This window comes from Aotus nancymaae, unplaced genomic scaffold (genome assembly GCF_030222135.1).
Source record: "Aotus nancymaae isolate 86718 unplaced genomic scaffold, 86718_ANA_hifiasm-v0.15.2.pri h1tg000033l, whole genome shotgun sequence".
Classification (NCBI taxonomy): Eukaryota; Metazoa; Chordata; class Mammalia; order Primates; family Aotidae; genus Aotus; species Aotus nancymaae.
This window is the reverse complement of record NW_026988447.1, coordinates 23,837,740-24,123,154: the sequence shown is the minus strand read 5'-3', so window position 1 is coordinate 24,123,154 and position 285,415 is coordinate 23,837,740. Positions and strand designations below refer to the sequence as shown.

At 37.1% G+C, this 285,415-nt stretch overlaps 1 long non-coding RNA gene across 1 annotated transcript; it reads right to left on the bottom strand.

Annotated features, from left to right (window-relative positions):
- Positions 1 to 61,609: 61,609 nt before the first annotated feature.
- Positions 61,610 to 221,147, bottom strand: LOC105718326 (uncharacterized). The gene is made up of 3 exons (XR_001107735.2): positions 221,075 to 221,147; positions 106,909 to 107,062; positions 61,610 to 61,641 (listed from the first exon to the last, which is right to left on the bottom strand). It is a non-coding gene; the product is annotated as an uncharacterized LOC105718326 (long non-coding RNA).
- Between the last annotated feature and the right edge of the window lie 64,268 nt (positions 221,148 to 285,415).

The following is a 285,415-nucleotide window of genomic DNA, read 5'->3' as shown; positions in this document are numbered from 1 at the left end:
TCTCAGAAAAAAAAGAAAAAAAAAAAACCCAGCTCCTAGATTCATTGATTTTTTGAAGGGTTGTTTGTGTCTCTGTCTCCTTCAGTTCTGCTCTGATCTTAGTTATTTCTTATCTTCTGCTAGCTTTTGAATTTGTTTGATCTTGCTCCTCTAGTTCTTTTAATGGTGACATTAGGGTGTTGATTTTAGATCTTTCCTCGTTTCTCTTGTGGGCATTTAGTGCTATAAATTTCCCTCCAGACACTGTTTTAAAAGTGTCCCAGAGATTCTGGCACATTGTGTCTTCATTCTCATTGGTTTCAAAGAATATCTTTATTTCTTCCTTCATTTTATTATTCATCCAGTAGTCATTCAGGAGCATATTGTTCAGTTTCCATGTGGTTGTGCGATTTTGAGTGAGTTTCTTAATCCTGAGTTCTAATTTGATTGCACTGTACTCTGAGAGACTGTTTATTATAATTTCTGTTCTTTTGCATTTGCTGAGGAGTGTTTTAATTCCAATTATGCGGCCAATTTTAGAATAAGTCTGATGTGTTTATTCTGATGTGGTTATTCTGATGTGGTTAATCCACAGAATGTATATTCTGTGGATTTGGGGTACAGGGTTCTGTACATGTCTATTAGGTCTGCTTGGTCCAGATCTGAGAACGGACGGTTTGGAAATAACCCTGCACATCTAAAACCATCTGATCTTTGACAAATCTGACAAAAACCAGCAGTGGAGAAAGGATTCCCTACTTAATAAATGGTGTTGGGAAAACTGGCTAACCATGTGCAGAAAGCTGAAACTGGGTCCCTCCCTTATACCTTATACAAAAAATTAACTCCAGATGGATTAAAGATTTAAACATAAGACCTAACACCATAAAAACTCCAGAAGAAAACCTAGGCAATACCATTCAGAACATAGGCATGGGCAAGAACTCCATGACTAAAACACCAAAAGCAATGGCAACAAAAGCCAAAATAGACAAATGGGATCTAATTAAACTAAAGAACATCTGCACAGCAAAAGACACTATCATTAGAGTGAACCGGCAACCAACAGAATAGGGAAAACTCTCTGCAATCTACCCATCTGACAAAGGACTAATATTCAGAATCTACAAAGAACTTAAACAAATTTACAAGAAAAAAAAAACAAATAACTTCATCAAAACATGGGCAAAGGATATGAACAGACACTTCTCAAAAGAAGACATTTATGCAGCCAATAAACATGAAAAAAAGCTCATCATCACTGATCATTACAGAAATGCAAATCAAAATCACATTGAGATACCATCTCATGCCAGTTAGAATGGCAATCATTAAAAAATCAGAAGACAACACATGCTGGAGAGGATGTGGAGAAATAGCAATGCTTTTACACTGTTGGTAGGACTGTAAATTAATTCAACCATTGTAGAAGACAGTGTGGCAATTCCTCAAGGATCTAGAAATAGAAATACCATTTGACCCAGCAATCTCATTACTGGGTATATACCCAAAGGATTATAAATCATTCTATTATAAAGACACATGCACATGTATGTTTATTGTGGCACTGTTCACAATAGCACAGACTTGGAACCAACGCAAATGCCTATCAATGGTAGACTGCATAAAGAAAATGTGGCACATATACACCATGGAATACTATGTAGCTATAAAAAAGGATGAGTTCATGTCCTTTGCAGGGACATGGATGAAGCTGGAAACCATTATTCTCAGCAGACTGACACAACAACAGAAAATCAGACACTGCATGTTCTCACTCATAAGTGGGTGCCGAACAATGAGAACACATGGACACATGGAGTTCGAGAACATCACATGCTGGGACCTGTCAGAGGTTGGGGGGCTAGGGAAAGAATAGAAGGGGATGGGAGGTAGGGGAGGGATAGCATTAGGAGAAATACCTAATGTAGATGACGAGGTGATGGGTGCAGCAAACCACCATGGCTCGGGTATACCTACGTAACAAACGTGCACGTTCTGCACATGTGCCCAGAACTTAAAGTATAATGAAAGAAAGAAAGAGAGAGAGAGCGAGAGAGAGAGAGAGAAGAAAAGGAAAAGAAAAGAAAAGAAAAAGAAAAAAAGAACAAAAAAGAAAAAAGAGCATCCTGAGCATCCTAGCATTGTGTCTGAGAGCAGAGAGCTGTGAGCTGGGGATTTCAGCTTGAAGAGGACATTAGGCACCAAGCTAATAGAGGTCCTTAATGAAACAAATACACAAGAGAGTAGCCTTTGATAAAAACATACATACATACGGTAAAGTATGTTTCTACTAAAGGTCATGGAATCAAAAAGAGAGGTTCGAGTACTTGTCACCACTACAGACCACACTTACAGACAGGGTTAAGCCAAAACAGCACAGGAAAGTCGAATCTCTTACCGTTCAGGTCAAACTCCTAATATGCTATTAATTTTGGAGCTTTATCTTTCTAAAGGAAAACACTGCCTGGTCTCTGTTCTGCTTTCTATACTAAAACATGCAGTTGTGGCTTTTATTAGTTCTAAAAGAGAAAGCATACTACGTGAAATAGTAAACCACAGCTTGATTGTCTCTTGATAATCTATATTCCAGGGAGGCTGCAGTCTATTTATCCAAGTATTGATGAAAGGCTAAATTTTTATAATGTACAAACCAATTTAAACTGTTCTTAAAATGAATAAAGAAGAAAAGTCATTCCTACTTGCACAATTACATAATTACATAGTTTTCAGCAATCTCTGAGTGTTTCTTTCTTTTAAATTTTTTTCAGATGTAGCTATTTTTATATCACCTATAGGCAGATTTTTTTTCTGGGAATCTGCAGAATAAAATTAAAGTCAAAAATGACTGGCTTCTATCTCCGTGACAGACAATATTCCCAATCCAAATGGCTTACTGGTGAAGAGACTCAGAATCAATATTGCAGAGAATTTTTTTATCAAGCCCTGCAGTTCCTGGCCACAGCATTTCTCCTCTCCTTGCAGATGAGCCATTTGACTCTTCTCAGTTCCAAAGGCCATTGATGACAGGGTGTTGAAGACAGCCTCATGATACTGGAAGAGTCAGGTTTAAGACATTTATTGTTTATCCTTCCCAGAGCCTGTGTCCAGTTCTACTGACTATATATTTCCTTGTTCCTGAACCCTCAAATTAGAAACAACTTCTGAAAATTGGCTTAGTATCTTGGACAGGTCACTGAAATTTCAAAGGATTTATCTCTCATCATTGACATCAAAGTGTCTTACTAAGATATCCAGGCTATCTTCTGTTCATCAGGTTCCATACTCATAGTGGTGTCAAAGTAATGGAACAGTGTGATGTTCTGTGGACTAATGAGATGGCCAAAGTCCCTATGAGCTAAGCTAGGGGTCAGCAAACTACAGCCTGGCAATCAAATCTGACCTGCAGCCTGTTTTTTAAATCTTGCAAGCTAAGAGTGGTTTTTGTTTTATGAGGTTGTTACCAAAAAAAGGAAAAATAATACGCAGCAGAGACAATATGTGGCCTGTCAATCCTAAAATATTTACTAGTTGGCCCTTTACAGGAAAAGTTTGCCAATCCCTAAACTAAATTGTCACACAGAGCCAGAGAGTTGATGTAGCCCTTAGTCCATTACTGTTCCTGCCAGTTGAAAGGAAATTACTTCTGTGGTCTTTTTATTGGGGTATTTTTTTTAAAGCATTTGTCAACTTGATAGATAATTCTGTATATCAGGCATCAGAGTCTGTGCCGACTGGCTGCAGAAAATAAACCACGTATGGAACGGTGGGTTCAACAGGAATCACTCTCTCATTAAGTTTGTGATATCCATTGCTATTATTCCCAAGACCCATCTATTTTCTTACGGGTCAAAGGGGAAAGCTTAATGAGGATGCAAGAACCTAATGAGGATGTGGGGAAATCAGGGGATGTAACAGGAATTATGACCTCTACCTTTTCCGGGTGCTTGATAGCAACCCTGAGCTCTACAGTCTCTCCAGGTGTGTGGCACTTTGGTAGCACCCTTAGTACAGAGGCTTTCTCTGTGCTAGGTAACATGATTACATAGTTTTCAGCAATCTCTGAATGTTTTTTCTTTTAAATTTTCTTGAGGTGTAGCGATTTTCATATCACCTATAGGCAGATTTTTTTTTCTGGGAATCTGAGGAATAAAATTAAAGTCAAAAATGACTGGCTTCTATCTCTGTGACAGACAATATTCCCAACCCAAATGGCTTACTGGTGAAGAGGCTCAGAATCAGTATTGCAGAGACTTTTTTTATCAAGCCCTGCAGTTCCTGGCCACTGCATTTCTCCACAGCTGAGCCATTTGACTCTTCTCAATTCCAAAGGCCCTTGATGAGAGGGTGTTGAAGACAGCCTCATGATACTGGAAGAGCCAGCTTCAAAGCCTTCACTCCATTAATCAGAAAGCCAATGTGGAGATGTTGATGCGTATGTCTATTCCAACTATATAAATGGAAACAAGGGAAGTGAACACAGAACAATTCACCAGTGGGCCCACACTGTCCCACTCTGAGGCAAACAAAGACCAACTTCCCACTTAGATTCCCTGACACCCATAAGCCTCCTCCGAGTAGAGGACCACAGTGGCATTCTGGGTCCCCTGGAGTTAATATTAGCTAGAGTGAATATCAGTAATTCCCCAGAGTTCTGGGTGGTTCACTTTTTTGAGAGATGATGACGAGCCCTTTTCAGGAGACGATGAGAACAAAGATGTACAGGACATGCTTGTGGCACTGTCACAGGGTACTTCCTCAAGAGTTCTCAGCTTCCCCGTCATTTATGGGCAACAGGTCTATGAACTAGTAATGGGGCCACAACTCTTCATTATAGTTCCTCTGATCACCTTGAGCTTTATTTTTGCTTTGGTTTCGGTTTATACAGATCAAAGGGCATGATCATGACTGCATATCTCTTTCAGTCCTAGAAACTTCTCACTCCACTAGCCACTACCAGGCAAACCTTGTGATCATCTCTCAGGCTCTACTATCTGTCACATGATGGTAACTACACCTATCTTGCCTCAGTTTTTGAGCCCTATCATTGTGCTGTTCTTTGCATTCTGCCACCTGAGCTTCTACTCCCAGTAGAAATCATTCTGCTGCCTAGGTCTCTGCTGCCTAGGTCCCCATTCCGCCATGGAAATCAGAGAGTCCTTTTCTTTGGCAGCTGCTCCTACTACCGTCAGGTCTGGCCTGCAGAGGACAGCCATTCTGGTACTTACCAAGTTATTTCTTGATAAAAGTAGGGCCTACATGAAGAAGGTAACTTCTGGGCCCTCTTGTGAGGCATAATTAGGTATAGGTGAGCGATTTGCATGTGATAAATATACCCCAATGTTTCCCTATGTTTGCATCCATTTCTCTATATTATCCCAAGAAATTCCTGGCATCATAACTTAAGCATTGACTGCCAATGCACCCACATTTCTATCAAACACTCCGAGCTGCTCAAGTGAGCATATTGAACCCAGAATCTCTGGCAAGTGCACTCAATGCAAAATATTCAACCCAATCTAAAATTATGCTTCTCCCTTCCTGGTTTGGAGCCATTGAAATTCATAGCCATGCATATTCCAGGTTTCTGCCATTGCAAATGAGCAAACTCCTGTGATTCTTTTTGTTGGGTAAGCCTTATCCCTTCAGCTTTGACTTGGTTTGTGTTTGCCACCACACCAGCATGCTGGATTCGATTCTAGTTAAAAATTGGAAGGAAATGCTAGAGAGTAGGGCATGTAGAGAGGATTGACACCTCTTCCTGGGTTAACTCCCTCAGGTGAGGTTATTGCAGAGTCTTCAGGCAAAAAAGAAACAGCCTTATAAAACAGGAAACAGGTTTGCTTCTGCTTTCAAGGAATACTTAGTAAAATTTGACCTTTTAAGGTACTCGGAGACATAAGAATTTATCACATGTCCCTGGTTCAGTTTTCCTGGTCCCATTCTTTTCAATAAAAGTCCTAATGCTCACATAAAAAAAAAACTTTTTAAATGTATGAATTTATCCTGCTTTGCATTTCAGCAACTTGAAGAATCACACTGGTTCTGCTTTTTGGCTCTGTCAGTGCAGCAACCACAAGACAGAAGAGATTCTTAAAGGTAATCATAGAAGTTCCTTGATTATCTGACCATGCTTTAAGCAGAAAACATTAGGTCCCATTATATCATTTTTTTCTTTAAGCTTTTTGAAACAGATGAAAAATATTCAGTACCTCACACACACACAACGATTATTACATTCCTTATTTTTCCCATAATAATCAGAATTACTTAACCCTTCAAAATATCACCTTTGATAGATGACTTATTCTAAACAACCCCAGGTGATTATTTAAGTTAATATATTATCAGTATGTACCAGTTATAATGCTTGCAGAATCTTAGCTGTCTTCAGTTCAAACTAGTGAGCTAACCAATCACGGAAGCTCATTTCTTTGAGTCTGTTGCTTGCAACTACTAGAGACAGCAATTACTCTATTTAGGTTTAATTGTAGAGAACAAAAGCCACTCTAGGTTGTGTCAACAGAAAGAAATTTGTTTCATGAGTTGTGAAATGGCTCATAAAATGGTTTATAAACTAAAGAGACTTTAGACTGATCTTCCAGAAAAGTCTCTTAAATAATGATGCAGAAATGGACCACCCAAAATGCTGTTTCCATGGTCATCATCAGGAAGCTGCCTGAGAAGAAGCCATGACAACAGCTGTTAGCTCAAGATCAAAGCACTTTCACTTTGATCTGCACCAGCAAAAGTCAGCACCTCATGCCACCCTTCCCTTTATTTTTTGTCTAATTTCTAAAATTTGGTAAAATACACATAAAATAAAATTTTAAGGGTACAGTTCAGTGGTATTAAGTACATTGACACTGTTACACGGCCATCACCAATGTCCATCTGCATAACTCTTTTCATCTTATAAAACCAGAACTTCCTAGTCATTCAATACTAACTTGCTATTTATCTCCCCTTCACCCCAGCCCCTAACAACCACGCTTCTACTTTCTGTCTCGTATGGTTTTGACTACTTTAAGTACCTCATATATATGGAATCATGTGGTATTTATCTTTCAGTGATTGGCTTATTTTACTTAGCATAATGTCCTCAAGGTTCATCTATGTGGTACTGCATGTCAGAATGTCCTTTCGTTTTTAAGGCTGAATGATATTCCCTCATTTGTATATACCATATTCTACAGCCTTTATCTGTCTGTGAACAGTTGGTTTGTTTCCATATTTTAGCTATTGTGACTAATGCTGCTATGAACATGAGTGTGCAAATATCTCAAGGCCCTGCTTTCGATTCATTTATACGTATACCCAGAAATGGAATTGCTGGATCATATGGCAATTCTATTTTTAATTTTTTGAGGAGCCGCCATACTGTTTTCCACAGTGCTGTATTATTTTACATTCCCACCAACCATGCACAAGCATTCTGATTTTTCCACATCATCACCAACACTTTACTTTCTATTTTATCAATAGTAGCCAACCTAATGGGTGTGAGGGGGTATCAAATTGTAGTTTTGATTTGCATTTCCCTAGTGATTCATGACATTGAGCATCTTCTCATGTTTTTATTGGCCATTTGTACATCTTCTTTGGAGAAATGTCTACTGAAGACCATTTTTCATTTTTGATTAGAGTTTTGCATTTTTTGTTGTTGAGTTTCCCTTCACTTTTATTTCAGTTCTAGATTTAAGTCTTATGTGAGGCCACTTCGTTGGCAGAGCATAAATTACATCCAGAAATGTGGAAAATGTAGATTTTAGCTCGCCAGTCTCTGCAGTGTAGAAAGACGCACTAGAAAGAGGTGAGAATCAATTCTGAGCAAGCCTATCTACACTATCCATAACAGTTCTCTTCCTGGACACTTCCTGTGACTGAAAGCCTGCTACTTGCTGACAGGATTTCCTGATGTCAACCTACCTGTCTTGCTAAATGTCCTTATGTTGACAGCTCTTAGATTGTTCATACCATCCATTAGATAAATATCCTCCATCCCATTATTTGGTATTAAAATCCTTCCTCAATGAGAACTACTTTCCTGGAGCATTTTCTGTGTGTCTCTCCTGGTAATACTAACTGAATGTAGCTTGCTGCTTACTAGGTTGAGCTTTTTCCTACCCCTGCTTCTGTCTTTATAGCATTTACTCCATGGAAAGATCTCAGGCCCTGACAAGATATCCAAGCTCAATGCTAATCCAATCTCAATGCTATGTTGTATCGTCTCATGATATATTGATAAATAAGTCTTATCAATCTAAATAAATTATGGCATCAATCTAAATAAATTATTACTCCAAATACTCAGAGAAATCCATTTTCTCACTTATAAACTTAGTTTTTAGGTATGACTCGATAATATCAAGTCAAACTAAACAATATCTTGAACCCTACTTTTAAATCAGATGCATGAACAAAGCTGTATACTTTTTCTCATTCAAATATTTCTTCTTGTTCCCCAAAGAATATTAATTGTGCTGATCCATTCTCAGTTAACTGGATCTACCCTAACTAATGAATCTCTTTTCTTTCAAACCCCTTGACTTACTCTAGTGTCTTTGCATTTAATTTTAAGATATTTCTGAAGAATCTAATATAAAACAAATGATGTAGCTTATTTCTACATGTAATGCGATTTTTAAAAAAATTTCTATCAATATATCACATATAGACTAAATTTGTCCTCACTACTCTAGGACCCTTCTGTGCTGATCATGCCAGAGTTTAAAAGGAGCTTGGAGAAAATAGCAGCTTTGTCAAACTATGTTGAATCTTCCTAATAACTGGTCTATCACAGATTATATACTTGATCTTATGCACAATTTATATCAATTAAAATATAGTATAGGTAAGGTAGGTAAGGACTCTGTTTTATTTCTATTAGAATTTTTGTTAAATTGGTAACTTTTGGCCGGGCGCGGTGGCTCAAGCCTGTAATCCCAGCACTTTGGGAGGCCGAGGCGGGTGGATCACGAGGTCAAGAGATCAAGACCATCCTGGTCAACATTGTGAAACCCCGTCTCTACTAATACAAAAAAATTAGCTGGGCACGGTGGCGCGTGCCTGTAATCCCAGCTACTCAGGAGGCTGAGGCAGGAGAATTGCCTGAACCCAGGAGGCGGAGGTTGTGGTGAGCCGAGATCGCGCCATTGCACTCCAGCCTGGGTAACAAGAGCGAGACTCCGTCTCAAAAAAAAAAAAAAAAAAAAAAATTGGTAACTTTTGCCACCAATAAAATATGCATTTTGTTCTAAAACAACTGTTTTGTATATTTTTGAGATCAGGTTTCCAGCATACAGTTGCAAGGTTTCTATCTTTGATGAGTTAGAATATTAGTTTTGTCTAAATGTGTCTGGCATGTTTGATTCTAAAAATAAGTTTTGGATGGCTTCCAGGTTAGCTTTCTGAGATTACATAATTTTCCCAAGTTATTAATATCATTCAAAATTTTTCTTTCCATGCTGTTTTAAAAATCAACATGTGGTCTCCTTTACTACCTACCACTGTCATCTCTAAGTCACTCCTCTGTTCTTTTAAAGGGGTCTTGACTAAGAGAGGCATTAATTAACTCTATGTTCCTAATTAGCAGTAATAGGAAATGTGGGCCCCTCAGATAGCTCTAGTTCCAAGGACACCCCTGTACTTTCAGGCTTTTGAGAACAGTCATTTCTAGTTTAGTTGTTTAGAATTCCCCTTTTAATTGTTGCCACACTGTTTGCCAATGCAGAAGCAAGCCACGTGGAGGGCTCTGCATTCCCCTGTGTTTAAATCCAGGTCTGCACATGGTTAGCAAAGCATGCCACAGCAGGCAAAATCAATGGCTTTGGTTCTCTGCAGCCTGTCTTCACGATCGATGGATCATTGCAGCTAGGCTAATTATGCGGCAATTTATATGGATTGTTGAGAGCAGCAGTGGTGAATCCTACTGACTAAATTTGCCATACTAAGACTAGCTTCTTCTCAGCCTATACAGATACAGGATAATTGAAATATCTTGTGAATTTATATAATTTTTAGGTCCATAATTCCACGTGGTCCAAATAAGCCCAAGAGAGAACATAGCTTTTTATTTACATAATATGACTTGGAGATTAAGGTGGACATTCTTACAGGTTTCCAGTTATTATTCTAATTTTTCTTTTAAAAATAAAGCAAGTAGAGAACAGTATGCATGCACTTAATTTTATACATGAGCAATTTGGGCCAGACTATAACATTGTGTTTATAATGTTGACTTAATATCAAATAAATCTCAAGACTTCTTTTCATATTTAAACATTAAACTAGATGGAGATTTGAGGTTCTAATTATCTTACATTTAAGAGTCAATTTCTGAAAAGAAACTTGGGTAATATAGCTGAATAGGAACAGCTCCAATCTTTAGCTCCCAGTGAGATCAATGCAGAAGGCAGGTGATTTCTTTATTTTCAACTGGGTTGTGCAACTCATCTCATTAGGACAGATTAGACAGTGGGTACAGCCCGCGGAGGGTGAGCTGAAGCAGGGTAGGGCATCACCTAACGGAGAAAGTGCAAGGGGTCAGGAAACTTGCTACCCTAGCCAAGGGAAGCTCGGTACATTCTGGCCCAGATACTACGCTTTTCCCACAGTCTTCACAACCCACAGACCAGAAGATTCCTTTGGGTGCCTACACCAACCAGATCCCTGGGTTTCAAGCACAAAACTGGGTGGCTGTTTGAGCAGGCACCAAGCTAGCTGCAGGAGTTTTTGTTCATACCCTAGTGGCACCTGGAATGCCAGTAAGACAAAACAGTTTACTCCCCTGGAAAGGGGACCAAAGCCAGGAAGCCAAGTGGTCTAGCTCAACAGATTCCACCACCATGAAGCCCAGCAAGCTAAGATCCACTGGCTTGAAAGTCTCTCTAAAAGGCTTGAGTAAGTTTCCCCTCACAGTGTAAGCAAAGCCTCCAGGAAGTTAGAATTAGGCAGAGCTCACTGCAGCTCTGCAAAGCCACTGTAGCCAGACAGCCTTTCTAGATTCCTCCTCTCTGGGCAGGGCATCTCTGAAAGAAAGGCAGCAGCCCCAGTGGGGCTTATAGATAAAAATTCCATCTCCCTGGAACAGAGCACCTAGGGGAAGGGGTGGCTGTGGGTGCAGCTTCAGCAGACTTAAATGTTCCCACCTGCCGGCTCTGAAGAGAGCAGCAGATCTCTCAGCACAGAGTTGCTCTGCTAAGGGACACACCCTCCTCAGGTGGGTCCCTGACTCCCGTACCACCTGACACAAAGACAGTTCCCAGCAGAGGCCACAGACACTTCACACAGGAGAGTTTGGTTTGGCATCAGGCAGGTGCCTCTCTGGGACAAAACATCTAGAGGAAGGAAGAGGCAGCAATCTTTGCTGTTCTGCAGCCTCCACTGATGATACCCAGGTAAACAGGGTCAGCGTGTACCACCAGAAAACTCTAGCAGATCAGCAATAGAGGGGCCTGACTGTTAGAAGGAAAACTATCAAACAGAAAGGAATAGCATCAACATCAGCAAAAAGGACATCTACATAGAAACTCCATCCAAAGGTCACCAACATCAAAGACCAAATGTAGATAAATTCACAAAGATGAGAAAAAAACAGTGCAAAAAGGCTGAAAATTCCAAAAACCAGAATTCCCCTCTCCTTCAAAGGGTGATAGCTCCTACCCAGCAAGGGAACAAACTGGATGGAGAATGAGTTTGACAAATTGACAGAAGTAGGCATCAGAAGATGGGTAATAGCAAACTTCTCCAACCTAAAGGAGCATGTTCTAACCTAATGTCAGCAAGATAAGAACCTTGAAAAAAAGTTAGAGTAATTGCTAACTAGAATAACCAGTTTAGATAAAAACATAAATGACCTGATGGAGCTGAAAAACACAGCACAAGAACTTCATGAAGCATACACAAATATCAATAGCCAAGTCAATCAAGCAAAAGAAAGGATATCAGAGATTGAAGATCAACTCAATGAAATAAAGCATGAAGACAAGATTAAAGAAAAAAGAATAAAAATGAAGGAACAAAGCCTCCAGTAAATAGGGGACTATGTGAAAAGACCACACCTACGTTTGATTAGTGTACCTGAAAGTGATGAGGAGAATGGAACCAAGTTGGAAAACACACTTCAGGATATTACCAGGGGAAATTCCCCAACATAGCAAAACAGGACAACATTCAAATTCAAAAAATACACAGAACACCACAAAGATACTCCTCAACAAGAGAAACTCCAAGATAAATAATCCTCAGATTCACCAAGGGCAGCCAGAGAGAAAGGTCGGGTTATCCACAAAGGGAAGCCCATCAGACTCAGCAGCTCTCTCAGCAGAAACTCTCAAGCAAGAAGAAATGGGGGCCAATATTCAACATTCTTAAAGAAAAAAAAATTCAACCCAGAATTTCATATCCAGCCAAACTAAGTTTCATAAGTGAAGGAGAAATAAAATTCTTTACAGACAAGAAAATTCTGATGAATTTTGTCTCCACCAGGCCTCCCTTACAAGAGCACTTGAAGGAAACCCTAAATATGGAAAGGAAAAAACAGGACCAGCCACTGCAAAAACATACCAAATTGTAAAGACTATCAACATTATGAAGAAACTACATCAACTAAGGCAAAATAACCAGCTGGCATCATAATGACAGGATCAAATTCACACATAACAATATTAACCTTTAATGTAAACGGGCTAAATGCCACAATTAAAAAAACACAGACTAGCTAAAAAAACCCATTGTGCCTTATTCAGGAAACCCATCTCATGTACAAAGACACACATAGGCTCAAAATAATGGGATGGAGGAATATTTACTAAGCAAATGGAAAGCAAACATAAGGAGCAGTTGCAATTCTAGTCCCTGATAAAACAGACTTTAAACCAACAAAAATCAGAAAAGACAAAGAATGACATTACCTAATGGTAAAGGGATCAATGCAACAAGAAGAACTAACTATCCTAAATATACATGCACCCAACACAGGAGCACCCAGATTCATAAAGCAAATTCTTAGAGACCTACAAAGAGATTTGCACTCCCATACAATAAAGTGGGAGACTCTAACACCCCACTGTTAATATTAAACAGATCAATGAGACAGATGCCTAATAGGCATCTACAGAACTCCCACCCCCAAATCAACAGAATATACATTCTTCTCAGCACCACATCACACTTATTCTAAAATTGACCACATAATTGGAAGTAAAACACTCCTCAGCAAATGCAAAAGAACAGAAATCATAACAGTCTCTCAGACCACAATGCAATCAAACTAGAACTCAGGATTAAAAAACTCACTCAAAACTGCACAACTACATAGAAACTGAACAACCTGCTTCTGAACAACTAGTGGGTAAATAATGAAGTTAAGTCAGAAATAAAGTTCTTTAAAACCAGTAAGAACAAAGACACAATGTAACAGAATCTCTGGGACACAGCTAAAGCAGTGTTTAGAGGAAAATTTATAGCACTAAATGCCCACAGGAGAAAGCAGGAAAGATAAAAAATGAACACCCTAACATCACAATTAAAAGAAATAGAGAAGGAAGAGCAAACAAATTCAAAAGCTAGCAGAAGACATGAAATAACTAAGATTAGTGCAGAACTGAAGGAGATAAAGACATAAAAAACCCTTCAAATAATTAATAAATCTAGGAGCTGTTTTTGAAAAGATTAACAAAATAGATAGACCACTAGCCAGACTAATAAAGAAGAAAAGAGAAAGAATCAAATAGACACAATAAAAACTGATAAGGGGGAGATTGCCACTGATCCCACAGTAATACAAACTACCATCAGAGAATACTATATCTCTATGCAAATAAACTAGAAAATTCAGAAGAAATGGATAAGTTCCTGGACAATACACCCTCCCAAGACTAAACCACAAAAAAGCGGAATCCATCAATAGATCAATAACAAGTTCTGAAATTGAGGCAGTGATTAATAGCCTACCAACAAAAAATACCCAGGACCACATGGATTCACAGCTGAATTCTACCAGAGGCACAAAGAGGAGCTCGTACCATTCCTTCTGACAATATTTCTAACAATAGAAAAAGAGGTCTCCTGCCTAACTCATTTTATGAGGCCAGCATCATCCTAATATCAAAACCTGGCAGAGACAGGACAAAAAAAGATTTCAGGTCAATATCCCTGATGAACATCAATGAAAAAATCCTCAATAAAATACTGGCAAACCAAATCCAGTAGCAAATCAAAAAGCTTATCCACCACGTTCAAGTTGGCTTCAACCCTGGGATGCAAGTCTGGTTCAACATAGGCAAATCAATAAATGTTTCCACCACATAAAAAGAACCAATGACAAAAACCACATGATTATCTCAATAGATGCAGAAAAGGTCTTCAACAAAATTCAACACCCCTTCATGCTAAAAACTCTCACTAAGCAAGGCATTAATGGATCATATCTCAAAATAATAAGAGCTATTTGTGACAAACCCACAGCCAATATCATACTGAATGAGCAAAACGTGAAAGCATTCCCTTTGAAAAACTGGCACAAGATAAGGATGCTCTCTCTCACCACTCCTATTCAACACAGAATTGGAAGTTCTGGCCAGGACAATCAGGCAAGGGAAAGAAATAAAGGGTATTCAAATAGGAACAGAAGAAGTCAAATTGTCTGTTTGTAGATGACATGATTGTATATTTAGGAAACCCCATTGTCTCAGACCAAAATCTCCTTATGCTAATAAACAACTTCAGCGAAGTCTCAGGATACAAAATCAATGTGCAAAAATCACAAGCACTCCTATACACCAATAATAGACAGAGAGCCTAATCGTGAGTGAAATCCCATTCACAAATGCTGCAAAGAGAATAAAGTATCTAGAAATATAACTTAGAAAGTATGCAAAGGATCTCTTAAAGAAGAACTACAAACCACTCTTCAAGGAAATAAGAGAGGACACAAACAAATTGAAAAACAGCCCATGCTCATGGATAGGAAGAATCAATATTGTGAAAATGGCCATACTGCCCAAAGTAATTTATAGATTCAATGCTATCCCCATCAAGCTACCATTGACTTCCTTCACAGAATTAGAAAAAAACTACTTTAAATTTCATATGGAACCAAAAGAGAACCTGTATCACTAAGACAATCCTAAGGAAAAAGAACAAAGCTGGAGGCATCATGCTACCTGATTTGAAAATATATTACAAGGCTACAGTAACCAAAACATCATGGTACTGGTATCAAAACAGATATATGACCAATGGAACAGAACAGAGGCCTCAGAAATAATGCCACACATCTATAATCATCTGATCTTTGACAAACCTGACATAAACAAGCAGTGGGGAAAGGATTCACTATTTAATATATGGTGTTGGGAAAACTGGCTAGCCATATGCAGAAAACTGAAACTGGACCCCTTCCTTAGACCTAATAGAAAAATTAACTCAAGATAGATTAAAGACTTAAATGTAAAACATAAAACCATAAATACCCTAGAAGAAAACCTAGGTAATATCATTCAAGAGATAGGCATGGGCAAAAACTTCATGACTAAAACACCAAAAGCAATAGCAACAAAAGCCAAAACTGACAAATGGAATCTAATTAAACTTAAGAGCTTCTGCACAGCAAAAGAAACTCTCATCAGAAAGAACAGGCAACCTACAGAATAGGTGAAAATTTTTGCAATCTATCCATCTGACAAAGGTCTTATATCCAGAATCTGCAAAGAACTTAAATTTACAAGAAAAAAACAAATCACCCCATCAAAAAGTGGGTGAAGGATATGAACAGACACTTCTCAAAAGAAGACATTTATGTAGACAACAAACATGAAAAAAAGCTCATCATCTCTGGTCATTAGAGAAATGCAAATCAAAACCACATTGAGATACCATCTCATACCAGTTAGAATGGTGATCATTAAAAAGTCAGGAAACAACAGATGCTGAAAAGGATGTGGAGAATTAAGAACGCTTTTACACTGTTGGTGGGATTGTAAACTAGTTCAACCATTGTGGAAGAAGACAGTGTGGCAATTCCTCAGAGATCTAGAACCAGAAATACCATTTGACCCAGCAATCTCATTACTGGGTATATACCCAAAGGATTACAAATCATTCTACTGTAAAGACACATGCACACATATGTTCATTGCAGAATTATTCACAATAGCAAAGACTTGGAACCAACGCAAATGGCCATCAATGATAGACTGAATAAATAAAATGTGGTACATATACACCATGGAATACTGTAGAGCCATAAAAAAGGATGAGTTCATGTCTTTGCAGGGACATGGATGAAGCTGGAAACCATCATTCTCAGCAAACTAACATGGGAACAGAAAACCAAACACCACATGTTCTCACTCATAAGTGAGAGTTGAACAATGATGACAAATGGACACAGGAGGGAGGGGAATATCACACACCAGGGCCTGTCAGGGAGTGGGGCCTAGGGGAGGAATAGCACTAGGAGAAATGCCTAATGTAGGTGACATGTTGATGGGTGCAGGAAACCACCATGGAACATGTATACTTATGTAACAAACCTGCACATTCTGCACATATATCCCAGAACTTAAAATATAATGATTTAAAAAAGAGTCAATTTGTGAATATTTCTCAGTCTGAGGAATATGTCCTATTCATTAGAGGAGAAAATTTTTCACACAGGTGTGTAGTACTCTTTATGACTACAGTTCACCAGTGCCTATGGTCATATATATTGTGTGTGTGCAATATATGTGTATTTAAATTGCTAACCAAGGGCAACTGATGTTTCAAAGACAAGTGAAACAACAGCTCTTCTAAATGAGAAAGATTATTAAAAAAACTATTGACTGGCAAGTTGTAGGTGACTCCAGTCACTCTTGAATTGCTGAAAATAGGCAATTTGCTCTTTTTGCTTTTTACCTTAAATAAATGAAGTTCTTCCCACTCATGAATGCTATAATAAAAGGTCAAAATATTTTATTCCCATCTCAGGAGCAATGTCTCTAGAAGACACCATGCCCTACGCCTTCGCTGAGCAAAACAGCTAGAGTGGCAGCAATTTTTAATTACAGGATACAACGCTTTTCCAGTGACCTTATGACTTTGGGACATTAAAAAGCCTGTCCACTAATAAGACATGAAAACAGAAGAAACCTGAAGGAAAATGTCAATTTAAATGTTACATAGAATTTATTTAACTGTATATGAATAAAAGAAAATGAGTTCCATGTCTTTTTGAAAAATAAATTGTTTAAAAATATTTCAATTTCATTTTCTTATTTATATTTATTGAATATGTGAATGTGCACTTTTTGTTACTCTACTGATACTTGCTATTGAAATGATTTGTGGTTTTGATAAAGTAACACAATTTCTAAGTATAAATTTTTTATGACAGAATAGGTATTTTATAAAGGAAGATAAAAGATAAGTTTCAAGCTGATCTATCAGATAAACAAAAATATTCCATGAAGAAAGTCTACCACTAAATTATTCATATTTTTAAAAAATATAATTACAGAAGTATTAATATTCATTTCATAAATTCAGAAAAGCATTTTTAATTTAGAAAACCTATTATAACCTACCCAGAGATATCTACTATTAATATTTTGATGGATTTTATTTCAATATTAAGTGATTAAGAGCATGGGATCAAGAGCCAGTTTAAAATACTGCTCTATCATTTACTAGCCTTGAAACTTTAAGCAAATCACTTAGCTACTTTGTGCCTTAGTTTTCATATCAATAAAACAGGTATGATAATAGACCTAATTTACAAGGTCATTGAGAGGTTTAACTGAGGTAAAACTAGTAAAGTGCCTAGAAAAACTCCTGGTACATAGCGCTATATGTAATAGCTTTAATTATTATTGCTAAGGTTTTCCCTTTCATTTTTTTATACTGATGACTTATTATGTTTGCAATGTCATCAGCTTAAAAATAATTATATACTTTCTGGAAATTTTGAAAAATATAGTCAAAATTTAAAAATAAAATTGTACTTATTACATTATCAGGCATAAGCACTGTTCATATCTGGATGCAGTTTAAAAACACCTCTGATCATAATAGACCCAAAATACTTACATGTGATAAATATGTATATATTTATAAATACATAGAAATAAATTTAACAGAAGTAGCGAGAGTCTTACACACTAACAATTACAAACACTGCTAAAGAAAATTAATTTCTAAATCATTAGAAAGACATTCCATATACATTAATTATAATATTCAATAGTATTAAGATTGTATTCTCCCCAAATTGATCTATAGATTCAGCACAATATCTATCAAAATTCTAGTGGGCTTTTTTGGGGACAGGAATTGATAAGATGATCCTAAAATGTATATGAAATTGCAAAGTATCTAGAATAGACAAAATGCTTCTGAAAAGAATAGCACAAGTAAGAAGGGGCCAAAATGGCACACTAGATATAGCTGTGGTGAGAAGCTCCCACTGAAAAGAACAAAGCAACTGAGGAATCCAGGTTCTTTCATTGGGACTGATTAGGCAGTTGGTACAATACACAGAGTGTGAGGAAAAACAGGGTGGCAAGGCTCATCTGGGTGCCACACATGGGCAAGAAGAGATCTCACCCCAAGCCAAGGGAGGTGGTACGTGATCGTGCTACTCTGACTAGAAAACCACACTTTTTTTTCATGGATCTGTACAACTCGTGGATCAGGAGATCCCCCTGATGAGTCTACTCCAGCCACCAGGGCTTTGGATCCCAAGCATAGATCTGTGCAGATTCTCAGGAACCACTTTGCTGGACACTGTTAAGAGTATGGAGCTACCCAGGGGAGGGATAACCATCATCACTGTGACTACCTGCTGCCTAAGATGACTCAGCTCCTGGGGAGAGGGATGGCAGCCATCACTGCAGCTCCAATCTGCCATTCTTCCCCTGCTTGTGCCAGGGAGACTAGACAGTTTGGACCAAAAAGGAATTACCCACAATACAACACAGTGGCTGTGGCCAATCATAGCCAGACTGCCTCTTTAGACTGCATCCCTTTTCACTGGGTAGGCCTTCCTGCAGGAATTTCAGCAACTCCAGCCAAGAGTTCAGGGACAGAATTCTGAACTCCCTAAAACTGAGCCTTTAAGTGGAGTGGTGGCCATGGTCTCCATGGAAGAGCAGACTTAGTCTTTCCCCCTGCTGGCTCTGAGGAATCCAGGCAGCACAGACAAATAGGATTCTCCCAGTCTAGTGTACCCCTCCATCAAAGGGCAGCCATAAGTGCTTCATTAAGTGAGTCCTGGATCCCATGCTTCCTGACTGGGTGAGATCCCTCCAGCAGGGGTCACCAGACACGTTATACAGGAGTGTTCCTGCTGGAATCAGGTTAGTGGCCCACTGGGACAGAGATCCCAGAGGAAGGAGTAGGCAGCCATCTTTGCTGTTCTTTAGCCCCCACTGGTGACAGTTCCAGGTGCAGGAAGGACCCAGATGAATAGAGTCTGGAGTGGATCCAAGGCAAACCACAACAGCCCTGTGGATGAGGGACCTGACTATTAAAACAAACAAAAAGCAACAACTGCATCAACAAAATTCCCCACAAAAACCCATCCAAAGGTCAGCAGCCTCAAAAATCAAAACTAGACAAACTCACAAAGATGACAAAGAATCAATAAAAAAATGCTGGAAACGCAAAAACCCAGAGTACCTCTTCTCCAAATGATTACAACACCTCTCCAGCAAGGACACAGAACTGGGTGGAGGTTGAGATGGATGAATTGTCAGAAGTATGCTTCAGAAGGTAGGTAGTTGTGAACTTTGCTGAGCTAAAGGAGCATGTTCTAACCTAATACCAAGAAGCCAAGAGCCATTATAAAACATCACGGGAGCTGTTAACCAGAATAGCCCGGTTTAGAGAGGAACATAAATGACCTGATGGAACTGAAAAACACAACACGAGAACTTCACAGTGCAACCACAAGGATCAATAACTGAATAGACAAAGCAGAAAAAAAGAATTTCAGAGCTTGAAGATTATCACACTGAAATAAGACAGACAGACAAGATTATTTAAAAAAGAATAAGAAAAGAGCAAAACCTCTGAAAACTATATGGTATTATGTAAAAAGATTGAACCTATGTCTGACTGAAAGTGATGGAGAATGGAACCAAGTTGGAAAACATACTTCAGGTTATCATCCAGGAGAACTTGTCCAACCTAGCAAGACAGGCCAACATTCAAATTCAGGAAATCCAGAGAACATCACTAAGATACTCACAAGAAGATCAACCCCAAGACACATAATCACAGATTTCCCAAGGTTGAAATGAAGAAAAATATTAAGAGCAACCAAAGAGAAAAGGCAGGTCACTTACTAAGGAAAGCTCATCAGACTAACAGCAGATGTCTCAGAAGAAACTCTACAAACCAGAAGAGAGTGAAGGTAAATATTCAACATTCTTAAAGAAAAGAATTTCTAACTGAGAATTTCATATCCAGCCAAACTAAACTTCATAAGCAAAGGAGAAATAATATCCTTTTTAAACAAGCAAATGCTGAGGGGATTCATTACCACCAGGCCTACCTTGCAAGAGCTCCTGAAGGAAGCACCAAATATGGAAAGGAAAGCCAATTACCTGCCACAGCAAAAATACACTGAAGTACAAAGTTCAATTACACTATGAAGCAACTACATCAACAAGTCTGCATGATGACAGGATAAAATTCACATATAACAATATGAACCTTAAATATAAATGGGCTAAATTCCCTAATTAAAAGACAGAATGGCAAGCTGAAGAAAGAGTCATTCATTGGCATGCTGTATTCCAGAGACCCATCTCATCTTTAAAGACACACACAGGCTCAAATTAAAGGATGGAAGAAATTTTACCAAATAAGTAGAAAGCAGAAAATGCAGAGGTTGCAATCCTAATTTCTGACACGAGAGACTTTAAACCAACAAAGATCAAAAAAGACAAGTGCATTACATAATGGTAAAGGGAACAATTCAACAAGAAGAGCTAACTATCTTAAATATATATGCACCCAATACAGGAGTACCCAGATTCACAAAACAAGTTATTAGAGACTTACACAGAGACATAGACTTCACACAATAATAGTGGGAGACTTTAACACTCCACTGTCAATATTACAGATTAACAAGACAGAAGAAGAACAAGTATATTCAGGATTTGAACTCAGCTCTAGATTAAGTGCACCTGATAGATATCTACAGAACTCTCCAGCCCGAACAACAGAATATACATTCTTCTTACCACCACATGACACTCTAAAATTAATCACATAATTAGAAGTAAAACACTTCTCAGCAAGTGCAAAACAACTGAAATCATAATGAGCAGTCTCTCAGACCACTCTGTAATCAAATTAGAACTCAAGATTAAGAAACTCACTCAAAACAACACTACATGAAAATTGAACAACCTGCTCCTGAATGACTCCTAGGTAAATAATAAAATTGAGACAGAAATCAAGACCTTTTTTGAAATCAATGAGAACAAAGAGGCAATATACCAGAATCTGTGAAACACAGCTAAAGCAGTGACGGAAATTTAAGGGACTAAATGCCCACATCAAAAAGCTAGAAAGATCTCAAATTGACACCCCAACATCACAACTAAAATAGCTACAGAACCAACAGCAAACATACCCCAGAGCTAGCAGAAGACAAGTCATAACCAAAATCAAAGTAGAACTAAAAGAGAGACATAAAAATCCTTCAAAAAAATCATGAAATCTAGGAACTAATTTTTTGAAAAAATGAATAAAATAGACTGTTAGCTAAACCAATAAAAAAGAAAAGAGGGAGGAGTCAAATAGACACAATAAAAAATGATAAAGGGGATAGTACCACTGATCCCACAGAAATACAAACAACTATCAGAGAATACTATAAACACCACTATGCAAATAACTACAAAATCTAGATGAATTGGATAAATTCCTGGACACATACACCCTCCCAGCACTGAACAAGGAAGAAACTGAATCCCTGAATAGGCCAATAACAAGTTCTGAAATTGAGGCAGTAATAAATGGCCTATGAACTAAAAAAAGCTCAGGACCAGACAGATTCACAGCTGAATTCTACCAGATGTACAATTAAGAGCTTTTACCATTTCTTCTGAAACTATTTCAAACTATTGAAAAGGAGGAACTTCTCCCTAACTTATTTTATGAGGCTGGTATCATCCTTATGCCAAAACATGGTGGAGATAAAACAAAAAAAGAAAACTTCAGGCCAATATCCCTGATGAACAGGGCAATCAGGCTAGAAAAAGAAATAAAGTATATTCATATAGGAAGAGAGGAAATCAAACTGTCCTGTCTCTGTTTGCAGATGACATAATCCTATATCTAAAAAACCCCACTGTCTCAGAACAAAAGCTTCTTAAGCTGATAAGCAACTTCAGCAAATTCTCAGGCTACAAAATCAATGTGCAAAAAAACACAGACATTCCTAAACACCAACAATACACAAACAGAGAGCCAAATCATGAATGAATTCCCATTCACAATTACTACAAAGAGAATAAAATAAGAATACAGCCAAAAGAGAAGTGAAGGATTTCTTCAAGGGAACTACAAACCACCAAATGCACATCTACAACCACCTGATCTTGGACAAACCTGGCTAAAATAAGCAATGGGAAAAGGATTCCCTATTTCATAAATGGTGCTGTGAAAACTGGCTAGCCATATGCAGAAAATTAAAACTAGACCCTTTTCTGACACCTTATACAAAAATCAACTCAAAAAAGATTGAAGACTTAAATGTAAAACACAAAACTATAAAAACTGTAGAAGAAAATCTAGGCAATATCATTCAGGACATAGGCATGGGCAAAAATTTCATGACAAAAACATCAAAAGCAATGGCAACAAAAGCAAAAATGGACAAACAGGATCTGATTAAACTAAAGAGCTTCTACACAGCAAAAGAAACTATCATCAGAGTGAACAGACAACCTACAAAATGGGAGGAAATTTTTGCGATCTATCCATCTGACGAAGGTCTAATATCCAGAATCTATAAGGAACTTAAATTTACAAGAAAAAAACAATCACATTAAAAAGTGGGCAAAGGACATGAACATACACTTCTCAAAAGAAGACATTCATGCAGCCAACAAACACATGAAAAAAGCGTCAACACCACTAATTATTAGAGAAATGCAAATCAAATCCAAAATGAGATACTATGTCATGCCAGTCAGAATGGTGATTATTAAAATGTCAAGAAACAACAGATGCTGGTGAGGCTGTGGAGAAATAGGAATGTTTTTACATTCCTATTGCTGGGAATATAAATTAGTTCAACCATTTTCGAAGACAGAGGGGTGATTCCTCAAAGACCTAGAACCAGAAACAGCATTTGACCCAGTGATCTCATTATTGAGTATATATCCAAAGGAATAGAAATCATTCTATTATAAATATACATGCACACATATGTTCATTGTAGCACTATTCACAATAGCAAAGATATGGAATCACCCCAAATGCCCATCAATGGCAGACTAGAAAAAGAAAATGTGGTACATATACATCATGGAATACTATGCAGCCATAAAAAGAAATGAGATCAAGTCCATTGCAGGGACATGGATGGAGCTGGAAACCACTATCCCCAGCAAACTAACACAGGAACAGAAAATCAAATACTGCATGTTTTCACTTATAAGTGGGGGCTGAACAATGAAAACACATGGACATGGGAAGGAAAACAACACTCACTAAGGCCTGTCAGGGGGGCAAGGAGAGCATCAGGATAAATAGCCAATGCATGCAGGCCTTAATACCTAGGTGATGGGTTGTTAAGTTCAGCAAACTGCCATGGCACAAGTTTACCTATGTAACAAACCTGCACATCCTGCACATGTATCACAGAACTTAAAATTTAATTTAATTTAATTTAATTTAATTTAATTTAAAAAAGAATAGCACAGTGAGAAGACTCAATCTTTCAATTTCAAAATAATAAAAAACTAGGCCAGGAGTAGTGGCTCACGTCTTTAACCGTAACGCTTTGGGTGGCTGATATCGTTTGCCTATGTCCTCACTCAAATCTCATCTTGAATTCCCATGTATTGTGGGAGAGAACTGGTTGAAGGTAATCGAATCATGGGAGCAAGTCTTTCCCATGCTGTTCTGGTAATAGAGAGTCTCATGAGATCTGATGGTTTTAAAAGGAGGAGTTCCCTTGCACAAGTTCTCTCTCTTTGCCTGCAGCTGCCCATATAAAACATGACTTGCTTATCCTTGCCTTCTGCCATGATTATAAGGCTTCCCCAGTCATGTGGAACTGTAAGTCCACATAAACTTCTTTATTTTGTAAATTGCTCAGTTTTGCATATGATAAAAACAGCAGCATGAAAACAAACTAACAGAGAGGCCAGGCAGATTGTTTGAGCACAGGACTTTGAGACCAGCTTTGGCAGCATGGCAAAACCCATCTCTCAAAAAAACAACAACAACCATGTATGGTGACACATGCCTGCAGCCCCAGCTATTCTGGAGGCAGAGGTAGGAAGATCTCCTGAGCCAGGGAAGTTATGGCTGCAGTGAGCCTGATCATGCCACTGCATTCCAGTCTGGGTGACAGCATAAGGCCTTGTCTCAAAAAAAAAAAAAAGTAATATAAAACTACAGTTAACAAAACAGTATGCTGTTGGCATAAAATAAACATATTCTTGTTTATAGATTTATAGACAATTCATTTGACTTTTTAACAAATTATGCTTGAACAAGTGGATATCCATATGTCAAAAAATTTAAAAATGAACTTAGACCCTTACCTCTCATCATACACAAAAATTAACACAAAATGGGTCGCATATATAAAGAGCTAAAACAATAGAACTTTTAAAAGATAGCATAGAGGAAAATATTTAAGATCTTGGATGAGGCAAAGATTTCTTAAATACTATACACCACAAAAAGCGTAGCTCATAAAAAATTTAATAAGTTGAATTTCCTCAAATTTCAAAACTTTTGTGTTTTAAAGTATACTATTAAAAAATAAAAATGTAAATCACAGAAAGAAAGGAAATATATGCAAAACATATCTGATTTTTAGGTATATTGAGAATATACAATTTAACAATGACATATAAACATTTGAATAGCCACTAAGCAAAAACATGAACAATGGATTTGAATAAATATTTTACAAAAAGCAACGTATGTATGGCTGATAATCCCAAGAAAAGATGCTCAACGTCATTAGTCGGTAGGGAAATGCAAATTAAAACCACAATGAGATACCATTTTATACCATTTTGGGGATGCTTTCCTCCCTCAACACCATTATAGTTATACCAACTAGAATTACTATACTAAAAAAGACAGACAATAACAGGTGTTGGCCAGGATATAGAGATCAAGTCGCTTCCTATCTTACGATGTAATGGTATAACTACCTTGGAAAACAATTAGGCAGTTTTTTAATAAAGTTAAACATAAATTTGCTATATGATCCAACAATTCCACTCTGAGGTGTCTATGCAAGAAAAAAATTAAACATATATCTGGACAAAGATTTGCACATAAATGTTCTTAGCAGTATTATTTATAATATCCACAAATTTGAAACAATTTAAATGTCCATCAGCTGACAAATGGATAGATAAAATGTAGTATACCTGTACAATGAAATACCATTTAGCAATAAGAAAGAATGAGCCACTGACACATGTTATGACATAACTATTTTGCATCTTTTCATTCATCATTGACATTTGGTTCTTAAACAACGAACCTTCAAACATTACATTAGGTGAGAGAAGCTAAACACAAGATATCACATATTGCATAATTTCATTTTTGTGAAATATCCAGAAAAAGCAAATTCTATAGAAACAGAAAATTAGTGATTGCCTAGGGCAATGTGTGGGAGATGAAGACGGGGATAAGCAGTAAAAGAAAATGAAAGATATTATCAGGATGATGGAAGTGTTCTAAAACTGATTTATAATAATGGATACGCAAGTTGGTAAATTTGGTAAAAAAATCATTGGATTGTATGTTTTATACACATGAATTATATGATGTCTATAATATCCTTTAATAAAATCATAGTAATAAATACTCTGGTCCTGTTCTGCATGTGAGAAACTTGGAAGTTGCCCCTCTGTTCTAATAACAGGTAAAATTTCAAAGAGACTGAAAAATCAACAACTTTTCTAGCATCCACAAAAGAGTTGAGAACACAAGGCAAACTGCAGCCCCCAGGATTGGAGAGAGAGAACAATATCTCAAGTCATGGCTTACCAGAGAGACACTCAGGAAACCACCGCAGGAATCAGTGCTAGCGTAGGAAAACTTGCACTGTAATTGATGAATTGCTGGAAGCTGTGTGGACAACGCTGCGATCTGAAAACTCCAGAGGAAAGCAATCTGCTCTAGCTTTCCATGTGGGAGAAGGAAATAAGCAACTCCACCTTTCCCACCTAAGGGGGAATTAAAAAACAAGAACCATTTGTTAAGCTCAAAGTCCAATGGCACATATCCACTGAAAGACCTAATCACAAAACTATAGAATAATGCTTTCCTTCCCCAACACCTCGCCGCCACATTACTAAAGGCCTATTTCAAGCGATTTTGGTTATCTCATATATAGTGTCTGGCTACAAGAAAAAAAGTCACAAGGCATACTAAAGGCAAAATATACAATTGGTAGAGACAGAGCAAGCATCAGACCCAGACACGGTGATATGGTAGGAATCTTGGAATTTCCTTAAAATAAATTTTCAAACTGGAAAGTAAGTGACCTTCAATGGTGTCATTTTTACAATTGTTTTGGCTATTTTGTGCTTTTTTATTCACTTATAATTGACGTTTAGTCCTTAAAAAGCAATTGCCTTCGAAGCTTCATTGACCTGTTACTTTTTTAAGTTATGCAAGTACTATGTTGTTCACATAACAACAAAGAGGAGAAAACACGAACTTTGTTTTTGAGCCACTATGATAGATTGGTAACTATAGGGATATGACAACATACATAAAGTACTACATGTGAACTTGACAAATTTGATTTTGTAAAAATTATATATATTTAGCACTATGTCATCGAGATAACAATATGAAAATATTTTAGGCAAACACATGAATATAAAATGCTAAGGCAGAAATATCTCTATTCAGTTATTTCATCATTAATGCCTGATCTTTCTCATAGCAGAAAGATGTTTTCCATATATTCTTAATAATAACATTACAAAATAATCAACTATGCAAGAAATCGTTGTCATAAGTACCAGTTAATCCATCAAAACAAGTTAAAATAGCTGTGCAAACTGCTTGTTATGGTTGCTAAAAGTTGCAGCAGTATCTCCTGGTAAACATGCTTCTTTTATGTTTGGTACATTTTCTAAGAAATAGGTATGCTAAAGAAGCAACAAAAATATGATAAAAATCAGCATGGTTTTTTTGATAGATAATATTGAATGTTTATCACTTGCTTATGAATATATCATTCCATAAATCTTTAATGGCTTTTCTATCTGTGAGTAAAACAAAATGAATATCTCAATCTCAGCAGCCCAGAAATGTATAGCTACTAACAAGAAGATAGCAATTTTGGAGATCAAATCTAATCTGATCAAATCTAACCTGTGACTATCAAAAAAAAAAAAAACAAACAAACTATGGACCGCATTTATGCACACCTTTATCAGTATCCTGCACTAGCTCCTATAACCCAAAGCATCCTAAAGTTGTAAGAATTTTTCTGGCTATTTTTCACATAGAAAAGAAATTCTGCATATAACCCTGCACTAACATTTACTATGCTGAAATATATTACTTATTATGAGGGATGATAGGAGATTTCCATCTACACAGGGTTTCAAGGAAGATCATGAAATAAGACCTTGTGGGTAAAACTTGTCATTTGGTGGTTCCTGAAATAGAAACTTTAAAACAGCACCAAATCACTCTTTGACATTGGCTTCCCTATTGTTCCCTGCTCATGTGTGAGCTGGTTGTGGCAAGTCTCTTCCCTGCTTTGAGTCATGAAGACATCAAGCATCACCATCAATCATTCACATGAAAGATGCTTCCAGGATCCATTACTACTCATCTGATAGACATACATGAAGTCAATCTGCCTGAACTCTTTCACAGAACCTATACAGGGTCTTCTACAATATAAGGGTCAGCTAATTTACAGAAGAACTTATAAAAAGTCTTCCACAATATATGGATAGGCTAATTTATAGAAGAACCAATATAAAGTCTTCTACACCATAAGGGTCAGCTAATGTATAGAATAAGTAGCTCAACCTTACATGTCATAAAACCAACTGCCAAAAGCCACCTGTTACTTACGTAGCTTCCTCCCCCCTCCTCATTCTCTCAGGTATAAATTTACACTTAGTGATTCAAAACGAAAGTTAATTAATACTAATTAAATTAACTGTCAAACCCTTTAACTTCAGAAGCAAAGCATTTCTAAATTCATAATGCCCCAAATACTAAACACATTCTGCTAACGTTAGATCTATTTGATGAAAGTTTTTTTTCTTCAGTATTAAATCAACCAGAAAAACAATGTCGACCAAAACGACTTTACTGTAGCTGCTTCTCTCAGTCCCTAACTGATAGCCACATGAATGGGGAGGTGCATAAGTTCATTCTGGCAACTCGAGTAAGTGTTGTAAACCAGCACTTCTCAAATTTCAGTGCACATATGAATCACCTGGGATTTTGTTAAAATATAGATTCTGATTTAGTTAAGTCTAAGGTGGAGTTTGAAGTTCAGTAAGTCTAGGATGGGGTCAGTAAGTCTCAGCATCACATTGAGGCTGCTAGCTGGTGGGCCACAGTGAGTAGCATAGTTGAATTCTTGAATAAGGAAAGCATACCTGTAAGTATTGAAATATCCAGACAAAAAGTGTTTCCATTCTCTTAGCATTTGTCTACAAGTAGTTTAGGAATTTGAATATCATCAAAGGGTGGAACTTTAGAGGAAAAAAGATAGGAAGAGTTTATAAGACTAAACATTATTATTCCACAGTGCAGAGCTTTGAAACTACAAGCTCATTCATTCCTTTGTTCCTTTATTCATTCATGCACAAGACGTATATGGAGTGCCTACTCCATGGTAAGCACCGTGCTAGATTCCAGTGCACAGTGTTGAATAGGCAAAATTTTGGGGTTTAGGAAACCCATAACCTCATCCAAACAAATAGTAAATTGTGAAATAAAGGGACCTATTTATGGGTTTCACACCAGGAAAAGTAAAAACATATAGGAAAAAGTACTTCATTCAGCAAGGTGGGGCAATAAGGCAGACAGTTCAAGGAAGAGTTCACAGTAAAAATTGATGGTGTTTTTTCGATGAGTTAATTTGTGCTAGATACTTTTCTAAGCACTTTAACTCTCACAATGATCCTTTTAAAATAGGTTCTCTTATTTTTCCAATTTTAGAGCTGAGGAAGCAAAGGCAGAGAAAAATTATATAATTTACAGAGTAAATAAGTTACTAATGTTAACCAATAGCCACAGAATTTCTTCTGCTGTCCTCACTAATACCGTTTACTAACATGTCCCACAAGGTAGGCATTACTAGTAATCACTAAGATATCTGGTTCTTTTTCCCTTCAGGGCACATTCTTCTTTGAATATATGCATAGAAACATTCCAATGAAATGCAATCAGATGCAATAACTGTCACTACCAGGTAGAAGAATTTAATAGCCCAGTGCACAATTTTCCAAACTCTCTTTACCAGTCCCTGTGGCCAGGGTCTTTACCTGCTTCAATGGGAACCTGCTTCCATTGTTGATACGGAGTTGCTGCAAGATCAAAAGATCCTGCAATGCTGGGCCTTTATGAAAAGGACAGCTTCCCAGATCATCTCTCAGACTCATGCAGGATCTTGCAAATGCAAGAAATGTACTTCTGTCTTGTTAAGTCACAGATTTTGATTGCATTTGTTACTGTAGGCTAATTTAACCTATATTGATAATGTGTTACAGGAGAGGTGATGTATAAGTTACCTTGCAGAATAAATGTAAGTCAGTCACCAGAGGAGGGCAGTGTGTGCTGGGGAGGAAGCTCATGGTGGGCCTATGAGACATTTAGAGGTGTAAAATACAATGGTACATTTAGAAAACTTCAGGTTATCAGGCTTTACTAGATAATATGATTCTGAAGAAGACATGAAAGAGCAAAGAGAAACAATGTGAGTCTCAGCCCCCTCTGGAGTGAAGGGAAGAAATTGAGGAGTGAAAGTCCAGGCATACCACTCAGGACTGTATACAGAGGAAGATAATTATCAGATTGGACTCAAATCAAAGAAGTAAGCTTCTGCCTAGGAAATCAGAAAAACACTATGCTAGAAAGAGGAGTCAGCCACAAATAAGGAGGTAGAACAGAGGGAGCAGAGGAAAGAAGAAAACAGACTAGGAATTTAAATACCTAGAATAGAGCTAGAGAAGATGGGAGGCATAGGGATGGGAGGGTGGGTTCACACCAGAAAAAAAGCTGAGAAGAAATATATGTATCTATTTGTAGGATATGTCTGCTCTCGCCCACACACCTCACACATGCTGCTCTGTGGTTTGCCTTTCCATATGCCTTCACCTGGATGATGCCTGCTCCAACTAGGCTCAAAGATGTGGCCTCTAGGAAGTCTTCACCTCCCCAGGCTCCCATTGCCCTCACCCCTGGGCCTGCCTGGTATTCTTTCCAGATCTTCACAAAGTTCCCTCACTCTCATCACTAAACTTATCCAAGCACATTTTAGTTGTCTGTTCATTTGTCTGTCTCCCCAGTTATGACAAACTTCTTTAGGAGGGTGATTTTATTTAATTTGTTTTGGTAATTCCAAGATTATGATCAGAGTTTAGTCTATAGTAGTCCCTTAGTAATTGGTGGTGACTGTGGCAAATCCATTGAAAGAATTTCCCATGAATGTCTAATCCGTGATTTAGGAGCTGAGATGTAGGTCTGAAATAAAGATTAAAATTTGGTCATCTTCAGTAAATTTGCTTACTCAACAAACACTTACACATGCTTATTATACAAAGTGGTGGATATTCTGATGAGCAAAGAAAACACAGTGTCTGTTTTTGTGGTGCTTGGATACTCATAGAAGAGAATAAGTTAATTTTAAAATATATACATGTAAATATAAACAGCTTTTCTCAAGATCTCCAAGGATCTCCACATTACTAAATGCAATGCCCAATTCTTAGTCCTTGTCTTACCTGACCTGTCACCAGCATTTGACACAGATGATCCCTACTTATTCCTTGAAGGAAGACCTTACATACCCCTGGTTTTCCTTTTGTCCCTCTCCATCTCTTAGGTGGTTCCTCATTACCTACCAAACTCTAAAAGTGGGTGTGTCCAAGATTTTCTTCTTTTCTTCTGCATTCACTCCCTAGTGATCTCATCTAGACTCATGGTTTTACGTGCTATCGATATGCTAATGATACCCAAATTATATTTCCAGTCAAAACCTTTTTCTTTGAACTCCAGATCTATACATCCCAACTGCCTACTCAGCCTCTCTATTTGATTGTCTAATAAACATCTCAGACAAAACATGTCCAAAAATGAGTTCCTGTTATTTCTCTCATGACCAGATTTTTCTACATTCTTGTCCTCAGGTAGTTGTCACTCTACTCTTATGGTTTCTCAGAACAAAAGCTCAGTCTCCTCCCTAACTTCCTTCTTTTTCTCACATATTACATCTTGTCCACTAGCAAATACTGTTTTCAAAGTATGTTCCTAACTTTACTACTACTTACCATTCCCACTGCCACCACCCTGATCTAAGCCAGCATCATCGTGCTTATCTGAGTTCCCTCACTGGACTCATTGATCTCTCTGTTTTTGCACTCACTGTCTTTTCTCCATGCAGCAACCAGAGTGATCCTGTTAGATCATATTGTATTACTCTACAAAACCTCGCATTTGCTTCTTATTTCACTCAGACTAAAGGCCAAAATCCTTCCAATTATTCATAACCCTCCGTATGATTTGGATGAAATATGGTCTCCCTTAGAATGCATCCTGTGATTTTAGTATTTAAAGTACTTTTCTAAAATTTATCTCACCTTTGAAAAAGAAGCCAATATACATTGAACTATTGAAGAAAGTTCCAGCATATCTTCCTTTTATTTATATTTTGCGAATGTCAGTTTCAGAGCAGATAAATGGAAATGGACCTATTCTATTTTCAAAATTCCTTGAGAAATCATAGTTTAGTGTTTTTTGAAGGACATTGTGAGTTCATTTATAAAGTCTCCCAGAATCTGTTTCTTATTTAGGCAACATCAGACTTGCAAGGTAATCAGCTGGAACAGAGATTTAGAGAGAGGGAAAAAGCCTACTTCAGCTGATAGAGTTCAAAAAGCATTACTTAAGTCAATCTCAGCAATTTTTTGTGCTATTTATTTCCTCTTATTCTGTTTCACTACCAAATCACAGAGTTCTTCACTGCTAACCTACAAGGATTTACTACTTACCTCATACTAAACAAAAAACATTTTCTACTCTGATCTTAGACTAGAGTGAGTTTATATGTCTGAGTATGTGTGTATGTATTAGAGAAAGACAGAAATATAAATTAGTTCAACCATTATGGAAGACAGTGTGGCGATTCCTTAAGGACCTAGAAACAGAAATTCCATTTCACCCAGCAATTCCATTACTGGGTATATATCCAAAGGATTATAAATCGTTCTATTATAAGGACATATGCACACGTATGTTCATTGCAGCACTGTTTACAATAGCAAAGACTTGGAACCAACCCAAGTGCCCATCAATGATAGACTGGACAGGGAAAATATGGCACATATACACCGTGGAATACTATGCAGCCATCAAAAACGATGAGTTTTTGTTCTTTGTAGGGACATGGATGAACCTGGAAACCATCATTCTCAGCAAACTGACACAGGAATAGAGAATCAAACACTGCATGTTCTTACTCATAGGCGGGTGTTGAACAGTGAGAACACATGGACACAGGGAGGGGAGCATCATACACTGGGGTCTGTGGGGGAGGACTAGGGGAGGGACATTGGGGGGTAGGGAGTTGGGGAGGGATAACATGGGGAGAAATGCGAGATATAGGTGATGGGGATGGAGGCAGCAAACCACATTCCCGTGTATGTACCTATGCAACAATCCTGCATGTTCTTTACCTGTACCCCAGAACCTAAAATGCAATTATATGCATGTGTGTATATATAAAGAAATTATATAGATAGATAGAAAAAAAGAAAGACAGAAATATAGAAAGAGACAGAGAAAATTAATTCAGAGGAAAATAAGGTAATAGGTTCAACTAGGACTTTGTACAGGAAGAATAGTTAGGCACCAAAAGGCCCACTGGGAAGCCAAAATAGAGCTAAAACAGAGATATTAAGGCATTTCTCTCCCCATTTTATTCACCAAAACCTGGAGAAAATAACAAATATTAAAAGCAGAGAGAAAAACCAACAGTTTTTGGTAATACTAGGAAACACCACAGCCTAACCCAGAATCTGTTGAAAACACCCACCAAATGTAAGACCAAGTCAAGAAAAGATTTTGAGAGGGAGCATATTTCTATGCAAATTTCAAGCACCCTAAGGAGCTCCCCAAAATTTAGTGGCAACCCATGAGGAAGTAAGCCAATGACCCTTGCTTGGGGCTAAGAATATGAGAAGACTGGATGCATTCCTGTGCCCAATTCAATAGCCCTGAGTGACAGAAGAGGACAGCTAAATAAGGAGTTAGACAGACATACCACTTTTGCAGGGAGCAGATGTCGTAGAATGGAGGGGAAAAAGAAGATGACAACCAAAAATATATCTGCTGAGGGAGATCAAATGTCAACTCATGAGGCAAAAGACCTTGGGCCTGCAGGCTTCTCTGAGTTCTAGGAATTCCTGACTGATGTAACCAGTTATTTCCATGTATCCAGCAGAGCCTCTGCCCTTGCTCTGAGCTACTACAATAATTTCTCTCGAAGAGCTACAAAGAACTTATCTTCTTAAAGCTGCTTTGTGTAGCTCAAAGGCAAATGTCACAGGCTGCAGTACAACTGACTAGTGCTCCAGAGGCCAAGCAGAAATAGCAGCAAAGAGTGTTTTGCCCACCACCACCACCAGAGACCAAGGTAGTTGGCTATCCCTACTCTTCAAATTTGTCTGTACTCAACTACACATGCCTCAAGTACTGAACCCGAAAGGTAAGTGTGATACTAGGTTGTATACGGAAAGAGTCAAAATTAGTAAAATGTGTATTTCCCTGTCAACTTTCAGATTTGTTCATTGTTAACTTTGCTCTCTATACATGCATAAGTGGCAGGTTTCAAAGTGGATTCTGGAAGTACAGCGTGAAGGTTTATCAAATTCATCCAAGATTATTTTCATGCAACTATTTATATACTTCTTTGTTTTAAAATAAAAATAAAAAATCTGAGGCAAATGCAAAATAAGACAGAATCCTAGGGCAGCAGGTCAAACTATGGCAAATTTCTGGTTATACAAGCAAGAGACTAACTCATTTTTAAGGGAGAATATTAGGCTGGCCTCAAAATTATTCATAGAAATATTAACAGCAGAATATTGGGATGCATTCAACAAGGTTGACAGAGAAATAATACAAATCACCAAAAATTTTACAAAGGCAACCAATTTCCAATGTAAAGAATTTAAGGAATATAGCATCACAAACCATTCTTGAAAACACTACATAATAAAATCCAACAAAATTGGTGATAAATGTAGGAGCCAATGAGAAAAGACTAGATGAGAACATTGAATTCATATAATTGCATAGTATTAAATAAGGCATGGTAGACAGTTTATAATGATAAACGCTCATGAATCAAAAATATGTGGATCACAAAGTATACATAGCACCAAAAGTAATAAAGCAAAAACTACAGAAAACACCAGGGATGTAAAAACAAAATGAAAGAATTTTAACTTTCCCATTCTATGAGAGGACAAGGAGAAAAAAATGTAAGGGATTGAGACTCTAAACAACAATGAATAAAGTAGTTCTAACAGATAAATATTCAACAATATGCTAGGAGTCAACACTTTGTTTTCAAATGCCCGGGAAAGTTTATAAAACTATACCTATACTCAGCCACAGAGAAGACCTGCTGCAGATCACATGTCAAAGTGAAGACTTGGATTAGATAGATGGTGAGTGGGATCCAAGATTCTTCATTGCTAACCAGATTCCAGATCTGCTGCTGGTTTAAGGACCAACTGTGAATGGTTAGTCTTAAACAACCCTGAGTCAAGAAGCAAAACAAATATACAAAAATACTTCTACAATATATCACAGAAAAATTATGAGCTAAACTTCATTCAAGTAAATTTGAAAAGCTGGATAAATTAGCTCTTTTTCCATAAAATATATAATAATCCAAATTATATTCTAAAAGAGAGATAAATTTAAATAGATCATTAGTATGGAGAAAAATATTGGTAGTGGCGTTTACAAAATCTACATTTTAAAATGAATGTCATTTGTAGATTTCGTGATCTACTTTTTGGAATTTTCACCCTCATTAAAAATAATTTGTTGAGATATAATTTACATCCCACAAAATTCATCTTTTTATAGTGTCTAATTCAGTAGTTCTTAGTATATGCACAAAATTGTGCAACCGTCACCACCATGTAATTTCAGATAGATATATAATTCAAAATTTTTGTAACTCTGAAAATAAACCCTCATGATTAGCAGTTACTCTCACCATAAACCCTTCTTCCCAGCTTCTGGCAACCACGAACTTACTTTTGTCTCTATGGATCTGCCTATTTTGGATGCAGTGAGCTGAATATTTATGTTCCTCCAAACTTCGTATTTTGAATCTTAACCCCTAAGGTGATGGTGGGGGTTTTCAGGAGGTGATTAGGTCTTGGGGGCTCGTGAATGGGATTAGTGCCCTTATTAAAGAGGCTGGAGAGAGCTTCCTTGCCCCTTCTGCCATGTGAGGTTATAGTGAGGACAGCTGATGAATAAGGAAGAGGACCCTCCCCAGACAGTAAATCTGCCAGCACCTTAATCTTGGACTTTCTGGTCTCCAGAATTATGAGAAATAAATTTATGTTGTTTATAAGCTACTCAGTCTATGGTATTCTGTTATAGCAGCATGAATGCTCTAAAACACAGAAAATGTCACATAAATGGTATCATACAAAATGCAGCCTATTGTCAGGGGTTTCTTTCATATAGCACGATGTTTTCAAGGTTAATTTATTTTGCAGTATATATTGTAAGTTCATTCCTTTTTATTGCCAAAGATTATATCATTGCTTGGATATATCACATGTTATTTATTCATTCCTCAGTTGATGAACATTTGAGCTGTACCTTTTCTTTTCTTTTTTCTGGGACAGGGTCTCACGCTGTTGCCCAGGCTGGAGTGCAGTGGCACAATTATAGCTTACTGCAGCCTCAAACTCCTGGGCTCAAGTAATCTTCCCCACTCAGCCTCCCAAGAAGTTGGGATTGCAGATATATGCCACTCCACCAACTAATTTTTTTTTTAATTATTTTTAGAAATGGGGTCTCACTATATTGCCCAGGCTGGTCTCAAACTTCTGGTTTGAAGTGATCTTTCTGTCTCAGCCTCCCAAAGTGCTTGAATTATAGGTATGAGCCACCTCACCTGGCCCTGTTTTTACTTTTTGGTGACTATGAATAATGCTGTGAACATTCACGTGCAAGTTTTGAATGGGCATATGTTTTTGATATATGTATATAATATATCACTAGAGGTAGAATTATGGGTCATATGGTAACTATATGTTGAAATTTTTGAAGAATTGCTGTCTTCAATCATTTAATGTTGCTATAACAACATACCTTAGACTCCGTAATTTATAAAGAAAAGAAATTTATTTCTTATAGTTCTGGAGGCTGGTGAGTCCAAGGCTGTGGGACTGCATCTTGTGATTGCCTTCTTGCTGTTGGAGACTCTGCAGCATCCAAAACTAGCATAGGGAAACAAATGGCAAAAAGGCTCATAAGAGACAACAAAACTGGCTTTTATCTCAGACTAACTCTCATGATAACCTATTAATTTCATTAATTCATGAATGGATTAATCCATTCCTAAAGACAGAACCTTCATTAGCCAATCACTTCTTCAAGACCCAATTTTTTAATATTGCTACATTGGGGATTGAGTTTTAACAAAAGTTTCAGAGAGAACATTCAAAGCATAGCAACTGCTAAACTATTTTCTTTTTTTTTTTTTTAATTATATTTTAAGTTCTGGGGTACATGTGCAGATCATTTACATAGGAATGGTGCCATGGTGGTGGTTTGCTGCATCCATCGCCCTGTCATTGACATTAGGTATTTCTCCTAATGCTATCCCTCCCCAATGCCCACACCCTCTGCTATTCCTCCCATACACCTCCAACCTCCAGGACCTGGTGTGTGATGTTCCCCTCCCTGTGCCCATATGTTCTTATTGTTCAACACCCACTTATGAGTGAGAACACGTGGTGTTTAGTTTTCTGTTCCTGTGTTAGTTTTCTGAGAATGATGGTTTCCAGTTTCATCCATGTCCCTGCAAAGGACATAAACTCATCCTTTTTTATGGCTGCATAGTATTCCATGGTGTACATGTACCACATTTTCTTTATCCAGTCTATCATTGATGGGTATTTGGGTTGGTTCCAAGTATTTGCTATTATGAACAGTGCTGCAATAAACATGTGTGTGCATGTGTCTTTATAATAGAAAGATTCATAATCCTTTGGGTATATACCCAGTAATGGGATTGCTGGGTCAAATGGTATTTCTATTTCTAGATCCTTGAAGAATTGCCATACTGTCTTCCACAATGGTTGAGTTAATTTACACTCCCACCAACAGTGTAAAAGTGTTCCTATTTCTCCATATCCTCCCCAGCATCTGTTGTCTTCTGATTTTTTAATGATCACCATTCTAGCTGGTATGAGGTGGTATCTCATTTTGGTTTGGATTTGCATTTCTCTAATGACCAGTGATGAGCTTTTTTTCATATGTTTGTTGGCTGCATAAATGTCTCCTTTTGAAAAGTGTCTGTTCATATCCTTTGCCCACTTTTTGATGGGGTTGTTTTTTTTTCTTGTAAATTTGTTTAAGTTCTCCGTGGATTCTGGATAGTAGCCCTTTGTCAGATGGGTAGATTGCAAAAAGTTTTCCCCATTCTGTTGGTTGCCAGTTCACTCTAATGATAGTTTCTTTTGCTGTGCAGAAGCTCTTTAGTTTAATTAGATCCCATTTGTCTATTTTGACTTCTGTTGCCATTGCTTTTGCTGTTTTAGTAATGAAGTCCTTGCTCATGCTATGTCTGAATGGTATTGCCTAGGTTTTCTTCTAGAGTTTTTGTGGTGTTAGGCCTCATGTTTAAATCTTTAATCCATCTAGAGTTAATTTTTGTATAAGGTGTAAGGAAGGGATCCAATTTCAGTTTTCTGTATATAGCTAGACAGTTTTCCCAACACCATTTATTAAATAGTGAATCCTTTCCCCATTGCTTGTTTTTGTCAGGTTTGTCAAAGATTAGATGGTTGTAGTTGCATGACATTCCTTCTGAGGCCTCTGTTCTCTTCCATTGATCTATATCTGTTTGGTATCTCTATATCATGCTGGTTTGATTACTGTAGCCTTGTAATATAGTTTGAAGTCAGAGAGCATGATGCCTCCAGCTTTGTTTTTTTGTTTTGTTTTGTTTTTTTGCTTAGGATTGCCTTGGCTATGTGAGCTCTTTTTTGGTTTCATGTGAAGTTTACAGTGGATTTTTCTAGTTCTGTGAAGAAAGTCATTGGTAGCTTGATGGGGATACCATTGAATGTATAAATTACTTTGGGCAGTATGGCCATTTTCATGATATTGATTCTTCCTAACCATGAACATGGAATGATTTTCCATCTGTTTGTGTCCTCTCTTATTTCCTTGAGCAGTGGTTTGTAGTTCTCCTTAAAGAGGTCCTCACATCCCTTGTTAGTTGTATTCCTAGGTATTTTATTCTCTTTGTAGCAATTGTGAATGGGAGTTCACTCATGATTTGGTTCTCTGTCTATTATTGGTGTATAGGAATGCTTGCGATTTTTGCATATTGACTTTGTATCCTGAGACTTTGCTGAAGTTGCTTATCAGCTTAAGGAGATTTTGGACACAGACAATGGGGTTTTCTAAATATACAATCATGTCATCTGTAAACAAGGACAATTTGATGTCCTCTCTTCCTATTCGAATACCCTCTTGCCTGATGATCCTAGCCAGAACTTCCAATACTGTGTTGAATAGGAGTGGAGAGAGAGGGCATATTTATCTTGTGCCAGTTTTCAAAGGGTGTGCTGCCAGTTTTTGCCCATCCAGTATGATATTGGCTGTGCATTTGTTATAAATAGCTCTTATTAGGGATACGATCCATCGATGACTAACTTATTGAGAGTTTTTAGCATAAAGGGCTGTTGAATTTTGTCAAAGTCCTTCTCTTCATCTATTGAGATATTCATGTGGTTTTTATCTTTGGTTCTGTTTATGTGATGGATTACGTTTATAGATTTCTGGAAGTTGAACCAGCCTTGCATCCCTGGGATGAAGACGACTTGATTGTGATGGATAAGCTTTTTGATGCACTGTTGGATTCAGTTTGTCAGTATTTTATTGAAGATTTTTTCATCAATATTCATCATGGATATTGGCCTGAAATTTTCTTTTTCACTTGCATTTCTGCCAGGTTTTGGTGTCAGGATAATGTTGGTCTCATAAAATGAGTTAGGGAGGAGTCCCTCTTTTTGTTGTTTGGAATAGTTTCAGAAGGATTGGTACCAGCTCCTCTGTGTACCTCTGGTAGATTTCAGCTGTGAACTGTATTTATATTGTTTGGAATAGTTTCAGAAGGAATGGTACCAGCTCCTCTTTGTACCTGTGGTAGAGTTCAGCTGTTAACCCATCTGGTCCTGGACTTTTTTTAGTTGGTAAGCTATTAATTGCTGCCTCAACTTCAGACCTTGTTATTGGTCTATTCAAGAATTCAACTTCTTCCTGGTTTAGTCTTGGGAGGGTGTAAGTGTCTAGGAATTTATCCATTTCTTCTAGATTTACTGGTTTATCTGCATAGAGGTGTTTGTAGTAATCTCTGGTGGTGGTTTGCACTTCTGTGGGATTGGTGGTGATATCCCCTTTATCATTTTTTATTAAATCTATTTGGATCTTCTCTCTTTTCTTTTTTATTAGTCTGGCTAGCAGTCCATCTCTTTTGTTGATCTTTTCAAAACACCAGTTCCTGGATTTACTGATTTTTTGAAGGGTATTTTTGTTTCTCTATCTCCTTCAGTTGTGCTCTGATCTTAGTTATTTCTTGTCTTCTGCTAGCTTTTGAGGTATTTTTTATCTTTCTCCTCTAGCTCTTTCAAATTTGATGATAGGGTGTCAATTTTAGATCTTTCCTCACCTCTCATATGGGCATTTAGTGCTATAAAATTCCCTCTAGACACTGTTTTAAATGTGTCCCAGAGATTCTGGCACATTGTGTCTTCATTCTTATTGGTTTCAAGGAACATCTTTACTTCTACCTTCATGTCACTATTTATGTGGTAGTTATTCAGGAACAGGTTGTTTACTTTCCATGTAGTTGTGCAGTTTTGAGTGAGTTTCTTAATCCTGAATTCTAATTTGATTGCACTGTGGTCTGAGAGACTGTTTGTTATGATTTCCATTCTTTTGCATTTGCTGAGGAGTGTTTTACTTCCAATTAGGTGGTCAATTTTAGATTAAGTGTGATGTAGTGCTGAGAAGAATATATATTCTATGGGTTTGGAATGGAGAGTTCTGCAGATGTCTATTAGGTCCACTTGATCCAGATCTGAGTTCAAGTCTTGGATCTCCTTGCTAATTTTCTGTCTCATTGATCTGTCTAGTATTGACAGTGGGGTGTTAAAGTCTCTCACTATTATTGTGTGGGAGTTCAAGTCTCTTTGCATGTCATTAAGAAGTCGCTTTATGTATCTGGGTGCTCCTGTATTGGGTGCATATATATTTAGGATAGTTAGCTCTTCTTGTTGCATTAATCACTTTACCGTTATGTAATGCCATTTTTTGTCTCTTTTGATCTTTGTTGGTTTAAAGTCTGTTTTATCAGAGACTAGGAATGAAACCCCTGCTTTTTTTTTGTTCTCCATTTGCTTGTATATCTTACTTCATCTCTTTATTTTGAGCCTATGTGTGTCTTGACTTTTTATCCAATTTGCCAATCTGTGTCTTTTGAACCTGCCATTTATTCTTTTTTGTGGCTATTATAAATAGGATTGGATTTGTGATCTGTCTCTCAGCTTGGATATTTTTGGTGTATACGAATGCTACTGATTTTTGTACAGTGATTTTGTATCTTGAAACTTTGCTGAAGTTGTGTATCAGATCAAGGAGCTTTTGGGCAGAAACTATCAGATTTTTTAGGTATAGAATTATATCATCACCAAAGAAGGATAGTTTGATTTCCTCTCTTCCTATTTGGATGCATTTTATTTCTGTCTCTTGCCCAATTGCTCTGAATAGGAATTCCAGTTCTATGTTGAATAGGAGTGGTGGCAGAAGGCATTCTTATTTTGTTACAGTTTTCAAGGAGAATGCTTCCAGCTTTAAACCATTCAATGTGATGTTGGCTGTGAGTTTTTCATAGATGGCTCATTATTTTGAAGTATATTTCTTCAACGCCTGGTTTGTTTAAAATTTTTAACATGATGTTGAATTTTATTGAAAGCCTTTTCTTCATCTTTTGAAATGATCATGTGGTTTTTCCTAGTTCTGTTCCCGTAGCGAATAACATTTATTGATTTAAATATGTTGAACCAACCTTGCATCCCAGGAATAAAGCCTACTTGATTGTGGTGGATTAGTTTTTTGATGTGCTGCTGGATTTCATTTGCCAGTATGCATTTATGTTCACTAAGGATATTGGCCTGAAATTTTTGTTGTTGTTGTGTCTCTGCCAGGTTTTGATATTAGAATGATGCTGGCCTCATAGAATGAGTTAGGAAAGATTTCCCCCTCCTCATTTTTTTTTTTGAGCGGGGGAGTAGTTTCAGTAGGAATGGTACCAGCTTTTTCTTATACATCTGGTAGAATTTATCTACAATCCATCTGGTCCTGAGCTTTTTCTGGTTGGTAGGCTTTGTATTACTGATTCAATTTCAGAACTTGTTATTGGTCTGTTCAGGGACTCAATCTCTTCCTGGTTCAATCTGGGGGGGTTGTATGTTTTCAGAAATTTATCAATTTCTTCTAGGTTTTCTAACTAGTGTGTATAGAGGTGGTTATAATAGTCTCCAAAGGTTTTTTGTGTTTCTGTGGGGTCAGTAGTAATGTCTCCTTTGTCATTTTTGATTATGTTTATCTGAATTTTTTAACTTTTTGTTTTTATTAGTCTAGGTAGCAGTCTTTCTTTCTTATTACTTATTTCAAAGAACCAGCTTATGGATTCATCAGTCTTTTGTGTGTTTTTTTATGTCTCAGTCTCCTTCAGTTCAGCTCTGATTTTGGTTATTTCTTGTCTTCTGCTAGCTTTGTGATTGGTTTGCTCTTCCTTCTCTAGTTTCTCTAGATGTGATGTTAGCTTGTTAATTTGAGATTTTTCTAACATTTTGTTGTGGGCATTTTGTGCAATAAATTTCCCTCTTAACGCTACTTTGATTGTATCTTAGGAATTCTCATATGTTGTATCTTTTTTCTCACTAATTTCAAAGTTTCTTGATTTCTGCATATATCTTATTATTTGCCTAGAAGTCATGCAGGAGCAGGTTATTTAGTTTCATTTAGTTGTATGGATTAAGTGATTTTCATAGCATTAATTTCTATTTTTATCACACTGTGGTCCAACAGTGTGGTTGGTATGATTTTGAGGTTTTTTCTTTGTATTTGCTGAAGGTTGTTTTATGCCCAATTGTGTGGTCAATTTTATATGTGCCATATACAGATGAGAAGAATGTATATTCTGTTGTTTTGGGGTGGAAAGTTCCATAGATGTTTATTAGATTCATTTCCTCAAGTGTTGAGTTAAGGTGCCAAATATCTTTCTTAGTTTGCTTAGATGATCTGCTTAATACTTCAATGGATGTTAAATATCCTACTATTATTGTGTGGTTACATAAATCTCTTCATAAGTCTCTAAGAACTTGCTTTATGTATCTGGGTGCTCCTGTATTGAATGCATATATATATTCAGGATAGTTAGGTCTTCTCATTGAATTGAGCCCTTTACCATTATGTAATGCCCTTCTTTGTTTTTGATCTTTGTTAGTTTAAAGTCTGTTTTGTGTGAATTTAGAATAGCAACCCCAGCTTTTTTTGTTTTCCCTTTACTTGGTAGATTTTTCTCAATGCCTTTACTTTGAGCCTATGGGTGTCATTGCATGTGAGATGGATTTCTTGAAGACAGCATATCATTGGGTTTTGCTTTTTTATCCAAACTGTCACTCTGTGCCTTTTAATTGGGGAATTTAGTCCATTTACATTTAAGTTCTATATTGATATGTGTGGATTTAATCCTGTCAACATGTTATTATCCAGTTGGCTGCAGACTTGTTTGTGTGGTTGCTTTACAGTGTCACTGGTTTAGGTACTTAAGTGTGTTTTTAAAGTGGCTGATAACAGTCTTTCCTTTCCACATGAGCACTCTCTGCAGGATCTCTTGTAAGACTGGCATGCACAAGACACGACTGTGCCTGCCAGTGCTCTGTGTACCCTCTATGCATGTGTTCACGCAGGCAGCAGGTGCTGCTGGGAGTGAGGACAGATCTGCTGCTCTCCCTGCCTAGTTTCACAGTGGTGCTGGATGGGGCACTGGCAGGATATGTGTCTGCAAATACTCCAACAGCAACAGTGGCACAGCAGGGAAATTGGGGGTGGGTGCACTCATGCCAGCAGCTGTAGCATGGTGGGCAGGGTGCATGCATACATGCATGCTGACAAGGAAGGTAAGGCAAGGTGCACCAGCTTGCACACATGCTGGGAGAGCAATGTGAGGGATGGCCATGTGTGAGTGCATGAGGTAAAGCAACTCCAGGGAGGCTGTGGTGGGGGAAAGGCACAGGCAGGATGGTGCATATCTGCTGGGGGTGCTCTACTCAAGCTCTCCATTAGTCAAGTATAGTACATCAGTGCAAGGGCTATGATGCAGGCCCCCAGGAACCCTCCAACCTGGAAATCTAAGGTTGCACTGCAAGCAGGTGTGGCCAGGCTGGAGCCTCAGGAGAATTTAGCAGACAAAAGGATGCCCAAGTAGGTTTTACCAGCCTCATGTCATGGGCAAGACCATCCTGCACTCTTCAGGTACAACAGTTTTTCTAGAGCTAAAGTCTCCTGTAGGAGTATGCCGAGCCTCAGGGGATGGGTGTCCTGGGCATGCTCCACTACAGATGCTCTCACATCAAACTCTTTGGGCTTCCAACTGTCTGGAGTTCTGCCCCTACCACTTTTCTAAGCAGCTTTCCCTATCAGCTCAAGTATCTGTGGGGGTTGTGGAGTCTCCTGTTGGCAGAATTCCAGAGATCATGGCAAGAGTGAGTTTCTCTTTGCCTGCTCTGTGTTGAGCAGTTCCCCAGGATTCACTGGGGGCCAGGAAGGAGTCCTAGTGCATGGTAGACTCATGCAGGGTTTTCAGCCTCCACCCCCTTCAGCCCAGCATCTGTGTCTTCCCTCCACCCACTCTCAGTTATTGTTTATGTTTCTATATAAACTTTGGCATTAGCTTGTCTAACTTCAGAAAAAAAAAAAGCTATTTTTAAAATTGGAATTGCATTAATTAATTAATTGTGGAGAAAAAACTTTTTGATGATGCTGCATCATCCTAGTCAAAAAAATATTTTATTTATTCAGTTTTAATTCTCTCTCTCATAAATGTTTTAGAGTTCTTTTACACATTAATTTTACATATTCTTGTCAGGTTTATTCTCTTTTTTGTTTTTTTGTTTATTTTTTTTTTTTTCTGAGACAGGGTCTCATTCTGTTTCCCAGGCTAGAGTGCAGTGGCAAGATGGCTCACTGCAATCTCTATCTCCTGAGCTCAAGTGATCCTCTTGCCTCAGCCTCCCAAATAGCTGGGGCTACAGGTGTGTACTACCATGCCTGCTCATTTTTATAATTTTTAGTAGAAACAAAATTTTCCTATGTCACCCAGGCTAGTCTTGAATACTTGGATTTAAACAATCTATCAGCCTTGGCCTCCCAAAGTGCTGGGATTACAGGTGTGAGGTACTGCACCCAGCCAGATTTATAACTATTTTTGTGTTTTTCATTCTGAATGGTGGTTCTCAACCATCATATCCTATACTGATTATAATTTGTGTATGTTAATCTACTGATTTTTGTATGCAAATTTTATATCTTGCTACATTTACAAATTATTTTATTGTTTGAGGTATCATTAATTATCATTATAAAAGTTGAATTTTATTACTGATTATTTAGTATTTTTCAGATATGTTTCCATGATATGTGTAATAAAAGTAAAATAGTTTTATATTTTCTTTTCTTATATTTATGCCACTAATTTTCTCTTATGTAATTGCACTAGCTGACATGTCCAGTACAGTGTTAAATAATAATGGACCTAATGGGTACTCTTTTCTGCATATTTTTGTAAAGATTCCTTTAGTTTCACCATAAAGTAAAATGCTATCTTTAGCTTTAAGATGTGTAGTGATAGATCAATAGATTAATTGATTGATGGGTAGAAGCATAAAACTATATACTGTATGTATATAATTTATATATCTCATAATTTGTATATATAATTATTAAAAAATTATCTATTAATTCCTATATTTGTATGCTTTTAAATTTTTATATAGAATAAGGGTTGAGTTTTATCAAAGGCTTTTTAACATTTATTGAGATAATCATAAGATTTTCCTTCTTAGAATTTTATATGACATATTATACTAATGGATCTTCTAATTTTGAATCTATCTGGCATTCTTGGAATGAATTCTATTTGGCCCTAGCACATCGTCTTCTAAATGTGTTGGTAAACTTAGTTCACTAATAGTTTGTTTAGAACTTTGTATTAATATCAGTGATATTGTTCTGTGATTTTTTTCTTTTGTAATATTTTCGTCAAGGCTAAGTATCAATACTTATGTTTAAAAAAGGAAATGTAAAGCTTTTCATTTATTTCTATCCTTTAAAACAATTTGAATAGCATTAGAGCTATCTGATTGTTTAGATTCTGATGGATTTTCACTGTGAAACCATTTGGGCCCAATGCTTTCTTGTGGGGTAATTCCTCCATACTTCTTCTCATTCTATACAAATTGATCTATTTAAGCTTTCTATCTAAAGGGTAACATGATGGCTAAAACTATTTTCATAAAAATTAACCAGTTAATTTATTTTAAAATATATTATATACAGGAGATCTGCAAAGTAATCTCTTAGTTTTCTATTTTTTACTCTTACAAAAGTTATCCTGCCTTGCCATTCTTATTTTGTATATTTGTACTTTCTCACTTCTTTGATCATTTCCTTTTCTGTGCATGTGTTTTTTCTCGCTATTTTTTCTTAATATAGCTAGTGCTTTATCCATATTTTTAATTTTTTAAAAGTACTAAAGAAAAAAATGCTCACTTCCTACATATGTAGTTTCTGCTTTTATTCAGTTAATAGGTAGTGTTCTCTAATATCTATTTTGCCATTATACCTTTTTATTCGAGCCCCTAATTGTTAGCTGAGTTCATGACTACTCTAAATAATGACATTTTCAGCCTAATTTGCAATTTGATATTGCCAAGTGCTAAATTTTGGCCAGTGCAATGTAAGTGGAGATGTTGTTTACAGTTTCCAGAAAATGTCCTGAAGAAAAATATGCTCTTCTTTTTCTCATGTGGAATGTAAATATAATGGTTCATACATAATAACTGCACATTTACGGAGCTTCTGTGAGGTTTTTGTTTTTGAGATGGAATTTCACTCTTGTTGCCCAGGCTGGAATGGAATGGTGTGGTCTCAGCTCACTGCAACCTCCACCTCCTGAGTTCAAGTGATTCTCCTACCTCAGTGTCCTGAGTAGCTGGAATTACAGGCACTTGCTACCACACCTGGCTGTATTTTTTTTTTTTTTTTTTTTTTAGTAGAGATGGCATTTCACCATGTTGGTCAGGCTGGTCTAAAACTCCTGACATCAGGTGATTCACCTGCCTCGGCCTCCCAAAGTGCTGGGATTACAGGAGTGAGCCACCATGCCCAGCCACATGTGATATTTTAATATATGTATACAATGTGTAATAATCAAATTAAGGTAATTAGAATATTTATTATAGCAAACACTTATTATTTGTGTTGGGAATATTCCAAATCTTTTTCTCTAGCTATTTTGAAATATACAATAAATTGTTGTTAACTGTGGTCACCTTACTGTGCTATTAAACATTTGATTTTATTTCTTCTATCTAACTGTATTTTTGTACCCAACTAACCTCTCTTCATTTTCCCCTCCCCTACACTTGCCACCCTCTGGTAACCATCATTCTACTCTTTAACTCCATGAGATTAACTTTTCAGCTCCCACATATGAGTGAGAACACATGATATTTGTCTTTCTGTGCTTGGTTTATTTCATTTAGCATAATGACCTCTAGTTCCATTCATGTTGCTGCACATGACAGCATTTCATTCTTCTTTGTGATCAAATAATTTCCCATTATGTACATATAAAACATGTTCTTCATCCATTCATCATTAATGAACACTTAGGTTGATCCCATATCTTAACTACTATGAATAATACTGCAATAAACATCAGGGTGCAGATATCTTTTTGATATAATGATTTCCTTTTCTTTGGATAAATGCCTAGCAGTGGTATTGCTGGATAATATGGCAGACCTATTTCTTGTTTTCTGAGAAATCTCCATACTGTTTTCCACAGTAGCTTGACTAATTTACATTACACCAAAAGGGTAATAGCACTCCCCTTTCTCTTCATCCTCACCAGCATCTGTTAATTTTTGTCATTTTTATAACCTCTATTTTAACTAGAGTAACCTGATATCACTTCGTGGTTTTTATTTGCATTTCCCTGTTGATTAGTAATTTTGAGCATTCTTTTTCATATATGTGTTGGCCATTTGTGTGTCTTCTTTTGTAAAGTATCTCTTCAGATCATATCCTACTTTTCATTCGAATTATTTATGTTTTTTCTGTGAGTTGTTTGACTCCTTATATAGTCCACTCATCAATCCCTTGTCAGAAGAATACTTTGCAAATATTTTATCTCATTCTTATCTCCTCACTCTGATGATTATTTATCTTGTCATGAAGAAGCTTTTTAGCTTGATTTAATCCCAATTGTCAATTTTTGCTTTTGTTGCCTATGCTTTGAAGTAAAAAAAAAAAAAAAAAACACTTTACCCAAATTAATGTCATGGAGCTTTTCCCCTATGTTTTCTTCTAGTAGTTTTATAGTTTTGGGTCTTATATTTAAGCCTTTATTATATTTTGATACTATTTTTGTATATGGTGAGAAATAGGAATATAGAATCATTCTTCTGCATATGCATATTGTTTTCCCAGCACCATTTATTGAAGAGACTGTCTTTTCCTCACTGTGTGCTCTTGGCCACTTTGTAAAAAAAATCACTTGTTGCGGATGCCTGAATTTATTTCTGTCTGGGCTCTCTATTCTGTTCTATTGGTTTATGTTTCTCCTTTTATGTGATGCTTCCAGCTTTGTTCTTTCTTCTCAGGATTGCTTTCGTTTCCCAGGGTCTTTTGTGGTTATATACAAATTTAAAATTTTTTTGCTATGTTCATGAAAAATGTCTTTGGTATTACTGAATCTGTAGATGCCTGTAGGGGAGAACATTTTAACAATATTTATTTTTTTCCATTCAAGAGTGTATTACTCTGTTTTCACACTGCTAATAAAGACATACTGGAGACTAAATAAATTATAAAGAAAAAAATGTTTAAAGGACTCACAGTTCCACGTGGCTGGGGAGGACTCACAATCATGACAGAAGGTGAAAGGTATGTCTTACATGGCAGCAGGCAAAAGAGAGAGTAAGACCCAAGTGAAAGGGGAAACCTCTTATAAAACCATCAGATCTTGTGAGACTTATTCACCACCAAGAGAACAGTATGGGGTTTCCACCCGCATGATTCAATTATCTCCTGCTGGGTCTCTCTCACAACACAAGGAAATTATGGGAGCTACAATTCAAGATAATTTGGGTGGGGACACAGCCAAACTGCAAGTATGGTAAATTTTTTATTTTATAGTGTGTCCTCTTTAATTTCTTTCCTCTGTGTTTTATAGTTTTCTTATAGAGTTCTTTCACTTCTTTTAGTCAAATTTATTCCTATTTTATTTTTTGTAGCTTCTATAAATGAGATTCTTTCTTCTTTTTCACACTGTTCGCTGTTGTTGTATATAAATGCTACTGATTTCTGTATGTTGATTTTGTATCTTGCAACTTCATTGAATTCATTTATTAGTTCTAACAGTCTTTTTTGTGTTAAGACTTTAGGTTTTCCCATATCTAAGATCATATCACTTGCAAACAATAATGATTTAATGTTTTCCTTTCCTATTTAGATCCCCTTTATTTCCTTCTCTTGCCTAATTGCTCAAACTAGAACTTCCATAAGTATGCCAAATAAATGTGGTGAAAGTGGGCATCCTCATTTTGTTCCAGATTTTAGAAAAAAAGGCTTTCAGTTTTTCCTCATTCAATATATATTAGATGTGAGTTTGTAATACATGGGCTTTATTATCTTGAAGTATGCTTACCCTGTACCAAGTTTTCTGAGTTTTTGTCATGAAAGGATGTTGAATTTTGTGAAATTATTTTTCAATATCTATTGAAATGATCATATGGCTTTTGTTCTTGATTTTGTTAATGTGATAATATTATGCTTATTGATTTGTTTATGTTGAAACATCCTTGCATATATGGAATGAATTTCACTTGATTATGGTGACAGATATTTTCAATGTGTTGTTGAATTTAGTTTGCTAGTCATTTGTTGAGGATTTTTGTATCTATGTTAATCAGAAATATTGGCCTGTAGTTTTCTTTCTCTCTCTTCTTTCCTCCCTCCCTCCCTTCCTTCCTTCTCTTTCTCTTTCTTTCATTTTCTTTTCTTTCGAGACACAGTTTTACTCTGTCACCCAGGCTAGAGTGCAGTGGCATAATCTCAGCTCAGTGCAACCTACGCCTCCCGGGTTTCAGGTGATTCTCCTGCCTCAGCCTCCCAAGTAGCTCAGATTACAGGTATCTGCCACCACACCCAGCTTGCTTATTTATTTATTTATTTATTTATTTATTTGAGATGGAGTTTCACTCTGTCACCCAGGCTGGAGTGTAGTGGCACGATCTCAGCTCACTGCAACCTTCACCTCCCAGGTTCAAGTGATTCTCCTGCCTCAGTCTCCCAAGTAGCTGGGATTCCAGGCATGCACCACCATGCCCAGCTAATTTTTGTATTTTTAGTAGAGATGGGGTTTCCCCATGTTGGCCAATCTGGTCTCGAACTCCTGACCTCAAGCGATCCAACTGCCTCAACCACCCAAAGTGCTGGGATTACAGGCAGAAGCCACCATGCCCAGCCTAACTTTTGTATTTTTAGTAGAGACAGGGTTTCACCATGTTGTCCAGGTTGGTCTCGAAATCCTGGCCTCAAGTGATCCACCCACCTTGGCCTCCCCAAAGTATTGGGATAACAGGTGTGAGCCACCATGCCTGGAATTTTTTTTTTTTTTTTTTGACATGGGCTCTCACTTTATCACCCAGGCTGGAGTGCAGTGGCATGATCATAGTTCACTACAGCCTTAAATCCTAGTCTCAAGCAATCCTCCTTCCAGGAAACATTTTGACTTGTAGCCTTTTGAGAGATCCTGAAACAGGAGCCCCAACAAAGCCACATCAAGATTCCTGCTCCATAGAGACTATGAGATAATAAATGTTTTAAGCCACCAAAGTTTGGAGACAACAGCAAGAAATTGGAGAAGATGGAATGCAGACGGAATTTTTATGCAGCATTAGGTAACCAATCAAATTATATTGCTAAGTGAAGAAAATCAAGTTGCAAAATAGCATATGTATGCTATTTATATATATACACATAGTGTCATCACATTTGTACATAAAAACACAAATGCATGTTTTTTGTATATAGTCTTTCTTTCTTTCATCTTTCTTTCTCCTTTTTCTCTTTCTTTCTTTTTTTTGTTCATTCCTTCTTGTCTGCTTTTGGTATCACAGTAATACTGGCCCCATAGAATGAATTTGTACCTTGTCCCTTTTTTTTTTAAGAGTTTAAACACAAGTGGTATTAGTTCTTCTTTAAAAGTTTGGTAGAATTCAGCAATGAAATCATTAAGTCCTAGGATTTTCTTCGATGGGAGACTTTTTATTACTGCTCCATCTCTACTCATTATAGGTCTGTTCAGGTTTTCTACTCCACAGACTTTATGTGTCCATGAATTTATCCATTTCTTTTAAGTTTTCTAGGTTGTTGGCATATAGTTGTTCATAAATTTCTTATAATCCTTGGTATATCTGTGTTATCAATTGTAATATCTCCTTTTTAATCTGATTTTATTTACCTAGGTCTTTTTTCCTACTGTACCTAAAGTTTTCTCAATTTTATCTTTTCAAAAAAACCAACTTTTTATTTCATTGATTTTTTGTATTTTTTAAGTCTCTACTTCATTTACTTCTGTTGTAATCTTTATTTCTGTCCTTTTACTAATTCTGGTTAATTCTTGCTTTTCTAGTTCCTGGAAGTGCATCATTAGGTTGTTTACCCAAAGTCTCTCTACTTCTTTGATGTAGGTGTTTATTACTATAAACCTCCCAATTATAATTGCTTTCACTATGCCCCATAGGTTTTGGTGTATTGTGTTTTTGTTTTTATTTACCCTAAGAAATTTTTGAATTTCCTTTTAACTTTCTTCACAATCCCATTCATTGTTTAGAAGCATGTTGTTTAATTTTCATAAATTTTTACAGTTTCCAATGTTCCTTTTGTTATTAATTTAAGAATAGAGTTCTATTCTATTGTGGATAGAAAAGATGCTTATATGAATTCAATTTTTTCAACTTTTTAAAAACTGTAAGACTTGTTTGGTAACATAACATATGGTCTATCCTGAAGAATGTTCCATGTGCTATTGAGAAAAATGTGTATTCTTCAGCTGTTGCAGGGAATGTCCTGTAAATATCTGTTGGATCCATTTGGTCTAGAGGGTAGTTTAACTATGAAATTTATTTGTTGATTTTGTTTCTGGACAACATGTCCATTGCTGAAAATACAGTGTTGAAGTCCCCTACAATTATTGCATTGCAATCTCTCCCCTTAGGTTTATAATATTTGTTTTATATATTTCAGTGCTCCAATGTTGGGTTAGGTTCATATATATATTTATAATTATTATATCCTCTTGCTGTATTGACTCCTTTATAATTGTATAATGGTCTGCTTCTGCTTTGTCTTTTTTCTTTTTTTAATAATTCTTGACTTAAAGCCCATTTTATTTCATGTAAGTATGGCTACTCATTCTCTTTTTGGTCTTCATTTGCATAGGATATCGTTTTCCATTTCTACACTTACAGTTTGTGCATATCTTTAAGGTGAAGTCATTTTCTTGTAGAAAACCTATAGCTTGGTCTTTTTAAATACATTTAGCTACTTTATCTCTTTTAATCAAAGAATTTAATCAATTTACATTCAAAATTATTATTGATAGGTAAGGCTTTTATTATTGTCATTTTCTTACTTGTTTTCTGGTTATTTTGTAGATCTTTTCCTCCTTTTCAATCCTCTTTTATTGTCTTTGTTTGTGGCTAAGTCATTTTTCTCCAATAGTATGTTTTTATTCTGTGCTATGTATTTTTCTGGGTCCATTATAGATTCACACTTTGTGGTTACCATGTGGCTTACAAAAAAAAAAATCTTACAGTTATAACAGGTTATTCTTAACCGATAGTGACTTAAGTTTGATTGCAAAGAAAAATATCAAAAACAAACAACATTTTAACATTATACCCTCCACATATTTTGACTTTTTGATGTTTCAATTTACATCTTTTTATATTGCCTATCTCTAAACCAATTGTTGTAGTTATTATTGTTTTTAAGAATTTTGTCTTTTAGTCTTCATACTTAGGATGTTAAGTGGTTTACTTTCAACAATTACTGTAATACTATATTACAGTATTCTGAACTTGTCTGTTTTGTTACTTTTACTAGTGACAGTTATACTTTCAGATGTTTTCTTGTTACACATTAGCATCTATTTCTTTCCAACATTTGTTGTAAGATAGATCAGGTGTTGATGAATTCCTTAAGCATTTGTTTATTTGGAAATGTCTTTATCTCTTCTTAATGTTGGAAGAATAGCTTCACTGGGTACGGTATATTTGTTTGACAATGTGTTCCTTTAGCATCTTGAATATAGACTACTACTTTCTCTTAGCAGCAAGGTTTCTGCTGAGAAATCTGTTGAAAGCTATATTTGTGCTCCATTGGATGTGATATGCTTCCTTTCTTTTGTTACTTTGAGTATTCTTTCACTATCCTTGAATTTGCTAATATTATTATGATATGCCTAAGACAATTCCTTTTTAGGTTGAATGTCATTAGTGACCTTTGAATTTCCTACATGTGGATGCCATCATCTTTAACTAGATCTGGAATATTTTCAGCTATTATTTCTTAAAATATTCTTTTGATGCCTTTTATCACTTGTCTCCTTTAGTTCATGTGATGGTGTACCATAATTCTTGCAGGCCTTCTTCACCCTTTTTATTCCTTTTCTTTTTACACCTCTGACCACAATTTCATGTGTTCTGTCTTCAAGCTTGCTGATTCTTTCCTGTGTTCGATCAAGTCTGTTGTTTAAGCTTTCAAATGGGTTTTTCAATTCAGTTCTTATATTTAAAAAAAAAAATTCTATGCAACCTGTTAAGTTTTTTAAAATTGTTTCTATTTATCTGTCAATTTTCTCATTTTATTCCTGAATCATTTTCCAATTTTATTTAGTTTTCTGTTCATATTGTCTTGTGATTCCCTGAATATACTTAAGAAGATATTCTGAAATCTCTATCGTGCATTTCATAGATCTTCAATTCCTCTGGGTCTATTACTGGAATATTTTTGGCTTCTGTTGGTTGTGTCATATTTTCCTGAGTTTGTGCAATTCTTGTATCTCTATGTTGATGTCTGTGCATTTAAGGAGGCATCCACCTTTTCCAGTTTTTGAAGATGTTCTTTGATGGGTTTAGACTTTTACTTCTTAGGATTAGTATTTAAACACACATCTATTTTGAGGAAGACTTACAGTAAGCATCAGAACTTAAACACTTCACTGGACCTAACTTGCTACCCTATCATTGTTTCTCAGTCTGGATAAGACTTATGGTGAGCAAAGTTGCATAAATACTGCTCTGAAATTGCACTGCTGCCCTGCTGTTGTTTCTCAGTCTGAGGAGAACTTAAGCAGGCCCCAAAACTTAATCAGAACCTATTAGTTCTTTCTGGGCCATGATAAGTCTCCAAGCAAAAACCTGGGCTTTGTTTAAAATCTGGTCAGGGATTCAGGTTTTCTTATGTATTGTGTTCCCTGCGGCACTATGGCACTGACCAGTCTCTTCAATGTGGTTTCCCTGATAATCAGAGTGCTGAATAGCCACTAAGGTCCTCATGCCAGTCATTGCAACCAGTAACCTGCTTTTTGTTCCCAATTTACCCCACATTGTTCAGTCCTCCTGGAACTCTCAGTGATTCCTATGGGACAGAACCAGAGTAGGCTTCTAATGAAGATTCTCAAACCACTGTGGAAATTGAATATTTACATCTACTTCCTTCCTCTTACCATGGCAAATTGTGCATCTAAAAAATCATTTTGTGAATGGCATTATGCTGGCTTGGGGACAGGGTGGAGCAGTCTGAAATTACCACTTCTCTTCCCTGTCATTACTTCTCTTGATTCCATGAGTCTAGAGGGTTTCTCCACATCTTCCCCAAGTTCTGGTATGTTCTGGGTAGCATTCTCATCTTTGAATAGTTTATAGTTGTATAATGTGAGGGCAGTGATGCCAGGGTATTTTCTATTTTGCCATCTTGCTGATGACACTCTCTGATATGGGAATTTAATATTAATAGAAGTGGAATCAATCCTTTAATTAAAGTTAAGTGGGAAGAATATATTTATATCAGAATCCAAAATCTTTCTAACTCATTCTTCTAAAGTATCAGTGGCCAAAAGTTAAATCTGTTTTTTCTTTCATAATAAAGAGTTGTCCAGAAAGGGTATTAACTATAGAATTTAGAGACAAGTTGCAAAACTTAGCATTATGAAAAACTTTACAGACCATGAAATTCAACATTTTTATTTTACATAAATCAAGATCCAAAAAATTTGTATAGCACACCCAAGGAGGTTATATAACTAAGCCAGTTTCATTTCATTTCAAATTCAAACTTTTTATTCTCCATGGTAAAGTTGTGCTTTATATTGTAATGTCTTCTTTACTGCCTGGATATTAATCTCCTAGGAATGAGAGTCCACACCTAAATATAGACCTCAATCCAGCATTGAGACATGCCAACTAAGCTTTCTCCCTATGAACCAACTGGTGCATGCCAAGTCCAGCTAAAGATACTGAATGCAAAGCTTTCTATTCCTCATTGTTTATTTGTAGCCATATGCATTTTAAATATGGCTTCACACATCATAAAAAGTGCAATTTCACACTTTTTTGTACCTAATTACAACATTTCCCATTCATTGGTAGACTCAATCGTCCAATAATTAACCTTGGCATCTGCTACATAGTCTTTCTTATAATGAAATGTGCAGGAATTATTGTTCAATTAGATTCTATAATTGAAACAAATGAAAAATGAGCCAAGAATTCCAGAGTTAGCAAAGCTGTTGTTTGTTGTTTTTTTTTTCTCAAAATATATCACTGTATCTTAAAATCCTGTTTAAGGATAGTTTTTGAAAATAAGGCCTATATTTTTGAAATAGAGATAGGTCATTCATCAAAAGACAGACAAATGGCATATAAATGCATAGACCAAAATACAAATCCAGGATGGATTTCTTGTGACAAGGAGCTATTATTACCGATTTGAATATGGTGGTGAGATCCATTGTTTCTATCAAACAAAAACAGGAACTACTCAAGTGGTCATGAGTACGCTCTTTCTCATTCGATGCTTTCTTTTTTTACCCTGTATATTCTGATTATTTGACAAATTTTTATTTCAATTTTTTTCTCTAAGGCCCCTGTCTATTTCCTTTGCCTTTTCTCCCTTAAATTTTCTTATCAAAGATTCTGATTGTATTATTACTACATGTACTTCAGAAACTTCTTTTTTTTTTTCCTAACAAGCTATTGGTTCATGTTCAACCTTTAAATGCAGCCATATATGTGTATTTAAGTAAAAGCACTCCAGTTTTTAATATTTCTAATAGTTATCAGCTTCTTGTATAACTGCTTGAGCTTTGCTACCAATTTGCATAAGTCTTAAAAACTGCCAACTAATTCCATAAAATTTTATTTTATTTCTATAAGAGAATAAAGTAGCAATCAACCTTTTAATGAAATGAAAATAAAGCTTCTTTTTCTTACCATTAAGCAATGAGAAGTTTGATTGGCTAGCCAAGTTTCTGATTTTATTGTTATCAAGTGTAACTATGTGAACTGGGGCTCACTATTTTAGTATTGAAAATAAGAGAAAAGTGAAATAAATAAGCTTCAGCTTATTTATATAAATGTAGCTTTTATAGTATCTTACTTCCTGGAGCTTTCCATTTCTGTAGTTGATAGAAGATGTTTATCTAAGTTTGAATCTCTTAACCCATAGAGCTTGAATATAGTAAGTGCTTATATTGAGTGGTAAAGCAGAAGCATGATATTAAAGTTTGACTATTATAACAGATCAGCAATGTTTGAATAGAGTCTTTGTTAAACATCTGCTTTTAAAAACAGACATTTTCTCAGTCTGTGCTTCATTTTAGTCTAGGTCTATAATAACAAAATCAAGTGGAATGCTAAAACAGCCAGTTACATCAAGACACAAGTCCATCATGGGAATAGAAGATTTTGGAGTCTGAATTTTCTATGTTAATTTAGATTTTCAACACAAACTGTGTAATTTCTTAGCTCCCATTCTAAAGAGGTAAGCAGTGAAGTGATCTGTTTGAATTCCTACCTGAACATCTTTCCAAAGACCAAATTTAGGGATGCTCAGCTTTCTCCTTCAGCATCCTTCCTACTCTAGGCTTTGAAACCAAAGTTATTGCTATCTGGGAAGGATTAAAGTAGCTCTATATCAGGACCTCACCTGCCTAAAATCAAGGTAATCTTTTCCTTTGTTGCTCGCTAGAATATAAATTTTGAGAAGAGGAATTTTTTCTGTCTTTTTCAGCTCTGTATATTCTGCATCTAATTTTTGATACATACTGGGTACTCAAATAAATATGTATTGAATGAATAAAAATGGATAAACAAGTAAATGAAAGAACTAATAGATTCTCTAATGTCCTAGTTACACTCCACCAAACACTTCTTGTAACTAAATTCTAATTAGTGAATCTTGAGGTATTTATTGCCTGATATCCATCCTGAGGTCTTGCCTTGCCCTGCAGTGGTCCTATGCATAAGAACACTGCTTCCTAACTATGGTTCTGTTGTTGAGTCCTTTCTCCACCCATTTCTTGATCTTCCTTGTGCCAAATAAATCTTTATTTTCCTCCCATTGCCTCTTTCAGACTCCATGCTGCCACCATGCTCCATCTATCCACTAGAATATTCACATGCTAGAATTTGCTGTGCATTCCTACTGTGGATCTTCTCTCTACTTCCCCAGTTGCTATAGTCTAATATTCTACTCATGGCCTTTTAATATAAAAACAAGAGTTGTCAGGCTTGTATGTAATTGTCAACAATTCCATGCTGGAATATTTTTGAAAAGCTGAATGCTTCTTCAAAATACCTATACTTCATTGAATGATACAAATGATTTTTAGTTTAATATTTATACTTCTTCCACTTTCTCTGTTCTATAAATGTCAAAAAATGCAGAAAGAAGAATAATGATGGCCAATTTTTAATTAAGAAAATGTAACTAAGGGTCAGGGGGTGGATGGCATAAGAATGGGGTTAATCCCACTAATCTATTGCAACACTTTTATCTCCAGGGATGTATTGAGTCATTGAGCTTGTATTAGTCCATTTCATACTGCTCCAAAGATACTACCTGAGAGTGGGTAATTTATTATATAAACAAAAGAGGTTTAATTGACTCATAGTTCCACATGGCTGGGGAGGCTTCACAATCATGGCAGAAGGCAATGAGGAACCAAGGCATATCTTACATAGTGGCAGGGGACAGAGAGAGTGAAACAGTGCCACTCTTTAAAGCCAACAGCTGTCATGAGAACTCACTCACTATCACAAGAACAGCATTCAAGAAACTGCCCTCATGATCCAATCACCTTCCACTAGGTTCCTCTCTCAACACATGGGGATTACAAGTTGAGATGAAATTTGGGTGGGGACACAGAGTCAAAGTATACCAGGGCTGATCCTTGGCCAAATCTGAATGAAATGTATTAAGTAGCTATGAATGTAGTCCTGAGCTAGGATACAAAACAGACAGGAACAACCTGTGTCTATTTATCAGCATTGTTTATAGGTAAAGTACAGACGGATGGTTTGTACCTAGTTTCTATTTGTTCTCTTAGTTTCTGGTTTTGAGCTTTGTCATGAAGCCTGGTTTGGGCTATGTGGCCAGAGAGGTTTAAAAGACATCTTATATGAGACTTTGGTTTCCCAGAGATCAAACAATTTGCATATATATTGGTGACTCAAAATGCAAAGACAAAGTCAGTCCTGTGTGACTAAGAAAGGAACCTTGGAGCTATATACCAGAAAGCCTTGTGACTCTCTGGTTTTGTATCTTCTTTCTCTTGCTCTACCATATCCTTTCTCTTTATTAGTCTCTTCTCACACTGCTATGAAGACATACTTGAGACTGAATAAATTATAAAGGAAAGAGGCTTAATTGACTCACAGTTCTGCATTGCTTGGGAGGCATCAGGAAACTTACAATCATGGTGTGAGACGAAGGAGAAGTAGACACCTTCTTCACAGGGTGGCAGGAGGAGTGAGTGAAAGCAGTGGAAATGCCAAATGTATATAAAACCATCAGATCTCATGAGAATTCACTTACTATTTCAAGAACAGCATGAGGGAAACCACCACCATGATCCAATTACCTCAACCTGGTCCCACCATTGACACATGGGGATTATGGAGATTACAACTGGAGGTGGTTTGAGTAAGAACACAGCGCCAAACGGTATCAGTGAGTATGCATGGAGAGTCTCATGAGTCCTCTCAACTGTAAAAACTGCAGTCCACATAAATTCAAATTTCCTTTTGTATTACTTCCCCTGACATGGTTATTTGTGATGGTGATCTCAACAGCAGATTATATTGACCAGGTTGCTGGGTCAAATATGATGCAGCTTGATGGAATAAATGGCCTGGATATGCCAAATCATTCTGACTTCCTATCTCTTTGTAGGCTGTATTCACAACCACAGCTTCAGTATCTTTATAATGTCAGAAACCTACTCTGTTAAAAATGTGGTGTAACCTCAATGTACTTCTACCCATCAAGCTATAGCTTTTGGTATTTTTAAAATAGATCTTAGAAAGGCAGAGTCATAACAGGAAGAAACCAAAAATCTTGGTGTATTAGTCAAGGTTCTTCAGAGAACAAAACCAATAGGAGATATAAATATACACATATACATATATATACATATAATATACAATGTATATAAATATATGTATATAATATACATATGTATGTAAATATACACATATACATATATATGCATGTGTATATATGTATATGTATATGTGTATATTTACATATTTCAAATTATATATCTATATATCTATCTATATATATACACTTACATGGACTTATATTTACATATGTATGTATATATATACATATATGTGTATATTTACATACATATATATGTATATATATACATATATGTGTACATTTATATATCTCAAATTATATATCTATATATATAGATATATATCTCAAATTATGTTTATATATATATATGACTTACATGGGACTTTGGTTTCCCAGAGATCAAGACAACTTGCATATATATTGGTGACTCAACAGATATATATACATATATATATAAAATAGATATATATAATATATATGACTCAAATAAAATAGAAGTACATTTATCTTTTACATATATATTTTTACACACATACATACACACACACACACACACACACACACACACAAAGAGAAGATTTTTTTATGGAATTTGGTTCACAGAATTATGGAGACCAAGAAATCCAATGATATGCCATTTGGAAGCTAGTGGTGTAATTTAGCCTGATTCTATAACCCTGAGAATCAGGAGACCTAATGTCCCAACTCCAGAAGAAAGTAAATTTACTCTTCTTTTACTTTTTGTTCTATCTAAGCCCTCAAAAGTTTGGATAGTGCCTACCTGAATTGGATTGGGCAGATCTTTACTCAGTCTACTGATCAGATGTTAATCTCTTCCAGAAATACCCTCACAGGGTGTTTAAGGATATTTCTTAATCCAGTCAAATTGACACAGAAAATTAGCACTCACATTTAGATTCTTATATTTTGGCTCTTAATAATTGTGCAAACTTCCAACTCTCTAGACAAGCACATTTTATCTGGAAAATAATAATAACTCTAAATTCATGAAGTTGTTTAAAGAGTAAAAGAACATATTGAAAGTGCCTATTAGTACTTGATAAATTGTAGTAATATTAATATATTGCTTTGAAATTGTCTCAATATATGCTGCCCTTTTGTTCTGCATCTATTATCTACGGACAAAGTAGAACAAGTAAGTCAAAATGTTATCTGCATTTTGTTCTACTTGCTAGTGAGAAAACTACCAGCTGATATCCCTTGGAAACACTTTTGCTATCCAAACAAATATGGAACAATATTAGGATAAACAAGCCTAGCAGCCATAACAAGAAAACCCAAAATACAATGACTCAAATAAAATAGAAGTACATTTATCTTTTACATAACAGTTCTTCCCTGAGTGGCTCTGCCATCTTCAACAAGTAATTTTCATCACTGAATCAGACTGGATACTCTGATGCTGTCATTTGCAGCTTAATGCAAAGGCGAAAGAAAAAGTAGAGTGCAAAGAGACTTTTTTTCTAAGTCCATGTCACTTCCACTCACATCCTATTGGCAGGACCCTACCCATATGATGACACATTGTTGCAAGGCAGGTGGATGGACCACATGCCCAGGTAAAAGTCATGCAAGTTTCTATTAATAAAATGAAGAAGGGAATATTGGCAACTGATAACAATCTTATCCTCCTACTGTTTACTCATGCATTGTCTATTAAGTACAGCTAGTTTTTAGGCCTAAACAGCTCCCAGGATGCAGCAGTAGCCGTAAATAAAAGAAACAGTCTCCAAAGTAAGTTTGTGGATGCTTTAGGAGGTTGCAAAATGATACTTAATAGAGCAGAAACAAAATAATAGAATTACCTTTTATTCATTATTTAAAAATAAAAACAAAGTAAACTTTACTGACCGTTAACATTGGCTTGATACTGATTTTGAATCACGTGACCTCCTGGAAAAAGAGTGAAGGGATTAGGTTTAGTATAATGTATTGCAATTTGTGAGGGATTGGTTAAGTGAATTCACAGATTATATAATTCTAACAAAGCTAATCTGCACAAAATTACTACCTTGAAGAGATTACTGCAAAAAAATAGGCTAAAGGTAACACTAATAAAGAAAACACAAAGAAATATCAACAAAGGAATTTTTATATAACATTTGTATTATCGGCCATTACATCTGACAAATAATGATACCAAATTTTGACTATGGCCAAGGATGTACTTTCTCCTTTGGGATCTGAATGTCTTTGTGAGGAATCACTTTCATAAAGGTAGAAAAATATATTTAAACCATGTATCAAAATAAACTCAAATTAAATGAAGGTTATATATGACAAGTCCATAGCTAACATCATACACAACAGTGAAAAGTGGAAAACCTTTCCTCTAAGATTTGAAACAAGATAAGGACGTCCACTTGTGGCACTTTTATTAAACATAGTACTGGAAGTCCCAACTAGAGACATTAGACAAGATAAATAAATAAAGGTATCCAATTGTAAAGGAAAAAGTTCAATTGTTTCTGTTAAAGATAACATAATTTATAACCTAAAAAACCCTAGAAAACCCTAAAGATACCATCAAAAACTGTTAGATCTAATAAATAAATTCAGTAAAGTTGCAGAGAGAGGTTGATCACTACCTGCAGAGTCTGTCCTGCAAACCCTTACTCAATGACAGATGAAAGAAGGCATTCACACCAGAATACAGTGAATCTGAGTGGGCTAGGGATGGTTGTCAGCTGCTTTAAGAGGGTGATTGCAGCTAACTGACTACAACTCCCTGTACCTCCTCACATTTATTCAGTATACATTTAATAACAGAGGTTCTAAACGAATAGTAAAAGCTTTTGGTTCCAGGCCCAGAGTAAACAGCTAGAGTAGAGACAAAGGAATGTGGGGTAAACAGACTTAACTGGACAAGATTTATTATGCTAATCTTACCCTATGACTTAAAATTCTAACATAATGAACTCCCTACCTTCAGCCCATTCCATTAAAACCTTTCAGCCTTCCAAAAGGTTTGAGACTATAATCTTTTAACTTTCCCTAATATTTCCCTAATATTTTGTCAGCCACCCCGAGTGAATCCCAACATTGCAGGATACAAAATCAACATATAAAAATCAGTAGCATCTGTATACACCATTAGTGAACAATCTTAAAAAGAAATAAAGCAATATCATTTATAACAGCTTAAAAAAACCTAGAAATAAATTTAACTAAAGAAATGAAATATCTCTACAATGAAAACTATAAAACATGGATGAAAGGAATTTAAGAATACACACACACACAAAAATGGAAAGACAGCCCATACTCATAGATTGGAAGAATTATTATAATACGATTAAAATGTTCATACTGTCCATAGGGATCCAATTTAATGCAATCTCTACCAAAATACCAATGTTATTTTTTTCACAGCAATAAAAAAATATATAAAATTTGTATAGAACCACAAAATACTTCAAATAACCCATGCAATCTTGAGCAAAATTTACAAAGCTGGGGCATCACACTACCTGTCTCCAAAATATACTATAAAGTGATAGTCATCAAAACCACATGGTACTGCCATAGAAACAGACACAGAGACAAATGGAAGGGAATTGAGAGCCTAAATCCACACATTTATAGTCAATTGAATTTTGACAAAGATGCCAAGAACACAAAACGAAAAAAGAACAGTTTCTTCAATATGGTGTTGAGAAAATTGGGTATCCACATGCAGAAAAATGAAATTAGACCTTCATCTCATACTGTAAACCAAAATCAAATCAAAATTTATTAAAGACTTAAATGCAAGACCTAAAGCTATAAAACTACTAGAGGAAAACATAGGGAAAAAGCTCCAAGGCATTGGTATGGGCAATGATTTTTTTGGTATGACTCCAAAACACAAAACATACAGGAAAGAAAAAAAAAGACAAATGGGGAATTACATCATACTAAAAAGCTGCTACAAAAGGAAGCAATCAATAAAGTGAAGAGACAACCTGCTGAATGGAAAAATATTTGCAAACCATATATTCAATAAGGGGTTAATGCCTAAAATTTATTTAAAAACTCCAACACCTTAATGGAAAGATGTAATGGACCTGAAGAAACATTTTTCGAAAGAAGGCATACATGTGGCCAACAGGCATATGAAAAAATATTCAACATCACTAATCATCAGGAAAATGCAAATCAAAGCCACAATGAAATATCACCTCAGACCTGTCAGAACAGCTATAAATCAAAAAGGCAAAAGATAACAATGATAATGAGGGTGTGGAGAAAAGGGAGCCCCTTGTACAATGTTGATGGGAATGCAAATTGGTATTGCCATGATGAAAAGAGTATGTACTTCCTCAAAAACTAAAAATAGAATTATCATATGATCCAGCAATCCCACTTATGGGTATACATCCAAAGAAAACGTATACATACAAAATTGAATGTTATTTAGCCTTTAAAACTAAAGAGATCCTGTCTTTTCAGACTACATGGATAAACCTTATGTTACATGAAACAAACCAGGCGCAAAAGAAAGAAAAATCATATGATCTCATTCTTATGTTATAATCTAGAACAATCAAACTCATAGAGGCAGAGAGTAGAATGGCAGTTACCAGAGGCTAGGGATTTGGGAAGATGTTGGTCAAAGGATATTTCAAGTAGAAAAAAAGGAACAAATTAAACAGAACTATTGGACAGCCTGGTGACTATAGTTAATAGCAATGCATTGTAAACTCAAAATATGCTACAAAAGTAGATTTCAAGTCTTGTTACTACAAAAAGTGAAGTAATGTATATGTTAAATTGATTTAGTCATTCCACAATGTATAAATATATCAAAGCATCAAATTGTACATCATAAATATATACAATTTTTATTTGTAAATTTAAAATTTAATGGTAAAATAAATAAGTAAACTGCTATTAATCATTATATAACAAAGTGTTGACCTTGATTTTAAAATATAATGAAGCATATTTAATGACATATTTCACCAAAATAGTACACATAAACACAAATACTAGAAAGTAAGGACTTCGTGTCAATGTAAAATTAAAACATAATTTAATTTGTCTTTCTCCTTGTTAACTTATGCTTTTGTGTAGGCTTTAAACATACATATAATTTTGGGAAAGAAGTAAATGTATATAATTTATAATTAATAGATAAACATATATGGTCAAGAGTTCACTGAAAAGGTGCATTATTTTAAAAATACAGAAAACTCTGGTTTAATTCAACATCTCTGATACATAGTCTTCAAAATGTTTACCAAATGTTATACAGGTGACTTGATTATTTCAGAGGAAAAAATCAATAAAACAAATTTATTTACATAAATTTATCAAATATTAGATGCAAGATTGTTTATTAATTCCAAGAGAATTTTTTTTTACTTACTTTCTTGCCAACTACTGTATCCTTAAAGTATGCATATATATGAGGAGTGTCCTGCTGATTATTAGTCATAGCTAACATCTAGTTAACAGGCTGTAGTTCATGTAAATGAACATGTATTCACATCTCTTGTGTCTTTATTACTTACATTTTTTATTGTTGAATTTTATTGTTTCTACTGCAGTTCATCATTACTGTTGCTAATGTCAAATTGCTAAATTATGGTTTGGAGTTGACTTTTGAAAGCATAACAGTACTAAAGATATTAACCTAAATATTACAGTTTAGATAATATCATAAACATACAAGATGAATATGAGTATACAGAATAGGCTGGGACAATTGCATCTTCAGCTGTGGTTATTTGTATAAACCTCAATAGTGAAGTTTATTGGACCTGTGATCCATTCACTTCTGCTCCCCATGGCAGTTTCAATAAAATATTTTAAAGGCTTCTGATTCATTTTCAAATAAATCACATGGTCTCTTTTGTAAACCAGTTTTGTTTTTCCAGAGCAATTACAATATGATGTTACTGAAGGGATAAAAAAATATGTTACTAAAGAAGGAGAAGAGACAAAACTACAGGAGCATTATTCATATTGCACATCTTCTAGTTAAAATAGAGAAAGTTTATTGCTCATAACAAGTCTCTGAAGTTAATAAAAAATACTGTGCTAAAAAGAAAACATAGCCTACATTATTGACAACATTCCTTTTATCAAATAAACTTAGTGGATGCCACCTAGCATCAGTGGCACAAAATGTGGAGTTACAAACATATATGTACATTATCTTGCATTTGGATAAAACCACTGATGTATTTTATAAATCAGTTCTTGTAATATGGTAAGTTAAAAAAAATCCATTACAATTAAAAGATTTTTAAATTTAATTTAAACGATTAAAAAATAGATAATTACATAAGAGGAAAAAGTGATTTCTTATCACATTTAACACTAAGATTTCATACTGAAGGACAAAAGACCTTTTTAAGAAAATTAACTACAATTTTCTTTGAGGGATGACATAGTCTAGAAAGGATGTGTTGGGGTTAGCACTTAAATATCATAAGCTATGCAGCAAAAAAGGGTGTAACTAAGCTTTTGCAGCAAAAAAAAAAAAAAAAATCAGTTAAATATCCTGCTGTGTTTATTTTTAAAATGTGGGCCAGGCGTGGTGGCTCACAGCTGTAATCCCAGCATTTTGGGAGGCTGAGGCAGGTGGATCATGAGGTCAAGAGATCGAGACCATCCTGGCCAACATGGTGAAATCGCATCTCTACTAAAGATACAAAAATTGGCTGGGCATGGTGGCGCATGCCTGTAGTCATAGCTATTCAGGAGGCTGAGGCAGGAGAATCGCTTGAACACAGGAAGGCGAGGTTGCAGTGAGCCAAGATTGCACCACTGCACTCCAGCCTGGCTACAGAGCAAGACTCCATCTAAAAAAAAAAAAAAGGTGGTTGTTGATTCAATGTTGCAGAAAATAGCAATCATTTTGAATATAACTAGGTTAAAGTTCTTTAGTTACAAATAACCAAACGCATTTCTCACTTAGATAAAAGTTAACTCATTAAAATGGTAACAAAAGCTTACAGAATTGATGGCAGTCTACAGAAAGACGCCTGGGAATGGGATGGAATGAAATCAGCTCCCAAGGCTAAGAATCAGAAGTCCAGCAACTGTGGCAAATCAGGACCAGGCTGGTGAAAGTCTGCCACTCAGGTGAGACAGAAGGTCAGCTATTTAACTCTCTTTCTTCCTCTACACAAGATTAAAATATTTCACTTTGAATAGTAGAAGATAGGGACCTGATAAGAGTCCCCCCAGATTGTATTTCATTCATCAAACTAAAGTACCATAAAGGAGCTAGGTAGACAAAATGTACCCAATGTCCAAAACAGGTAGACTCTTGAGAATTTTATTTTCAGCATATTATGTAAAGAAATGGTCAGCAAGGACAGGAGACTACACTACCACACGTTAAAGACAAGATACCAGGATTTCTTAAGAAAAACAAACTGTGACAAATGGTTTATCTCTAAGAGTTTAACTTTTATAATATTGGATAATTTTCTTCACGCCAAGAAACAGAAACTGACAACATGTTTTATATGTTATGAAATGTTCTATTATCATGTGTAAATTCTGATACAGAACAGAGTTAAATGAAACTGCAAAGTAAATTTAGAGGCCCATCAACCTCACCTCCCAAAATAAAACATTTACTAGATTTCCAGACTTCTGAGTATGGTCTGCTTATAACCATATCTGATGGAATACTGAATGTTGTCTTCAGTAGGAAAAAAAAAATCTATAAAATCACTAGATAAATATATATTTGATCTGAATATCTAGAACTTTTGACATATTCCCAAATTCCTGCAAATTAGAGTTTTTAAAGAAATAAAGAGGAGGAAAAAAAAGATGTGCATCCTAACCAGCAGCTCAAAATATTCATCGCTGAACCAGATATTGTTATTCTAGGAAAAGGTAAAAGCAATGTGATCTCACTGGGATAAGAAAACTATAAATTTAGGAAGTCTATGCTTTATATTTAATTGGTTTAATTTTTAATTTTTAAATTTTAATTTTAAAATGTCAACTGTAATGAAATGTTTTTAACTGCCCCAAAATTGGTGGGCTCTACTTTCTCATGTTGAATGGTCCTTAAGTCAATGGAGATGCCAGAACTTGAGAAATTACCCTCCAGCAGCAGCCTGGACTCTACCTATAAATCTTGCGCATATTAATCTTTGCCCGGAGCTCAAATCTGGAGACACAATGAACAGCATTCAACATGGATCATAAACATGAACACATTTAATAACAGTTATAGGAAGCTTAATCTTAGAAGACAGTCATGCCACACTCTCTTTTTGGAAATATGTACTAGAAACTAAGATGATAAGTTGAGTAATTTGACAGATAATAGAGTGTATGTTTAAGTATAAATTATCATGATTATTTGTCAATTATAATGAGAAGTAGAGTGGTTTAGAAAGTACACAGGATTTGGAGACAGAAATTGCCATATCCCTGGTTTTTCTATCGAGAGAATATTTGCTATTGAATGAATTATTGTACTTAGTATCTCTAAACCTCACTTCACTCTTCTGTAAAATAGAAAAAAATAACAATACTACATGAAAAGTGAATAAAGCAGCAGTGTGTACATTATAAAGTAATCTAAAAAATATTGCTGACTTTTCCATGTAACTTCTCAAGTCTTCATTCTATTTAGCCTAAGGAAATAGGATTAAAAATGTGTTTTAATCTTCCAAAAAAGACTAACCTTTTGTCTTACCCTTCAGAATTAAAATTAAGGGAAGTAAGAATCATCATAAATGATAATGTCAAGTAGATGTAATTCATCATTCTTATAATATTTTAAGTGTCAAAATAATCTCTTTTTGGCACCAATCCTAATATCAGCCAGAAATGGTAATGTCAAAACTGCCATTACACTTTTTATTATGCACATTGTATTTTTAATATTGCCTTCAATTCAAATTCTTATCAAATTATTGTGAATTACCACCAATAGCATTTAGATTTGCATGAATAGAAGTAAACACATTTTCCTGCTACTTGATTAGAGGAGAAATATGAGGTCTTAAGACCTTTATAGGTACATAGAAAAGTTCTTTTCAGAGCTTGAAAATGTTACCCATGTTGAATGAAGTAAAATACACTTTTCTAATACTAATAACGCCTCTAGACTTTTTGTCTTTTCATCAGTGCAAATCTTAACTGCAAAGGCTGATACTGATGTAAGATAAACTAACAAAAATAATGACTGGCTGTATTTAGTCCGTTCTTGCACTGCTATGAAGAAATACCTGAGACTGGGTAATGCATAAGAACAGAGGTTTAATTGGCTCATGGTTCTGCAGGATTTACAGAAAGCATGGCTGTGGAGAGCTGACGAAACTTACAGTCATGGCAGATGAAATGGGAAAGCAGGTACACCTTCCATGGCCAGAGAAGGAGGAAGAGAGGAAGGGAAGGTGCTACACACCTTTAAACAACTAGATCTCATGAGAACTCAGTCACTACTTATATGAGAACAGTAAAGGAGAAATATGCCCCCATGATCCAATCACCTCCTACCAGGGCCCTTCTCCAACAATGTGGATTACAATTTGACATGAGAATTGGTGGAGACACAAATCCAAACCATAGCACTGACCAATAGCACATATTACAAAAAATAAATTTTGAGTGTCACTTTAAGTTTTAATAATAAAAGAATAGCACTTACTACATAATTTTTCTCTGATTAATAAGTATACCCCAGGTTAACCAATAAATCAAAATCCTAAGCCAAATTAATCCTAAATCAGCTTACAAATTCAATCCAGAAACCAACTCCTCCCAGCATACAAGGTTTGTGGGTTCCATGGCATTATCTCATATCATTTGCCCTTATAGATATTACCTGCTGGATATCTGTTGAGGCAGCAACAGCAAGTTATTACCCAGATACGTTCTCCCTTTCTTCCTTTTAGTAATAAGATCCACAACATTTCTGGTTGTCCTGTGACCACCTAGATCCAGCCTCCTTGAAGCCAGGTGTAGGTAGTGACAGTATGGCTAATGAGGTAGGAATTGAAGGGATACATGCAACATCCAGGTATCTGCTAAGAGCCAATGTTACTTGCCCTGTACCTTCTCCATATACCCTTATAATTTCCTTAGAGATGGAGATGACTGGGACAACGATGGAAACCACAGACTGAAACATTTAGAGCTTTCCTTTTAACAATGAACTACTTTCCACTGCACAGTAAATACAGCTTTAGAAATAAACTTATCTTTTGATTGAATCTGTATATTGGGAGTCCCTTAGATGCACTAGCATGGCCTGTGTCCCAATTCACCACATCATCAGCTGCAGAGGATAGACTAACTTGGTCTCCAGTTTGTAAGCCAGTGGTTTTCTAAATGTGTTCCCAGAACCAGCAACATCAGCATCACTTCAGAATGTTCGAAATGAAAATTCTTGAACCTAATTTAATACCTAGTGATTCAGAATAGTAAGGCCCCCGATCTGTGATTTAACAAGACTTTCGTGTGACTGATGAATTTCAGAAACACAGATCTAGACTAAAGCTTACAACCTGCAGTCTTTATTCAGGATACCCAACAGGACATTGGTGAAGACCTATTCTGAGAGATGAATGACCAACTCTGAAATCAAGATAGCTGAAAGAAGGGATTTTCTATGCTAGGTCATTCAATGCTAAGCAATATTAGTAGAGCCCTACGAATTTAAAACCTAGGGAATTACAGTCTATCTGCTGTAGATTGGAGTGGCCCATCCCAGAAAGTACTTTTCAATCACCTCACCATTAGATTAACAGTTGTCTATAACACGAAAGCTTGTATTATTCACTTAGTGCTCACTAAACATTTGTGAAAGTAAGAGAAGGAAGAAATAAAGGAATGAAGGAAATAATACAGAGAAAGAGGGAGGGAGGGAGATTATTCATAAATATTGTTGATTAAATTGATGACCAGACTATCACTTCCTAATTGGAATGAATCAATCCCAATGTTAGCACTTTATAAGTAGTTGAATTTCAGCTTAATTTTGGGCCATAGAGACTCAAGAATGAAAAGGATTTTTCCTATTTGGTTCATGGCAGGATAACTTTTTGTTTTAGAAAATGAATAATATCATGAAAACATTTAAGATCACAGCTAAGAACATGCCAAACTAGCAAGAAAAAATCTTTGATGAGGAATTCAGTTGTCAATTTCCATACAAAGGCTTATCCAGCATAGGCATGCAGGTAGCTTACACATGGAGAAGCCAAAAGCAGCTTTTCAGTGTCTGGAAACCAAGGTGAATTCTAATCATTTAATTGCTTCTGCTCCGTATCTTTCTCCTCATTATGAAAAGACTCAGAAGAAGCCTAAGAGTGAGAGAAACAAGAAGCTGGGATGCACCTCCAAGACTTATTTCCAGACCCCAGTTTTGCCCCCAGGGTTACAATAGCATCACTCAGCCAGGCGCCATGGCTCACATCTGTAATCCCAGCATTTTTGGAGGCTGAGGTGAGCAGATCACCTGAGGCCAGGAGTTCAAGACCGGCCTGGCCAACATGGTGAAACCCCATCTCTACTAAAAATACAAAAAAAAAAAAAAAAAAAATAGCCAGGCATGGTGGTGAGGGCCTGTAATCCCAGCTATTCAGGAGGCTGAGACAGGATAATTGCTTGAACCTGGGAGGCGGAGGTTGCAGTGATCTGAGATCATGACAGTGTACTCCAGCCTGGGCAACAGAGCGAGATTCCACATCAAAAAAAAAAAAAAAAAAAAAAAAAAGATGGCATCACTGAAAGAATTACTGAAAGGGGATGGGGAGGGGAAAGCTCTAATGTGAGCATATGAAAGGATTGTGGAGGTTCTAGGTCACAGAAATTTGATGGAAAGTTGATGACACCCTGATGTCTAAAACATGATGACCAGAATCTCAGACACAACGTGTTCATCAGTCTGCTTCTGAAATCTGAGTAAGAGCTAACACAAAGAAAAACATTAGAATGTAAAGGCCAAGACCTTACCAGAAGCAGGTTAGAAGGGTTTCAGCTCACTCTTCTCATCCACCAGCAGGGAGCATGAGATACTGAAGCTCTATCTGCAACATGACCCTACTCTCTCAGGCACTGTTGATGTTTCCTGGGAAAGTACCCTGGCAGAGCCTTGAGAGCTTGCTGAGTGTCTAACTACACACCATACTGAAGTAGCCACACACTTAGTTCCCATCCATTCACTTTCTGGGGTGCGAAAGAATGACACTATCCAATTTGACTTGTAGCTTGTGAAGAATCAGAGAAGCTTCTTTTCCTCATACCAAAGGTTTCATTAAGAAGATGATTTTAAGGATAGTTCTCACTCTTCTGAACATTCTGAAGGGCTTCAATCTGGCCTCAAAATCCCCTCCAAAAAAAAAATGCAACAATCTGGCTATTTATTTATTTTTTATTTGTTCAGTCATTCATTTAACACCTATCAAATATTAACACTTATTTGTACTCAGTTCTGTGTTAGGCTCTGGGGAGTCACATTCCCAAGCTATGAATTGTACTTTCAAGTTAGGGGAACATAATTCAATGTATTGAAAGTACCATGGAAGCAAGAAAAAGATCAAAAAAAAGAAATCTAACCTGAACCAGAAATAAAGGTTTAGCATATACCAGGAAAAAAAAAAGCAGGAGAGCAGTCCAAGCAAAGGGCACAACACCAGCAAAACAGGTGGAAAATGTCTTCTGTACCAGGTGAAGTATAAAGAATTCAATGAGGTTAACTGCACTGAGTGTACGGGGTCACGGGTAGAACATGAGGCCAAAAGAGACTGTTGGGGCTCCATTTGTAAATATGGCTTCATCAGAAATGGAAAAATTTTCTAGAGTCCCCTACTGTGCCCCAGGGTATACCCCAGCCTGAATTTCCTTATGCAATAAACAGAGCTCACTCCATTCCCCACTCCTATTATCTCTACCTCCTACTCTTTTGGAATCGTGTGATTCAGGGCTTTTAACTCTCGGCCTTGAGGAAGGAGTAATTAATTAAACTGGTGACTGGGAAAGCCTGAATCTTTCAATCTTGAATGCCAAGGAATGCAAGACAAAAGAAGCTTTTGAGCAAATAGCAAAGGTTGAAATATGCCAATTTCCTTTCTCAATCTTGACAATGTTTATTCTCCTGGCATTCAATATGAGTAGATGAAGTTCTGAGTTGGAAGAGGCATGAAATTCAAAACAGATTATGAAAGTTTAGGCTGGGAGAAAGGAATTTTTTTAATCTTTATGGATATTGCTTTAAAAAAAGTACATACATCATTGACTTCGGCTGGACATAAAAGGGATAGATTCTCTGAGTTCTCTTCCACTACAATATTAATATTCATTGCTGGGGATAAGAAAGAAAGAAAAATCTATTGGAAAACAGTAAAATAAGGTTAGAAATGTCAGCAACAAGCAAACACAATGCCAATACTATGTCGGAGCCAATGTAAATTGTAATAGCAATGCATCAGGAACCTATTTTAGTCTCCTCAAGATGGAAGAGCTGAATCATAGTTCCACTTGGCTGCACTGAGGGGTTCACGTGGCCCCCTATCAAGAGCAACCCAAAGACTCCAGGTAGAAAAAATGAGAATATCACTGGAAGAAACATAAACTAAAGTCACTGAGAAATAACACTGCAAAACTGTCAATACTGGCAAAAAAAAATTAATAAGTTTGATAAGAAATGTTGGTAAGGCTAGCAATGAAGATTCTTATACATATACTTCTAGTAAAGATGTAAATTGAAACATGGATCTTAGACCACAACTTGGCATTAAAGCATTTGTAATGTAATTATAGTTCTTAGACAAACTTCAGGAAATATGTAAACTAATATTTATAGCAATATTGTTCATAATAAAACAGAAATGACTCAAATGTCCACTGGAAGAATTAATTTTTATATAGTTATGTAATCAGACAACAAAATGTTGTAGTGCATTATTTTTTAAATCAAGAACTAAAACCAGAAGCAGAAATAATTTTAATAAATTCTTTTGATTTTTAAGGTAAACTTTTATGTCTCATATTATGCTTGAGAGTTTTCTTCAAAGATATGATAGAAATCATTTACTCTGGTAACTTCAATCATATTCTTGAAATTCTGTGAATGTGTTTCCTATAGTACATCTCTGTGTATTCTGAAATCACTAGGTGATTTTTTTAAATAATACTAAATCTGGGAGGGAAGGACATAGTAATTTCTCAATCAATATTTGTTGGTTATTTAAATTAAGTCAAATCAAATATGTGTGTCTATATGATTAATAAGGGATCCTCCAAGAACCATAAAGTACCTAAGAACTAGCACTCCTAAAAGTTATCTGAGTATCCAGACCACCATCTTAAGGGTTATCCTCAGAATTGAGAAGGATTTGCTATAACTGATCTGTGTCTAAGATATTTAAGACCTCACACATTTATACATCTATAGTATACATATTTACCCTATCTCTACTGAGAAGGCCTAAAAACAATGACTCATAGTAACAATGAGCAATCTCTACCAAGTTTTTGCTTTCTAAATGCCATTTCTTACTAAAACAATCCAGAAATCTTTTGCAGAAATGGTTGATTTTAGGGCTGCTTCAGGGAAAGTACAAGATGAGCCTGGAACATCTTGTTAATCCAGAAAGTCAGGAAATGTTGAGAGAATCAAAGGGCCACATCAAAAAGTCATAGGAACCAGCCTAAAGAAAGGCCCATTGGCTAAATCCAGGACAATCTGAGCAGCAAAATAATGATGGCAATGGATTATAATCCACTGAAGAAAATAATACCATGAGTTCATTTTTATATAAGTAAATAAATAAGAGGGAAATCTCTCCCTTATACTATAATGACAACTAATAAATACAGAAAAAAGATGGAGTGTAAAAATCATCAGTGGATGCTAAAACTAGGAAGTAAAATCTTGCTAAGAAACAATATTTATATGTATTCACATAATATATTTTTATTGAGTATTGATTAATTACCAAAAAAGTAGATTTACAGTGGAGAATCCTGACATCACCAGTATTAGAACAATCTGACATCATGTGGCTCTGGGTACAATGGCCTACGAGGTAGATGGCATCTCTTCAGTTGCTTTCTTGTCAAAAATAACTAAACACACAAAAAAAACTGTCAGGTAACCCCACATTAAATGACATTCTACAAAATGATTTAATAACTCAATTATTCTACAAAATAATAATAAAATCATCAAAGTCAAGAAAAATGCAGGCTGAGGAACTGTTCTAGATGCATTGAAACTAAAGAGACCTAAGAACTTCCATGCTCCTAGACTAGATCCTGAACCAGAGAAAAGCCATAACAGACACTAATGGGAAGACTGATGAAGTCTGAATAGCCAGTAGATTAGATAATAGCATTGTATCAATTAAATTTCCTGATCTTAACAATAAAGATAATGTTCTTTTTTTAGGAAATCATGCTGAATTATTGAGGGATAAAAAGGTACAAAGTTTCGACTTACAAATGGTTCAGGAAAAAAAAGTTAAAACACACATAAGGAAAATAAGCTCATATAAATACAAATCTATATATTGAGAGAGAGAGAGAGAGAAAGGATGATGAAACAGAAACAGAGGAACCTAGCTGAATCCTGAATAAAAGGTTTTCAATGACTTGCCAGACATTTGCCCCCTCACAAACTAATGCCTGGTCTCAAGATTCACCCCAAATTCTCTCATGGACTCTGTACCCTAATAAGAGGTAGAGCCCTTACATAATCCAGACAAACTAATAGAAGGACAGCTCTAAAGGACAGAGTCTACATACTGAAACAGATGCAACGTGTGTGGCAGGGCAGCGATGCATGAAAGCTATTATCTAATCTACTGGCTATTCAGATTCTGAGTATCAGATCAGGAAGGATGAGGCATAAGGTTTGACCCAGCTGAAGTAATTGTCAAGAGTCTGTTCACCCAAAGTTCAAGAATAATGTACTGAGTCATAAATATGGCAGTTGTGTTAATGGTCTGATAAGTTGCTCAACTGAAGCTGAATCTAAAAATTATCTACGTCAGAGGTCAGTAAACTATGGCCCATGAGCCAAATCCCATTCACCATCTGTGTTTGTAAATAAAGCTTCATAGGAACAAAACTACATTCATTTATTTCCATATTATCTGAGATTACTTGTGAACTAAAATGGCAGAGCTGAGCAATTGAGACAGAGACTACATGGTCCTCATAGCCTAAAATATTCACTGTCTAGCCTTTTACTGAAAAGGCTTGCTCTCCCCTGATCTACATCACTGAGGTCAAAATGCTGGAACATTCAAGAGTTATTAGAGAGGAAGAAGCCCTGATGGTAAATGAGAGGTTGGAGTGGATCTATTATAAGTAATTTACTCACCACCTCTAATCATAATCCATGGGCTGCTCAGAGAAGGCTTCCTTTACCAAGGCATTGATGAGAACAGCAAATTAAGAGGTTGAAAAACTGTGTTGGCCAGAGATAATGATGCTGCATTAAAATTTGCCTTCCTGATTTCAGTGGAAATAATGGGATCCCAGAGGGGTAAAGACCAGGCACTGGCACTAACCATAAGCAATAAGGTGCATGCAATTAAACAATAAGCTTCTGGGAAAAATGGGGCCAGAGTGTTTTGGCCCAAAGGGATTTATGGGGATGGTAAATTTTGATGATGGAATTCCTAGATATGAAGCACATGGGTTGTAAATTAAGGTATTTCTGTACATGTATTGGCAGAAATATGCTGGATATGGTTATCAGAAATTTAAATCACCAGAGTAGGGATCTATGGCCTTTTACCCAACCAGAGCAATCAAATTCACAAACTCAGAGGCCCTGCCTTGACTGAGGGAGAGGCTTGGACCCTTGAGGAAGGTCCATACAAGACAAGGAGAGATGTTTTCCAGTCCTTCCCAGACACGTATCTGTGGCTATTTTACTAGGTTGACTATGCACTAAAAAAAGGAAAATATTCAGGCTTTCCGAGGTTTATTAGAACCTGGTTCTGATCTGCTGCTAAGCTCAATCGCTGCAACACCACCACAGCCCAGAAAGAATATTTATGCAGTCTTGACTCCAGTTCCTCTAACAATTTATCCAGCGGGTCCAGTGGAGAGAGTAAGATTAGGGTATTTATTTGTCCAACTTTCTGCAGTGTAAGCACAGGCTGCCTGCCTCTCTCTCTTTTTTTTTTTTTTTTTTTTTTTTTTGAGATGAAGTTTCATTCTTGTTACCCAGGCTGGAGTGCAATGGTGCGATCTCGGCTCACCGCAATCTCCGCCTCCTGGGTTCAGGCAATTCTCCTGCCTCAGCCTCCTGAGTAGCTGGGACTACAGGCACGTGCCACCATGCCCAGCTAATTTTTTGTATTTTTAGTAGAGACGGGGTTTCACCATGATGACCAGGATGGTCTCGATCTCTTGACCTCTGCCTGCCTCTCTTACTTGAAATTTACAGCTCTAGTCTCCATGTACATTTCTCCTTTACTAAGTTCTAGTAAGCACTTTTTCCCCTGCCCCTTCAGGCATAGGCACGGTAAGCGTACCTTGCCATTACTACTTCTAAACTCGGGTCTTCCTAAACTTGCCCACACACCTTTGTAAAAAGTCTCCAAATTAAAGTCTCATGCTATAGCCACAATACTGTATAACAAAACCCACAACACTTTAGTAGCATCCAACAATAAACACTTATTACTTGAATCTCAGGCATCAGCTAGACTATCAACTAGTGAACCCTTGGTCAAGTTCGCTCGTATGTCTGACAGCGGTCTGATGGCTGCTCTCAGCCTCAGCTCTGTTCTTTGCGCTTTTTGACGTTCAGGAGGTTATCCTGGTCATGCTCCCATGGTGTTGCAAGAGGCACAACAAAGGAAGCCCCAGTACACAGATTTCTACTTGTATCCATTCTGCTAAAACTGCCTTGGCCAAAGCAAATTACTAAGTTGAGCCCAGTACCAAAAGAAAAAGGAGGTAGGGAGATATGGCAGGTCACCCTGCCTATAATGAAAAAACTGCAAAATCACATATCAGAGGGGACAAGTGGGGAAAGAATAAATAATTCAGACCATCACTGCAAAGCATTACATTCCTCAAATTACTCATTTTGAATGTGCCATCTTCTCCTGATAGAGCCCTGTCTCGTTTATTTAGAGAAGCTATGGCATCCATAACAATAACCATTGTCTTGGCTTAGTTACTAACACAAACCGAAGTAGCTACTGCTAAAGGACAAAGGCAAATTGGTAGAGGCAAACCAACTTTCAGATGAGATGAAGCTGTACCATGGTCAAGTCCAATAGATGAACATGGGAAACAAAACAGAAAATAATGTGGTATTTGGATACAGGTAAGAGCAGACACAAATGGAACAGAAATATGAGAATCTTCTGGAAGGACATTAAATATGAACAATATGGGGAAACCTCAGACTTTACATTTATTAGGTCTCTCTACATGGTAGTTCTAATTGATCTACAGGTACAGACTCACATAGTACAATAGGGAATAACAAAATTTGCAAACATGGGGACATTATAAAAGTTTTAGAAAGTCATATAGACTTCTTTCTGTCATCACATCTATACTCACTGGCTTACTTCCTTGATCATCCCTCTCCTGTATCCCTCTTTGACACTCTTATTCTTTGTCATGTTGAACTCCCTTCTCCTCAAGGTTCTTTCTTGTCTCTTTCCTTGTCTATTAAAAATGCAACTAAAACAAAATTAGGAGTGGTGTGTCCCAGTATGTATTTCAGAAGCTGTCCCATTTGGCTGTCACCCATTTCAATGGATTCTCTCTAATTTTCTCATTAGATGGCAGGACTAGTGTAAGACTCCTTAATTTAATCACTAGTGTCACAGTGAGGCAAGGAAACACAGAAGCCAATCTGAACATGAGGAAGCCATAGCTTATAAAGCAAGTTACCACCTTAGGCCATAGGAAATTCTTATCTCAATGTTCTTTCACAATTTCATTATGGTACACTCAGGAAAACCATGTGTGTTGATATTTGGGTCAAAGTAAAAAAGAGAAAATAAAAACCTCCCCTACTCCATTTGATCAGTAGTGGTGTCAAGTGGAAATGCAGCAAGAGAGGGATTGCATAAGGAAGAATATCACAAAATGTTACAAAGACACAAGCTATGGCATTTGGAGACAGCTTACATGGAAGTCTCCACATATTCTTTCATTATCAGGAAAACACACTTCTGCAAACATAACAGGCTATACAGTTTTCTCCAAGTTCTCATTAATGTTTGACTTTTAACAGAATGCCAAGCACAAGCCAAAATGAAATGTCATCTTTAACAATATAATAATATTTAAAATCCAGTAGAATGTTTACATGACAGATCAATCTTCATATGAAATCTCCTCTATGACAATATTCTATATTCTGTGTAATCATGCATATTTTGCATTCCACAGTCGGTGTAACACATAGGTAGAATATTGGCAGTTGGAAAAATAGTAAAAATATTGCCAGACATTAAACTTTTCTGAATACAAATCACATCTTTTATTAAAAATAAATTCTAGAACATTCAAGGATGGGATTGGGTTCCTCACGTAAGGATGGCAGCTGGACCTCACATCTCAGTTGTGTTTTCCCTGGGATCACTTTCTCCTTTTCTTAATTCCAATGCTACCACTGCTGGGGGTAGAAAATACTGTTGTTCCACATTTAATGCTGTGGTCCAAACCCTGCAGTTCGAACCACAGCATAAATCACATTGAAACAGTTAAGTAAACATTTTATGAAAGTTGAGGATCACAAAAAGGAAATCTTTGCCTAAGAGCTCTCTCAGGCAGTGAATCAAGGGTTTTTACTGCTTCCGTGGAAGAACCCATAATACCTCGGAAAAAAATTATTCAGATTTGAGTGTTAAATCAGATTTGTTAAATTCATAGTGAGAAAATAGCCTTGAAAGCCTGGTTTCTTTTAGTAAGAGCACCCCTATATCCCTCTCCAGGCACAAAACACAAACAAACACACGTGCCCCTAATTTCCAAAAGCTCCTCTTCAAATATCAAGAAACTGGGTGGCAGCTGGAGTACTTACTGGAAAGTGCCCAAGCTCAGTGAACTCACTTCGGGCTCCTCCCTTCCAGTAGACCTCTGTGCAGGTCTGCAGCACAGCACAGATGGCTCTGTCCACATCACTACCTGTTTACAAGGCCATCACTGTGATTATGGAGACACCTGGAGTTAAAACAGACTTGCCTCACTGATTACAAGGAGCCAACACAGCATTATTTTGCATATTTGCACGTTTTGCTCTGTCTTATTTATTGAAATTTGTAAAGATGTCACAGATTGTGACTTGAATGTTTCAGCATATGTCATCTTACGGTTTCAGCAGACAATGATGCTGAGTCACCGTAGATGACTTATGTCCTGGGCTTGTCCTTAAATTGTCTTCTATGCCCAAATTGCCTATAGATAACTTTAAAAATTAAATTAAAAACAAAATTAAGGTTAAACCTTTGAGAAAAGGCGAAGCCCAAACTTGGATGTTTAAAGTACTTTGTACGGAAATAAAAGATTTTTCTGAATTGTCTGAATAATTCCAGCATCACTTTTTCTCAGCCAATATAGCTTCAGAGGAATGAACTATCAACAGAAAATTCTGAGAGAATTAACTCATTTTTATATTTTAAAAAAGGAAAAAACATCCTCTGGATGTATCTACAGACTAAGGAAAGCACAATTTTCCATTTTCCATTGGTATCTATACTTACAGATGGCTACTGAGAAAATATGTTTTCCACATAATCAAAACAAAGTTTGTGTCGATGCATATGACTAAGTTTTGTCTATTTTCTATATATAAAAGTGCTTTAAAAACTGAATATCTGCAAGTTCATTTTATGCTTTAATTTTTTGAGACAAGTTAATTTCAAAGAATCATTCTATTAAATGCAAGTAACTAAAATATTATTAATTAAAATTTCTATATTCCCTGAAGTGGTTTTTAATTCTTACTTTAGTATTATGGTTTTTATTACCAATAAAAATTAAATGTGCACATTGAATATCTAACATAATTATGATTTGAATACACTACAAAATGTTTATTATTGTATTCTAAAGTCAACTAAAAATCAAAATACTTTGAATAGTTAAATACAAACCTAAAGACAGTATTTATTTCTCATTAATATAGGGAATCAATAGCAATTAAGTTAAAATATCACTGGAAGAAAAGACCATATGTCTTACATCTTTTGTAGTTAAATCTCAATAAAACCCCAGAGGAGGAAAAAGAAGAGAGAGAAAAATGGGATTTGTGAGCAACTTGTTCATAGGCAAAGCCACGAAAGTGACTGAACTTACCCAAAGAGAGCATAGACAATGACAAGAGAGGTGAAAGGAGAACAGAATCCTGGGACAACAACATTTCAACATTTGAAAGGCAGGAAGAGGAGGAGAGCAGGGAGTCCAGGAAGCAGACCAATAAAAGTTTGCAAAGCTCAATAAAGACCTCCAAGAAATTCATGACTAAAACACCAAAAGCAATGGCAACAAAAGCCAAAATAGACAAATTGGATCTAATTAAATTAAAGAGCTTCTGCACAGCAAAAGAAACAATCAGAGTGAACAGGCAACCTACAGAATAGGAGAAAATTTTTGCAATCTATCCATCTGACAAAGGGCTAATATCCAGAATCTACAAAGAACTTAAACAAATTTACAAAAAAAAAAAAAAAATACAAGCAACCCCATCAAAAAGTGGGCAAAAGATATGAACAGACACTTCTCAAAAGAAGACATTTATGCAGTCAACATACATATGAAAAAAAGCTCATCATCACTTGTCATTAGAGAAATGCATATCAAAACCACAATGAGATACTGTCTCACTCCAGTTAAGATGGTGATCATTATAAAGTCAGGAAACAATAGATGCTGGGAGGATGCAGAGAAATAGGAATGCTTTTCCACTGTTGGTGGGACTGGAAATTAGATCCACCATTGTAGAAGATAGTGTGGTGATTCCTTAAGGATCTAGAAATAGAAATGCTCTTTGACCCAGCAATCCCATTACTGAGTATATACCCAAAGAATTATACATAATTTTACTATAAAGACACATGCACACATATGTTTATTGTGGCACTGTTCACAATAGCAAAGACTTGGAGCCAACCCAAATGCCCATCAATGATAGACTGGATAAAGAAAATGTGGCACATATACACCATGGAATACTATGCAGCCATAAAAATGGATGAGTTCACGTCCTTTGCAGGCACATGGATGAAGCTGGAAACCATCATTCTCAGTGAACTAACACAAGAACAGACAACCAAACACTGCGTGTTCTCACTCATAAGTGGGAGTTGAATAGTGAGCACACATGGACACAAGGAGAGGAATATCACACACCAGGGCTTATCAGGGGGTAGGGGACTGGGGGAGGGATAGCATTAGGAGAAATACCTAATGTAGATGACAGGTTGACAGGTGCAGCAAACCACCATGTCACGTGTGTACCTATGTAACAAATTTTTATGTTCTGCACATGTACCCCAGAACTTAAAGTATAATAATAATAATTTTAAAAAGAACTCAAGAGAGAAGGGTGCCATCAGGAAGTAAAAATGGCCGAAAAAGAATCAAGATAAGAACATAAGATGAGTAAGAAGGATTTTTAAGGTGTTTGAAAAAGAGCGGGCAAGGTGTGTGCCTGTGTGCCATACATATGTGAGTGTTGGTCTGTGCTGTGCTGTGCTTATAGTTGCTGAGCAATTAGTACAGTGGGAGTCATTGGCCTGGGGTGAGAACTCTGCCATGTGTGCCAGATAATGCCAGCATGACCAGGAGGTAGTCTGCTGTTGAGTGAGTTGTCTATATGAACACTCAAGCCAAAGCTGAGTTTTGTCTATGGAGGCAGTTCATGCTGTCACATTAGGGCTGATGTAGAGAGGAATTTTAGGTAATGACTGAGAGCACTGTGCTGAAGCCAGACTCACTGGGTTCATATTCTGATTCACTTACTCACATCCTTGAGCAAGGGAGTGTCATCGGCAGAGTGGGGATAATAAAAGCATCTACCTAGTAGGATGGTTATGAGGATTAATTGAGGCGATACACATGAAGCCATTAGAGTAGTGCCTGCCAGATAGTAGGTGCTCAATTAATATTAGCTACCATTCGGAATGAATTGTGACACAGTGCTCTTGACACTGTGTGTCAGATAAATTAATTCATATGGTTTAAGCTCCAGTCTCTTCACATGTCAGTAAATGTCTGTCCTTCACCAGCCTGTGAGTGCCAAGGATGTCACATTCCTGTTTAATATGCACATAATGCCCGATTTCTGGAGCGATCTGTTCCCTGTTATCTCACAGTGCTTTTGAGTTCTCGAGCTTTCTGGTCAAGCCTTATGATGCCAACACCATTGTCAGTAAGCCTCCTCTGGGGACTACTCTGCTAGGCTCTGAAGGCCTCCACAGGGATGGGCTGTTGTCACCACCTTTGAAAAGGGGCAGGGCTACCCATCCCCATTAACACTCAGGAGACGGGAACCTCCTTTACTTCTACACAGCACAGCTCATATCAGGCTGCAGTTCTCACAAGGCTCCACAGTGCATGCATAGACAACAAAAAGTCCAATATAGTTTAGCACATAACTAACATACATCCTGATGCAGCTGCCCTTGGGCCCATGAAGCCACCTTGTGTTCAGAATCTCTCTTAGGATTTCTCACCATCCCCACATGGCAGGAGCACCTTGTGTATTTTAAGCTGTGAAATCCAGGCCCAACTTTCACAGCCTCAGAACAAAGAAGGATTGTACCTGTCCTCCAGTTCACTGTTTACCTTCTCAGTATCTCTGCAATCCCTTGCAAAGATGGCTGCCCTTCTCTATTAATCTTCCCCTGTAATGTGTAATGTAGGAACTTAGTTTTTTATTCATAGCACATGTACACTCAGGGCAGGGCTCCAAAAGATGGTTTTTTACAGGCAAATTAGCCTGCAGCCTATGAGTGTCATGTTTTTCTGGCATTCCAGGGAGCATGCACGTGGATCTGATCAGGCAGAGGTTTCAGTTCCACAAGCAAGAGGGGACATCTGATCTTTCTGGGGATGCTCTTTGCTGATCTTCCTCTGCTCTTTGGTTTGAGACCAAAATGTACACAGTGCCATCTTCTGCCAGTCCTTGATTAGGTATCATGGGTATAGCTAGCCCTTTGCTCTACCTTTCCTCAACCACCGAGTTATCAGACTGACTTCTTCACTCCTCCAGGACCTCATCCACCTCAATCTGGGGTCACTGTGACTTATCTCAATAGTCTCCATGGAGTGGCCTCAGCCATCTAAGGAAATGGCCATCTTCCTACAGGTAAGACAAAATGGTGGATATGTTCATTTTATGAGTATGTAAGAAGAGCAGCAGGAACTTTCACCTTTTTTATTTTATTTTATTTATTTATTTATTTATTTATTTATTTATTTATTTGAGATGGAGTTTTGCTCTTGTTACCCAGGCTGGAGTGCGATGGCACGATCTCAGCGCACCGCAACCTCCACCTCCTGGGTTCAAGCAATTCTCCTGCCTCAGCCTCCTGAGTAGCTGGGACTACAGACATGCGCCACCATGCCAAGCTAATTTTTTTATTTTTAGTAGAGAAGGGGTTTCACCATGTTGACCAGGATGGTCTCGATCTCTTGACCTCGTGATCCACCCACCTCGGCCTCCAAAAGTGCTGGGATTATAGGCGTGAGCCACCGCGCCTGGCCCAGGAACTTTCATCTTTAGGTGCTGGGCACCGCCCCTCCAGGCTGGGATAAATGTTGAGCATCCACCCTGAACACCCCACTCACTGGTTAAACATCTGCTAAGGGAACCACAGAGCATCTTACTCTTGCTGTCATGCATGGTCCCCTTCCTCCTTCTCTTCAGCTCCAGGATACCAAGAAGCTGGCTTTGATATTCATGCAGATCAGCATGCCCTGGAACACCCCACTGAGGAGAGCCCCAGCCAGCAGTCACTTGGAAGTGCTTGGAATAAGGCCTATTTGTAGCAGACTGAAGTTGGTGGAGTGAGAACCACGAGTCAAAATTAATTTTCATAAATGTGATACTAGAAGGAAGGAAATAAACAGAACAGTAACTTCAAGTACATGTCTGTTTTAGGAGAGAGGATTATTTCACTCATTTTTTATTTCATCCAAAACATGCTAAGAATGTACTATGTTCTCTCAAGCCTGTAATCCCAGCACTTTGGGAGGCCGAGGCGGGTGGATCACGAGGTCAAGAGATCGAGACCATCCTGGTCAACATGGTGAAACCCCGTCTCTACTAATACAAAAAATCAGCTGGGCATGGTGGCGCGTGTCTGTAATCCCAGCTACTCAGGAGGCTGAGGCAGGAGAATTGCCTGAACCCAGGAGGCGGAGGTTGCGGTGAACCGAGATCGCGCCATTGCACTCCATCCTGGGTAACAAGAGCGAAACTCCGTCTCAAAAAAAAAAAAAAAAAAAAGAATGTACTATGTTCCAGGCACTGAGCCAGGTACTGGTGAGTCAGGGGAAGAGTTGAGGTTGTAGCCATGAGCAGCAGCAGGTGCCTGATTTTTCACATGATTAGAGTCAGTGTAGAGTGGGGGAGAGGTAGACATTAATTAAGTAATCACATAGACATGAAATCACAATTGTTAGAAGTGCTGTGATGAAGGGTTAAAAGGTCCTGTAAGAACATATAATAATAATTCCCGATCCCACTCAGAGTATTCGCAGAAAGGTTCCCTAAGGAAGGGATGCCTAAACTGAGACATAAAGATTAGGGAGGAAAGAAGGAAAAGAGAGACCACGAAAGCCACATATTTCTTTAAGCAAATCATCTTTAAGTCTGGATCTGCAGAGGCATTTTATTACTACACGTAATATATGTTATGGATATTATAACTGTATGTGTACATAAAAATATATTTGCACATAATATATAAGCAGAATTGTCTTATTTTCAAAAATCACGAAAAATGAACTTTTTGGATAGCTTAAATAAATTATCCAGGACCAACAAGTCTTGCTAGGCTAAGGGCACTTAAAGTCAATGAGGGTTGAGGAGAACCTGGCTTCCGAATTCCCCGGTGCTAGCATTGGCTTTCTGTGAATTAAATGGCCTTGAGCAAGTCACTCAGTCCTTCAAGATCTCATTGCTCACAAGTGAAATTTGAGTGTTATAACAAATTATATTGAACATCCCTTCAAATTCCACAATTCCATATTTCTGTAATTATTGCCTGCAGTATCCAGAGATTTAAAATTAAGATTAAATAGTTACCCAAAGGCTTTCTTCAGTATGAACACCTATGTAAAACAGCTAGAAAGAAAATTAGCTCAATCCTACTTGGAGTTGAGAATGGCTTATACCTTAAATTAGGCACGTTAGAAGAGTAGAATAGGAATAAGTTTTTTCAATAAGCTCCTTTTTAAATATATCAATTTTGGGATATGGAATCCATTTTGAAAGTCTGGCAGAAATATATGCTAATGGAGTTCAGGATGTAAAGGAACTAGAAACATCTTGCAGTGTTACAACTCATTAAAGTACTTACCAGACCATAGAGTACAGCATCTGAGAAGAAAATCGGGCTCTGAACACTTTTCTTAATTAAAATTCTCTATTTAATTCCATTGAAATATACAGTAAAAAAGAAATAAGATGAAAATTCAAAGCAGAACAGTCGTTGAGAAATACTGCCCTAAGTCCTGGCTATTTGCTTTTCAACTTGCAGGGTATTGAAAATCGGGCTCTGAACACTTTTCTTAATTAAAATTCTCTATTTAATTCCATTGAAATATACAGTAAAAAAGAAATAAGATGAAAATTCAAAGCAGAACAGTCGTTGAGAAATACTGCCCTAAGTCCTGGCTATTTGCTTTTCAACTTGCAGGGTATTTCAAGTTGCAGAATCATGATGTAGTTAAAAATATAATGAGGAATTGGTACTGGTGGTTTTATAGGAATTCAAGATTGGTTTTCGGTTTTCATGCATCAAGCTTTTTGTTATTTAAACTTTGTTACTGTCATCATTTTTCTAGCTGTTGAATTTAACCTTTGAACACCACAGACTGCAAGACTATACAACGTGCTTGCAAATAAATGAGAAACGTTACTGAGACCAGTGATCCAAAGGGCATGTCAGCCCACAGTGAAGTTTGCATGAAATGAGCCCTCTTTTCTTGTGCATGTGTTGTTAAGCTGGGCATAAACTGCCCAATTTATAAATCACTATATATGAATTTACTTATATGATTCCCAATACAAAAATAAAACACTTAAAGGCTAGTCAACACACAGATAAGACAGAGAAGCATTTGAATTAATTATAGAATATGTGGGCTGGATAAGACCTCAAGGTCTTCTAGATGAATGTTTCCCAAATGTGCCTGAAAATAAAAATCATCTGAAAGCATGTTTAAAAGGTCTAAAAATTATAAGCTGACAAAATATAATTGAATTCAAATTCTATCATCTGAATTAGAATTCTCAGTGAAAAAAAAGCCTTGACTAAATGGTTACAAGTGCTCTCAGGAAATATCTGAGAAAACCTCATCCAGTCTAACTGCCTACCTGAAATTTCAATCCCAGCTTATGTGGTTCCTAATATTTTATGTTCATTAAAATCACCTGGTGCATTGTTTTCATTTTCAATATTGAGTGCAGTGCTTCTTCCATAGACATAATGAATTAGAAGAACCTCTAGTATAGGGGCTGTGATGGTTAATTTTATGTCAACTCAACTAGGCTAAAGGATACCCTGTTACCTGGTAGAACGTTATTTCTAGGTATATCTGTGAGGGTGTTTCTTGAAGAGATTACATTTGCATTGGTGGACTGAGTAAAGAAGCTCACCCTCACCAATGCAGTGGGTATCATCCAACCCATGGAGGGCCCAAATAGAAGAAAATGGCAGAGGAAGGACAAATTTTGCTCTTTTATTCAGCTAAGACATCTTCATCCATCTTCTCCTGCCCTGTTACATCAGAGTCCCTGGTTCTTGGGCCTTTGGACTTAGACCAGAACCTATATTGCTGTCTCCCCTTGCTTTCAAGTTTTGGATCTTGGACTGGAATGATACCACAGGCTTTCCTGGACCTCCAGCTTGCAGACAAAAGATTGTGGGATTTCCTAGCCTCCATAATTGAGTGAGCCAATTTCTCATAATAGGTCTCTTTTGTGTATATCTCTACACATCCTACTGGTTTTGTTTCTCTGAAGACCCTGACTAACACAGGGGTTTGTGATCTGTTTTTGTTTCATTTTGTTATGAGGGTGGAGGTGGTGTCTGTCTGTTTGTTCGTGTGCCACAGATGATACTAAAGCCCAGGCTGGCTTAGAAGCAGCCCCCAGCCTCACTTTCCCTGACAGAATTTAGCCCATCTCTGCTTGGACACCTCCAAGCCAAGAGCCCAACCACTGCCCCCAGCATAATTACAAATACTTTGTCTTCTCTACCTAGAAAAACTCACATTTCTCCACTCTCCTTTTGCCATATAAACAAACCTAATCTATGAAAAGAAGCACATAATTTTATTCCTATGATCAACGTATTGACAGTGAGTTGGAAGAAAGTTTTTGTGTTATGACAACATTCTCTTCAGGGCAAGATGGGAGAAATGGAAAGGGGAAAAGGGAAATCTAGTCAAAACCTGTTATTTGGCAATGTGAACAAATAACAATTAGTTGACTGGCTAAATTTGTAATGCTAACTAATAAATCCATCAGAAACATAGCTATTTTCAATACATCATTATACATTTTGAATCCTATAAAACTCAGCTATTTAGGAATCTCTTTGAAGAAAAATAGTTCTTATTTTAAATTGTTGCTTTGAACCTCTCTAATATTCTGAAAGATCACTAGAAGCTTACCAGACTGAATTTTTACATTTTTTTTCAACAAATATATATTGAGGACTTTCTATGTTCAGGCACCATTCTTGACACTGGGGATGCACCGGGAAACAAGATTGTCCAAAGACTTTACCCTGCTGTAACCTCCATTTAGGATGGTATTGGAAAGAAATAACCTATAACAAAATAAACATATATAATAAAATATCTGGCAAAAATGAGGCAATGAGGAAAGTAAATCAGGATAAGCAGATAGAGAACAACTGAAAGACTTTTATGAAACACGGCATCCAGCACATCACTATTAGCTGGCATTCATTAGCATGATTTACGGATGTGCATCAGCTTCTTTCAGATACGATGTTAATGATGCTGGCAATGCTGCTTTCCACATTTATGGATGTAGCTTTTAAAGAAACTGCAACCTGCTCCAAACAGAGTCTCGCTGGTCAAACTTAGCTTTCTGACCACAGATACCAAGGCAGGGCCTGTCACTGTTGCTGATTTTCCTAGCCTCACAGGCTGCTCAATACCTTGAATCAAAATGAGCCACTCCTGTCACATGCCATGTGCCATGTCAGCTCACTGACAGCACCCCTCATTCATCACCTGATGGCAGCCCCTCGGTGTCATGCCAACATTTCTGGATGGACTTCTCAGTGAATGCCTCCGTGGAGGTTTTTTCACCCATCTTGCCACCAAGCATCTGCTCCAGAGTCCTGAGCATCCATCCTCAGCCAGTGCGCAGCCAGGCAAAGAGGCACACACAGCACTGTTTGCACACTGGCTGCTTTCCAGGGCAGCTGGTAAAGGCTAGTGTGGTGCTGTGTTGCTATGTATTTATACAGTGATAATCACCTTTGCGGCATGGCTACAGGCTGATCAAACAATACATCCAAACTAAACCTGGATACATTCACTACCTCTCGCAATCTCTTTTTGAAGAGAGAAATAGGAAAAAGTGAGACACAAAGAGGTGCTAGAAATGCTAGCTTACAAAGACATAGAATTAGTAAGGTTAAAATGTCTTATTTGGCATATTGTGGTGCTGACAAATATTATGATACTAAGAGGTCTGGCCAAGTATGCCCATACTTTAACTGAGTTACATATACATATCACATCTTTTATGTTTATAGATTGTTTAGATTAAAAGTCATTTTATGAATATTGTATCATTGTATATTCACTTGGTTTTCATTGAAAACATTTTTTGAATGCATCATAAAAATAAATATTTAATAAAATAACATTTTTAAATCTTTTGTTTAGAAAATTTGACTTTATTACCCAGAGACAGACTATGTCTACAGTTAACTCAAAACTATCTGTGTCCATTGACAGAAACAACAGAATACATTTTAAATAATCTAAAATCCAGTTATACCACACAGTATCACAGAATTCAATTAACTGCATAAGGGATGCATCAAATGTTTTGTTTTACCCATTTCATAATAGATTATGTCTTTTTCACTAGTTACTTCTGCCCTGACCTCATCTTCAAATTTCCCTGAATTTTCTGTCTACTTCAGGATAATTCCTTTTCTTGCTCCCTTTCTCTAAAGACAGATATGTCCCAAGGTCCAAGATATATGTTTGGTCCTTCTCTCTATCTACTCTCTTCCCCAAGATCTCATCAGCCCTCACACTTTCAACTTTCTTCTCCTTGTAGATGATTCATAAACCTTTATCTTCTACCTGTGACTAGATCCTATGTGGAATACTCCATAAAAGGTATAAAAACAAGTGAACCATTCATTTGGGGAAAAAAAAGTAAATGCAGATTCTATCTTCATACTAGGTACAAAATTGAATTATAGGTGGATTACAGAAAAAAAGTCTTAAATTTTTTTTCTACAAAAGAACAGCATAAAGTTTAGAGATAGACAGATGACAGACAAACTGAACGACTTTGATAATATCTTCTGAGATATGCCAAGGAGATAGGTTTATTCAGTAAAATCAGAGAGACAAATCAGCACGTTACAGATGCATGTTCAGGGACTGATGGAAATAGCGTGTCAATGAAACACATTCATTGCAGCTTTGTAGCACTGAACTATGTGGCACTAAAGAGGGACAACTCATTGAACGTATCATGCAATGTCATGAACCATATCCATTATGCTACAATATCAATAATCCATTTATTATGCATACTTACTTGTGTTTCTAGACTTTCTGATATCTTTGTTTAAGAACAAAGTATATGATTATTTTATTTAAAAACACAGGAAGAGGGAAATATTTCTACATACACCATAAAACTCAAAAGCCGTAAAATAAATATTTTAAATGCATTTTATATGCCCCAAAGAATGCAAATTGATAACAGAAATTATCTTTAGTGAGTGGAAAATTTATATTTATTCTAAAAATTTCTGAGTTATTTTATTTTTTAATAATGAGCATATTGCTGTAGATTGTATAAATTTTAAAATTATAAATATAAAAAGTATGATATAGTACTCAACTAAGTCACTACTAATCATATACTTATTGAAATAAATTTCTATGTCAACACATTTTTTAATATTGCTAATAAAACAAAATATGACTATAATGTTTTCAACTAAGGAAGAATAAACATATAGAGAAGAATCAATTTCTCTCTCCAAGTTATTCAGATAGAAAATGAACTTCAGAAATCTATTAGAAATGATAGGAAAAAAATACAGCTACCTTGATTGGAAATGTCAGAAACAAGAAAAGGAAGTTCTGAAAAACAACAGGATAATAAATTATGGATTAAAACAGTTGTTTCTGGTCAGGCATAGAGGCTCATGCCTGTAATCCTAGCACTTTGGGAGGCTGAGGCCAGTGGATCACTTGAAGTCAGGAGTTCGAGACCAGTGTGGCCAACATGGTGAGACATTGTCTCTACTAAAAATACAAAAATTAGATGGGCATTGTGGCGGGCACCTGTAATCCCAGCTACTCGGGAGACTGAGGCAGGAGGAATTGCTTGAACCCAGGATGCGGAGGTTGCAGTGAGCCAAGATCATGTCACTGCACTCCAGCCTGGGCAAAAGAGCGAGACTCTATCTCAAAAAAACAAAACAAAAACAAGCAAACAAACAAAAACGCATCTGTTTCCCAAGTTTTTGTTTTGTTTTGTTTTCCTTACAACACTAGCACTTCAGTATTAAGTATACCATAGGGGAAAAATCTGCTTCATCATCCAAAAAGTTTGAAAGAAATCTTGGCTAAGCATGAAAACATTTCTTAACTTTCAGACTTCTTGAAACCCTTAATATGTTCATGAACATGGTGTGTCTCTAACAGAGGGAAATAGTATCAAAAGAATCCCACATTGATTTGACTACCAATCCTCTTTTCCATGACAGCTATTAATAGCCCATGTTGTGCAAAACTCTTATCAGTATGTCAAGGAAGGTGCTTAAGTTAAAATAACGAGTCCCAAAAATAGAAATTACAAATTGCACCCCTGATTTCTTAGCTTACTAAATAAACCCAGACCATATATCGGCTGCACCATATGTTTCTTTGGACAAAAATGATAGCCAAAAGTTTTAGAAATTCTTAGGAAATGATAGTCTGTCTATTTATCTTTATATATAGTTCAGATATTCAGATTTCCTTCCTGTTTACCAAAGGTGTACCTGGGCTTCGGGGAGTATTTTCTCTACCACTATTACTCATCTTTTATGATGTGTAATTAAAACATATATACTGTTTTAGATTTTTCTTTGAGACAGAGTTTCATTCTATCACCCAGGCTGAAGTGCAGTGGTGTGATCTTGCCTCACTGTAACCTCCACTTCCTGGGTTCAAGCAATTCTCCTGCCTCAGCCTACTCCGTAGCTGGGATTACAGGCATATACCACCATGCCCAGCTAATTTTTGTACTTTTAGTAAAAACGGGGTTTCACCATGTTGGCCAGGCTAGTCTCAAACTCCTGACCTCAGGTGATCTGCCCCCCTCGGCCTCCCAAAATTCTGGGATTACAGGTGTGAGGCACTGCACCCACCCTCCAATCAATAGCTTCTGAGTTCAGAACTTTGTATCTCTTTAGTATTTATACTTAAACACTGCACACCAAAAATTGTGTAGCAAAATTCCTGTAATTCAAATTATTTACACTGATTAATAGTGTCTATATTCACAAATAAGTCAAATTAAATATAATAAGTACATTATAGATTTATAGTCAAAGAGAAGAACCAGCTCTAGAAAAGTTTACACAAATGAAATAAAAGTATATGGAATATGTAGGGAAATTTTCATTGTATATTAATTAATGCACAAGTATATGTGCTAATATACATTTACATGTGAATTTGTATATATATTAGGTATCTCCTTTTCCTTACCTCTTCATTAAAAAAACAGTGAAAATCCTTAGTGAAATATGGCCAAGAAATATCTCTGTTCTGGAACTGCAATGTTCCAAACACAAAAGATAAATATTTGAAGTGATGAATATTCCAATTACTCTAATTTGATCATTATGCATTGTATGTATCTATCCAAATATAGCATACATCCCAAAATATGTACAACTATGATATATAAATGTAAAAATGCAAAAAAAAAAAAAAAAAAAGAAATATCACTGTTCTGACTCAGATTCTTTCCCCTTTACAGTAGACTGCAAACACTATAGATCACACAATTGGGCAGAGACATGGATATATTTATACTTCAGGAATGACATTAAACATACCCCCTAGTTGCAGTGGCTTGGAAAGTTTACCATTTAGTCATTCTATACCTATAATTAGATGGACTCCAAACAGATTTCAGTAATTTCTAAACAATGTCTTATAAGAGGAAGCTAGCAAACTACAGCCCTTAGGTCAAATCCAGCCAGCATATGTTTTGTGAGTATAGTTTTATTGGAACATAGCTATGTCCATTCATTTTAAATACTGTTGATGATTATTTTCATGCTACTATGAATACTTGCAATAAAATTTCCTTTATGGCCAAGAAAGCCTGAAATATTTACTAGCTTTCCCTTTACAAAAAAAGTTTGAGGAGAAACTAAGATGGTAGGCTAGATGCATCTGGAAACCACCTCACCACCAAAAGAAACCAAAATATTGAGTAAACCATCGCACTTCAAACAGATCTTTTGAGAGAAAACACTGGAAGTTAACAGACAGACAGTGCAGACACTGCAGTTGAAGAGGGAGGAAGCTGGGAAGGCTGCATGGAGTTGCTGAGCACCAGGACCAACTCCTGGTCCTGAACAGATCCTAAGGAAGGGGTGAGTGAAGGAATTCCAGAGCACCACACTCCCACCATGGACTTCTGGGATGCTAGCTACAAGAGATCCCATGATCCCCATAGACATTTGAATTGGAAAGGGGAACTGCCCAGAGATCAGGCAGAGGTAAATCTCGAACCCATGCAGAACTGAGACGGTTTCGTGGTGCACGGTGCCCCGGAAATAAAATGTGACCATAGGAGCCCATCCCCAAGTCTCTCTATCTTTGTCTGGTGTCTGCTGCTCCTGCGACTGCCAGGCTGGAGACAGCAAGACTGCCTTTCCCACAGGACCAGGGCACATCAGATCCATGTATCCCTTTGTCCACTGGCCCCTCAACCAACACTGCCTGCCTGGTCACTCCTGCAGAATTGCCCAGGGCAAAATCTCCACCGTCCTGGCTGAGTGTTTGACTAGCAAATCTGGGAGAAATTTGGTCCCCCAGCACAGCCAGCACTAACCCCGAGGGGCCAGAGGATAAAACCACAATCCCAGTCCCAATTTAGGATTTGAGCACACCATACAGGGGTCTCAAACTGAGATATGTGATCTGAACTTGAGCAGAGGAGGAGCCCCCACTCATGAACACAGGTTCATGTGCTGGCACAAGAGCTGGGCATTCCTCCCTTGACAAGCCTGATCCAGGAAGGGTACAGCTGGTTAGCCAGCTGCAGCTTCTGCCCCAGTGATCCCCAAGGCCTGGAACACCTGAAGTAGTCAAACAATATGGGCAGAGAAGGCTTTGAACAAGTCTAGCTGGTCAGGCCTTCTCCAGGGACAGATAATGGAAGGAGACCTAGTCAGTCAGGGGAGTGTAAGCCATGCAGGCCCCAGTCAGCTGCTGACCTAAAACCTTTAAGCCATGGGCACTGCACCAGCTGCACATCTGCAGCACAAACATCCTGCCTGGGGATCCTCCTCGCTGACCCACTGCATCACCAGACCAACAAAAGACATACCCCGCAACCCACTCTGACTCTGCGAAGCTCTGAGGCCCAGCAGAGCACTCTAGGTCTCCTGGTGACCTAACCTTAGACTCATATCACCCCTAAGGGAAAAGGGGGTGAAGCCCACTTAAGAAATGTGGATGCAGAGCCAGTAATTGAAAGAGGATACCCCAAGACTCAGGAACAGACTTGGTGAGGAAGTCATTGCCCCAATCCTTATTTCCTCTGCCCACAGCACTGTTGCAAACACATTGAAATAGAAAAGAGGTGCATGCCTGAGTAAAAGTCTATCTGGTGGTCCTTACATTTAAGCACCATCTACTTGATCACAGTCTGAATTCTACCACCAAACAAAAGTAAATTCCATCAACATGCAATTCCTGCGAAATGCAATGCAAGAAACTATCCACAGATAAGGAACCCAAACAGAACCTTAGCCCTCTGAAAGCACCCAGAAAGCATGCCAATCAACTATACACAACATACACCACAGTCAAACCATGAAGGGGAAACAAAGAATAGAAAAACAAAAATCTCTATCCAAATGATAGCAATTTCAAAAAGAAAAAGAAAAAGGAATATGAGCCCCTTCAGATAAGAAGGAATCAGCATAAGAACTCCAACAATTTAAAAAGTCAGAGTGTTTGTTTACTTCCAAAGGATTACACTAGCTTCCCAGTAATGGGTCCTAAACAGATTGAAATGTCTGCAATGACAGATATGGAATTCAGAATCGAAATTGCAAGAAAACTCAATGAGATTCCAGAGAAAGTTGAAACACGATCCAAGGAAGCCAGGAAAACAGTTGAAATACAACATAGCCATTTTAAGAAAGAACCAAGCTGAACTTCTGGAATTGAAAATTTCACTACAGAAATTTCAAAATACAATTGGAATCCTTAACAGCAAGCTAGCCCAAGCAGAAAAAAGGATTTTTGAGATCAGAGACCAGGCCTCCAAATCAATCTAGTAGGACAAAAGTAAAGATAGAAGAATCTTGGCCAGGTGCAGCAGCTTGTACCTGTAATCCCAGCACATTGGGAGGCCGAGGCAGGCGGATTACCTGAGGTCGGGAGTTCTGGACCAACCTGACCAACATGGAGAAACCCTGCCTCTACTAAAAATACAAAATTAGCCGGGCATGGTGGTGCATGCCTATAATCCCAGCTACTCGAGAGACTGAGGCAGGAGAATTGCTTGAGCCCGGGAAGTGGAGGTTGCAGTCAGCCAAGATCATGCCATTGCACTCCAGCCTGGTCAACGACAGTGAAACTCTGTCTCAAAAAAAAAAAAAAAAGAAAAAGAAAAAAAATCTTAAAAATGAGCAAACCTGTGAGAAATATGAAATTATTTAGTAGAGAGACCAAACCTACATCTCATTAGTATTCTGAGAGAGAAAGGAAGAGACAGTAACCAACTTGGAAAACATATCTGAAAATTTAATTCACAAAAATTTCCCCAATATTACTAGAGGTTTACATGCAAATTCAAGAAATTCAGAGAACTTCTACAAGATATTATGCAAGATGACCATCACCAAGAAACGTAGTCATCATACTTTCCAACGTCAATGTAAAAGAAAACAATCCTAAAGACACCTAGAGAAAAGATCCAGATCACAAAAGAAAGGGAGGTGGGGAAGGAAGGAAGGAAGGAAGGAAGGAAGGAAGGAAGGAAGGAAGGAAGGGTGGGAGAGAGGGAGGGAGGGAGGGAGGGAGGGAGGGAAGAAAAACTTCCTCAGTGAAACAGTAGACTTCTTGGCAGAAATTCTAAAAGCCAGAAAACATTGAGGGCTTACTTTTAGCATTCTTACAAAAAAAGATATTCCAACTAAGAATTTAATGTCCCATCAAACTAAGCTTCATAAGTAAAGGAGAAATAAAATATTTTTTAGGCAAGCAATCATTAAGGGAATTCATTATCACTAGACCAGGCTTACAAGAAATCCTTCTGTGAATTTCAAACATTGGAAATAAAAGAACTATACCTGCTACCATAAGAACACACATAAGAACATAACTGGCCAGACACGGTGACTCACACCAGTAATCCCAGCATTTTTGGAACCAACATGAGTGGATCACCTGAGGTCAGGAGTTTAAATCTAGTCTGGCCAACATGGCAAAACCCTGTCTCTACTAAAAATACGAAAAACTAGCTGGACATGGTGGCAGATGCCTGTAATACCAGCTACTCGGGAGGCTAAGGCAGCAGAATCGCTTGAACCCAGAGGCAGAGGTTGCAGTGAGCCAAGATCACACCATTGCACTCCAGCCTGGGAGACAAATCCATCTCCAAAAAAAAAGAACATAGCTCACAGACCCTATGAAGAAACTACACAATCAAGACCAGGTAGCAATACCATGGAAAGCAACCAGGTAGCAACACCATGGAAAAAGCAACCAGGTAGCAATACCATGGAAAGATTAAAACCTCACACATTAATATTAATCTTGAAAGTAAAAGATCTAAATATCCCACTTAAAAGACACAAAGTAGCAAGTCTGATTAAGAAAATAAGACCCAACCTTCTGCTATCTTCAAGAGACCCATCTCAAATGCAATAAACCCATAGGCTCAAAGTAAAGGGATGGAAAAAGATCTATCACACAAAAAGAAAATAAAAAAGGGCAGGTATCATTATTCTTATGTATATAAATCAGACTTTAAACCAACAACAACAAAAAAAGAAAAAAAAGGTCACTCCTTAATTATAGAGGGTTCAATCCAACAATAAGACTTAATTATCTTAAATACACATGTATCCAACATTGGAGCAGCCAGATTCATTAAAAAAGCACTTGTAGACCTATGAAGAGATTTAGAAAACCACACAGCAATACAACACCCCACTGACAGTATCAGACAGATCATCCAGGCAGAAAACTAAAAATTCTGAACTTAAATTTGACACTCGGTCAATTGGACCTAATAGACATCTACAGGACACTCCACCCAACAACTACAGAATGTAAATTTTTCTCATCTGCACATGAAATATACTCTTAAGATCAACCACATGCTCAGTCATAAAACAAGTGTCAATAAATTTAAAAAATAAAATTTATATCAAGCATATTCTCTGACCTCACTGGAATAAAAATGGAAATTAATACCACGAAGATCTTGCAAAATCACAAAATTACATGGAAACTAAACAACTTGCTCTTGACTGACTTTTGGGTAAACAAAATTAAGGCAGAAATCAAAAACTCTTTAAATGGAAGAAGAGACAGAATATACCAAAACATCTGAGATGCAGTAAAAATAGTGTTAAGAGGAAAGTTTAGAGTGCTAAACACTTATATCAAGAAGTCAGAAAGATCTCAAATTAACAATCTAACATTTCATCTAGAGTAACTAGAAAAATGGGAACAAAATAACCCAAAAGCTAGCAGAAGAAAAGAAATAACTAAGAGCAGACCTAAATGAAATTGAGAACAAAAACTCATGCAAATAATCAATAAAATGAAAAATTGTATCTTTTAAAAGGGTGAACAGGACAGCTAGATTAACCAATCAATAAAGAAAAAGAGAGAGAAGATCCAAATAAGCTTAATTAGAAATGACAAAGGTGGCATTACAACTGATCCCACAGAAATGCAAAAACTTCCTCAGAGACTAGTAAAACACCCCTTTGCACAAAAACTAGATAATCTAGAGAAAATTGCTAAATTCCTGGAAACACACAACCTCCCAAGAGTAAAATAGGAAGAAATTGAAACCCTGAATGGACCAGTAAAATGTTTCAAAATAAGCCAGTAATAAAATAACCTACCAACCAAATAAAACCCAGGACCAGATAGATTCACAGCCAAAATCTACCAGACATGCGAAGAAGAGCTGTTACCAACCTTACTAACACTATTCCAAAAAATATCTAGAAAGGACCCCTCCCTAACTCATTCCAGGATGATACCAAAATCTGACAAAGACTCTCTCTCTCTCTCTCTCTCTCTCTCTCTCTCTCTCTCTCTCTCAGTGTCATTGCTATTAGATTTGGTTTGGAGTAGAGTCTGCTTATATGTGAATATTGGAGTCTCTAGTTTTCTGAGCATTCACAATTTATATTAATGAGATTATATTTTTAGGTTCTGAGTGAGGAATTTAGCAAAGCCATGCTTTTTTCAATACTACATCATGTTTCAAAAATGTGTTCATCTGAGAGAGATGAAAAGCTCCAATCTCATAGAGAACCACTGGTTTACTTTCGAGAGAAATAAACCTAATGAAAAATATGTCAGACTTCTATATAGAAAACTATAAACATTGGTAAGATAAATTTTAAAAGCTAAGAGCGAGAGAATGCTTCCAAAAATTGAAAGGATCAATTTTGAAAGTTAACAATTCCTTTCAGATTGATCTATAAATTTAATGGAATAGTAATAAATATTTCACAAGAAATTTTTATAGAACTTGACAAACTCATTCTATGATTTATGTGGAAATCCTAAAAACAAAGAATAGTTAAGACAACTTAAAGAACAAATTTGGAGTGCTTACACTACTCAGATATAAAGACATATTATATACCTTAGTAATAAGAAATCATGGTTTTTGTGCAGGAGATGTAAACAGACCAATGAACAAAAACCGGAATCTAGAAAAGGAAGCAAACATATATTCACTTGATGTGTGACATATAAATTTGACTGGGTCTGTTGTTAATCTACATGATATAAAAATGAATCTTAATTCCTACTTTACATAAAAATCAACTCCAAATATACTGTAAGACTGCTTGTGAAATGTAAAATAATAAAACTTCTAGAAAATAACATTTTAGAAATCCTCCAGACTATGGGAATGAATCTTAGAGGGCCCCCCTCAGTTCCTGTTTCCTGGCATTCACACCATGTATAGTTCCATCCCCTTTGCTGTGACTTCCTTCTAATAATAGAATATGGCAAAGGAACCATCATTCTCAGCAAACCGACACAAGAACAGAAAATCAAACACTGCATGTTCTCACTCATAGGCGGGTATTGAACAATGAGAACACATGGAGACAGGGAGGGGAGCATCACACACTGGGGTCTGGGGTGGGAAATAGGGTAGGGACAGCAGGGGGTGGGGAGTTGGGGAAGGATAACATGGGGAGAAACGCCAGATATAGGTGATGAGGAGGAAGGCAGCAAACCACACTGCCATGTGTGTACCTATGCAACAATCTTACATGTTCTTCACATGTACCCCAAAACCTAAAATGTACATGTTCTTCACATGTACCCCAAAACCTAAGAGAGAGCAGAGCTCTTTTCTCTCTCCATCATGTGAGGACACAGCAAGAAGGTAGGCAGCTACAAGTCAGAAGGAGGAATCTCACTAGGAAGTGAATTTCCTATCATCATGATCTTGGACTTCCCAGCCTCCAGAACAGTGAGAAATAAACAGATGTTGCTTAAGTCAAAAAAAAAAAAGAAAGAAAGAAAGAAAGAAATTTCAAATGTAATTAAAGCCTCAGATAAGTTAATTTAGAGTTACTACCACAAGACAGTTTATCCTATATGGTCTGATTTACTCAAGTGAAAGTCTCTAAAAGAAGGTCTGGAGCCTCCTCAAAAGAGGGACTTCCCTTGCTGACTTGATGAAGAAAGAAGGTTGGTTGAAGAAGCTCCATAATGAAGAACTGCAAGCTGCCTCCAGAACTGTAAGTGGCCACCATCACCTGAGGTTAGCCACCAGCCAAAAGCCAGCAAAAATCCACAGCCCTCATTCATACAGTCACAAAAAAATTAATTCTGTCAAAACCTGAATGAACTTAGAGGTAAATTTTTCCCAGCCAAGTCTCCAGATGAGAACACAGCCCAGCCACCACCTTAATTTCAGCCTTGTGAGACCCTGAGCAGCTAATCCATCCTCAGACTTCTGACACAGAGACAATGAGATCATATTATTTAAGCTGCTGAGTTTGTCTAGCAACAACAGAAAACTAACACAATGACTTTACCGTAGGCAAAGATTTTTTGGATAGGATGCATAAAAGCACTAACTATAAAGAAAAGGATTGATAAATAACTTCATTAAAATTGAGAGCTTCTGCTCACCAAAATTATCATCAAGAGAGTAAAAAAGCAAGTTGTAAAGTGTGAGAGAATATTTGCAACCATACATTCAGAGAATGAACGCCATTCCATAATATATAAGGAACTCCTATAAATCAATAAAAAACATATAAGCAACTCAATTTTTAATGGGAAAAAGATTTAAACAAGCACTTCACAGAAATATCAAATGGTTATAAACACATTAACAGGTGTTTAGCATCATTATTCTTTCAAGAAAATAAATGTTAAAATCATAATAAAAAATCATTACACATACATCAGAGTAGCTAACAGTTAAAAAAAAAAAAAAAACTAAACCAAATAGTGGCCAGATTATAATACAACAAAAACTCTCAAACTCTGGGGGTGAGTGTGTAAATTGGCACAACTTCTGAAAGTTGAAAATGGCTTTAGAGTGTCTATCAAAGATGAATGTATACAAATTTTATGGTCTTTTACTTCTACATCAAAATACATATCAGACAAAAATGTGTACAAATGTCATGTACTAGATTATTTATATTCTTGAATATTCATATTTGGCTATACTTAATAGTCAAGACCTTTAAAGAATTCAAATGTTTGTTAATAACTGCATGGATTAATGAATTGTGATATATTCATACAATGGGATACTATACAACAATTAAAATGGATGAATAATTACCACATGTACGACACAGACAAATATCACAAACAGAAAGATGAATGGAAGAATCCAAACACAAAAGAATACATACTACATGAGTTTATTTACATAAAGTTCAGAGGAGTCAAAACTGATTTATGGTTATAAAAGTCAAAATGCTAAATACATTGGGGTACTGAGTGGAAGAGTGACAAAAGGAAGGTTTCTAGATACTATTATTTAGTTTTTAATCTGTATAGTAATAACGAAAGTGTGTTTATTTTGAAAATTTATAGGGCTATACACTTAAGATTTGTGCACTTTTTGGTATGTATTCTATATGTCAATAAAAATTGACAAAGACTATACAAATAAGTAGGTTAATCAAAAAGTTTCAAATCGGAAGAGGATTAAAGAGTTAGAGTTAGTTTAGTGCGATTTTGGCACCAGGATGGACAAATAAACCAATCAAACAGAACAGAGTGTCCAATATCGGAAGCATTCTTACAGGGTCATTTGATTTATGATAGTAGTCCATGACTTGGAAAACTTTAGAGCCCAAAGAAACAGAAAAAAAGAGATAAAGTACTATGCAAAATAGTCAAAACATACAGAGAAACTGAGGGAGTGGATGCAAAGCAGAGAGAATGGATACGCACTCAAGAAAAACTCTAGTGAAGGTTTCCTAAGAAAGGCTTTCCAGAAAGTATGCAAGTGGTGACACGTGAAACCAGGAGACAACGATCAGTGCAGAGTTACAGAGCAAACCTTGTCTCTGGGGAAAAGACCACTTCCCTGAAAATGGGTCATGATGCTCAAAAGAATGTGAAATCATTGCTATATTATCAACTTGACTGTATTGACTAGGTAGTAGAATTAACATGTGAGATATGAATTAAGGTGCTGCCCACTTCATGTTTTTTGCTGCATAACAAACTGCCCCCAAGGTTTAGAGGCCTAAAACAACTAATTTATTAACTCTTATAATTTTGTGAGCCAAGAATTTGAACAGGCTCAGCTGAGCATTTTTCGTGCTCCACATAGTGTTGGTAGTTGTAACTTGATGTTACACAGTTAGTGAATGGACTTATCTGTGGCGTCCAAGATAGCTTCACTTACATGTCTAATGCCTCAGCTGGAATAGCTGCAAGGCTGGCTGGGCTCAGCTGCGACTGTTAATCAGAATAACCATATGTGGCCTCTCCAAAATGGCAGTCTCAGAGTAGCTGGACTCCTTATATAGCAACTCAGGATTCCCAGTGTTCCAGAAGTGAGCATTCCAAGAGATCCACACAAAAGCTGCAATACTTTCCTATGATCTAGCCTTGGAATTCTTAGAACATCACTATCGCCCATTCTTTTGATCAAGCAAGTCAACTGAGCCAGCCTAGATTTAAGGAGAGAAGGGTGAAATAGGCTATCACTTACAGCAGAAATAGTATTTATGTACAGGGAAGAATGGAAGTAATGCCAGCCTTCATAGAGACATGCTATCATACTCCATCGTTTCCTTGTTATACCAAGACATTCTCCATACTAAGTAACATCCTTTGCATCACTAGAGGAATTACAAAATTTACAAAGAACAAAAAAGTCAGATTTTAGCTGTTGCATGAGAATGGATACCATAACTAAATCAGCCGATGGAAGTTGTGACAGCAGATGTCAGCAAGGACAGTTGATGGTTGAGAAGTAGATGCCCTGCCCCTCTGGTGCTAAACACTGGAGGAATTTCCTGGAGTGTGTACACACACACACACACACACACACACACAGAGTGTATATAGAGAGAGTACACTTTTCTAAATGCATGCTATATATCTATAAAAATTGACATAGACTATAAAAATAAATAGGTCAATCAAAAAGTTTCAAATCAAAAGAAGACTGAAGAGTTAGAGTTAGTTCAGTGTGATTTTGGTACCAGGATGGACAAATAAACCATATGTATATATGTAAACATTTGTGTATCTATATATGTGTGTGTATACATATATATGTATGTGTGTGTATATACACACACACACAACACACCTTCTTGGGAAGAATGGAAAGGGGAAATTCCTGCATGCTTTGAGGAGTTCTTGAAATGATTAAGTTTATCTTAAAGTGACAATGGTTAAATTTGTGCAAGTAGGCAAAATGGGACAGGGCAAAAATTAATTTCAGTTGTAGGAAAATAAAATCATATTTTTAAACTCCTAAATTTGTGGTAAATTAAATACATACCTATAAAATTGTTTTAAGTGTATATTCCTAATTGGTTTGATCATCTTAATTATTCATTAATTTCTACTACTACAATTCAGGAAGAGTTAATTTTTTTAAAGTTAAAAAGAGCAATTTTTCCTGTCTACCTATTTCATTTTTCCTGAAATCTTCATATTACTCTTGTATTCTCATAGCAAAGAGTGAACTGCCTTACTATTTACTTCAATTCTATAGTCTTGATGACTTTTAAAATCCAATTTGTCTTAGATATAAAATATTTATTATTTTAAACACTTAGTTAATTTCTATTGACTCATGGTCTTCTAAATATTATGCCTCTGAGATTGCCTAGCCCATTACTTCTGAAGAAGTACCTAACGTAATACCTAGCTAGGGTCATTATTGTTTGCTTTCTGGGAAGCTTTTGTCCTTGAGTGGAGTTACAATAACTCTTCAGAGACAGTTGGGCAAATATTCACAGAGATAAGCGACTAGATATAACTAAAGCAAGAAAAGGTGCTTTTAAAATAGAGAGACAAAACCTCAAAGAGTAGAATTTCAAGGGGCAAAGATAAATCACAATTGCAAATTCATTCACCACAAACATGCATAAAAGTTGTACAGGCTTAGCAAACACACACCAACTACCAGGTCAGACACAAACACACTATAGTCTTTCCCCAAAAGAATCTCGAGCTGTCTTTTTCCCATTGTAGCTTCCATTTTGTCCCCATCCATCTGTACTTCACCCAAAATTCTTGTACCATCAGCCATAGAGAAAATTCTATTCATGCTCAAATTTAGGTATAATCAGAACTAACTATAAAATTTCAACACCCTCCCACATGAAATATCAGTATCTCTCTCTCTCTCTCTCTCTCTCACACACACACACACACACACGCATTCCAACTCAACGTATAAAGAATTTCTTCTGAATATGTTATTTCACTCTCAATTCAGCCAACATAAAAGAATGTTGTCATGTTATTTTATTTTTAATTATCGTACTGTTCTTGCGGCAATTTCAGCCTCTGCAGAAGCCTGAGTCACTGATAATATCAAAACAGTGATACCTTATTGAGTGTTCACCATAGGAAAGGCACTATGATAGGTAATTTGCATTTATGGCTGCACCTTACCTTCATGCCGAATACTCACAGCCCTATGAGGTCAGTGCTGTTATTAGCCCAATTTTATAGGTAAGGACACTGAGGCTCGAGAGTTTAAATAAATTTGACAAGCTTCAGTCATTTATAGCCTGACTACTAAGGAACCTTTTCAATTCATCTCTCCACTCACACTCTTGCTCCCCATAAGTTTATTCCCAACCGAGAGCCAGAATGACCCACTTTAGAAATGTCTAATCAATCTCATCATTCCTCCAATGGCTCTGCAGAATCAACAGCTCACTAGGAATAAATCCCAAAGTCCTTACAATAGCAGACAAGACCCCTGCAGGGTCTGAATCTCTTCTACCTTTCTGTTCTCATCGATGGCCCTGTGCATCATACCCTTCATTTCACCCTCACTTGTCACCTCCTTGCTACTCCTGCAATGCACCCACCAAGCACTTGCCCCTCTGCCTGGGACACTTTTGCCACACATTTCCACATGACTTACTCTCTTTCCTCTTTAAAAAATATTTGCTTGAATACTCTCTTCTACATGAGACCCTCCCTTTAAAATTTCACCTATAACATTAATTATTTTCCCATAATACTTACTGTCTCATAACCTATTAACTAATTGCCTATTTATTTTCTTCATTTTCTTTCTCTACAAATCAAAATGTAAGCTCTATGATGAATTTTTTCCAATTTTGTTCACTGATGTACTCCTAACCCTGGAACACTGTCTGGGAATTAGTAGGCAATCAATAAATATGCATTGAATTAATAAATGATAGGAAGGTTATAGGTGTTACTTCCAAAAAAATGTAGGTATCAGTTACACTGCCTTTCTTTGATATGTTTCATTTTTAATTACCAACATCCAGGGCTTCTGCTATCAATAGTAGCATAGTAAATCTTCCCACCTTATCCCCAGTATCCTCTATTTCCAAATTTATCCTTTCTGAGGGACTGTGGCACCCACTAGAAATTCCTGGCAGCCTGGCCTTCAAGTCAGGTTGTGACTTCAACTGTCACTGGCTGTGAGAATGCCATTTCTCTATACAAACAAAGACTTGTACAATAATATTCATAGAAATCTTATTCATAGTGACCCAAAACTGGAAAAGTTCAGGGCCCATCAATAGAAGAATGAATAAGAAACCTGTGGTATATCCCTATACTGGAATATTATTCACTAATAAAAAAGAATAAACTACAGATACATGCAACAAGTCTGATGGATCTCAAAAGCATTATGTAATACTAAGTGGAAAAAAGCCAGACGCAAAAGACTACATACTTTTGTACTAAATTTATATGGCATTCTAGAATAGGAAAAACTAATCTATAGTGGAAAAAATTAGAAGAGTATTTTCTTCTGGAGATAGTGGTAGGGTCTGTTTGAAGAGGGTCCGGGGAAATTTTCTTGGGTGTGGTAATGTTCTATATCTTGATATGGGTTTGCTTTCAACTAGTATATGGATTGGTCAAAACTTGATGAAGGTGTTGGCAATATTTGTACATTTTGGTTATATATTTTATGTAATAAAAGAAAAACAGGCTGGGTATGGAACCTTATGCCTGTAATCCCAGCACTTTGGGAGGATGAGGAGGGTGGATCACTTGAGCTCAGGAGTTTGGGACCAGCCTGGGCAACATGGTGAGACTTTGTCTCTACCAATAAAACAAAATATTAGCCAGGCATGGCGGGGTCCCAGCTGCTTGGGAGGCGGAGCCAGAAAGATTGCATGAGCCAGGGAAGTAGAGGTTGCAGTGAGCTGTGATTGCACCACTGCACTCCAGCCTGAGCAACAGAGTGAGACTCTGTCTCAATTTAAAAAAAAAAGAAATGAAAAAGAAAAACAACAACCCAATATTGAATTCTAGTGAATTATATGCATACAGACATATTTAGGAGGAAGTGCACTGATACCTGAAATTTACATTGATATGCATCAGAAAGATAAAATGGATTAATTAATGAAAAAAGGAATATATAGATATCTATGTGTTAAAGCACCTATAGGACAATATAAAGGATAGAATTGTGCTGTGGTTATATATATTTTTTAACTGTAAATTTCTTTTAACCATGCTGTATGTTTGAAATTTATTATAATAAAATAATTTTTTTAACCCAGAATCTCATTCCCACCCTGCCTGATAAACTCCTCTGGATTAAAGACTTACCACCAGTTGCATCTTCTCCAGATGGGTGGGTCTGAAGGCACACTTCAAGGTCCTGAAGACTTGTGGTCAGGATACCCAGCAGTTTCTTCTCCAACACTGCTAACTTGTTTAAGAGTTGGATTGGAGTCTTGGTAATAGAAACCTTGGCACCCACCTTTAACAAAAATATGGAACATACCATATATTCCTTCCTTATTCTAAAAAAAGGATGGACTAAATAGATAAACCTTTAGAGTTGTGCTCACAACGTTTTACATAAACTCATGTACATGAATGTTTAGATGTAAGAAGAATTATTTCAGCTCCATTGCAATTTTATCTTTTTGTTCTCCTTGTAAAAACTACACTGAAATTTATTGCAAGTCTCCTTATAAAAGTAATAAAATAATGTAAAATGATCATAAAACCAATCACATATTTTATAGAAAATAGCAGAATACAATCACTTTTTGTGAGATGTCAGATGCAAAGAAATTTATCACTTGAGAAAAAACAATGTCCTTCTCTCTATAAGCATTTAATCTCTTCAACTTCTTGTGCCCTTGCAGGACTGGAAAGCCTACTTATTATTACCAATTTGAAAAGACTACCGACTACTGACTATGCTTTTAGAATCCTTCAATGTGAGTTCTGTTAACTGAAAAATCTTTTTAATAATTGTCTTTATCTTATCTTTTCAACTATATTTACTTAGTCTCTGTCTTTCCACATGCCAGCCAAAATAAAACAAAACAAAAAACTCAGTTTTCTGTAATATTATTTGAAACCAATTGTTCTTTTTTTATTTATTTGTTTGTTTTTTGGGTTGGTTTATTTATTTATTTATTTATTTTACTTTAAGTTCTGTCATACATGTGCAGATCGTGCAGGTTTGTTACATAGGTATACATGTGCCATGATGGTGATTTGCTGCATACCTCGCCCCGTCATCTACATTAGGTATTTCTCCTAATGTTACCCCTCCCCAATCCCCCCATCCTCTGCTATTCCTCCCCTAGCTCTCTACCCATCAGGCCCCGCCATGTGATGTTCCCCTCCCTGTGTCTGTGTGTTCTCATTGTTCAACACCCACTTATGAACGAGAACACGCAGTGTTTGTGAAATCAATTGTTCTTATGATATAGTAAAATCTACTGACATTGACCTATGTAGAAATGTAAACAAAAGATCGCAGAGATCACAGGACACCAAAAGCTGAGTATATTATCCAGGAGTTCAACATGCTTCGAAACAAATGCTATTTAGAAATGAATTAATAAAAGCATAGAGAGGTTAAATGGGGCATTAGGCTCAATTCAACTAGTGAGACTCTTGAAATAAAGGTTCAAAGGGGATTTCAGAGAAGTAAACAATGAGTATGTTTCTGAGAAGCCTCACAAAACTTAAAGAATGAAGCTGAATAGGAAACAGTGAAGAAATCATAGGCAAGAAAAGCAAGAGATGGTAACCATCTGCCCTCCATCTCCACTGGAAATGGAAGAAGAAGAAATGGTTTACAACAACAATGGTCAAATAAGAGCTAAGGCTTACTCAGTGGCCCCTTTTCAGTCATCAGTGAACTCAGTGTTCTGAAACATTGTACACTTGCCAATTACTCCCTCCTTCCTGAACAACCTCATCCATCTTCCAAGGTACAACTCTTTGTTCTCATCATACCTTGCAAATCACTCCTTTTGTATCCATGGTCTCAAGGTCATACGAGGAAGGCAAAAGTTTAGAAATTGTCTGGGTTAGTTTCCACATATTTTTTTAACTTTTACTGTTTTCTTTTACTTTTAGTGCCTTTGCTTCTTCTGACCATCTGTAAACTACAGTGTTCCCTAAGATTATATCCTTTTGGAAACCTTTTTCCTTTTACTATCTTTTTTCCTTCCTGGGCATCTCACCTACATATACTCGTGACTCCTAAAATTATAATCTACCTCTAATCTCTTTCCTGAACTCCAAACTAAATTTCTTTCGTAGTGTCTGGAAGGTACATACAATTTTATCATGTTGAAAGTTAGAAATTTATCATTTCTGCCTAAACCCTTCTCCTTCTCTCATGTTTTCTATTAATGGCATCTCCATCAAAGCAATCCTGAACTGACCTTTAGCAACCATGAAAATGACTTTTAGATCCTACTCCTCCCTTGCTGCCTCCTACATTGTATATTTTTTATCTCCCCTTCTATGCTGATGCTTCTTGAAAGTAAAGACATGTCTTATACATCCTCCTTATCTCTATGCCTAGAATGATATCTAGTACATATTAGGTACACAAAGTAGAAAGGAAAAATATAAAAAAGGGAATGGAGGCAGAGAGGGTCATAATGAAAAGAAAATGGAAGTAGAAGAAATGGGAAGAGATGTAAGAAAGAAATTAATAAAGTTACTGAATTGTTACCCATAATACAATATTCAAAGGTTGTAACAGCTGGCCCTGTCATTCTTCTAAGGAAAAAAGCTCTCTTTGCTGGAAAAATATTATGAGTGGTCCTTGAAGTAAAAGTTAAGCTCCCCAGGATCTAGACATCAGCTAGTGAAAGCTTGGAGGGAGAGGGAGAAATATTCTACATAACAGAGAGACAGAGGTTGGATATTTCCAAGGCAAAATAAGAGAAAAAGAGTGAAACACAGAAAGAAATAAAGATAAAATGAAGCAATCAGGACCATGACAATGTACTCACCTCCATGACTTCAAAATTTCCAAGCAGTTCCAGGAAATGTATTAAAGTTTGGTGTAAGTAGGTATTTTTGTTCTTGCAATGCAGTGAAATTACGAAATATAAAATCTAGGTTTACATGGGGTGAAAATTGAGACAAAACTCATGAATGCAAAAGCCAGAGCACAAGGCAACAGCTGGCATCTGGGTTCATATTCACAATCACATATTGTAGTGAAAGTACTTAGCCTTCCTGTAAAGGAATGTAGTATCTGAAGCATGACCTCGGCCTCTGCCGGGTAACTTCATACAGATAGTCAGATCAAAGGAACAATGATCCCATCCAAAAGATCAAACCAAAGTTATAAAATCAAGTGCTCAAGACTGTGCAATATACATTGCTAAATAAACCAACTAAAAATTCTTAAGAACTCAAGCTTTGAGTTCTTGGTCAATCTTTTCTTATACCCATTAAAAATAGTGATGTAATCTCTAAAAAAGGATTTAAATACTCTGAAGCTGCTAGCCCAGCCCTGAAAATAGGCACTGGCACATATTGGATGAATATAAAAAAAAATCTGTATTAGCTGAAAGATACTTTGGCAATAGGCTAACAATCAACTTCAACATTGTCCTTTTTCTTTTCTAGAGACTCTGTGTTGATCAAGGTACACTTGTGTTCTCATAGGTGAGTGAGGTGGGAAGCAATAGAAGGAGATGGGGATGTCTAATGGTTTGAAGTAGAAATATTCAGGTCTGAATCAAGTTCTAGAAATAGAAAATTTCTTACCTCTAGACTACTACGCCCTTCATCTCATTTTGATGCCATATAGGTTACTTTATTTCCTTTATATGCTTCAGTTCAAGTTTTATAACCTATAATTATATGTGTTGTTATATAAAAAATGAATGTAACTGCTCACTTTGACAGGCTAATGAGGTGCAGGAGTTCTACCATAATACTTGTTTTGTAATAAACTGAATTGTGGACCTCCAAAATGTGCTGCTGTCTAATAATGAAACCATTCATAGCAACAGCTAAAAGATGAGAATTCTTACTTTTCAATCAGTGATATTCACCTCTGCTATAAAGAAAATGCTCTGGGTTGTTTTTGAAGCAGAAAAATAAGTAAATACCCAAGACACACTCCAAAAACTGATGTTATTTATCAAAATAACCTAGCAAAGCCTCAAAACCATTGGAAAAATATCAATCTTGTGAAGGTTATAACAATCTTAGTGTCTACTCTACTGTCAGCATTTACAGACTTTTTTTTTTTTTTTTTTTTTTTTTTTTTTTTTTTTTTTTGCTTCTCTTGGTTTTTGGCATCATTCCCAGCTAGTATGTTCTTACTCTAAGATGTTCTGTGCCACAGTTTACTTCAGGTTAGAAGCAGTGCCAGATACTTTACATTGCATTTTTCAAATGCATATTTTCTTCTGGAGTACCAACTTTGCACATTAGGTAGACACCTTTCTCCTTGACCAAGAGACAATACTTTTTTCTTTGAATCAGTCATGTTTGTAAACTAGCTTCCATATTATAGCAGCAAAGAAAAACACTGGTGGCAGTCCGTAGACTTTTTATTTTTTCTTCCCCTGAAACTTTCTCTCCTGATGATGCAAACAATCAATATGTGAAACAGGAGTTTGTGGATTTCAAATCAGAAGCCATTAAGCAAACTGCTGTTTGGCCACCGTGAAAAAAAAAATGAATCAGCTTCCAATGACAGTGATATAAAATGTAGAACAAAAGAAATACTTGATTTTCCTTTCAAACCACTGCTTTACTCTTTTCATAGCATAGAACAAGCTCTTACTGCTTTCTAACATAACTGCCCAAACAACCAAAGTTGCCAAAACACCTCACCTACATGAAGCTTGTCTATCTTATGAGTCAATTTGTATGCTATAGAGCAAAGAGAAAATGCTTGGAAGGCCAAAAGTGCTATTTATGTAAGAATGTCCCTCACTCTCTTTTAAAATCTGTTTATTTATTTTTTTTCTTTAAATTCTGGGATACATATGCAGAACATGCAGGTTTGTTACACAGGTATACCCATGCCATGGTGGTTTGCTGCACCCACCAACCCATCATCTACATTAGGTATTTCTCCTAATGCTATTTCTCTCCTAGTCCCCCACCCACACAGGCCCCGGTGTGTGATGTTCCCTTCCTTGGGTCCATGTGTTCTCATTGTTCAACTCCCACTTATGAGTGAACAGAATCTGTTTATTTTTAGTTGGGACAGAATTCTAAGATGCCTAAAGGCAGTGCAGTGTGCTTATTAGGAGCACAGGCTCTGGAGTTCAACTGAGTTGAATCCTGACTCTGCTATTTACAAACTCTCTGACTCTGGGCAAGTTACTTAAACTCAACGCTGTGTTAGATCACTTATGAGATGGGGAAAATAATAATAATTCATATAGGGTTTTTATAAGACTGAAATGCATTAAAATACATAAAACAACTAGAACTGAGCCATGAACATGGTGTTTGTTTAATTTCTAAGCTCATAAAACATTATGAAAGGCAAGAAATAAACAGAGGAGGGTTTCTGTAGGCAAATTTTACTGACACCAGCCAGTATTATCAACCAAAAGTTTCACGGAGGCAAGGGAGGTATTGTCTAAAAATAGACACAAGAACTGGGGACACTGAGTATGGGAACAGACGCCTGCTGAGCATCCAAGGGCATCAGTTTATTACATTGCAATAGAGCAGTGAAAGTTTATAAAGAGGAACCTGAAGCATCATATCCAAGGACATCACTTCAGCTCAGTAAAATAGTTAATGTTTATAAAGAGGATCCTGAATATCCAAGAAATGATTTTAAAAGTTAAATTATTATTTTCAATAATTTAACTGAAGAGGCAATACATTTTGAACAATTTCTGTTGAGAAGAGCCAAGTAAAATGTGTTTGTGCCTTAATGAATACCTGTTCAGCTATCAAAAATAACAACTCAGTTATTCAGACCGATACAATCTTTAAGTGCTCTTGTTATAAGAAGATAACAAAAGTAAAAACAACATATTAACATGGCAAATCATTTCATGAGAAGGTATGGCATTGTCCCCTAATCTTCACCCTCCAAGTCTTCTTTCGGGAAGTAGAAATGTCCTGTGTATTTAGGGAGATGACTACATGCAACCTGGAAACTGCATGCCCCAGCCTTCCCTGTAGCTCTGTGTAGCCATGTGACAAAACCCTCATTAGAGGAATGTGAACAAAAGTCTTTTATGTAACATCTGCAGTGCTTCCTTACAAGGGAATTGCTTTTCTTCCACTTCTTGTCCTCTCCCCACAAGCTGTATTGAAACAAGAAGCAGATAAGCTAGCTTCAATCATACAGAGGAGGCAACAACCAAAGAAATGACTGAAAAATGAAGACAGGCACACAGGGTCCCAGGTCAGCTTGTGGAGAGAGCAGAGCGTTCTGCCTCCCCTGGACCCATCCCTCCCTCAAGGCCATTAACTTCTATCTCATTGGGGCCAGGTCTTTTGTTGTAGCAGCCTAGCATTATCTTAACACATTTGGAAAAAATAATAGAAATTAAATCCAAACTTATTTCAAGTGCAAGTATTGGGTAATTTACTGTATTAGGCTTTACAAAGATGCAGAATTAATTGGATGCAAGTTCTGCCCTTAGAAGCTTTATAATCTGGAAAATAATGAGAGAAGTACCCTAATAATTGTATTACCATACATTCTACATTGCTCGTCGTCTGAGGGTTATAGACAAGGCAATATGGTGTTATAGGAGGAAACGGTTCTACCAGTTTGAACCAGAAATTATTCAATCAGGAAAATAAACCTTCATGAAGATGACCTTTGAAAAGAACCTGTAATTGATAGGATTTCAAAGGTGGAGATAGACAATGAAAAAAAAAGAGGGCGACACTTCAGGAAAGAAAACAACATAAATGATAGCACTACAGCAGAAAAAATGATACATCTTATTTTGTCCTCTTAGAATGGAGGGTGGGAGGGCTTAGGAACACATAAGCTGGAAGAGTAAGTTTAGATCAAATTGTGAAAAGCACCAGGTTGCTACAATTATAAAATATTTATGAAGCCCTTTCTATATGCAAGCATGATGCTAGGTACTTTATGTGTACTTTCTCAATTTATCATCAGAATAAACTCTAATTTTTTAAATATCACTTCTTGTCTGAGGAGTCAGTATCTAATTGAGCAGAAAATTTTGAAGAATCACAAGAAACTGAATGACACTCTCTAGCTGGGCTTCCAGAGGCCTAATTATGTAGGAGCATGAAATACAGGATGTAAAAGGGAGCAGTAACAATAAAGGTAGTTTTGTAATAGATAAGACACAAGGTGGGATTGAAATAGTGTGGCAGTATTGAAACTGAAGAAGAAGGGCTAGATTCAAGACATTATGAACAACTTGGCAAGTAACCATGTTACTGCGTGACGAGTCCTATGAAGGAGAAGATGGAGGAAAACCCTAACATTTAGAACATGAGCCCTGAAATTAACAAAATAAGGAGTGAAGTGTTATAATTAACAACAAAAAACTAGCAAGTAAGGCAGATGCAGTGGGTTTATTAAACTCTTTCTAGAGTCTATGCAGAGAACTTTTGCTGTTTTACTATGTGACCTGGGAAAATAGCTTAATGTTTCAATTCTGTTTTCTTCTCTGAAAAATAGGAATAATAACATCCAACTTATAGACTTTACATGGGAATTAAATGAGATAATATTTTTTGAAAAGAAAAGTAAAAGCACTGTGGATAGCCCATGTCAGATACTCATTAAACAGTAACTACTACTGTTGATATTGCTACAGCTATGTGTCTTCTGGGCATTATGAAAAATCGGGAGTAAGAAGTTTAAGTTTAGGAGATAGTAATTGAAGATGTGAGAGTGGATAAAATCCTCAAAGAAAAATTTTTTAAAAGTTTTGAGGAAAAAAATCTTGGATTACCTCCTTTTTAAGACACAGTAGGAGAGAGGGGATTCCATGAAGGAAGGAGAGGAGAAAATATTAGTAAGGTAAAAAGAAATGAGAGATGGGGAAAAGAAAGATCATCGAGGAGATGGTTAAGATGTCAAATGCTGCTTAGAGGATTAAAAAAAGTTAAGATTTGAGGAAAATGTTAGCAGCAGAGTCAAAAAATGTTGTCTGTCAGAAGATGGAGATCTAAATGTGTTTATCAACATACAGGATAGAGCTAGTAGAGAGGAAGATTAAATTTACAAAGAAAAAAACAGAAAAATTGAAGGAATAAGATCTCAGTGAAAGAAAAGGGGTCCAGATCAAGGGCATAAGTGGAAAGGTCAGCCTCTGCCAGGAGGAGACAAGCACTTCCCTATGGTGGGGGATGAGAGAAATGAAGAGGAGGTCAGAGTCGTGAATAAAAAACCGAAGGTCCTAAAGGCAGTGCTACATGATGACAGAGCTCACTTAAGCTGGCTTTTTAGTAAAGTAATAGGTTAGGTCATCTACTAAGGGGAAGTGAAGTGGATCAAATTAAAGCCTTAAAAAATGTTCACAGTTTATTTTTTCTTCCACAGGTAAAGGGCATTTACCCAGAAAAGGACATGTCTTCATGTTTTCACCTTAATAATATTTTATCAAAGCCATTTTTCTCCTCAAAGCACTCATTTTCCTAGTATTTGGAGAAAGTTTTCAGAGAAAATAATCTTAAATGACTGAAATTAGTTCACTCTTTAATGTCAACTCTACATAAAAATGGACTAAGTGGTGGTGATGGGAGTGGTGAAAGGGGTTCCAAATTGCACAGCATCATTCTGAAGCATTCGCCTTCCCACAGAATGATTATAATACAATTTTTATAGACTTCTATACTCACTGTATTGTGTTGAATGATGTCCCCCCAAAATGCATTTCTTCCTGGAGCCTCAGAATGTGACCTTGTTTGGAAATTAGGTATTTGCAGATGTTTAAAATGAAGCCATACTAGATTAGGTGATCCCTGATCCAATAGGTCTGGTGAAAGAGAGAGAAAAGTGGACACAGATGAAAGACAGAGGCAGAAACTGAAGTTATATTATCGCAAACCAAGGGATGTCTGGGGCTTTCAGAAGCTAGAAGCAGCTGTATTAGTCTGTTTTCATGCTGCTGATAAAGATATACTGGAGACTGGGAAGAAATAGAGGTTTAATTGGACTTACAGTTCCATGTGGCTGGCCTCAGAATCACTGTGGGAGATGAAAAGCACTTCTTACATGGTGGCGACAAGAGAAAATGAGGAAGAAGCAAAAGTGGAAATTCCTCATAAACCCATCAAATCTCATGAGACTTATTCACTCTCATGGGAAAGACCAACCCCCATGATTCAATTGCCTCCCCCTGGGTCCCTCCCACAACACATGGGATTTCTAGGAGCTACAATTTAAATTGAGATTTGGGTGGGGACACAGCCAAACCATATCATTCCACCCCTGGCTCCTCCAAATCTCATGTCCTCACATTTCAAAATCAGTCACACCTTCCCAACAGTCCCCCAAAGTCTTAACTCATTTCAACATTAACCCAAAAGTCCAGAGTCCAAAGTCTCATCTGAGACAAGGCAAGCACCTTCTGCCTATGAGCCTGTAAAATCGAAAGCAAGCTAGTTACTTCCTAGATACAATGGGAGTATTGGGTAATACAGCCATTCCAAATGGGAGAAATCGGCCAAAACAAAAAGGTTACAGGGCCATGCAAGTCCAAAAGCCAGTGGTGCAGTCAAATTTTAAAGCCCCAGAATGATCTTCTTTGACTCCAGGTCACACCCAGATCACACTGATGCAAGAGGTGGGTTCTCATTGTCTTGGACTGCTCCTTCCCTGTGGCTTTGTAGGGTACAGCCTCCTTCCCAGCTGCTTTCAAGAGTTGGCATTGAGTGTCTGCAGCTTTTCTAGGCCCATGGTGCAAGCTGTTGGTGGATCTACCATTCTGGGGTCTGGAGGATGGTGGTTGTCTTCTCATAGCTCCACTAGGCAGTGTCCCAGTAGGGACTCTGTGTGGAGGCTTCAACCCCACATTTTCCTTCTGCCCTGCCCTAGCAGAGGTTCTCCCTGAGGATCTTGCCCCTGTAGCAAACTTTTGCCTGAGCATCCAGAGTTTCCATACATCTGAAATCTAGGTGGAGGATACCAAACCTCAGTTCTTGACTTCTGTGAACCCACAGGCTCAACATCTCATGGAAGCTGCCAAGGCTAGGGGCTTCCATCCTCTGAAGCCACAGCCAGAGCTGTGTGTTGGCCCCTTTCAGCCATGGCTGGAGTGGCTGGGACACAGGAACCAATTCCCTAGAATGCACATAGCACAAGGACCCTGGGCCCAGCCTGCAAAACCACTTTTTCCTCCCAGGCTTCCAAGCCTGTAATGGGAGGGGTGGCCATGAAGGTCTCTGACATGTCCGGGAGACATTTTCCCCATGGTTTTGGGGATTAACATTAGGCTTCTCGCAACTTAAACAAATTACTGCAGTCAGCTCAAATTTCTCCCAGTAAATGAGTATTTATTTTCTATCGCACAGACTGCAAATTTTCCAAACTTTTATGTTCTGCTTCCCTTATAAAACTGAATGTCTTTAACAGTACCCAAGTCACCTTTTGAATGCTTTGCTGTTTGAAATTTTTTCTGCCAGATATCCTAAATCATATTTCTAAGTCAGAAGTTCCACAAGTCTCTAGGGCAGGAGCAAAAAGCCACCAATCTCTTTGCTAAAACATAACAAGAGTCACCTTTGCTCCAGTCCCAACAAGTTCCTCATCTCCATCTGAGACCATCTCAGCCTGGACCTTATTGTCCATATCACTATCAGCATTTTGTGTAAAGCCATGGAAGTTCCAAACTTTCCCACATTTTCCTGTCTTTTTCGGAGCCCTCTAAACTGTTCTAACCTCTGTCTATTACCCAGTTCCAAAGTTGCTTCTACATTTTCAGATATCATTTCAGCAATGCCCCACTCTACTGGGACCATTTTACTGTAGAAGTCTGTTTTCACACTGCTGATAAAGACATAACCAAGACTGGGAAGAAAAAGAGGTTTAATTGGACTTACAGTTCCACATGGCTGGGGAGGCCACAGAATCAGAGGCCAAGAACAATTCTCCTCTATAGGCTTCCAAGTAAGCATGGCCCTGCCAACACCTTGATTTTAGACCTCTGGCCTCCAGAACTATGAGAGAATAAAAGTCTGTGTTTTAAGTCACCCAGTGTGTGGTGCTTTGTTTCAGCAGCCCTAGGAAAATAATACACCCACCAAAAGGAAAAAAGGATGTAAATCCTATAACTATTGAATGCTTCCTATATTAGGTCTCTTAAGAATAAATCAAAAATCAAAAGTGGGCGAAGGACATGAACAGATACTTTACAAAAGAAGACATACATGAGGCCAACAAGCATATGAAAAAATGCTCATCATCACTGGCCATTAGAGAAATGCAAATCAAAACTACATTGAGATACCATCTCACACCAGTTAGAATGGCAATCATTAAAAAATCTGGAGACAACAGATGCTGGAGAGGATGTGGAGAAATAGGAACACTTTTACACTGTTGGTGGGAGTGTAAATTAGTTCAACCATTGTGGAAAACAGTGTGGCGATTCCTCAAGGACCTAGAAATAGAAATTCCATTTGACCCAGCAATCCCATTACTGGGCATATATCCAAAGGATTATAAATCGTTCTACTATAAGGACACATGCACACGAATGTTCATAGCAGCACAGTTTACAATAGCAAAGACCTGGAACCAACCCAAATGCCCATCGATGATAGACTGGACACGAAAAATGTGGCACATATACACCATGGAATATTATGCAGCCATTAAAAACGAGGAGTTCGCGTCCTTTGTAGGGACATGGATGAACCTGGAAACCATCATTCTCAGCAAACTGACACAAGAACACAAAATCAAACACCACATGTTCTCACTCATAGGCAGGTGTTGAACAAGGAGAACACATGGACACAGGGAGGGGAGCACTATACATGGGGGTCTGTTGTGGGGGAGTGGGGGGGACAGCGGGGGGGTGGGGAATTGGGGAGGGATAGCATGGGGAGAAATGCCAGATATGGGTGAAGGGGAGGAAGGCAGCAAATCACACTGCCACGTATGCACCTAAGCAACAACCTTGCATGTTTTTCACATGTACCCCAAAACCTAAAATGCAATAAAAAAAAAAAAATATAATAAAAAAAAAAAAAAAAAAAAGAATCACCTGTTAGTGGAAAAAAAAAAAAAAAAAAAAAAAAAAAAAAAGAATAAATCAAAAATCAGGGAGAGAGATCCAAGATGGCCGATTAGCAGCAGCTCAGGATTGCAGCTCCCAGTGAAAGCACAGAGAGTGAGTGGAAGCCACACTCTCAATCGAATTTTTGTTGCCCACGGACCAGGAGATGCCCAGCGGAGGAGCCCCACGGGTCACCAGCACTACTCTTTTGGCCGGTGTGGCTGTTTTGCCGGTGCTCCAGTGCGGCGGTTCTCAGTGCGGAGTATACGGGACTGTGTGCCCTTTTAGTTGGCATTTGGAGCTCTGGGAAGGCAGAGTCACCCATTCAGCTGATTGAAAAGGGGACTGAAACAGGGAGCCAGACCAGGACGTTCCTGCGCAAAAAAGCGCCATGAATCTCAATGCTGCTGTTTCAGCCAGCGCAGTGGGTCGCCGCAATGGAAATTACACAGAATCCAGCACCCTTTCAATAGGGGACTGGAACACCAGGGAGAGAATCTACCATTCAACTTAAAAAAAAAAAAAAAAGGCTCTGAGACAGGGAGCCAGGTGATCAGGCTCAGCTGGTCCCACCCCCACAAATAAACAGCAATTGGAAACGCTGAGGATTGAGAGTTTCACAGCAAGCACAGCTGAACCTGGGAAGGTCCAGCTCTGTGGGGGAGGGGCGCCCACCAAAGGAAAACTAAGAAACAGAAAAAACTTCATCACCAACAAGCTGGATGTCTACTCAGAGACCCAATCTGAAAGTCAGCAACTACAAAGACCACAGGTAGATAAATCCACAAAGATGGGAAGAAACCAGCGCAAAAAGGATGAAAACACCTGAAATCAGAATGCCTCTCCTCCTACAGGGGATCGCAGCTCCTCACCAGCAAGGGAACCAGGCCTGATGGAGAACGAGTGTGATGAATTGACAGAATCAGGCTTCAGAAGGTGGATGATAAGAAACTTCTGTGAGCTAAAAGAACATGTTCTAACCCAATGCAAAGACACTAAGAACCTTGAAAAAAGGTTTGACAAAATGCTAACGAGAATAGACAATTTAGAGAGGAATATAAGTGAATTAATGGAGCTGAAAAACACAATACAAGAACTTCGTGAAGTATGCACAAGTTTTAACAGCTGAATTGAACAAGCAGAAGAAAGGATATCAGAGGTCGAAGACCAACTCAATGAAATAAAATGAGAAGACAAGATCAGAGAAAAAAGGGTAAAAAGGAATGAGCAAAGTCTCCAAGAAATATGGGACTGTGTGAAAAGACCTAATCTACGTTTGATAGGTGTACCTGAATGTGACAACGAGAATGAATCCAAGCTGGAAAATATTCTTCAGGATATTATCCAGGAAAACTTTCCCAACCTAGCAAGACAGGACAATACTCAACACCAGGTAATACAGAGAACACCTCAAAGATATTCTTCAAGAAGAGCAACCCCAAGGCACACAATCGTTAGATTCACCAGGGTTGAAATGAAGGAGAAAATACTAAGGGCATCCAGAGAGAAAGGTCAGGCTACCCACAAAGGGAAGCCTATCAGACTCACAGCAGATCTCTCAGCAGAAACCCTACAAGCCAGAAGAGAGTGGGGGCCAATATTCAACATCCTTAAAGAAAAGAACTTTCAACACAAAATTTCATATCCAGCCAAACTAAGCTTCATAAGTGAAGGAAAAATAAAATTTTTTGTGAACAAGCAAGTACTCAGAGATTTCATCACCACCAGGCCTGCTTTACAAGAGCTTCTGAAAGAAGCACTACACATAGAAAGGAACAACCAGTATCAGCCATTCCAAAAACATACCAAAAGGTAAAGAGCATCACTATAATGAAGAATTTACATCAATTAATGGGCAAAACAGCCAGCTAGCATTAAATGGCAGTATTAAACTCACATATATCAATGTTAATCCTAAATTTAAATGGACTAAATGCCCCAGTCAAAAGACACAGACAGGCAAATTGGATAAAAAGCCAAAACCCATCGGTATGCTGCATCCAGACCCATCTCACATGCAAGGATACACAAAGACTCAAAACAAAGGGATGGAGGAAGATTTACCAACCAAATGGAGAGAAAAGTAAAAACAAACAGGAGTTGCAATTCTCGTCTCTGATAAAATAGACTTTAAAGCAACAAAGACCAAAAGAGACAAAGTAGGACATTACATCATGGTAAAAGGATCAATGCAACAAAAAGAGATAACGATCCTGAATATATACGCACCCAATACAGGAGCACCCAGATACGTAAGGCAAGTTCTTAATCACTTACAAAAAGACTTAGACTCCCACACAATAATAGTGGGAGACTTTAACACCACATTGTCAATATTAGACAGATCAACGAGATAGAAAATTAACAAGGATATCCAGGACTTGAACTCAGACCTGGAACAAGTAAACTTAATAAACATTTACAGAACTCTCCACCCCAAATCCACAAAACATACATTCTTCTCAGTATCACATCACACCTATTCTAAAAGTGACCACATAATTGGAAGTAAATCACTCCTCAGCAATTGCATAGCATTTCACAGGTTTAAATGAAATATTGGTTGGCTGTTTGTTATTTTCCTCCCTTATTCCTCCCTGTCTCCATTGTTAAGCACATTATTGACATAAAAGAGGTTTTTAATACCCATTTTTAGACAGCATTCTAGCCTGGGCAATGGAGCAAGATTCCCATTCTCTCTCCCTCTTTCTCTTCCTCTTTCTTTCTCTCTTTCATTCTTTTTTCTTTATTTCTCTCTTTCTTTCTTCTTTTTCTTTCTTTCTTTTTTCTCATTTAAAAAAAAGAATAAATCAAAAGTCAGACATATCATTTTCTGCCAGAACTTAGCTTTGTTGAGCCTGCACCCTTCTTTGGAAATGTCAGGAAAAATATTTCTTAAACTATCATAGTAAACAGAATGTGTTTTATCTGAAAATCCTGAAAAAGCAATGTGAGTGGACATGAGATAAAAATATCTTTAAATTTCACTATGTAAAAAGTTACCCAAGTACTGTTAGTCCCAAGGTTCTACACAAGAGGTCAAATCGGAGTGAGAACTTATCACTTCAAATAACCAATTAGTAGGAGAAAAAAAAAAAATGCTCCACGTCTCCTTAAAAAGAGAGACACCAATTAGAGCACTGAGCCTGGAGCAATCTACAGTAATGAAAGTAAACAAGAGTGAGGTATCCATCTGGAACTACTTGATAACACATCAAAGGGAATCACCGGCACACAGACACCAGAGGGAGTAGGACAAAGCCCAGTTTATGTGTGAAGCCTTCCCTGCTGAATCTTACCACGTATTTGTATAAAAGAGCAACCTGACTCTCTCCACTTCAAGCCTATGAGATGTCACACAAAGAAATACATCAAAATTTAGAGATCAAAGTCTGAGGTTGTGTTGCAATTATTCTGGAGAGGTAGTGAAAAGATACCACAAAGAGCCATGGAATAGCAAGAAAGAAACCTTAGGACTCAGCTTCTGTTTTTTCTTGAAACAATATATTTGGAAGGGAGATAAAAGGAGAAAACTGTTTTATTTTTAATTTAGAGAGCTCCTGGGAAATATGCTATATTTATAAGTACAAAATGGAAAAAAAAATATAATGGAGTAGAAAGGACCATAGTAAGAAGAAGTTATAGGAGATATTATTTGTAAAGAACATTAAAATTTAGTTTGAAAATGGACCAGAATCATTATAGACTTCTATAAAAATTTGAGTAGCAAGATCAAACTGACTTTATAGAAAGATGCTTCTCACTGATCTGTGAGCAGCATCATTTACAGAACAGAGAAGGCAATAAAAAGAATTCAAACATGAGGCAATTGAGCATAGAGACTGAGCTATGTGTGTAAAAAGATTGGGACATAGGATTCAAAATGGATTAAATAAAACAGACTTGCACTCAGATCTGCATTTCTTCCATAAATTCTTCAACCAAAACCTCAGTCTTTTATTCTCCCACTCTCAAGTAGATATTCCATCAATCTTCTGCCTGAAATCCACTGATCCCAACAACTTTTTTTTATTGTTCCTGTAAATCAAAGAAAATGACAGAGACAAGTCTCATTTTTAAAGGTTTATTTGCCAAGATTAAGTACACACCAAGAAAGATCCTAGAACCACATGAAAAATTGTGGTACATTGTTTTTCTGAAGAGGGTCTGGGAATCACAAGATTTAAAGCAAAAAGGGTGAGTATTGGGGGAAAAGAAAGACATTTTTTAAAAGGTATGAGTAGATAAGAGGCAAGTGATTGCATTCTTTTGAGTCTTTGATTAGCCTTTCACTGAATACACAATCTACATGAGAGAAAGGGATAGAGAAATAGTAACTTATACCTTCATCTAGCTCTGTGAATCTTCATTTTTACATAAGATAAAATAAACATAGGGTAGAGGAAGCAATCAGATATGCATTTGTCTCTGAGGTGAGCAGAAGGATGACTCTGAGTTCTATTCTTTGTCCCATACCTGTGAAGATAAGCTATCAATTTACATTGCCAGGGTGAAATTCAACAGAACTGTTTTAGGATAAAGATCATGGGGCCAATGAGGAATTTCTTTGTGGGAAAATTATGAGGAAGGTATTCAGCTTTTTAAAATCTTTGTAGCTATCTTTTTAAGATCAAAGCGGGAGGCAGGTTTGCATGACCCAGTTCCCAGCTTAACTTTTCCCGTTGGCTTTAGTGAGTTTGGGGTCCCAAGATTTATTTTCCTTTTATATCCTTCATCTCCATTATGTCCTCACTTCTCTGCCTACTTGAATTACATTCCATAGATCACCATTATAATCACTCCTTTTCACATGCCAGGATGACCTGTCCCCCTCTCCTTCCATTATATTCACCTGGCTAAATATTATTGTTCCCTAAGCTCAAATCCTCACCTTCTTCACTCTTTCACCTTAACAACTGAACGAGACTGAAGAAAAACGCACAACATGTACAACTCTCTCCCTTTGATTTCATAATCTCTAAACTTAAGAGGGCTCTCCCTCAGCAATTATGCTATTTTCCTGGCTCATTCACTCTCCCAGTTATATAGATAACTATTTCACATCTTTGCTGTCTTCAAATCTCCAATACTATCTCCCCTCAACTGATGATATTGTTTTCTATTGTTCTGAAAATACAGTGAAATCAAAAGAGAAATCTTCACACACCTGTTGCCATATGTATCTTTATATCTACCTTTCTTCTTGTTACCAGAAATCATAGCATGCTGTTATCTAAGTTTAACTCCTTCTCTTACACTCTAGGTCTAATCCCCTCTTATACCTAGTCAAAGACATCACTCCAATATCTATCCTTCTTCTTTCTATGATTATAATTTCCACTTTCTCCTAGATTATCATTATTATACAAATATAACAGCTTAAAAAATGTTGCCTTATTTTCATACTCTTCTTTAGTTATTTTCTCATATCTCTATTTTACTTTATAGATAAATGTAAGGTTCTGTCCTGAATGTCATTCTTACCTTAACCTACTTCACACAGGCTTCGTCTTTACTTAACCGAAACTATGCTTATCAGGTCACCAGTCACCACACCAGTTTTATGCAATGATAAATTCTTAGCCCTCATCTCATTTGACTATCATCAGCATTTGACACAATTGATCACTTCCCCTTTGAAACATTTTCTTCACAAATCTTCCAAAACCACTTCTTGTTTCTCCTCCCATTTCGATGTGGGTCTCTCGTGGTTTTCTTTTCTTTTATCCATTCCAGCCTATAAATATTATAATGACTCAGGGCTTAGTCCTCAGATCCCTTCCCTTTTTTATCTACAGTCTTCCAAAGATGATGAAATCTAGTCTCATGGCTTTAAAAAGCATATATACATGAATAACTGCCAAATATATCTTCTTTTCCAAGATTTTCCCTCTCAACTCCAACCCTACATGTCCAGCCGCCATATGTCATAATTCCTTATTGCATATCTGTTATGGGATTGACAATATATAAACATAGTATATTTACATTTTAATGGGATGTCTATTATTTTTAAAATAACATAACCAAAACAGATTTCTCAATTCCTCCACCTCCACCCCAAGATTCTACAGTCTTCTCCATTCACTGTTCCTAGTTGCTCCAAGCAAGAACCTTGGAATCGTCCTTGATGCTTCTCTTTCTCTCAGACCATTCATCCAACTTATTATCAAACCTTTTGCTCAAGCCACCATTTTGTCTCTCCAAAATTATTACAAAAGCCTACCAAACAGTCTCCTTGATTCCACCATTGGCCTCCTTCATCATATGTTTCACACATAAGCCAGGATGGTGCTTTCAAATGTAAGTCAGATCAGATCACAGTCAGAACAGGAAGTGTTAGGGTTATGAGATAGTAAGTTAGTCTGCTGCAGTTTCATAATAATGGCAGAAGACACAAAACTACTGGGTCGTAGACAAAAGATAATTTATTATTCACAAAAATAATAGTGAGTCTAACATTGTCATACCAGTTCACTAAGCCCCAGTTCTCACAGAATGATGTAGAGCCAGGTATTGACAGCACATGCAGTGAGGCTTGTTATAGGATAGGGCATAAATGTTAGAAAGCCCTGACATTACATGAGTAGCTGCTGACAGACCTGCCTTTCCTCCTTTCTTTATGGAGTTATCTCTTTCTTTATTAACCTGCAATATAAACAAAACTGCTCCAGAAAAAAAAAAAAACAAACGCAACTCCATCTTCCTAGGCTACTTGCTATGTAAACATCATTAAACAGACAGTTCAGAGAAAATTATTTGTTAATGCCTTTGAAGATGTACAGAAAGGTGAAAGACTCATAGGAATTTTTATCCCAACAATTACTTCTCTGTTCATTTTATTTTTTTATTGCATTTTAGGTTTTGGGGTACATGTGAAGAACATGCAAGATTGTTGCATAGGTGCACACGTGGCAGTGTAATTTGCTGCCTTCCTCCCCTTCACCTATATCTGGCATTCTCTCCCATGCTATCTCTCCCCAACTCCCCACCTGCCACTGTCCCTCCCCTATTTACTTCTCTGTTTAAAGCCCTCTAATGGTTTTCCATTTCATTTATAGTAAAAGCCAAATTCACTGTAAAGTCCTGCAAGGTCCTATGTGGTGTTATCCTCTGCTCTCTATTAGAGCTCCTCTCCTACCAGTGTCACTCAGCTCCAGCCACACTATCATCATTACTGTTCCTTAAAATGCTGCATATGCTACTACCTTGACTAACCCTTAGAATATTCTTCTCCCAGCTATCTGTTATGCTCAGTTTCATTAGTGACTTCTCTGTCTAATGTTAACTTATCCAAGACCCTTCCTAGATCATCAAGTTTTAAAATAATATCCCAGGACTCCCTATCCCCCTTTACCCTGCTTTAAATTCCTTCATTGGTTATGACCACTCGACACATTATCTATTTGCATATTTATTGTCAAAATAACCTCATTAAAATGAAAGCTCCATTAAGGCACTTGAAATAGTGTCTGGTATATAGCACCTAAGAGGAAGGAAGGAAGGAAGGGAGAAAGGAGAGAGAATTTAAGGGAAGAAGGAGGGCAGAGTGAAAGGAGAAAAAACATCAAAAATTATTCTAAGGTGGCAAGTCTGAGGAAGATTAAGGAGAGTAGCACCATGGCAAAGTTGGCTATTATTTATTTTTTTAAGAAAAAATCGCTAATAAGCAAAAGTTTTAGTAGGTTAAATGTATCTTGATAAAAGGTTATTCAAGTGCTCTGTTTTAAACCGGTATTTCTCAAATGGAAGTCCACAGACCTCAGAAAATAAATGATAGTCCTATGAGTCTAACGATCTTCTAAGAGATTTTTAAACTTTCTTAATTTTGACTTTGATAAAAATAAAACGTATGTGTCCTTAGCAATGTAAGATTTTACAAATAGCAATTTAAGTCAACACTGGGAGTCCACAAGTACTTTCACCATAAAAAGTAACCAGTGTTTCTCAAATATGAGAGACATGAGTGTCTTAGCGCTTCACAGCTCCAAAGTATATATCCTATTGTGTCTTCCACTGTTGCTCTCCCATTTTTTTCTATTCAGGAATGTGTCTATAAATTTAGGGAAATTTTATGTAACATGTCCTAATTCAACCTCTAATGTAACTCAGGCCCTGAAAGCCATAACTGTTAAAACTCCCATAATCATAAAACTTTTCAAGATCTGAAGTGTTACCTTCACTATCAAAAGAGCAATTAAAATGTATTTAGAAGAGTTCAATTAGCTCATTGTATAAGCAATGGTTTTTCATTGCCCACTCAGAGGCCAGTGTAGGCTTTAGCCTTGGCAGAATGAATTGTTTGTTCATTTGTGTCAGGAGATAACCAGAGTCCACTCCAGAGCAGCATTCAGGAGGTGTGTTTAATTTCTAATCAAACTCTATGTTAGTCTTTTTGAACTGCATAACAAAACACCATAAACTGGGTGAGTTAAACAACAGAAATTTACTTTCTCACAGTTCTGGAGGCTGGAAGCCTGAGATCAGGGTGCCAGCAGGGAAGGTTCTGGTGAAGGCTTTCTTTCTTTTTTTGAGACGGAGTCTTGCTCTATTGCCAGGCTGGAGTGCAGTGGCCGATCTCAGCTCACTGCAACCTCCGCTTCCTAGATTCAAGCGATTTTCCTGCCTCAGCCTCCTGAGTAGCTGGCGCTACAGGCACATGCCACCATGCCCAGCTAAGTTTTGTATTTTTAGTAGAGACGGAGTTTCACCATATTGGCCAGGATGATCTCAATCTCTTGACCTTGTGATCTGCCCACCTTACCCTCCCAAAGTGCTAGGATTACAGGTGTGAGCAACCATGCCTGGACATGAAGGCTCTCTTATTGGCTTACAGACAGTGCCTTCTTTCTCTGTCATCACATAGTCAAGAGAAAGAGAAGGTGAACTCTCTGGTATCTCTTCTTGTGAGAGCACTAATCCCATCATGAAAACCCCACCCTCATGAACTCATCTCTACCAAATTACCTCCCAAAGGCCCAGTCTCCAAATATCATAACACAGAGGATTAAGGCCTCAACTATGCATTCTGAGGGAATACAATTTGGTCCAGAGCAATACTTAATATGACACAGCTGTTTTGTATTTCAGGGCATTCACAACTCCCATTTCCTAGGAGCTGTTCATAACCAGGAACTCATCCTGGCACTCAGCAACCCCACACAGGGTTCCCAGCTTCCTCCTTCTTCCACCTTAGCATCTACCTCACCTCTTAATTGACTCTCAGTGTTTTCTGTCTGAAGATGGGCAGAAGCGTGATCATGGGTGGCTGCAAGAGAAGTAGATCCCTGCAAGACAGGTAGATCTCCACCACAACTTTTTAACATACACTGACACAAACTTGATATTTAAAAGTGCATAAATCAAAGTGTAGAACCTATATAGGTTAGTTGCATGTGTTTAAATATGTAAATATGTGTGCATATAGAGATATATATGTATATGGTATTATTAAATAATATATATATATATATATCTGCAAAAGCAAACTAGATGATCAAGGGACGGAATGAGAAAAACATTTGCTTTTTAAAATAAACCCTTTTGGACTTTTTGAATAGTGAATCCAGTGTATGGATGTCCTTTTTAATAAACATATAAACAGACTTAGAACCTACCTTCTTTATTGAGTGAACTTCTCAGTAATGTTGATGCAAGAAAGGTAGGTACCCCATGCCTTGGGGGAATGGAGAAGCAATGGCATTTGTGTAAGTAGATGAAAGCCACTGCTACTAATACCTTTTAGTATAAAGAGCTGTTCTCTATGGAGGATGCAAGCACAATTGCATTCAATTGTAAGGTTGAAGAGCCCCAGGAAACATAGACTTTCAGATCTTGATTCTTTTTTGAGATTGTCGTTACTAGAAACTTTCTTGTTGATCAATATGGTACCACTAGAAAGAATGACTTAAAATAGTCCCCAAGGATGACATTACCATTATGGGAAAAGCATATGGACTGGTGAGCTGGCTCAGAGCCAGGACCAATAATTCATGGTCAAAGGACTGATTACAGCATAGCAGCATCTGTGGATGGACTTTTTTGCTGAGCCTGCTCCCTGATACGTGCCCATATTTGGAGTATAATAGCTGAGCAAGTGAACAGGAACTAAAGTTGAACTTGGCAGCCCAAGTCTGAAGCACACTTGCAAAGCATCACAATGAGGGACTGAGATTGTCTTCTCTAGAAATACCTCTACAGTCTCTTAAATTCCGCCCATCCTTCATGTTAAAATCATTATAAATAGTGGGAGCCCAGCTGGGCTTAACAGTGTAGGGAGAAACCTATAAAACATCCCTCTCTACACTAGAAAACTACTAGATCTTCAGTGGTGGCATGCAACCGTGAATTGGACACCAGAGAAAATTACAAGACTTTCCATTTTTAGCAGCAACATATGAAAGCAACAGAAACAAAATCAGCAAAAGACAATGACATCCTCTTCCTCATGACAGTTTAGAAGTGTGGCTATCCTTTTGACTAAGTAAGCCCCTGAAGTATTATGAGTAATTTTCAATTTGATGGAAAAGAAGAAAATATTTGAATAAAGTATTAGACTTTCTAGTAATTTGTGCACATGAATAACCAAGCCAGTGTCAATATAAAAAAATAAAATAAAATAAAATAAAATAGACATGAACTCCTTTATACTCCAAGCTGGTGAAGTGGACAAACCAGTACCCTAAGAAAAAAGAACTGCATCCATGAGCAGCCTTTGTACTGCCCAGGAAAAGCCAAACAGTCCTCACAAATCACTGGTCCAGAACAGAGCTGGGCCTCTTGGAGCCTGAAACTAGAAGGCAATTCATTTGAATTTGAGAAATTAATAAAGTAATTCAAAACTTTTTCAAAGTCCTGATTTATAGAATTAAAGGTTCTATGTATCTCTCTTCTTGTTCCTGAAACCATTTAACGTGCCTAACCCCTTACTGTATGCATTACAGAATATTATGATTAAATCAGAGTTTAATTTTGCTCCACAAACATCCTTGTCGTACTAACAGCCCCTAATGAGACTATGAGTTGAATATATTAAATTTAAAACCATTATGCTGAGAATGAGACAAAAAAAATCATTAGTTATTATGCTAATGTGGTGATCTTTTAGACATGAGCTGATTGTTGGACCAGGCTTCATTACAAAAGGAGGATTAGGGCTTGATTTAATGGCTTCCTCTTTCCATGCCCCAAGATTACTGTGGCAAACTCTACAAGATTATTGGGCAGAGATAATGGGGGGGAAAAAATCAAGAAAGTTCACACAATAGGAAGAGCTCCAAAATGTTTTTTTGAATCTTGGATTTAAAATTATAAGAGTTTCAGCTACTTAAGGAAGGTGAAGATCTCAGCCAAATTGCTTGGCAACAGCTTGGCTGTGTGATAACTCAGTGGGCTTATTTTGTGACTTTATTTGCTCTCTCAGGAGAACACTGAAACTGCAGCCATGTATAGATACCATAATTCAATTCCCAACTAAAATTTGAATTGTTAATTTTTTTCAAACAAATTATAAAGAATAATACAAATTATATCATTTTGATTTTGTCTGATCCTCTTGCATACTGAAGAATATCTTAACCAGCCAATAAACCACATATGAAAAGAAAAAATTTAAAGTATATGTATTCTATTACATATTATGTTTCTTAATCCTTATTGATTTACTTTGCTCAGTAAAACATTTTACTGTACACAGAAGCAAGCTTGGAAGCTTTCTGCAAAACGAATATTATGTTTCTCTTATTAGCTGTCCCTGGAGTTTGCAGTTATAATGATTTTTATTTTGACCACCCTATTAATTAGTAAGAACTTATATAAGTTTACAAATATATTTCCCTGTGCCCAATATTGCACATTAACATAAAACTTTAAGAGATTAGTGGGTACATCACTTCTTCTCTATAGTAAATATTAGGCTTGGTATTCTTGTCACCATGGCATGAGGTGGGTACTTTGCAACCTTATCATACTTGCTCCCTACCATAAAAGCTTTTTACTCTTTGATATTTAATAACTTTCACATCTATTCAGGTATCACAATTGCTATGGAAATGTCATATTCTGACGTAGGAAGCTCCACCCCAATCAGTGACCCATCTTATTTGTATTTAACAACCATATAGAATACGAGATTCATTTCCAGCACTACATTAATAATGAATGACAATAATAAAGCTGGGAGATCAATGATAAATTAATTCAAATGAATAAAATCACAATAACTGAGAAAAGATAAGAGATAAAATGATAAAATCACAGTGACTGAGAAACTAAAAAGACAAACTAAGCAAAAACAATGAAAAAAACCCTAAAGCAAAGAAATTTTATAATGAAAATTGTTAGAAGTTGATCTAACAGAAAGTAGTAAACATGAAAATAATTCCAAACATACACCAAGAAGAATAATATTTATGTAAAATATAGAAGTGTTTTGACCAGGCATGATGGCTTGCCTGGTGCATGGGCTCACACCTGTATCCCAGCACTTTGGGAAGCCAAGGTGGGTGGATCACTAGAGGTCAGGAGTTTGAGACCAGCCTAGCCAACACAGTGAAACCTTGCCTTTACTAAAAATACAAAAATTAGCCAGGTGTCGTGGCATGTGCTTGTAATCCCAGCTACTCGGGAGGCTGAGGCACAAGAAACGCTTGAACCTGGGAGGCAGAGGCTGTAGTGAGCCGAGATTGTGCCACTGCACTCTAGCCCACAGAATAAAACTGTGAAAAAAAAAAAAAAAAAGCTTTTATATACACAAAGAAAAGAAAATTGAAAATTTTATTTAAAACAAAATACAGAACACTTTAAAAATGACCTTATAAATATGCTAAGATATATTTAAATTAGAATCACAGTGAGTTACCCTTTATAACAAACTCATCGTTAGCCTCTGCTCACTATTACTGTTGCCTGTGTTAGGGGTCTTTACTCTAGCTGTTTTCCCTTACAGTTATAGAGTAAATGCTGACTATGCTAAATTAAGTTCACCAATTCTTAAATGTCATACACCTGCATCCTACTGACTCATTCGCTACCTAAAATAGATTATTGACATTTCAAAAATGAAATAGATTATATAAGGATAAGATGATTCTACATATCATTCATAGAGATAAAAAATGTTATGAGAATAGGAATTATTATTAAGTTATCTAAAAAGAATCCTGTCATTAATCCCAAGACCACCTAAACTGGATTAATCTCCTTATTTTAAAAGATGAAATAGGTTTATCAAGATAAGAACATAATTTATTGAATACATTAGTTTCCCAAGATAAATATAATAACTACCAATCCTCTTCTTTCGTATCTCTTCTCCTTCTATTTAGTAATACTTTTAATTTGGTAATTTTATTACTTCTCAGGCAATGTGTGTGTGTAGCTCGGGGCGGGGAGTAATAATGTAACAAAAAATAGTCTTTATTAATCCCTAAAACACAAGATGTATATAGTGCATAACTGTGGTCTTGGGTTAGATCCCAAGGCAACCCAAAATGTTGTACATGCAGAATCTTCTCTCTCTGCAATGCTGATGTCATTAAAGAATGTATTGAGTGTTTGGAAGTCACAGAGAGGAGTGCATGTCCAAAAAGTATCACTGTTTAGATTTGATAGTTTTTAATTTAAATGACAGTTACATTATGGACACCGTTTTGGAAATTCTGCAATATCAACATTTTGTTAAATTGTGGTGCCATCACATTCATACACATAAACACACAAATATGCTGAATATTAACTTGCCAATGGTTTTCTTATTTCAAGACTTTCAGCAGTGAAGATCATAGAATTAAGAGTAGAACCATATTCAGGCAACCAAATGTATGACTTGGATAAAAGTTAGAGGTCAGGTACTGAAGGAGGCTAGACACTGATAACAAAGTTGGAATTAGAAGCCAAAAGCTATGCATTTAATCAGGGATTATAGATAATACAGTTGTCAAAGATTAAGACCAGTCAGCACATTGAGACCAGGAGCTGTGAGAATTTGAGAGACCAAGATGAGGAGTAGTGAACTAGAACCAGACCAGGAAATACAGCTCTGCCATTTCCTTCTGGAATAAAAACCAGTTCCATAGTGCAATAGGCTAGGATCTAAAACCAAAGGCTAAATGTGTTTATCTAGTTAGATGTGACATTCAAAGCCAGGGTAAATATGCCCTCTCAGTTCCTGGAAATCCTTCTATAAATCCTGTAAGAGGTTGTGCCTGAAAACGTTTGTGACAGAAGCATTTTAAAATTTGAGGTAGAAAATGGGTATGCCTTAAACTGCTAGAAACATTTGTATTTTTCATGATCTTTGAATGCATTTTTGCCTTTGTAGGAATATTTGTTTAAATATACTCTAAGTGACCATTTCCACGCATTACTTACTTCTGGGAAGGCCTAAGAAACAGTCCCACTACTCAAGTAACATGCAAAATTGACCACTATGAATTTTCATGAACACTCAGAGGATTTTCAAACCAAACAGGTGTTCCCCACAGGCAATTAAACACCTTAGGAAAAGTCAATGACAGTTCCACATGGTTTTGAGCTTGAAATTCAAATCTATTCTTATTTTTTTTAGTTTCAAAATATAAGAACTATTCTCCCTAAAGCACAGAAGGCTTTAAAACAAAATTGAGGAGAAATATTAGAACATTTAGGTTACAATGATGCTAACTAACTGAAACTGACACATATTTTCTGATCTGCCAACAAAAAGAAAAATAAGAAAGAGAAAAATGGTAAGAGCAATAGAAACTTATAAAAAATCAATTATTAATTGTCTACTCCCAATTATGCTTTCCATAGGTTTAATCATTGACAAGACCTCTGAAATAGTAATTCAGTTTTATGAGAAAGAATTGAAAAGGTCATAACACATCACTTAGGTACTTAATAATGCAGATTGTTTCATTACATTCATCTTTACCTCTCTTTCTACATCCATTCATTAAGGAAGCAACAAATTCTAGTGCTGAATACAAAGTAGAGAATAGGATGTGGTGCCTAGAGGACTTGATGGCAAATTCAGTCTTTAGGAAGAGAAGAGTGAAACATGCTGTCTAGGGACTGTACTGGTAATGAACTATCTATAACACATTATTCAAATTTTGAAATATCCGAAAATAAATTTACTTCTTCACACTTTAAGAACCAAAAACTGAGAGCAAAAAGGAAAAAAAAGATTAACAGAGCCATCCTAAATGAATGTCTGCTATATACTAGAAATTTGTTGAAGGTTGTGCTCACAAAGTTGGTTACAAACTTAAGAGTTGATAGGGTAATTCTAGTAATAAAGGTATAGATAATATATAAACTGAAAGAGAATTAAACTATCACATTATTTAACAAATACCCGAACCAGAGAAATAATTTCTTGTTCAAGTTTGAGAAGTCATATAGAAATGGGGAAAAGGGGACCTTTAAAATAAAAAAAAATTTAAAAATCTCTATGATATATAAGAAATAACTTAGTTATTGCCCTGAAAATATATAAAGATATCCATCTCTAAATAATACTTACCCAAGAAGTAAAATAAAAACTTATGTTCTCTTTGGTTCTATTACCTCAATGAAATATAAGTAATCTTGGACTCAGTGAAGTAAAAGACAAAACATAAGAGGAAAATTGATCTGGCATAAAAAAGTGAAAATACAGAGAAATCCCAAAGCAGCACAATAAAATATACAATAATTAAAATATGCATTGGAGCATGTAAAGGACAGAACCAAGACTGCAAATGTAATCAGTAACAACCTAGAAAAGTTCTCTAAGAAAATCATAGAGTGAAAGAGAATATTCAACATGTGAATAGTCACCACTGAGAAAGAAAGAAGAAGAAATAGAGAAGCAACCATCAAAGAGATATTAGAAAGAAAAAATATAATGTCCTAAGTGAAAAAAATGAAAACATAGACATTGATAGATCAAAAAGGGTTACCAAATTCTAGACAAAATTAATATAAAATATGCTAAATTAAATATAAACTGTATAAATTTTTAAAGTTTGCCATAAGATTTTGTAAAAATTCAGGCAGACAACAAAAATAGATTATTTTTGTAGAATCAAAAAAAGTCAGTTTTTTGTCTCATTCAACCTAGAATACCACAATTGTCTTCAGAATTGGGAAAGATAAAAGATGTGGTACTTATTTTATACCCAGACAAGATAACATGACCAATGGCTCAGGGAATATAACTACCTAAGTATATCTACCTGAAAAACTAAACAAAATATTGTTATCAGAATATTGAGAGAAAAAACAAAAGTAACAGCAAGAAACTAGAAGTAGAGTAGGACTATGCCAAGCAATTAAAAATATTAAATATCTTCAATATGATGTCTTTGTCAGAGACCAAGTTAAGAAGCTAAAACAAAAGACTGCAAAATACAGGGGCTGAAACAACACTGCAGCTTTTTTTCTTCTACAAGAGTTCAGAGGCAGGAAGCCAGTCCCTGGTGGGAGGCAGACAATCCATTAGGTCATATGGAAATCCAAATTCCTTCTATATAATTGCTGTGCTACCTCTTAGAGTGTTATCTTCATAAAAATGGTGAGAGCTTGCATGGACAATCATGTCCATATTCTAGGCCATGGAAATTAGGTCAATAGAGGGAGTAAAAAACAATCAATTTCTTTATATAAAACTGATCTAGAAATTGCACACATCACTTTGCTCACATCCAATGGAGCGACACTTAGTCACATGATCTCACCTAACTGCAGGAAGATTAGAAACTAGAGTCTCTAATTGAGTGGACACATGACCAATTAAAACTCAGAATTTGTATGTATGAAGGGGAGACCTATTTTTTCAAAAAGCTGAGGATAACTAATACTGATGTTCAATTTGCTAATTACTGTCTGCCATATATTAAAATTAAGTTTTAATATATGCCCAAATTAAATGCAAAACTGAAGCATGAAAAAGAAAGTTGAAATCTATAACCAAATAAAAATAATAATTAACATTCAAAAATCTAGATTATATTAGAGAATCAAGAAAAGATAGTGAAAAAAATATATGCCAAAACATTCATTTTATACAGACTCAAAAATTCTTATTCTTAAACATATTAAGCTAGGAAAAGTTTAAACATTAAAGTAACTTCCATTTGAAGAAGATAAAATGAGATGTTTATCATTCAATCACTAGAAAAAATGAAAGAAGCAGAGAAAAAATAATGCAACAGCAAAAAAACATTTTAAATAAAAAAAGAAAGATGAAAGAAATAAGATCACTCAAAAGAGTCTGAATGAAAAATAAAATAACGGAACTCTCCTATTAAAACAAAATTCGGGCCGGCACGGTGGCTCACACTTGAGGAGGCCCAGGCTGGTGGATCACAAGGTCAGAAGACTGAGACCATCCTGGCCAACACGGTGAAACCCCGTCTCTACTAAAAATACAAAAATTAGCCTGGCATGGTGGCAGGCACCTATAATCCCAATTACTTGGGAGACTGAGGCAGGTGAATCACTTGAACCTGGGAGACAGAGGTAGCAGTGAGCTGAGACCGCACCACTGCACTCTAGCCTGGTGATACTTCACTCCAGCCTGGCAACAGAACAAGACTCCATCTCAAAAAAAAAAAAAAAAAAGAAAAGAAAAGAAAAAGAAAATGTTCAATTCAAAATACTAAAAACAAAAGGAAACAGAAAGATTTAGTAGGCAAAATCAGACCAAAGGAAAGCAACCAGTAATATTAATTTCAACAAAGTAAAATTGAATTTAGTAAATTATTTAAAAGATAGTCATTTTTGTTGATAAGCAATTCAATTTACAATGAAGATAAATCAGTCATGAACTTCTATGCTAGCAGTAGAAGGCAAACACTGATGGAAAATTATTTTTGTTGTAAGAATTTAAAACTTTCTTTTACAGAACAAAGATTGACCAAGGTTTTAGAGATTTCAATGGTACAATTAAAAAGGTTTTTTATTAGACAAAGTAAACTTTATTCTACAGAGAACAATTTCAAAATGTTATTATGTAGTTCTTCATGAAGATAATCTCAATAAATGCCAAGAAACAATATATTTTACAGTTCACATTCTCTGACTGAAAATGAAAACAGAAATGCTAAACAAAAGCCCCCAAATCACTTGTAAATGTAAAAATGCCTTGCTGAATAACTCTAGGATGAACAGAAAAATTAAAACTTCATTCATAAAATATTTTTTAAATTAAATGTTCTGGTTATTAAATAAAAATGGAAGTAAATGAAATCATAATTCAACTCCAAATGGTTAGGGGAAAACATTTAAGAAAACAGGATGAGTGAAATCATTTACTCATTATTCAATCATTTATTCAACAAATATTTTTGACAAAGCCTACAATATTCCAGGCACCAGTTTAGGCACTTAGGATATAGGGAGCTTGCATTTTAGTAAGCAATAAATAAATAAATAAATAAACATATAATTAAAAAGTAAACAAGTTATTACATAACAATTATATAGAGATCAATGCTGTAAAGAATGTTAGGATAAGGAGTCAGAGATGGAAATAGGGTAGGAGGAAATAGCTATTTCAGATAAAATAGTCACGGGGTTTTATCTGAACAGGTGACATTTGAAAAGTGATTTGAAGGACAGAAGTGAGCAAAAGAAGCAAACGTCTGGAAGAATTTGATGAAAAATGCAGAAATTGGTAAATCAGTAAACTGAAAGCTGATTCCTAGGAAAAGTTGTGTATATACCCCTGAAAAATAATAACAAGAAAAGAAACCATGCACACACAAATATAACCATAAGAGACTGTAACAACAAACATAAAAGACACTTAAACATTTCTATGACATAGCATAGTTAGTGCATTGACATTTGTTCTGGTTATATTGTGAGGCATTCATTATTCTCCAGAATGATAAATACTAAGCTATTAGCTCAGCTTTCCTCTAAATCACACCTCAGTAAAAAGCCCTGTGATTTCCAGCACATTCTCGCCCAGAAATTTTGCTGCCTTTTCAAACTGTGCTAAAGGTTTCTCTCATTTAATGGCCATTTTGCTCAAAGAAACACACATTTCATCACTTATAGAGTTACTGTTGACAAGTAGAGAAAAACAAAGCCACAATGAGATAAAAGTGGCTTTGGACCCAGACCCAGGCTTGTTCAGTCCAAATTCTTACCTCAGCAAAATTTCAAGTTCCTTATGTCATGGCTAATAGGAGCCAATTGTGAAGAGCTGAAACGAAAATATACTACACCCACTAAATAACTCCATAAAATGATTAGGAAGCAAAAAGCCCAGAAGATACATAATTTTTCTAAGAAAATAAATATTTTAAGAAATAAAGAAAGAAATCAAAAACTTAGGAAATAGGGTTTTGCATTAGACATTTCTGTAGTCTGGGAATTTGGAATAAATGTTCAAAGAAACTTTGCTTTAAAGAAAATACCAAGGACCTGCCAAACATCCACCGTGGAGCTTATTAAAAGATATCAGAATCAGACCTGATCCCTTCACCCCCATTTACCCACATCCAGCTTATTTTAAAAGAAAGCAATGATAAAGGAAGTTAATGTGCTACAGAACTGAACTGAGGTATGAGGTGTCAGCCAAGAGAGAAGAGTGCAATGGGTTTCCCCCTCCATTTCCTCACTTCAGTCTAATTAAGGAGAGACTCCAAGAGAACCAGTTATAGACATCAAGAATGCCTAAAGGAAGAGGCGATTGGCATTCCCTTCTTTGTCTGATTAGTGCAGAATGTACGGACCTTAGCCCTGCCAGGTACACAGGAGACTGTGGTAAGAGAGGTCTTGGGAGAACCTGACACATATACCCTGTAGCTGAGTTGAGCAGGTGTCAAAAGCAGGAACAAGGAGAGAGAGCAGCAGAGGAGGGCCTTCACCAGAAGTATTTCAAATAGGTGTTGTGGTCTTGAAGTTGCCCTCAAGAGAACAACCAGAGGACCTCATTATTAGGGACCTCAGGTGTACTGCCAGGATGGCAAAGAAGTCTCTGTAGCATTCCAAAGAATTAACATCTGCAGACTGCAGTCCACAAAGACATCAGTGGCAACAGTAGTTAAGTGGTAGGACTTTTGTACTCTCCTAAAGTCCCCAAGCACCCTATCCTATCCCTGTAGCAACCTGTTCAGCAGATAGAGAAGAGGAGAACAAACAAGAGAAGGGCAGTGAAATAACACACCTTGCCTTGCCTTTTGCTGCTTTCTAGGATTATAACAATAAAAAGGATTCAAGAGCTAACTTAAAGGGGCACCACAGCTCACAAATGAAAGAAATTGAGTGCTGATAGGAATATTGACTATAATAATTTGAAATGTATCTAGTATGTTAAAATCTTTGATGCTTTAACAAAAAACAAAAAGAAAAGAAAAGAAAAGAAAAGGAGCCAATGTTCACCACAGGAAGATGCTAAAGAAACAAATAATTGTCCTGAAAACCAATACATAAAGAGAAAAAATCAGAAGTACAAGACAAAAACACCCACGGGAGTTTGTATAATGAAAGTTAAGCTCGGAGTCTCCAGAGTTCAGTGCAATTCCGAGCACATAGTAGCAAATTAATAAATAATTTAAATTAAAGGCAAAAAGGAGGGACATCAGAAAGATGGGGGAATATGAAGCATTTTATCTTCCTCTTCCCCATGGACACATAAGTTCAACAATAACAATACATGGACCAATTCCCTTTATGAGAAATCCAGAAACCAATTGAGGGACTCCTCAACTACAGGCAAGAGCAACACGAGCCTAATTGAAGATGGTGGAAAAATTCAAGGTTCCCTCCTCTCAGCCACATGATCAACAACAACAACAAAACCAGTTACCAGTTTTCTACCAGAGAAGATAAGAAAAGGACTGGACCATACTTCAAAAGTTAAAATTTTTCCGAGTGCTCCCCAAAAGATTTATTTTTGCCTGGCTGAATCTGAATGTTGCCAGAAAAGGTCCCCATTGGGAGCCACTGAGAGCAAAGGCAGCAGGTTGGACTTGTATGCACACACTTTCTGTATGCCCTCCCTCTGGCTCAGTGCTGAGTGAATGGGGCAAAACCCTCAAATCCCAACTTGTCCCTGGAGAGAGAAAGAGTTGAATTGTTCATTCATCATTCCAACTTTTCCAGGGACTGCCTGAGGAACTGGGTTTTTTGTTTTTTGTTGTTGTTTTTTCCTCACCTGTACAGCAAAGAGACAGCAGAGGGAGCAAGAAATTACAAACTCTTGAATTAAAAAAACAGGCAAATCCTGCCATTTGGGACCTTACACACCCAACTTCAGATAAAATGCATGCAAAGAGGTTTGAGATGCCCCCAGAATCTCTAGCTGGGCTGACTGGTGAGGGTCTTCTCCCATACAAGGCCAGTCTTTGAAGACTGGTAAAGATGTCTGTTTTTCCTAATATGCAGATACCAACACAAAAAGTCAAGGAAAATGAAGAAACAAGAAAATACAGCCAGAACAAATGAACAAGATAAAGCATCAGAAACCAACTCTAATAAAATAGAGATGTATGATTTATCTAACAGAGAATTCAAATTAACCATATAAATATTCTCAGTGAGCTCAGGAGAAAAATGCATAAGCAAAGTGAGAATTTCAACATAGAGCTAGAAAGTATTTTTAAAGTACCAAACAGAAATCTGAGTAAAAGAGTACAGTAATTTACACTGAAAAATTCACTAGAAGGATTCACCAGAAGACTAGATCAAAGAGAAGAAAGAATCAACACACTCAAAAACATTGAAAAGGTAACCTATGAAGTGGAAGAAAATATTTGTAATCTATATATCTGATAAGGGGTTAAGAGATTTTCCACAAATTATATTACGTAATTATCTGTAAGCAGACAATTTTACTTCCTTTCTGACTTGGATGACTTTTTTTTTCCTGCCTTATTTCTCTGGCTGGGATTTCCAATACTATATTAAATAGAGGTGGCAAGAGTAAACATAACTGCTTCTTTCATGATCTTAGAGTAAAAGCTTTCAGTTTTTTCTTGATGAGTAGCTCTTAGCCTTTCACTTCTGCCCTGTATTATGTTGAGGTAATGTTTTTTTTATTCCTAGTTTGTTGAGCCTTTTTAAAAATCATTAAACAGTATTGATTTATATTAAATGCATTTCTGCATCTGTTGAGATGACCATGTGGTTTCTATCCTCTGTTCTGTTAATGTCTTGTATCACATTGATTTTCATATGCTGAACCATCCTTATGTCACAGGCATTAATGCCATTTGACATGATGTATATTTCTTGATTTGCTAGTATTTTACGGAGATTTGGTCATCTTATGGTGTCTTTGTATGAGTTTGGTATCAGAGTAATGTTGGCCTCATGATTTTGGGAGTGTTCCCTCCTCTTCAACTTTTTGAAAAAGTTATAGAAGGATCAGCATTAATTCTTTTTTAAACGTTTGCTAGAATTCACTAGTGAAGCCATTTGATTTTGGGCTTCTTTTTATAGGTAACTCTTTTATTACTGATTCAATCACTTGCCAGTTATAGATATGTTCAGAACTTCTATTTCATGATTCAGTCATGGAGGTAAGAGTCTAGAAATTTATCTATTGCTTTTAGGTTATCTAGTTTGTTGGATATAACTATTCATAGTAGTCTCTTATAATTCTTTTTATTTCTGTATTAGTAGTAATGTCTTTTCTTCATTTCTGATTTTATTTACTTGAGTCTTCTCTCTCTCTCTCTCTTTTTTTTTTTTTTCTTTTAGTTAGCCCAAAGAATTGTCAATCTTGGTCTTTTTGAACAACGAACTCTTAAGAATTTTTCATTTGTAACTCTTAAGAAAAAATGTTTCATTTTTTCTATTGTTTTACTATTCTCTATTTCATTTTTGCTCTAATTTTGTTGTTTTCTTCCTTATGCCAACTTTATATTTCCAGATTTTGTTCTTTTCTAGATTATTTTTTACTTTTATTTTAGGTTTGGGGCATATGTGAAGGTTTGTTACATGGGTAAACACCTGTCATCAGCAGTTTGTTGTACAGCCTATTTTCTCACCCTGGTATGAAGTCAAGTACCCAATAGTTATCTTTTCTACTCCTCTCCCTCTTCCTGAACTCCTTCCTCAAGTAGACCCCAGTGTCTGTTGTTTCCTTCTTTGTGTTCATAAGTTCTTATCATTTTGACCCCACTTATAAGTGAGAACACATGGTATTTAGTTTTCTGTTCCTGCATTAGTTTGCTAAGGAGATAATAGCTTCTAACTCTATCCATGTTCCCACAAAGACATGATCTCATTTTTTTATGGCTGCATAGTATTCCATGGTGTATATGTACCACATTTTCTTTATCCAATCTGTCATTGATGGGCATTTAGGCTGATTCTATGTTTTTGCTATTGTGAATAGTGCTGCATTGAACATTTGTGTGCATGTGTCTTTATGGTAGATTGATTTATATTCCTCTGGGTATATACCCAGTAATGGAATTGCTGGGTCGAATGGTAGTAAAGTGTAAAATTAGATTGTGTATTTGTGATCTTTGTTCTCTTTCAGTGTAGGAATTTATAATTCAGTACTACTTTTGCTGCACTCCATGTTTTGATATGCTGTGTTTTCATTTATATATCAATATATTTCTAATTTATCTTAGGAGTTACCCTTTGATCCATTTGGTTTTCAAGATTTTATTGTTTAATTTACACAAATTTTTTAATTTTCTGGTTTTCCTTTTTCTATTCATTTCTAGATTCATTCCATTGTGGTGAGTAAAGGCACTTGGTATTATATAAATCCTTTTAAATTTATTAAGACTTGTATTTTGATCTAATAGAGAATATTCCCTGTACTCTTGAGAAGAATGTGTATTCTGCTGCTATTGGGATAGCCTCTATTGTTGTTGAAGTCCTTTGTTTCTTTATTAATATTCTCTCTGGATGTTCTATCCATGATTGAAAATAGGAAATCAGCTACAATTGTATTGCCATTTTTCCTTTCAGTTCTGGCAAAGTTTGCTTCATATATTTGGGTATTCTAATGTTGAATGTATAAACATTTATAATTGTTATAGATTCTTGGTGATTTGACTTTTATCACTGTATAATATTCATCTTTGTTATTTGATAGTTTTAATTTCATTTATTTTTTCTTAATAAGTATGGCTACCCTGCTCTCCTTTGGTTACCATTTCCATAGAATATTCTTTCCATCCTTTTAATTTCATTCTCTCTGTGTTCTTATATCTATAATAAGTCTCTTGTAGATGGTATATGATTGAATCTTATTTTTTATCTATTCAGGCACTCTACGGCCTTTGATTGAGGAGTTTAATCCATTTATACTCAAAGTAATTACTGATAGGGAAGTTCTTACTACTGCCATTTTGTGTAGTATTTACTGTATATCTTGTATCTTTTTCGTTCTTCTTTCCCTTTCTTGTCTTCTTTTGTGGTAGTGTTTTCTGTGTAATGATATATTTTGATTTATTTCTAATTTTCTTTTGTGTATCTTCAATAAGAATATTTTTATGGTTATCAGACTTAAATAAAATATTTTATAGCTATAACAATCTACTTTGTGTTGATAAAAAGTTAACCTCAATTGCATATAAAACTTTTAATTTTTTACTTCTCTTCCTTCACACATTTTATGTTATTGATATCACAATTACATCTTTTTATATTGTATATCCTTTAAAATATTTTCATAATTACAGTTTTTTAAATAATTTTATCTTTTAACTTTTATACCAGAATTAAAAGTGCTTAATGCACCACTATTACAGAATTATTCTGTGTTTATCTATAAATTTACCCTCACCAGTGAGCTTTATACTTTTATATCTTTTTGTGTTTCTGCCCAGCATCCTTCTGTTTCAATTCAAAAGATTCTCATTAGCATTTTTCATAAGCCAAGTCTAGAGCAGTGATAAATTCTCTGAACTTTTGTTTGCCTGGGAACGTCTTTATCTCTTCTTCATTTATGAAGGACCATTTAATGCAGTATAATATTCTTCGTTGGCAGTTTTTTCTTCAGGACTTTGAATGTCTTAGTCCATTCCCTCCTGGCCTACATTGGGTTGGCTGAGAAATTTGTTAATGGTCTTATGGAGGATATCTTGCATGTGATGATCCTCTTTTATCTTGCTGTTTTCAGAATTCCCTCTTTGTCTTTGAGTTTTGGCAATTTGATTATAATGTGTCTCAACGTAGACTTCTTTAAGTTCATCCTATATGAAATACACTGGGATCCAGAATCTAGACTTCCATCTTATCTCAGACTTGAAAGGTTTTTAGTAATTGCTTCTTCAAATAGGTTTTCTTCCTCTTTTTCTCTCTCTTTTATTTTTCTATAACTTCAATAATATACATTGGTCTATTTGATGTTTGTCTCATAGGTATGTTAGGCTTTCCTTACTCTTTTATTCCTTTTTTCTTTTTCCTCCTCTGACTAAATACTTTCAAATGATCTGCCTTCAAGATAAATTATTCTTTCTTCTGCTCAATTGAGTCTGCTGTTGATCCCCTCTAATTCATTTTTAGTGCAGTTATTACATTATTTGGCTCCAAGATTTCTGTTTGGTTCTTTTCTATGTTTTCCATCTCCATGTTGATACTCTCATTTTGTTCATGCCTCATTTTTTGGTCTTCTTGAGCATATTTTAGATGCCATTTTGAATTATTTGTCAGGTAATACATGTATATCTCCTTTTCTTTCAGGTGGCTTTCTAGAGATTTATGTTGTTTCATTGATTAGACCATGTTTCCCTGTTTCTTTGTGTGCTTTGTACCTTTGAGTTGGGATCTGTGTGTCTGAAAAAAAGTAGGCACTTTTTCAGTGTTTATGGGCTGGTTTTGTACAAAGAAATACTTTTTCCAGTCACCCTGGCTAGAGATTCTGAAAGCTTCTCAAAGCCTATCTGTGTGTGTATCTTCTCTGGATTTCCACATGTAAATTCCCAATAGGAGGGATTTGCCAGTTTCTTTTTTCAGGAGCTTATAATCTCTTGCTCATTATGATGTCTGTGTATAGTTTTGTAGGTTCTCTAACCTGCTACAAGCCGCCCAACTTCCCTCAGAAGCCAATAGGCTTCTAGAATATGTCAGGTTCCATCAGTACTCTGGAGTTAGATGAGACAGAAACTAGTACCTCAGAAGTCTCCTGAAAAGTCAGAACTTTGAAAGCACTCTTTCTTTTTTTGTTCTTAAAGTAGCCAGGTATTGGAATGTTCTCCAGCTTATTTCAAGCTAAGTGGGGTAAAGAATTATGGCAAGTGAATGTGTAGTTGTCCAAACCATTGCCTTAGTTCTCAGAAGCCTGCAGTCTGATGCTCTTTCTTGTCAGCACTTAGATTCAGGCAAGACAGAAATCAGTCCTATGGGCAGCCACCTAAAATGTCTAAACGTTGAATGTATGTTTTAGTCTTCTTTTTCCCTCCCCAAAAAGAAGCCAGGAGATGAATGTTTTTCTCCTAATTGTGCCACACTGAGCCGGGGGAGGAATTATGGCCAGTAAGTATGTGTTAATTCATTCTTGCATGCATTGCTATAAAGAAATACCTGAGACTGTGTAACTTATAAAGAAAAGTGATTCAATTGTCTCACAGCTCTGCAGGCTGTACAGGAAGCATAATACTGGCGTTTGCTTGGCTTCTAAGGAAGCCTAAGGAAACTTACAATCATGGCAGAAGGCAGAGGAGGAGCAGGCACAGTCATATGGCCTGAGCAGGAAGAGAGAGAGCTAGAGGAGAAGTGCTACCCACTTAGAGAACCAAATCTCATAATAACTCACTCATTATCAAAATAACAGCATCAAGGGGATGGTGCTAAACTGTTCATGAGAAATCCACCCTCCTGATCCAATCACCTGCCACTAGGCCCCACCTCCAACCTAGGGATTACAATTCAACATGAGATTCGGGCAAGGACACAGATCCAAACCATATGAGAGTACTACACATTTTTTTCTACTGTATTTAATGCAGCTGGTTTTGCATCCACCTGGAGTGCAGGAGCTGCTTAACTTGTTTCTAGATTTCTCACAGGTTGGTTCGCCGGTGCCTCTGTTGTTGAATCATTGCCTCTGTAGTGGAAGGAGATTCTGAGGTTTCCTAATTTGCCATTTTGGTGTCACCCAGAAACTTCCTTTTAATTACAAATCTAGTAAGGCTTACGTTTCCTGAAAGTCTTTTGAAAAGTATTATAATGTAGCTGTTTCAATTATAATTCTTCTAAATAAAAAGCAGAGGAAAATAATTAATAAGGCTGCCTAAATTTCCATGACTTGTAAATCACAATACAATTAAAGTATTTTGCTACATTTAATTTATATGCACTTTTTAATCTGAATTAATACTATTTGAGTATTATCTTTATGAGGTAAATGAAGAAAATTAAATAAATGTAACAAATGTCAGTTTTGTAGTCACAATATTATATGCTTATAAATTTATATATATGCATTACATATACATATTTACACAGACATATATTCTTACATAGATAGATACACATATGTATAAATGAGATGTGTGTATATATCACACACACTAAGCAATAAAGCTACTTTTTTCTTTTGAGAATAGCCAAAATATTTTTTTTAAAAAAAGAAAAATACAATCTTATATGAATATTGTCTTTCAGAAATAAATGAAATATGTAAAATGTTTATTATATAATAAAAAAAGATTGTCTTTGTTTTGTTTTGTTTTGTTTTATAGAGATGAGGTCTCTCTCTGTCATCCAGGCTAGAGTACAGTGATGCCACCATAACTCACTATAGCCTTGAATTCCTGAGCTTAAGCAATCCTCCTGTCTCAGCCTCCCAGATAGCTAGGACTATAGGTGTGTGCCACTATGCGTGGCTAACGTTTTAATTTTTTAATTTTTATAAAGATACAGTCTTACTATGTTGCCCAGGCTGGTCTTGAACTCCTGGCCTCAAGCAATCCTCCCACTTCAGCCTCTTAAAGTTCTGAGATTATAGGTGTGAGGCACTGTGCCTGGCCAAAAAAAGGTTATCTTTCATAAATATAAGAAAAACATCGATATGTTATCACCTAGATGACACCCAGTTATCAAATTCTAGGGGTTTGATCTATTGTCTGATATCATCTAAGAAGGACCAAAGCCCAGAAAACCTTTTTTAATTGAAAGATGGAAAGAAGTATCAACATTTTTAGTTTATGTTTTGTTATGTTATGACATAGAAAAGTACACACAATGTTAATGTAAAATATCTTGGGTCTTCAGAAATATATTTGTTAGAACTCTTTTATTAACAAGTAACAAAACCTAAACCATGGTAGCATAGATTTCTTAACGGGATATTTATAATAAGAATATAGAGAATCTCAAAAACATAGATGCAGCTGGACTCCTGGACAAATGGAGTTCAAATGCCTTTATGACTTTCTCCATCTTTCACCATTATGTATTAGTAAAAATCAGCTCCAGTCTCTTTCCGTCCCTGCAGTGAGGCTTTTACTTCTTTTCTAATTCATACAGTAGAAAAATTGCCAACAATAACCCTAGAGTTCATAATTCAAAATTCAAAAGACCAGAAGAAAACTAAAACTTAACAGCTTAATTTCAAATTCTTGGAGCAGCTTTGAAGAGGCCAGTGCTGTTGTACTAACATGACCGTACTCACTATAACCATAAAGACTGAGTTAGTGAGGGGTTATGAATATGCTAAAATGAATTATGGAGCAAGTAATCCCATGAGTTTTTCACTACAAAAAATAAAGAGCTAATATAAAGATAGTTTGAAATGCTTCAAGCATGAAAATATGCAATATAATAACAACTTCTGGTAGATTTTTGTTCTTGCTGATATGTAAATGCTGTGTTTGTCATTGATGAAATAGAAAGAGAAGGTGATAGAACCTATAAATGTTTAGACTAACACTTTGTTTTATTTGCCAGTGTGCTGTGTAAAACAATTAGCCCAAAAGCAAGAAATCAAACTAGCAAATACATGTTAACTGGGACTATTATTTAGCATAGTGAACAGGAAAAAGATGTGACTGTTATTACAGAGGAAAAGCAATGAAACATTCAGCCCATGCAGATCAATAATTAAGAAAAGAAAATGAGATACTGGGATATTCTTAGCTAAAGAAACAAACACACATACAAAATGGGACATAATTTTGCCTGATATGGTGTGTCTTTGCTCCCATTTGGAGAAGTGGATACAGAACAGATCACCAGAATACAAAAAGCTATGAATCCATAAAGTAAATATATCTTCTGTTTCAAGCAGAAAAGTACTGAAAACACTTTTATAAATTTGGGTGAGAATAACTTAGTATTTTTAGTGACCTGATATTTCTTATAATGCGTAAGCAAATAGGATTTTTATACTGGCATTACACTTACAAATGAGAAAGCATCTAAAATTCATTAACAATCAGAAAATAAATGTTACTCCCTGCAAAGTATAATGAATAGATTACTGTGCAAGACCAAGTGGGAAAGAAATATCCTATAACTGTCCATAATAGCTAGAGAATGTTATGGCAGACCAACATAATTTCTTTTAAAATCTAACCAGTACTTACTTCCCAGGAGTGACATTCAGCAGTGGGACTCCAATAGTCATGGATAACATTCCTTTGTGAAATGAAATAAGCTTATTCCCTTACCCTTAATAATCTAATACAATATTACCTGCCTATACTAAAAACAACCAAATTCAAACAGACTTTTGACACTTCTTAAGATTCTAAGTCCTTTGCTACTTCAAAGAGCACAAATTATCAGTTTTATTTTTTCACATAATTCCTGATAAGTTAATATGAATACAGGAATGCTTAATGTTCTCACTATAATATACATGTACTTAAGCCATTATTTTATATCCATATTTGTACTCATTATCCTATATGAGGTATTTGCTAGAACCCAAAATTTTCTATGTCACTAGCTCTGTGAAACCCCTCTCTGTAATTTAAAAGATTACACTATTTCAAAACCTTTCATTGTTTTAAAATATTTAATTTCAATTTCTTTTATTGTGAGGATAAAGTATCTTAACCAGTATATTAATTAGTGTTCAGATATTCTTGCAATGTCATTGAAGTTAAATTTATCATAAGGAGATATTTGGGGACAAACTATTTTCCAGCTTAAGTTTTGAAGAATCATATTCTGACTGTTATTTCTTTTTATTGCAAGCTTTCTTGATTTAAGGCTCTTTGAAATAATATTTTTAATATTAATAACTTGAAATCATATGGAAACCTTATCTCTGCCAACCTGATGTGAAGACAAAATGTTGATTCCCTTTAATTATATTTCAACTATAAGCCTTTATATCATTGTAATGTACTTTTTATTATTTTAATTATTATGGTTCACTCTTACTATTACAATGCCACTGAAAATATGTGAAATTTTGTTACTATTTTGTCATATTTAATTATTATACTTTTGCTCTGGACTGAAAGATACTACAATTATAAAATTGACACAAGCAATATATTTCTTAGTGATCATTGCTAGTATATGTGTTCTACTTGAAAAAATGCTAATTAAACTGATACAAACAGGCAGTGAAGGCAAAAGATTCTTTCTATAAAATGTTAAGAGTGATCATCATGAAATGAATGTCATATGATGATTTAAGTATATTGGGTATATTTCAGGACATTTTTGATCAAAAACATACATGTAAAATGGCACATTTACATATCATTGTTTATGATAAAAACAGAAGAACTAGTTTCTTTTTTTTTTACTTATAACACTACCCAGGCTGTACCTAGACTACACACATATTAATATATACATGTTCAATAGTTATTAGGGTGTTTCTTACTACTAATTTTCACAAACCCAGGAATATAAATAGCATTGAATTCACAATAACACTGGATGTTATTATAGAAAAAATGATGCAATCTCTTACTGTTGAGAGGAAAAATTAAATGTGTCAAAATTTAACTTTTCAGACACTTTCTGAGGAAGCCACTGAAAAATATGCTGCACTAAAATGAAGTCATAAAAGAAAATGAAGACTAGGAATCCAGGAAACAGAAGACCCAACAGAGGAAAGTGGTAAGAGAAATTTGTACAAACTTGTCAAAAAGAAGTCCCAAGTTAAGAGCTGTGCAGGAAGCCTACACTAAAAACCATCATGGCACAGAAAGATGGAAGCTTCTGAAAAGGATATGTTTATGGAAAAGTAAATAAAAGGGTGATACAGTTACTAACAGATTATCTGAAAAATTTGACTGTTTTCAAAAGTATATTCAGAAATATTTTCTAGAGCTGTTAAAAGGGATAGAAAGAATAGTTTTTGATTTAAAGAAAACCAGGTCAATGGTGGAGGGGAGGCAATTATCAACTTCAAAGAAAAGATCTGACTGGAAACTGTAATCATGCTACAATGCTTAAGTTCAGCAGTAGAGGGAAAAGAAACCAAACCTATATGCACACATAAACATTTATAATAAGGGAAACACTGAAAACTAGTTTAACCAAAAACCATAATATTAGCTATGTTAGAGTAGAAAAAAGAGAAAATTCTCATCTATTGTAATAAGAAGTCAATAGACATTGTCTAAAAATTTTAAAAGAAACATGAGAATAGTTTGCACATATTTAACAATTGAGAAGTAAATTCCTGAAAGAAAATGTTTCAAGTTGAAAAATATAAAGTAATAGTCCCTGAGAATGGTAAGTTAGGAAATGATGGAGGACATTGGCAAAAGAATACAAATAAATTTGAAAAGATAAGTGAGGTGATCATATATTCTGGTTTCTGAGAACAGGCTTATTTTGTTAATCAAATAGCAGTGTTTCCACATTAAATTAGCTTATTTTTCCATTACACATTTTCTTGTATTTGTACGAAAAACAAAGTGATAGATGTTAATAGTTTGGCTCCATTAGCAGAAGCAAAACGCCAAAAGAACTCATTCTGCCAGCTTCACATCTGTGTCTTCAGCTCCTTCAAGTAGAAAATGAGTTAATGCTAACAATCATTTGATTTTTTTCATAAAACTTATGGAATCAAAATAAGATTTTAGGAAATCCATTCCATTGAAAGTCAAACATCTGACATTATTATGAGTGCCAATGAAAAAAGTGTTTGTTTTTCTGGTAATAATGTACACACAAATTTTGAGCTAAGCACAGTGGCTTATATCTGTAATCTCTTTTACTCAGTATTCTAAAGTAGAAGGGTCCCTTAAGCCAGGAGTTTGAGGCTCCAGCAAGCTATGATTGTGCCACTGCACTCCAGACTGGGTGACAGAGCAAGACCCTGTCTCTAATATACACATATAAAAATTCTGATGGAGGCCATCATCGTGGTAAAAATAATGCTCCTGCTACATTAAAAACCTATGAAATAGAAATGTACTTAGAACTGATTGTGTTGCACTCATAATTTATAACTCCATTTAAATATGTCATGATATCCTACCCGTTAAAAAAGAAGAAAATTTTAAACTTTATATTTTATGTTTACACTATAACTGACTACAAAATTTTGTAATAAAACTAAAGTAAAAATAAAGCAACAGCAAAAAAAAAAAAAAAGTTTCCAAATGGTGATATGCATTTCCTCTTTGCTACCTCTCACAAAATATTTAAGCCTTTGGAAACTGTAAAATTATGTTTTAAATGTCTTAAAAAGACATGGAACTTTTTGTTAGCAAGTCTTTTACATTTTGATTACATCTTGTTCAGACTTGGAAATGTATAATTAGAGATTAAATAATTAGGTTTTTTCCCGGTGTTTGGAGAAAGAGAAGAAGATTTAAATCGGTGAAGTACAAGGAGTTTTTAGGGGATAATGAAACTATTCTGTATTTGGTACATACGTGACACTCTAAATTTGTCAAAACCTTTGTAAGGCTGGCAATGGTGGCTCATGCCTATAATTCCAACAATTTAGGAGGCAGAGGTGGGCAGATTACTTGAGATAGGGCGTTCTAGACCAGTATGCCCAAAATGGTGAAACCCCATCTCCACTAAAAAAATACAAAAATTAGCCTGGCGTGGTGGCACGTGCCTGCAATCCCAGCTACTCTGGAAACTGAGGCAGGAGAATTGCTCGAGCCCAGGAGGCAGAGGTCATCATGAGCTGAGATCATGCCACTGCACTCCAACCTGGAGTATACAACACTGTAGTATACTCAGTGTTGGAATGAAGGATTACAGATTATATATATATCAAAGAATGAATGTAATATATGCAAATTTTAAAAATCTTAAGATGTCAGTGGAATCTCACAATAAAATACAGAATGTGACAAAACCATCTAGCTATATTATGGATATATGAAACAACCTCACTAAAGAAGTTTGGGGGGATAATGTGTTGACCTAGTAACTTTGGAAATTACAGGCGTCTGTAAAATGAAAGCCAAAAGAAACTGTAAGCATTGTACTCTAACTGATAATGTCATTTGCCAAAGAAGTACAGATTATTAATTCTGATACTGCTATGTATAATGAAATTAATTAACTAAATAGATGCCAGGTAGTAAAAGCCAATTTCTCAGTGTTGGAGTGAAAGCTGGAAAACGCTCTTCAGAATATTATCCAGGAAAACTTCCCAAACCTGGCAAGGTAGGCCAATATTCAAGTCTGGGAAATACAGAGAACACCACAAAGATATTCATCAAAAAGAGCAACCCTAAGGCACATAATCATCAGATTCACCAGGGTTGAAATGAAGGAGAAACTGCTAATGGCAACCAGAAAGAAAGGTTGGGTTACCCACAAAGGGAAGACCATCAGACTCACAGCAGATCTTTCAGCAGAAACCCTACATGCCAGAAGAGAGTGGGGGCCAATATTCAACATCCTTAAAGAAAAGAACTTTCAACCTAGAATTTCATATCCAGCCAAACTAAGCTTCATAAGTGAAGGAGAAATAAAATCCTTTACAAACAAGCAAGTACTCAGATTTCATCACCACCAGGCCTGCTTTACAAGAGCTCCTGAAAGAGGAACTAAACATAGAAGGGAACAACCAGTACCAGCCACTCCAAAAACATACCAAATGGTAAAGAGCATCGACACAATGAAGAAACTGCATCAGCTAACAGGCAAAACAACCAACTAGCATCAAAACGGCAGGATCAAATTCACACATAACAATATTACCCTAAATGTAAATGGACTAAATGCCACAGTCAAAGGATACAAACTGGCAAATTGGATAAAAAGTCAAAATCCATTGGTGTGCTGTATCCAGGAAACTCATCTCACATGCAAGGATACACAAAGGCTCAAAATAAAGGGATGGAGGAAGATTTACCAAGCAAAGGGAGAGCAAAAAAAAAAGCAGGAGTTACAATCCTAGTCTCTGATAAAATAGACTTTAAACCAACAAAGATCAAAAGAGACAAAGAAGGACATTACATAATGGTAAAAGGATCAATGCAACAAGAAGAGCTAATGATCCTAAATATATATGTACCCAATACAGGAGCACCCAGATACATAAAGCAAGTTCTTAATGACTTACAAAGAGACTTAGACTCCCACACAATAATAGTGGGAGACTTTAACACTCCATTGTCAATATTAGACAGATCAATGAGACAGAAAATTAACAAGGATATACAGGACTTGAACTCAGACCTGGACCAAGCAAACCTAATAGACATTTACAGAACTCTCCACCCCAAATACACATAATATACATTCTTCTCAGCACCACATCACACCTACTCTAAAATTGACCACGTAATTGGAAGTAAATCAATCCTCAGCAAATGCAAAAGAATGGAAATCATAACAAATAGTCTCTCAGTCACAGTGCAATCAAGTTAGAACTCAGAATTCAGAAACTAACTCAGAACTGCACAGCTTCCTGGAAACTGAACAACTGGCTCTTAAATGTTGACTGGATAAATGATGAAATGAAGGAAGAAATAAAGATGTTCTTCAAAACCAAGGAGAAGGAAGACAAAACATACCAGAATCTCTGGGACACATTTAAAGCAGTGTCTAGAGGAAAATATATAGCAATAAATGCCCACATGAGAAGCAAGGAAAGATCTAAAATCGACACCCTATCATCAAAATTGAAAGTTAGAGGAGCAAGATTAAAAAAACTCAAAACCTAGGAAAAGACAGGAAATAACTAAGATCTGAGCAGAACTGAAGGAGATAGAGATACAAAAAAAACCTTCAAAAATCAATAAATCCAGGAGCTGTTTTTTTGAAAACATCAACAAAATAGACAGACCACTAGCCAGATTAATAGAAAAGATAGAAGAATCAAATAGATGCGATAAAACATGATAAAGCAGATATCACCACTGATTTCACAGACATAAACTACCATCAGAGATTACTACAAACAACTCTATGCATATAAACCAGTAAACCTGGAAGAAATGGATAAATTCCTGGACACTTGAACCCTCCAAGCCTAAACCAGGAAGAAGTCAAAACCCTGAATAGACCAATAACAAGGCTGAAGTTGAGGCAGCAATTAATAATCTACCAACCAAAAAAAGCCCAGGTCCAGATGGGTTCACAGCCAAATTCTACCAGACATACAAAGAGGAGCTGGTACCACTCCTTCTGAAACTATTCCAAACAATTCAAAAAGAGGGAATCCTTCCCAAATCATTTTATGAGACCAACATCATTCTGATACCAAAATCCAGCAGAGACTCAGAAAGAAAAGAAAACTTCAGGCCAATATCCATGATGAACAGAGATGCAAAAATCTTCAATAAAATCCTGGCAAACGAATTGCAACTGCACATCAAAAAGCTTATCCATCACAATCAAGTAGGCTTCATCCTGGGGATGCAAGGCTGGTTCAACATACACAGGTCTATAAATGTAATCCACCACATAAACACAACCAAAGATAAAAACTACATGATTATCTTAATAGATGCAGAGAAGGCCTTTGACAAAATTCAACCACCCTTTACGCTAAAAACTCTCAATAAACTAGGTACTGATGGAACGTATCTCAAAATAATAAAAGCTATTTATGACAAACCAATAGCCAATATCATACTGAATGGGCAAAAATTGGAAACATTCCCTTTGAAATCTGGCACTAGACAAGGATGCCCTCTCTCACCACTCCTATTCAATATAGTATTGGAAGTTCTAGCCAGAGCAGTCAGGCAAGAAAAAGAAATAAAGCATATTCAATTAGGAAAGGAGGAAGTCAAACTGTCTCTATTTGCAGACGACATGATTGTATATTTAGAAGACCCCATTGTCTCAGCCCAAAATCTCCTGAAACTGATAAGCAACTTCAGCAAAGTCTCAGGATACAAAATCAATGTGCAAAAATCACAAGCATTCCAATACACCAACAAAAGACTTAAAGAGAGCCAAATCAAGAAAGAACTGCCATTCACAATTGCTACAAAGAGAATAAAATACCTAGGAATACAACTAACAAAGAATGTAAAGGAAATCTTCAAGGAGAACTACAAGCCACTGCTCAACGAAATAAGAGAGGACACAAACAGATAGAGAAACATTCCATGTTCATGGTTAGGAAGGATCAGTATCATGAAAATGGCCATACTGTCCAAAGTAATTTATAGATTCAATGATATCCCCATCAAACTACCAATGACCTTCTTCACAGAACTGCAAAAAAACACCTTAAACTTCATATGGAACCAAAAGAGAGCCCATAGCCAAGTCAATTCTAAGCAAAAAGAACAAAGCTGAAGGTATCACACTACTTGACTTCAAATTATACTACAAGGCTACAGTAATCAAAACAGCATGGTACTGGTACCAAAACAGAGATATAGACCAATGGAACAGAACAGAACACAGGCCTCAGAGGCAACACAACGTATCTACAACCATCTGATCTTTGACAAACCTGACAAAAACAAGCAGTGGGGAAAGGATTCTCTGTTTAATAAATGGTGTTGGGAAAACTGGCTAGCCATGTGCAGAAAGCAGAAACTGGACCCCTTCCTCACACCTTACACTAAAATTAACTCCAGATGGATTAAAGACTTAAACATAAGACCTAACACCATAAAAACCCTAGAAGAAAATCTAGGCAAAACCATTCAGGACGTAGGCATAGGCAAGGACTTCATGACTAAAATACCAAAAGCATCTGCAACAAAAGCCAAAATAGACAAATGGGACCTAATCAAACTCCAGAGCTTCTGCACAGCAAAACAAACAGTCATTAGATTGAATAGGCAACCAACAGATTGGGAAAAAAAATTGCAATCTACCCATCTGACAAAGGGCTAATATCCAAAATCTACAAAGAACTAAAAACAGATTTACAAGAAAGAAACAAACAAGCCGATTCAAAAGTGGGTGAAGAATATGAATAGACACTTTACAAAAGAAGACATATGAGGCCAAAAAACATATGAAAAAAATGCTCATCATCACTGGTCATTAGAGAAATGCAAATCAAAGCTAGATTGAGATACCATCTCATGCCAATTAGAATGGCGATCATTAAAAAATCTGGAAACAACGGATTCTGGAGAGGATGTGGAGAAATAGGAACACTTTTACACTGTTGGTGAGTGTGTAAATTAGTTCAGCCATTGTGGATGACAGTGTGGCGATTCCTCAAGGACCTAGAAATAGAAATTCCATTTGACCCAGCAATCCCATTACTGGGTATATATCCAGAGGATTATAAATCGTTCTATTATAAGGACACATAAACACTAATGTTCATTGCAGCACTGTTTACAATAGCAAATACTTGGAACCAACCCCAATGCCCATCGATGACAGACTGGACAGGGAAAATGTGGCACATATACACTATGGAATACTATGCAGCCATAAAAAACGATGAGTTTGTGTCCTTTGTAGGGACATGGATGAACCTGGAAACCATCATTCTCAGCAAACTGACACAAGAAGAGAAAATGAAACACTGCATGTTCTCACTCATAGGCAGATGTTGAACAATGAGAACACATGGACACAGGGAGGGGGGCATCACACACTGAGGTCTGTTGGGGGGAACTAGGAGAGGGACAGCAGGGGGTGGAGAGTTGGGGAGGGATAACATGGGGAGATATGCCAGACATACGTGATGGGGAGGAAGGCAGCAAACCACATTGCCATGTATGTACCTATGCAACAATCTTGCACGTTCTTCACATGTACCTCAAAACCTAAACCTAAAACACTATATATATGTGTGTGTGTGTGTGTGTGTGTGTGTGTGTATAAAAGAAAAAAAACACCAGAAATCATGATCCTTGTGGTTAAATCACTACTCTGTTTTTTACAGGTGGTGATGATGGTGGTAGTGATAAGTGTGCCCAAGATTCTCTAGTCATTCTTCTATTGAAGGACATCTGGGGAGTTTTCAGTCTTTGTCTATCAAGAATATAGTTGTATGTGCAATTATATGTATATTGACTCTTCTTTGCCTATGTTCTATACATTTTTCTATCTAATTTCTTTTCAGCTTTATTATATATTTGTTCTCTTGGCTATTTATGTGCCTTTTCTCATTCTCTCTTGCTAAATTTTCAGCTAAATCGATTCTCCCTTGTAAACCTGTCATATAGTCTTCATTTTAAAGGTAATTTTTGTGATTTTCTTCAATTTCGTTTATATGTTTGGTAAACTCTTATTTTACATCTTTCTATTTTCTGCTGGTTTTGGTCTTTTTAGCCAATTCTATTCTTGAAATTTCTAATTCGACAATGTTCTTTACATCTACAAATACTTTTTAAAAATGTTTAGTAAATTGCAGGTATTGGGTTAGTTTTCTTCTGGTTTTGGTTATTTAGAAAGAGAAAATGTCATCAGCTAAATGTTTTGTTTTCATTCTTCTCATATTTCTTGCTTTTATCATTCTTTTAATTGACATTGTACAATTTTAGAAATACAGTGATTTTCAATGCATATACACAATGCAGAATAATTGAAGATAATTAGCATATTCATCACCTCAAATATTTATTATTTCTTTGTGTAGGGAACATTCAAAATATGATCTTCTAGCTGTTTGAAAACATATAATAAATAGTTATTAATTATAGTCACCCTACAGTGTTATAGAAAACAATAACTTATTCCTCCTATTGAGTTTTTGTATCCACTAACTCACCTCCAGCTATCCTGCTCTCCACTCCTCCCAACCTCCAGTAACCACTATTGTGCTCTCTACTTCTATGAGATCAACTTTTTCCTTTCACATATGAATGAGAATATGCAGTATTTGTCTTTCTGTAACTGGTTTATTTTACTTTACATAATGTCCTCCAAGATAATTCATATTGCCATGATTATAGAATTTTATTTTCTATGGCTCAGTTGTGTATATTATCCGATTTTGTTTATTTACTTGTTAATGGACAATTAAATTGATTCCATAGCTTGGCTATAGTGAATAGTGCTGCAATAACATAAAATTACCTACATATCTTCAACATTTTGATTTCCTTTCCTTTGGATGCATATTCAGTAGTGGGATTTCTAGATTATATGTTATGTCTAGTTTTAGTTTTCAGGAATTTTTAAATTGTTTTCCATAACAGTTGCACTATCTTACATTCATACCAACAATGTATGTATAAATCCTTCTTTCTCTGCATCCTTACCAGCACTTCATATTTTTTTTAGAATAACCATTCTAACTACTGTGAGATGATGTCTCACTGTAGTTTTTAGGTTAGTGGAAAAGTAATTATAGTTTTGAATTGTGAATGTTAAATCATTATAACAAGGTTCAAACACATATTTATTAATCAAAGTAAGAACCATTACAATCCATATATTTTTGCCAATGAGAAATCAATTTATTTCTGTAGTATAAAAATCCATGCTTTGGGATTTGACAAACTCTTAGAAAACATTTTCTGTATCTTGCTGGTGTGAAAGCATTTTTCCCTGCAAAAAGTTGTTGAGTTGCTTGAAAAAGTGGTAGTCAGTTGGTGAGGGGTCAGGTGAATATGGTGGATGAGGCAAAACTTCATAACCTGGTTCATTCAACTTAAGAAGCATTGGTTTTGCGACATGAGATCAGGCATTGTCATGGAGAAGAACTGGGCCTTTTCTGTTAACCAATGCCTGCTGCAGTCATTGCAGTTTTCAGTACATCTCATTGATTTGCTGAGCATAATTCTCAGATGTACTGGTTTCACTGGAATTCAGAAAGCAGTAGTGGATCAAACCGGCAACAGATCACCAAATAGTGACCATGACTGTTTTTGGTGCAAATTTGGCTTTGGGAAGCACTTTGGAGCTTCTTCTCAGTCCAACCACGGAACTAGCCATTGCCAGCTGTATAAGTTTTAGAATTGTTTTCCATATCTATGAAAAACGTTATTGATACTTTAATAGAGATTGCATTGCATTTGAATTTGTAGATTGTTTTGTGTAGTATGGTCATTTTAACCATATTAATTCTTATCCATGAGCATGATTTTTTTTTACTGGTTTGTATCTTTAAGTTCTTTCATCCATTTATCATAATTATTATTAGTAGAGATTTTTCACCTTTTTTAATTTTATTATTCTTAAGTATTTTCAATTTTTACAGCTACTATAAATAAGATTGTCTTCTTGATTTCTTTTTGGCTAGTTCGTTGTGTATAGAAATGTTACTAATTTTTCTATGCTGATTTTGAATCCTGCAACTTTATTGAATTTGTTTATCAGCTTTAGGAGTATTTTGGTAGAGTCTTTATATATTTCTCTATAAAAGATCATCTAATCTGCAAACAGGAACATGACTTTCTCCTTTCCAACTTGGGTGCCCTTTATTTCTTTCTCTTGCCTAATTGTTCTGCCTAGTACTTGCAGTACTAAGTTAAATAAGACTGGCTAGAGTAGGCGTTCTCTGTTTGTTCCAGTTCTTAGAGAAAAAAGCTTTCTGCTTTTATTCATTTACTATGATATTAGCTGTGGTTTTGTCATATTTGGCCTTTACTGTGTTGAGGTACATTCCTTCTATACCTAATTTATTGACAGTTTTTATTCAAAAAGACATGTTGAATCTTAGCAAATGCTTTCTCTGCATCTATTGAGATAATCATATAATTTATGTTCTTCATTCTGTTGATTTGGTATATCATGTCTATTGATTTGCATATGGTGAACCATTTTTACATTCCTGAGATAAATATCACTTGTTTGTATTATGTTTTTGATGTGTTGTTCGATTCAATTTGCTAGTATCTTGTTGAAAATTTTTTATCTATGTTCATCAGGTATATTGGCTGGTAGTTTTCTTTCTTGTGTCCTTTTTTTGGTATAAGGGTTATGCAGGCTTTATAAAGTGAGTTTCAAGAATTATCTCTGCTTCAATTTTTTGGAATAGTGTGGGGATAATTGGCATTAATTATTCTTCAAAGGTTCAGTAGAATTCAATAGTAGTGAAGCCATCTAGCTCTGGACTTTTCTTTGTTGGGAGACCTTTTGTTATTTATTCCCTCTCATTACTCAATGTGGTCTGTTCATGTCTTCTCTTTCTTCTCAGTTCCATCTAGGTAGATTGTATGTGTCCAGGAATTTATCTATTTCTGTAATAGTCCATTCTCAAGTTGCTAATCAAGATATACAAAAGAAAAAGGTTCAATTGACTCATAGTTCAGCATGGCTGGGAAGAGATTAGGAAATTTACAATCATGGTGGAACAGAAAAAGGAAGCAAGACACCTTCTTCACAGGTGGGATGAAGAAGAATAAGTGCCCAGTGAAGGGGGAAGCCCCCTGTAAAACCATCAGATCTACTGAATGGGGAAACCTACCTCATAATTTAATTATTTCCACCTAGTTCCACTCACAACACATGGAGATTATGGGAACTACAATTCAAGATGAGGTGGGTAGGGACACAACCAAGCCATATCAATTTTTACTACATTCTTAAACGTTTTGGCATGTAGTTGCTTATAATACTCTCTAATAATCCTTTGGTTATTTTGTGGCATGAGTTACAATTTCTTCTTTTTCATCTCTGATTTTATTTATTTGGGTCTTTTCTTAGTTAGCCTAGCAAATGATTTGTTGAATTTGCTTATCTTTTTTAAAAAGACAACTTTTTGTTTTATAGATATGTTTTATTTTTTGTCTATTTTATTTGTGCTTTAATTTTTATTATTTATTTCATTATAGTAATTTGGGATTTAATTTGTTCTTGCTTTTCTAGTTCTTTGCTATGTTTGCAAATAGTTGGATCTGTTTGGTTATCTATTCAGCCAGTCTATATCTTTTAAGTAAGAAATTCAGTCCATTTATATTCAAGGCTATTCTTTACAACTGAGGACTTAATCCTGTCATTTTGTTAATTGTTTTCTGGTGGCTTATTCATTTATTTATTGATATGCCATGTGTTTCTTTTTTCTTCTCTTGTTATTATTGTAGCTTGGTCATTTTCTGTAGTAATGAAGTTTGATTCTTTTCTCTCTCTCACTTGTGCTTTGCCAGTGAGTTTTACACTTTTTGTGTGTTTTTATAATAATTATTATATTTAACTTCTATATACAGAACTTCTTAGATTGTTCCTTGTGAGGCTAAACTAATAGTGATGAATTCTTAGTTTTTGCTTGTCTCAGAAAGACTTTATTTCTCCCTCATTTGTGAAGGATAGCTTTGTTGGATATAGTATTCTTGACTGATAATTTTTTTCTATCATCACTTTACAAATATCATTGCATTCTCTCCTCTTCTATACTGTTTCTGCTGAAAACATTCAGTTAATCTAAAAGGAGTTCTTTTATATGGGACTTGATGCTTTTCTGTTGCTGTTTTAGAACTCTCTTTGTCTTTGACTTTTGAAGATTTGACTATAATGTGCTTCAGATGGGACATTTGTGGGTTGGATCTGTTTAGGAATCTTTGAGTTTCTTGAATTTGAATGTCAATACCTCTACAAAGACTTGGGAAATTTTCATTTATCGTTTAATTAAATTGATTTTCTATGTTTTTCTCATACTTTCCCCTTCTGGGACTCCTATAATATGAAGGCTTTCTTTATTCTTTTTTACTCTTTTTCTCTGATGAGGCAATTTCAAATGACTTATTTTTAAGTTCAAAGATTCTGCCTTCTGCTTGATAAAGTCTGCTGTTGAAGCTCTCTATTGTATATTCATTGAATTTCTCAACTATATGATTTTTGTTTGGTTACTTTTCATGATATCTGTTCGTTAAGTTTCTTATTCATAGGACTTGTACATTTGAGGACTAAAAAATATTTCTTATTCATATTGTAAGTTTTTTGTTTGTATTAAATTGTGTATCTGTATTTTCTTGTATGTCATTGAATTTCCTTAAGATTATTAATTTAAATTCTTTTTCTGGCAATTTATGGATTTCCTTTTCATTAGAGTTTATTATTAGAGTTATTTTGCTCCTCTGGTTGCTTTATATTCCCTTGCTTTTTCATGTTTCTCTTATCCCTGTGCTAATATCTATGCATCTGGTGAAACAACTTGCTCTTTCAAATTTCCTGAGTGGCTTTCATAGAAAGACTTTCACCTACCATTATATCTTAGTGTAGCTGTTGGAAAGGGTGTAGTGATTCTGTTTCTGGGTACATACAGTGGTATGGTTTCTATGCAGCTTCTTCAGTTATATTCAATAATAACAACAACTAAGGGTATCTACATGGCCTAGGTTGTAAAAGTTTGTGGCAGTGGCAGCAGCAGAATAGGTTGTTAAGGTCTTCAGTGACAAAGGCTTTGGGGTCCTCCTATTCTCATTTTACCCAAAATGCAGAGCTTTGGCTGAAGGGATCCATGTATCAGGTCTAATATGGCCTACAAGCAGCTGCAGCAGTGCTGGGTTCCATGTGAAGGTACTTGGAGCAGCTGTAGGGCCATGGGGCCAGGGTCCTAGACTCAAGGTCTCATGAACCTATTGTAGCACCTGTGTATTGAATTGCAGGTTTGTTCTCTATGGCAGAGTCAGATATTGGTTTCCCACAGAGCCAGGGTCTATTAGTCTGAGGCACCCACAGAAGTTTGGGCTCAGGGATTAGGATGTAACTCTGATTTTACTCTCAGTGAGTAAACAATCCTTGTTTGACTCCAGAGAAAAAGGAGTTTTCTGGAGTTTTGAGTCCAGGGAAGAAATTATGGCTGTAATTTGAGAATCTGAGCCAATAGGGCTCAGTAGCAACTTGGGTCCCAGAGGAGCAGGCACTATAGAGTGGTGACACTAGACCCTGGGATTGTGAAGTGTGGCTATATCATAAACTCACTGAGACCATGTGCAGTGGCAACAAGTATCCCAGAATGGTGGAGTACAGCTGTCATTTTGGCTCTGGTGGGCAGGGAGCATACACCAATGACTCCACTCCCCAGGGAGAGGGGCATGTCAGAACTTCAGGTTTTAGAGGGATAGTTCAGCTTCAGGTAAGCAGGGTACTAGAGTTGTTTTGCCTGTAGGGCAAGGCATCTCAGCTCAGCCACTGCTCTGTTTTCCTAGGATGTGGGAATTATGTCAGCTTAACCCTAGGATGTGTAGCTACTCAGCTTGGCCAAGGCACCATTTCCCTGGGAAGCAATATGCCTCTTCAACTCAGGCTCAGGGTTTGTGACTATTCCAGCCCAGGCACCATTTCCCTGAGATGCAGTGTCTTGCTTCAGGTTAGTTATTGTGATGTGTGACTACTCTAGGAAGCCAAGGCAGCATCTTCTGGAAGGCAGGCTGCTGCTTCAACTTAGACACTGGGGCTGCACAGCTGCTCTAGTAGGCCAAAGTACTGTTTTCCCAGAGGACAGGGTACCATTTCAGCTCAGGCACAGAGGGGTGTGAGTGCTCTGGGTGGCCAAGGCACCATTTCCTTGGGATGCCTGGCATTGCTTCAACTCTGATACAGGGTTCAGTGTGTTTTAGCAACCTGGAGAGCTACGTTGAGCAGCTCTGCTGATATACTATTTCCTTTGGAGGCACTGTGCAGCTTTAGCATGGGCTCTAGGGGTGAGGTACAACAGTGACTCAGAAGGGCATATGGAACAACACCAAGCTACTATTTCCCTGAGGAGGGAGTGCACTGCTTCAGGTCCATTCCCCAAATACAGGGCTCAGCAACAGTGACTGTGAGCAGTAGATGCAGCAGCTCTGCCAAGGCACCATTTCCTCCAGTGGGAGTGTGCAGCTTCAACTCCCTCAAGGGGGTAGGGCACCGCAGTGATGGGAGAAGACTGTGGAATGGCTCTGCCAAGGTACTGTTTCCTCAGAAGGAAATCCATAGCTTCAGCTCAGAGCCCGTAAGAGCACAATGCAGCAGCAACTGGGAGGAGCAGATGGAGTTCTACCAAGACGCCATTTTTCCAGGGAGCAGTGCACAGCTTCAGCTCAGGCCCCTAGGGGTGAGGAGCAGCCATGACTGACAGAGGTAAATGGAGAGGTTCTGCCAAGGTACTATTTCCCTATGAGGAGGTGTGCAGCTTTAGCTCTGGCCTGAGGGAGCAGGGAGTTATGCACATGACAATACTGGTCATATATCTGGCAATAGCATCTGTTGGTAGCTCAGCTGGATCTTCTGAGCTCAGATTATTAGGCATAATTGGAAATTAAGAGACTTTGAGGCTAATTTAAATAAAACAAACAGAATGCTGTGCTGAGAGTCCCAGAAAGAAACTAAATAATACATCACGTCTAAGATCAAGCACAAGGAAAAAAAAAAACAGGACATAAAGCCAAGAGTTCAGGGATCAGGTAAGCATAGAATGTAGCAGGATGCAGTAAAGGAGCAAAGTTCCAGGACAGTTATTGTGCATTGGACACATGATGTGTAGATGGATCAGCTTGAGCTAAAGGCACAGTATTGGAATGGGTTTAGTTCTCCAGACTCTGGCTATAGAAGCTTTCTATGAACACTACAGAAACAATACTCTGAGTCTCAGAGAGCCAAGCTACAGGAAATAGGAATCAAGAACATACATACCAGGCCAATCACGGTGGCTCACTCCTTAATCTCAGTGCTTTGGGAGGTTGACATTTGAGGCCAGATGTCTCAAATGATCCAGGAGGATCATTTGAGGCCAGACTAGGCAAAATAGTGAGACTTCCATCTCCACAAAAATATTAAAAAATTAGCTGGGTGTTATCAACTTGTAGTCCTAGTTACTAGGGAGGCTGGTGCAGGAGAACTGCTTAAGCTAGGGAGGTCAAGTTTACAGTGAGCTATAATCATGCCATGGCACTCCAGCCTGGGAGGCAAAGCAAGATGTTGTCTCTAAAATTTAAAAGATTAACCTAGAACCCATCATTCTCAGCAAACTGACGCAAGAACAGAAAATCAAACACCACGTATTTTCACTCATAGGCAGGTGATGAACAATGAGAACACTTGGGCACAGGGAAGGGAACAACACTTACTGGGTTAGGTTGGCGGGTGGAGAGGAGAGGAAGGGAGGGACAGCGGGGGACAAGGAGGTTGCGGAGGAATAACACTAGGAGAAATGCCTGATGTAGGTGACAGGGCAGGGGGATGGAGACAGCAAACCACCATGGCATATATGTACCTATACAATAATACTGCAGGATGCAGGATGTGCACATGTACCCCAGAGCCCAAAGTACAATTAAAAAGAAAATAAGAAAGAAAATACATGGGCCAGGTGTGGTGGCTCACACCTGTAATCCCAGCACTTTGAGAGACTGAGGCAGGTGGATCACCTGAGGTCAGGAGCTCAAGACCAGCCTGACCAACATGGTGAAACCTCATCTCTACTAAGAAATTGGCTGAGTGTGGTGGTGCATGCCTATAATCCCAGCTACTTTGGAGACTGAGGCAGAATCGCTTGACCCAGGAGGCAGAGATTGCAGTGAGCCGAGATCATGCCATTGCACTCCAGCCTGGGCAACAAGAGAGAAACTCCATCTCAAAAATATATATATATTTTTTTTCATATATATATATGAAAAATACAAGGTCTAATTTTCTATTATTATAAGTCATCTTTAATTTTTAAGTTACACACATACATTTCAGTCAAGCACATGCTTTCATAAAAAGGAAGCTGCAGGAAAATGATCTCTCCTTCTAGTTTCATTATCAGTATAAGCCTATTCTTTGACCACTGGTATAAAGATAAATAAGATAAACTCATTTATCTTACTTAGTGTTCGTTCATATTTTTATTATTTCCACCACTGAACATGACAGAGGCTATACTCCTGAAAGCTACTTGATAATTGTAATTGGCAATTCCAAAATTAAACTGATAAATTTTTTTTAAAACTGAGCATTTATTTTAATTTTTAAAATATTTTTATAGATACTTAGGAAAATTTGATTGCAGTTTTTAATGCTATCTGTTGCTTATCATATACTTTTAATGGAACACTGGAATGCTCTTTCATATTAATTTTCCTAAAGTAAATGAACTTTTTATGTAATAGAAGAATAAAATTAATGCCTTTGATGTATTATCTAATAAGTATAATTTGGAGGAAATGGAGTATTAATGACCCAAGGTGCAAATTACCATTTAAGTAAGGGTAGGAAGATGATAAAGCAGACTCATTATGTACCTCCAGCAATTTGGCAAGTTTTATTCTTTTTACTGCTTAAGTAATTATATCTTCCTTTTGGTCATCACTTTTTTCTGTTCTCCAAGTAAATAATTTTTAACTTACAAACATTCAGCCTCCTACTTTCGTGGCTGCTTTTGCAATTCCAAACGATAAAGTCTTCTACAAAATTTAATCAATATATTTACAAAACTAATATAAAATTTAGCTATCATCCTCTTTCTACTGATTTCAAATTAATCCAAATTAAGTGTTCATTTAGTTCAGAATCAGGAGACTCTAGTTACCACTGTGCAATTCCCAGAATCAGACAGTTGAATTCTATTCAGTTTACTGGGAAAAGGTAAGATATGTTGGCTGTCCCATTAACTTCTTTACATAATTAGGAATGAAATAATCTATCTACTCTGAGTCTGCTCAGGATATGTTTTACAGTCTTATATCTCATAAGAGGAATCCCCAGTTTATGGGCTGGACCCAATCTAAATCCACTTTATTCCATTCTCAAGGTCATAATACCGCATTAGGTGCTGCCAACATATTCCAAGATACGATCCAATCCAATATTGTGTCAGAAGGTACATCTAATACCAGGATAAGAAATAGGCTTAATTTTGCATGTCAACTCTGATTAACTGGTGAAGGCTGCCTTGAGCAACCTGTTAAGGACATTTTAAGGCTACATGCAGACTTGAAAGAATAGATGTATTAGCAGTGTCTGCCATGGATTCAGAAAGCGGGAAATTGCAACTTAAATGCCTCATATTTACTGATCCTAATCAAAGAATTTCAAGTAAAAAAAATGAAATTCTAACCCAGAAATTCAAGTAGTAAGAATAGTTTATATCTACTAATCTAGACTCCCTTTCTTCTTAACAGAAGAATTTCCATCTCTGACAGTTTTCCTTTTACATGTTTCTCTCTGCTCTGCTGTATTTGCTAATTCTTCCCTTTTTCTACCAGAAAATAGAAGTCAGAATTCATTTAATAATTTTTTATTTCTTCTAAAATTTTTATACAGTGAACTTTTAAATAGTACTTTCTCCCTACTACAATGAAAGTTTTGAATCAAAACAAAAGTTGTGCTTTTATTTGTATGTAGAAATGTTATTACTTTTAGTAGATCAATTTACTCTTAGGGAAATAAAAGTCTTACTGTTTCCTTTCAGAGGGTCATTGGGGGAGGCTACCTGATTCATGTAGACATGTGTGTTCAGGCCAGACCTTGCCTTGGGATCTGTCTGTCCAGCAACCACTCCTCTGCATCCTGTACTCCAGCTCACCTCCAATCCTGCTAATTGTTCCTTGACTCTACTCTGTGCACCATAGTTCACAATCTTCAGTACCTATGGTTTAGGAGGAAAAACAGGAATGGCTCCACCCTTCCAAGATCCAGGAATGTGCATGCCACAGATCTAGCCAGTCCACACTGTGATTTCTTTGTGAATATTAATATTATTGAATATTCACAAAGAAGAAGCTTTCTTTCTGAAGTCACTGAACTTAAAGGATGTCAACCTGGCACTATAGGGGATGCACTATAAAAACAGAGCCTGAACACAGACAGGAAGCAGAATAGAGGCTACTAACGTCTGGGGAATGAAGGGAAGGTTATTGTTTAATGAGTATAGAGGTTCTGTTTGGGATGATGAAAATGTTCTGCAAATGAATAATGGTGATGGTTACACAACATAGTGAGTATACTTACTGCCACAGAATTTTAGAATTAAAAATAGTCAATAGGGTAAACTTTGTGTTCTTTATTTTAACACAAATAAATGATAAAATGGCAGTTAAAAACATCTAAGGAGGAGGTGGAGCAAGATGGCCAAATAGAACCCTCCACTGATCTCCCGCACAGCAATGTCACATTGAGCAGCTATGCACGCAAGAAGGCACCTTCATGAGAACCAAAAATCAGGTGAATAATCACAGTACCTAGTTTTAATATCATATCAAAGAAGGAGGCACTGAAAAGGATAGAAAACCCAGTCTTGAAATGACACCACCACCCTCCCCTATCTCCCAGCAGTGTCGCATGGAATGAGGAGGATGAGTCTGTGCAGTTGGAAAAGGGAGAGTGAAGTGATTGTGAGACTTTGTTTTGGAACTCAGTACTGCCCTGTCACTGTGGAAAGCAACACAGGGTGTCCATGAAGATAGTATTTACACCAGCCCTAGCCAGAGAGAAAGCATCTGTCCCACCAGTTGGAGCCTGAGCTCTAGCTAGCCCCACCACTACCACTGTTCTGAGGTTCTAAATGAAATTGAAAGGCAGTCTAGGCCACAAGGACAGCAATTCCTGGGAAAGTCCTGGTGCTGTCCTGGGCTCAGAACCAGTGGAGTTGGGGTACACTGACTTGTAAGACACCAGCTGGGATGATCAAAGGAGTGTCTGTGTCACCTCTACCTCAATCCCAGGCAGCATAGCTTATAGCTCCAGGAGAGACTTCTTCTGCTTGAGGAAAGGAGATGGCAGAGTGAAGAGGACTTTGTCTTGCAATTTGAATAACATTTCAGCCACAGTAAAATAAAGCACCAAGCAGACTCCTGAAGACCCCATTTCAGACCCTAGCTCTCAGATGACAGTTCTAGACATACTCTGGGACAGAAGAAAACCCAATACCTTGAAGGGAAGGATACATTTCTAGCAAGATTCATCACTTGCTGACAAAAGAGCCCTTGGGCCTTGAATAAACATCAGCAGTACCCAGGCAGTACTCACCAGGGGCCTTGGGTAAGAGCCAAGTACCTGAGTCAGTACTGACTTCAGGTGTGACCCAGCACATTACCAGCTGTGGTGGCCACAGGGAGAGACTACTGCTTAAGGAAAGGAGATGGAAGAGTTAAAAAAACTTTGTCTTGCAACTTGGGTACCCTCTCAGCCACAGTAACACCAAGTAGAGTCCTAACGTTCACAACTCCAGGCCCTAGCTCCTAGACAGCATTTCTAGACCACCCTGGTCCAGAAGGGAACTTACTACCCTAAAGGGAAAGACACAAGCCTGGCTTGATTCACCATTTTCTTTTTTTTTTCATGAGACAAAGTCTCACTCTTGTCACTCAGGCAGGAGTCCAGTGGCGTGATCTCGGCTCACTGAAACCTCCAGCTCCTGGGTTTAAGCGATTCTCCTGCCTCAGACTCCCAAGTAGCTGAGATTACAGGTGCCTTCCACCATACCTGGCTAATTTTTGTATTTATAGTAGAGACAGGGTTTCACATGTTGGCCAGGCTGGTCCCGAACTCCTGACCTCAGGCCATCTGCCCGCCTCAGCCTCCCAAAGTGCTGAGATTACAGGTATGAGCCACCATACCCAGTAAAAGTGGCCGATTCACTACTCTCTAACTAAAGAACCCTTGGGTTTTAAATAAATATCAGCAGTAGCCAGGCAAAATCACTATAAGCGCTCAGCAAGGCCCAGCCCTGTGCTGGTTTCAGGTCTGACTCACTCAGTGGTGGTGGCCACAGGATGCTGTGTCATCCCTCCCCCAGCTGCAGGCAGCAGGGCATGGAGAGAGAGAGAGAGATTCTGTTTGTTTGGAGAAAGATAAGGTTGATGCAAAAGTAATTATGGGTTTTGCCATTGAAAGTAATGGCAAAATCTGCAATTATTTTTGCACCAACCTAATAATTCAAAGAATTCTTTGCGATCTTACTCAAAACCTCCAAGGCAGTACCTCTACCAGTCTGCAAAAGTCACAGCATTACTGGACTTGGAATGTCCCCTAATGTAAATATGGCTGCAGTGATCAAAGACATAGGTCACAACACAATTCCCTTTGAACACTTGGAAAATCTCCCCAAGAAAGACAGGTTCAAACAAGCCCATACTGCAAAGACTACAATAAATACCTAACTCTCCAATGCCCAGAAATCAACAAATAACAAATCACAAGCATCAAGTCCATCTCACAAGGGAGAGGGTCAAGATGGCAGACTAGAAAGAGCTCATGTATGCACTCTCACAGGGAGCTGACAGAGTGGTTAGTGAACACTGACCTTGCAGGCTGATTATCTGAGAAACCATGTCAAGATCCATCAACACAGTGAGGAGGCAGACAGAGCGGAGAAGAGCAAAGTTGGTCAGCAGCCCATCTGAGATTAGCGCAGAACCAAGATAAGCTCCTTAATATGGAAAAAGGGTGAGTGAATGTGTGAGTAAGTAAGTGAGTGAGAGCTTCTGGGAATTTCACACTTGCCACAGGGACGTGTGCAAGCCTGGGAATAGGAGAATCCCCCTGATCCCCAGCCCTCGTCCTCTAAACTGAAGCAAAGGGCCACCCGAAGGTTTTGCAAAGGCAACACTCAAGTTCACAGGGACCTCTACAAGTCTTGGACCCTGGAACAGACCAGCACCAGTGTGATAGCTCTAACAGAAGGGCACAAAAATTGTGCCCAGAAGCAGTAAGATTGCCTCACATCCCTCACCAAACAAGGCCCAGAGCCAGTTTCTGCACAGAAGCCCTGCTTCTACCTGAATTCTAAAGGTAGATGCAGCCTTCTGTTCCCCTGGAAAATATCCAGATGCCAGGGCACACAACTCCACCCACCCTGGCTGCTCAAAACCAGGTGAGCCACACCTGCTAGAGCTTCCAGCAAGCAGGCCTGCTTCTGCCTGAACTTTGTGGGTAGGCACAGCCCTATGTTCCCCCAGGAAACATCCAGATAGCAAGGCAGGCAATTCTACCCACCTCTAACACCTGTAGCCAGGCAAGTTACCTACTAGAGCTTCCAACCCAGTAGTCTCACTTCTGCCTGACCTCTGCCAGTAGGCTCAGTCTTCTATTCCCCCAGCAAACATCCAGATGGCAGGATGGGTGACTCCACCCACACCCACCACTTATAGCCAAGAAGGCCATGACTACTAGAGCCCACAAGTGGTGGATCAAGTGATTCTACACATTAACACTGCTCCTAGGTGAGACTTGCTAGCTTGGGAAGTGCCCAAGCAGTGGTGAACTCTTAATCTTAGACCACAAAGAGGGGTGATATTCTTAGGTTTGCAGGTCAGCAGAAAAGCAAGGTGTGCCTCCCTCCACAGGGCTGGCCCAAGAAGGGTACAGCCTGTCTGCCAGCTGCAGGCACCACCTAAGGGAGCCCCATGTTCCAGAACACCTAACAAAAGAAATGTGGGCATAGAGTTAGTGACTGGAAGGAGCTCTTCCAAGGCCCAAGAGTGGATCAGCTGAAGGTGTCGTCCTGCTTCTCCCACGCCACAGAGCATTACTGCCAACTGAGCCAAAATACAAAACAGCCATGCAGCCATGCAGCTGAGTAAGAGCCTATCTGACAGCCAAGCACCAAAGCAAAGATCTAGCCACAAATAAAAATTCTATACAAAGTTCTGGCACCTGGAAACACCCAGAAATGAAGCCAACTGACTATACTCAATTTACATCACAGTTAAAGGAAGACTAGCCCTCACACATGAGAAAGTATCAACACAAGAACTCTGGCAACTCAAAAAGCTGGCGTGCTAGTCCCCCAGAAATGATTCTTGGCAAGATTGAGATGATAAAAATGACAGACATAGTTTTCAGAACAGAATGGCATAGAAGCTCATTGGGATTAAGGAGAAAGTTGAAACCCAATCCAAGGAACTTAGTAAAACAACCTAGAAGCTAGAAGATGAAATAGTCATTTTAATAAAGAAACTGAACTTCTGGAACTGAAAAATAAAATCACTTCAAGAATTTGACAATACAATCAGAAGTGTCAACAGCAAAATAGTTCAAGCTGAAAAAAGAATCTCAGAGCTGGAACACCAGTTCTTCAAATTAACTCAGACAAAAGTAATGAAAAAAGAATTTTAAAAATAAAGCTTCCAAGATATATGAGATTATGTAGAGACCAAATCTATGACTCATTGGCATTCTTGAAAGAGAAGGAAGGAATAAGCAACTTGGAAAACATATTTGAAGATGTTGTCCATGAAAATTTCCCTAAACTTGCTAAAGATGAGGTCACACAAATTCAAGAAATACAGGCATAGAGTGGTAAGCTGAATAAAAAGGCAAGAATCAATTGTCTTCTGTCTTCAAGAGATGGATGTCACATGTAATGATATTCACAGGATCAAAGTAAAGGAATAGAGAAAAATCTACCAAGCAAATACAAAACAACAAAGAACAAGAGTTGCTATGCCTACATCAGATAAAGCATGTTTATTTTATTTTTTTTGGTGGGGGAGGAGGTTTAACTGATATATATATAATTTTTTTTTTACATTTTTTTTTAATTTTACTTTAGGTGCATACTATATCTGGCATTTCTCCTCATATTATCCCTCCCCACCCTCCCCACCACCCACTATCTCTCCCCTGCTCCCACAACTGCCCCCAGTGTGTGATGCTCCTCTCCCTGAGTCCACATGTTCTCATTGATCAACACCCACCTATGAGGGAGGACATGCAGTGTTTGGCTTTCTGTTCTTATGTCAGTTTGCTGAGAATGATGGTTCCAGATTCATCCAAGTCCCTACAATGGACATGAACTCATCATTTTTATGGCTGCATAGTATTCCATTGTGTGCCACATTTTCTTTGTTCAGTCTATCACTGATGGGCATTTGGGTTGGTTCCAGGTCTTTGCTATTGTACACAGGGCTGCAATGAACATATGTGTGCATGTGTCTTTATAGTAGAATGACTTATAGTTCTTTGGATATATACCCAGTAATGGGATTGCTGGGTCAAATGGAATTTCTATTTCTAGATCCTTGAGGAATCGCCACACTGTCTTCCACAATGGTTGAACTAATTTACACTCTGACCAACTGTTGCAAGAGTGTTCCTATTTCTCCACATCCTCTCTAGCATCTGTTGTCTACAGATTTTTTAATGATAGCCATTCTAACTGGTGTGAGGTGGTATCTCAATGTGGTTTTGATTTGCATTTCTCTAATGACCAGTGATAATGAGCATTTTTTCATATGTTTGTTGGCCTCATATGTGTCTTCTTTTGAAAAGTGTCTGTTCATATCCTTTGCCCACTTTCAAATGGGGTTATTTGTTTTTTTCTTGTATATCTGTTTTAGTTCTTTGTGATTCTGGATATTAGCCCTTTGTCAGATGGGTAGATTGCAAAAATTTTTTCCCATTCTGTTGGTTGCTGGTTTGCTCTAACGATGTTTCTTTTGCTATACAGAAGCTCTGAATTTTAATTAGATCCCATTTGTCTATCTTGGCTTTTACTGCCATTGAGATAAAGCAAATTTTAAGCCAACAACAGTTACAAAGGACAAAGAAGGGCATTACATAATAATAAAGGGTTCAATTTCGTTAAAAGACTTAACAGTCCTAAATATATATGCACCCAACATAAGAGAACCTACATTCATAAAAGAAGTTTTTCTTGCCCTATGAAAAGACTTAGCCACACAATAATTGTGGGATTTTTTTTTTCTTTTTTGAGACGGAGTCTTGCTCTGTCACCAAGGCAGAATTGTGGGAGACTTTAAAACTCCATTGACACCATCAGACAGATTATTGGGGCAGACAGCTAAGAAAGAAATTCTGAACTTAAATTCAACAACTAACCAGTTGAGTGTAATAGACATCTGCAGATCCAAAACCCACAGAATATATATTCCACTCTATCTAAAAACCACAGAATATATACTCTTCTCATCTGCACATAGAGCATATTGTCATATCAGTCACATGCTTGGCCATAAAGCAAGTCTCAAAATACTCAAAATCGTAACAAGCATATACTCAGACCATAGCACAATAAAAAGGGAAATCAATACCAAGAAGTTCTCTCAAAAACTACACAAAAACATGGAAATTAAATAACTTGCTTCTGAATAACACTTGAGGGAACAACAAAATTAAGATAGAAATCAAAATAGATATATATATATATAATTAATGAAAATAGAGATACAACTTACCAAAACCTTCAGGATACAACTAAAGCAGTGCTAAGAGGAAAATTTATAGTACTAAATGCCTTCACATCAAGATGTGATGATGACCTAACATCACAAGTAGAGGAACTAGAAAATAATAAACAAGTCAACCCCAAAGCTAGTAGAAGAAAAGAAATAGCTAAAGTCTGAGATGAACAGAATGAAATTGAGACCAAATATCTATATAAAAGATCAATGAAACTAAGAGTTGGTTTTCCAAAAGAATAAACAACATTGATAACTGATTAACTATATTAACAAACAAAAAGAAGGTCCAAATAAGCACAATCAGAAATAACTAAGATGACATTGCAACTTATATCACAGAAATTAAAAGATCCTCAGAGATTATTATGAACACCTCTATGCACACATTTTAGAAAATCTGAAGGAAATGGCTAAATTTCTCAACATGGACACAAAAATCCTCAACAAAATGCTAGGGAACTGAATTCAGCAACACACCAAAAAGTCAATCCACCACAATCAAGTAGTCTTTAATTCTGGGATGTCAGGTTAGTTCCATATAAACCACTATGACTCACCACATTAAAATAATTAAAAACAAAAACATATGATCATCTAAATATATACAAAAAAAGCCGTTGATAAAATTCCAACATCTTCATGTTTGAAGAATAATTTTACTGGATATATTATTCTAGGATAAAAGTTCTTTTTTTATTCAGCAATTTAAATATGTTATGTCACTCTCTCTCTTGGCTTGTAAGATTTCCACTGAGAAGTCTGCTGTCAGACATGTTAGAGCTGCTTTATATGTTATTTGTTTCTTTTCTCTTACTGCTCTTAGTATCCTTTCTTTATCCTGATCTTTGAGAGTTTGCTTATTAAATGTCTTGAGATAGTCCTATTTGGGATGAATCTGCTTGATGATCTATAACCTTCTTATACTTTAAAATTGAGTCATCTGTGACAAACCCACAGCCAACATCACACTGAATGAACAAAAGTTGGAACCATTCCTTTTGAGAACTGGAAAACCTAGAAGAAATGGATAAATTCCTAGACACATGCCACTGACCAAGATTGAATCACAAGGAAGTCTAAAACCTAAATAGACCAAAACAAGTAATTAAATCAAAGTCATAATAAAAAGTCTCCCAACAAAGAAAAGCCCAGAATCCAATAGCTTCACGGCTGAATTTTCATAAATATTCAAACAAGAACTAATACCACTCCTATTCAAATTATTTCAAAAAAACAGAGGAAGAAGGAATACTTCAAAACTCATTCTAAGAGGCCAGTATTACTTTGATAGCAAAACATGATAAAGACACATCAGAAAAAGAAACTACAAGCCAATGTCACTGATGAGCATTTATTTTAAAATGCTCAACAAAATACTAGCAAATTGAATTCAAGAACTCATTACAAAGATCATAATCATGACCAAGTGGGATTTATCCCACGGATGCAAGGATGGTTCAACATATGAAAATCAATCGATGTGATACATCATATCAACAGAATGAAGGACAAAACCCATGTGATCATTTCAATTCATGCTGAGAAAGCATTTGATAAAATTTAACATTCCTTCATAATAATAAAAAAAAACTCAAAAAGGCATAGAAAGAATATATTTCAACATAATAAAAGCCATATACAACATGCCCACAGCTAGTATAATACTGAATGAAGAAAAACTGAAGGCCTTTCCTCTAAGATTCGTAACAAGACAAGGATGCCCACTTTCATCACTATCATTGAACATAGTACTGGAAGTCCTAGCTAGAGCAATCAGACAATAGAAAGAAATAAAGGGCACGCAAATTAGAAAGAAATACATCAAATTATCTTTGTTTGCAATGAGATGATCTTATATTTGGAAAATCCTAAAGACTCCACCAAAAAAAAAAAGTTGTTGGAACTGTTAAACAAATTCAGTAAAGTTGCAGGATATAAAATCAACACACAAAAATCAGTAGCATTTTTATATGCCAACGGTGAATCATCTGAATATAAAATGAAGAAAGTAATTTAATTCACAATAGCTAAAAATAAAATACCTAGGAATAAACTTAACCGAAGAAGAAAAAAATCTGTATAATGAAAACTATACAACACTGATGAAAGAAATTGAAGAGGACACACAAAAATGGAAACATATCTCATATTCATGGGTTGGAAGAATCAATATTGTTAAAATGTCCATACTACCCAAAACAATATACATATTTTATGTACTTCCCATCGAAATACTAATGGCATTTTTCAAAGAAATAGAAAAAATAATCTTAAAATGTGTATGGATCCACAAAAGACCCAATATAGCCAAAGCCATCCTCAGCAAAAAGAACAAAACTGGAGTAATCACATTCCCTGACTTCAAATTAAGCTACAGAAATATGGTAACGAAAACTACATGGAACTTGCATAAAAACAGGCACACAGTCCAATGGAACAGAAGAGAGAAACCAGAAATAAATCCATATACCTACAGTGAACTTATTTTTAATAAAGATGCCAAGGACTTTAGGGAAACAAAAGTCACTTCAATAAATGGTGCTGGAAAAACTGGATATCCATACACAGAAGAATGAATCTAGACCCGTATCTCTCACCATATACAAAAATAAAATCAAAATGGATTAAAGACTTAAATATAAGACCTTAAACTATAAAAAAACCACTGGGAAAACTCTCCAGGACATTGGTCAAGGCAAATATTTCTTGAGTTATACCCCATAAGCATAGGTAATCAAAGCAAAAATGAACAAATGGGATCACATCAACTTAAAAACTTCCACACAGCATATGAAACAATCAACAACAACCTACAGAATGGAAAAAAGGTATTTGCAAATTATCCATCTGATAAGGGATTAATAACCAGAATATATAAGGAGCTCAAGCAACTCCATAGGAAAAAAAATATGTAATAATCTCACTTTAAAATTTGATTTCTCAAAAGAAGACATACAAATGGCAACAGGTATTTGAAAAAGCTCTCAATATCACTGAGCATCCAAGAAATGCAAATTAAAACTACAATGAGATATCAGCTCCCTCCAGTTAAAATGGCTTTTATCCAAAAGTCAGGCAATAACAAATATTAGTGAGTATATGGAGAAAAGGAAACTCTTATATATATTGGTGGAAATGTAAATTATTAGTACAGTCACTGAAGAGCAACATAGAGTTTCCTCAAAAACCTAAAGTAAGAACTACCATATGATCTAGCAACCCCACTGCTAGGTATATGCCCAAAAGAAAGAAAATAAGTGTAACAAAGATATCTGCATCCCCATGTCTCTTGCAGCACTATTCACGACAGCCAAATTTGGAACCAACCTAAGTATTCACCAACAAGCAAATGGATAAAAACATATGCATAATAGAGTGCTATTCAGCCATTAAAAAGAATGTAATCTTGTTATTTGCAACAACATGGATGGAACTGAAAGTCTTCGTGTTAAGTGAAATAAGCCAGTCACAGAAAGACAAACGTTGCATGTTCTCATTTACACATGAGAGCTGAAAATTAAAACAATTGAACTCATGGAGATAAACAGTAGAATGATAGTTACCAGAGATGGGGAAGGAAGTGGGGATGGTTAATGGGTACAAAAAATATAGTTAGATAGAATGAATAAGGTCTAATATTTAGTAGCACAACAGAGTGACTGCAGTCAACAGTAATCTATTCTACATTTTAAAATAACTAATAGAGTATAATTGGGATATTTATAACATGAAGAAATGACCAATGCTTGAGGTGATGGATACCCCATTTACCTTGATGTGATTATTACACATTGTATGCCTATATCAAAAAATTTTATGTACCCCATATATACCTACTTTATACCCAAAAAAAATTAAAATGAAAAACTTTTAAAAATCTAAGACACAAATCCACTCATTTAATCTTTTAAAAATCCTCTGAGATCAGTAATACTATTCCCATTTAACAGATATGGTTAAGTGACTTGATCCAGACCACACAGTTGGTCAATAGCAGATTCTGGGGCCAAATGATCTGTGGTAGAAAACATATATATGTTGATGTTTTAAAAAAATATCAATATATTATGTTTTTAAAAATACAATAAATATAATTTCAAGAAATATAATTTTAAAATAAAACATATGAAGCAAATAAAAACAAACAAACAAAAATATAGTCTGTCTGTGAATGAAGCAATACTAGGAAAAGGAACTCTCATGGCTGTATCAAGAATATATTTTTTTTTCTGATTTGTCTCCACAAATATATTCCTGCTACAGCCATGAGAGTTCCTGGCTCAAACACTAAGGCAATGTTATATCTAGATATTTCAGTGTTATGAGTTAATAAATTCCCATTTTTCCATAATTACTTTGAGTTTGACTTCTGTCAAAAACAATAAAAATATCTCGGGCTAATGAAGAGATTTACCAATTTATGGAATGATTTATTTTCAAAAATGTGTGGAAAGCTGGAAAAAGGGCGTGCCTGGTGAGACTGTTCCCCACAAGAGCAGCTGAGGTAGGAGCCTGAATTAATTTCCTAGTTTGATTGAGGACTGTAGAGGACCACGCAGTATCAAGCATGAGGCCAGAAAATGGTATAAGACTAAATCATAGATATTAAAGTCCCTAAGACCTACGGTAAACATGATAGTCTTAGTCTGTTTTTGTGTTGCTGTAAAGAAATATCTGAGGCTGATATTTCATAACTTATAAGGAAAAGAGGTTTATTTGGCTCACAGTTCTACAGAGCTGTACAGGAAGCATGACACCAGCATTTGCTTCTTGTGAGGACCTTGGGAACTTCCAATCATGATGGAAGGGGAGTAGGAGCCAGTATATCACATGGCAACAGAGGAAGCAAGAGTGGAGGAGTGTTATAATCTTCTAAAGAATAAGTTCTCATGTCAACTAATAGAGCAAGAACTTACTATTACCACTGGGACAGCACCAACACGTTCATTAAAGATCCACTCCCATGACCCAAACACATCCCACCAGACCCCACCTCCAACAATGAGGATCAATTTCAACATAGGACTTGGAGGGGACAAATATCCAAACTATATCAACATTGAACTCATAAGACACTGAATTGGAATTTTCTGAAAAACTGTGGGGAATTTGGCTTCATCTTTAAATCTGAGTTTTCAAAGTAAAAGAGCAGAAGTATAAACTCAAGTGCAAAAAAGCAAAGAGAGGAAACAAAAAGTAAGATTAAGAATTCACAGGAATTCACAGAAATCAGGAGAAGATTCTCACAAGCTATAACTTGGGTGGTCAGGACATGCTGAACCAGATCTTTAAATGGCAGGGGGCTCTAGATAACATCAGTATTACAGGATTTTGTGAGACACATTTATTATTCATGATTACCCAGTCTGGACCCAAAAGTTACCTATTTAATAATTGATTAAGATGCAACCTCGCTGTTTCAAACCTCTCAGTAGACATCAGTATTCCAGAAGTTAGCTTCCTGTTTCTGATAGAGAGCTGGGAAACAAAGACCAGGCTTGGATTGAAATGAAAAGTTAAAAGATGAATGGAGAAAAGAAGAAAGCTCTCACCAATCTCTATACCCTCTCAAACACCTTGTTCAAACACCCCCTCTGAAAACTTTCCCCCACTTTACTGAATGTTCATTGTTTTCTTAAAGGAGAAACCCCAAATCGAAAAACTTCACTCAGTTTTAAATAGAATTTATTCAGCAATTATTCTGTAACCATGAGTAAAAAGCCAATCAATAAGTGTTGGCCAAGTGAAAATATAGGAAAAGCTATAGTATTTGATGACATGCTTAAGTAACTAAACAATACACATTGGATTTCTTGTATATGACCCAAAAAACCCATATTTTAAGCAACTCTCGACCCTGTTTTTTGTTTCTTGCAATCAAATAAAATCCTGAATAGTACATATATAAAAGATGCAAAAATCAACAGTGAAACAAAAACTTTTTAAATTTAGAAAATATTCCTGAATTTAAAAAAAAAAAAAAAAAAAAAAAAAAAACGCATGTGAATGCTGTGATTTAGGTTCCTCTAAGATAACTATGTCACATATCAAAATCAAGCTGCCAAGAGGAAATAAAGGCGAAACAAATACTAAATAAAGTTAATAAAGATCTCATTCAGTGAAATGCTATCTGTACAAAGAGTACTTGACCTTCATAAGCCAAAATCTGCAAAGTTTTTAAGAGTTTGTAAACCACTGAGATAAATCCCCATTCAAAAGAAACAGTCCTTTATTGGAAGATCTCATTCACGAAAGAAAACAGAGCACTTCAGGGCAACCCCTAAGAATCAAAAAGCCACAAAATATATCATTGGATAGGCTAGAGATTAGAGCAGAAATGTTTTTAAATGGCAAAAAGAAAATGATACAAAATATTCATGCTAAATATCTGACAGTGAAATCACCATACAATTAGGAAAAAAAAAAAAAGAGCATGCTTTTATAGGGCTTAAATATTTCAAACTCACTTGAAAATTTCAGATTTCTTCTTTATTAAAAAAAAAAAAATCTGAAGAAGCTCTCGGATCAGGATGCAAAAGAAAGTGTTATGTAATAAATCAATAAATTTTTAGAGAGTGTGTCAGCCAAAACCTTTGGCAAGGCACTACTAAGCAGTACCACTACTAATTTCATGTGAGACAGACATTTGCTTTCAGTGGGCCTCAGGTTACTCTACTGTAAAGGGGGAAAAGGAGTTTGAACTAGATAATAGCTAAGAATCACTACAATCCTAAAACTCTTAAATAATATATTTCCTTATGACATAAATAATATGCATTCATTAGGGAAAAAATTATAAACACAGATTAGCAGAAACACATAATGTGATTCTTGCCAAAGCCAAGGTTGTCTTCTTTGACTATTTCTTTTCGAAACAATGAAACAGAGGTTTCAGAATACTTGAGACAGAGCTCAGTCAGATTTTATTTGTCTATTTTGTACCCATGGTCATGACTTGGGTCATGACCTAAAGATGGGTCAGATGTTTAGGTCAGATATTACCTAAACTGGTTCTCAACTGTCTGCTAGTGAGAATTTCTCTTTCAAATAGGCAAGTCATCTGGACCTTTTCCAGGATAAATATTTGAACAAAAAGTGGGGGAGGGGGCATTTATAGACAGACTTTGTGAGCACAATCTGGAATTTTCTTCAAAGCAGAATAACATTCCCATCTAATCACAGCTTCTTTTTCTTGGCTCCACTGAAGCACTGAACAGCAATTTTTTTGTTCCCTAATAAAATCATTAAAAGAACTATAAACCAAAACTCTAGAAGACAGAGCTGTAATATAGGTCTTTTAGACTCTCTATGTTCTCTTAAACTGTTGTGGTACTGAGGTTAGGAAAGCTAATATTAATTCATTCATCCCATTTTTTTCACAGAAGAAAGATTTGTCACATATTCAATGTCGAAAACCTCACCAGTCTATAAGCAGGATAGTTGTATTTCAACTGGCTTTTTGTCACTTAACATATCAGAAGCATCTCTCCATCCATTAAATGTATCCCTGCATCATAATTTTTTTAGGAATTAACTTTCTTGCTATTTGCAATTACAAATGTAATATCTCCTCCATTATTTCATCTGGAACAATTTACTTAAAATAATAGCTTCAATTTCCTCATCAGTAAATTGAGAATAATATAATGGTATCTTTTGTTGTGAAAATTAAAAGAGAAAATTAATATGTGTCATTTATCACAGTGCTGGAAACATAGTATTGCAAGTATCAGGTCTTTTAAAAAATTCAAACAGTAGAGTAAATTATTAGTAAATTTTACTTTTACTAATAAATTTCAAAAGGAAAGGAAATTTTACTTTTACTTTAAAGAAAATAAAAATAATCCATAATCCTACCACTCATAGTAATTACTTTTGGCATTTTCTTTTAATCTTTATAGAACTTTCTCTGGACATATGTGTATGTAAGTGCTCACAGACACAAACACATGCTTTATTTTTTTTATTTTTTGCCATTGTTTAGTAGAGTGTTACATAAATAAGTAATGTTAAGCATTGAGGATTTAATTAGCAAAAAATGTAATTTTGTGAAAAATCTCTATTGTATTCAGCCCCAGCCAATGGAACATTTATTTCATATAACGTTTGATGCATTTAAAGCTCAGTATAAAAAAGAATCTGAATATTTTTTCACAGTTCATTAGGACATGATTTAACTTATAATTTGAAAAATGTATGTGTGGTTTTATATTAATTAAAATTATTTGCCTGCAAGTAACAGAAAATATAATTCAAAATGAATTTAACAATGAAAACATTTATATTTTCAGATAACTAGAAATTCAGAAAAAGGGTGTTCATCAAGGTTGGTTTGATCTAGTATTTTGGGCTCAATTTCTTTCAGTCTTGATCTCTTTCCGATTTTAGGTTCATCTCCATGTTATTAACAAGATACAGAACTTCTTTGTATCACATTTACACATGAGAATGGCACAAAGTAAAGCTATGATTTACTTCTAGAAGTTATCCGGAAGTTCAGCCATAATAGATTAATAGGTATCAGGTTTACCCTCCTTCAGTAAATAGCAACAAAGCAGAGCAACTATATGAATTGGATGTTTTCATGCATTAGACAAAAGCAAACACAGGACAGTGATCTTTGGCAGAGGAAAAACACATAACCACAAGTTCCACTTTTACTCTTGTTTTTGTGCTATGCACACTTTCAAACTGCTTCAGAGAGAGGTATAAACTGAATCAGTCTTGCTGAATGTATAGTATAAATATTAGGGTTAAGGATTGCTGAAACAGTAAGAATTTGCTAAACAAGGTACCAGAGAGGAAGAAGTTATGCAAAGAAGGAAAAGCATAAATATATTAGAAGTTATCTTGAGTCTTTGGCCAGATCATTAGTTGTGTATGCACAGGGTGAAATTCTGTAAGGCCTGATGGAGATAAACTGCTAGAAGCCTTTAAGCTTAATCAAGATTCCAGAGTTCATGCAATGCTGGGATTCTGACCACTCATAGACTTCATACAACTTTCTAAGCATTAAATATCTTGTTCAACACCCGCCTATGAGTGAGAACATGTGGTGTTTGATTTTGTGTTCTTGTGTCAGTTTGCTGAGAATGATGGTTTCCAGGTTCATCCATGTCCCTACAAAGGACGTGAACTCCTCGTTTTTAATGGCTGCATAATATTCCATGGTGTATATGTGCCACATTTTTCCTGTCCAGTCTATCATCGATGGGCATTTGGGTTGGTTCCAGGTCTTTGCTATTGTAAACTGTACTGCTATGAACATTCGTGTGCATGTGTCCTTATAGTAGAACGATTTATAATCCTTTGGATATATGCCCAGTAATGGGATTGCTGGGTCAAATTGGACACAGTGAGGGGAGCACTATACACTGGGGTCTGTTGTGGGGGAGTGGGGGGGACAGCGGGGGGGTGGGGAGTTGGGGAGGGATAGCATGGGGAGAAATGCCAGATATGGGTGAAGGGGAGGAAGGCAGCAAATCACACTGCCACGTATGCACCTATGCAACAAACTTGCATGTTTTTCACATGTACCCCAAAACCTAAAATGCAATAAAAAAATAAAAATTAAAATTAAAAAATATATATATATATCTTTTAAACCAATTTTTATGTAACATCACAAAAGCCCCAACTTAGGAATAGGGCCTATTTTAGTCAGAATGCAGGGCCTCCACACAAACAAAGCTGAAAACAATGCCTCAAAAGAATCACCAAATCTATAAATCAACTTTCTGCCAAAATAAAAATTAACACTCTATAAAGAAAGGTAACATAGACTCTCGACATGACATTTATAATGTCTAGCATACAATAAAAAATTACTAGATGTAATTTGACTCATAACCAGGAGAAAAAAAGCAATAATAGAAATAGTCCTAGATAGCATAAATATGTTAAAATTAACAGGAGAAAAATTAAATTGATGATAATTTCACAACATCACGAGAATTCTTTAGTGCCAGTCACTTTGTCTATTCTCAAGTAGACAAATATAAAATATCCCAAATATCCTCCCAATATCCCAAATAGAAAATGTAATAATTTGATGTCTTCACTGTGAATCATCCCAGGTACAAAGGGGGAGATAGTTTCCGTTGGAAAAGAAGAAACAGGAACTAGATCATATTCATAAAGCTTGAATGTGGGTGAACTTCATTTTGTCTGCCTTATGCTGATAGGTGATGTTGGAAGATGGAAGATAGATAGGTGTTTGTGGACATTATAATTTGAAACAGAGACTGAGGTAATGTGATTAAATGGCTTTTTATTGGCTAAATTCTTTGAAACATACAACCTCCCAAGATTTAACCAGGAAGAAATAAAACTCCTGAACAGACCAATAGACCAATAATGACCAGCAAGACTGAATCAGTAATAAAAAATCTCCCATTAAAAAAAAAAGCCCAGGACCCAATGGATTCACAGCCAAATTCTACCAAACATATATATAAAAAAATGTATGCCAATCCTCCTGAAAGTATTTCAAAAAATCCAGGAGAAAGGATTTCTCCCTAATTAATTCTTCAAGGCCAATATCACCCTGATACCAAAACCAGAGAAGGTCATAACAAAAAAAAGAAAACTACAGACCAATATCACTGATGAACATGGATAAAAAATTCATCAACAAAATACTAACAAGTCAATCCAACAAGACATCAAAAAAAATTAATACACCATAATCAGGTGGGATTTATCCCAGGGACACAAGAATTATTCAACATTTGCAAATCAATGTGATAAATCACATATACAGAGTTAAGGGCAATAATCATATGATAATCTCAATAGATGCAGGAAAAGCATTCAATAAAACTTAGCAACCTTTTATGATAAAAATCCTCAACAAATGAGGCATAGAAGGAACATGCCTCAACAATAAAGGCAACATAAAACAAACCCACAGGTAACATATTTAATAGGAAAAAGTTAACAAGAAAAAGTTTAACAGGAAAAAGTTAACAACAATAAAGGCAATGTACAATAAACCCACAGCTAACATATTTAACAGAAAAAAGTTGAAAGCATTCCCTCTAAAGACTAGAATGAGGCAAGGATGCCCAATTTCACCACTATTATTCAACATAGTACTGGAAGTCCTTGCCAGAGTAATCAGGCAAGAGAAAAAAATAAAGGCATCCAAAATGAAAAGAAGAAGTCAAATTATTCCTCTTTGATGATGATATGATCTTATATCTAGAAAATCCCAAAGACTCTACTAAAAAACTCTTATATTGATAAATGAATTCAGCAAAGCTTCAGAATAAAAAAATTAACATACAAAAGTCAGTAGCATTCTATATACCAAAAATGATGTAGCTGAGGACAAAGTCAAAAATGAAATTTTATAGTAGTTACAAAAAAATTAACAAATTATCTAGGAGTATATTTAACCAGGAAGGTAAAAAGTTTCTATAAGGACTACAAAACACTGATGAAAGAAATCATAGATTATACAAACAAATGGAAAAAAATCCCATGCTCATGGAATCAAAGAATCATTATTGTTAAAATGACTAAACTGCCGAAAGCAATCTACAGATGTAATGCAATCTCTATCAAATTACAAATGTCATTTTTCACAGAATTAGAAAAAAAAATCTAAAATTTATATGAAACCAAAAAAAAAGTCCTAATAGCAAAAGCAACCATAATCAAAAAGAACAAAGCTGGTGGCATCATGCTACCTTACTTCAAATTATACAGCAAGGCTATGGTAACCAAAACAGTATGGTTACTATAGCCATGCTAGTAAAAATAAAATAAAAATAAACGCAGATCTCAATGGAACAGAATAAAGGACCTAGAAATAAAGCCACATACATAAAATCAACTGATCTTCTACAAAGTCAACAAAAATATGCATAGGGGAAGGACACCCTATTCAATAAGTGGTGTTGGGAAAATTGGGTAATCATATGCAGAAGAATTAAACTGGATTTACACCTTTCACCATATACAAAAATTAACTTAGAATAAAAATAAAGACTTAAATGTAATACCTGAAACTATAAAAATCTCTAGAGGAAAACCTAGGAAAAACTCTTCTGAACAATGGCATGAAAAGAAGTTATGACTAAGTCCTCAAAAACAAATGCAACAAAAACAAAAATAGATTAATGGGACTTAAACTAAAAAACTTCTGCACAGCAAAAAAAAACAATCAATAGAGTAAACAGAAAACCTACAGAATGGGAAAAAATATTTGCAAACTATCTGACAAAGAATCTCAAACAAATCAACAAGAAAAAAACAAATAACCCCATTAAAAAATGGGCAAAGGAAATGAACAAACATTTTTCAAATGAAGACATACAAATGGCCAACAAGCACATGAAAAAATGCTCAGCATCACTAATCATCATAGAAATGCAAATTAAAACCACGATGATCTAGATATTATCTTACACCAATCAGAATGGCTACTATTAAAAAATCAAAAAAAAAAAAAAAATAGATGCTGGTGAGAATGTGGAGAAAAGGGAATGCTTATACACTGTCAGTGGGATGTAAATCAGTACAACATTTATGGAAACAGTATGGAGATTTCTCAAAGAGCTAAAATGAGAACTACCATTCAATCTAGCAATTCCACTATTGGGTATATGCCCAAAGGAAAATAAATTTTTATATGAAAAAGATACCTGCACCCATGTATTTTTCACAGTACTATTCATAATATCAAAGATATGGAATCAACCAAAGTGTCCATCAACAGACATTGCATAAAGAAAATATTTTTATATTTTGTATAAAGAAAATATTTGATTTATACACACACACACACACACACACACACACACACACAATGGAATACTACTCAGCCATTAAAAAAATGAAACTATGTCTTTTGTAGCAACACAGATGGAACTGAAGGCCATCGTCTTAAGGGAAATATACTGCATGTTCTCACTTACGAGTAGTAGCTAAGCAATGGGTACACATGGACATACAAAGTGGAATTACAGACACTGGAGACCACAAAATGTGGAAGGATGGGAGGGAAGTGAGGGCTTAAAAATTACCTATTGGGTACAGTGTTCACTATTTGGTTGATGGGTACACTAAAAGCCCAGACTTTACCACTATGCAATATATGCATGTAAGAAATCTGCAGTTGTACCCTTTAAATGTATTACAAATAAATACATAAAAAGAAACTAACAGCCACATATTTGATTTTAATACTTATTTCCCAAATCAGCCAAAATTCACTCAGAAAAGCAAAATTCATTTTACCTGTTTCAAGCAATAGGATGTTACATCCGGTAACTTAGATGATTACAAAGTTAGTGGAAGGACTGGTGGAATGAAGGTCAGAAAAAACCAACACTAACTCTCAGGGTCACCATTGGCTTTCAGAAACTTTGAAGGTTACAAGAATTGCAGGATATAGCTGGCAATGAACACAGGTGCTCTTTTACCATGGTGGGTGACATTCAAGTAAATGCCCAGAGGCCTCTACAAAAATCCTCTCTCAAATTGCTCCTCATAAATCTGTCCACTGCTGCTGAAGCAGTCTTTAGTCTTTCAAATCACATACAGACATCTCTCATTGATAGAATCTAACTCAGAATCCTGCTGGCCAGGATTCTGAAAATTTCGTTTCCAAGCAGGGAAGATTCTAGAAAAAAGAAAATGCCTCTGAGCTGCCTATAGGCCATCAGAAACATTTTCCATCACCCCTGTTCATCAAGGCTTATATGCCTTATGTTTGCAAAGTATTTTCACACACTTTTTTTTTTTTTTGAGACAGAGTCTCACTCCATCACCCAGGATGGAGTGCAGTGACAAGATCTCAGCTCACTTCAACCTCTCTGCCTCCTGAGTTCAAGCAATTCTCATTCCTCAGCCTCCCGAGTAGCTGGAATTTCAGGCACACTCCACCACCCCAGGCTGATTTTGGTAATTTTAGTAGAGACAAAGTTTTGCCATGTTGGCCAGGTTGGTCTAGAGGTCCTGACCTCAAGTGGTCTGCCCACCTTGGCCTCCCAAAGTGCTAGGATTATAGGAATGAACCATTGTGCCCAGCCTATTTTCTTATTTGAGTTTCACCATAACATTTTGTGCCATATGGCTGATATTATGACCCTTATTTTACATTTGCCTTTTCTTTAGTCATTCTACAATATGCTAGTTAGACTCATGTGAGATCTCCTGAGTCTGGGAATTTGAAGCTACAGTGAGCTGAGTTCACCACTATGTAATATATGCATGTAAGAAATCTGCACTTGTATCTCTTAAATATATTATAAATAAATACATAAATAGAAAGAAAATAAATAGCCACATATTTGATCTTAAATCTTATTTCCACAATCAGCCAGGACCCAGCAGATGTATTCTAATCAAGAATGTTTTTTGACTCTAAGATAGCAGTTTAACCTCCACACCAAATGGTGTGATAGCAAAGGTCACTAAGAATAGTTCCCAATTGAACTGGCAAGTTTGCTTCTTTAAATTGTACTTTATGTTATCTTTAAAAAGGAGAATTCTTAATATCTCTGACTTTATATTAATGAGGAATAATTGTGTATACTTCTCTTACATATGTGAAAAGGATTTAAAGGTTATACAATCAGACTTTTGCTACCTATCAGTAATCACCTGCAAGGTCAAGTTGAACATTTAATCAACAAACCTAAACACATTAAAGTAGCAATGGGGAATGTCACAGTTAATATTAAGATACAAACACACATAAAATAGTTCTTGTATAGTTATGGGGAAGTGAGAAAATAAGAGAAATAATCAACGCAACCAACAAATCACAAACCATGGTTTCTCAAGGAGACCTATTAAAAGTAATGGAAAAAAACCCACAATTACTTTTGCACCAACCTATGTAAGACCTGTATATTCTGTCACTAATAATTCCCACAATACATATTCATATTTGACTGAGTTACTGGGACTGGAGGAGAGGTCCACAGTCCTGGCTTGGGGTCTGTGGGGGCTCAGCCTCCCAGCTTGCCTCCCTTCTTGGTTTGGGACCTGGCCACCACTTCCTGGGCTCCTGGGCAACCCTTTTGCAACTGGATGGGTGGTGACCCTGACTGTCCAGGGCTGGCCCCAGGTGGCTGAGATCCTGCCTTTGTGAAATGTTGGGGCCCCTCCCTTAAAAGTCTTGGGGTTGACTGCTGCGCGTTGAGACAGGTAGATGCCTTCAGCTTAGGAATTTGAGAGCTGCCTGGGCAACATGGCAAAAACTCATCTCTAGCAAAAAAAAAAAAAAAAATAGTGGGTGCTGTGGCACATGCCTGTAGTCCCAGTTACTCAGGAGGATGAGGTGAGGACATCTCCTGAGTCTGGGAATCTTAGGCTGCAGCGAGCTGTGATCATGCCACTACACTCCAGCTTGGGCAACAGAGCAAGACCGTGTCTCAAAATAATACAATAAAATATAAAACAAAATAAAACTGGTTGAACAAGAGAATGACTCTCACAAACAGAAGGTTGGTTAGCAGAATAGTGACATCAATAATTTTTAAGTGTAATATTCATTAAAAATCAGTTCTTAAAAACCCATTTTTGAAAATACTGAAGGAGTGCCTCATGAGTATCAAACACATCTTAAGTATTTTTAAAACACTTCTTTTTCTTGAGATAGAGTCTCACTCTGTCACCCAGGCTGAAGTGCAGTGGTGCAATCTCTGCTCACCACAACCTCCGCCTCCTGGGTTAAAGCAATTTTCCTGCCTCAGCCTCCTGAGTAGCTGGGATTACAGGCAGGCCACCACTCCCAGCTAATTTTTTTTGTATTTTTAGAAGAGACAGGATTTCACCATGTTGGTCAGGCTGGTCTCCAACTTCTGATGTCACAATGCGCCCACCTTGGCCTCCCAAAGTGCTGGGATTACAGGCATGGGCCCCTGCGCCTAGCCTTGAAAAACATTTTATCCTGCCAAATTTCATATGATATAGCTAAATGAATGAGGATTCAAACCCAGTCCTGTTCGGATGCACTTCCATGTTGATTCCTCTAGTTCCTTCTTATTGGGGACTTTCATTTACACCTGCACTCTGGTCTACTTATCAATTGCCTTTGAATTAATGGCTTTTTAAACTAACTAGAGGAACAACTTCCATTTGCCTTCAAGTCTCCCAATCAACTAGAATTCTCTGTTCCTCCTTCTGACATTATTACATCCTCATTATTTACCACCTCTCTTTCCAAAGCAGACAACTGAAAACTCCGGCCACATGAGCACCTCTGAATCCCATTTATGAATCTTTTTATTTATTTAATTGGGAAAATGCTTCTATGCCACTCTCAAAGGAAAGAGAACTCTTTCCCTCCCCCCAATAACATTTGCTCTCTAGAAGAACTTAGTGGAAGAGGGAAAATGAGTGAGGCAAAAAGCATAAGAGCACAGGAGGCATCTCAAATTGTAACCACAGTGATTCTTTACTAGGCATCTGAGAGCCTAGCAACCTGAAACTTTGAAAAATGTTACTATGGTACAAAAAATTACAGTTTGGTCAGAAACCTAAGTAGACATCTTAGCAAGAGATAGTTGAAAACGTTTGTCATAATAAAAATATCTGATATATATTTAGCACTTCTCCTAATAATTTTTATAATTATTATACTAATTGAGGCTTACAACAAGCCTGTAAAAATGTCTGAACATGTTTTTGTCTTTTACATTTAAAAACTAGGACTGGGCGTGGTGGCTTACGCCTGTAATCCAAGCACTTTGGAGGCCAAGGCGGGCGGATTACCCGAAGTCGGGAGTTCAAGACATTTAAAAACTAATACATACCTTTTTATTGTTAAAAATTGCAATAATATAGTAGATAGAGCAAAATGTGAAGGTCCCCCTTGATTTTTTTTATTGTATTTTAGGTTTTGGGGTACATGTGAAGAACATGCAGGATTGTTGCATAGGTACATACATGGCAATGTGGTTTGCTGCCTTCCTCCCCATCACTTATATGTGACATTTCTCCCCATGTTATCCCTCCCCAACTCCCCACCCCTCACTGTCCATCCCCTAGTTCCACCCCACAGACCTCAGTGTGTGATTCTCCCCTCCCTGTGTCCATGTATTCTTAATGTTCAACACTCGCCTATGAGTGAGAACATGCGGTGTTTGATTTTCTGTTCTTGTGTCAGTTTGCTGAGAATGATGGTTTCCAGGTTCATCCACGTCCCTACAAAGGACACAAACTCATCACTTTTTATGGCTGCATAGTATTCCATGGTGCATATGTGCCACATTTTCCCTGTCCAGTCTATCATCGATGGGCATTTGGGTGGGTTCCAAGTCTTTGCTATTGTAAACAGTGCTGCAATGAACTTTCGTGTGCATGTGTCCTTATAACAGAATGATTTATAATCCTTTGGATATAAACCCAGTAATGGGATTGCTGGGTCAAATGGAATTTCTATTTCTAGGTCCTTGAGGAATCGCCACACTGTCTTCCACAATGGTTGAACTAATTTACACTCCCACCAAGAGTGTAAAAGTGTTACTTCTCCAGCATCTGTTGTTTCCGGATTGTTCAAGCCCAGTATTCTTTTAACTGTTTTTCTATGTATGCGTTCACATGCACATACACACAAGAAGTTTGGGGCGGCAGGTGTTTGTAACTGAGTTACTATATGTACTATTTTGTGAAATCCTTTTCATGCTTACCTATATATCATGGAGATGTTTCTATGACAGGATCAAAACTCTGCCCAATTCTTGCAACCTGCCACATAGCAGTCCATAATATGGAAGTAACCATAAGTTATTAAGTCATTCCTCTAGCTGTATATCAGCTTTTATTAATTGGGATAGGTCAACACCTATAACAAACACTGCAGAAACTTTGAGTAGTAAAGTTTATGGCTGAACTCATGTCACGATCCAATGTGTCACAGGGGGGTGTTCATTTTACCATGGCCCTCAGGCCTCAGGCTCCTTAGCCAGCAGACAAAAAGAAAGAGAAAGTGTGAAGGCACACCCACCCTTCTGTGCCTTGAACTGGAAGTGATTTCTCTCTCCTACTCAAGGTCTACTGGCAAGATCTGGTCATACAGACCACCAAAAGGGCTGGGAAATTTGGTTGAGTTCATGCCAGGAAGTGGAAACAGGCCTTATGTGCATCTAGTCAGTCTCTGCCACACAGGTTAATTCTGCTTTTTTCACTATTATAAGCAATGCTATAATAAACCCCTTATATGTGTGCTATGCCAGTATTTCTGCAGGCTATATATCTAGACCAGCAATTGATAGACAAAAAGATTTGTAGAATGTATTTTCTAAACTCCTATTTGAAGTAGGAATATTTTAGTAGATATATTACCTGTCTAAAGCAGCACAGTATTTCTCTGGAACAGAACAGTCTTCTAGTACATGGTAAGCATATGCTAAGGAGTTGGCATTCCAAGCATTGTACACTCCAGTTTTTTATAACTGAAACAACTTTTCTCTCTCCTATTTCCCATAAAGACCCTCTTCCTTGCTCAGACTCCCAAACATGTCATAACTATTCCTTTCAAATCCTGGATCTTCAATTTACTAGCTCTGTGTTCATGGGAATGTCGCTTTGATCCCTCTGAGTCTTAGATTCATCATTTTGAAAAACATAAACCTCAACAGTTTTTTTTTTAAGTTAAGTAATGAAAAATGCCCAGCCTGGCCAGCATGGTGAAAGCCTATCTCTACTGAAAATACAAAAATTAGCCCGGTGTTGTGGCGGGCACCTGGTAATACCAGCTACCTGGGAGTCTTAGGCAGCAGAATCGCTTGAACCTGGGCGGCAGAAGTTGTAGTGAGCAGATACCATGCCATTGCACTCCAGCCTGGGCAACAAGAGCCAAATTCCATCACAAATAAATAAATAAATGCACCTAGGAAATGCCTAACACGTAATAAACACTCAATGAGTGTTTGCTTCTACCCTCCCTCCTCTGATTATTCCAGACAAAATAATAATTATTCAGTCACTGAATTGCCATAGTTTTTACCTACTTTTCTGCCACCTGGTATATATGAGTTTCTATCATTTATCTTTTCATGTGTATCCTGATCAATCCCCATCTTGATCAATCCCCAGTTGATTATAGGGGACGTAAGAACAAGAACAATATCATAGTCTTCCCTAGATCACCATCACCATGCACAGTGCATTATCATGTAAGGCCTAGATACATATTTGTGATGATGCCAACTAAATTGAGCAATCCAGTGAAAGAGAGAAAGCAAAATGAAAAAAAAAAATCCATCCTAGTTATTTAATTATAGAAGAAGAAAATGAAAAATCTGTAAAGATTAGTCAGGGGGAAAATTGAATGATAGCATTTAAAAATTCAATAACCTACAGAAAACTGAAAAACATTTGTGAACAATTCATTGAAAACCCAAGATAAATGTATGTCAAATTTTAAATGCCAAGGCTGTGTGTCTGTGCATACAGCAAGGCTAAGGGAGTGTGGAAACAGATTTTTCCATTAAAGATAACTATATGAGAAAGGATTTTTTAAAGAAGAGAAGGAAGGAAGGGAGAAAGGAGAGAAGGGAAGGGAAGGGAAGGCAAGGGGAGGGAAGGGAGTAAGGAAAGGGGGAGGGGAGAGGGGAGGGGAGGGAAGGGGGAGGGGAGGGAGGGAGGGGAGGGGAGGGAAGGGGGAGGGGAGGGGAGGGAAGGGGGAGGGGAGGGAGGGAGGGGAGGGGAGGGAAGGAAGGAGGGAAAATAAAGAAAGAGAGAGATAAATAAGAGGAAAGAACCTTTCAAAGACTAAGAAGACAGCTCAACTAAAAAGAAGTGGAAAACCCAGACAGAATGCTAGGTCATATAACAACCAAATATTATTAGGCTGATTAAAAAAGAATTGTGTGGAACATTTTTAATTTTTTGTTTTTAGACATGATCTCACTGTCACCCAGGCTAGAGTGCAGTGGCACAATCAAGGCTCATTGCAGCCTTCAACCTCTGGACTCAAGGGATCCTCCTGCCTCAGCCTCCTTAGTAGCTGAGTCTACAGGCCAACACTACCAGACCTGACTAATGTGTGGAGCTTCTGAAAGAATGTCCAAAACCATCAGCAGAATTTGTGGATGCTAACTGTGGAACTGGGGGGACCACTTGAAGATCATGGTGTACATTTTCACCCACGAGCTTAGTGAGGAAGAGGGAAATGACACTGCCTCAAACGAGCAGGTACTTGAGCTGATTTAAGGAGCTGAGGCATTGGAAAGGGTGTTTCTTGTCTAGATGAGCAGCTGCGTGGAGATGGAGACTAGGTAGGGTGGGCAAGTGATAAAGGGCTTTATATTTCACTTACTCTCTCTCTTTCTCATTTCTGCTTTTCCTTGCCTGGCTGTCTTCTACTTTCCCCTCTTACCTCAAAATTCCTATGCCTTTTTCCATCATTCTCTCTTTGCCTTAAAGAATTCAACCCTCAAATATACACTTTTGTATGGAGTGCTCCTGATTTCTCAAAATCTAAAATTGATGTCGACATTTAAATGAAGCATGAATGTTAAAAACATTCCATATTTCAGATGCCTCTTGAAAACAAACAAGATCTGGCAACACAAGACCCTAATCTTATAGGAGCAAAGAGCTAGCACTGAGTCGCTTCTGTCCTTCCAGACAGAACAAGTCTCCATCCCCTCAGTCTCTATCCAGCCAGTTACCACTGATATCATCTGCCAGGCCCATTTAGGATGAAAGTTACCTCCCCTACAAGCATTCCTATCCCTCTTCTTTCTTCTCTCAGGGAGTTTATTCCTTTCTTTTCCCTAGGTATTTATTTTCTTCTTAAATTTCCATAACCTGTAATGTGGTACATATGTTATTTACTTTGTCTGTTCCCAATTTTTAACTGAACAAATAGAAACTTTTAGTTTTCTCTTTATTTCATGCCACCTCCATACCAAATAATATGCTTTTAAATTAGTTCTTGACTATGGATAAAAATATCCTTAGCACCCATCCAAAAATGAATAAATAAAACCATTTTGCTCTTGCTTCATTGCTATTTCAAAGTCAGTACAAGTGGTGAGGTTTGTCAGTATGATAACAGTGAAAATAACACAAGTATTTTAATGTACATAGGTTTCTCTTTGACAACTATCAATCCAGAGGTGTTGCTTGTTTGCTATTTTAAATAGTGATTGTTAGTCTCTGTTTCTGTTCCTAGAAAAACAAAAGTCAGTTTCATGTTCTTATAATCAGTATGAACATAAATTTAGTTCCTCTAAAACTTGTTTATGAAGAACTTCCCAATGACTTGTCTGCCTAGACATTTTTTTCTTTTAATTTTTATTAGGTTCAAGGGTATATATACAGGTTGTTATATTGGGAAACTGTGTCACAAAGGTTTAGTGTACAGATTATTTCATTATTCAGGTAACAAGCATAGTACCTGATAGGTATTTTTTTCTGATCTTCTCCCTCCTCACACCCTCCACCATTCAGCAGACCCCAGTGTGTTGTTCCTCTCTATGTGTCCATGTGTTCTCATTATTTAGATCCCATTTATAAGTGAGAACATGGGGTATTCAGTTTTCTGTTCCTGTATTAGTTTTCTAAGGATAATGGCCTCCAGCTCATCCATGTTGCTGTAAAGAATATAATCTTGTTCTTTTTATGGCTGTATAGTATTCCATGGTGTATATGTACCACATTTTCTTTATCCAATCTGTCACTGATGGGCATTTAGGTTGATTCCATGTCTTTGCGATTGTGAATAGTGCTGCAGTGAACATACATGTGTATGTGTTTTTATATTAGAATGATTTATATTCCTTTGGATATATACCCAGTAATTGGATTGCTAGGTTTAATAGTATTTCTGTCTTTAGGTCTTTGAGTAATAGCCACACTGCTTTCCATAATGCTTGAACTAATTTACACTCCCACCAGCAGTGTATATGCATTCTCTTTTCTCTGCAACCTTGCCAGTGTGTGTTATTTTTTTAGTAATGGCCATTCTGACTGGTGTGAAATGGCATCTCACTGTGGTTTTGATTTGCATTTCTCCAATGATTATTGAAGGTGACCATTTGTTACATGGTCAGTTCCTGATCTGCCTAGTCTCACCCTGAATTGACAACGTCCCTTTCCATTGAGCTGTGGCTTCATCTCTAACACAGCTCCTCATTTACCTGTTGTTTACAGATTTGAAATTCCTTCACACAATTTTGATGATTGTACATCATTCTGAGCATATGTCGCATGATGTTCCTGCCATCCTCCTGAAGATGTCACATGAGACTCACTGCTAGATTTTTATTCATTTAGTTAAAAAATATTCCTGGATGGCCTGCTTGAGGCTACATGTTGTTCTAGGTGCTGAGAATACAGGATGAAACATGACATAGTCTCCATTCCTAGAGTATATTTATTCCCATTTTTATAGGCAAGGAACCAAATATAATTTAATGTTTCTCTCAAAATCACTAATATGTAATAGCAGATCCAAATTTGCTGGTGTTTATACAATTTCTCTTTCTCAAGATAATGGTGACTATTTTGATTTTTTTTCCTTTGAAGGCTTGCTTTTCCTCCCTCCTTTTTTATCCAAACAGCTTGTCTAAATGTCTATCTTTCATTAAACTCAATGATTATTTTATTCTCAGATAAAAAAAAACAGATTATATTATTTATCTGCTCAGACATTCTTACGGTCCAGAGCTGTTATATATGTTAATGATCTCTGGTGTTTGTACAACTTAGATCTCTTATTCTTATATTTTGAATTCTTTTCTTTCTTCATGCCTGCTTATTTCCTTTGTTTCCTCATCTCCTCACAAACTGGAGTAAAAGACTTCCAAACACAGTATTGCAAAATGGGCTCCATAGGAAATTCAGAAATAGTAATTACAGATACTCTGACATTCTCACTTGTTTAAGTAGGCATTTTAAACAAACTTCACACAGATTCATTCACAATAGCCTCTATTTTTGTAAAAAAAAAAAAAAAAAAAAAAAGGAAAAATGAGTTTCATCATTTTTTTTCAGTTATACCACTTTTTAAAATTCTTCACATTTCTAATACTCAAGTTTCTCGTAATGTTTTACTTCTATTCACAATTAATTCCTTGAGGGTTTTTTTTTTTTTTTTTTTTTTGTATTTTAAGTCTGAGGCCCAGGCAATAATTTTTTTTAAGTCTATTGCTAGCTGATAATTCTTTTGTTTGAGGCTCTTGGAAAAGCCTTGGATGTCTGGATTTTAATCACTAATAAGATGGTCATGTCATGATTTTTCTTGCAATTTCTCTCCAACCCCTGTTTATCTGCTTCCTAATTCCAGTTTTCTCTTGGGCACTAATTATCTTAACTGCAATCAGTAAAGAAACTTTTGGTAAAGAAATAGGCTAATGAGATTTCATTTTCATTTCCTAAAGGTTAGATAAAATATTTTCCCCAAATACTGACTCTCTACTTCTTGTTCTGATGTTTGGTATACAAGCTACCCTCCAATTAATAGTTCAGTTTTTCAGATTCCTGGATAACTAGAAAGGAAGGTGTCTTGGAGAGAGGATTATGAGTATTCTCGTTACTACAGACAGAAATACTCCATTATAAATTAATTAGCATTCTGGAATATCAATCAAAATCATGGGAATTTTGTCAATATGAGTCTTCAATGAAGCAGCAAATTAGCTCTGAGTATACTGAGAAAATCTCATTTCTAGAATAGCAAGGTTGAGGAATAATTCCTGGCAGTGGTGATATTGATAAAAAACCCTGTCTGCCACCAGTCCTGCCACACGCACACCCCGCTAGCAAAACGGGATTGCTAATCGTGTGCCAAGCACCACACCCAATACTATGAGGCATACAATATGCAGCACTGCAGGGTTTTTAGTCTGCCCTCATTACCTTCCTTCAGGAGCCTGGTCTGTGATTAGGGATTGCAGAAGGGGACACATTTTTTTTTTTTTTTTTTTTTTGAGAAGGAGTCTTGTACCATCGCCGGGGCTGGTGTGCAGTGGTGCAATCTCAGCTCGCTGCAACTTCGGCCTCCCAGGTTCAAGCGATTATCCTGCCTCAGTCTTCTGAGTAGCCGTAATTACAGGCACCCTCCAACACTCCCGGCTAATTTTTTGTATTTTTAGTAGAGGCAAAGTTTCACTATATTGGCCAGGTTGGTATCAAGCTCCTGATCTCGTGATCCGCCCACCTTGGCCTCCCTGAGTGTTAGGATTACAGGCATAAGCCACCGCACCTAGCCAGAAGGGGATATTTCATAATATAATTCAGACAGAAAAAAGAGATAGAAACATCTTTAACAGAATAACTACCCAGAATACTACTAAGAACCAATCACCCTTGGCAGGGTAAAACCTGATATTTTTCTACAGGTTTTTTTTTTTTTTTTTTTTAGCTGGGGGACTGTGGGGAGGGAGGAGGGTGTTTTTTTGTTTCGTGCTTACCACAAGGCTGAACTAATTAAGGCAATTTCCCTTCCTCCCCACTCATGGATGAAAAATACACTCAGGTAGCCTCACCCAAAGAAAGAGAGAATAGAGTTATTAACTACTGCAAACCCAAAACAGGGATCAGGGAATCTCCATAATGAAACGAGGCTCCCAAGCAACCAGAAATCACAAGTTTGGGAGGAAGGGATACCATCTGGGAGCACAGCGTGCAGCCGCTCCTGTTTCTCCACCCAAGAAGGGAAAAAATCCTCCCTTCTCCTTCTCACTCCAATCAACAAATAGTGAGAGCTTCTCCCAGAATGGAGACTGGACTATATTATTTTATCCTTCTGAGATTTGAGGTACAATAAAGATATCAAACAGATGAAGAAACCCACAAAACAGCCTACTTTCAGGAGGCTAACAATTGAAAGCAACATGGGCCAGTTTGTATAATGCTATATGTACTTTTTAAATTTAATTAAGATTTACCATCAATACAACATGGCTCTACTGGGTGTGGTGGGGAGGGTGGCTGTAGGTGTATGCATGGGTGCTTATCAGTTGTAAGAAATATACTGATTTTAGAAATGTTGACTAGAAAATGGCTTAATGGCATACTACCAATGTGGATATAAATATTGCTGCCAATCGTAATGGTGCAAATCAAATCTACATCTAATTTCTACCACTTGTAAAAGATGTTTAAAGTGACTAAGCAACAAATTCCATTAATACACTTAGGATAGAATGCAATAAGACAACCTTTTTCTTGATCAAGATGGTTCTTTAAAAAAGAATTACTCCATAAAAAAAAAAAAAAAAGAGAGAGAGAAAATTGCCCATACTTGAGCTGAGGTAGATCTCTGAGTTATATAATTAGCAGCACCTTATGGAAATTATCTATTATTCATAATAAAATGCCAAAGCAATTTTCTGATAAACTCTCACAAGATTCAAACTCCTTTTGAGGCCAGGCGCAATGGTTCATGCCTGTAATTTCAGCACTTTGGGAGGTCCACGTGGGAGGATCACTTAAGCTCGGGAGTTTGAGATTAGCCTGAGGAAATAGAAAGACATTGTCTCTTCTAAAATTTTTTACAAACAAAACAAAATTAGCTGGGCATGGTGGCACATGCCTGTAGTCCCAGCCACTCAGGAGACTGAGGCAGGAGGCTCACTTGAGCCTCTGAGACCAAGGATGTGGTGAGCTATGATTACACCACTGCACTCCAGCTCGAGGAACAGAGTGAGACTTCGTCAAGAAAAAAAAAAAAAAAACTCCTTTTGGAAATTAAAATAACACCACAAGCTTATAGTCATCTTGTAATAAGCCTAATGATCTTAAACAATACATGCTTTTTAAAAATATATAATCTAATAATGATTACATAACCATGCATTTCGCCGTAAGATACCTCTACCAAGAGAAAATCTTTCAACTGGTTTTCTTAGAAGCCTCTTCCCCATTGTAAATTTGAAATAAAACTTTGGCACATGCTCGCAACCTGAAAAGCTGTAACACAAGGATGAAATCACAAGTAGTATTGATAAACTTGATACTCCTCTGCTTCTCCCAAGGAAGACAATAGGTTCCAGTTGAGAGACCACGGTGTAATATGTAATTAAAGGAAAATTCAGGCAAAAAAAAAAAAAAATGGAAAAAATTTGATTCAGTAAAAGCTAGAAGCCAGCAAGGACATACTTTCCTTTAACTGGGGAAAAGGGCAACTCAGATTGAGATGAGATGAAGAAAAGCAGTTTGCAACTCAGGACACAGACTTCACTAGCAAAACTTCAGCTTTTCCACTTCTAAGAGAAGAAGAAACAATGGGGAGGAGAAAAAAAATCTAAATTTGGAAGGGCCTAGGCAAAAGTATTCATACAGAAAAACAAACGAAATTTTTATTTTTTCTTTTAAGTTTACATGTACATGTGCAAGTTTGTTACATAGGTAAACTTGTGTCACGGAAGTTTGTTGTACAGATTATTTCATCACCCAGGAATTAAGGCTACTACCTATTAGTTATTTTTCCTGACCCTCTCCCTCCTCCCAATCTCTACCCTCTTATAGGCCCCAGTGTGTGTTGTTCCCTTTCCTGTGTCCATGTGTTCTCATCACCTAGCTCCCACCTATAAGTGACAACAGGCAGTATTCGGTTTTCTATTCCTGTGTTAGTTTGGTAAGAATAATGGCCTCCAGCTCCATCCATGTAAAGGATATAATCTCATTCTTTCTTATGACTGCTTAGTATTCCATGGTGTATATGTACCACATTTTCTTTATCTTATCGGTCACTGATGGGCATTTAGGTGATTCCATGTTTTTTCTATTGTGAATAGTGCTACAATGAACATACAGATCTTTATAATACAATGATTTATATTTTTGGGGGTATATACCCAGTCATGGGATTGCTGGGTTGAATGGTATTTCTGTCTTTAGGTCTTTGAGGAATCTCTGTCTCCCACACTTGTTTCCACAATTGTTGAACTAATTTACACTCCCACCAACAGTGTATAACTGTTCCTTTTTCTCCACAACCTTGCCAGGATCTGTTATTTTTTGACTTTTTAATAATTGTCATTCTGACTGGTGTAAGATGGTATCTCATTGTGGTTTTGACTTGCATTTCGCTAATGGTCAGTGATGCTGAACTTGTTTTCATATGATCGTTGGTCACTTAAATGTCTCCTTTTGAGAAGTGTCTATTCATGTCCTTTGCCCACTTTTTTATGGAATTTTTTTCTAGTAAATTTGTTTTAAGTTCCTTATAGATGCTGGATATAGACCTTTGTCAGATGCATAGTTTGCAAAAATGTTCTCCCATTCTGTAGGTTGTCTATTTATTAATAGTTTCTTTTGCTGTTCAGAAGCTTTTTAGTTTAAACTGGACCCCTTCCTTACACCTTATACAAAAATTAACTCAAGATGGATTAAAGACTTAAATGTAAAATCCAAAACTATAAAAATCCTGGAAAAAAACCTAGGCAATACCATTCAGGACATAGGCACAGGCAAAGATTTCATGACAAAGATGCCAGAAGCAATTGCAACAAAAGCAAAAATTGACAAATGGGGAAAATGAAATCTTTAAAAAGACATATTAGCAGTTCTCTGACTTGATTCTGAATGTATGCTTTCCTTCCTCTTGTGTCTTCTCCATCTGTGGCAAGGTCTCTTTGGCTGAGTTTCTGAAAGACTACTTTCAGATAGTCATGCTGGGAATATTCTGCAGTAAAGGAACCACACAAGGGATGAAAGCAGGGCTGACACTTTGTAGCTAGTGACCCATGAAGTATCCAAATCCCATAGTTGTAGTGCCCAAGGGAGAAGTCTGCTGCACAATTTGGTCCAAGTTTACCAGATTTATTAAATAATGCATGCCTGCTGAGAAAGAAGGTAAGGGTAGAGACTCAAACTCTTAGTCACAAAGTAGCTTTAGATGTTCCTGTGGTGGCAAAAATGGTAGAGTCTACTTTTCCCAAAAAGATGGTGACACATCGTCAGTTTTCATATTTGCCAAGTAGCAAATACAGATTAATCAGGGTCTTCTGAAAATAATACCCTAGCAGAGGGGACAGAATTTCAGGTGCATGGCAAGCTTTTTGAGGTTGTTCTAATCAATCAATAGACCTCTCTCTCATTTATCAGATACTTCATCCCTACCAACCAAGGAACAAAGAAACAATACCATGAATGTAGAAGAATTTAACAATGAAACATTTTGCATTTAAAATGTATGCAGAATGGATTGCTTCATTTTTACCCAAAATGATAGATATTGGTGTTATTTAGGAAAATATAAAGTCAGACTTAATTTGAACACACACAGATATACACACGTCAGATAAATTTAAGAACTAAAAATAAATTTATACAAGTATTAGAATAAATTCTACTAGAATATTTTTATAACCTTTGGTTCTGGGAAAGGCCTTTCTATGCCTAAAGAGAAAGATACTCAAATTTGATATTTAAAAAATAAAACCCTCTGAATAAAAATGTTCCATAAAGTTAAATCAAGCAATAAAGTAGAAAAAATATTTGCAGCATATATAACAGACAACGACCACCATCAAGAATATATGTTTCTTATGAAGCATGAGAAAAAGACATAGCTCAAAATAAAAATGGGAAAAGGGTATGAACTGATAAATTACCAAAAAAGTACAAGTGACCAATTTATTCTTCAATTCACTCAATAATTATTTATTGAGTGTTACTATATGTCAGTCGCTGCGTTAGCAGGTATACACATACAGCATTAAACCAAAGATACAAAAAGAAAATTAAGAAATAAAGTAGCAAATCTAATTTGCTCATTAGATTGGCAAAAGTTTTACAGAGATTGATAATATCAAGTGCTGGTGGGATGTGGGAAAATGAACCTACTGATGACAGGGAGTATAATTTTGCACAGCCTTTTGAAGTGCAGATTGGCAGTATCTATTGGAATGTTAATTATTCATATGATTTTTATGAGCAATTCTGTTTGATTGAGTCTATCCTACAGAAATATTCATACCTTGTACAAGGATGGTCATTAGAGCACCATTTATAATTGGGAAAAATTGGAAAGGGTCTGTCTATTCCCATGGCAACCATTTTAAAAGTTTTGCTGCATACATATTATGGAATATTTAGCCACCTTTAAAAAATGTAGTAGATTGTATGTAATGAAATTTGAAACTCTAAGAGTTGCTTTGTAGACAATCAAACCATGAAACAATCTGTGGCATGAATCCCACTTACATTTAATAAAAGACACACATGCATAGGTATAGCTATGCACATAAATGTGTACAAGGGGAACGAGAAGGGGACACAGCAAAGTTGCTGAAACTGCTAATCTCTGTGGCAGGGAAATAAGGTGGAGTTGAAGGGAGTCTTTGAAGTTTATTTCCATGTGTGGTTGATCATCAGATTAGAAAGAGATTCAGAATATATATATATATATATGTTTTGGAGTCAAATTATGTGGGTTCAAAATCTAGTTCTACTATTTTCCAGATGCAGAAACCTGGAATTCCCCTTTTATAAAATAATTATGGGGCTTAGTTCACGAAATTCTGAGAATTCTGATAATTAAATTAGGTACTCCATGACAAAATACATCAAGTAGGCACATAGAACTCATCTAAGTGTTAGTCATTACTAATGTTTTGAATGTTTTCTTTTGTTGTTGTTGTTGTTGTTGTTGTTGTTGTTGTTGTTGTTGTTGTTGCTGTTGTTGTTGGAGTCTCACTCTGTCGCCCAGGCTGGAGTGCAGTGGTGCAATCTCGGCCCACTGCAACCTCTGCCACCTGGGTTCAAGTGATTCTCCTGCCTCAGCCTCCCCAGTAGCTGGGATTATAGGCACCTGCCACCGCACCCGACTAATTTTTGTATTTTTAGTAGAGACGGGGTTTCACCATCTTGGCCAAGCTCGTCTTGAACTCCTGACCTTGTGATTCACCCGCCTTGGCCTCCCAAAGTGCTGGGATTAGCAAGAGCTACCACATCCAGCCTTGAATTGTTCTAATCAATTACAATGAGAATCTATTCATACATTATTTGTGTAACTGAAAAAATACCCTCAAAGCATTCTTTCACAAAAAGTACAAATTCAGGGCTGTAGGAATTCAGAAGAAACAGAAACCTTTATAATTACTCTGCTATATCCTAAACCTGCTTTTCTCTTGAATGTAACAAATGCAAACACATGAATCACAAATCTTGCTGGATAAAACCACAAATTAATAATTTTACTTTATCTCTCTCTTCTATGAAAATATATAGAAAAGAAAAGCATTTCTATACCAGTTAACAAAATCAAATATTAATAACTTATAAATAAATTTTTCTTTTTAATTTGGCAAGATTTACACACATTTATAAAGAATTTTACTGAAGAGTCCCTTGGTAACTAAAGCAGACTCCAAATTCTGTGGAAATAATTTCCATCCATGGAAAATATATATTTTTCTCAATGATCACTATTATTCTAAACTTATATTCAAACTTTCACAAGAAGTGCTTTATCAATCATTTATTTCTAACAACAATTACTCTTTTTACACTGTTGGTGGGAGTGTAAATTAATTCAACCATTGTGGAAGACAGTATGGTGATTCATCAAGGATATAGAATCAGAAATACCATTTGACCCAGCAATCCCATTACTGAGTATATACCCAAAGGATTATAAATCATCCTATTATAAAGACACATGCACACATATGTTTATTGCAGCACTATTTACAATAGCAAAGACGTGAAACCAACCCAAATACCCTTGAAGAATAGACTGGATAAAGAAAATGTGGCACATATATACCATGGAATACTATGCAGCCATAAAAAAGAATAAGTTCATGTCTTTTGCAGGGACATGGATGAATCTGGAAACCATCATCCTTAGCAAAATAATGCCAGAACAGAAAACAAAACACCGTGTGTTCACATTCATAAGTGGAAGCTGAACAATGAGAACAGATGTACACAAGGAGGGAAACAGCACACATCAGGGCCTATTAGGGGTTGGAGGGAAAAGGGAGGGAGAGCATTGAGACACATAACTAATGCATGTGGAGCTTAAAACCTAGATGACAGGTTGATAGGTCCAGCAAACCATCATGGCACATGTATACCTATGTAACAAACCTGCACATTCAGCACATGTATCCCAGAACTTAAAAAAAAAAAAGTGGTCAGTGCTACATGACCTTGTCAAAACATAAGAATCATCTGGCAGCTTATTGGAAATAAAGATCCCTAAGCCCCACCCTTGGATAATCTGATGCAATTGATCTAGAATGTGACAAAAGAATCTGCTGTAACAAGTAACCTGGGCAATTTTTAGGACTAGGCAAGTTTGGGAAAACCTGAGTTACATTATCTGTGTCATGAGCTACATTATCTGTGTCCTAAGCTACATCTCAGTTTCATAGTAAGCAGTTGATCTATAAGGTGAAATGTCTCTGTATATCAGAAAAAAAAAATACGAATTGTATTCTTGCTCCTCTGCACAGCCAAACTTCTTGAAAGAGTTGCCTACAAATGTATGTCTATTTCCTCATTTCCAAAAGTCTTTTTTTCCCCCTAAGGAAATGAAATATGTTAATACATATTGGGTGACGTTTTCTTCTTTATTGTTGTACCTCAAATTTATCTTGGCTAATTTGAATCCTTTACCTTTCCACAGAATGTATGATCAGCTTATCAAAATCCATTTAAAAAATTGCACTAAATTATAAGGACAATTTGAAGAGAATTGTCACCTTTCCAATATCGAGTTCACTCACCCATATTGAGCTCCAGGACCACGACTGTACATCATTTTCTCACTCTATGCCCTTCAAGAAACTTTCAGAATTTTCTTCTGAAAAGTATGTGTGGTTTTTGTAGATTTATTCTTAAGTAACTTTTAGTTTTTATTGCTAACCTGAATGGAATTTCAAGAGTGTGGGTGTGGGTGTGAATGAAACAGAGGAAGAAATACATTATACAAAAAGAAGATATATGAAACATCATGGTTTTAAAAACAGCAATATAAAACACCCGTCTGCTTCCTTCCCCACAAGAAATAGGACTTACCAGAACCTTATGTGTTCCTCTCTGATCTTATTAGCGTCCCTCCTCCACACATAGCCTCTATCTTAAATTTTGTATTAAACATTCTAGTGCTTCTCATTACAGTGTTTTTACTTATGTATGTTCCCATGAACAATGCATTGATTAGGTTTTGATGGTTTTCAACTCTATAAATAAAATCGTGTTTTTGCAATTCAGTCACATTAATGCATGTGATGGCTCTTCAATCATTTTCGCTGTGTAGTATCTGTTCTACTGTAAATAACTATTTATTTTCATTTCTGGACTAAAACAAATAATGCTCCTAGGAACAATGCTAGGCAGTATCTTCTGACAAATGTACCAGTTTTTCTAAGATCTAGGCCTGAGAGTGAAAATGCTGAATCACAGTGTCTGCTTATGTTCAAATTTAAAGCTATTTTTCAAAGTGACACACCAAATTGCATTCCAACACTGTCTTAGAGTTTCTGTTGCTCCATATTATTGAAAACAGTTGGTATAAGGCTAAAATTTTCAAAATTTTTCTCTCATTCTGTAGGTTGCCTGTTCACTTTGATAATCATTTCTTTTGCAGTGCAGAAGCTATATAGTTTAATTACATTCCATTTGTCAATTTTTGCTTTTGCTGCAATTGCTTTTGATGTGTTTGCCATTAAATCCTTGCTCATACCTATATCCTCAATGGTATTGCCTAGATTTTCTTCTAGGGTTTTTATTATTTTGAGTTTTACATTTAATTCTTCAATCCATCTTGAGTTAATTTTCTTATAAGGTGTAAGGAAGGGGTCCAGTTTCAATTTTCTGCAAATGGCTAACCAGTTATTTCAGCACCATTTATTGTATAGGGAATCCTTTCCCCTTTGCTTGTTTTTGTCAGGTTTGTCAAAGATCAGATGGTGGTAAATGTGTGGTCTTATTTCTAGTTTTCTATTCTGTTCCATTGGTGTATGTGTCTGCTTTTACACTGGTACCATGCTGTTTTGGTTACTGTAGCCTTGTAGTATAGTTTGAAGTCAGGTAGCATGATGCTTCCAGCTTTGTTCTTTTTGTTTAGGATTGTCTTAGCTATTTGGGCTGTTTGGTTGCATATAAATTTTAAAGTAGTTTGCTCTAATCCTGTGAAGAATGTCAATGGTAGTTTAATGGAAATAGCATTGAATCTATAAATTACTTTGGGCAGTATGGCCATTTTCACAATATTGATTCTTCCTATCGATGAAGATGAAATATTCCTCCATTTGTCTATGTCTTCTCTGATTTCCTTGAATAGTGGTTTGTAGTTCTTGAAGAGTTCCTTCACTCCCCTTGATAGTTGTATTCCTGGGTATATTATTCTCTTTGCTGCGATTGTGAATGGGAGTTCATTCATGATTTGACTCTCTACTTGTCTATCATTGGTGTATAGGAATACTTGTGATTTTTGCATGTTAATTTTGTATCCTGAGAATTTGCTGAGGTTGCTTATCAGCTTAAGAAGTTTTTGGGCTGAGACAATGGGATTTTATAGATATAGAATCATGTCATCTACAAACAGAGACAATTTGATTTTCTCTCTTCCTATTTGAATATCTTTTATTCTTTCTTTTGCCTAATTGCCCTGGCAAGAACTTCCAATACTGTGTTGAATAGGAGTGTTGAGACAGGACATCCTTGTCTTGTGCTGATTTTCAAGGGGAATGCTTCCAGTTTTTGCCCATTTAGTATGATATTGGTTGTGGGTTTATCATAAATAGCTTTTATTATTTTGAGGCATGTTCCATCAATACCTAGTTTATTGTGAGTTTTTAATCATGAAGGGGTGTTGAATTTTATCAAAGGGCTTTTCTGTGTCTATTGAGTAATCATGTGGTGCTTGTTTTTAGTTCTGGTCATGTGATTAATTATGTTTATTCATTTGCATATGCTGAACTAGCCTTGAATCCCAGGGAAGAAGCTGACTTGATCATGGTGGATAAGCTTTTTGATGTGCTGCTGGATTCAGTTTGCCAGTATTTTATTGAGGATTTTGGCATCAATGTTGATCAGGGATATTGGTCTGAAGTTTGTTGTTGTTGATGATCTCTGCCAGCTTCTAGTATCAGAATGGTGCTGGCCTCATAAAATGAGTTAAGGAGGAGTCTCTCCTTTTTAATTGTTTGCAATAGTTTCAGAAAGAATGGTATCAGCGCCTCTTTATACCTCTGGTTGAATTCAGCTGTAAATCCATCTGAGCCTGTGCTTTTATTGGCTGGTAGGCTATTTATTACTGCCTCAATTTCAGAACTTGTTATTGGTCTATTTAGGGATTTAGTTTCTTCCTGGTTCAGTCTTGGAAGGGTGTCTGTGTCTAGGAATTTATCCTTTTCTTCAAGATTTTCTAGTTTACTTGCATAGAGGTATTTATAGTATTTCTATCATTGTTGTCTGTATTTCTGTGGGGTCAGAGGCAATACCCCCTTTATTATATTTTATTGTGTCTATTTGATTACTCACTCTTTTTTTCTTTATTAATCTATCTAGAGATGTATTTTATTAACTTTTTCAAAAAAAAGGGCTTTTCTGAAAAGCCTCTGAAATTTGTTCATTTGTTGAAGAGTTTTTCGTGTCTTTATTTTATTCATTTCTACTCTGATCTTGGTTATTTCTTGACTTCTATGGGGCTTATTTCCTCTCAATTCTGTAGTTCTTTTAGTTGTGGTGTTAGTTAGAGTTTTGACTTGAGATCTTTCTAGCTTTTTGATGTGGGCATTTAGTGCTATAAGTTTCCCTCTTTACACTGCTTTTGCTGCATCCCAGAGGTTCTGGTACATTGTCTCTTTGTTCTCATTGGTTTCAAAGAACTTCTTGATTTCTTCTTAATTTCATTAATTACCCAGGAGTCATTCAGGAGCAGATTGTTCAATTTCCATGTAGTTGTGTGACTTTTAGTAAGTTTTTAATCTTGAGTTCCAATTTGATTGCACTGTGATGTGAGAGACTTTGTTATGATTTCAGTTCTTTTGCATTTGCTGAGGAGTGCTTTACTTCCAGTTATGTGATCAACTTCAGAGTAAGTGCCATGAGACACTGAGAAGAATGTATGTTCTGTTGGGGTGGAGAGTTCTGTAGCTAGCTATCAGGTCCACATGATCCAGAGCTGAGTTCAAGCCCTGAATACATTTGTTAATTTCTGTCTCAACAATCTAATATTGACAGTGGGTTGTTAAAGTCTCCTACTATTATTGTGGGGGAGTTTAAGTCTCTTTGTAAGTCTCTAAGAACGTGTTTTATGAATCTGGGTGCTCCTGTATTGGTGCATATCTATTTAGAATAATTAGCTTATCTTGTTGAATTAAACCCTTTACTGTTGTGTAAAGCCCTTCTTTATCTTTTTTTATCTTTGTTGGTTTAAAGTCTGTTTTGTCAGAAACTATGATTGCAGGCCCTACTTTTTTCTGTTTTACATTTGCTTAGTAAATTTTTCTCCATTTCTTTGTTTTGAGCCTATGTGTCTTTGCACATGAATACAGCATACTAAATGGTCTTGATTCTTTATCCAGCTTACCATTTTGTGTCTTTTAACTGGAGCATTTAGCCCATTTCCATTTAAGGTTAATATTGTTATGTGTGAATTTGATCCTGTCATCATGATGCTAGCTGGTTGTTTTGCAGACTTGTTGATGTAGTTGCTTCATAATGTCATTCATTGGTCTTTGTACTTCAGTGCATTTTTTGAGTGACTGACAACGCTTTTCCCTTGCCATATTTAGTGCTTCCTTCAGAAGCTCTTGCAAGGCAGGCCTGCTGGTGATAAATTCTGTCAGCATTTGCTTGTCTGAAAAGGTTTTATTTCTCCTTTACTTATGAAGCTTAGTTTGGCCAGAAAGGAAATTCTGGGTTGGAAATATTTTTATTTACAAATGTTAAATGTTGGCCCTCAATCTCTTCTTCTTTGTAGGGCTTCTGCTGAGAGATCCACTGTTAGTCTGATGGGCTTCCCTTTGTAGGTGACTTGGCCTTTCTTTCTGGCTTCCCTTAACATTTTTTCCTTTATTTCAACCTTGGAGAATCTGATGATTACGTGTCTTGGGGTTGATCTTCTCATGGAATATCTTACTGGGGTTTTATGGATTTCCTGAATTTGAATGTTTACCTGTCTGGCTGGATTGGGGAAGTTCTCCTAGATGATATCCTAAAGTATGCTTTCAAACTGGGTTTTCTTCTCCCCATCTCTTTCAGATACCCCAATCAGTCATAGGTTCAGCCTTTTTACATATTCCCATAGTTCTAGGTAATTTTGTTCATTCCTCCTTATTCTTTTTTCTCTAATCTGGTCTGTCTTATTTCAGCAAGATAGTCCTCAAGATCTGTTATTCTTTCCTCCACTTGGTCTATTCAGCTATTAATACTTGAAGTTGCATTATGAAGTTCTTGTGTTGTGTTTTCCAGCTCCATTAGGTTATTTAATTTCCTCCTTAAACTGGTTATTCTGGTTAACAGTTCCCGTAATGTTTTATCATGGTTCTTAGCCTCTTTGCACTGGGTTAGAAGATGCTCCTTCAGCTCAGTGAAGTTCATTATTACCCACCTGCTGAAGCCTAATTCTGTCAGTTCATTCCTCTCAGCCTCAGCCCAGTTCTGTGCCCTTGCTGGGGAGATGTTCCAATCATTTGGAGGAGAGGAGGCACTCTGGCTTTCTTGAGGAGTTTTCAGCATTTTTTATTGACTACTTTTCTCATCTTCATGAGTTTAGCTTTGATCTTTGAGGCTGCTGACCTTTGGATGGAGTTTTTGTGAGAACTTTTTATTGATGCTGTTATTGCTGTTGCTTTCTGTTTGTTTGTTTTTAACAGTCAGGCCCCTCTTCTGCAGGGCTGCTGTGATTTGCTGGCAGTCCACTCCGACTCTATTTGCCTGGGTCCCTCCCATACCTGGAAGTGTCATGAGTAGAGGGTACAGAACAGCAAAGTTGGCTGCCTTCTCCTTCCTCTGGGAGCTCCGTCCCAGAGGGGCACTAACCTGATGCCAGTGAGAATGCTCCTGTATAACGTCTCCAGCAACCCCTGTTAGGGGGTCTCACCCAGTCAGGAGGCATGAGATCAGGGACCTTTGTAACAAAGAACTCTGGCTGCCTCTTGGTGGAGGGGGTGTGCTGTGCTGGGGAAAATCTAATTCCTCCTCACTGCCTGGATTCCTCAGAGTCAGCAGGGGGGAAAACTAAGTCCACTGATCCATGGAGGTGTCAGCCATCCCTCCCCTCAGGGGCTCCATCACAGGGAAATCAGAGTTATTTTTGTAAATCTCTGGCTAAAGTGGCTGAAATTCCCACAGGGATGCCACACCTAGTGAGGAGGGATGGGTCTGACCTAAAAAGGCAGTCTGACCATGATCTGCCACAGCTGCCATGCTATCCTGTGAGGAATTCTTCCTGGGTCCAAACTGCCCAGTCTCTCCAGCACTGGCAGGGTTAAAAGGACCACTGGAGCTGCAGTGATGGCTGGCATCCCTCCAAGAAACTCAGTCATCTTAGGCAGCAGGCATCTGCAGTGATAATGGCTGGCCTTCTCACCAGGAACTTGGTAGTCTTAGGTAGTCTCCAGCTGAGCAGCTGCTAAAAATCTGCACAGTTCTGTGCTTGAGACCTAAGGCGCTGGAGGCATAGGCTCACAAGGGAATCTCCTGAGCCACAGCTTGCACAGATCCATGGAAAAAGCATCGTTTCCTGGGAAGGGTAGCACAATCACTCACTACAGCCCATGGCTGGAGGTGGGGGCTTCCCTTGCCCTGTGTAGTTCCCAGTAGGCTGTTGCTCCACTCTACTTTTCCTCACTCTCCATGTGTTATATCAACTGCCTAGTCAGTCCCAGTGAGAGAATCTGGATACCTCAATTGCTGGTGCAGGATTCACTTGCTGTTTTTGTTCTTCTCAGTGGGAGCCTCTACTGCAACTGTTTCTTGTCGGCCATCTTGGCCCCTCTCTTTTTAGTCAATCCAGAGAAAAAGTAAACATGATCACAAGATGAAGTCCCACAGTAGGTCATCTGCAAGCTGAGGAGGAAGGAAGCCAGTCCAAGTCCCCAAACCTCAAAAGTAGTGAAGCCGACCATGTAGTCTTCAGTCTGTGGCTGAAGGCCCGAGAGCCCTGGAAAACCACTGGTGTAAGTCCAAGGGTCCAAAAGCTGAAGAACTTGGAGTCCAATGTTCAGGGGCAGTAAGCATACAGCACAGGAGAAAGATTAAGGCCAGAAGACTCAGCAAGTCTGCTCTTTGCACCTTCTTCTGCCTGCTTTGGCTGCTTTGTTGTTGTTGCTGTTATTGTTGTTGAGTTGTTTGAGTTGCTGGTGAATTCTGTATATCCACAAAATTTTATTTATTTTTAAAATTACTAGTAAAAAATTGTACTATTTATAGTGTACAACATGATTTTTTGATATATGCATACACTGTGGAATGGCTAAATCAAGTTCTTTAACATATACATGACATCAAATACTTATGTAACCCAGAGTCCCTGGGTTGTGGGGTATGCACTGTGAAAAAGTACACTCTTGTACCTTGAGTAATTATTGTTTCAAAACAGTTCCAGGAAGAAGTTCAGCCCCCGAAAAACAAAAACCAGTTAGATTCAGAAACGTCTGAGTTGGAGATGAATGAACTTTGGCAAACTCTCCTCATTACTATTCTAAGATCCCGCCTTCGGAGGAGATTTTTCACCATTTTCTATACATGTGACATATGTAGAAGTATGATTAGTGACTGTGCCTGCACTGCCTTTACTCTGCCTCTACATCCATACAGTTAACCAGTTCAATGCAAGATGTTTTTACCTTTATTTGGAGAGGCACTTCTTTGGGAACTATTCCTAGTGTCCCCTTTACTTGTTACATGTAATAAAATCCCTGTGTTAAATCCTCCTTGGTTGTGGTCATTGGACTGTCACCCACCAAGTGACTGAACCCACCCATTGTGTGATTAACATCTATTTTGTGTATTTGGTGAGAACATCTAAAGTCCATTCTCTTAGCAATTTTCAAATATGAAATATAATACGTATAGTCACCATAATGCACAATAGACATCTTAAAATTAATCCTCCTGCTGAACTAAAATTTTGTATCCTTTGACATCTCTCCAATCCCCTCAACCCCCAACCTCTGGAAAGCAACATCCTATTCTCTGCTTCTATGAATTCTTTATTTTTAGATTTCACATGTAATAACGTGCAGTATTTATCTGTCTGTGCCTGACTTATTCCACTTAGCATAACATCCTAAAGGTTCATACATGTTGTGACAAATGACAGGATTTTCTTCTTTTTTTAGGATGAACAGTATTCTATTGTGTGTGTGTGTGTGTGTGTGTGTATATATATATACACACACACACACACACACAACATTTTCTTTATCCATTCATCTGTTGACAAACACCTTGCCTGATTTTATTTCTTAGCTATTGTGAATAATGCTATGGTAAACACGAGAGTGCAAATCTCTTTGACGTACTGATTTTATATTGTTTGGATATGTAGCCAGTATTAGGATTGTCAGATCATATTATAGTTCTGTTTTTAATTTTTTGAGGAGCCTCCATACAGATTTCAATAATGGCTATAATAACTTACATTCCCATCAACCTCTAGCAGGGTTCCCTTTTCTCCACATCCTAGACAACATTTCTTATCTTTCATCTGTTTGTAATACCCGTACCAATGAGTGTGACTTTATATCTCTAGATTAGTCTGTTTTTGCACTGCTGATAAAGACTAGGTAATTTACAAAAGAAATGTTTATTGAACTTACAGTTCCACGTGGCTGGGGAGGCCTCACAATCATGGTGGAAGGCAAAGAGGAGCAAGTCACATCTTACATGGATGGTGGCAGGCATAAAGAGAGCTTGTGCAGGGCAACTCCCATTTTTAAAGCCATCAGATTTTGTGAGACTCATTGACTTTCATGAGAATAGCACGGGAAAGACCTAACCACATGATTCAATCATCTTTCACTTGTCCGTCCCACAACACCTGGGAATTATGGGAGCTACAAGATGAGATTTGGGTGGGGACACAGAGCTAAACCATATCAATCTCATAGTGATTTTTATTTGTATCTCCCTGATGACTACCATTTGCATATCTTCTTTTGAGCAATGTCTATTCAGGTCCTTTGCCATTTAAACAATCTGTTTTCTTAACACTCAGTTGTTTGAGTTCCTTATATATTTCAGATATTAACCACTTATTAGATGTGTGGTTTGCAAATATTTTCTTCCATTCTGTAGGTTGTATCTTCATTAGGTTGTTTCCTTTGCTGTGCAGAACGTTTTTAGATTGATGTAATCCTATTTGTCTATTTTGCTTTCATTACCTGTGCTTTTTTTGGGGTTACATCCAAAAAAATCATTGCCAAGACCACTGTTATATTATAGTTACAGGCCTTATGTTTAAGTATTTAATCCATTTTGAATTGACTTTTGTATATGAGATGAGGGTCTAATTTCATTCTTCTTCCTATGGATATCTAGTTTTCCCAGAACCAATTCTTGAAGAAATTGTCTTTTATCCACTGTGCGCTATTGACATCTTTGTCAAAATCCATTGACCATTAATGTGTAGATTTATTTCTGGGTTCTCTATTCTGATCCACTGATAATGTGTCTGTTTTTATGCCAGTTTCATACTTTTTTGATTACTATAGCTTTATAGCATATTTTCAACTCAAGTAGTATGATGTCTCCTGCTTTGTTCTTTTTGTTTAAGATTGCTTTCACTATCCATGATCTATTCTGGTTCCACACAAATGTTAAAATTGTTTTTGTTAGTTCTATGAAAAATGTCATTGGAATTTTCATAGGAATTGCATTGAATCTGTAGATCACTTTGAGTTTTATTCAACAATATTAATTACTCCAATCCACAAACATGAGATATTCTATTTTTTTGTGTCTTGATCAATTTCTTTTATTATAACTTTATGGTTTGCAGTATACAAATATTTCACCTCCTTGGTTAAATTCATTTCTGTTTTTTTTTTTTTTGATAGCCATTATAAAGGGGATTTTTTTTTTAATTTTTACAAATAGTTTGTTGTTAGTATATACAAATGCTACTAAGTTTTAGATGTTGATTTTTTTATCTTGCTGCTTTACTGAATTCACTTATTATCTCTAAGAGTTTTTTATAGAATCTATGCATATGATTATGTTGTCTGCAAATAGAAACAATTTTACTTCTTCTTTTCCACGTTGGATACTTTTCATTTCTTTCAATTGCTTTGCCTAGTATGTCCAGTATTATGCTGGCTAAAGTGGCAAAAGTGAATGTTCTTGTCTTATTCCTAATCTTAGAGAAAAAACTTTTCCCTATTGAACTTTTCACCATTGAATACAGTATTATCTATGGGCTTGTCATATATGACCTTTATTGCTTTGAGATACATTTCTTCTACACATAATTTGTTGAGGGTTTTAATCATGAAAGTATGTTGAATTTTCTTAAATGTTTCTTCTGTATCTACTGAGATAATCATATAGCTTTTGTCTTTCATTCTGTTAATGTAGTATAACACATTTATGGATTGATTTATATTGAAACATCCTTGCAACACAAAGATAAAACTCTTTTCCATTTTGGCCCATATGTTGGGTATAGAGTGGTATCTCGTTGTGGTTTTAATTTGTATTTTTGTAATTCTAATGATGTGAGTACATTTTATGTCTCCTAGCCACTTGAATCTCCTCTTTATAAAGCACATATTAAAACCTTTTCCTCATTTTTCTATTGAGTCCCTCTTTTTGTTGATTTGCAAATCACTATGTATTTTCAATATTAATCCTATTTGAATTATATTTGTTGTAAAAATATCTTCCCATATGTGATGTCTTTTCACTTTCTTTATGTGTCTCTTGAGAGAGATATTCATCATTTTAAAGTGGCCAAATTCAGCCTTTTATTTATAGGTCTCATTTTTAAAATAATATTTAGGAACTTCTTCCCTACTATATGTTAGAAAGTTCATTTGTCATATCGCCTTCTAGGTATGCAAATTCTAAAATTTTCATAGTTTTGTCTTAAACATTTAAGTCCTTAATCTACCTGGAATTGATGTTTGTGTATGGTATAAGGTAAGAATTGAATAAAATTTAAAATTACATTTTTTCTTTTCTATTTGTGGCTGGTATATGAGAACATCACTGTCAGTAAATTTATCTTTTGTTCAGCAGTGTTGCTGATCTTTCATTCAGCAGTGTTGCTGATCTTTCATATTAGTTCTAAAATTTGTTTGTAGATTTTCTATTTGAAAAATCACTGTTTAAAAATATTTTTTTTCTTTGTATCTGGTGCTTTATCATTTCTTTCTCTATTTACCTATTACATTGGATAAGAGCTCCAGCACAATGTTGCATGGGAGTGGTGACAATAAGAATTCTTGTGTAGCTCCTGACTTTAAAATAAAATGTTCCTAAATATACCATTCACTGGACTATAGAAATATCTTTATATTTAAGTTTTCTTGTTGCTGTTTATTTTAAATTTTTGAATACATGTTATTTTTATCAGATTCTTTTTCTATGATGTAGTAGGCAAAATAATAGCTCTTATAGATGTCTATGTCCTAATTCCAATAGCCTGTGAATATGTTGTCTTCTACAGCAAAAGATCTTTGCAAATGTATTTAATAATTTTGAGATGGGAGGAATATCCTGGATTATCCAGGTAGGCTAATGTAACCATGGATCCTTCAAGTGAAAGTCAAGAGAATCAGAGTCAGTGAGAACAAGATTGGACCATGCCACACTGCTGGTTTTGAAGGTATAGAATGGGTCCACAGCCAAGGAATGTGGGCTGCTTTTAGAAGCTGGAAAAAGCAAGGAAACAAGTTTTCCCCTTAAACCCCCAGAAAGAATGCAGCTCTGCCAACACCTTGATTTTAGCACGCTGATACTGATTTTGGACTTCTGACTTTCAGACTTTAAGATAACAAATTTATGTTGTTTTAAGCTCGTAAATTTGTGGTGATTTCTTTACAGCAACAATACAAGATCAACAGGCTATTGTACTATGTTTTAACCTTCTTTAGTCTATGATTATAATAAATTATTTTATGGAATTTTGGTTCCATGTGATGGAAGTTGCACATCACATCTTCCCACTCTTTCAGCAGCACAAATAAACCATCCTTATATTCTTGACATGATCCTTGCTTGGTTAAGATGTCTTATTTTTATTATTCAGTAGTAGATATAGTTTGAAAATATTTTATTCAGTATGATTATAACTATCTTCATAAATGAGATTGACCTTTAACTTTTCTTCCTCATAGTATCTTATCTGTTTGGGTATCAGGGTTCCTGGACTTATGTAAGGAAATTCAGAATATATCCTCTTTTACTATTGTATAGACATGTTTTATAAGATTGGGATTTTTTTCCTTAAAATCTTCATAAAACTCATCCATAAAATGTTCAGAGGTAAGTACCACTGTTGTGTGTAGATATTTAAATGCTTGTTCAAATTTTCAGTGCTTATAAGTCTTTTTAGGTTTTGTAATTATTTTTTATAAATTTTGGTGATTTACATTTTTCCAGAAAAATGTTTGTCCCAGCTCTCTTTTAACCTAGTAACATAAATCCATTTACAGTACTCTCCTAGTCTTTTCACCTTTTTACTTTTACTTTACATGTAATTATGCCTACTATTTAATTACTACTGTTGTTTATTTGTGAGTTCTCTTAGCTTATCTTGTTCAATGTTGGAACAAGTTAATCTATTTTGTAATCATTTCCAATAATTAGCTTTTGGTTTATTTCATCCTATATTGTTTGTTTAATTTCTATTTTCTTAATTTATGTTCATATCACTATTTTCTTTTATATTATTTATTTACATTTATTTAATTCAATTTATATTATATTTATTTCTTTTATATTGTTCCAAGACCCAGGTTTCTTCTGACTCCTCCATACTTCAAGAGTTTTGTCCTCATTTTTATGCTCCAAGCTGACCATCACCTTGCCTGCTTGGTGATGGTTTATTCCAACTCACCATAACCTTGCCTGCTTGGTGTGGTTTATTCCAACTCACAGGGAAGAGGAGGAGGAAATGGAGTACATCCAAGGAAAGCAGTTTTCTTTTAAGCAAGTGATGGAAATTGGACATCACATCTTCCCACTCTTTCAGTAGCACAAGCAGTTCAATCTTCTCTTTGCTCCTGAAGCATTTTGCTTATCAAAAATGTATGCTTTGAACTTAGGCATATAGATTCATTCAGACAAGCTCCAATTGAGGGACATTTGCAATATATCTGGCCAATACTCTTCATGACCATGATGATGGTCATGAAAGACAAAGGAATTATTCCAGATTAAAGGAGACTGAGGAGACATAATAACTAAATACAATGTGTGATCCTACGTTTAGATTATAGATGACGAAAAGAACAAAAGAACATCCTAAATTTAGATTCTAGATGACAGAATAATTGGTAAAATTTGAATAAAGTTTGTAGGTTAGATAGCACTATATTAATGGTAATGTCCTGGTTTTTATCATTATACTATGGTTATGTAAGATGTTAGCATTTGGAGAATCTGTATACATACAGGATTTTTGTACTATTTTTCAATTTTTTGTGTGTCCAAAATTATTTCAAGATAAAAGGTAAAAAACAGAATTTATGTGCTTTTGATCTCAAATCTCTATCCCAAAACTCACTTCTGAAGGAGTCTACTCTGCTGCCTAATTGATGTCTCCACTGAGATGTACCATAGGCATTTTCAGGCTTAACATTTCTAAAATTGAACTCTTGCCATAGCTTCAAAATCTCATCTTTCAAAAGTCTTTTCCAGATCACTAAATCCCACCACTACCTATCCAGCCACTCAAAGTAGATTTCTTGACATCATTCCCATTTCCAACCCATCGCTAAAATCTGTTGATGCTATCTTCAAATATAATCTCAAATACATTTGAGTTTCTCCATCTTCATTGGCCTTACTCTGTTCCAAGTCACTTTATCTCCTGTGTAGTATATTGTAATCATCTCCTAAGAAGTATCCCTGCTTTAACTAAGATTACCCTCCAGTCCATTCTCTAAATAGAAGCACAGGTGATTCTTCTGAAATGTAAATGCGTTTACAACTCTCTTATTTTCAAAATACCTCAATAACACCTGACTTAAGGTGAACTAAGCATTATATATAATTGCCTGACTTCCCTACCCTTCCTTCTAACAAGAGTGTATACTCTGTGTACTCTTACTGCTATATCACTCACCAGCTCCAGATCACAGTGCACATAAGATTTTTTCTCAGATGAAATACCATCTTCTCCTAGAGGTCTTCCTAGCTACCCAACTTAAAGTGTGCCCCTACCATTATTCTCTCTCATAGAATTCTGCCCTTTTCCTTATAACACACGGGAAATTTTTAATTATACTTTTATTTGTTATTTGTTTGGTGTCTGCATTTCCAATTAGGCTAGAAACTCAATGAGAACAGAAATCAGGTCTGTTTTATCCACCTTATATATCAAGTACCTAATATGTGTTCAGCAAATACATGGTGAGAAACTACTTAAGTAAATTAATTAAAGTACCTGTGCTGAGATGAACTATTCCCATTTACCAAGAGGACTAGGCAGTTCTGGTTCTGATTCACTGCATGAAATGTGTCTCTTGTCCTGGGGAACTAAGACAAACCCTCAGTTCAGTAGCTAGTACAAGTACTACTACCTCATTTTGAGCACCAATAAATTTGTTTTGTAATGATGATTTCCCTAGGTTAGAGATGAGGAATTATTTTTATATTTCAAAAGAATATAGAAGAGATGTCCTATTCAGTAAGTGTAGTCAAGCACCTCCACTTAGAGATCATTCTGTGATTTAATGTGAAGTGAGTAGCTTGACTTCTTATGGTTGTTGGGCCATTCTTTTAACCACTAATTCCTTCTGGAATTGTAATTTGCAATGTGTTAAAAAGTACATGCTGGACTTTGGCTTGTATGTTGAAACCATACCTCAAAGAACAACAATTTTTGAGTCTCAGAACTATATTGTTGGAAAAATCAAAATTATATAGGAAAATTGCCACTTCTTATATTTGGGTCAGAATGTTCTAGATATGGGGTTGCAGTGAAAATGGTCTTATATAACTTCTGAACTTTGGAAAATGGGATGCATGAGAGATCTGAGTTCAGAATAATTTGCCTTTGAAGGTTTTCTTAGGAATATATTAGTTCCAGAAGCAAAATAAAAAGAAATTAGAGGGGAGATTTTATTTTAAGGATTTTAATTTCACTGTGGAATCTTGATAATTGAAACAGAAAGTAAACAGAGAGTAAGTGTTCAGATTTCAAGCTTTCATATTACTGCATTGTATTAATAGGATTACTGGCATCTGTACATAATTCTCTCTAATTAGCTGAGTTACATATTCTAAAATGATTGTAAAATAGGGGTTGAAGTTTTCCAGAATGTAACCTAAGAATTAGCATAAGCAATATCATATGGACTCATTTTAGAATCTCCTCTGATTATTTCTTAATATTTTTATAAGAGACATCCTCAATTTTAGATTTGGCTTTGAAACCCAATGAGTTAACAGCATAAGTAGCAAAGTCAAATAGTCATTAGGAGAGGGAAAACCACCTGTACTGATTGGAACTTTTTTACCTGCAGAAACAGCCCTCAAGACAAACAAGGTTAAGCAAAAGGGAGATTAATTAGAAACACACTTGCATAATCATAGACTCAAAGAGTAACCAAAGAAGCTTAAAGACCTCAAAAAGTAACTCCACAGGATCACCTCTCCCTGCCTCTCATTAGTTTTCATTTCCTGAAGTGGTGAGAGAGATAGAACCAGCAGTTCTAAATCGCACACCTTCAGGTTTCTTTCAATAAAGAAAGAAAGAGAAATTTTCTCCCACAGAGCTACTTAGGAAACAAATCTCAGGGACATATTCTGTTGGCTCCGATTAAGTTAAATGTCCATTAATAAACCAATCACAATGTCTAGGAGAATATGATAATCTAATTAGATAGAATTGGTTCATGTGCACAGCCCTGAGACGAGAAGCTAGAGGAGTACTATGAGAATATCAAATATAAATTAAAAAATAGAATCCCCACTTACCCCACCAAAGGCTGAGGACGTCTTTGTTACAAGAAGACAAGAGAGGCTGAGTAGCCAAAAGCACAGATATTCTTCTCTCTTTCCACCTACATCCAGGAGGGAATGGAGGGGAGGGGAATAGAGGGGAAGGGAAGGGGAAGGGCGGGGAAAGCAATGGAGGGGAGGAGATTCTTAAAGTCAAAATGACTTAATCAAAACTTTTCCTCACTTTGTGATAGAAAATGAAGATTTTTTCCTCTATTTATAGAGACATACATATATATCAACATTGGAAATGGGAATTTCTATACAGGGGATTTATAAGAGTTATGTGCATCCAATTTTCAATGCGTCTTATTTATTTTTATTATATTTTATTTTTTTAGAGAAAGATATGGTGGGCAAAATAATGGCCCCAAAGATGTCTACATTCTCATCCTCAGAACACACGAATAGGTTGCCTTACATGGTAAGGCAAAGGGGACTTTGAAAATGTGATTAAGATTACAGACACTGACAGGAAAAGATTGCCCATATTATCCAAGCAGGCCCAGTCTAATCACATGAATAATTAAAAATGGAGAACCTCTCCTGACTGTGGTTAAAGAGAGACTTGGTGATGGAAAAAAGGTCATGACGATGCAAGTTTGCTGGCTTTCAAGATGGAAGAAGGGGACCAGGGGTCAGATAGTACAGATGACCTCTAGAAGCAGAAAAGCCAAGAAAGCAGATTCCTCCTAGAGCGTTCAGAAAGTAACCGAGCCCTGTTGCTATCTTAACTTTAACCGAGTGAGATCATTGTCAGACTTCTGGCTTACAGAGCTTTAAGATAATAAATGTGTGTTGCTTTATAACACTATATTTGTGGTAATTTGTTATTGCAGCAACAACTAACAAAAGGTGATAGGAAACTGTTTACAAAATTTTGATTAAGAAAAATAGGCCATACACAGAGTCTGTTAATATTTGATTCCAATGACCAAAAAAAAAAAAAAAATTGTAAAATAGCTTTTCTGTGGAAGTTTCAAGTTCTATTAGGAGGATTTTCCAATGCATTAGTAAGATGTGAGGGCATAAATTACACCATATTCACATAGGTGATGTAACCTTTTGACCTTGGTTAGTGTGCAGTGTAGTTTGGTTTTTTTCACCGCTGACTTTTTCTTCTAGCTAGCCTAAATTATGGAAAGATTTCAATTGGCTTTAGGATATTTGGGCCATTGAGTGATATGTTTCCGCTTCTTATATAACAGACGATAGGGCCAGGAACCACGTAGAAGACAGAAGCTAAGTAGGGGCAAGAAAGCACTGGGTGAGTCTGAATCTACCTTATAGACAGGAACTGCAGAAATAAGCCACTCCATCTGGCAGATTTCAATGATTTCAGTGGTAATGCTCAAGATCTTTATAGGCAGTAATAATTGAAACCACATCTATCTTCAGGAGAATTTCCACAATAAAAAGAACTCAGCTGGTACTGAGGTGGGAGAATTGAAATCCTAAAAATTGGTGTCACTTCCCTCTTTGCTTAAATGCCCAATAAATAAAAGATTTCTAAATTTAGTCAAATAATGGATAAACTAAAGAGAGCCTAAGCAAACCATATATAAATTATATAAGCCATTCTGCAACACCTGGCCATAATGTCATCAGATACAAGCTCCTTGAGGGCAGAGACTTCATTTCTTCCCTACTTTATACTCTGTACCTGGCAGTAGATACTTAATATGAGCATATTGAATATATGAAAAGCCTTCCAGTTGCATCATGACTTTAGATACCAGAATGTCCTGTTTGGCTTGGAGCCATCCTAAGAGGACATTATCCTAAATGTCCTCAGCTGAAGAACAGCCAGTTCCAGAACAGTTCTTCCTTTTGCCTGATAGTGCATGCCAGTCACTTGAAATGAACAGCAATTCCTGCAGCTGTTATAAAGACATACGCCAATGACTGCTTATCTCTAAGGGAAGCCCGGACATTAGATGTCTAATATCAGCTGCTTAAATAACAAGCTAGTGATATTGGATGAATCTTTTAGTGCCACACAGCTCTGTCTCCTTCTTCCCAAACTGAGAGAGCAATAACTTCTTTCCCCTTCAGGCCTTTGTACCAGCTGTTCTCTCTGCTTGGAATGCCCTCCCCGAGAATTTGCCAGCCTGGCTCCTCCTTACCATTCCTGGCTTAGCTGGAATGCCACCTACTGAAAGAGACTACCCAATCTGGAGCAGCACCTCAGTCACTCTTAATCATCTCAACTCGCTTTTTGTTTGTTTGTTTGCTGGTTTGTTTGTTTTGAGACAAAATTTTGCTCTGTTGTCCAGGCTGGAGTGCAGTGCTGCAATCTCAGCTCACTGCAGTCTCTGCCTCCTGGGTTTAAGCAATTCTCCAGCCTCAGCCTCTGAGTAGCTAAGACTACAGGCACGCACCACCACAACTGGCTAATTTTAGTATTTTTAGTAGATGTGGGGTTTCGCCATGTCGGCCAGACTGGTCTTGAACTCCTGACCTCAGGTGATCCACCTGCCTTGGCCTCCCAAAGTGCTGGGATTATAGGTGTGAGCCACCGTGCCTAGTCTCACCTCGTTTTATCACCAGCTTATATTCTCTGGCTTCTTTGGTTTGGTTTTTGCTTTTGCTTTTGTTTTTGTTATCTGTCTTCCCACTAAAATTTAGCTCTTTTCCTCTTTCTTCACCTCTGTATACCTGGCTTCTAGAACACAGTATATGTTCACAGTATATGTTTAATAAATATTGTTGAATAAATGAATAAAACACATCAAAGGTAAGTTCATGGGACCTATTCAATAGACAATGTTACAAAAACTGAGCAAGGCTTGGGACTGTAGCTCCAGTAGGCAAACAGAGAGCAGGAGACGAATTAATTACTCCTTTCCCTCTTCCTCCCCACAACCCCTACCTGGACTCTGTCATCCCTTACTGGAGCACCACACACACCATCTGGCATTCTCTGGATTGCTGGAGAGTTCCACCACACAGACCTAGAGGCCTTCCAGGGAAGAAACAATGCTTTATTCAGTTCTACGTCTCAAACCCTTGGCATGTGACAGGCACCAGCAGGGCACTCATTAAATGTCTGGTTGAAGGAATGAAATTGTTGGGACCTATAGTCAACAAAACTGAGCTTAAGTACCATCTTTGCTATGTAATAGATGACTTGGGCAAGTCTTATAGTCTCTGAGCCTCAGTTTCCTCATCTGCCACAGTTATAAATATCAAATGAGACAACAATTTAGAATCTATTATAAGGTCAATTTTCAAAAAAACATTGGTTTAGGAAAAAGGGCTATTCATTTTGGTGAAGCTTACTCTTTTGAATGAAAAAATTGACAAATTTTTAAAGACTAAGAGCAAGAAATATAATTTATGATCCTATAAATAACAAGACACATATTTCAGGGTCCTAATAAGGAAAATATGTTAAGAGCAATAAAGATAAAACCTTGTTGTTTTTCAAAGCTGCAGGAGGAAATAATAATTAAATAACACTGTGATTTTTCTTTTAATACAATTTTTAGCCGCATACAGAAATGACTAAAGGTTGCTAGGATTTGTCACCAAAAGTATTTTAATTTCTCCTTAAGGTTTAGAAATACATATGAAATCTCCCTCATTTTTTCCTAAACAAAGGTTAATGTCATGATTATGGAATATTTCACAAACTTTCACAGTGTAATGAGCCCATCTTGTGGCCTTTTATAATATTGCCACTTTTAAAGTGAAATATTACTTGTTAACCATAGGTTTAAATGATGTCTTATATTCAACAAATAACTTTTGAGCATTTACTGTATGCCAAGTATTATACTGCTAACTGTTGGAGATACAATGATAGGAAATGAAAAAAAAAAAAAAAAAAAAAAAAAAAAGGCAAGGTCCCTGCTCTAAAATCATAAATCTAAAGGTGACAGACAGGCAGCAAAGATATTATAGAACAGTTAAGTGCCATTATACAAGGGTATAAACTTCAGTTACTACACAAGAGTTAAGTGTTCCCAGAATTCAGAATGAAACTGCTATATCCCCACTTCCAGGAATAACTCTGAGCACTAAAGAAATCCTGTCTCATTAGAGCCTGGGTTAAATATTAATTTCCAGTCTGCCACTTTATGAGAAAGTGTTACACATTTGTTTAACCTACTGAACCCACAGAAACCTGAGTACACCTAGTTCTCATCTAAATCTCCCATTCTCAGAACACATCAAGGATAAAAATATTTTTAAATAGCTTCTTATGTGTGTTCCCTATTGGTAAGCAGGTTTTCTATTTCCCTAGGCCCACTCAAATCATAGCTTTAAGAAAATGGAAAGGCAAATATCTTTTAAGGAAGTGAAGGAAATGAAATAGAAATTTTCATCAGGCAGGAAAAGAAAGAGAAAGCCCATTCTTTCCAACCTGATGGTTTTGGGGGAGAAAATAGGGATAGAAATATGGAATATTAGCAGTCAGATCTGTGCCCCAATCTCCTGGCTTCAAGGCTTTGTGAGATAAGGTGGTTGTAACAAGTTGGGAAGAGCATTCCCTATTTGAAGCTATTAGAGGACATCATTCTACAGACTGGCCTCTGACCAACAAGTGGCCACATGTAGAATAGTGGAGGCAGTGGAGAGGCATGGTCAGCCAGAGAGATAGAGTGCTGCCCTTTTATTCCTGTGTAACAGAGATGCTGAGATGAGAACCCATGGCCAATTGTGGGAGCTGCCATAGCAGGGGCAAAGCTATTGCTGCTATTGCAGGGTGAACATTCTTGGCCAAAGGCAAATGGAGGATGTAAAAGAGACTCAGAAGGGTATCAGAACTGTCAAGGGCTAAAGAAAGGCCAAGTTAGCAGGAAGGGGAAATCTGAATCACGTCTTGTCCAAGCTGAGAAAGAGGAAAGCATAAGTTTACCCAGCAGAGAGGTCAGCAGTGGACCCTAGCAGAAAGCAAGAATTAGAACAGATCAAACATCCTTCAGTAGACAGCAGACAATCTACGCCTAAGGATGCCATGTAGGTTACAACCATATACCCCGATGCCTGCATGTCTCTATGAAGACTACCGCCTTCACTTGCTTTTACAACTCATGCCTCACATACCGCATTCAGCAAAAGAAAGGTTCTTCCTGAGAATCTATCCTTCTTAAAAGGCATAAAAGAAGGAAAATGCTAATTATTTTCAGAATATATCCCCCTAATAATGTTTATATAACCATGAGATTGAAAATCAGGTTTCATGGCAAAAGCAAATTTTAAAATAATATTTAAGGCAATGGAGAGAGAACAGATTTTAAGCTTGACATAAGTTCTTTGGAAAGAGTTCTGTGGTAGAAGTATGCAAGAAGTATTCTACTTCTTCCCCTCTTTATTCATTTAATTTTTTCAACAGATATTTTAGAGAACCTACTTTACACCAGATGCTTAGAAGATGATGAGTACAAATATAATCTAAGAGAGAAGGGAATCTTTTCTTCCTCCAAAGTTTTCAGATCTGAAGATTAATTTGTTTTTTTGACACACCATCTCATTCTGTTTCCCAGGCTGGAGTTCAGTGGCAAGATCACAGCTCACTGCAGCCTCAATCTCTCAAGGTTCAGGTGATCCTCCTGCCTCAGCCCACTGAATAGCTGGGACTATAGGCATACACCACTTGGCCCTACTAGTTTTTGCACTTTTAATATAGACAGTGTTTCACCATGTTGCCCAGGCTGGTCTCGAACTCCTGGACTCAAGGGATCCACCCCTCTTGGCCTCCCAAAGTGCTGGAATTACAGGTGTAAGCCACCCTGCCCAGCCTAAATGAATTCTATAGCAATCCATTCAACAAATATCTGTTGAGAATTAACTACATACCACACACTGTGCTAGGCACTAGACAGGAACAGTTGTACCAGAAATTAATATAAAAAATGGAACATGTTGCAGAAGGTTTAGATCAAGTAATCTATCACATTTTGGAGCCAGGTAGATGAACCAAGAACGTAAGAAGAATGTTGTTAGTTCCTTCAGATCACTCAGTCATAAAGTTGCTCTTCTGAAATTATCAATTCATCAGTTAAGAGACTGTATGTCAAGTGTCAATGTGATAATTTTCTTTACAAATTCCTTTTAAATAAATAAAAATTCAATTTCTTTCCTGTTCTTCTACTCCTCATTCATTCAATTGATTCACTAAATATGTATTAATTGCTAATATATGCTCGTAAACTCTAGTAGATGCTTGATATACAATTATAAACAAGACCATTTGTCAGTTCCTACAGCATGTATTTTCCATCAATCCTCTCACTCTAAAGGCCTCTGGAATTCTATACTTCTATCCCTGTATCAATCCCATTCACCTAATCACCTGCCTCAACCATCGCTATCAACTTCCAAGGTAGCGTGTTTTTCCATCATTATGATGAATTCATGGCTTCTTTAAGAGGCTTCCCTGAGTTAATGGAAAGGAAAGCAAGGAAGGAAACTCTTTTGCTGTTCTCTCTCTCATGTTTCAGGATACTCTGCCTGTACCAAAGAGGGCTTTTGTTTTCTCCCTTATAATTTATCCTTCATCCTCCCTGCCCTAAAGGTTAAAGTAAAATTCTACCCTTGTCCCACAAGCTTTGAGTATTGACTAAACCCATTTCCCTTTTGCCCTGAGAATACTTATCTCCAATCCTAATGTTAACATCATATACATTTGTTACATTAGGATTAGAGACATGTTCTGTTTAGAAATAACTCCATAAACAGTTTTTACATTTTATTTTCACATTGAAAATCAGCCAGATTTGCTTCGGCCTCAAAGATCATGTTTATATAAAATTAAATGAGCCTTAGCAGCGACCTGCACCTTTTTGTCTAAACGGGACATGAGTTAAAAGGAAGCTTTCAGAATTTAGGAACCCCTTTTCTCCTTGGGGTGACTAGCTGTTGCAACTGAAAGCTTGGCCTTCAAGAATACTGTCTTTCTGTAAACTATTAAATTCAAACCTTATCAGTCAACTCATATTCTGGTCTGTCTTTGCCTTCTTCCTAAATCAACGAATGGGAGAAGAACCCTGAGATGACAAGAATGATTTCAGTAAAGAGGAATAGAGAACCTCAGTTTAAAATCTCCAAACGGGATTCTTCTGCTTATATTTGAGTAATTACGTGGAAAATGTCAGTTACTCTCACCATGCTGCAAGTGTCTTTACAACAGGGACTCTGTTTCCCTCTCAGTGTGTTTCCAGTTAATGAAGACATGGTCTTTGCCCTGGCAGAGTTAGACTACCCAGACAGACAATTAAACAAACAATTACAATGCAATGTGTTTTGTTCTATAATAAGAAACTGCAACATGCCTTAGGGGAACATCTCAGGGTGACAACCCAGACTTGAGAAACAGAGAAGGATCCCTGAAGGACTTAATAGATAAACTGGGACCTGAAGGGTAAAGAGAAGTTAGTCAAATAAAGGCCAATTGTGAAGGACTCTATAAATTACGGTCTAGAGTTTGGAATTTTTTTCCTAAAGGCAATAAAAAGCCATTGAAGAATATAAATAGGGGATTGGGACCTTTTAAAAGGTCACACTGTAGGATAGAAATTGAATACAGAAGAATGTGTGGAGGTGGGAAAGTCTGTTAGGAAATGTTGGTTGAATTCCAGGGAAGTCTAGAATTCTAGGGGGCCTGTCCCAGTAAGAATAGAGAGAGGCATGTGAGTTGGTGATAAAGTAGGGAAGGAGCAAGAGGAATTTAGTACACGAGCTAGATTTCTGGCTTAAGCAATTGGGTGGTGCCACCGACCAATATATAAAAGAGGTATCGAAAGTTTTGTGAGCAATTTCCAAATGCCATTTAGAACAGTTATATATAATGGCTCTAGGTTCATTTATTCATCAATAAATACTTAGATTGTGAAAAAGGTCATTTTTACAAATTCTTCCTTACTAGCAATAATCACTTTACTTTTCCAAGATTAGGAGAGAGTTAGGGACCATTGTCTCTATGCCTACCCTTTCATCTCACTTCAGAGGCAAAAACTTTTTCTGTAAAGGGCCAGATAATAAATATGTTTGACTTTTAATATCATACAGTTGAGAGACTGTGTTAAAGAAACATCTCTTACCAGATCCGCTAGGGGAGGGATTTCAAATGCAGGAATTTCCTGGCTCCATGCCTCCATCCAAATACCAGAGGGGTTTCAAATGTAAACTTCTTTATCTGGTTTTCCCGCAGGTGGGCCAGGTAGAGAAAGCCAGGTGGGGCTCTTTTGTCCCAAATTCCCGCTGAAAACTCTGGGAGGAGGGGGCTCTGTAATTCAGGGTTGTAGATCAAGTAGCCAATCCAGTATCAGAGTCAAAGATCAATCACTCCAGAGGACGTTTGAAAGAACTCCTCTCATTGGACGAGAACATGAATGGGGCGGGAACAACTCAAGGGTTAAAACTTCAGCTGCTCCTACCTAAAGGGAAGCGATTTTCTCTCTGGATTCCTCTCCCACAACAGCGTGGGAGCTGCCTTTTCTCTCTCTGTCTCTCTCTCTCTCTCTCGCCCCTCCCACCTCAATCTCTTCTCTCTCTCTCCCTCTCCTCTCTCTCTCTGTCTCTCTCTTTCTCTCCCTTCTCTCTCTTTCTCTCTAATAAATCACTCTTCCACGAAACTCTTTGGGTCCATGATTTTATTCCAACAGTAAACTCACCGTGCCTCCAGGGCCCCTTTCCCCATTCTTCCAGGTTAGAGAAGTCAAGAGCCTACGTAGTCTAGTGTTTAGGATTCAGTGCTCTCACTGTGATGGCCTGGGAACCAGGCAATCCTATGGAAGTTTTACAGCTAGGAGATGTCAAACTTCAGACCAGTGAGTGATATTGGACCCCTTTCGCTTGCTAATCTGTCCTTTCCCTTCTTTTAAATTTGTTAAGGAGGTAAAAACCAGGCACCTGTTGGCCATCTAAGAGTGACTAGTGTGGCCAACAAACTAAAGACACAGGTGTCAGTCTTTCTGGGAATGGAGTCTCCAACCACTCCAGGATCTTTGTAACTGGGAGCATTGGCTAGCCCTGAACCAGCTTCACTTTCTTACTCTTCTTTGGGCCAAGAGTGTCAGCAGGAGGAAAGGGCAAGCAGTCCCAAACTCCCAGTTCAGTCCAGTTGGGTTGTGGCCTTGCCTAGACCTCCTAAGAAAAAGCTGCCTATGCGAGCCATGCCCAGCCTTTCAGACCTCAACCTCCTAGGTCCAGATATCCATGAAGCAAACTTCTTCCTGGCTCTTTCCTCTAAGATATTTCCTACACATGAAGCTATTACCTTTCTTGCTAGGACTTTGAGGCTCTTGGGGTAGCAGTCCAGGGACCCTTGCCTGTGGTGCCCTCAGGCTTATGCCTATGAGGACCTCCTACAGTATAAATACACAGGGCCAGTTCCCTTAGTCCACTATGCTAGGTTATGTCCTAACAGAGCCAGAGTCTATCAGTGGGTACTGGAGGCTATAGGACATTTTGTTTTTTGTCACCTGCAATTTCCCCATCCAACTGAATGGTGCCAGAATTCAATAACATACAATTTGTCTTGCCTAGGATTGGCTCTTCATACAGCAGAATTTCTCCATCTAGAATACCATAGGCAGACCTGGTCTGGGGCTCAAATAGTTAATTACAGGCCCCACAACCCTAGGGCATATTCCTACGGTGAAAAGTGGGGTGAGGGAGAAGGCCCAGGTCCAGAGTGCATTGTTCTGGCCTTGGCCATGCAGCCAGCCATTACCTTCTTTAAGATTGTTGTGCTTAGAGGCTCTTAAGGAGTTTATCCTCCTCGGGCAGTTCTATGCTCAGGCCTATGTTAATTGAACTCTTACTAGGGAATATTGGCACCCATCACCCAAGCCTCACTGGCCTAGTTCTTCAAGGATACACTGGTACAGGGCCACTGAGCCCAGCAGTCCTCATGTCCTCAAGGTGGCTAAAAAGGACATTAGACAGTGAGGGTGTGCTCATGATGTCAGTAAGCATGATTAAACCTGGCACATGGAGAGGGGCCCAGAAGATGATCATGCATCTAGGGTGCCAGGAAAACTGCAAGGTGCTATAACTGGGGGATGCCCCAGGGCTAGCAGTTGCAAGGAATAACCAGGGATGCAGGCATCCCCATGTTCAATTTTAGATGGGTGCTACACTTCCCAAGGCAAAATCACCCTTAAAGTGTATTCTGGATATCTGGAACCAATTTGACCCACAATCTTTGAAGAAAGTGGCTCATTTTTTTCTGCCAAACAATGTGGCCATGATACCCTCTGCCAAGCGGAAAAACCTGGCCTCCTAAGGGAAGTATAAATTATAACACCCTTCTACAATTAGACCTTTTCTGTAAGAAAGAAGGTAAATGGATTGAGGTCCCCATGTGCAAGTTTTCTTTTATTTAAGGGATAATCCTCAGCTATGTAAGGTTTGTAACCTATGCCTACTGGCCCCTCCTCAGGACTACCCCCATATTCAGGACTCCCTGTGGCTCCTCCCTCCACTGATGCTGACCAGGTCTCCTTAGCTCCTGTAATCCAAGAGGAGTCAGGGAAGGCCAAAGTGGCCAAGGCACCTCAGGCTACTAGGATGCCCCAACTCTGTCCCCTACAGGCAGTAGGAGAAGAATTTGATCCAACCAAAGTACATACTCCCTTTTCACTTTCTGAGTTAGAGCAAATCAAGGCAGACTTAGGAAAATTTTCAGATGACCTGGACTACATAGATGTTCTGCAGGGCCTGGGTCAGTCCTTTGAATTAGATTGGAAAGATATGTTATTGCCTAGTCAGACCCTAACCAGCAATGAGAGAGAGGCTGCTCTAGCAGCGGCTCGAGTTTGGGGAAACCTTGTACCTTAGTCAAGTACATGACCAAATGACAGCAGAGGAGAAAGACAGATTTCCTACAGGTAGACAAGCAGTCCCTAGCATGGACCCTCACAGGTACCCTGACTTAGAACAGGGGGACTGGAGTCATAGGCACCTATTGACCTGCATACTTGAGGGATTAAGGTGAACGAGGAGATAGCCCATGAATTATGCAATGTTATCCACCATAACTCAGGGAAAGGAAGAAAACCCAACAGCCTTTCTTGAGCAGTTATGAGAGACCTTAAGAAAGTATACTCCCCTGTCACCAGACTCCATCGAGGGTCAACTAATACTAAAAGACAAATTTATTGCACAATCAGCAGCTGACATTAGGAGGAAGCTCCAGAAGCTGTCCCTGGGGCCAGAACAGAGTCTAGAATCATTACTAAATGTAGCAACCTTGGTGTTCTATAATAGAGACCAGGAGGAACAGGCTGAAAGGGACAGGAGGGACAAGAAAAAGGCCACAGCCCTAGTCATGGCCTTCAGGCAAGCAGACCAAAGGGGCTCGGAAAAGGGAAAGACTTGGGTTAGCTGCCAGTCTGGCAGAGTTTGCTACCACTGCAGCCTACTGGGACACTTTAAGGAAGATTGTCCCCAAAGGAACAAACCACCTCCTCATCCTTGCCCATTGTGCCAAGGGGATCACTGGGAGGCACACTGTCCCAGGGGGTGAAGGTTTCCAGGACCTGAGGTGTCCAACCAGATGACCCAACAGCAGGACTGAGGGTGTCTGGGGCAAGTGCTAGCACAAGCCATCACTCTCACTGAGCCCTGGGTAAAGACCATAGAGGGCTAGGAGGTTGATCTCCTCCTGGACACTAATGCGGCCTTCTCAGTTTTGCTTTCCTGTCGTGGACAGTTGTCTTCTAAGTCTATATCTATCCGAGGAGTCCTAGGACAAGCAGCCTCCTGATATTTCTCCCAGCACCTAAGCTGTAACTGGGGAGATGTGCTCTTCTCCCATGTCTTCCTCATCATGCCAGAAAGTCCCACTCCCTTACCAGGGCAGGATCTGTTAGCCAGAGCAGGAACCATTATCTCTATGAATGTCAGGGAGGAAATCCCTCTCTGCTGCCCATTATTTGAAGGAGGGATTAATCTTGAGGTTTGGGCAATGGAGGGAACAATTTGTGCTAGCAAAGAATGCCTGCCCAATTTGAATAAGCCTAAAGGATCCCACCTCTCTTCCTTACCAAAGACAGTACCCCCTAAGACCGGAAGCCAAAAAAGGGCTACGGGATATTGTAAAGAACTTAAAAGCTCAGGGTCTAGTGAGGTCCTGTAACAGCCCTTGTAATACTCCAATTTAGGAGTATAGAAACCTAATGGACAGTGGTGGATAGTACAGGGTCTCAGGCTTATTAATGAAGCTGTGATCCCTTTATACCCAGCTGTACCAAACCCATACGCCTTGCTCTCTCAAATACCAGCAGAGGCACAATGGTTTACAGTCATGGACCTTAAGGATGCCTTTTTTCTGTGTTCCATTACATCCTAACTCCTAGTTTCTGTTTGCCTTTGAAGACCCTTTAGACCAGAATTCTCAGCTCACCTGGACAGTGTTACCCCAGGGCTTTTGAGATAGCCCCCACCTGTTCAGCCAGGCTTTAGCTCAGGGCCTTAGTAATTTTTCACATGGTTCTTCAATATATGGATGACTTACTTTTAACTGCTAACTCAGAAACCCAGTGTCAGCAGGCCACCCAGTACCTCCTAAACTTTCTAGCCACCTGTGGATACAAGGTTTCCAAATCAAAAGCCAAACTTTGTAGGCAAGAGGTAAAATACCTAGGGCTTGTCTCGTCTAAGGGCACTCAGGCCCTTGATGGAGAATGTCTTCAACCCATACTGGCCTTCCCCCATCCAAGAACCTTAAAACAGTTGTGGGGATTCTTAGGAATAACTGGTTTCTGCCGATTGTGGATTCCCAGATAAGGCAAAATAGCCAAACACATGTACACTCTGCTTAAGGAAACCCAAAAAGCTAACACCTATCTAATGCAATGGGACCCTATAGCTGAGGCAGCCTTTCAGACCCTAAAGCAGGTATTACTGCAGGCTCTAGCTCTAAGCCTTCCTACAGGGAACAACTTCTCCCTATATGTGATGGAAAAGTCAGGAGTGGCACTGGAGGTTCTCACCCAGACTTGGGGAGACCACGCCACAATCAGTGGCATACCTAAGTAAGGAAATTGATGTAGTAGCAAAAGGCTGGCCACACTGCTTGTGAGTCATAGCCATGGTGGCCATATTGGTCTTAGAAGCTGTTAAAATAATGCAGAGGAAAGATCTAACTATATGGACCTCACATGATGTAGCTGGAATTCTTGCCTCTAAAGGAGGCTTATGGCTGTCTGACAACCAGTTACTCAAATATCAGGCCTAATGCTCAAAGAGCCTGTTCTTCAGCTGAGCATATGTGCAGCCCTTAATCCAGCTACTTTTCTTCCTGAGGAAGGGGCAGACAGAGAACATGACTGTCAGCAGGCTATAGCCCAGAACTATGCTGTTCAAGAAGATCTCTCAGAAACTCCTCTAGCCAATCCTGACCTTAACCTATACACTAACAGAAGTTCATTTATGGAAAATGTAGTTCAAAAGGCAGGATATGCAGTAGTCAGTGATCAAACAGTGCTCAAAAGTAGTTCCCTTCCTCCTGGAACTAGTGCTCAGCTAGCAGAACTAGTAGCCCTCATTCGAGCTCTAAAATTAGGAAAAGGAAAGAGAGTAAACATATATACAGATTCCAAATATGCTTACCTGGTTCTGCATGCCCATGCTGATATATGGAAGAAAGAGAGTTCCTAACTTCAGCAGGAACTCCCATTACATAGCATAAGGCAGTTTTAGACTTACTACAAGCTGTCCAAGAACCAAAAGAGGTAGCAGTCTTACACTGTTGGGGTCACCAGAAAGGAGATGAGAAGGTAGCAGAGGGCAATCACTGAGCTGACCTAGAGGCAAAAGGGTAGCTAGACAAGAATTTATAGAAGGAACTTTAATATGGGAAAACCCACTCCAGGGAACAAGACCTCAATTACTCATCAGAAGAGGTAGACTGAGCAATCTCCCAGGGACATAATCTTCCTTCAGGATGGCTAGCCACTGAAGAGGGAAAAGTACTCCTACCTGCTGCAAGCCAGTGGAAAGAACTTAAAACCCTGCATCAAACCTTCCATATGGGTATGGAGAATATAGATCAAATGGCTAAATCTATATTTACAGAAAAAGGTCTCTTCAAGGCTGTCCAACAAATAGTGAAAGGATGTGAAATGTGCCAGAAAAATAATCCTTTTGCACATCACAAATTTCCTCCTGGGGAACAGCAAACTGGTCATTACCCAGGTGAGGACTGGCAAATGGACTTTCCCCATATGCCTAAGTCTCAGGGATATCAATATCTGTTAGTATGTGTAGATATCTACACAAACTGGGTTGAGGCTTTCCCCTGTAGAACAGAAAAAGCCCAAGAGGTAATAAGAGTTCTGATTAATGAAATAATCCCTAGATTTGGACTCCCTCACTATCTTCAAAATGATAATGGCTCTGCCTTTGAAAAATCCTTGGATAGTGACCAAAGGAATTTTCAAAGTATTAGGAATACAGTATCATCTCCACTGTGCTTGGAGGCCTCAGTCCTCAGGGAAAATGGAAAAGATGAATGAAATTTTAAGAGACACTTAAAGAAACTGGCACAGGAAACCCACCTCCAGTGACCTTCTTTATTACCCATAGCACTCTTCAGAGCTCAAAACTCTCCTTGGAAAATAAGACTCAGCTCCTATGAGATGCTTTATGGATGTCCCTTTCTTACTAATGATCTCATATTAGACAAGGAAACAGCAAATCTAATAAAAGATATAACCTCCTTGGCTAAGTACCAATGAGCTCTTAGAACCATACCTGAAGGACACCCTGGGGAAAAAGGGAAAGAGTTGTTCTGCCCTGGAGACATGGTGCTCAAGTCTCTCATACTTGAGACTTGGTCCTCAGACTCTACCTCTCTAGGTCCACCTTGGAAAGGACCATTTTCAGTTATTCTGTCTACCCCAACTGCAGTTAAGGTGGTGGGAATTGACTCGTGTATTCACCACACTTGGCTGAAGCCTTGGACACCTCCTGGAAAAAATCATAGGCCCTCCACTCCACAGCCTGAAGTTCCAGGAGATGGCCCTTCATATACCTGCGAGCCTTTAGAGGATCTACATTTGCTCTTTTGATGAGAACCCCAGGAAAGTACTCATAAGTCTAACTTACATTCTGGCATTAACAGGACTAGCACTCCCTCAAATCATACAGGGATTATATGTCCCTTGGTCACCAATCTACATATTCCATCTACCTCAAACTTCACTTGGGTGAATTCTACCAACAACTCCAATACTTCCCTATGCCAAAACTGGGTTGCCTTACCCCCAGGCCTCAACTGCCTTGCATGAGGCTTATTCTTTGTTTGTGGCACCTCAGCTTACCACTGCCTGAACAATGCCTCGAGGGAAATATGCCTCCTCTCCTTCCTAGTGCCCTCCATGACTATTTACACTGACTCTCAGTTGCAGAGTCTTCTCTTGCTAAGGCTACACCATACCCAAACCCCAATTATTCCTTTCACAATGGGGGCTGGAATAATAGGAGGACTTGGTACTGGCATTAGAGGAGGTATTGCTACCTCTACTCAGTTTTGCTATAAGCTATCTCAGGAGTTAAATGATGACATGAAAAAGATTGCTGATTTTCTCGTAACTCTGCAGAAGCAGCTTATGTCTTTACCTGCTGTGGCTCTTCAAAGTAGAAGGGCCCTGAATCTGCTAACTGTCAAAAGAGGAGAAACCTGTCTGTTTTTAGGAGAAGAATGCTGCTGCTTTGTAAAACAATCAGGTATTGTCTTAAACAAAGTTAAAGAACTCAGGGACCAATCGAATGCAGGGCTAAAGACCTTCAAGAAACAGGATTGTGGAGCTTGTTTAACAACTCGCCTCTTCTAGGCCCATTTATAACCATTCTATTATTGCTGGCCTTCAGACCTCTCATCTTTAACCTTCTTGTTCAGATTCATTTCTTCTAAAATTGAGACCATGAGGCTACAAATGGTCCTGCAAATGGAACCCCAGATGTCCTTGGCTCATGAGTTCTATCATGGACCTCTGGATTGACTTGCACCCCTGGAAGACTCCCCTCTGGAGGAAACTTCAACTGCAGGGCCCCTTCTACACCACAATCCAGCAGGAAGTAGTTAAAGAGCAATCGACACCCATGTCTCAACAGCAGTTGGACTTTCTTGTTCAAAGCGGGGATTGAGGGACTGTGTTAAAGAAACTTCTTTTCCCAGGTCTGCTAGGGGAGGAAATTCAAATGTAGGAATTTCCTGGCTCCATGCCTCCATCCAGATACCAGACAGGTTTCAAATGTAAACTTCTTTGTCTGGTTTTCCCAAGTGCAGGCAAGGTAGGGAAAGCCAGGTGGGGCTCTTTTGCCCCAAATTCCTGCTGAAAGCTCTGGGAGGAGGGGGCTCTGTAACTCAGGGTTGTAGACCAAGTAGCCAATCCAGTATCAGAGTCAAAGATCAATCACTCCAGAGGAAGTCTGAAAGAACTCCTCTCATTGGATGAGAACATGAATGGGGAGGGAATAACTCAAAGGTTAAAACTTCAGTTGCTCCTACCTAAATGGATTTCCCGCTCTGGGTTCCCCTCCCACAACGGCGTGGGAGCTGTCTTCTCTATCTCTCCCTCTCTCTCTCTCTCTCTCTCTGTCTGTCTCTTCCTCTCACTAATAAATCACTCTTCTGCAAAACTCTTTGGGTCCACGATTCTATTGGAACGGCAAACTTGCCACACCTCTGGGGCTCCTTTCCCCATTCTTCAGGGTTAGAGAGGCTAAGAGCCTATGTGGTCTAGTAGTTAGTATTTGATGTTCTCACCACCATGGCCTGGGTTCAACTTCTAGTGTGGGAACCAGGCAATCCGGTGGAAGTTTTACTCCCCCTGTTACACAGTCTTTGTCACCACTATGCAATTCTGCCACTGTAGCAAAAAGCAGCTGTAAAAAAAATTCAAATAAATGAGTGTGGCTCTGTTCCAATAAAACTTTATTTACAAAAATATTGAGCAGTATTTGGCCAACAGGCCCAATTTTGCCAAACTCTGATCTAGAGTTATGTTTCCCATGACATCACAGAATTGTGTAATCTTTCCGTACCCCTGGATATATTTTGTGAAAGGAAAATATTTTGGGCCCCCAAAATCACTAAGGAAAACTCAAGTTGGAAACTGCTTAGGGCAAACCTGTCTCCCATTCTATTCAAATCGCACTTCTGCTCAATGAAATAGAAGTATATCTGATTTGCCTCCTTTGGAAAGGCTAATCAGAAACTCAAGAGAATGTAACTGTGTATCACCTATCTATGACCTGAAAACTCTCTCCCTGCTTCCAGTCTTTCTGCCTTTTCTTCAAGTTGTTCAGCCTTTCCAGACTGAACTAATGTACTTCTTACATATATTGACTGATGTCTCATGTCTCCCTAAATGTGTAACACCAAGCTGTGCCATGACCACCTTGGGCACATGTCATGTCATCAGGACTTCTGAGGCTGTGTCACAGGCACGTCCTTAACCTTGGCAAAATAAGTTTTCTAAATTAACTGAGACTTCTCTCCGATTTTCTGGGTTCACATTTTGGAAACCATGAAGGGATTCTGAGTGGAGATATTCCTGACCTTCGACAAATCTATTAGTGCTTGTAACCAGCATGAGCTAACTTTATGTCTCAAACCAATAGGACAATTTGCTGAGGTATGAGAGCACCCCCTCCAGAGAATCCGTGAGCTCCCAAAATGTGGGCTAGATCTAAAGTTTATTTTGCTGTACAACTCCCTCTTTTTTTTTATCTTTTGTAGTTTTACTTGCTACCAAAAAGAAGACAAGTTTTCTTGCTTCCAAGATGATGGAAGGAAAGTAACTCCTTTATGATGTTTGAACCTGCTTACAAGAGGGAAGGTAGAGTTTTTTCACTACCTGTAGGATGGTAGAGAGTAATCTACAGCCTGAGACCCATCACAAGGTGAAAAACTGGTTTGGGATTCTGTCTTGCAAACTCTTTTTCAACAACTAAAGTTAGAATTGACAATCACCTGGTGCTAATTTCTGCTTACACTTAGAGCTCTCAAAATTGTATAATTTGTATGGTCATTGTTAGTTTAGCAGCATTTTATCTTAGCTGCAATATGGTAATGATATTTAAAAAGATTTTTTTGTTGTTGTTAAAGGAGCTCAAGAGTTAAAAGTCAGCTTAATTACAAGGCTAACATCCAAGATGTGTTCATGTATGTATGCATGTGTGCATGCTTGTATTTAAAAGGCCTTCATGTTTTGGGGTGTTTTTGTTTGTTTTTGTCTTCTAAGACCTTGCCTTTTTTTTGAGCAAAAGTTTTTTTTTTTTTTTTTCCTCCTCAGTTGACCAAATTCTTTTTTCCTCTGATTTTTTGACTAAAATCTTACTGCAACAGAGGCTACTCTTGGGCTTTGAAGGAAAGATGTAGTTGAGACACTCAGAAAAGTTTTTCTTTAGAAAAAAAATTTAAGTGCACATTAAAAGCATCTCCTTCTAGCACCACCAGACTTTTGTTCTGTACCTTATGATGTAAATATTGCTATTTGGTTTTCACCTGAGTTGTTACCTTTAATGTACAAATTTAAGACTATTTAGCTGGTGACTAAGAGGGTTGTGAAACAGGTTATCAAGAATCTGAAAGTCTAAGATAGAAAAAAAGTGGGGTGGGGTCTTTATAAACCTATAAAATGTACTTCCATGGCCTGCCTAGTACATTTTTATATGTATTCATGTGTTGTGTACAGAACATTTCACTACTAAAAATATATAAAAGAGCTCTAATTAATTGGCTTAAAAAAAAAGCACTTAGATACTAAAAAAGAAAAGACTAGTCAACTGCTTTTTCAAGTTTATGTAATTTAAGTAAAATCTTTAATAAACAAGTTAGCTTTAAAATTATTGGTAAAGTAATATTATAAATGTCTTAAGAATTGCCCAGCATACATTTTTGTTTGCATTTATTAATCAAGCAATTTTATACTCATCTCTGCTGAAAACTATAAGGTGTCAAAATTTGCCATAGGGTTTACAAAACTATAAACCCAGTCCATATCAGAATAATCTTTGCTTATGTAATTTTTAACAAATAAGACATTGATATGGGATTAGTGAAAACAGCTGCATCTAGAATTTAGTAAGATTACCATAATTTTTAATCCTGCAGCTTTAGGCAGTCTAGTCCAAAGACAAGAAGGAGGTTTGTTTGGGGAAAGGACTGTTATTACCTTTGTTTCAAAGCTAAACTATGAACTAAGTTTCTCTGAAAATTAGTTCTGTCTATGCCCAGGAATGAACAAAGATGGCTTGAAGATTATAAGCAAGATGGCACCAGTTAGGTCAACTCTTTTTTGCACTGTCTCAGTCATAATTTTTCAATGGCAGTTTCAGAACTTTAAGTCATGACTATCACAGCTTTCATAAATAATCTAGGTAAACAATTAAAATTAATTAATTAGGTAAATATAATGGGATAAATACTTGTAGGCAATGAGCCATAATTTATAATTTAAAGTTATATTACTGGCCGGGCATGGTGGCTCAAGTCTGTAATCCCAGCACTTTGGGAGGCCGAGGCGGGTGGATCACGAGGTCAAGAGATCGAGACCATCCTGGTCAACATGGTGAAACCCCGTCTCTACTAATACAAAAAATTAGCTGGGCACGGTGGCGCATGCCTGTAATCCCAGCTACTCAGGAGGCTGAGGCAGGAGAATTGCCTGAACCCAGGAGGCGGAGGTTGTGGTGAGCCGGGATCGCGCCATTGCACTCCAGCCTGGGTATCAAGAGCGAAACTCCGTCTCAAAAAAAAAATAAATAAATAAATAAAAATAAAGTTATATTACATTAAATGGATATTTGATTATTTGGGTATTTTGCAATGAATATATATTGTAGGAAAACATTCTTGCTAAAAAAAAGAAAACATCAAGGTGTATCTTTATTTTTGAAAAAAAGGTGAAAATTTTTTGTCTAATTAAAGGTTATGTATAAAACAAGGTAAAAAAATTAGGAAACTTAAAATATATATGTAAAGGAGGTTATAAAAGTAAAGAGATTTTTTTGAGGTAAAAAAACTTAAATATATAATTTTATATAAGAAAAAAATCTTGTATAGTAAATTTATTGTCCTAAAATAAAATAACTGGTTATTTAAAAAGGAGGGATGTTCAGAACAAACCAGAAAGTCATGAATGGTCCATGTAAATCACAATAAGAGGATTTATATGTATTAAAAAAGAAAACCTAGCCAGGCATAGTGGTGCATGCCTGTAATCCCAGCTACTTGGGAGGCTGAAGCAGGAGAATCACTTGAACCTGGTAGGCAAATGTTGCAATGAGCTGAGATTGAGCCATTGCACTCCAGCCTGAGCAACAAGACTGAAACTCTGTCAGAAAGAAAGAAAGAGAGAGAGACTGATGGGAGGAGAGGGAGGGAGGGAGAGAGAGAGAGAAAAGAAAGAAAGAAAAGAAAAAACCAAAAACTTATATATAATCAGGTTGTCATGTTAGTTTTGGTTTGCTTAGGAAAAAAAACTGAGATAATTTTAAATTAAGGTTATTGTATACATGTATTTTCCTGTATTTGCTTTTGAAGTCCTTGTACATTGAGTTATAGGACTTTAACTTGTGGGTCTACAAAGGACACCAAGTCCTGCTCAATCTAAAACACTGACAGCAATTAAAGCCTCATCTTCAGGTCCCACAGAAGATGCCAAATAAAAAAAAAAAAATACTGCATTAATGAGACACAGGGCAAGAAATTAAAGCTATTCTACTCCTCAAGGCCCAGGGACTATGACAGAAGAAATGGGTGTGTAAGATTGTAAGGGCCAATTTTGAAAGATAAAATAAGTTCAGTTTATCTGTAAATTAATTATTATTAATGTCAAAGTCACACTGATGCAAAACCACCATATGGACCCCTGTGTCAGATTAACAAGGTTTTCCTGAAGCATTAATCAACTCCCTAATAAAGGTTATAAAAGTTATAAAAGGCTAATGGAAGTTATATTTTATAATCAAGATTAACTTTTATAGATTGTTTACAAAATTTTGAAAAACAAATGTAATTGGCTTCATGCTGTTTTTATTAGAGCTTCTTGCTTAGAAAATTAAGTCTCCTCTCTCAAATAATGAAAATGTTTGCTTTTTTGAAATCCTTGAATTATCACTTTTGTTAAACAAATTACTTTACAATGACTTGTAATCTTATTTTGTAATATCAAATGTTTTAAAACTTTTATACTTGACAAAGTTTCCAAAATCAAATTATGAATTATGTCTTTTTCTAACCTAATTTATCCTTTAAGACATTAGGTTCCCTAAGGTCCAAATATGTGTAATTTGGCTTATTTGGTATAAAAATTTATACAGGAAGCATTGTCAAATATGAAATAGTGTTTGTGTTCCTTTGGGCTATATTTGTATAAATATGTTATTGGTCTGTGTTCCAAAACTATGGGAAACTCCTGTAATTCTGATATAACTTAGTGTACATTATCAGTAATAATCATAATTGCTATGTTAAAATTATTGTGTGCCACAGACGTAACAAATTTCCTTGTCAATTTTGCCTTTTAACTATGGCTGCTTTATCTTCTTTTGGTCCTCTTTAAAAGGTGATTTTATAATCAGCTATAAATCTCCAACAGGTGGTCTTGAGTGCAAGTTTCTGATAACTTTGGAGGCTATGACATGAGAATAGAGGAAAAACTTTCAGGACCCTTGAGAGCTAAAATGTTCATGAGTATCAAGCAGAACAGGAATTAACTGCATGAACTGTACCAATCTTTTTTACTTTTCCCTTAATATGTTTGCTGATCCTCTTTGTTGTTGTTGTTTTTCAGAGTCTTAAAATTTTCTTTGAGCTATTGACAGCTTTTAACAATTTACTATACTCCTATGAACAAAATTTGGAGCATATTTGTTTCTCTCCACCTGATTTCTCCAGAACTGGAAACTACTTGTGAGTATTCTTAACTTATGGCAATACAGTTATTTGCATAAGTGCAATAAGAATCTATTTTCATGTATAATAGGTTGCAATTGGAGAAATAGGTTATTTTCCCAAGGCTTTGACTGGAATGGTGTGCTTTCCTTAAAGGAAAGAAACTTGAATTATGGAGCAGTAATTGCCTTGGAAAAACTGGCCTCATATTTTGTGTACACAGTCCCTGTACAGGGTTTCTGACCTGTGGTAATTAAAGAATATCACTTTATGACAGGTGCAGAAGGCCCAGGCTTATCTTTGAACCTCAAGAGGAAAGGAGATTTCACCCAACTCATGGGTATTTGATGGCACAGGTTCATGGTTGGGCTGGGCTTTAAAAACTCTTATCTGAGATTCCTCTTATGAAACAAAGTTCTGTCAAAGCCAATTTAAAAGCCTGTGTAAAAAATACTTATTCTTGCTGCACTGTATACAAATATTTAGGCCAAGAATAACAAGCAAGCCAGTCCTACCATGATTTGTCTGGGCATAACATTATGAAACATGGAAAAAATATTTAACCCCAAAATATATTTACTTCCCATACCTTGAAATTGCCCTGCAAAGTCTCTTGTGGGAAAAATCCATATCCTATAGAGAATCCCCTTTCCCCTTTGTTTTTCTTCTTTTCTTTCCAAATTCAGGAGATAATCAGCTAAGAGCCAGATACTTTTTTAGTCCATAGGAAACATTTTACAACTTGCTCTATCTCTGAAGTCTGCTATCTGAGAGATTCCTCAACACAATAAAACTTGGTCTCTGCAATCCTTTATCTTAACCTGAAGTTCCTTTCCATTGATCCCAGGTCTTCAGATAAACAACCAATTGTCAACCAGAAAATGTTTAAATTTACCCATAGCCTGGAAGCTCCCACTTTCAGTTGTCCCATCTTTCTGAACCAAACCAATGTATTTCTTAAATGTATTTGATTGATGTCTCATGCCTCCCTAAAAATCAAGCTGTACTTTGACCACCTTGGGTGCATGTTCTCAGGACCTCCTGAGGGCTGTGTTATGGGCATGGTCACTCATATTTGGCTCAGAATAAATCTCTTTAAATATTTTACAGAGTTTGACTCTTTATGTTGGCAACCTGTTGTTAAATTCCAGACTTGACTAATTTTTTTTCAATTTTTATTATTTTCTACAATTTGAACCAAATTCTGATTTTTCTTGGCTACAAGTCATCAGAACAATGTATTCAATTTTTTCCTTCTCTTTTATATTTTTCCTACTTTGGAGTCACTGAAAACTAAGCAATGCTTTCTTAAAACCCTGCGAACTGAAGTCAGACAACTTAAACTTTACCTATTTATGTACATAAGATGCTTTCGTAACTGCCTACTAATGTATGGACTTCAGAGCAATGTGTCCTGCATCAGGTTTTCCAGGATTGTTATTTTGTTGTTGTTTTTCTCCCTTCTTCTCCCCTATTTTCTCTTCATGGGACCAAGACTCCATGACCTGATAAAAATGAGCTTTTGGAACCTACCCATCTAGAAATAAACCATCCTTGCCATGAGATATCAGAAGAAACCTGAGACCAGAAATTCACTTTCTTATAAATAAAATGCTTTCTCCAAAAGATTTTTAAAAAGAAAAGAGGGGAAATGTGAAAGGAAAATATCTTAAGCCCCTAAAATCACTAAAGAAAACTCAAGTTGGAAACTGCTTAGGGCAAACCTGCATCCTATTCTACTCAAAGTCACTCCTCTTCTCACTGAGGTAGATGCATATCTTATTTGCCTCCTTTGGAATGGCTAATCAGAAACTCAAAAGAATGTAACCATTTCTGTATCATCTATCTGTGACCTGGAAGCTCCCTCCCTGTGTCCAGTCTTTCTGCCTTTGCTTCAAGTTGTCCCACCTTTCCAGATTGAGCCAAGGTACTTCTTACATACATTGATTGATGTCTCATATCTCCCTAAATGTATAAAACCAAGCTGTGTCATGACCACCTTGGGCACATGTCATCAGGACTTCCTGAGACTGTGACACAGGTGCATCCTCACCTTGGCAAAATAAGCTTTCTAACTTAACTGAGACCTGTCTCATATTTTCTGGGTTCACAACTTTCACTTTGGAATTTTTAAAATCAAATTGAAATAAAATTAAAGAATTATCACCTCTAGGATATCCTTTCAAATTCCAACATACATACTAGATTACATCCCCTGCTACGTATTCTCAGAATCATCTAAACCTTTTAATTGGGGAATGACATAGGAGCTCAAAGCAGAAGTCACATGGGAGCTGAGATCCTGCATATATCCAATCACACCAATCCTTCTTCTCACAACCCTCCATGGGCTCCATTTCACTCTGAACAAAAATCTGAGTCTTTACACTTGCTTGCTTAGAAGGCTCTGACCTCAATTCCTCTCTCACTCCCCTTTGCATGGTCCACTCCAGCTTCCTTGAAGTTCTTAAATGGGCCAAACCCTTTTTCTTATCAAAGCCTTTGCTCTTGACCTTCCTTCTTCCTGGAGCACATTGCCCCAATATGTGTATGACTCATTCTTTTATTTCTTTCAGGTCTCTACAGAAATGTTATATTCTCAGTGATAGATTTAAGGAGCATTCTACATAAAATACCACCAGCAGTATCACTCCCTATCTTCTTTCTCTTTCTTGATTTTTCTCTATAGTTCTTATGAATGTCTAATTAGAATCTATGTATTGGCTTATCTGTTCTCTGATACTGCATGAGGATCAGAGAACTATTTAGTTCTCTGCTCTATGCCCACCACTTAGAGCAATGCCTAGCAGGCAATTAGTGCTTAGTAACTGTTTGCTAAAGACGAATGCATGGCATGTATTTACTTTGTATTTGTATTATTGTGTGATAATTTGATTGGTTTGTTTTAGTCAAAACTGTAAACTCTAAATCAGAGTCTTTATCTGTTTTTATACCCTTATTTATATAGAAAGAGTGCATATATATATATAAAATTTCCATAGGTTTGGGGGACTAGGTGGTATATGGTTACATGAGGTGAGTTCTTTAGTGGTCATTTGTGAGGTTTTGGTGCATCCATCACCCAAGCTGTATATACAGAACACAATTTGTTGCCCTTTATCCCTCACCCACTTCCCACCCTTTCTTCTCAAGTCCCCAAAGACCATTGTGTCATTCTTATGCCTTTGCATTCTCATAGCTTATCTCCCACTTATGAGTGAGAACATATTATGTTTGGTTTTTCATTCTTGAGTTACTTCACTTAGAATAGTAGTCTCCAATTCCATCCAGGTTGTTGTGAATGCCATTAATTTATTCCTTTTTATGGCTGAGTAGTATATTTATAGATTATATATATATGTGTGTGTCTTTCTTTACTTATATGTATCTCTACTTATATAATATATATATATATCAATTTCTTGTTGATTGGTGGGCATTTGGGCTGGTTCCATATTTTTGTAATTGCAAATTGTGCTGCTACAAACATGCATGTGCAGGAATCTTTTTCATATAATGATTTCTTTTCAAGAGAGTGCCTATATTATATCAGCAATGTTCTACACACTAGACAAAATTTTTGTTATTATAGAGCCTACATTCTAAAGGTCACTAATTAGTTATTTGTATATAACCTAGTAACTGCTACTTAGTACAATGTGGCTGATTGTATTTCCCAAAGAAGATGTGATATTTCCCACTGTTAGGAGTTGAACTGTGACCCTGCAAAAGACAAAATTAATTCTTAACTCATAGAATTCAGAATGTTACCCTACTTGGAAATAGGGTCATTACAGATGTAATTAGTTCAGATGAGGCCATACTGGAGTAGGATGGGCCTTTAATGCAATGTGACTGGTGTCTTCATAAAGGAGAAAAAGACAACAAGAGGATGCCATTTGACAATGGATGCAGAGATTGAAGTTATGCAGCTACAAGACAAGGGTTGCTATCAGCAGGAGAAGCTAAGAGAAAGGTGTCAAACAGTTTCTTACTTGAGCTATTGAAAGGACATGGCCATGCAACACCTTGATTTCAGACTTCCAACCTCTAGAACTGTGAGAGTAAAAATTTCTGTTGCTTTAAGTTACCCAGTGCATGGTACTTTGTTACAGCAGTCCTAGGAAACTAATATATCATCCCACATGTTCTTCTTCAGACATAACATTGGCACTCATTCCATCAAGAAGCAGGGTCTATGTCTTCTCCCCTTGAACCTGAGTGAATGTTTATTATTGTCTCAACCACTACAAAGGAAGTGATGTCATGTGACTTCTGAAGCTAGGTCATAAGTATGTCATCCACTTTTGCATTGTTCTATTGGAATCCTCACTCTTGAAGTCTTTTAACATGCTGTGTAGAAGTCCAAGCAATCCATCGAGCAGCCTGTATGGAGAGGTACCAAAGTACCTGGCCCAGAGCCTTGACTGAACTCCCAGCCAACACCAACTTGCCAGCCATGTGGGTGAATTGTCTTTAAAGTGGATTTTCAGGCTCCCAGTGAAGCCACCCCAGCTAAAATTATAAGAAACAAAGAGGAATCATCCCCACTGAGCCCTGTCAAAATATAGATTCATGAGTAAAATAAATGATTGTTTTTATTTTAAGCCAAATTTTGGGGTAGTTTATTACACAGCAATAGAAAATGAATGCATGCATGCTAATTATTTATTGGATGAATAAATAAACAAATCCATGCTTCATACTGCCAACATGGCTTAGTGACATTGAATACATCCCTCAAAATTAATCTAATTTAAACCTGGAAGGTTATTTGCTCTGTAAGATCTAAATAGTCAGACATTATAAATGCACATACTGATGTACACAACAGACCAAGAATCTGGAAAGACTTTAGATAATGGATGAAGTGTTGATGTATACATAACTCTGGAGGGAATAAGACACATTTTCTCTACAATGGAGTGATGGAGGTAAAGACTTGTACAACTATACAACTCTCTTATAATGATATTTGACAAAGCTGAGCATGTGACCATTCTAAATAGTATGAATGCCTATCCAAAAGTATAACAAGGTTTTGCAGAGGCCTAAAGCTTATACAATTTGAGTTGTCCATTTCTAGAAAAAGAATCCAAAATCTCATATAAAAAACTAGTTTCAGAGGGCGCCAAGATGGCCGTGAGAAGGCAACACCAGAATGCAGCTCCCAGCAAAGGAGACGTAGAGGGCTAGAAAACTTCATGATTCCAAATGAGGTGCTGGATTTGTTTTGGTGGGACTGATTGATAGGGCACTGAAAGTAGCCCAGAGAAGAAGCTGCAGGGTGAAAGCTGGGTAGAGGGCCAAATCAAGACAGAGGGAGGTGTGTCCCCACCTGAAACATGCAACCAGCTCAGAGGGTTGGGGGACTTCACCCCCTCAGTGCTCCAATTGGGATCCTGTGCTTACCTGATCCCTCTTACAAACCATGGTCCATGAGAGCCCTGCCAGACTGTGGGGTGCCATGGGTTGTCGATGCAAATCTGAGCAGTGGCTCCTGCTGGTCACAGCAAGTTGTTGCACAGACCTGGGTGGGTGTTTGGACTAATGCCAGTAAGACAGACCTTCCCACAGAGGGAAGCAGAGTTGAAAGCAGGGAAACAGACCATAAGCCCTGGCAGGCCCCACCTCCACAGAACTCAAACTGAAGCCCTTGCTAGAGAGCTTGGCAGCAAATACACCAGTTTGACCCTGATCAGGAAGATCAAGCTCTGGGAGAGATGCCATTGGGAAGGCAGGGCCAATCTCACCTGCAAACAAACTCCAGGGAAGGACCACCCACCCAACAGTCTGAACCCAAAAGAGCCCAGCAACACCCCCCTACAGGCCAAAAAAGATATAGCTCAAACCTCAACAGAAAAAACATCCACTCAGAGACTCCTCCTGAAAATACGAACTTCAAAGATCAAAGGGAGATAAATCCATGAAGATGGGACAAAACCAGTGCAAAAAGGATGAAATCATCAAAGAACAGAACACCTCTTCTCCTCCCAGGGATCACAACTCCTCACCATCAAGGGAACAAAAAGGAGAGTGATCCAAGATGGCCGATTACTAACTGCTCAGGATTGTAGCTCACAGTGAAAGTGCAGAGAACGAGAGGATGCCACACTTTCAGACGAATTTTTGTTGCTCGCACACCAGGAGATTCCCAATGGAGGATTCCCATGGGTCGCTAGTGCGACTCTCTTGGCTGGCATGGCAATTTTGCCGGTGCCACAGCACAACGGTTCCTGGTGCAAAGTAAACGGGACTGGGCCCCTTTTGGTCGATGTTTGGAGCTCCAGGAAGACAGAGTCACCTATTCAGCTGATTGAAAAAGGGACTCAAGAAGGAAGCCGGAATGGAGATTCCCGGGCAGAAAAGCACCATGAATCTTAATGCCGCTGTTTTAGCCAGTGCAGTGGGTTGCTCACATTTTGGTGCTGGGAATCAACAAGTTGGACGTCCACTCAGAGACCTAACTTGAAAGTCGGTAATTACAAAGACAATAGGTGGATAAATTTACAATGATGGGAAGAAAGCAGCATAAAAAGGCTGAGAATACCCAAAATCAGAATGCCTCTCCCTCTACAGGGGATCACAGTTCCTCATGAACAAGGGAACAAGGCCTGATAGAGAATGAGTGTGTTCCATTAACAGAATTAGGCTTCAGAATGTGGATAATAAGAAACTTCAGTGAGTTAAAAGAACATGTTCTAGCCCAATGTAAAGAAACTAAGAACCTTGAAAAAAGGTTTGACGAAATCCTAACAAGAATAGACAATTTAGAGAGGAATATAAGTGAATTAATGGAACTGAAGAATACAATATGAGAACTCTGTGAAGTATGCACAGGTTTTAATAGTCAAATTGATCAAGTAGAAGAAAGGATATCAGAGGTCAAAGACCAACTTAATGAAATGAAATGAGAAGACAAGTTTAGAGAAGAAAGATTGAAAAGGAATGAGCAAAGTCTCCAAGAAATATGGGACTATGTGAAAAGACCTAATTTACATTTGATAGGTGTATCTGAATGTCATGAAAAGAATGAATCCAAGCTGGAAAATATTCTTCAGGATATTACTCAGGAAAACTTTCCTAATCTAGTAAGGCAGAACAATACTCAACTCCAGGTAATACAGAGAACACCACAAAGATATTCCTAAAGTAGAGTAACCCCAAGACACATAATCGTTAGATTCACCAAGGTTGAAATAAAGGAGAAAATTCTAAGGGCAGCTAGAGAGAAAGGTCAGGTTACCCACAAAGGGAAGCCTATCAGACTCACAGCAGATCTCTCAGCAGAAACTTTACAAACTAGAAGAGAGTGGGGGTCAATATTCAATATCCTTAAAGAATTTTCAACCCAGAATCTCATATTCAGCCAAACTAAGCTTCATAAGTGAAGGAAAAATAAAATTTTTCACGAACAAGCAAGCACTCAGAGATTTCATCACCACCAGGCCTGCTTTACAAGAGCTTCTGAAAGAAGCACTGTACACAGAAAGGAACAACCAGTATCACTCATCCCAAAAACTTACCAAAAGGTAAAGAGTATCTCCATAATGAAGAATTTATATCAACTAATGGGAAAAATAGCCAGCTAGCATTAAATGACAATATTAAACTCACAAATATCAATATTAATCCTAAATTTAAATGGATTAAATGCCCCAATCAAAGACACAGACAGGCAAATTGAATAAAAAGCCAAAACCCATTGGTACACTGTATCCAGATCAATCTCATAAGCAAGGACATACTAAGACTTAAAACAAAGGGTTGGTGGAAGACGTACCAATCAAATGGAGAGAAAAAAAAAAAAACAGGAGTTGTAACTTTCATCTCTGACAAAATAGACTTTAATAGTAACAAAGACTAAAAGAAACAAAGGAGGACATTACATAATGGTAAAAGGATAAATGCAACAACAGGAGTCAATGATCACAAATATATATGCACCCAATATAGGAACACTCAGATACATAAGACAAGTTCTTAATGACTTATAAAGAGACTTGGACTCCCACACAATAATAGCGGGGGACTTTGACACCACATTATTAATATTCAACGGATCAATGAGATAGAAAATTAACAGAGACATTTATGATTTGAACTCAGACCTGGAACAAGTAAATTCAGTGAATATTTATAGAATTCTTCACCCCAGGTCCATAGAACATACATTTTTCTCAGTATTACATTACACCTACTTTGAAAGTGACTACATAATTGGAAGTAAATAACTCTTCAGCATTTGCATAGAATTTCACAGACTTAAATGAAATATTGGTTGGCTGTTTGTTTGTTATTTTCTTCCCTTATTCCTTCCTGTCTTTACTGTTAAGTACAATTATCGCATAAAAGAGGTTTTTAATGCCTATTTTTAGATTGCATTCCAGCCTGGGCAATAGAGCAAGACTCCTGTTCTCTCTCCCCCTTTCTCTTTCTTTTTCTTTATTTCTTCTCTTTTTCTCTTCCTCACTCACTCCCTCTTTCCCTCCCTCTCTCCCTCTTTCCTTCCAAAAAAAAAAAGGAACAAAAAAGAAAGAGAATGAATTTGACAAATTGACAGAAGTAGGCTTTAGTAGATTGGTAATAACAAACTTCTCTGAGTTAAAAGACCAGGTTCTAACCCAACGCAAAGAACCTAAGAACCTTGGAAAAAAGTTAGACTAAATGCTAACTAGAATGAACAGCTTAGAGAAGAATATAAATGACTTGATGGAGCTGAAAAACAGCATGAGAACTTCACGAGGCATACACAAGTTTCAACAGCTGAATTGATCAATCAGAGGAAAGGATATCAGAGATAGAAGATCAAATCAATGAAATAAAATGAGAAGGTAAGATTAGAGAAAAAACAGTGAAAAAAAAAAAAGAACAAAGCCTTCAGGAACTATGGGATTATGTGAAAAGACCTGATCTATGTTTGATAGGTATACCTGAATATGATGGAGAGAATGAATCCAAGCTGGAAAACACTCTTCAGGATTTTATCCAGGAGAAATTGCCCAACCTACCAAGGCAGTCCAGGAAATACAGAGAACACAACAAAGATATTCCTCAAGAAGAGCAACCCTAAGGTACATAATTGTCAGATTCACCAGGGTTGAAATGAAGGAAAAAAATCCTAAGGGCAGCCAGAGAGAAAGATCAAGTCACTCACAAAGGAAAGACCACCAGACATACAGTGGATCTCTTGGCAGAAGCCCTACATGCTAGAATGGGGTAGGGGCCAATATTCAACATCCTTAAAGAAAAGAACTTTCAACCCAGGATTTCATATCCAGCCAAACTAAGCTTCATAAATGAAGGAGAAATAAAACCCTTTATGAACAAGCAATTGCTGAGAGATTTCATCACTACAAGGCCTGCCTTACAAGAGCTACTGAAGGAAGTACCAAATACGGAACAGAGCAACCAGTACCAGCCACTGCAAAAATGTACCAAATGTTAAAGAACAACGAAGCAATGAAAAAGCCATGTCAACTAACAGGCAAAATAACTAGCCAGTAACAAAAATGGCAGGATCAAATTCAAACATAACAATATTAACATTGATGTAAATGGCCTAAACACCCCAATCAAAAGACACAGACTGGCAAACTGGATAAAAAGTCATCAGTGTGTTGTATTCAGGAGACCCATCTCACATGCAAAGACTTACATAGTCTCAAAATGAAGGGATGGAAGAAGATTTACCAAGCAAATGGGGAGCGAAAAAAAGCAGGGGTAGCAATCCTAGTCTCAGATAAAATGGACTTTAAACCAACAAAGATCAAAAAAGACAAAGAAGGACATTACATAATGGTAAAACAATCAATGCAACAAGAAGAGCTAACTATCCTAAATATATATGCACCCAATACAGGAGCGCAAAGATACATAAAGCAAGTTCTTAATAACCTACAAAGAGAGAGACTCCCACACAATAATAGTGGGAGACTTTAACACTCCACTGACAATATTGGACAGATCAACAAGACAGGAAGTCAAAAAGGATAACCAGGACTTGAATGCAGATTTGGACCAAGTGAACCTAATAGACATTTACAGGACACTCCACCCTAAATCCACAGAATACACATTCTTCTTAGCACCACATTGCACTTACTCCAAAATTGACCACATAATTGGAAGTAAATCACTCCTCAGCAAATGCAAAAGAATGGAAATCATAACAAACAGTCTCTCAGAACACAGTGCAATCAAATTAGAACTCAGGATTAAGAAAAGCACCAAAACCACACAATCACATGGAAACTGAACAACTTTCTCCTGAATGACGAATGGATAAGCAATGAAATGAAGACAGAAATAAAAATGTACTTCAAAATGAAAGAGAATGAAGACACAATGTACCAGATCATATGGGACACATTTAAAGCAGTGTCTAGAAGGAAATTTATAGCAATAAATGCTCACATGAAAAACAAGGAAAGATCTGAAATTGACACCCTATATTGAAAGAGCCAGAGGAGCAAGATCAAAAAAACTCAAAAGTAAGCAGAAAACAAGAAATAACTAAGATCAGAGCAGAACTGAAGGAGATAGAGACACAAAAAAACACTTCAAAAAATCAATAAATCCAGGAGCTGATTTTTTGAAAAGATCAACAAAATAGACAGACTACTAGTTAGACTAACAAAAAAGAAAAGAGAGAAGAATCTAATAGATACATTAAAAAAATAATAAAGGGGAGATCACCACCAATTCCTCAGAAATACAAACTACCACCAGAGATTATTACTATGAACAACTCTATTCACATAAACCAGTAAATCTGGAAGAAATGGATACTTGCACACTCTCAAGATTAAGCCAAGAAGTTGAAACCCTGAATAGACCAATAACAAGGTCTGAAGTCGAGGCAGCAATTAAGAGCCTACCAACTAAAAAAGGTCTAGGTTCAGACGGGTTAACAGCCAAATTCTACCAGACATACAAAAAGGAGCTGGAACCACTCCTTCCGAAAATATTCCAAACAATACAAAAAGCCAGAATCCTCTCTAAGTCTTTCTATGAGACCAACATCATCCTGATACCATAATCTGGCAAAGACAGAACTAAAAAAGAAAACTACAGGCCAATATCCATGATGAACATAGATGCAAAAATCTTCAATAAAATACTAGCAAATCAATTGCAACCGCACATCAAAAAGCTTATCCATAACGATCAAGTAGGCTTCATCCCAGGAATACAAGGCTGGTTCAACATGCACAAATCTATAAACATAATTCACCACATAAACAGAACCAAAGACAAAAATCACAGGATTATATCAATAGATGCAGAGAAGGCCTTCAAGAAAATTCAGCAGCCCTTTATGCTAAAAACTCTCAATAAACTAGGTTTCCACGGAATGTATCTCAAAACAGTAAAAGCTATTTACAAGAAACCCACAGCCAGTATCATACTGAATGGGCAAAAAATGGAAGCATTCCCTTTGAAATCTGGCACTAGACAAGGATGCCCTCTCTCAACACTCCTATTCAATATAGTATTGAAAGTTCTAGCCAGAGGAATTAGGGAAGAAAAAGAAATAAAGAGCATTCAATTATGAAAAGAATAAGTCAAATTGTCCCTATTTGCAGATGACATGATTGTATATTTAGAAGACCCCATTGTCTCAGCCCAAAACCTCCTTAAGCTGATAAGCAACTTCGGCAAAGTCTGAGGATACAAAATTAGTGTGCAGAAATCACAAGCATTTCTATACACCAATAAGAGACAAACAGAGGGCCAAATAATGAGCGGACTCCCATTTACAATTGCTACAAAGAGAATAAAATACCTAGGAATACAACTAACAAAAGATGTAAAAGTTTTCTTCAAGGAGAACTATAAACCACTGCTCAATGAAATAAGAGAGGACACAAACAGATGGAGAAATATTCCATACTCATGGTTAGGAAGAATCAATATCATGAAAATGGCCATACTACCCAAAGTAATTTTTAGATTCAATGCTATCCCCAAAAAGCTACCAATGACCTTCTTCATAGAACTGGAAAAAAAAAAAACACTTTAAATTTTATATGGAACCAAAAGAGAGCCTGCATAGCCAAGACAATCCTAAGCAAAAAGAACAAAACTGGAGGCATCACGCTAACTGACTTCAAACTATACTACAAGGCTACAGTAATCAAAACAGCATGGTACTGGTACCAAAACAGAGATATAGACCAATGGAACAAAACAGAGGCCTTGGAAGCAATGCCACACATCTACAACCATGTGATCTTTGACACACCAGACAAAAACAAGCAATGGGGAAACGATTCCCTGTTTAATAAATGGCATTGGGAAAACTGGCTAGCCATATGCAGGAAGCTGAAACTGAACACTTTCCTTACACCTTATACAAAAATTAACTCCAGATGGATTAAAGATTTAAACATAAGAACTAACACCATAAAAACCATAGAGGAAAACCTAGGCAACACCATTCTGGACATAGGCACAGTCAAGGACTTCATTACTAAAACACCAAAAGGAATGGCAACAAAAGCCAAAATAGACAAATGGGATCTAATTAAACTAAAGTGCTTCTGTACAGCAAAAGAAACAATCCTTAGAGTAAAGCAGGAACCAACAGAATAGGAAAAAAGTTTTGCAATCTACCCATCAGACAAACAGCTTATATCAAAATCTACAAAGAACTAAAGCAGATTTACAAGAAAAGAACAAACAAGCCCATTCAAAAGTGGGCAAAGGATAAGAAAAGACATTTTTCAAAAGAAGACAAATATGCAGCCAACAAACATATGAAAAAATGCTCATCATCATTGGTCATTAGAGAAATACAAATCAAAACCACATTGAGATACCATCTCACACCAGTTAGAATGGTAACCATTAAAAAATCTGGAGACAACAGATGCTGGAGAGGATGTGGAGAAAAAGGAACATTTTACACTGTTGGTGGGAGTGTAAATTAGTTCAATCATTATGGAAGACAGTGTGGCAATTCCTCAAGGATCTAGAAATAGAAATTTCATTTGACCCAGCAATCCCATTACTGAGTATATACCCAAAGGATTATAACTCGTTCTATTACAAAGACACATGTACACCTATGTTCATTGCAGCAGTGTTTACAATAGCAAAGACCTGGAACCAACCCAAATGCCCATCGATGATAGACTGAACAGGGAACATGTGGCATATATATACCATGCAATACTATGCAGCCATAAAAAACGATGAGTTTGTGTCCTTTGTAGGGACATGGATGAACCTGGAAACCAACATTCTCAGCAAACTGACACAAGAACAGAAAACCAAATACCACGTTTTCACTCACAGGTGGGTGATGAATAATGAGAACATGGGCACAGGGAAGGGAATGACACTCACAGGGCTAGGTGGAGGAGTGGAAACGAGTGGAGGGGAGGGACAGCAAGGGGGTCAGAGAGGATGGGGAGGGATAACACAGGAGAAGTGCCTGATGTAGGAAACGGGGTGGGGGGTGGATGGAGACAGCAAACCACCATGACATGTATGTACCTATACAATAATCCTGCAGGTTGCAGGATGTGCACATGTACCCCAGAGCCCAAATACAATTTTAAAAATATTCACCAAACAAGCTCTATGCTTAGGTTACATACGTACCTGTTACCACTTTCAAAAATCTACAGTCAATGTGGATGAAAACTAACTGCTGATCATCAAATAAAGTTATACAATTGTCAAAAAAAAAAACCAACTAGTTTTATTCATGGATTTTTTTTGAATGAGAAAAATCACAACTCACAAATCTTAGAGAGCCGACAAAGGCCAGGATAATATGTTTATTAACAGCCTAGCATTCCTTTATGCTTTTTCTGTATTTTTTGGCTGGATTCTCTTTGATCATATTTTCATATGGCAAAAATTCCTCTAGCAGTATTAAAAGGCTTTTTAAACTATTGTTAGTTTAGGAAAGTATCTTTTATCTTGACAACTCATTATAAGAAATGCCTTGTAAGTTTTTACAATTTTTATCAAATTTTTAAAATCTCTATCAAGTTTCAAAGGAACGATTTGGGAAATTTTCCCATAGACTAGCTTCTAATTCCAGACATTTTAATCCTTGCTCCTCATCCACTAATCAATTACTTCTACTCCTGGTCCCATGAGACACATTATATTCCAAAAAGACCTCTGGTTCTGTACCTTCATATCATAACAATGAGTTAACTGAAACAGCAGGTGACAGAGATACTCCTAGAACCCATTGCTACACTAGGATAGCTAATAGTAACCACAAATAAATGACTACAACCCACCTAAATATTATGCACTAAAGATAAACTAATTATTTTCCCCATTCTACCCTCAATTAGCTTCACCTCATATCTGTATCGGCCAATTCATTCCACCTCCTTCCTTTTTTTTGTCCTACCAAACGTCAATACATACACACACACAGGCATGCATATCTTTATTATCAAAGCTTAAGTCTTTAATCTTTATTAAAGTTGTTAAACGCATGAAGTGTTAGAGTCAATTTTATGATCAGGCTTCTTTAAGATAAAAGCCAAGAGAATTACTGTCTCCCAATATAAGAAGGCTTAGTCAGAGCCTAATTTAGGGAAGAAATATAATTGAGAAATGAAGATTAATTTTGGCCAATTTCAATGTTACTTGGTTTCCTGGTAGTTTCCACAGAGAGAGACTAAATCAATGCATAATATACTAGGTTTTAGAAATTTGTCATTATGAAATTATCTAAATATTTGCACAAAAATTGATTTAAAGGATGATTTGGAAAATGAAGGACTAAAAGTAGAGGATGAACAGGGAGTATTAAAATATTGTCAATTATTACATTTAATGCATAGAAATTTAGAACTCTAATAGTGTGGACATTGGATGTGTGATGAGGGTATGTGTGTGTGTGTGAGAGAGAGATTGTTTTGTTTGGGTTTTGGTTATTAACTTTTTACTTGGGATATTCCAGGAAAAACAAGTTGAAATATTTGTAGGATAACCTTGTAAAATAACACATAATTCCAAGCTGATAGAAGTCTGAGTAACATTTTTTATTTGTTTGTTTGTCGTTGTTGTTGTTTTGAGACAGAATCTCACTCTGTCTCCCAGGCTGGAGTGCAGTCGCACAATTTTGGCTCACTGCAACCTCTCTGGTTCAAGCAATTCCCCTGTCTCAGCCTCCCAAGTAGCTGGGACTGCAGTAGCACATCACCACATCTGGCTAATTTTTTTGTATTTTTAGTCGAGATAGGATTTCACCATGTTGGCCTATCTGGTCTCGAACTCCTGACCTCAGGCAATCCAACCGCTCAGCACCCCAAAATGTTGGGATTACAAGTGTGAGCCACCACTCCCAGCCCTAAGTAACACATTTTAATAACATTCTTATTTGTCTGGCAAATAGTTTTCCAAATTCCCAAATGTCTGCCCTCCACATGCAACTCTGATCCTTGTAATTGTATGTATAATATGTGTGTGGTTTGAGAACACAAATATACAAATGCTTTCTAAGCTTCTACTTCCAGCTCTGAGTAAACAAGATATAGAATAAAGAGCACAATATACTGTTGTCCTGTTGTTGTATTGTTCTGTTTTTCCTCCTGGCTCAGCTGCTAATTAGCTATGTTGTCTTGGACAAGAAACTTGGCCTCTTGGTGATTTCAAAAGTTCCTCCCAGCATTTTATGGTGCCATGGCCTTGTTTTAGTTTCCACTTATAACTTCTGGAAATCAGTTCTACTTTCTAGTTCAAGTTCTCTAGGTGACTTTGTTAGCTCTGTACCTCTCGGTCACCAGATGTTTTCTTAACCATACTTGGCTCTGTTAGTATGATATGAAACAACCTCTGCTTTTTTGTATTAAATAATTCTGAAGTATTCCATTGTTCTCCTCAACAACAGTTTTTTTCTTAATGTTATTCTATGAAAATCTCAACTCACATGCTAAGATTTACATATTTAGTTGTTTAAATTACATCATATTGTTTTAAAGTTTTCTGTGTTTGGCATTTCATTTAAATTTTCTTTAAATTGTTTTTGAGTTACTTTCAAGATTTTCTTAGAAAAATATCATGGTTATAGTTCTAGAGAAGAACATCAGAATATAAAGAATACAGACTCTGGAATCTCTCAGACATCAGTTCACTCCAGCTTCACTAATCTCTAGCTGTAGATTTTCAACAAGTGATTATCATTGTCATTTAACCTGTAGTCTGAGGCTCAATTTTCTCACCAATAGATGAAAGAAATACTAGTATGTATCCCTGGGTTGTTATGAAACTTAAATATGGTTATGTAAGTAAAAGGAGTTTAACATCAAAGATCGGATGGTTGTAGATATGTTGTGTTGCCTCCAAGGCCTCTGTTTTGTTCCATTGGCCTATATCTCTGTTTTGGTACCAGTACCATGCTGTTTTGATTACTGTAGCCTTGTCGTAGAGTTTGATGTCCGGTAGTGTGATGCCTCCCGCTTTGTTCTTTTTGCTTAGAATTGACTTGGCTATGAGGGCCCACTTTTTGTTCCATATAAAGTTTAAGGTGGTTTTTTCCAGCTCTTTGAAGAAGGTCATTGGTAGCTTGATGGGGATAGCATTGAATCTGTAAATTACTTTGGGCAGTATGACCATTTGCACGATATTGATTCTCCCTAACCATGAACATGGAATGTTTCTCCATCTGTTTGTATCCTCTCTTATTTCATTGAGCATTGATTTCTAGTTCTCCTTGAAGAGGTCCTTTACGTTCCTTGTTAGTTGTATTCCTAGGTATTTTATTCTCTTTGCAACAATTGTGAATGGCAGTTTGTTCTTGATTTGGCTCTCTTTAAGTCTGTTATTGGTGTATAGGAATGCTTGTGATTTTTGCACACTGATTTTGTATCCTGAGACTTTGCTGAAGTTGCTTATCAGTTTCAGGAGATTTTGAGCTGAGATGATGGGGTCTTCTAGATATACAATCATGTCGTCTGCAAAGAGAGACAATTTGACTTCCTCCTTTCCTAATCGAATACCCTTTATTTCTTTTTCTTGCCTGATTGCTCTGGCTAGAACTTCCAGTACTAGATTGAATAGGAGTGGTGAGAGAAGGCATTTTTGTCTAGTGCCAGATTTCAAAGGGAATGCTTCCTGTTTTTGTCTATTCAGTATGATATTGGCTGTCGGTTTGTCATAAATAGCTTTTATTATTCTGAGATACGTTCCTTCGATACCTAGCTTATTGAGAGTTTTTAGCATAAAGGACTGTTGAATTTTGTTAAAGGCCTTCTCTGCATCAATTGAGATAATCATGTGGTTTTTGTCTTTGGTTCTGTTTATGTGGTGAATTACATTTATAGACTTGCATATATTGAACCAGCCTTGCATCCCCGGGATGAATCCTACTTGATCATGGTGGATAAGCTTTTTGATGTGCTGTTGTAATTGGCTTGCCAGTATTTTATTGAAGATTTTTGCATCTATGTTCATCATGGATATTGACCTGTAGTTTTCTTTTCTTGTTGAGTCTCTGCTGGGTTTTGGTATCAGGATGATGTTGGTCTCGTAAAATGATTTGAGAAGGATTCCCTCTTTTGGATTATTTGGAATAGTTTCAGAAGGAATGGTACCAGTTCCTCTTTGTATGCCTGGTAGAATTTGGCTGTGAACCCATCTGGACCTGGGCTTTTTTTAGGTAGTAGGCTCTTAATTGCTGCCTCGACTTCAGATGTTGTTATTGGTCTATTCTGGGTTTTCACTTCTTCCTGCTTTAGGCTTGGGAGGAGGCAACTGTCCAGGAATTTATCCATTTCTTCCAGGTTTTCTAATTTATGTGCATAGAGTTGATTGTAATAATCTCTGATGATGGTTTGAATTTCTGTGGAATCTGTGGTGATATCCCCTTTATCATTTTTTATTGCATCTATTTGGTTATTCTCTCTTTTCTTTTTTATTAATCTGGCTAGTGGTCCATTTTGTTGATCTTTTCAAAAAACCAGCTCCTGGATTTATTGATTTTTTTGTAGGGTTTTTCGTATCTCTATCTCCTTCAATTCTGCTTTGATCTTAGTTATTTCTTGTCTTCTGCTAGGTTTTTTAGTTTTTTTGATCTTGCTCCTGTATTAGGTGCATATATTTAGGATCGTTAGCTCTTCTTGTTGCATTGATTCTTTTACCATTATGTAATGTCCTTCTTTGTCTCTTTTGATCTTTGTTGCTTTAAAGTCTATTTTATCAGAGATGAGAATTGCAACTCCTGCTTTTTTTTGCTCTCCATTTGCTTGGTAAATCTTCCTCCATCCCTTTATTTTGAGCCTTTGTGTATCCTTGCATGTGAGATGGGTTTCCTGGATAAAGCACACTGATGAGTGTTGGCTTTTGATCCAATTTGCCAGTCTGTGTCTTTTGATTGGGGCATTGAGTCCATTTACATTTAGGGTTAATATTATTATGTGTGAATTTGATCCTGTCATTTTGATGCTAGCTGGCTGTTTTGCCCATTGGTTGATGCAGATTCCACATTGTGTTGAAGCTCTTTATCATTTGGTGTGTTTTTGGAGTGGCTGGTACTGGTTGTTCTTTTCTATGTGTAGTGCCTCCTTCAGGAGCTCTTGTAAAGCTAGTCTGGTGGTGATGAAATCTCTGAGTACTTGCTTGTTCACAAAGGATTTTATTTTTCCTTCACTTATGAAGCTTAGTTTGGCTGGATATGAAATTCTGGTTTGAAAGTTCTTTTCTTTAAGGATGTTGAATATCGGCCCCCACTCTCTTCTGGCTTGTAGGGTTTCTGCTGAGAGATCTGCTGTGAGTCTGATGGGCTTCCCTTTGTGGGTAACCCGACCTTTCTCTCTGGCTGCCCTTAGTATTTTCTTCTTCATTTCAACCCTGGTGAATCTGACGATTATGTGCCTTGGGGTTACTCTTCTTGAGGAATATCTTTGTGGTGTTCTCTGTATTTCCTGGACTTGAATATTGGCCTGCCTTGCTAGGTTGGGGAAGTTTTCCTGGATAATATCCTGAAGAGTATTTTCCAGCTTGGATGCATTCTCTTCATCACATTCAGGTACACCTATCCAACGTAGATTAGGTCTTTTCACATAGTCCCATATTTCTTGACTTTGCTCATTCCTTTTTACCCTGTTTTCTCTAATCTTGCCTTCTTGTTTTATTTCATTGAGTTGGTCTTCAACCTCTGATATCCTTTCTTCTGCTTGGTCAATTCAGCTGTTGAAACTTGTGCATGCTTCACGAAGTTCTCGTGTTGTGTTTTTCAGCTCCATCAATTCACTCATATTCCTCTCTAAGTTGTCCATTCTTGTTAGCATTTCGTCAAGTCTTTTTTCAAGGTTCTTAGTTTCTTTGCATTGGGTTAGAACATATTCTTTTAGCTCACGGAAGTTTGTTATTATCCACTTTCTGAAAGCTGATTCTGTCATTTCATCACACTCATTCTCCATCCAGTCTTGTTCCTGTGCTGGTGAGAGGTTGTGATCCCTTGTAGGAGGAGAGGTGTTCTGGTTTGGGGTGTTTTCATCCTTTTTGTGCTGGTTTCTTCCCATCTTTGTGGATTTATCCACCTGTCGACTTTGTAGTTGCTGTCTTTCTGATTTTGGTAATTTTAAGTCTGCAGCAGCTGAACTCATAAACCCCCTTTTCTTCCACAAGGTGTTCTGTCCCAGGGAGTTAGGGCTTTATGATTTTCTGCTGTGCTACTGCCATTTTCCCTGGCCACAAGGTGGCAGCCTAGTCACACTCAGCCTGCAGAGGCTTCGCTGAGCTGCTGTGGGCTCTGCCCAGCTTCCGTGTGAACTTACCTGCAGTCCTGTTTATATGGCTGTAGTTAGAACTGCTTCCGCTATGTTGGCCCGCCCCTGTTGTGACGGAGTCTCTGTAGTGGTGGGATGCCTTGGCTATGGCAGTGTGCCCTGGGAACTGCAGGGTGCCTCTGTAATGGAGGATGCCCCTCCTCCACAGAGCTGGACCATCCTGGGTTCAGTTGTGTTTGCCATGGCGCTTTTTTTGCCCGGGAATCTCCTGGCTTGGCTCCCTGTTTCAGCTCCCCTTGCTGGCTAAGAGGGGACACTGTCTCATCTGCTCTGCCCCGGGAGCTGCTGCGTCGGCTGAAGCTGCAGCTCTGAGATTCGTGGTGCTTTTTTGCCCTGGAATCTCCTGGCCTGGCTCCCCATTTCAGCTCCCCTTGCTGGCTTAGAGGTGACTCAGCTTCACTCACTCTGCACAGGGAGCCGCTGCACCAGGGCGCAGGCCAAGTGGCCACACCGGTCAAAGCAGCGGCACTGGTGACCCATGGGGCTCCTCCGCCTGTGAATCTCCTGGTCTGTGGGCAGTAAAAGTCCGTCTGGAAATGCGGCGTCCACTCACCCTCTGCGCTTTCTCTCAGAGCTGCAATCCTGAGTTCCTCCTAACTGGCCATCTTGGATCTCCTCCCACCTTATGTTTATTAACAGAGCCTACTATGCACTGTTTTTCCAATGCACAAGTGAACAAGATAATAATATTACTATAATAGCTAACTAAATGGATTGCAATCATGGCAATTTTAAATGTCTTCCAGAGCTCACAATATTTATTCTAGCTAGCTATCTGATTTCCTGGGGCATATAAGAATTTATTGTAGAAAGAATGAAAAGAGAAAGACTGAGTTAATATTCAGTAACTGACATTCAAAAATATGATTTTGGCAGGGCATGGGAGCATCCTTCTATAGTCCCAGCTACTCAGGAGGCTGAAGTGGGAGAAACACTTGAGCCCAGGAGTCTGAGTGCAGCCTGGGAAACATAGTGAGACCCTAAAAAAGTAAACAAAAAATTAAAATTAAAAATAATTATGTGCTTGAACCTTTGATTTAAAAGAGAGACTATTGGATTACAGCCTTCTGAAAGTCTAACAAAAGGAGCCAGCTAAGCCCTGACCAGATTCTTGACCCAAGAAACTGTGAGATAAAAAACAAAAAAATAAAAATAAAAACAAACAAAAAAAAGAAATTGAGAGATAAATGGGTGTTGTTTTAAACTGCTAATTTGGAGGTAATTTGTTATACAACAATAGATAACTAATACAGAGAAGTATTCCTATTTCTCATTGAATGAATACAAGTACCTAAATGTTATTGGTGATTTTTTCAGTAGGTATTTTAAGATTTATGCATGTGTGATTAGTCACACTTAATACCTATTAGCCAAACATTTATTATGAACCTATGATTGCCTATTTATATATAGCTTGCATATGCAACATCTGTAAGAAATTCTTTTGTATTGCACCAAAGACTTGCCTGAGAGGGTAATTGAGTTTTGCCTCCTTACTACTGAGAGGGGAGATCCCCTCTCCTCCTTCTATTTCACCTCATCCCTCCCCAACTTCCAGATGGGAAGGAGGGTAAAGAAGGAAAATAAAATAAAATTATAACATACCAAAGAGCTGGGAAAATGACTCCCTTTTTAGTTTCCAGCATCTCTGCTATCTGTTAACCTTGAAAGAGCTGCAAAAGAATGTTATCCCTGCCAGCTGGAGCCCAGCACTGGTTCACGCCCCAGCCCCCATGTCTCCAGGGGCAAGGCTCCCTCCTGGAAATACCTCTGCAGACAAACAACTTGTTGCTTATGTCTTGTCTCTTTAAGCCCCCTCCCCTGCTGGTCCCTGCTTACACTGCATATGAATTAGCAAATCAATGAAGCCAAAAATTATAAGGTTGTACATCCAGCAAATGGACAATGACATAGTTCCACCTCAGTTTCCCCTTCAGTGTTGTAAGTCTATAAAAGGGAAAAGAAGCTGCAGCTCAGGGAGCTTGATGAATGAGGTTGTAGCCCCACCACAGCTCCTGGCTGAATGAAAAGCCACTTCCTCCCTCAGTTCGGTGTTCAGGAGATTTGTCCCCTGCTGCTCCTGCTTCACTACGATGGAAGGAAACATGCAAAAAAATGAAAGCTACATATAGAAAATTTAAAAGCACAAGATAAATTCTTAGGGAGTGGTGACTTAGAAGGCAGGAAGATTACTTTAAAGCCTGGTTCAAGTTTAGCTTTACTGAACACAGTATCTGAAGTTTGAATACATTATGTGTTTCAGATTATGACCAGAATAAAATTATAGGGTGTAGGTAAAATAAATAATATATTGTGTTGCCATAGCAAGCCAGGTGTATTTCTATAGGAATGAATTGATGTAAAAGCACTAGCTGGCAAATGCACAGTAATTTCATGTTTGTTCAACTGCTTGCAGTAACATTAATTCCTGGCAATCACTAGTAATTAAGGTAACTGTTTTTCCAGTCCTATCCACTCACAATATGAAAGACAAACTATTTCAACATCACTTTATATTTTTAATTAAGAACTGGCTAGAACAATCTTTAGATTAGAAAGTATTTATTGAGAACCATTTGTTTCATTCAACTAATACTTAATGAGTGCAAAGCCAGGTGCTAGATCTGGGGAATAAAATTATAAAAGATGCAGTCCCTGCCCCAAAGAAGCTTTGACTCTAATGGTGCTTCTTTAATATCCTTTTATGTCCTCAGCTCTACACTAAGACCTGCTGGTAATCAGTACTAATGATATGCCAGGTTCTTTACCTAAAGAAATTTGACTGTTGTTGGAGAAATGGAAATAAATATTCTTAATACTACTGCTAACTTGGTTGAAACAGATTGTTCATGACATAAGATTTCAGAGACAGAGAAGTCACTGATAGATGGAATAATCCAAAAAGTCTTATACAAGGACTCAAGCTGAGCCTGAAAGGATAGCTAGAGTTTAGAAAATCTAAAGAGGGACTATAGGAAATTCTGGGCAAAGAAAATGTTCCTAAGAAAATGAGTGGTGGTAGAAATGGAATTTGAATAGACTTTGTACATTAGAGAAACACAAACAAAATGGGTCTATGCAGAGAAGCAGGCTTTTTTCTGATTAAGGTAGAGAATGTGGAAAATAAGAATGTCTGATGAAGGTACAAATTTCAGCTATAGTTAATGTGTTTTTATTCTGAGTTTTCTCATTTAAAAGTAATATTTGTAATGGATATCATTTTCAGCAGAATCACTGGTAATTTTAGTAATATGTAAAAGTAATAAAATTATTCTCTGTGTAATGAAATACATAAAATTATATTCTCTTCATGGCTGGTTCAACAAGTCTTCTTGTATAGACATTCTGAAAAGCAGATTGGAGAGAGAGATGAGACTCGCAAAGGATGAGTTCATTTAAGAATTAATGGTTGTTAAAAAAAATTTTAAAAATTTAAAAAAAGAATGAATAGTTGTAATCAGCTTGTTTTGTTGTTTGGTTGGTTCATAGGGCTGGTTTGGTTTGGTTTCATTTTGGTGTTTGCTTTTGTTTTTGTAAGCACTAAGATGTTAGAATATGCTAGGTTGTGATATCATTGGATGATTACAGAGTCATCTCAGCAAAAAGCATGTGAGGTAATTGCACTCAAAAAATCATAAAATGATTTACTACATTAACATAAAATACATTTAACACATTATAATATCTAATACATTAAAATTATGTATGATAGTTCAAGAAATGCAGAATCTCATCAAGATATAAAAGAAGTTACCTGCAGCCTCAGTAGGTGTGCTGACTTCTCCCCTTTCAAATTTAAAAAAAAAGGAATTTAATAAGGGTATAATTTTAGCCTTTATTAATTTCTTGGTGGGCCCTGTTTTCATAGAGGATAATATATCTGTTGCTAAGGAAGACACATGTACATCTGCAAAAGCAGATTTCATGTCCCAGCATCAAATGTCTGGACTAAAATAGTCACAGTAGCATGAACATTAATTGATGATTTAACCTCAACCTGTTTGAAATGACAAAATTGTTCTCTTAGTGGGAAGTGCCTTTTACACCCCAGAATGGTTTTAGATGAAAGAAATAATGAAGTAAATCAAATCATAGTATCAATACTTTTGAGATAATGAATAAAATTCTGAAATTATTGTTTAAATGAATTACTGCATTGGAGAGTGTAACATTGGCTTCATGATTCTAATAAAAAATGTATAATTGATTTTAGATTTGTGATTGTTAAGTTGAAAGGCATGAGAATTTAACTTAAGTCAAAGGATTTTACTCATTTAGTGATTGTATCTCTGGAGGGCATAAAGCAATCAGATTATAAAGTATCTTAAAGGATCTCTGTTTTGATTAGATTATAGAGATAAATAAGCACTTATATAAATCAAATACTTCTAAAATCCTGAGAAAATAAAGAAATTGAACTTTTAATATTTTAAATGTGCTCGACTACTCCTACCAGAATAATTTTCTATGCTTTATCTTGGCTTTTTTGGGTCTCTGGTTATTTAAGAGGAAAGAAAACAACAACAACAAACAAACAAACAAACAAGCAAAAAAGCTACAGGTCTTCTTAGACAAAAAAGAAGAGTCTCGGAGGCTAATGGAAAGACTCTAACAGGTATTTTAACTATTGACACTTCAAAGAATTGACTTTTAGGTACAAATTTCTGGGTTGATGTTGCTTAGACAACTACAAGTGGACTCAGTGAGGGTTTCCAGGACTTGTTTTTATAATTACCAGTTATTAAAAATGAAATTAAAGAGACATGCACACTTACATTTACTGCAGCACTATTTAAAATAGCATAGACTTGGAACCAACTCAAATGCCCATCAATGACAGACTAGATAAAGAAAACCTGGCACATGTATACCAGGGAATACTACGCAACCATAAAAAAGAATGAGTTCGTGTCCTTTGCAGGGATATGGATGAAGCTGGAAACCATCATTCTCAGCAAACTAACACAGGAACAGACAACTAAAAACTGCATGTTCTCACTCATAAGTGGGAGTCGCACAATGAGAACACATGGACACAGGGAGGGGAACATCACACAACAGGGCCTGTTGGGGTTGTGGGGAAGGGTAGGGAGAGCATTTGGACAAATACCTAATGCACGCTGGGCTTAGAACCTAGATAATGGGTTGATAGGTGCAGCAAACCACCATGGCACATGTATACTTACGTAACAAATCTGCACTTTCTGCACATGTATCCTGGAACTTAAAGTTAAAAAAAAAAAAAAAGACTTATCCGTGTAACCAAAAACTACCTGTTCCCCAAAAACTATTGAAATAAAATTCTAAAAAGAGGACTTTTATAAAATAAATGAAGTCCACCATTGAGTACTTTTGCAAGTATGAGCTTCCTTGTGATTTTCCTGAAGAACTAACTAAAACATAAGGCAAGGGATGTTGTATCTTATTATCTAACACTATGAATTAGCACATTTGCAATTATAGCTCATACCATATAGGATTACTTTTTATTTCACTTCTCAGGGAAATGCTCCTTAAATGTCCCCTTCTCCCATACAAATATGTATCCTTTTTTTTTTTTTGAGATGGATTCTCCCTCTGTCTCCAGGCTGGAGAGCAGTGGGGCAAAATCAGCTCAGGGCAACCTCTACCTCCTGAGTTCAAGCAATTCTTCTGCCTCAGCCTCCTGAGTAGCTGGGACTACAGGCACATGCCACCATGCCCAGTTAATTTCTGTATTTTTAGTAGCAATGGAGTTTCACCATATTGGCCAGGATGGTCTCCATCTCTTGACCTCATGATCCACCTGCCTTGGCCTCCCAAAGTGCTAGGATTATAGGCATAAGCCACCATGTCCAGCCCAAATATATATTCCTTACCATAAAAATTAACTCCCCACATTTAACAGATTCATCATACATGGTTTTTACCTGGTATAATGGGTTGAATAGTGACCCCTAAAATTCATGTCCACCCAGAACCTCAGAATGCATGTGACCTAACCCAGCTGATGTAATTAAAATGATGGAGATGAGATCATACTGGATTAGGTTGGGCCCTAAATCCAATAAAAGTGCCCTTATAAAAGACAGAAAAGGAAATCCAGAGATACCAGAAAGAAAGTCATATAAAAACAGAGACAAAGATTGAAGTGATGCAGCCATAAACCAAGGAATGCCAAGAGCCACCAGAAACTGGAAGAGCTTAGTAAGGAAGGATTCTTCCCTAGAGATTCTGGGGGCCGTGGGGAAGGGCCCTGCTAACAGCTGCCCTCCAGAATTGTGAGAGAACACATTTCTGTTGTTTTAAGCCACCAAGTTTGTGGTAATCTGTTAGAGTAGCCCTAGGAATCTAATGAACCTGTTATTAATCATTACTAAGCATTAGATGATGAAACCCTGTTACATATACTTCAGTCAAATAATCATTTTGCCTTCTGAAGCTCTTCTTGAGTACATTTACCTATATTTAGAAATAAAATCATTTCAGAGATCAAATGACAAAATACCCAAGAACTAATAGAATGTTTGATTTTATTACCCAACAAATCTAAAGAGAAACAAAAATGATTATGTAGCCCCAGCATGGTAGCTCACACCTGTAATCCCGGCACTTTGGGAAGCCGAGGTGGGTGGATCACCTGAGATCAGGAGTTGGAGACCAGCCTGACCAACATCATGAAACCCCATTAGAGATTCTGCTGCAATTATTTTAAATGGATCCTAGGCAGCAATATATTTTTCAAATTTGCTTGTATTTTTTTCAGACTCCCTATGATTCCCATGTGCACCTAAAATTGAATGTTATTTGCTAAAACTACTAGCCTGCCAGATTACCAGTGATTTTGTAGCAGAGTGCATCAATTTGTATGCCAACAGCCAATCTGGCAAGCTAGCAGTTTGTTTTTATTAACACCACATACTATTCATCTAGAGAATTTTATAAGACTTTTCATTAATGATAGACAATGATTTCACACAGTGAGACTTTTAAAAATGCATATAAAATAAATTATTGAAAATGCCACACAATTATTGTTTTAAAATTACAGAGCAGAAAGGACACTAATGGGCCATGGACCCCAATTCTTCCGATTTATAAATAAGATCTTTTTCTAGAAATGTATGTGATCTGTCCAAATTTAAAAAGCTAGAAATTCACAGAATTAGGCATTAAACCTGGTTTTCTGATTACCTGTCCAGTATATAGAGTGGTAATAATTTTTAAAAGCCCTACATTTGTCCTCCTAAAAGCTAAGAAACAGAGAGGATGTAGGTTTCACAGGTGGGTGAACAATTTTTTTTTTCTATACCTTAAGCTTCACTGGGTTTTTGTGTCTCATAGATAACTACTTCCTAGGTCAAAGACAGAAGCATTATAAAAGCTCACTTAAAATAAAAAAAATGAATGACTGATTATTCAAGATTCATATAAGAGTAAATGGATTTTGACCCCATTAAATTTAAATTACACTTTTCAATATGGCAAATTAGCATGTGCTGCTGGCTCTCTCACCTCAAATCAACCCTGGAGAAACTGTAAAAGCAAGGGGGAAACATGGGTTTTAGGTATTAGCAACAATTACAAAAGCCACAGGAGACATCCATTGAGAAACTGAATACCATGTCTTGAATAGGTAAAAGGGTTATGGAAACTTCTGATTTGTAGTCAAGTTGAACAGAAGTATGGGAAGCTGGGGGCCCACTACTTGGAATTGGCATCTGAAGTGGAAGGCAGTCTTGTAGGACTGATCCTTTAACCTATGGGGTTTGCCCTACCTCTGGGAAGTTAGTGTCAGAATTTAGTTAAAATTAAATTGCAGAACACTCAGTTGGTCTCCACAAAGAACTGGAAAATTGCAATGTGTGTAAAACCCACATATTTGATGTCAGAAGTACTGTTAGTACAGAATCATGTTTTTTGCCTTTAGTGACAAATATAATTTAGGCAAAATACATGTATATATGAACATATTTATGTATATGTATATGTATATACATACATAATACATATGTACATTATACATACGCTTACATATACCCAGTATGAATGTATGTCAACATAATAAGGAAAGAAAGATATAATATACTGAAAAAAAGAATAATAAAGAAGATATATTTATCATAAATGTCAATATACCTAACATCTTCAGACATAGATGGTAGTCAAGTGGTTAGGAACAAAGAATAAGCACTTGAATTTGGGATTTATTTTGAAGGTGGACCTGACAGGACTTGCTGATAGACTAGATTTGGGAGATGAGGGAAAGAAAAGAATCAAGAATTCATTGAGCTAGGGAAGAAGATGGAAAGAGTCAGGTGGCAATGGGTGGTAGATGCTGGAAATTAAGTGTTCACTTCTGAGCTTGTTAAATTTGAGATGCACATTTGATACCCAATTTGAGGCAACAACAAAAGTTGGATACACAAGTCTGTAGATCATGGAGAGGGTAAGAACGTAGGTAAAAATTTGGAAGTCGTTAACATAGATAACATTGAAAGTGATCAGACTGGATTAGACTGCCTAAGCAAAGCATAAATAGAGAAGAAAAGCAGGCATAGGAGTGAACCCACAAACACCCCAAAATATATAGATCAAGCAGAGAATGCATGCAAGTGAAGAAGCCTGAAGAAAGGCCAGGGAGCTCTGAAGAAAACCAGGGGAATGTAGTGCTCTGAAAGCCAATTACGGTAAATTTCAAGAAGTGGGCAATCAGCTGAGTCAAATATTGCTGCGAATCTGAATAACATAAGGGGAGAAAATTAACAATTAGATGTGGCAAAAGGGGGTTAGTGGTTGACATCAATAAAAGCAGTTTCAATGAAGTAATGAAGAAATAAATCTCTTGTAAGCTGGGTCAGTGTGAGACTTAGCACCTCCAAGTAAATATATCAAATTCAGTTTTTGGACGAGCAAAGCAGAATGTGGTATGAACTACTGAGAGATGATTCCATCTAGTGACATGCCACTGACAGAATCGGTTGCCAACCCTTATGTATTGTGTGTCATCTTTTGAAAACTTAGAGTAAAAATAGAAGTTTTAATATTATATTTTCAGAGCACCATGACACTTTATGCTTACAGTAGACTTTACGATTTTCATAATCTAATGGTAAAGTCTGTCACCAAGTGAAGAATCTGCTTAAAACTAGTAACCCCTGTTTTTAAATAAATGAAAAATCTTAAATATATCTTTAATATGTTGTTTTCATGAATGATGTACTTGGGAAGCAAAAAAGGTGGCCCAAATCACAAAGCAGTGGTAGGGAAGCTCCAGGTTTATAATAGAGGATAGTAAAAAGGGAAGATGTGCAAGCAGACAAAGTCAGGCTCTCCTTTCATAGTCTCTAGGGAATGGTTTAGCCAAGACTAAAAACCTATGGACAGACATGTGATCACAAAGAAACACACATTCTACTTTCTGGGGTGCTGAATCAAGTGGGTCAAGAAACAGGAATGCTCACTATAATTCATTAAAAGCCCTTTCTCTCTAGGACTCTTGACCCCTAATAAGGAAAAAAGAAGAAGAAGAAGAAGAAGAAAGGGAATAAGCAAAAGTACCCAACTCATATATTCACAATTTTTGGTCTTTCTCCATGAGCTTCTGTAGCCCCAAACCCCTTCCCCATTCCTCAAACATTCTTTACTTTTCTCATTCTTTTCTGACCTGGACATAACTCTCTGAAAAAAGACTGAAAATTCTGAAAACAAGGCTCCCAATATGACCAGTGTGGAAGAAAAGACAGACAAAGTTCAGTCATAATGAAAAATTGTCTTTCCTGAAACCAGTCCTGGTGACAAAAAGTTTGAGGACTACTGCTCTACTACATTGGAGCAGATGGTAATTTCCTCCATAGATTCATAAGTAACTCAGAAATGACTAGTATTTCAATGTGGAAATTGAGTAACAAAAGCAAAAATAGAAAGTTTCTTTAAAACATCAAAGCAACTGAAAAATGAAATATTGGTTAAATTAATTCATTTGAGATTTGTGCCTGATCCTGCATTATTACTACTATCTGAAACCATATCTTTATGTCTTCACACTCAGATTATTATAATAAAATCCTGCATGTGTGTGTTTATCTATGTTCTTTCTACATACATTGCCAAATTTATCTTGGTAATATACTACTTCGCTCATACCAATCCCAGGTGAAAAATTTTAAATTCTCTTTAACACAATACAAAAGCACAACAGTCTAAAGCCATTTACGATAGCCAAAAACAGCCCAATGTTCTAACAACTTTACTCTCATTCAATGGTTTTTATTTTCTAGCTCCATACCACTTGTCTTGGCTCAGGCTGCTATAACAAAATACCATAGCCTGAGTGGCTTTAACCACAAACATTTATTTCTCATACTTTTGGAGGCTGAGGTTACTGAGATTAAGGTTCTTTTTTTTTTTTTTTTTTTTTTTCTTTCTGGAGCTTTGAAGGTTATGGGCGACTTAAGGGACCTCAGAGTAAAGAGAAAGTTCTCTTTTCTTTTCTTTTTTTTTTTTTTTTTGTGCAAAGTGAAACGAAACAACAAGGAAAAAAGTCCCCTGATTTCCTTTTTTTCTTTTTCTTTTTTTTTTTGAAAGAAAGAAAGAAAGAAAAAGAATGAAGAAGAGGAAGAAAAAGGAAGAGAAAGAGAGAGAGAGAGAGAATGGGAGTATTGCTTTCTTGCCCAGGCTAGAATGCAGTTTAGTAATGGGTATTGAAAACCTCTTTTATACCAATAATTATACTTGATGTAGACAGGAGGGAATAAGGGAAGAAAATAACAAACAAGCAGCCAACCAATATTTCATTTAAACCTATGAAATGCTATGCGATTACTGAGGAGTGATTTACTTCCAATTATGTAGTCACTTTTGGAATAGGTGTGAGGTGGTAATGTATGTTTTGTGTATTTGAAGTGGAGAGTTCTATAAATGTTTATTAAGTTTACTTGTTCCGGGTGTGAGTTCAAGTCCTGGATGTCCTTGTTAATTTTCTGTCTCGTTGATCTATAAAATCGTTAGCTCTTCTTGTTACAATGATCCTTTTGCCATTATGTAACGTCCTTCTTTGCCTCTTTTGCTCTTTGTTGCTTTTATTTTTTACTCTCTGATTGGTTGATAAATCTTCCTCCTTCTCTTTGAGTCTTTGTGTATCGTTGCATGTGAGATAGGTCTGGATGCAGCATACCGATGGGTTTTGGCTTTTTATCCAATTAGAATATATATAAGTTTAATACTGACATTTGATGCTAGCTGGCTGTTTTGCCCATTAGTTAGTGTAAATTTTCATTGTGTTAATGCTCTTTTCTTTTTGATATATTTTTGGAAAGGCTGATATTGGTTGTTCCTTTCAAGTGCTTTTTTCAGAAGCTCTTGTAAAGCAGGCCTGGTGGTGGTGAAGTCTCTAAGTACTTGTTTGTTCACAAAAGATTTAAGTTTTCCTTCAATTATAAAGCTTAGTTTGGCTGGATATGAAATTCTGGGTTGAAAGTTCTTTTCTTTAAGGATGTTAAATATTGGTCCCCACTCTTTTCTGGCTTGTAGGGTTTCTGCTGAGAGATCTGCTGTAAGTCTGATAGGTTTCCCTTTATGGGTAACCTGACCTTTCTCTCTGACTGCCCTTAGTATTTTCTCCTTCATTTCAACCCTAATAAATCTGGCAATTATGTGCCTTGGGGTTGGTCTTCTTGAAGAATATCTTTGTGGTGTTCTCTGTATTACCTGGAGTTGAATATTACCTTGCCTTGCCAGGTTGGTAAAGTTTTCCTGAATGATGTCCTGAAGAGTATTTTCCAACTTGGATTCATTCTCTTCGTCACATTCAGGTACACCTATCAAACGTAATTTAGGTCTTTTCACATAGTCCCATATTTCCTGGAGACTTTGCTCATTCCTTTTCATCCTTTTTTTTCCAATCTTGTCTTCTCATTTCATTTCACTGAGCTGGTTCTCGACTTCTGATATCCTTTCTTCTGCTTGATCAATTCGACTGTTTAAACTTGTGCATGCTTCGTGAAGTTCTCATGTTGTGTTTTTCAGCTTCATCAATTCACTTATATTCCTCTCTAAATTGTCCATTCTCATTAACATTTCATCAAACCTTTTTTCAAGGTTCTTAGTTTCTTTGCGTTGAGTTAGAACAAGTTCTTTTAATTCACAGAAGTTTCTTATCACCCACGTTTTGAAACCTGCTTCTGTTATTGGAACACACTCGTAATCCATTAAGCCTTGTTCCATTACTGATGAGGAATTGTGATCCCCTGTAGAGGGAGAGGCATTCTGATTTTGAGTATTCTCTGCCTTTTTACGCTGGTTTCTTCCCTTCATTATATATTTATCCGTCTGTTGTCTTTGTAATTACCGACTTTCTAACTAGGTCTCTGAGCAGATGTCCAACTTGTTGATTCCCAGCACCGAAATCTGAGCAATCCACGGCCAAAACAGCGGTGTTAAGATTGATGGTGCTTTTCTGCCCAGGAATCTCCGGACTCTGCACCAAGAACTGGCGTGCTAAGGCACCAGCAAAACCGCTGCACCGGCCACAAGAGTCACCCTGGTGACCCATGGGGCTCCTCTGCTGGGAATGTCCTGGTCCATGAGCAACAAATATTCATCTGAAAGTGCGGCGTCCTTTCGTTCTCTGCGCTTTCACTGGGAACTACAAGCCCGAGCTGCTAGTGATCAGCCATCTTGGATCTCTCCTCAAGGTTCTAACAGATTTAATCTTTGGTAAGGACCCTCTTCCTTGCTTGCAGATGGCAGCCTTCTCACTGTATCCTCATGTGGCAATGAGAGAGAGAAACCAAGCCCTGGTCTCCTCCTCTAAGAGCACTAATCCCACCACAGGGCCCCCATCCTCATGAATCACCTAAACTTAATTGCCTCCCAAAAGCCCCACCTCCTAATGCCATCACATTGAAGTTTAGGACTTCAACTTTTTAATTGGAGAGGACACAAACATTCAATCTGCAGTACCATCCTAATCTTATTTCAGCTCATCCTCAACATGAACAGTAACATGTAGAAAGCATGTTCCTTCTCACTTCCACACTTTTTTTCCCTAACTTTTATTTTAGGTTCAGAGGGGTACATGTGCAGGTTTTTTATATAGGTGAATCATGTGTTGTGGGGATTTGGTGTACAGATTATTTTGTCATTCAGATACTAAGCATAGTACCCAATAGGTAGTTTTTCAATCCTCACCCTCCCCACACCCTCCACTCTCAGGCAGGCCCCGTGTCTGTTGCTCCCTTCTTTATGTCCATATGTACTCTCTATGTTCAGCCTCCACTTATAAATCCCACTTCTACACTTTTACACCTAGTTTTCTAGAATCTAGTGACACTTCAAAAGTATAAATTTGGCAATATATATTTGTTTAGCATTATCTGTATGCTAAGAATACAGTGGTTTCAGAATGGGAGAAATCTATTACACTAAAATACCAGGCATCTGTCTCTAAAAACATGACAGATTTTCTAAAGTAAAAATGGTGATTTGGGAGCTAACTAATAAATTAACAATCAATTAGCTTACTGGGAAAGTCATTGAGACAAGAACACATTCATGTTATTCTAAGAAGGTCAACTATAGTCAGTCTAAGCAGCCCTGGAAAAGATCCTGTTCAATTAAAAATGAGAGACCTAAAATTAAGAGATCCTAGGATCAGAGAACACAGTATAGTGAAAAGAACTCTGAACTGGGGATCAAATACTTTGATTTTGTGCTTATTCTACAACTAACTGTACCATCTTAGACAGTTCTTTAAGCTCCCTGAGGCTGTTTGCTCAACTATTTAAAAAAGAAAAAAAAAATTATATGATTAACTCAAAGGTCTCATCTAGCTTTAATTTCTGTGACTTTAACAAGTAGGTCTGACACTTCAGCAGTTTACAAAACAATTGGAATAATTTCTAACTTTATCATAATTCATATATGCCAAACTATCATATCATTTATTCATCTACTTAACAAAAATATTAAATGTCTACTATATGTGAGGCACTGTGTTAGATACAGAGAATGGAAAAATAACCCCCTACTCTTTAGAAGACCATAGTTGAATGAAGTTATATTTTCCAAACAAATACTTTCCACATGCTGTCCATGCCATATCAGAGTTCTATGCCAGTTGTGGTCCACAAAGAGAGGGCAACTAACTCAAGAAAGGGGAGGGTATGGTCAGGGAATCCTTTGAAGGAAATTATGTTTGAAATAAACCTGGAGCCCTTTTGATTGATAAAACATTTTTTATCACATGTTTTATCAATCAAATCACCCACTAAAACAAAGCAAACAAACCAAAAGCCCTATCTCTTTTTTTTTTTTTTGAGAAAAAAAAATCTTTGTTTTCTCTTTATTAACATCTATGATCTGAAACCAAGCTAGTCTAAAAATGAAGTTAGAAAAATTCATCCACAGAAAAACATTGTTCATCTTGACATTTCATTCAGTTTTATAGGTTTTGTTTGCAATTGAGTTGCTTGATTGAATCACAAGTTATAAGCTTTTCACAATGATAAAACTTTTTAAACTCAGGAAAGCAAAAACCCTATGGAACACTCAAAATTTTACAATTTTAAAATAACTTTATAAAGTTACCAATTTCCATCTCCAAAGGTTGTCACAATGCCTGATGCATATTCGGTACCCCATAAATACTTGTTAAATTTAATTGAATAAGTAAGTAAAGAAATGAATAAAAAAGGCCAGGTGCAGTGTTTCGCGCCTGTAATCTCAGCACTTTGGGAAGCTGAGGCAGGTGGATCACCTGAAGTCAGGAGTGCCAGACCAGCCTGGCCAACATGGTGAAACCCTGTCTCTAATAAAAATACAAAACTTAGGTGGGCATGGTGGCATGCACCTGTAATCCCTGCTAGTTGAGAGGCTGAGACAAGAGAATCTCTTGAATCTGGGAGGTGGAGGTTGCAGTGAGCTGAGATCATGCCATTGCACTCTAGCCTGGGCAACAGAGCAAGACTCCATCTCAAAAATAAAGAAAGAAAGAATGGATGAACATGAGAGGCATTGCCTAGAGAAGATATCAAAAGAGAGTTAACCAAAAGAGAACTTGTATTTAATATTTTTAAATGCAAAGGTTAAATTTGGCTACAAATTATTTTAAGTCTCTCTCATCAAGAGGTGGAGTCTATTTTCCAACCACTTGAGTCAGGACTGGATTTGTGACTTGCTTTGACCAATAGAATTTTCCAAATTAATGCTATGTGATTTCTAAGTGTTGGGCTCAACCTTTAGAACTCTATTCTCACCCTTGAACCCCTATCACCACTGCATATAATATGGTTTGACTCTGTCCTTACCCAAATCTCATCTAGAATTGTAATCCCCACTTGTCAAGGGAGGGAGGTGACTGGATCACAAGGACAGTTTCTTCCATGCATCCTCTTGACAGTGAGTTAGATCTCACAAAATCTGATGGTTTTATAAGTGTTTGGGAATTCCTTGTTTGTTCTTCTCTCTCCTGCCATCTTGTGAAGAAGGTGCTTACTTCTCCTTCAGCTCCTGCCATGATTGAAAGTTTCCTGAGGCCTCCTTAGCCATGCAGACCTGTGAGTCGATTAAATCTCCATTCTTTATAAATTATCTAGTCTCATGTATTTCTTTATAGCAGTGTGAAAATGGACTAATACAGCAAATGAAACCCAAATTATCCTGCAAGAGATGACCTGTAAATAAGCAAAAGTCTCCAGCCAACAGCCCCAGCTAACAGCCAGACATACTCTCAGTGGAGCAGCCAGATTACTGCAGCCACATAAGTGACCCCAAGAAAAATCAGTAGAAGAACACAGATAAATCCAACAAAACTGGGTAATCATAAGTATTTAAATGGATTGTTGTTTTAAGCCACGTTTGGGGGTGTTTTGTTATGCAACAAAATAATTGATACATAAATTTGTACATAGAATTGGGGTGCTGACTTGACAAAATACAAAATAGGCATCATTGGATTTTGTACCAGGTTGTGGGCAGTGGCCTAAAATGCAGGAAGGATGACTGAAGGTGTAGTGAACAAATTGTTAGTGAGTCTGCAAGGCAGCGATTAGTTTTTTTATTGGAGTCTAGAAAAATGAAACTCATGGTATGTAGTGAGGGTATAATTGGTGAAACTGTAACCTGAAGAAACTTGAAAGTTATATCATGTACCTAATGAATTTTTGGGTCCAGCTAATGGGTTGTTATGCAGAATTTGTCAATTCTCTTCTCCAGGCTATCAATAATAAGGTATAAGACATAAGAGATTACATAAAGAAAGAATTTTTCAGTTTGAAAATAGAATATACAGAAATTTTAGAGGGCCCAGAACTTGATGACTTACAATATAAAATTGATACTCATGACAACGCTCTTAAGCAAAAAATTCTTAAGGCAAGAAATGACCTTCCTTAGAGTAAAGATTATCTCAAGATTGTGGCTGTAAGACTCTTAGCTGTTAGCTAAGACCTCAGAAGGATTTAACATTCTGTTTAGTAAACTCCCTCAATTAGACAAATGGTTACTAAGAATCTTAAGGGTGTTTTTCTCCAGTATCTGTTGCTTCATTTTGATAGAGATCTGTCTGAAACCAAATCATGGATGTGGCTTGAACTTAAAGTAACTGAGATTATTCAAATGGAAAAAAAAAAAAGGACTTCAGTTTTCTACAGTGATGGACACTGCATTGCATCATCCAGATCCCATTTCACGAATAAAGAATTTGTCATTTAATATTTGGAAATGTTGCTCTGTCAGACAGCCCTATGTTGCAGCCCCCTTTGGGAATTGCCATAACTGAAGAGAGTATTTGACCAAAGTCATGACACTCTTAAGAATCCCATATCTAGCTGGGCGCGGTGGCTGACACCTGTAATCCCAGCACTCTAGGAGGCCGAGGTGGGCAGATCACCTGAGGTCAGGAGTTCAAGACTAGCCTGACCATCATGGTGAAACCTCACCAAAAAAAAAAAAAAAAAAAAAAAGAATCCCATATCTAGTAACTGACAATTTGTGTGTCATAAAGACATGGCACTTTCGCCTGAACTCAATCCAGCTTCATAACTACCCATACAGTTAGTTGAGTCTGCCATTCTGACTCTATTAGAGCAGCTCATCATTTCCTTTGGTCCAATCTGGCTTTTTTTCAATCCCTACCTGTCCACAGGCATTGATTCAACAAGCATTGCTAATAAGCCTCCTACACACTAATTTCCACCTAAGATTCTACTTTCTAGAGGACCCAACCTGCAAAATTTGTTACCAAGATGGGGGGAAATAAGTAGAGGTATGTGAATGAACATATATAAAAGTAGTCAAGAAGTGTGAAAGTCTTCGTTTTATATGTCAACTAATGCCGACTACAAAGCAAGCATCACAGAAGACTCATTAAACAATCAGGTAAACAAAATGATTCAGTAAGGTGATGGCAACTATTCTGTCATCAGCCATCTAGTGCTGGTATAATGGGCACCTGAATGGAGTAGCTTTGATGTCAGGGATGAAGGACATGCATGAGTGCAGTAGCATAAACTCCCATTTACAGAGGCTTATCTAGCTACTACCATTTCTGAATCTCCAACCTTCCAATAAAAAAAAACCAATACTGAGTCTTCCACATGGCACTATCTCTTGAAGAGGCCAACCCATCATAACCTGGCAAGTTGACTGCACTGAACCACTTTTACCCAGTGGACCACTGTTACCCTTTTGATAAGAATAAAAACAAATTCTAGGTATTGATTTTTCTTTTCTGCCTTCAGCCCCTTAGCCTGCACCTTTCCCAGAGGGTTGACTGAATGAGAGTTGACTGAATGATCTACCAGCATGTGATTACATATGATATTGCATCAGACTAAAGGACACACTTTCCAGCAAAGAAGGTGAGAGTACAGGTATATGACAATGAGATCCACTGGTCATATCACATATTACATCATCTTGAAGCAAATAGATTAATAAAGCAATGGGATAGCCTGTTGAAGGTATAGCTGAAGCATGTTTGAATGCAATTCTTTTTGAATATGGAGTTCCATCCTTCAGGACACAGTACACATTTCAAACCAAAAAGTTTGATATGGTCCCCAGTAGAAAGAATATCTTGACTGGGAACCAAGGTGCTCCTGCTTCCTATTCTTCCCAGTGATCCATCTCAGGAATGTGTACTTCTCATACCTTAAAATCTAGGCTTTGTGGATTTAAAGGTTCTGTTTCCCAAGGGAGAAAGCTTCTACTAGAGTTTACAGCAAAAGTCCCATTGAACTACAAAATATAACTGTCTGGGTATTTTAGTTAACTGTGTTAAAGGACAAGTAGGCATCAAGTCATAATTTTGGCAAGGATAATTGTCCATGATCAACGGGAAGAGGTAAAAGTGCTGTTATATAATAGGAACAGGAATAATATGTGTGATACCAGGTGATACACTTGGATATATTGTGATACTCCTTTGCCCAAGTTTGATGGTAAATAGATAAGTGCAGTGACTCTGACACAAGAATGATATGGTGGTCAGGGCTCAAACCCCTCAGGAATGAGGGTCTAGACCATGCTACCAACTAAGCCACTGAGACTGAGACCACAGGTTCTAACTGAGGGTGAAGGCAATATAAAATGAATAATAAAGGAGGTAGAGAATGAGAATCAATTGCAAGACCAGTTGTAGTAGAAGGGATTGTAGTTCATTCCAATAATCTTTCTCTTCTAAGTTTTACCCACCAGAATGCTGGTGAAACTTTTTCTAAAACTTTTAGATATGAGTAGATACAAGTAATGTAAGGAGTAGGCTATGGTGGATTCTGTGATTCACCACCTAGATTCCCCTTCAGGAATGAATAATTTATTATTCCAGCCTCTGAGAGTGCTGCTGATAGACAGTCTTCAACTCTCAGCCTCCTTAGATTGCTACATCTGAAGAGAACCCCCTCATCCAAAGGCATACCCTTTCCTACAGTGGCCTACATATAATGATTGATCAACATGACAGTTTAAAGGTTCAGGCCTCTTGCCCCATCTTGAAATAGCTTTGAGGAGTCATCTCATCTTTACAATATTCTGTAAGGACAGTGGAGTCTTCTATCAAAACTGCATCACAGCTCAATTTCTCCCCTACCCAGTCCTACTCTTTTCCCTTCCCTTCAACAAATGTTGGTCCCAAGAGCACTCCCTAACAAACATCCTACACAATAAAGGATTTCATTTCCCATAAAAGCCAACGTAGAGGCAGACAAGAATCATCCTCTAGGTTGAGAATGCTATTTAGCTGCAAGCACAGGTCATATATTATGGACAGTATTCCATTTCTTTCTTTTTTTTTTTTTTTTTTGAGACAGAGTCTTATTCTGTCATTCAAGCTAGAGTGCAGTTGCATGATCATGGCTCACTGTAGTCTCAACCTCCTGTGCTCAAGAGCTCTTCCCACTTCTGCCTCCTGAGTAGCTAGAACTACAGGCATGCACCACAATACCTGGCTAATTTTTAAAAAACTGTTTGGAGAGACAGAGTCTGGGTTAGGACATTGATTGAGTCATTGGCCATGTGAGTAAACTCAATCTCTGGCCCACTCCCTTCCCTAGAGATAGGCTGCCTCAAAGTCCTAACCCTCTAATTACATAAGTAGTCTTTCTCCCTCTGTTGCCCAGGCTGTTCTCAAACTCCTGGGCTTCAGGTATCCTTCCTCCTTCTCCTTCCAAAGTGTTGGGATTACAGGCATGAGCAACTGCACTTGGCCCAGTATTCCATTTCAACTCAAACTAGATGCACTACAACTCAAATCTAGCTCTAACCACTCAGAGTTAGTGCAGACCCCACAGTTAAGGGTTCAGTCCTCCACAAGATTGTCTTCACTTTAGATGCCAGCCACAAGTACAGGGAGTCCCCAGGTCACACATCCCTCTGAATTACTGGCTAAAAATGTGGGGGTTTCCATATCCCCCTCTGGTTCAACAATCCACTGAAACAATTCACACAACTCATGAAAGCACTATACTTAAAATTATGTTTCATGATAAAGAATACAACTCAGAAACAGCCAGTGGAGACATAGGCCAAGGTCTGGAATGGTTCTGGACACAGAGAGTTCATGCCCTCTCCTTGTGGAATCAGATTGTGTCACATTCTTAGCACATCTGTGTGTCACCAACCAGGAAACTGCTGAGCTTCAGTGTCTAGAGGTTTTATATGGCGTTTCACTACACAGACGTGATTAATGGAGTCACTAGCCATGTAAGTAAACTCAATCTCCAGCACATTCCACTCTCTGGAGTTTACACTGCCTCAAAGTCCTAACCCTCTGATCATGTAATTGGTCTTTCTAGTGAGTAGTTCCCATCTATCTAGGGCACTACTGTGAGCCACTTCATTAGCATAAATTTAGGTATTATCTAAGGGGCTTATGGAAAACAAAGACATTTCTATCGTTTGGGTAATTCCAAGAGTTTAGATTCTCCTTCCAAGGCATCAGGGACAAAGGCTAATCAAATACTTCATTATGTAACAGACAAGAAAGAACCCCTTAGAGTACAGCAAGAGCCCAGGGGTCAGAGGAAAAATTCACAGAAAACAATGGATTAGGGAAGCACTGCCATGGACAAAACTAGGCCCCAATCAAGCAATGTTTCCTACATCAGAGTACAGACCCTGACAACATGTGCACATCTTGATTTCCCAATTTCATGTACCAATAACAATGGCAAGTTTTAATTCACAGTTCTCTGACAACAGAAAAATAACTTCAAGAAGCCACATCTGTTTTCAGGCTTGATGAAGATCATAAACTCATACATCAAACTTGATACCAAATGAATAAGACTTTTGGGGTTTTGGGAAGTGATGAGCATAATTTACGTGTAGGAGAAATATACTTAGAGTTGATGTATGGTTAACACAGAGGTTAGGGATGCAAAATCCCCCTCCCCACAAAGCCAAAAAAAAAAAAATGTATAACTTTTACTTCCCCAAAACTGACTGGTTAACAATAACATAAACTGCTGATTAACACATATTGTCTGTGCATTATATAATTTATACATAATTAAGGTAAACTAGATTAAGGTAAAGTAGAGAAATAAATGTCATAAGGAGAAGAAAATATATTCACTATTCATTAAGTGGAAGTGAATCATCAGAAAAGTCTCCATCCTCGTCATCTTCCCATTGAGTAGAAGGAAGAGGAGGAGGAGGAAGGGTAGAGGTTGGTTTTGCTGTCTCAGGGGTGGCAGGGGTGGAAGGAAATTCTCAAAGAAGTGGACTTACGCAGTTCAAACCCATGTTGTTCATAGGTCAACTGTAATTGTGGCCAGAAAGTGGATTATGATAGATGAAATGTGGCCACAAATTCACTTTGGCTCCATCCATCAAGAGGTAAAGTCTATTTACCAAACCCTTAAGTCTGAGCTGGCCTTCTGACTTTCTTTTTCCTATAGAATATACTAAAGGGGATGAGAATAAAAATCTGAAGTACCTTCACTTAGGGAATGGACTATTTCCCTGTTTTCTCATCCACTAAGCAAGAACTGTCAGATTAATCAGAATTATCAGATTATTCCAAATTAATTACATTATCTTCTCCAACAAACAGAATAGGGTAACGAATAAAAGCTTTTCTGCCAACCTGTCCCCCTAGGGAAAGGGCTCCAAACACAGCCTTTGGGTCAAATCTTACCAGCCTTCTGTTTTTGTACAGTTGTATGGGAAAATAGCCATGTCCATTTGTTTACTTATTGCCTATGGCTGCTTTCATACTACAATGGCAGAGCTGAGCAGTTGTGACAAAGACCATTTGGCCTGCAAAATGGAATATATTTACTATGTCGCTCTTTACAGAAAAGATTTGCCAACCCCTGCCCTAGACATACTGGCTTGGCAAAACTTTCTGACCACATCCACAGTAAAAAAGTAGTCTTTATAGTGTGATCCTCTTCACATAATCGTATATATTTTATATAATGTAATCTGAAACAAATGTTTCATGAAACACCTCTTACTATATGTGATGTATTCCGATATTATCTCTTCTGTTTTATATCATTATTGAAGCTGATCACAATTCACTAAATTGACTTCATAACTTATTCATAAATTGCAACCTGTACCTTCTCTGAGGCTAACATATAGGGAGAATGGTTTTTCCCTGAGCTATACTACATAAGAAATGCTGAAAAGATGACAGCAGTTGTTTGGTTTTCTATTAACTTTCTGTTAAAGTGTAATACTACAGTAAGAGAGAAAACACATTTAGATTTTCCTGTGCTCAATATTCATTTATTCAACTAATATTTCAACAATTATTTATATAATACCTATATTCCAAGTCTTTGCTAGGTTCTGTGTAAAGGTGAAGAAAACAAACATGGAGCTTAGACTTTAGTGGAGAAAACAGATTTGAAACAAATACAGAAATACATAAGTACCAACTGTGATATGAAAAAAAAGTACTGAGTCCCATATATTTGCAATGTGTGATGTGGATAGAAACTTACCTAGTTCAGCGGGGGATGAAGCTTTGTCTAGTTGGAATGACTTTACTGGAGAAGTGAAAGTGGACCTGATAACTTCACAATTGGGAAGTTAACTAGGCAAACAAGGTGGGAGAGAGGAAGAGCAGAACCCAAAAGAAAGCACTAGCCAAGTCAATTTTAATAATTACACAGCAAACATTATACAGCATCTACTATACTTCTCTAAGGACTCTACACATATTACTTCATGATTTTGCCAAAAAGAGACAGA